General features: G+C 48.8%; 2 protein-coding genes across 4 annotated transcripts; both read right to left on the reverse strand.

Annotated features, from left to right (window-relative positions):
- Nucleotides 1–50,193: 50,193 nt before the first annotated feature.
- Kcnn3 (potassium calcium-activated channel subfamily N member 3) lies at nt 50,194–193,362 on the reverse strand. Of its 2 annotated transcripts, none has more exons than XM_087897334.1 (8): nt 192,077–193,362; nt 152,995–153,090; nt 107,552–107,970; nt 78,608–78,749; nt 72,277–72,387; nt 63,387–63,514; nt 62,201–62,270; nt 50,194–58,090 (listed from the first exon to the last, which is right to left on the reverse strand). In XM_087897334.1, the coding sequence occupies exons 1-8, from the start codon at nt 193,028–193,030 to the stop codon at nt 57,794–57,796; spliced, it is 2,217 nt and encodes a 738-aa protein (XP_087753460.1). In that variant the 5' UTR covers nt 193,031–193,362; the 3' UTR covers nt 50,194–57,793. The 2 variants fall into 2 exon arrangements, with proteins under 2 accessions (XP_087753460.1, XP_087753461.1); XM_087897335.1 differs by lacking the exon at nt 192,077–193,362 and adding an exon at nt 191,102–191,538.
- Nucleotides 193,363–243,556: 50,194 nt separating this feature from the next.
- Pmvk (phosphomevalonate kinase) lies at nt 243,557–254,254 on the reverse strand. 2 transcript variants are annotated; one of them, XM_087897336.1, is made up of 5 exons: nt 253,944–254,254; nt 251,321–251,384; nt 248,219–248,371; nt 245,065–245,253; nt 243,557–244,008 (listed from the first exon to the last, which is right to left on the reverse strand). In XM_087897336.1, exons 1-5 carry the CDS (start codon nt 254,036–254,038, stop codon nt 243,784–243,786), a joined length of 726 nt encoding a protein of 241 aa, XP_087753462.1. In that variant the 5' UTR covers nt 254,039–254,254; the 3' UTR covers nt 243,557–243,783. The 2 variants fall into 2 exon arrangements, with proteins under 2 accessions (XP_087753462.1, XP_087753463.1); XM_087897337.1 differs by having other exon boundaries at nt 245,124–245,253; nt 253,944–254,250.
- Between the last annotated feature and the right edge of the window lie 8,914 nt (nt 254,255–263,168).

Below are 263,168 nucleotides of genomic sequence, written 5' to 3' on the forward strand. Positions count from 1 at the left end.
TGTGCAATCGCTCGACGGTGGTTCCCCCGCGTAAAAAGACCCAGTACTGGTCAACCACTTGTCTATGGGGCTTAAAGCCCCTCGCTCCGGCCCCCAGCTCCACGTGGCAAGCTAGAGGTTCGGTTTGTGCTCACTGGTTCTCACAGCCTCTGGACTTTGTGAGTGACGACGCAAGGCCAGCGTGAGCCACCGTCCAAGCTGAACCTCTGGGATGCTGGAGTTCAGTCTCTGGACCATCTGGCCTCAGGCATGGAGACGGCCCCTCCCCCTCACATACCAAGCTACACAGCCGCCTGCCAGCTTACATTCAGTCAGTGATTGTTCGTTGGAAATGCGGCCTCCTTTCTCTGTGTTTGTCTGCCTTTTATTCCTGGTGCGATCAAGATTTTAAATTCTCTTTGATCTTTTTCTAAAGATATTTTTCATTGTGCAAAAACAGCTGTCACCGCCGTTCTGGCATAAATATACTGCTGTTTATACAATGTATGTGTCTAAACTTTATATTTTACAAACTCAAAGAATTCTTGTGAGTTCCAGGGAGTCGAATTGAAGGATTTACCTTAAACAGGTCATATGCACCCCTCTCTCAATTCCCTGGTCCTGATACCCTCCTCCTCAAGACCTAAAGAAAAATTTTTTCTTCCTAAACTTAGCCTTGTCCTCTGCTCTGCCAACACCTCACCAGGTCCAAGAGACACTGGAAAGTTCCACACTACAAATACTAGACAGGAATGAAGCAACCAGATACCCCAGGATGTGACCAGCACCCAATTTTCTCAGATCCCCCAAGACTCCAACACCCACAAATAAGCAGGAAGCAGTCTTGAGAACCCAATGTCCCATCCCCTTAACCTGCCATGCCTAACTCCTCGCCTTTTTTATTATAAGAGAAAGATGGAAATGTAATTCTGCTGACCTTCCCTGTCACCTGGGTACCATCCCTTTAAGAGACAAGCTCCACCCACCCCCAATCTCCCCCTCTCCTTCCCTCCAAGGCAAGCATCTTCTCCCCCCCCTTCTCTTTCTCTCTCTTCCCTCTGATTCTCTTACCCTTATACCCTTCCCAATACCCACTAAATAAGCTCTCTACCCAAGTTCTCTTCACATGGTCCATCTGTCTGTCTCCCACCCGCCAGGGGACCTGCCAGGGTTGTGCAGCCAGACTCCTCCCCATGGTTTTAGTGGGTTGTTGGTCAGTTTTCTCATGTAAAATGGACATGTTCTTTGTCGATTTCATTGCAAATTTGCTTCCATTTGTGTTTGTTCCCTTTCTACTTTAAAAATAGATATTCTTAACTTTGAATTTGTTGTCTTTTTTTATGGTTTCTTTTTGGCCTCACAGGTTATTTAAACACCATGCTCAGGGATAGGGTGAATCACAAGGTTCTGAGTTCAATTTCCAACACCACACATTTAAAAAAATGAAATCAAATTTCTTATTTCCTTAACTATAGAGGTTTAAAATTAACCTCTACTATAATTGTCTTATCCCAGCATACTTTTTATAATACTTTTCTTTTGAGAGGCCCAGGCCCCCCAGATTCAGTGAGTCCATAGCCCTAGCACAACACTGAGCAGCCTGGCTCTGGGTTCAGAGTCAGGGAAAGAAACACTCACTGAAAATGGGACCGGAGCCAGGGGAAGAAACACTTGGTCCCTGAACCTAAAACGGGAACAAAGTCCCCGGACGCTGAAACCAGGCCCCTAGATTCAGAGCATACCAAGGATATTCACCCTGGTCCCAAATTAGAGGTATAAAAGTAAAAAGAACCAAAAAAGAAGCACAGTTTGGTCCCAGAATCAGATCCATCGCTGCCTCGCCCCCCCCCCAAACCAACCAATCCCTGAGCAGGGAAAACAGACCAATCACTGAGCCCCTACAGGCTTGGTATTCCCCTCAGGCAATTACTGGCAGTTGGGAATTCCCACTCAGGCCAGGAAATTCTCTTAAATCATAGGGGGCAGCCAATCCCAAGCCTGGAAGTCTGGAATTCCCCTCATCCCACTTAGGGGCAGCCAATCACAAGCCCAGAAGAATTCCCCAAGCCTCTTCCCCTATATAAACACCGCTTTTTGCCACTTGGGGGTCTCTCCTGTGCTGCCCCCTTTGCTGTTATTGCTGTGTTCGTCGCTGCTGCTGTTGCGGCTGCTGTCATTACGCTGTTGCCTCGGCTTCGGACAGACAGAGGGACCCGAGTTAACTTGCAATTAAGACTCTTTGCCTTTGCGTCAGATACGGTCCTGTGGTGATGTTTTGGGGATCTGGACTTTGGGCATAACACTTTTAAAAGTGCTGTTTATTTGGTAGCCTAACTGATGATCTAGCCTTAGAAATGGCAATATGTGCATGAAAAAAATGTGCATCCTCATTGTTGGATACAAAATTTGTCCATTAGTGAAAATTTGGTAATTTTGTTGTTCAAATATCCCGTATCTTTAATGATTTATGCTTGCTTCTATCACCAGTCACAGAGAAAAGAATGTTGAAAAAGCTGGCCAAATACAGTAGACTAGTGAAATCTATCAAATGTGTGTTTATTTATGGGGGGGGGCCCACAAAGAATGTCAGGTATCCCAGGCGTCGGGGTCCAGCCCCATCAAAATTACCTCTTGCCAGGGTAGGGGTGTGGGGATCTGAAAAATAGTAAAGAGGTTGAAGACCCGAGTAAAATAATAAAACAGAAAACCTAAGATACTACCAGGACGGCGTTCCAGGGAATACTGAAATTGCCCGTGTTTAATTTCCAATTGTTTAAAATATCCCTCATCCCAAAGGGCAGGAGTAAGATAAAAAAAACCTGTTAACGCGCTACAAGGAAATAAACAGACCAGTTGAAGGCCTGGGGCTACATCCTTAGTTAAACATTCTAATGCTAGAACCAAACAAGTCACACTCACATCCTAGACCAAAACATCCTGTAGACACACCACTCCCTGGGTGGAATCCATTGTTACTCCTTAAAGGAACTGGAACCTTAGCTGGATCCTTAGACTTTCGTTTGAGGTAGAAACCTGTCTGTTTCTCTATTCCTGAAATACAAGGGCTGGCTATTAGCCACACCTGTTGACAATAACCTTGAGAGAGCAGAACTCTCTGTTCTAAATCTAGGGGGGACCTTTGTTTGAGGTAGAAACAGACAATAACCTTGAAGGAATAGAGATAACTTTTAACTCTCTGACCTTTGGTTAAGGTGGAAATGGGCTCACATTTTTGAGCTTCTACACCCAGGCTGCCTTCAGATTTGCTCTTTAGCCAAGGATAACCTTGAACTTCGATCCTCCGGCCTTCATCTCCAGAGATCTAGGGTTAGGTGAGTGCCACCAGGCCTGGCTACTTCTGAGCATGTTTAGGGCTGTGTTACTATTTTGAGAATATTTTGTGGGGAGAGTTCCAGGGGTTGAACCTCAGGCCTTTTGTTTTCTAAGCAAGTGCTGTACTACTGGACTGTGCTCCTCGCCTGCTTTTTATCTTTTGTTTTTGTCCCGGTCTCTCTAAATTGTCCAGATTACCCCTGAGCTCACTCTCCAGCCCAGCAGGCCTTGAACTTTGGATCCTCTAGTTCCAGCATCTGCCAAGTAGCAGGGATTACAGGTGTAGCATTAGGCCTGGTTTAGTAGATTAAATTTTACATTCCAATAACCGTTTTTAAAACAATCTTTTTAAAGTGAGATTGTTGCTCTTAATTGCCACCTTTCCTAGTTCTTTTCTTTCTGTATACTCTTGCATGCAACTGAGTAAAAACCCCCACTGTCTGAGTGTATATCTACGTTGTGGGAATCCGGGAAGAAGAGGTGTTAATGAATAAAAGTTCCTTTTTTAGTTTTTGGAACAGCCACCCTTCACCTCAGCAGGCTCTGGCAACCCTAGACGTCTTCAGTTTTGCCTTGGAGCCTCAATCCTTAGGAAGCTGAGGCAGACAGATTGTCACAAGTTGTAGGCCCTCCTCGGTTTTAGACCAGCCAGAGCTACCTAGCAAGCATGCTGGCAGCAAACACCTTTGGTCCCCTCGCTAGGGAGACAGAAGCACTCTGATCCTTGATTTCTAGTTCAGTCAGTTCTTCATAGCGAGCCCCCAGTCACCCAGAACAGCAGTAAGAGCCTGTCTCCGAGACAACAATAAAGAGGAAAGTGATGCCCGCCTTTAATCACAGCACTCAGGAGGCAGAGGCAGGCGGATCTCTGTGAGTTCCAGGCCAGCCAGGACCACACAATGAGACTCTGGCTCTAAATAAATAAATACATGCTGGGGAACCTCAGCCAATCACATTCTGCTTAGGGTATGTCCCCCTGGGGGCCACACAAAACAAATAAAAGATCGAAGTGTGCTTGCCACTTCCTCTCTTTGTTCCTGCGTTCTCGAACTGTTGGGACTCTGGTGTAAGTTTTCCTTCCTTCTTTTTAGTAAAGCTGTATCTTTTATATTAAGCTAGTCTGGTTAATTTTTAACTACCGATCGACCTCGCCCCTTCAAATAAATACAATGGGAGAATAATCAAGAAGGATTTCTGCTGTCATTGTTTGGTCTGCACACACAGGCCACACTCACATAGGGGCATGCACATGCTCACACCCCCTGCACAACATCCCAAAGGAAAAGATAAAACCAAATAGGGTACACTGGTGCATGTCTGTAATTACAGTACCTTGGAGGGGAAAGAAAAGTCATCCTGGGCTACAGAGTGACTTTTGGTCTAGCCTGGAACACATGAGGCCTTGTTTTAAAGAAGCAACCAAGTAAGGGTGTCAGAGAGTGGCTCAGCAGTTAGAACAATGGCTGCCCTTCCAGAGGAGCTGGGTTAGCATCCAAGCACCTACGTGGTGGCTCGCAAGCATCTATAACTCCAGTTCCAGTGGGCATTGCATGCGTGTGATACACAGATATATATGTAGGCAAACCACTCATAGACATAAAGTAAAAATAAATAAATAAATGGATCACTGGATAAATATGTAAACAGACAGCCAGCTAAATTTACTTTCTTTCCCCCATAAAATAAACCTGAGAAATTCCCTACAGTAGGAGAGGCAGACATAATAAGTGTGGAGAGGAGTCCGGGCCTTCATTACTTTAAATCAACTTTTAATTGATCTTCCCATTCCTAACTCTGGCCTTACCTTCATTCTGGAGTCACTAGATCAGAGCCACTGAACCTGGAACTTCTTCAGTAGGTATCAATTTCCTCACCTCTCCTGCAATGTCATTCACTGTTCCGTTTCTAATTATAATGTCTTTCCTTTCTCCTTGGGGGTGTGCCAATCACAGCTCATGGAACAGGTTTTCTTTTCCTCGCAGATTAGGGTTGCCACTTTTAACTGCTATAGCAGACATAGCTACTATAAAACTAAACCAAATGACCATTTACATGTGGCTTCTTCCTAGATTTCAGTAGGTGTCATTGTTCACTTACTTAGGGCTGAGCATTCAAGCATTCAATGGTTCATTCTTCTGAGAATCTGTACCTTCTTGATGAAAATATTTGTTAAAGACCTTGGTCCTTTTCCCCCACAACTTGCCTTCTCCTCCTCTTCCTCTTCCTCCTCTTCCTCCTCCTCCTCCTCCTCCTTCTTCTGTTTTTCAAGACAGGATTTCTCTGTGTAGCTCTGACTGTCCTGGAACTCACTCTGCACACCAGGCTGGTCTTGAATTCACAGAGATCCGCCTGCCTCTGCCTCCTGAGTGCTGGGATTATAGGCGTGTATCACCACCGCTCAGCATTACTTTCTTCTTTAAAAGTTTATTTTATTTTATTTTGTGTGTATGAGTGTTTTGCCTGCATGTAAGTCTCTGCACCACATGCATCGGATCCTTTGGAACTAGAGTTACAGATGGTTGTGAGCTGCCATGTGGGTGATGGGAATTGAACCCACATCCTCTGGAAGAGCAGACAATGCTCCTAACCACTGAGCCATCCTTCAACCCTTGTTGGCTTTCCTATTGCTGTTTAAAATTTCTCTGTATGTTTCCGATGATGGTTTTTTTATCAGTCATATCTTTGTGAACATTTTCTTTTCTATTGTCTCTAAAAATTCTTTCACAGAGCAAACAATTTTAATGATAATAAAGTTCATCTTATCAATTCTTCCTCTTTTTGTGTCACATCTAAAAATTCTTCACCAGACTCTATCATATCTAAATTTTATTGTATATTATCTTCTGTGGGTTTTATGATTTTACATTTTACAGTTTTTGAAACAAGGTCTAGCACAGTCTAGATTTAGAACAGTAAACACAGAGTGTCAGTGTCTTAGTTGTCACTGTGACAGGCCATCAGGATCCAGAGCAGCGTGGGGAGGAAAGGGCCAACTCCTCCACACCACTGTTCGTCATGGAAGGAAGTCAGGACAGGAACTCAAACAGGGCAGGAACCTGGAAGCAGGAATCTGGTTGTGGATGGTGGTTACGCACCTGTGTACATTCCGGAAGTAGGGATCTGGTTGTGGATGGTGGTTACACACCTGTATACATCCATAAAGTCATCATTGAATTGTAGACTTTAAACTAGTGGATTTTTATCACATTTCCACAAAGCTAGGGGTTTTGTTTTAAGTTATCTGTTTTGTTTTGTTATTTGGGCTAGATTTTTGTTTTGTTTTGTTTTTCAAGACAGGGTTTCTTCATGTAGCCCTGGCTGTCCTGGAACTCACTCTGTAGACCAAGCTGTCCTCGAATTTTTACAGAGATCCTCCTGCCTCTGCCTCCCAAGTGCTGGGATTAAAGGCAACAGCGATAGTACCACAAAGGAAAATAAAGGAGAGGAAAGCTGGCGTGTCAGTTTTCTTAGTTGAAAACCAGCTTTCTATGGGCAAGATCACAGGCGCCTGTCACCCAGCTCCTGGGAGCTGAAGTTCAAGGTTATCTTCCCACACACAGCATCTCCGAGAACAATTTAGGCCTCTTAAGATTTTGCTTTAAAAACAAAACAAGTACAGCCTTTAGATCATTTTTTTAAATCAAAATGAACTCCAGACTCACCATCCCACCAGACCAACCTTTCTCAGTCTTTTAAAGGAGTGAACCATAGCTGTCTTTTAAAAAATATAATGTTTATATGAGCGTTTTGCTTGTATTTATGTTTGTGCACCATGTGTTTGCTCAGGGAGGCCAGAAGAGGATGTTGGGAGTTGAACCCTGGTCCTCTGGAAGAACAGCCCAGTATTTTTTTTTAAGATTTATTTATTATGTTTATGGTGTTCTGCCTGCATGTATCCCTGCAGGCCAGAAGAGGGCACCAGATCTCATTACAGATGGTTTTGAGTCACCATGTGGTTGCTGGGAATTGAACTCAGAACCTGTGGAAGAACAGTCAGTGCTCTTAACCTCTGAGCCATCTCTCCAGCCCCCAGCCCAGTATTCTTAACCACTGAGCATGTCCCCAATCCTTTCCCCAGTTTTAGGCCACCATTAATATAGTTTCTACTTCTACAGATTTGCCTATTCTAGATATTTTATGTTAGTGGAATCATGAGTTTCACTTGCTTGGTCTTAATCAGTTCTGCTAAGCTGCTAAGGCTAGCCTGAAATTAGCAATCCTCCTGCCTCAGCATCCTCATTGTTGGGGTTATAATTATTCACTGCCACACCTGGTGTCAAGACAAGCTCTATTCTAAAGGCTTCTTTGCCCTCGCAGGCATCTTTGAGGATTAGCTACATTGTAGCATATACTCCAGTACATACTTTGCTCATTCCGCCATGGTGGTGCTGAAGCAACACATTTGTTTATCTGTTTCTGAAATGTTTCATCTTCTCCACTCTTGGGAATTCTGGATAACACCACTATGAGTGTTTGTGTGTTTTTACATAGAAATGTTTTCATATCTTCTCGTAGATATTTTCATTTTTTTCTTGGGAGAGGAAACTAGGAGGAGAATTTCCGAGTTAGATGATAATCCTATGTTTAACATTTTGAGGGACTGCCAAAGTACTTCCCGAGTGTTGGGAACACTTTTCATCCCCATCTGCAGTATGCGTGGGTACTAGTTTCTCCACATCCCTTCCAACACTTGCTAACGTCTTTTTAGGAGAACCACCTGGTCCAGGCAAACCCACTGCAGATGGGTGAGAACTGATTTGTGACACCAGACTAATTCAGGACGATGCTAAGTATGATTGGTTGAGACTTGGTCACAAGACCCTGTGATTTGGGACAGAGAAGCAGGACTAATACAGTGACCAGGATAAAAGCAATTATTATTTTTGTTTGTTTTTTCAAGATAGGGTTTCTCTGTAGCCTTGGAACCTGTCCTGGAACTAGCTCTTGTTGACCAGGCTGTCCTCGAACTCACAGAGATCCCCCTGCCTCTGCTTCACAAGTGTCACTTCTATAGCGGATAAGGACACTAAGTCAGGCTGGAGTTTTAGCCTGACACTGAGTCTAAGAAAGCCAATGGGTTGGCCCTCTAAGTCTGTGCTTCTCCTCCTTTAAATTGTGTGTGTTTGTATGTGTTTTTGTATGTGTGTGTTTGTGTTTACATATGTGTGTGTTTATGAGTTTGTTTGGGTGTGTATGTGCTTGTGGGTATTTGTATGTATGAGAGTTTGTGTATGTGTGTGTGCTGTAGGAAGTCTTACAGTTTGTGGTTACCCGCCTTCTGGGGTGTGGCCTCTTGTACTGTATATGCTGATGCAGAGCCTACACCGCTCTCTTTTCCAGCCTCTCCCTCTGTTCTGGTTGCGGATTTCAGTTTTCTGATCTTCGTTCCGGCAGAGGATTCTGATTTGTGAGTTTTCCCCTAAATAAATAACCATCTATTTCTCAATTCTGAGCTAGTGTGGGATTTCTTTTAAGCGACCGTCTTCATGTGTGTTTGTGTATGTGTGTATGTTTATTTGGGTGTAAATATATTTGTGGTTATTTGTGTGTGTGTGGTTATTTGTGTGTGTGTGTGTGTGTGCATGCACGCGCGTGTGCCACTGTGTGTGGAGGTTTGAGGCCAGCCTCTGGTGTTGGTCCTTATCTATTACCTTGTTTGAGGAGAGTTTCTATTGTTAAACACTATGTACACTAGGCTAGTTAACCTGAAAACTTGTCTGCACCTCCCATCTCCCCATAGGAGCATTGGAATTACAGATACACCCTGTAGCACCCAACTTCTACTTGGATTCTGGGGATTTGAACTCAGATCCTCACACTTGAACAGCAAGTGCTTGACCCACTGAGCCATTTCCATATGCAGAATTTGTGGTTTTGATTTTGTCTTCATTAGGGTTTCTTTTGCTGCAAAGAGACACCAGGATCACAACAGCTTTTATGAAGGAAAACATTTAATTGTGGTGGCTAGCTTACAATTCAGAGGTTTAGTCCATTGTCATCATGGTGTTACATGGTAGCATGCAGGCGAACATGGCGCTAGAGAAGGAGCTGGGAATTCTACATCTTGACCCACAGGCAATGGGAAGTCACACTGAGCTTAGCCTGAGCAAAGGAGACCGTAAAACGCGCCCCCACGGTGACGGACTTCCTCCAAGGCCACACCTACTCCCACAAAGTCATACCTCCTAATAACGCCACTCCTGTTGGCGCCTGCTCCAACAGATCTACCTGGGTACCTGGAGTGGGGGGGCGCGAGGTTGAGAAAATGGCAGTCTGAAAGAAATTAAGACAGAAACACAGGATAGATCTGGGAGGGCTGCCAGTCCATACCGCATAACCCAGAGTTTATTTCAGAACTTGCTTCTATACAGTTTGAAGGCAGAGCAAAGAGCAGTACAGCCAGCTGACCACCTCCCTGCACTGTCCTCGGGAGGGAGCGCAAGCAGGCTCGCTACCTGTCACAGGAATTCAGCTAGGCAAGCAGTTTCTTTCTCTGGGCGTGCCTTCGGCTGGCACGCACCAGCCTGTGTCGTGTTCTTTCCCATGGGCTTAATCAGAACGTTTCTCGCAGCTCTCAGGGAGACTGAAACAAACAAACTTGAACTCAAGTGACTGGTGAATCAGGACGAACTCTGGATGGAAACTGAGCGGCTTGTGGACCACCGCACACGCGCTATGGGCTCATGGGGCCAATTACATTCAAATACCACAGACTTATGTTGGCCTTGAACACACATCCTTTCTCAGAAAATCAGCTCTGAATATCTAGGTATTTTAGATTTTTCATTCAGTATTTAAAGTATTCAGTATTAAAGGAGTTTCTTAGTGTGAGTGTTTTTATTTTTGCTTTGTTATTTTTATTGATGTCTTATGTAGCACGTTGCCAGAACATTCTTCCATCCAGACTAGTTATAATCCTCTCCTGGCCCCTCAACTTGTTACTTGTTTCATTGTAAGAAAAAGGATGCTACCTTCTATAAAAAGAGGCCTGAGGACTTGAGACCAAAACATGTTTGATTTTTGTATGCCTAAAATTTCTCCCTAGTCAGGTGATGGTGTCGCACACCTTTAATTCCAGCACTTGGGCGGCAGAGGCAGGCAGATCTCTGTGAGTTCAAAGCCAGCCTGATCTATAGAACTAGTTGTTACACAGAGAAACCCTGTCTCAAAAAAATTTCTTCCTAAATGACAAAAGAAACAGCATTTAAAAAATGGTCTCTACATATGTGAAAATTTCAACTAAGACATATATTGTTTTTATACAGAAGGAATGACCATCAATGTAATTTATCTTTCAAAAGGCTCTTTGTGGTAGAGATTTGATATAGTCACAGTCCTATGTACTTAGAAAAGGTCAGTCTCCGCCTGAGAGGCTGTTCCTGGCTTAGGAAGGCAAGCGGAGTCCTTGCTCATGAACACACTGGGGATCAGAGATTTTTGGTGAGGAAACTTTCCCTCATGCCCACATGATTGGGGAGATTGGCTCTTCTGACAGTCTCTTCTGTCGTATATCCCAGGGCTTTATAATGAAAATAACTTGTATTAACATCAACATGACTGCTGGATATCAGTCTGTCCTCTGGCTTATCTCCTGTCCTCTCCTAGTCTGTCCTCCTCTGCCAAATATATTCAGTCTTTTTCTGACACAGGGTCTCCCGTAGACCAGGCTGGCCTTGAACTTGATACTTGCCAGAAGTTGGCCTTGAGCTCCGGATAAACCTCCAGGGCCCCAGAGCTGGGGTTACAGGTGTGCAATGCAATGCCCAGCTTTACGTTTAGTTCACAGGCTGACAAGAGACTTTGAAGAAATGAGAACGGATGTTTAAAATGGCAAGCAAAACAAAGAGGGCAGTGTGGCGCTGCCAAGGTCCTGGTGGCTCCTGAATGGGAGCTCCATGATCCTCCGTGGCCAAGCATCAGTCTCTACATTTATAAAACTTGGCATTTTTCTTGCTTACTTCATATAACTGTGAAAACCAAAAGAAATTGAGGCAGGACAGACAGACAGGAAAATTCTGGGACTCAGCGTTATCACCAGTCGGTGTCTGGACTGGATGTCTCCAGATCTTAGCATCTTGTTCAAGAATGAAGTAAAGGCCCACGCAGATGCAAAGTAGAGAGGTGACTTCATTCAAAGTGAAGTGCCAGCGCTAATCAGAAAGAAGCCTGCTGTCAAGAGAGACCGGGCAGTGTGAGTGGGGGCTATCCTGGGGACCTGCTGTCGAGAGAGACCGGGCAGTGTGAGTGGGAGCTAGCCTGGAGACCTGCTGTCGAGAGACCAAGCAGTGTGAGTGGGGGCTAGCCTGGAGACCTGCTGTCGAGAGAGACAGGGCAGTGTGAGTGGGGGCTAGCCTGGAGACCCGATGTCGAGAGACTGGATAGTGTGAGTGGAGGCTAGCCTGGAGACCTGCTGTCGAGAGAGACAGGGCAGTGTGAGTGGGGGCTAGCCTGGAGACCCGATGTCGAGAGACTGGATAGTGTGAGTGGAGGCTAGCCTGGAGACCTACTGTCGAGAGAGACCGGGCAGTGTTGAGTGGGGGCTAGCCTAGAGCTCCTCTCAAGGGGTCTAAAGGATGGTGGGGCTGGTTACTGAGTGACATAATATGGGCAGCCCTCTATTTTGATTGACAGGTTTAAGTTACTAGCCTTTTCTCTACTGCATATGTTCCTTCCCATAATGCATCTGATTGAATTCATATGCACCCCCAAATTACTTAGTTCACATAGAAGGCAGTGCCTTATTGTACAAGTGCCTAAGCTATCTGAGGCTAGGTCAACTCCCCTACCCGTGTACGTGGCTTTAACGAGTGTGACTGTGTAAAAGCTATCTGGGCTTGATAGCTGTTACCAGGGGAGAAAATGACTTTGGAGAGCGGGAGCTCAATGCAGGCAGAGTCCTAGGTTACTCACATGTGTGTTCATAATATGTGTGGCTAAGATCTCAGGTTGCCAGGCACATTATTAGAAAAGAAACACAGCCCAGACTAAATGGAGTCCCAGATTGCTAAACCATACCTATGCTTGCCTGCTTTAACGACGAAGGACAGATGGCTAGAATCTGCCTGGGAATCTCACATTTCTCATTCCTGGATCTAAATGGCGTGCTATCTGCCTGAGTGGTGGCCGCTAAAGGGGACTCCTTGGGATGCTAGTGGCAGTGCTGGGCTGTATTGCTCCTCTACCACTGATAAGACAGGTAGAGAAGGCTGTTGCTGGAGACTTTAGGTTAAAGCCTGAATCCTCGCAGTCCTAACATGTGAGGCCCAGACACCCAGCTCCAATCTGCTAATTAAAGAGACAGGAAAGAGTGAGGGAGGAGACAGGACTTCTTGAGTGTAGCCATATTGGGAAGGCCGAACAAATAAAGTGGCCCAGTGACCCTCAAGTCCATCGTTGGGACACTGACATGGGGTTTAAGTTTAAATAGAGGGTCGTTAATATATAAATTAAGCAGTCCTGGTCTCAGCCGTCAACCACCCATCATTATCGGCACTTAGGTTTGCACAGCAAGGTGCTTTCCCACAGCTGAAGGATGCAAACACAGAGCCTCCTGAAGGCTGCAGCTGATGCTAAGCTACACTTTAACAGAGCTGAGCAACCCGCAGAGACTCCTCCAGGTTTCTCGGGTTTTCCTCAGTCAGCCTTGGAAGGTGTGACTAGGGCGCCCCCTGCAGACAGTCACGGCTTCCGCAACTTTGGGACTCCAGCTGCCCTGTCTTTGAAGAAAGGTACCAGGACAGGTTTAGTTTGCTGTTCACACGCTCACACAGTCAACTGCTTCCCTGAATGGTAAGCTTAAAAAACAAAACAAAACAAAAAAAACCTCTGGAGCATTTGACCCAATGGTAAAATGGCATTTTGCTGATAGCTGTCTTTCAGCCCATCAGCTCTGGAAGGAAAACCAGCTTTGAGACTTTAAGATACTAAGGCTAAAGATGATGGTAAATCATTATTAACTGTACATAAACCTCAGCCCTCTGCAAAGAACATTAGGAATCTTTACTGAGTGACAAAAATTAGAACTAAAAAGAACAAAAGGAAGATGTCATGTGTTCATAGATGTCACACTCACTCCCAAGCTAGTGCCACTTCGGTAAAAGTTCCATCTCCCTCTCCGTGGTCGTCAGTCTTGCTTGTCAACCTGGCAGGATATAGAACCAGTCACACGGCAACGCCTCTGGCTGGACAGATGTCTGCAAGGTCATTACCAGCAAGGATGAATCCAGGAGAGACCTTCCCCAGGGACGGCAGTGCCGACCAATGGCTGTCTCGGGTCTAAAGAGGTCCGAGGAAAAGGTGTGTTGCTCGCCTGTCTAGCTTTCCTTTTTGTGGGTAAGTGTGTCTGTCACTGCTTCTGCTGCTGCTGTGATCACCACCACCCTCCGCTGACAGATTCCAGCTTCAGCCTGAATGGATAGCCAGAGACTTTCCGACAATCTTCCAGGGTTTTAGCACAAACCTGGGACTGTTGAGGCATCCAGATTTGTGTACTGAGCAGTTACAGGTTCTCTGCCTCCTCAGACGAGATGGCCATTGTTGGAGTACACAGACCCCATTGTGTAAGGCAGTCAGTACACACATGCACACACACATCACATGTATTTATATATATAATCCCGTCAATCCTATTCATCTAGGCAATCCTGCTTAACATACTTTCTTTGGCCCCTGTGGTGGTTTGGATGAGAATGGCCCCCATAGGCTCATATGTTTGAATGCTTGGTCCATGGTTGGTGGAACTGTTTGGGAAGGACCAGGAGGTATAGCATTGTTGGAGGATATGTGTTGCTGGGGGTGGGCTTTGAGGTTTCAAAAGCCTATACCATTCCCAGTTACCGTGTTCTCTCTCTCTCTCTCTCTCTCTCTCTCTCTCTCTCTCTCTCTCCTCTCTCTGCCTGGTTGCTAGGTCTCAGGATGTAAACTCTCAGCCTCTGCCCCAGCACCATGCCTACCTGCCTGCTGCTATGCTCCTCATCATAACGGTCATAGACTCATCCTCTGGAACCATAAGCCCCAATAAACTCCTTCTTTTTGTGCGTTTCCTTGATTGTGGTGTGTTACAGAATAGTTGTTTAATTATGTAAAAATGTGTTACTGTTTTACCTTTCCTGCCTAAGGTACCTGATTGGTCTAATTAAAAGCTGAATGGCCAATAGCAAGGGAGGAGGTATAGGCAGGACTTCTGGGCAGGGAGAGTAAGTAGAAGGAGGAATTTAGGCTCACAGAAGAAAGAAAAAGATGCCAGGGGCCAGTCAAACAGGGAGGAAGCAGTAAAGAATGGCATACAGAAGGAAAGGTAAAAAGCTCTGGGGCAAAACATAGATGAATAGAAACAGGTTAAATTAAGTTATAAGAGCTAGTAGGATAGGCTAGAGAGGTGGCTCAGAAGTTAAGAGCACTGGCTGCTCCTTCAGAGGTCCTGAGTTCAATCCCCAGCACCTACATGGTGGCTCACAACCATCTGTAATGAGATCTGTTGCCCTCTTCTGGCATTAAGTCGTACATGCAGATAAAGCACTCACACAAAATCTTTTTTTTAAGAGCTAGTGGGACAAACCTAAGCTAAGAACGAGTATTCATAATTAATAATATGTCTTCGTGTCTTTATTTGGGAGCTGGTCGATAGCCCAAGGAAATTCCAACTGCAATGGCGCTTTGTCACAGCAACAGAAAATAACAAAATGGCCCACACTTCTTATCTGAGCCCCAGCCCTATCTGTTTTGCTTTCATCTCTTTAACAAATGAACGTTTACTGTCTAAGGCAGGCTCCAAACCCCTCGCTTCTCTGCATCTACAATCCTAAACTATGTATTATACCACGACTTGTTGTTTGACATAGGCTTTGCTATGTCGTTCTAGCTAGTCTCAGATTCATGCCATTCTCTGGCAGCCTCCCAAGAGCTAGAATTACAAGCATGTCTGGTCTGTAGCAAATATTTTACATAATCCTAACTCCCAGACCCCTGTACTGAAAACCCAAGTCAGAATTTCAAGACCTTGTTCCCACCTTGGACTACAGTTGCAAAACTAAGGCTTTCAAAGTGGCAGTCTTCCTATCTACCCCTAGGATGACTCTAGTTCCAAAGAGAGCCTGGAATTGATTTATGTCTCTGGGAGACTTCATTCCTTTAATTACGCATCAGAGTTGTATCTATTTGCCACCCCAGCACGGCAACTGCAGTTCTTCTGAGCAAGGGACATCGGGATTAACACACAGCACAACTTCAGGTTCTGCAGACAAGCCTTTATTCCACTTTCTCACACAGTGTATATAGCCCTCAGCAGGGGAGGGTGAGCCCGCAAAAGCAGGAAGCTCATCACGGTCACTCACATGACTTAGGGTTAAACATCCTTAGAAACATTGCTGAAACAATAGATTGTTCCTGTTTTTGTTCCTGTTTTCAACCAACCGCAAGAGTGCAAAACAGATCAAGTGGGGGTGTGAAGGCCTGTCCTCTAGGGACCCAACAATCCCCCCTTTTTTATTTTATTTTTTATTTTAAAAGCATGAGAGCCCCTGTCTTAGGACTCCCCCAGATAGAGACTCTTACCCGTCTAAGGGAGGCCTTAATCCCTGTCTTAGGCGAGCTCTCTATACCAGGACAGTTGCTCGTTGTAGGGATCCCTTATGACTTCTGCAGCATCTGCAGCCAGACTTGGGGCACCTCCTGATTACCATAAGACAGCTCGAGCAACACTTGTCGAGTGACAGTGTGTTGTACATGGGATTGGTACATAAAGCAACAGAGAATCCAAAAACAGATGACCCCAATAGCAATATCAGCACAAGTGAGAGCATTCCAGACAATCGCTGGACCTAGCCCCCAAGCTGAGCCATGGCATTCCATCGACTGAATCCAGACACAGCAGGGACCCATGTGCTATTAATACTAACAATATGATGAGCTGTCTGAAGATATGCATTCAGCTGTGCAACCACTTCAGAAGCACTCACAACATCAGCAGGTACAACGCAAGCTGCACTACAAGAATGAGAACAAGACTGCAGGAGCCAAAGGGAATCCACCTGCTCCTGCAAAAGTGCAGTCTGTCAATCCAAATTCAAATGTCCAAGTCCAATATGAGAGTCTAGAGCATTCCGTGTCCGCAGGGCCCTGTCAACCTCCCCAGACAGCACAGTCTCCGCAGTCACAGCCGTCTGTGAAATGGCAACTCCAGCAACCATGGCCGCAGTGGCAGTGACAGCAATAGCAGCAACAATTGCAGCTGTTATTCCAAAGTCTCACCACTGTCAATGAAGGGTGATTTCCTGACGTTCTTGACACACCAGCTCAGACAGAGGAATCACAGCAGGCACTTGAACGATCAAAGCTCCATCAGAACCATTCCAGCAATTACTCAGCTTGCAGATCCTGGAAGAACAGTTAAGAATAACGCCCTCCAAAGTGCCATTCCACAATACAAAGAAAAATAGGGCAAGAACGCAAGCACAGAATCGAATAGTCATATTGCGTCCAGAAGTATAATTTGTCTTTAAAGAGGTTTACTCATACCCAGGAAAGGTGGAATTTTTCATCACGGGCCTATGGCCATACCACCACATGTCTTTCCTACCTTTTAACAAATCAGGATCTTGAGTGATACGTTCTCCCCACATAACTGTGGGATGGAGATTAAAATCTCTATCAAATCCTTTTTCAGGATGGGATGCAGTATATCTCTAAATCCTATCACCCTACCATGAATAGAAGCATAATGCAATAATAAACATCCATGATGAAAGGAGGACTCCTTCACCAATGACAGGTTAGCAAAAAGTGAGGGAAAGAGGGGGCTATTTTTACTAACTGGCATTAGAAGTGGGGGGTTTCTCACCAGACTCCCCATCACCTGTGATTCTGTTGTTGTTACCAGAGTCATCACCTGAAGCAGAAGGAGCATCGTGATCTTCATCCTGGGTCACTGGCTGTGTGCACCGCTCTGGCATCCAAATTGGTTTATCAACTCCTGGAGGAAAAACACATACAGCCCCCCTCACCTTTGCCAACAAGGGGGTTGATTCCATCCATCTTCCTGTTTGCAGATCTTTCCAATGAACCCATCCTAGGCTCTGAGTCCTAACTTGTGTATGGTGTTCCATAGGTGAGTGCCTTTCAGCATCCACAGTCAAAAAATTTAAAATAAAGAGAATGGTGGATAATTGAGCTGCTGGGGAGAATATGAACTCCCCCCTTTTTATTTTTTGAAAATATTGTTTGAGGGTCCGATTGGCTCTTTCCACAATTACTTGACCCATTGGGTTATACGGGATGCCTGTTTTATGGGAAATTTCATAGAGTGAACAAAAGGGTAACAATTTTTTTTGCTGATATATGCTGGGCCATTATCTGTCTAAATAACCTCAGGTTTGCCCATATAGGCAAAAGCAGATAGGCAGTGTGCAATGGCATCTTTTGCTCATTCTCCTGAATGCAAGGATGCGAAAATTACTCCTGAAAAGGTGTCTACTGATACATGGACAAACTTAAGTTTCCTGGTGGCAGGCTGGTGTGTAACACCCATCTGCCCAATGGGCCCCCCTTTTACATCATGGGAACTTCCCTGGTCTGGTGGTAGCTCCCTGAGGAGCTGTGGTTTGTTTGTTTGTTTTCTTTTTTTTCTGCTTTTTCCATCTCTTTTTTCCCCTCTCTTTTTTCCTCCCTTTTCTCTCCCCCCCCTCTCTCTTTCTCTCTTTCTCTTAAACGTCCAGGGGCACCACAGTTAAAGCAGGTTTTATCCCCAGTTGTCTGGGGTCCTCCCCCAGGCCTGATGGCAGCGGCAGTCACCTGGCCCTGAATGAAGTGCCCATCAATATCCTGGCAGATCCAGATGTATTCATTTAAACTTTTTTCCTTATGTGGCCTCAAGGCTTCCTTACAGTATTTATTTGCATTCTCAAATACCAGCTGCTTAACTATGGGCATAGTTGTGGTCACATCACCAAACAATTTCCCTGCCAACTGCAATAGCCTATCCATGTCGTCCTGAAATGGTTCTGAAGGCCCTTGTAAAACTTCTGACAGCTGATCCCCCGTGGCCTTGTTTGGCAGGACTATCCCAGCTTTGGTAGCCGCATCGGCCATCTGGAGATATTCGGCAGGATCGAACACAATTTGATTGGCCAAGTCAGCATAAGCTCCTGCTCCAGTTAGCATGTCTAGATTGCGCTGTGCCTGTCCCGCTTGAGCATTTAACTTAGTCGTTTGTAAACAATTTTCTTGATATTCTCCCCTCCACAATAAGTAATCTCCTCCCAATAGTAGCAGATGGCATAGCTGCTGCCAGTCACTAGGTGTAAGATTCAGTGCCACAAAAGATTCTACTCTGGCAAGAGTAAAGGGGGCCTGAGCATCGTATGCTGCCAAGGCCTCTTTCAATTGCTTCACTCCTTAAAGCTCAAGGCCACATGTTGTCTCAGCATCTGTCCTGCTTTGTTTGGATCAGGTACCTCTTTGACCAGAGCAACTGCGTGTCGGGGCTGAAAACGAAAACAGACACCTCCTTTTCTTCCTGAACCCTCTTCTGCTTCCCTGTCATCTGTCAGTCCCCAACGGGGTTGCTCCCTCCTTCCCCAATCAGCATTAAAAGCAGGTGGGGCTGACAGCACACAAGGAATCCTTCGCCTTACAGCGTTTCAGCCTTTTCTGAAGTACCTTAATTTCCTGCGTTAGCTGTTCTTCCTCAGCAGATAAACTATCCTCTGTCTTTCCCTTTTTCTGACTCAGAAAATGCTATCTGGTTACTATCTGGTTACTATCTGGGTTTGCGCCCAAAAGCAGGGAGACTTTGGCGCTAGCCTTGGTCCTGAGCCAGATTCCAAAGTTCCCCCTGGTACCACTGACATTTCCTTTCAGTCCCTATGTGACTCCTCCGCTGATCCTATGGACCGGCGGCAAGTCTCCTCCTCTGGTATTTCTTCAAGTATTTCTTTAGCTGCCGAGACCTCTGGTCTCACTATCACTTTATCAGTAAGTAGGGCGTTGCGAACCAGGCACCATAGCGAAAAGGTAGCTATAGGGATGCTATCGGCACCCTCCTTTTGCAGCCGTTTCTGCAAATCTCTTTTTACCTGTTTCCAATCGGAGATGTTCAAACCTCCACCTGTCAAAATCCATGGGCTTGCTGCAGCTATATTCTTTTTTTGTTTGTTTGTTTTGTTTTGCTTGTTTTTGTTTTTTTGTTTTTTGTTTTTGCCTACTACTCTACACGGATCTACGGTGGACGGTGGGAGGTTGTGTGAGGGTCATTCTGCAGGCCAGCGACTGATGGTCACAGAACTACATGCAGTACCTGGCCAGGAATCGAACTCGGGTCCTCGGGCAGAGCAGTCGGGCGCTCTGCCCCCTAAGCCATCTCTCAGGCTGTGCAGCTATATTCTTAAGAAAATCTTCTATAGTTCTCTCTTTGACTGCAGTTTCCTGTTTCTCTAACAATTTAGCTATCTGATATATCAGGTCTCTCTTACTGCTTGTGGATCCCATTTTTTTTTACCCCAAACTGTCCTTACCGGTCTAGGACGACCCCATCCGCTACCCCTTCTTTCTCAGATCTCGGTGGAACCTTAACTTTGCCGCGCCAGCAAGGCAACTGTAGTTCTTCTGAGCAAGGGACATCGGGATTAACACACAGCACAACTTCAGATTCTGCAGGCAAGCCTTTATTCCACTTTCTCACACAGTGTATATAGCCCTCAGCAGGGGAGGCCGAGCCAGCAAAAGCAGGAAACTCATCACCATAACTCAGTGGCTTAGGGTTAAACATCCTTAGAAACATTGCTGAAACAATAGATTGTTCCTGTTTTTGTTCCTGTTTTCAACCAACCACAAGAGTGTAAAATAGATCAAGTGGGGGTGTGAAGGCCTGTCCTCTAGGGACCCAACAGCTATTTCCACCTGATCTTCTATACTGAACAGGGGAGCTCTGGAGCTGGAGAGATGACTAAATAGTTACCTGCACTGGCTGCTCTTACAGAGGTCACAGGTTCAGTCCTAACACCCACACAGTGGCTCATAACCACTTGTAATTCCAGTTCCAGGGGATCAAACACCCTCTTCTGGCCTCTGTGGCTCATGTTTGCACATGGTGTACAGAAACTCTTGCACACATACACATAAATAAAAATAAGTCTTTAAAAAGCCAAAATGAATCAATATAGTAATTTTTGGGAGGGATGTCATTCTGGATGATATTGGGCTAGTGGGTAGTCACACTGATTTTCTCCCCTTTGAATATTTTAAGAAGTTGTATACCTCTCTTGTTTAATCTGTTTATGGTTAGTTGATTTCAGCAAATCTTCAGTGACTGGATGGGAGATTCACTTAATTCCTATGCTACCATTGTACAGATATGAACCTTAAGGCACAGAGTCCAAGACAACTTTTTTAGGATGTTCCTTAAGGAAAGAAACTGGATGCAGGCCTACGTGCGAAGAGTATAGGTTTGGATAGTGTGCTCTGAGGTGCCTGGCCTCACAGGCTGTCCCATCTCATCAAGGCCTACTTGTTCTTTCTATAAACAAACACCACTATCTGCATGGAGTACTCAAAGAAATAAACTGGCAGATGGATGTGTTCTACTTTGCAGATTTTGGGAAATTAAAATATATACACCACACCATTGACACTTATTCAGGTTCTCAATGGGCAACTGCTTTGAGCTCAGAAAAGGCTGATTCAATAATCATGCATTTATTAGAAGTTATGGCCATCATGGGTATGCCTAAACAAATAAAGACAGACAATGGTCCAGCATATATGTCTCTAAGAAAATGAAACAGTTTTTTACTTATTATAATATAAAGTATATTACAGGTATACCAAACAATCCTACAGGTAAGACAATTTTAGAAAGATCAAATCAAACTATAAAGGATAGAAAATACCCCCAGAAATGAATTACATAATGCCTTATTAACCTTGAATTTTCTTAACACTTTTGAGAAAGGGACAACAGGTGCTTGCCATTCACGTGCTCCCTTCCAAGCTGGATTGGGTCTTCTTTGGAAGCCGCCCACCCTGTGTTCCTTTGTCTACACTGGGAGCTGAGGGGTCCGTGAGATGCATTCTGTGTGCCGTTTAGTGTAAGCCCCTGAAAAATCTTGTGAATGTGTGTTGCCCAACCACTCATGGGCAGGACATCACACCCAGCCATCTCATGGGAGCCAGCTACCCTGCATTGCTGGGGGAGCACATTCCATTCCTTCAGCCAATAGCTTTTAAGATATCAGCCCACTTGGGCGTGGTCTCTTATACTGTTTATGCCAATGTAAAGTGTGTGTCCGGTCTCTTTTCCAGATGCAGAATTTGGTTGCTGTTCTCTGTTCCAGCAGAGGATTGTGACCCGTGAGTATATCCCAAATAAATAACCCTCTATTATTCTTCACTGCATATCACATCATGCTAGAAAACATACATGCTCAACATGCTCTGGTTCTAAGCTTGCCAGGGTATGGTGCTGTGGCCTAAACATCATGACTTGGTCTTCCTGCATGAGACATCTGAGATATAACCAGTTGTCCTCAGCTTACACGGGGACAAGAGCTTAAGATGGTGGTGACTTTACTATATCAGGGTGGCAAAGGGTTCTCTGGAAATGTAATGCTCTGGATGTAGGCAGGATAGAGTTCTCTCAGTTCCTTATCTGCTGCTTGCTCCTGTGCTCCCCTGTGGTACCTACCTAGCAGCTGGCCCAGAGCCTCTCCAACCAGGTCCTGCTTACTTGAGCCCTCATCGTCGTCTGGAACTTTCTTTTGGTTTTCACCGGGATTGTAGACTCCTGTCACACAGTCCAAGTGTCTGAAGTCAAGAGTGGGAAGCACCAACTTCCCCTTCCCATCCCTCCGCTCACCTGCAGCTTGAGTGTGTATCTTCGTCATGGTACAGCATGGGGCCACATTTCTGGGCTCCCAGATTTACATTTTTGGTACCAAGAAAATAAAGCTCAAAGCATTCTGTTACCCTGAGCAGTTGATGTTAAGAAACCCTTGAAGACAGACCCTAAAAAGAAATCCCACACTAGCTCAGAATTGAGTATAATAAAGGGTTATTTATTTAGGGGTCAACTCACAGATCACAGTTCTCTGCTTGAATGGGGAACAGCAACAGAATCCAGGAGCTGGAAGAGAGAGGGAGTGTACTCTTTATATTGGTATTTATAGTATAAGAGGCCATGCCCAAGTGGGCAGGTAACTTAAAGGCTACTGGCTGAAGGATTTCCTACAACACCTTCCCCTTTTGTTTAAACAAGAGAGTTCTAAGCCTAGCACAAAATTATATACAATAAGAACAAATATCAAGTATACAAATTAGAATTATAACCAACATAAACAATATCAGGCAGGAAACATGTGATAAATGTTTCAATAAGTATTCTATCCTCAGGAGTCTAAGTCTTATATTATGAATAACTTGACCAAGTCATGAGAGGAAAGTAATTATGGGGTTGGAGAGATGGCTCAGTGGTTAAGAGTACAGGCTGCTCTTCCAGAGGTCCCGAGTTCAGCTCCCAGCAACTACATGGTGGCTCACAACCATCTATAATGAGATCTGGCTCACTCTTCTGGCCTGTAGGCAAACATCCAGACAGAATGCTGTATACAAAATAAATAAATAAATCTTTAAAAAAGAAAGAAAGAAAGAAAATAACTACAACTACCTAGCCTTCAACCCCATCAAATACCTGAGAAGGGAAATAATATTACTTGAGTAGGCAGGAAGTACAATAAAGCATCTTCCAAAATGTGCAACAAATGACAGAAACAACTGGCTACCTGGCCAATCACCCAAAGTCTCATTTGCAACGTTGGAGCAACCAACTTTGACTAAGGCCTAGAGTAACTGACAGATCATTTCCAGAGGCAGGAAATTTTTCAAAACCATTTTACTCTGTCTTGGCAAGGTTTGACAGTCTTTTTTCTTGTATCCTGCTTGTCCTGTCTAGAAATCGTGCATTTTGTCAGCGGTCGAGGCATGGGCAGTTCCTTGCCCAAAGGCTAGTTTTGCCAAGACTAACACAAGCTCTAAGTGGAGTTTCTTTGGTGCTCAACATTCTTTCGGGAATAAATTGGTGCTTCCAGGAGCAATTGTGTCTCATGTCATGTCAACAGAACCCTATGTTATTTAAATGCCATATTCTACAACTCTTTAAAGTGGTTGAAGATTACCTATCTATGCAGAATACAATCTCTATGTATCTAAAGAACCCGATTAGTCTAACTATAAGTGTAACAAACATAGATGACTATTGACCTATAATACTTAATGCCTATAAAACTTAAAGACTAAGACTTTATATTAGAATATTAAGCAATCTTTAAACAACTGTGCAACAAATGAGGATAATGACCTCAAAATGTGAACAATGTATAAATATCTTGATCAGAGGTAGAAATGTATATTTCAATATGATAAATATAATCCTAAAATTGCATCAATATTTAAAATGTCTTAAGCAGAAGTAGAAGCATGCCTGCATACAATATGGCAAAATAACTTTGCCTAGGTATACAAATATTGTAGACAGAAATAGGAACCTACCCAATATAATTTGAATTTGTGTTAATATACAAGAATCTATACCAATGTAAATTGCCTATAAATAATAGCTCACCAGTATTCACTCTATTACTTACTATAATTAGTGTGAATAAGCTCACACTAATCTATTATCCCATCCAATTTCCTGGTTTTTTTTAAAAAAGAAATCCTGAGCTTATATAATTTCTACCCCAACCCCCAATCCTATACCAATTATAATCAACCCCAATTGATGTCCCTAATCCTGAGGATAAACTTTGTTGGGAGAGGGGATGGCATCTTCTAGAATTACTTACAGCTGTCATGGGGGTGATACTCTTTCTATGGGATCCTGTGAAAATAAAATGATGGTTAAGTTCCAAGATTACTATCTGGTGTAATTGTAAATAGTTTCTGAGTATTTAGTGGGGGTTTTCTGAGGTTCCTATTTTAGAGTTCTAGCCAGAACATTGTAAGCAGGTGCACCATTTCACCTAACCAATTTGGAACCATCTTGAGCAGCTAGTACCCAAAATGGTCTTATAGTAGCACTATCAGCATCATAACACCATATCAACTATGTAGAGTCATTGTTGTGGGGCCCCATCTTCTTTCTGGAAACTTCAAAGATTACTGCAGGAAAATTCATTGTTCATTGTGGAAAACTTAAACATTATTTATATAAACATATATTTAATGAAAGGTATGACAGAGACAAAAATAGGTATGAAGAAAAGTAAAATTTTTTCTAAATTCTTTCTTCTTTCTATCCCATACCAGGTGTCTTCTGATATCAGACAGAAACTCTAAATTTTTCTTTTAACAACATGCTTGGGTTTAGAGAAGAATAGCATTACTGTCCAACTCCAAAGCCAGCTTTGATTTTTAAGTGAGTCATGACTATTATTATAGTATGACCTGTCCTCATAAGTTATAGTTCTCTTTGCTTGATGATCCCATCTTTTCCTCTTTAGGCATCTAGATGTCCAGGGTCTCTTGACTTTTTGAAGATGAGTATTTTCCTGCAAAGACAAGAACAGAACCCTGCCCCAGCCCTTATGAGGTATTTGTGTGGTTATCACCTCTGTGGAGGAGCCGTCACTCCTCTTTCTCAAGAGATTTCCCTTTTTCAAACTGAATTTTTATTAACTTTAATGGTATCCATAACTTTTCTTCTCCTGTGGAAACAAGAGTGAAATCTCTGCCCCACAGAAGCACATCTCTCGGTTTCCATTGTGAGGTCAAAACATCCTTGAAATAAACCAGCTGATTTAATTCAGAAGATTTTTCTATTATCCAATGTCTCTCTGCTGCTGTTGTCCCTTTCTCATTAGCTTAAGAAAATTCAAGGTTAATAAAGCATTATGTAATTCATTTCTGGGAGGTATTTTCCATCTTTTTCTGTTTGTTTAACATATCCTTTATAGTTCAATTTCATCTTTCTATAACTGCCTTACCTGTAGGATTGTTTGGTATACCTGTAATAAACTTTATATTATAATAAGTAAAAAAACTGTTTCATTTTCTTAGAGACATATATGCTGGACCATTGTCTGTCTTTATTTGTTTAGGTATACCCATGATGGCCATAACTTCTAATAAATGCATGATTATTGAATCAGCCTTTTCTGAGCTCAAAGCAGTTGCCCATTGAGAACCTGAATAAGTGTCAATGGTGTGGTGTATATATTTTAATTTCCCAAAATCTGCAAAGTAGAACACATCCATCTGCTAGTTCATTTCTTTGAGTACTCCCTGAAGATAGTGGTGTTTGTTTATAGAAAGAGCAAGTAGGACTTCTCTTTATAATCTCCTTAGTTTGTTGCCATGTAATAGGAAACTCTTCAAATCTTTGCTATTGACATGATGTTTCTTATAAAATTCTGAGACCATAAACATATTTCCAATCAATAATCAATCAATTTCTGTATCACCTTGTGCTAGAGGATCTGGCAGATCCATATGGGATTGGATGTGTGTTATATATATGGGGCAAAGTCTATTTCTGATTATATCTCGAAGTTGTATGAATAATGAAGTCAATTCTGTATCATCTGGTATAAATTCAGTGGTTTCAATACATAAGACAACTCTTTCTTGCATATTGTGAATCAGCAACTATATTGAGAGGTTCTTTAAAATCCCTTAGCACCATGAGAATAGCATATAATTCTGCCTTTTGAACAGAATCATAAGAGCTTTGTTTCACTTTACTTAAATCTTCTGATTTATAACCTGCCTTTCCTGATTTATTTGTGTCAGTATAGGATGTAAGGACTCCAGTTTTTGGTGTGTCACATACAATGCAGGGAAGAATCTAAGTAGTTTTCTTTATAAGATTAATTCTCTTACCTTTGGGATAATTGCTATTAATCTCTCCTAAAAAATTAGCACAAGCTCTTTGCCAAGGTTCATTGTCTTCCCATAAATTTTTAATTTTATCAATAGTAAAAGGCACAATAATCTCTGTGGGTCTGTTCCTGCTAAATGACAAAGTCTCAATTTTCCTTTTATAATTAATTCTGAATTTTACAGAAATCTTTAATTTTTTACTCAGCTTGTGTGGTAAAAAGATCCATTCTAAGATAATATATTCCCTCTGCATTAAAATTCCTGTAGGGGAAATTCTGGACGGCAATATGACTAGAATGCAATTAAAATTTGGATCTACCCTATCCACTTGTGCCTCCTGTAATTTTTCTTCAACAACAATCAATTCCTATTCCACTTCAGCTGTTAATTCCCTGAGGCTATTTAAGTCTTTGCCACCATCTAAGGTTTTGTTTAAATAAACTATTAGATCAGCTGTTATCCCAACAGCCGGTCATAGACTGGAAATGTCTCATAACAATCTTTGAAAGTCATTAAGAGTCTGTACTTGATCTCTCCTAGTTTGTACCTTTGTGTTCTAATTTTCTATAAACTTATTTTATAACCTAGGTAATTGACAGAATCTCCTCTCTGTATTTTTTCAGAAGCAATTTGTAATCCCCATTTTGGCAAAAGTTTCTTTACTTCTTCAAACATTCTTTCTAAAGTATCTATGTTTGAATCAGATAGCAAAATGCCATCCATGTAATTGTAAATTATAGATTTAGAAAATTTTTATGTATTATTTCCAATGACTGACTTACAAAGTATTGGCACAGGGTGGGGCTATGGAGCATTCCCTGTGGGAATGTTTATTCCATCATCCAGAACAGTATGGTCTTTTACTAAAGGCTCTAGATTTTTTTGATTTTCCTGGTGAGACATGTCCTTCACAGTGACTGGGAATGACTGGACCATTTTTTGACTTGGGGCCTGTGAGAAGCCCCTCAAAGAGTTTCCCAATGGGTGGCTTTGTCTGTCTTTTGTTGATCTGCATTCATTGGTCCAATGTCAGCCTTTGCCACACCTTTTACATTATCCAGAAGATTGATATCTTTTATTTTTGCCATTTCCAGAGGAGACATTATTTAGAATCTAGGAATTCTTTGTCTTCAATCCCTTCTCAGATGTCCTAGTCTACCACAATTAAAACATTTGGCATTTTGATGTCTCCTCATTCCTTTGAAAATTGCTTCTCCTACCCAAGATTCAGCATTATGGTCAAATGTCTCAGTGTTCATTGATGCAGGATCCATTCTTCCACTGGTGCTGATCTAACCTTTAAAGGCCCAAGTATCTTTTTGCATTCTAAGTTTTCATTTTCAAAAGCCAGAGATTCAATAAGTACTTGTCTAACACCTGGGTCTGTTACTGCTGCTATTTGTACAGCCTTAGTTAATCTTTGTCAAAAGTCACTAAAAAGTTCTCTCTGGCCACATTTAACCCTGGTATATAATTCAATTCGTTTTCTTGGTTCTTGATCCTGTCCCAAGCACTTAAGGCTGCTTTGTGGCATAGGAACAAGATCTGTTCATCATAAAGAGCTTGAGCCTGTGGGGCAGCATAAGTGCCACTGCCAAGAATTTGATCTTGAGAAGTCTCAAGTCCTTTTGCTTTTCCCTGTTGTTGTAAAATTTTTGCCTCTTCTCACAAATAACATTTCAATAGTACTGAATAATAATATTTCAATTGTGGTCCATCATCCAAGACTGCTGAAACCAATCGAAGCCAGTTGTGTGAGATAGCCTTATTGCTAGAAGTCCACGTCTTTACCATCTCCCTAACAAATGCTGAATGCAAGCCATAAGATACTACTGCTTGCTTAATTTCTTTAGATCATCCATTCCTATAGGTATCCATTTATCTTCTTTGGATCTTTTTGGGTCTTTAGACCTTGATACTTTGGCAGAGTAGATTACAGGAAATTTTTGGGTAAATCTTCTCTGACAGCTTCTGGTGATGTTAAATCCTGTTCTTGTACCTTTTTTTCCTTCTTATCAGCTCCAATAATTTCCCCAATCGTTTCAAATCTTTTTGCTACTGTCTTTTATAAATCCTGAATCTCCTGTTCTGTATATATTTCTAATGATTTCATTGAGGCACATAGCCTCTGGTGCTAATTCTGCACATGTGACTCCAAGGTCGGAAGTTTTTCTTTTAAAGATAATGCCTCATCCTTGGACATTATTTGGATATTGTGCAGATTGCCTTCCTAAAGAGATACTCTATCTACTAACCTATCATAACATTTTAACAGATTTTGATTGTCAAATTCAACAGTATTAATTCTTTCAGATAATTTCTCAGTATCCTTTGACATGGATTGAATTTTGTCTATCAAATTAATGTTATCCTTTTCAATAGTAGTAATTTTTTCAGGTAACTTTTTATTTTTGATGGCATTGATCCTGTTAGCTAGCTGTTCATTATTAGCCTGTAAAGACTGTATCATTCTTGGCTCTGTTATCAAACCATTTTCTTAAGGATATAATATTCAGAAGAAAACTGAGTCCCAATATCCTATAAATGGATGTATCTCAGTAACCATATAAGCCTTGAAGAATACAATTGATAGTATCAGCAAAAAGGTTATTAAAAATTTGCATGGTAATATTATCTACAATTATATAACTTTCAAGTTTATTGATTTGTTTACTAATCAAATTGTTACCTTCATTATGCAGTTTGGTAATTTGTTTTAGGTATAATGATTTTTTTTTTGTTTTTTTCGAGACAGGGTTTCTAGGTAGCTTTGGAGCCTGTCCTGGAAATAGCTCTTGTAGACTAGGCTGACCTTGAACTCACAGAGATCTGTCCGTCTGTCTCCCAAGAGCTCGGATTAAAGGCATGCGCCACCACCACCTGGCTAGGTGTAATAATCTTTATTGTCCAGCAGGTGTCATGGTTGCAGCTGTGTGGTGAAGAGTTACGACTGGCGGCACGAATAGTCCTGTGCTGCTTTGGTTTTCCACCTTGGTGCCTGGTTAAATCCTGACAACCATGCTTTGCTTGACAAATTAAAAGCAATTAAATCAATTCCTTACATGGACCAAGGAATCCAGAACTCATGAGCAGGGAGCACAAACCAGAAGCTGCATACATTGCCAAGCGGTAGGGAAAGTGGTGGTGGTGGGGGTGTGTGTGTGCGCGTGAGCTTGGGAAATTTCCAAGTTGCCTCACGCTTAGCTCCACTGTGGTGGTGTTTTACAAAAAACTGCTTAGTAGGTAGGTGAAAGCAAGCCAGGCGGGCGGGGGTGGGAGACCTTCTGGGTTGTGAACCGTTTGGGCCTTTTAGAGCCATCCACCCAGTAGGTGTGTGTAAAAGGAATGGTGGGCCGCTTCCCACCGCCCGCCCAGCTAGCTTTACCCAAAATAATTACACGGAAACTGTATTCTTTTAAATACTGCCTGGCCCATTGTCTCCAGCCCCTTATTGGCTAACTCTCACATATTAATTGACCCATTTCTAATAATTTGTATATCACCACAAGGTCGTGGCTTACCGGGAAGATTCTAACCCACGTCCATCTCGGAGAGGGGAGCCATGGCGTCTGCCTGACTCTGCTTCTTTCTCCCAGCATCCTGTTCTGTCTACTCTGCCTATCTAAGCTGCTGTCCTATCAAAAGTCAAGGCAGTTTCTTTATTAACCAATGAAAGTAACACATAGACAGATGCCCTCCTACATCAGGTGTGGAATTGGGATCCATGTTGGGTGCCAGATGAAGACAGACACTAAAAAGAAAGCTTAGAATTGAGTATAATAAAGGGTTATTTATTTAGGGGTAGACTCATAGACTCCTCTGCTTGAATGGGAAACAGCAACTGAATCCAGCAGCCAGAAGAGAGAGGGAATGTGCACTTTATATTGACATTTATAGTATAAGAGGCCATGCCAAAGTGGGCAGGTAACTTAAAGGCTACTGGCTGAAGGATTTCCTACAACAAGCCCTTATCAGTTAGGTTTGCCCAGCTAGAGGCTTTGGTATCACAGTCAAACATATATCTCTGGTGTAGGAGGTTTTTCTGTTCATGTGTTGCTTTCATTGGTTAATGAATAAAGAAACTGCCTTGACCTTTTGATAGGGCAGAACTTAGGTAGGCGGGGAAAACAGAACTGAATGCTGGGAGGATGAGGGGCAGAGTCAGAGAAGTCATGGATCCTCTGCCTGAGACAAACGCCAGTTAGAATCTTGCTGGCAAGCCACCATCACGTGGTGATACACAGAATAATAAAACTGGGTTAGATTAAGGTGTAAGAATTAGCCAATAAGAAACCAGAGCTAATGGGCCAAGCAGTGTTTTAATGAATACAGTTTCTGTGTGGTTATTTTGGGGCTAAACTAGCTGGGCGACTGGGACAAACCGGCAGCCTTCTTGCAACATCTCTCAACGGGCATCAAGCAGAGGTGTCTGACCATGGTCAGGATATCCTATTTGATGGGGTTTTCCATGCTTACCAGTGAATCAAAGCTAAGTAGTTTTTGCCAGTTTAACTAAGAGTTGAACTGCTGTCTTCAAAGCTGCCAAAATCGTAAAAGTCAAGGAAAGCTTTTGTCCCCTGTAGGAGACCTGTCTCATGGATTACATAGGCAACATGTGGCAGTGGATTCTGCCCCTCCATGACACGCACACATATACACAGACACTTCACCGAGGGAGTCTCCTATATCGTTTTCACTCATGGTTAGATATCTCTAACCTCTCCCTCCTCCCTCCTCCTTCACATCCCTCCTCCCCATTCTTGTATCTGGCTTTGTGGTTCAGGCTGCCCTAAACCATGTGATCATCTGGCCTCAGCCTTCCAAGTATAGGTGTACAGGTAAGCCCCACCAAACTCAATATTATTGTCTTATTGACTTATTTAGGCAAACTTTCTCTAGGAGATGTGGTCCTCCTAGTCAGCTCTGTCCCATCAATTGGCTCCCAAATAACCATACAGAGACAAGAATGGTCAGGTACCTCTGGTTGATGCCCATTGAAATGTATGTGGATAAAGGGACTTGCTACCAAGTCTGATGACCTGAGTTTGATCCCTGGGACCCATTTGGTGGAAGGAGAGAACTGATTTTTGTCACATGTTCTGTATACACACACACACACACACACACACACACACACACACACACGATGGTTCAAATGAGAGTGGCCCCCATAAGTTCATATGTTTGAATGCTTAGTTCCAAGTTAGTGGAACTATTTGGGAAGGATTAGGAGATGTGGTCTTGCTAGAGGAGGCATGTCACTGAGAGCTGGCTTCAAGGTTCCCAGCGATCTTGTGGCTCAATATGTGCGCTCTAAGTTCTTGTTCTGCCATCATGGAATTTAACCTTCTGAAACTGCAAGTCACACTAAATGTTTTCTTTTAAAAGTTGACTTGGTCATGGCATTTCATCACAGCAATAGAAAAGTAATTAAGACACACATGCGCAAAACAAATAAATCAATTGAAAACAGCAATGTGCCACCCTGCCCAGCTAGATTTATTTATTTATTCATTCTTGTGTGTGTGTGTGTGTGCGTGTGTGTGTGCGTGTGTGTGTGTGTGTGGTATGTGTTGTATAGGTAAATATCACATGTGTAGGTCAGTGTACTCACATAGAATGGCCAGAGGTTATCATTTGGATGTTTTCTTCAATAACTTCTCTGCCTCCCTTTATTTATTTTGAGACAGTCTCCCACTGAGTTTTGCCATCGTGAACAGACTGACTGGCCATCAGCCCCCAGGATCTGCCTGTCTCCCACCGCACTCTATACTACAGGCAGCATGAACGCCTGGCTCTTAGTTGGTTGCTGGGATTTAAAGTGGAGGTTGTTTAACAAACTCTACCCACTGAACCATCTCCCAGTCCCGCTTCAAATGCCCTGTTCTTCATCTGGATTTCTATTGGGTCTGCATCTATTTAGGTTCACATTCCTTACTTTATTCTGTGAGTCTTATGTTGCTGTATTTTATTTAGGTGTTTTAATCGAAGATTTGGCCTTGAGAAAACCTCCCTCTCTTCTGTCTGTCTCTCTCTACCCCCCTTCAGCTATACAAAAGAACATTTTATTTTACAAGTTAGAAGTATTCCCTAGATATTTCTGACTTACTCCATTATTAACCAATTTCTTATTTCTGTAGATGGGCACTGGGAAAAAAACCAACAACAATCCTTTTTCTGAGAGACTGAATTAGATGTATATAGAATTTGGCTAACTGCATTTGCTCACAAGTGGTATTTTCTGTTAAAGCGAAGTCTCCTGCTAGAATGTTAAATCACATGACAGGAGTAGATATAAACGAGGACACTGGTTTATCAATCGGAGCTCTCTCAGTGTATCTGGTCTACTAGGAGAAATGAAGCCGTCCCATGTTTTCTCCTCTAGGTTATAATTAGAAACTGAGCCTGCACAGCATTTTAAAGTTACTCTTAATTTTCAGCTTCTCATTAAAAATGTATGTTTGTTGTCTGGGAAGATTTATTAATAGTTCTGTAAATTCTCTGCTGCTCGTTGGGAACAGATTGCATATTTAAATAGGCTTTTCAGGCCCTTGAGAGGAAGCACCACCCTCCTTGGGGCTATGCACTTGGAGAATACCAACCATGCAGCGCCGGTTCCTCCCGTTCTTTTCCGGCACCTCACAGCGGCACTGTCACTTCAGCAAAATGCACTTCTGGGTCTGCCTGACCCCACCAAGGGCTACTGCTCCTCCAAGCCGAGGAAGAGCTGATTTGGGTGGAGTCGGTGGTCACGCGCTCATCTCCCTTCTGTCCACATGATGGCAGTATTGAGTCAATACGCAATCCCAGCCTGATAGGGCCCCGGCCCTGAGAACTGGAAAAGACCTGGTTTCTTCCTGAGAAAGAATGGTTATGGTTTTCTCCTCCAAGGCAACCCTCCTAAAACCATGCAGAGTGTGGTCTGCCCACCCCACCTTCGCTGCACCTGGGGGACAATGACGACATTGTGGTGTATTAGGTGATGTTTTGTTTTGAGGCTATGAGCATGCGTCTTGGATCGACTTGGTAGGTACAACCGAGCAAGCAGCCTGAATTCCCAGCTCATTTCATATGCCAGCCATTCAATGGAAAGGATTAGTGGTGTCATTTAAAGAGGGCCTGGCGGGGGTACTTCCCAGTGAGAGAGCGTTTGCCCAGCATTGCGAAAACAAGACACATCTCACAAACGTGTGGAGAGAACAGAAGAAACAGTTGCATGTCTGATTTGCCTGTACCCTACGCTTCACGTAGGCTCAGCCTCAGAATCTCATAGAGAGACTGGTTAAAGCACAGATCGCTGGATCCTCCCCACAAAGCTCTTGACTCAGTAGGCTTAGGTTAGGGTCGGCTTATTTGCATTTTATCAAGTTTTCCAGGGATGCTAAAGCAGCTGTACCAGGGATTTGATGCTTTAAACACTCACGCTTAGTCCTCAGCAGCCCTTTGGTATAAGAATTGTCTTCATTTGGCAGATAAAAAAAACCTAGGTTCTAATGGAAGAGCACTCACTTAGACAAATTGCCCGATAACATACCCTAGTGTATGTGCCTTGTTGATCTGAAGCCCAAATCCTTCATCTACTGCATCTGTTCTTTGGGGGGAGGTGTCCCCCTGATTGCCATGGCTTTCAAACTCATGAAACTGGAACCAATATCAGTGTAGCATCTTGAGACTTGAAGAGTGTAGCAATACCACTTCATCTTTGCAATTGCCCTGTGTGAAAGCAAAGAAGCCGCCGAGGTGGCAAGTGCGCATGCGCTTTTGTGGGGGACGCGGTTATTTGTGCCAGGTATTGGCATGTCTGTCTTTGGAAATGAAATATTAGTGCTATTAGGTATTTTAACACCCAAACTCCAACCTTGACTCTGGAAGATGGTGTGAAAATGATGCAGAAGAAAGAGTAAGTAACTATAGGGCCTGCAAACTTGCTCACGGAGGAGACAGAGTTTGTCTATGAAAATAAGCAAATCAAAATTGGGTGCCCTTTCCTTAGCAGTGAATTGACACACTAGTGCTCCATCCATGGAGCCCTGTGTGTCACCTGGGCTGGTGAGCAGGGACTCTTCTGTGTTTCCTGTCCAGGTATTGCTTTCTTCTACCAATCCCCCAATTTTAGGTCAAGAATTAAACCTGAGCTCTCAGAGGCAATATTTGGGATAGATATTTGTAAAGAAGGGGGAGAAGACATGGAAGAGAGAATGGAGGAGGAGGTAGAAAGAAGGAGGGAGAGGATGCCCCTCCTTTGATTTAGTAGGCTGTGGCTTGCTCCAGTTTCTTCTTTACAACCATCTCATTGGCTGGTGCCATTTCCAAAACAGAACGGTGTGTCCTGGACTTCCAGAGCCATGGCCCAGAGTGGAGTGCTCTAGAATGCTTCCGGTACCTTCCTTCTTGAGAGTCATCATAACTAGATTAGTTACTTGTCTCGTTGCTGTGGCAAAATACCTGGCAAAAGGGTTTCTTCCGGCTCATGGTTCCCGGAGACATATTCCATCATGACAGGGACTCTGGTAAAGGGGCAAGAGGTGGCTGGTCATATTGCCTGCATAGCTAGGGAGGATGAGCCAAGAAGAGGCAGGAACCCTTACTGAGTGGGTAACAGCACAGAGCCTGGGGGGGGGGGGCAGGGAGGCCTGTTCACCTCAGGGCAACCATGCTTAACTTACTTTCTCTTTATTTGGGACCCCAGCCCATGGAATGATGTCACCCACATTTAAGGTGGGACTTCTCACCTCAATTAACACAATCTAAATAATTTCTCACAGACATGCCCAGAGATTTGTTTCCATGGTGATTCTAAGTCCTGTCAAGTTGACAATCAAGGATGACTATCACACCTGGAAAGGAGAAGCATCTACTTGGCAAGGAGTAAGAAGAGGGTACGTAGATACTGTGCTCCTGAGAGCCTCGCCCCAGGGGCACCGCTTACTCACCCAACCCACCTCCCTGCTCCAGCTCACTGGGAGGTAGAGGCCAAAGCCTGGGCCATCAGCCCTGTTAGCCTCATACTGTGTACTTGCTGCTCCATAGGGGCCAGAGCTTGTAGGAGGGGAAGAGACTTTTGAGGGGGAAAAACATGATAAGAGAAGAACCAGAAACTGCAAAGATCACATCAGGTGTGTAGTTGCATTTGCTTTACAGCAGCAGGCTGCCCGAGACATCAGAGAAAAAGCAGAGGCTTGTGTGGCCTTGCAGCTCCAGACCTTCACTGTTGGTCTGGATTGCTTGGTCCTGTTGCTACTGGATTGCAGTGTGGGGAGAGGGAAGGCCTGTTCACCTCAGCGGAGCTGGAAGCCAAGAAAGGCAGGCGGCGCTGGGCTCCGACGCCCTTCTGATGACTGGACAAAGGCCACACAGCTCCAAGGTCCCACTGTATCTTATCAGTGCCACAGGCGCAGAAGGGGCTTCATCTTCGGGGGACACTCCAGACTTTCTAGACCCCAAGTAGTGTACTACCAGAGAAAGCCAAGCTAACACTTAGAAGTGTGACCTGCAGGTTTGGAGGCTGGGACAGTGGCCTAGACCCTCATTTTGTCTTTCCTTGCCTGCAATTCAGCTCACACCAGGTCCTCACAGCAGCACACACTGGGACTCTTGGGACAAGGCCACCCAGTTCCTGTCCAGGGATGGCCACTACTATCCTCTCAGCCAGAGGAGCTGCTTCTATCCCCCAGACAATGTGTCCCCTTCATTAATTTCATCCTGCTGATGTTGGTGCTCTTCTCACTACTCACTCACAAGGGCTTCCTCTAGTGACACAAACAGCCACACACCTCTCAGAGATAGACTCCGTGGTGGACAGAGGATAGCACGTGATCAAGGGGAAAACATACGACAGGGGTTCCAGTGTTCAGTACAGAGGGATCCCGAAGTGAAAACATCAGCAACGACACTTTCTTGACTGGTCTAGTCGGGCCTGAGTGTCTGTCTCCTAGAACTCAAATGTTGATGCTCTAATCCTGTTTGATGGTGTTCGGAGACTGAGCTGGGGCAGAGAATTGGGTTGTGAAGATGAATGATTAGCAACCTTATAAAAAGAAACAACATCTCTCAGTCTGTCTCCTCTCTCTTTAAAAATTATTTCTATTTTTTACGTGTATGGGTGTTTGTGAACTGCTTGCCTATCTAGAGCACACAGATCCTCTGGAAAAGAAGCCAGTGCTCTTAGCCACTGAGCCATCTCTTTAGTCCCTCAGCTCTCTCTACTGTGTTAGGGTAGAGCAAGAGGGCAGGTACCGCGGACCAGGAAGGGGCCTCGCCAAGGGCCATCTCTAGACCTCCCAGATGCCAGAACTCTGAGATAAAAGATTTCTGTTAAGTTACCAGTCTGCAATATTTTTGCTTTGGTCTTATTTTCTTAGCTGCTTTGAGGGTGAATACTATATTTAAAAAATTATATACGTATATATATATATATATCACATGGTTCGGGTCTCATATATATGTAAATTCATATTTATATAATGAGCCCCTAATACTTTTTCTATTTTAAAAATAAGGATAGTAATGGGCTGGAGAGATGGCTCAGTGGTTAAGAGTGCATACCGCTCTTGCAGAGGATCCAAGTTCAGTTCCCAGCACCTGCAGGATGGCTCACAACCAACTGTGACTCCAGCTTCAAGGGATCAGACACCTCTGGCCACTGAGGGCGCCTGCCGCACGAGCACACACCCTGACAGAGACACATAACCACAAATAGTAAAAATTTAAAGTGTCAAAAATAAAGTGAAGCTTACTAATATCCTCTTCATAGGACTCTGGGAGCAGAGGCATTCGTGTGGTTTGTGGGACAGATGTAAGTCTCCGGAATAACAAACGAGAGGAAAGGCAGAGAAGCCACCAAGTGACAGCGCTCCGAGGTATCTGTAAGCTGCTCCTAGTTCAGCTCATTGTCCAAGACGTGGATCCTACCTTCCAGGGGTATTAACTGGCCTACCCAGAAGGTGAGGCTATGTCAGTATGATTCAACACAACTAAAGACCCAGCATGGTTTATTAGCATAGGCATAGGCTGTGGGGTGGGTTTGCTCCAACCCCGGTTTATTATATATTCCTTGTGTGAAAAATTCCTTATATATTCCTTGTGGAGCACATCTGTAGTTTCTGCTATGTGATGCGGGATTCCCCTCTGTGTGCTGCGAATACCATTGGTTAATAAAGAAACTGCCTTGGCCTGTTGATAGGGCAGAACTCAGGTAGGTGGGGAAAACTAAACTGAATGCTAGAAGAAAGGAGGCGGAGTCAGAGAGAAGCCATGGAGCCCCTCTGGAGACAGATGCTGGAACTTTAGACGTTAAACCACAGCCACATGGCGATACACAGATATATAGAAATGGGTTAAGTTAATATGTATGCGTTAGCCAATAAGAAGCTAGAGCTAATGGGCCAAACAGTGATTTAAATAATATAGTTTGTGTGTGATTATTTTGGGGCTGAGCAGCTGGGAACCAACAAGCAGCTTCTCTTCCAACAGCTATGTGGGAGGCAAAGCAGGAAGGTTGCTTTAGCTCAGGAATTCAAGGCTTGACCAACATAGTAAGATTCTGTCCCTGCCCAACCCCATCAAGTGTGTGCATGTGTGTGCATATGTGTGTTACTATGGATTGAACCTGGAACCTCACACATACTAGGCAAGTACTCTACCACTGAGCCTACATCCCCAGTCAATTTCGAGAGAGGGCTTCTCTAGTACAGACTGGTCTTGAACTCTCTCTCTCTCTCTCTCTCTCTCTCTCTCTCTCTCTGTGTGTGTGTGTGTGTGTAGGCATGTGTGTATACATGTACAGGGGCACATGTGTGTGGCAGACAGACAAGCCTCAAGTGCTGTTCTTCAAGAGATGAAACAGGGTCTTGCTGAGACCTGTGGCTCACTGATTAAGCAGACTGCTGGGGTACCTAACCCTAATCCTACTGCCTGGGGTCTTCCTGTCTCCACTTCCCCAGTGCTGGGATTACAGGTGAGCATCACCATCGCCAGCTTTACTGGTCTATCAAGTTCTGAGGCTTGAACTCTAGTATGAAGGCCTGCATGGGAGGTACTTTACCAACTGAGCCATCTCCCCAGTCCTGTTTTTGATCCCCCTGCCTCAGTCTCCCAAACAGTTCGGGTTACAGGCCTGTACCAGCAGGCCCGATTTCAAAAGAATGATACTGGCATACACTAGCAGTGCTGATTGGTCGCTTACTCTTGACAAGCATTTTCCATTGCTTTATAGGCTGGACATCCCAAGGTCAGACTGGCAGACCGTGGGCAGCAAAGCTAGGTTTCAGACCCAGCTTGTCTGGATCCAAAGCCTGTGGTCTCAGTGGCCACGTCCAGCACAGCCCCTCAGCTGCAGCCATGTCTAAGAGTCACCTGTGAGTCTTTGGAATTTGTTAATGGATTTAGCTTATCCTGTTCAGGACTTTCCAGAAGCAGGTCTGGAAGGAAAAGGTAGAACGTTTTAGGCAAATGTAGATAGAGGTGACCCAGGTGGAGAGGCAATACACGTATACACTGTAGCTCAAGACCACAGGAAACAGCTTTAGAAGTCTAGTTGATTGTGCACCTGTGGCTCTGGGAGGGGGTGAGGGCGGGAAAACAGAAAGAAGAAAAAAAAGAGGAGCCTCGGTTGGCAGGTTAGGACCACCCTGTGTCAGGCTTAGACCTCCTCTAAAGAATTCAAGGTTAAAAAGCAATCTACAGATTCAATGCAATGCCCACCAAAATCCCAGCAAAATTCTTCACAGACCTCGAAAGAACAGTACTCAACTTCATATGGAAAAGCAAAAAACCTAGGATAGCCAAAACAATCCTGTAGAATAAAAGAACTTCTGGAGGCATCACAATCCCTGACTTCAAACTCTACTACAGAACTACAGTACAGAAAACAGCCTGGTATTGGCATAAGAACAGACAGGAGAACCAATGGAACCGAATAGAAGACCCAGATATTAATCCACAAACCTTTAAACACTTGATTTTTGACAAAGAAGCAAAAAATATCAAATGGAAAAAAGAAAGTATATTTAACAAGTGGTGCTGACATAACTGGATATCAACATGTAGAAGAATGAAAATAGACCCATATCTATCACCATGCACAAAACTCAAGTCCAAATGGATCAAATACCTCAACATAAAGCCAGCCACACTGAACCTTATAGAAGAGAAAGTGGGAAGTACACTTGAATGTATTGGCACAGGGAACCACTTCCTAAATATAACCCAAGCAGCACAGACACTGAGAGAAACAATTAATAAATGGGACCTCCTGAAACTGAAAAACTTCTGTAAAGCAAAGGATATGGTCAACAAGACAAAACAGCAACCTACAGAATGGGAAAAGACCTTCACTAGCCCCACATCAGAGGTCTGATCTCCAAAATATACAAAGAACTCAAGAAATTGGTCATCAAAAGAACAAATAATCCAATAAAAAAAGTGGAGTACAGACCTAAACAGAGAACTCTCAACAGAGGAATCTAAAATGGCTGAAAGACACTTAAGGAAATGTTCAACATCCTTAGTCATCAGAGAAATGCAAATCAAAACAACTCTGAGATTCCATCTTACACTTGTAAGGATGGCTAAGATCAAAAACACTGATGACAACTTATGCTGGAGAGGTTGTGGGGAAAAGGGAACACTTCTGCATTGCTGGTGGGAATGCAAGCTGGTACAACCCCATTGGATGTTAGTGTGGTGATTTCTCAGAAAATTAGGTAGCAACCTTTCTCAAGACCCAGTAATACCACTTTTGGGTATATATACAAAGGATGTTCAATCGTGCCAGAAGGACATGTGCTCAACTATGTTCATAGAAGCTTTGTTTGTCATAGCCAGAACCTGGAAACAACCTAAATGCCCCTCGACTGAAGAATGGATAAGGAAAATGTGGTACATTTACACAATGGAGTACTACACAGCAGAAAAAAATAATGACATCTTGAATTTTGCAAGAAAATGGATGGAGCTAGAAAACATTATTTTAAGTGAAGTAACCCAGACACAGAAAGACAATTATTACATGTACTCACTCATAAGTGGCTTTAAAACATAAAGCAAAGAAAGTCAGTCTACAAATCACAATCCCAGAGAATTTAGACAGCAATAAGGACCCTAAGAGAAACACTCATAGATCTAATCTACATGGGAAGTAGAAAAAGACAAGATCTCCTGAGTAAATTGGGAGCATGGGGACCTTGGGAGGGGATTAGAGGGGAGGAGAGAGGCAGGGAGGGGAGCAGAGAAAAATGTAGAGCTCAATAAAAATCAATAAAAAAGAATTCAAGGTTAAATAACTGGAACTCTGGACCATTGTTTTCTTTATTCCAGGAAGGCAGATGCGTTGAAGGAAAATTAGCATAGGCAGGAAAACAGGAAGATGCCGATTTATAATTAATCTAGCCAGAAACATTGTAGCGCTTCTGGTAAGAGCCAAGGACTGGCTGCTGGAAACTGGATGCACTGTGAGGGGGCTCTTGTTTCCCCCACCTACTTGGGGCTGAGAAGGAAGGCACAAGTCCCAGACATGGATGAAGAGGCCCATGGGGAAATTAGTTCTCTGTGCTGCCCAGCAGCCTGGTCACCTAGGTGACCGGTGGGCCTGAGGACTCCAGCTGCATTAGCTGAGCGGCAGCCTAGGTCGAGGGCGCAGGCAGTTTCCAGGGACGCCACCTCTTAGGCCGCCTTCTCTGCTGGTGGCTCGGGCCCTTCCTGCCAAGGTTTCCCAAGTGCCGGGCTTCTCTTTTAAATGTTCTTTGAGAAACGCAGATCTCTGTGAAATTAGATGGGGAGGAAACATTTGTCAGTCCTAACGACCTTTTGATTACTGGGAGGATTGTCAGAATGGAGGAGGCAGAGAAGCCTCTTTTGCTGACATTCGTGACTCCCGGGCTGCAAATGTGAGCCTAGCCAAGAGTCCAGCTTGCCGCTCAGCCCTTGGGATGTTATGGGGACTTCCTGCTTTTCTTGTCCGTGCTGACAATCAAGAGCAGCAGGTGCGGCAATTACTAGACACTTCGGGATGTAAAAGCAAAGAGGCAGGAGCTGAGGAAGCAAACTCGATTTGGGTATACAGGAACACCTGGGGACGTGACCTCAGCTGCTGCATTTAATCTTCATGACCAAAGACTGTTTTTGTTTTGCAGGCGGGAGGGATGACGCCAGCTAGTATCCACTATGTCGGGTGCAGCTCATTTTTTTTCTGTTCCTGGTTCAGTGCCCTCTCAGCAGCACAGGGCACAGTCTCCTGAGTCCCTTGTCCCCAGGTTAGAGGACCTTGACAAATGCTCAAGGTCAAAGTTCTCGGGGATAAATCCCCGTGCTTATCTCAAAATGGCTGTCATTTAGGGGGATGGCTTTTGTTTCTAGGGGCCAAACGGCATCAAAGGCCTCCAGGAGTTATCGTTGGACTTCACCCCTCTTCCATGCATATCCAGACCATCTTTCCTATGCCCCTGAGATGTCCTTGTGTCCTCTGGTGCCCTGCTACCCTGCACCAAAGGTCGTTTAAACACTAAGTATAGCAGACAGAAAAAAGTGCCAGAGAGCAGTCTGTGGTTTGATGGGAAGCGCTCCCCAAAGGCTCATGTGTTGAAGGCTTCATTTCCAGTGCTGCAGTATCAGAGGCCAGTGACCTGGTCAGGGAATTCATCCATTGCCTTAGTGGGATGGACTGGAGGCACAGAAGATTGCGAAGATCAGCAGGAAGCAAGTTGCAAGCCGGCATGCTTACAGGGTAGTTTTGTTTTGGTTTTATTTTGTTTTAGTTTTTGTTTCTCCAGACAGGATTTCTCTGTGTCACGGCTGACTGTTCTGGAACTCGCTCACGTAGACCATGCTGGCCTGGAATTCACAGAGATCTGCCTGCCTCTGCCTCCCGAGAGCTGGGATTAAAGGTGTGCACCAGTGGCTCTGAGGGTGTTTTGTCCCCAGAGCTCTGCCCCCATTATATCACTTACTCGTTTTTTTTCTGTTTTCAATTCAGCTAGAGGTTTATCATTTTTATTGTCTTTCCAAAGGATCAATATCAGGCTTTTTAAGATGTTATATAATAGTTTTAATAAATTATCTTTCCTCTTGTCTCTATTTGTTCATTTTCTTTTTTTCCCAGGTTGACCTTGAACTGGCTTTGAAGCCCAGGTTGTTTTCAAACTCACTGTGAGCCTCTCGCCCTGTCTGCTGACTGCTGGCCTGGACGATGGGATTGGTATGCTTGGCTCCGCTCTACTCTATTTGGAATTATTATGTTATTCTTTTTAACTCTTTAAGTTGTGCGAAACTCATTTTGAAATGGAGTGTTTCATGAATGTTTTGTTTTTCATATTTAAAATGCCCATTATGATTTATTCTTTGATCTTGCAATCATCTATATAACTTTGTTCCTGAGGGAATTCTTTCAGTTATGATTTCAGTTTTGCTCAGCTATCACACTGGTCAGAAAATTTTGTTTGCACGCTTCCGTTCCTTTAAAATGGTCTGAGCCATCACTAGGATCCCTTCATTGGTTGGTCTCCATCCACAGTCCAGGTCCTACAATAGCATGCACTACTGATTTCACGATTATTGGTCCATTTGTATGTTCTGTGTCCTTTTGTGTGTGTGCCTGATCTACTACATACTCAGAGATGTTCGGATTCCATGTTGCAGTTGTGTTTGTCTGTGCTTTGTAATAATTCTGCACTTCCGTTCTGCGTGCTTTGCACTCACTCTTAAATGCTTATACACTTAGTGACTAGGGGTGTAGTTTGATGAGCAGACCCGAGTTTGATACATGAAAACATGGGTTGTGGTGGCCACTTGTAACAGCAGCGCTCAGAGAGGCAGAGATGAATGACCCTTGGAGCCTGCTGGCTGGCCAGCCTAGTCTGTTTGGCCTCTGAGAGACCTGTCTCAAAACCAAATTGGACAGCACATGAGGAATGACAGACAAGTTTATCTGCTGGCCTCCACAAGCTTGCACACACCTGTGTGTGTTGGGTCATAAAACAGACCCCCAAGTGACAGTGCTGCTGACAACGTCCCAAATGACGGCCCACAAAAGGAAGGATGACAATAAAAGCAGATGGAAAAATTCCTCCCAGTTGTGTAATTTATTTTCAACTCCTGGCAATTGATGATCTATTTGCAAACTGGGAAGGGCATCCATTAAAGCTTTTTTGGCTGCGGGGGTAAGTTCCCTTGGGGACAAAGGATTTGGGTCCCCTTGTAACACAACACAATAACACACATCTGTACACATTCTATCTTTTTGAGGCCTTCAATTCACCCTTTCGCCTCCTCTTTATTACTTTCCTACTGGCCAATCTTCCAGAGTGTGTCCCTCAGTGTCTCTGGGGATGAAGAAACACATACTCCTTTTAATCGGTCTATACTCTGTCTCTTTTAAACTTACTCTTTTTCTTCCATTCTTTTTGAGGCCTTCAGTTGACCCTCCTGCCTCCTGTTTATTACTTTCCTGCTGGCCAGCTTTCTGGAGGGTGTCCTTCAGAGAGAGTCTCTAGTTCCCAATCTCCACAGTGCCTCCTGTTGTGGTGCCTGCACCACCCAGAACCGCTATCAGGCAAGAGTCTGGGGATGAAAATACACATAACATACATACCAATCTTCAATCCACCCTCACCATTCCCGAGGGCGATCTCTCAGCTTGTCCCTAGTTCCCGATCTCGGTGGGACCTCCACTTGTACTGATTGTATGTGCCCATTGAATAGCTGGGACTACAAACGTATGGCACTGTTCCTGACTTTCAATACTGATCAGTGGAGGGGAGCGGAAGATGAATTCACAGAAAACTGTATTGCTGTCCAGAGGATCGGGGTTAGGTGCTGGGGAGGCTATGAGTGGCCTCTGACCTTCTCAACCACACGCTCAGCAGCAGAGCTGGACATGTCGATCCCTCTTGTCCATGTTTGCTTCGTGGGTGGTGACTGTTTTCTATTTGGACTGAAACCAAGCAGAGTTCTCTGATGCCAAATTTGTGAGTCAAGTAACCATTTCATTGTTATTCTTAGGGAAAAACCACTAAGAAATCAATTGAGAGTCAGTTTGCTGGGATTCTAAACGCCAGAATTTAGACCAAGCTGTGCTTCTACCTTATCATTCCAAAAGGTGGGAAGTGAGGAGGGCATTTCCAGAAAGGCCACTAGAACCACAGCTTGCAGGCACCTCCAAAGGGACACTTCCCCGGATGAGTGACCGCAGCGTGGGTGCCCCGGTGTTATCTAATATATACATATATGTACTTGACCATGGTGTGGGATATCCCGGTGTTCTCTAATATATACATACATGTACTTGACTGTGGTGTGGATGTCCTGGTGTTCTCTAATATATACATATATGTACTTGACCATGGTGTGGGTGCCATGGTGTTCTCTAATATATACATACATGTACTTGACTGCAGTGTGGATGTCCTAGTGTTCTCTAATATATATATATATATATATATATATATATATATATATATATGTACTTGACTGTGGTGTGGGTGCTCTGGTGTTCTCTAATATATACATATATGTACTTGACTGTGGTGTGGGTGCTCTGGTGTTCTCTAATATATACATATATGTACTTGACCGTGGTGTGGATGCCCTGGTGTTCTCTAATATATACATATATGTACCTGACCACGGTGTGGGTGCTCTGGTGTTCTCTAATATATACATATATGTACTTGACCGTGGTGTGGATGCCCTGGTGTTCTCTAATATATACATATATGTACCTGACCACGGTGTGGGTGCCCTGGTGTTCTCTAATATATACATATATGTACTTGACTGTGGTGTGGGTGCTCTGGTGTTCTCTAATATATACATATATGTACTTGACTGTGGTGTGGGTGCCCTGGTGTTCTCTAATATATACATATATGTACTTGACCGTGGTGTGGATGCCCTGGTGTTCTCTAATATATACATATATGTACCTGACCACGGTGTGGGTGCTCTGGTGATCTCTAATATATACATATAAATACTTGACTGCTTTTAAATGATATCCAGGGCCTGGAAGTAGAAGGCAGGACGGATTTGGAAGGCAGCTTTACCTCAGTAAAGAGGAAATTTCCTGTATGGTGTGGGAGGAAGTCCTTCTGTGTATGTGTTGCTTTTATTGGTTACTGAATAAAGCTGTTTCTGGCCAAATGGCTTAGCAGAGTAAAACCAGGCGGGGAATCTGAACAGAAATGCAGAGAGAGAGTAAGGGAGAAGCCATGTAGCCACGTGCTGCAGGAGACAGACGCCCCCGCTGGAGCTCGCCTGAACTTTGCAGCTAGGCCACCACCTTGTGGTGATGCACAGATTAATGGAGATGGGTTCGTTTAGGGTGTAAGAGCTACTAAAAATATGCTGAAGCTATTGGCAAACAGTATTGCAAATAATATAGTTTCAGTCCTGGGTGGCTGGGATCGAAGGAGCAGCCTCCGCCAACACCTGTAGGCAGTGGTAACATGTTGTGTGCCTTGTTCCACCTCCAACCCCCACCTTTGGGCTTCCAGGAGACAGACTGCATTTTGAAAGATCGATTAATTATTTCTAGAAAAAAAGGTGTAGATTTCAAATTCAAGCTGCAAAGAGATGCAGTTAGTGTGGGCTAATCTTCTCTTGCTCCTTCCAGCGGTGATGACTGCAATGAACACCATCCGCCTCATCTCTGATGCCGAATATACATCTGCATCATTTTTAATAATCTCATTTCCTGTCTCCTAACAGGGAGGGCTTTTTGTAGCTTTAAGAGTATTGACTCTAGACTTCTTTAACTAATGGCCCCCAAATGATCAGTATCACAGAAGCACACCTCGGCTCTCTGAGGGACACTGGGGGCTCGAACTCGGGTGCCTGTGCTGGAAACAGAGCCTCTTCTCTTTAGAAACGCCACTAGCCAACTACTGAAGCTAAGGTGAGGGTCTGGGTGGGGCGGGGTCCACTGTGCCAGCACAGAAGGCTAGCACCTGCCTCTGCAATCCCAGAACTTGCAAGCTAGACAGACGTAGGTGGAGTGTGAACTGAGGCCAGTGTCAGCTACGTGGGTCGACCTTTACTCCCCGCAAGTCTCAAGGGGACATAACATAGCTTCCATCTTGTTCCTTGTATTTCCCAATGATTTTAGGAAAGTTCTTCCTCTTGAACTACGTGAAAACTGATGTGATGGTGAATTGTTATTACTTGATGGAATTTAGAATTACGTAGGTTACAAACTTACGGGATGTCTGTTGAGGGGGTTTCTAAAGAGGTTTTACTGAGGAGCAGGGAGAGCCGTCCTAAATGTCCGTCATTCCATGGGCTGGGCTTCTGGACTGACTAGAAGGGGGAAAGTGAGCTGAGCACTGGCATCCATCACTTCTGCTTCCTGACTGTGGGTACAACTGCTGGTCAGCACCTCCAGGTCCTGCCTTTCCTACTGTGACAGGCTGTGCTCTCAAACCATGAGTCAAAGTAAGCCCCGCCTTCCCCAAGTTTGTCAAGTATGTTGTCATAGCAACAAGACAAGAAACCAGTACACATAGCAAGGGCCGTGAGCTAGATGGGTGGACGGCCTGTTCTCATCAGTACCCGAACTTCAGGCCCAACACCCTGTGTCTTATTTTATTTATGGGTCTGAATGTTTTGCCCGTGTCTATGTATGTGTATCATATATGTGCCTGGTGCCCAGAGACCAGAAGAGGGTGTTGGATCCCCTGGGACTGGGCTTACAATGCAGATGGTTGGTTGTGAGTTACTATGTGGGTGCTGGGAACTGAAGCAGGGTGTCAGCAAGAGCAACCAATGCTCCTCCGTACTGAACCACCTCTCTGGCCCCCTCTCCCCTCGCTGCTTTTGACAGCCATATAAATGAGTCCTTTCCTGGATGTTGGGGCCATGTTTCTCTTCTCTCGAACTGTTCCACTCCTACTGGCCTGCAGGGGTCACTCTCACTCACGGCCCCTTGGATTCCGCAGGTAATAGAGTTGTCTGTTTTGAAGAACTGGGGCCACCTTTGCGTTCTAATGCTCTGTTTTTCTAGCACCGAGTTAGACGTAATGTAATAACGGCTTTTTTAAAAAACATAAGAGATGGAATTTTATTTATGGTTGGATGGATGTAGTTTTGGAGAGATAAATGAATGGGTTTAGCAGGAGCCGCACCTTTTCCCTGTTAACTTCAGTGACATACTTGCTAGCAAGGACAGTGTGTTATTGTCAGCTGTTTTCCGCACCCTCACCCAGAGGTAAGGCCAAAGAGAGACACGATGTTCAGACTGGCTTTGCCGGCAGAAGCCTAGCAGTTAGACAGAGAGCCACTGAGCTGGAATAACCTGGTGGCATTGTTTGCCTATGCAAACAGCACTGGAATGCAAATCAGTGCAAGTTTATGGGCCCAGAATTACAAAGAAAGGGATCAGGCTGTGATCACCCCACCATCTTTACAGCAAGCAACCTTTCCCCCCTCCATAGCCTTCTCCTCCCAGGCTCGCAACTGGATGAAAGCAAAGCTGGGGACCTTGGGGCCAGGCTGGGCATGAGCAGGTACCCACTTTGTTCTCACACACCAATCTCAAGCCAGCTGACCCTTAAAGAGCCACCCTAGATGTCCTGTTGCATCTACAGGGCTAAGGGGCCCAATGTGTTTTCTCAAGCTTCAGAGGGCGTTGTACTGTGCAGGAGAGAGCCTGTCTCTGCTCAGACTGATGGAGACACTGCCTGGGGCTTTATCTGAACATAGATGCAGGTTTGCCCCTGTGGGCAGTTGGGCTACACTGAAGCCCTGTGGGGATGAACTGGGTCAGCACTGCTATCAGTCAGGGCAGCCTTGGTCTTACTGGAAAAAGCAACCTTTTCCAGGGGTCACTTTTCTTTCTTTCCTTTCTTCTCCCTCCCTCCCTCCCTCCCTCCCTCCCTCCCTCCCTCCCTCCCTCCCTCCCTCTCTCTCAGCTAACTTGAAAATTCCTCCTTTAAAATGCCCGCTGAAAAGGCTGAGGAGGTGGCTCAGGGGTCAAGTGCCGCCAGACAAGCTGGTTGCCAGAGCTCAGACACCCAGAGCACACATAAATGCCAGGTGGGCTTGGCACCCCTTAGAGTCTCAGCGCTGTTGGAAGATGCAGACGGGACCCTTCGAGAAAGCCAGCTAGCCAGACTAACTGAAACGGCGAGTTCTGGGTTCAGTGGGGAGACCCTGCCTCAGTGAAGAGACAGTGTGGGGAGAGACTGAGAAGTCTGTGGGCATCAGCCTCAAACCTCCCCGTTCACACGCACACATGTGCACGCGTATCACCTACACATGTGTGCCCACACATATGAGCATATACATACACACATCACACCCATATACAAATGATTTTAACTGCCCTGTTTAATGCTCACACCTGTGACTGCAGCCCTCTGGAGGCTGAGGAGCACAAGCTCAAGTGGTCTATAAAAAATGGGGAAAAAAAACCTAGGGAAGGAAAGAGATGAAAGAGGAAGAGCTGCCCGGTTTTAGGGTGCGTGTGTGTTGTGCCCTCTTGTTTATTCAATGCTGTCATATCATACCGGTACATGCCATAGCACGTGTACACACATGCTCTTCAGTCTCCATGCAGGAGTGAGGAAGGCCACGGATAGAGTCCCTTCCATGCCACACTCCCATCCCCTTTGCAGAGAAGAAAATGTAGTATCCGCCAGATCCTCCGACCTACTAACCGGCCCCCACTTGCAGTCTGATGCCCTCGGCTGCTTAGCACGAATCCTGGGGCTCACCCATCGCTAGCCACACGGAACCAGCTTCTGGTTCGGCACCGCCGGGTGTCAAGGTCACCCAGTCCCTTTAACTCTCACCTCGATGAGTCACGTCCTGCTCAATTGTCTGTGGCCTCATTTTCCCACCAGGATAATGGGTATAATATTTGACACCCTCTCTCCCAGGGTGACAGTTTACTGACTTTTGAGGTCCTTAAATGAAAGTGCTACTGACTGCAAGCATAAACGAGACTGCTGAGTAATCGCCGAGTCAGGAAACACATTTGCTCGGGAGTCTTTAGAAGAGACCTCTCGGGAACAAGCAGATAAAGCTAGGTGAGCTTTTGAAAAACCTTTTGGTCTAAAACCTAGAAAAAGTCCCAAATATTAAGTCCTCTGCATGAAAGCACCCAAGTCAGATAAGGATGCTAAATGTCTCTCTAGAGCTCTGAAAACTCCACAGGAAGGAAACTGAGGGCTTGGGGAATCCGTGCATCTCTGGCAACCGGACCTGCCTAGCGGTGATCCTCTGTGTGCCTGCAGCCTGCAGCTGCTGGGCCTGGGTGGTTTTTTGGTTCCCAGATGCATAGCAGGGTCTTCCTGTTAACGCCCTGTGCATATGGCTGCCTGTGACCACAACGGAATTTCAAAGAGGCACATTACCCCTGTGACTGCAGGACCTGGACTCCAGCGGGGTCCTGGCGGTTGCCTGGGTGTCGCCACAGGCTGCTAGACAGATGTAATTGGTTTGAAGAAGTGCATAATGCATCCTTCAGCTTGTGAGCAGGGCCCTGGGAACCAGAAAATCCCTCTGGAGCTTTCAATCCCATCATTCAAAGAGGCAGCTGCAGCTCAGGCAGGGAGGCTGGGCATCTCTGTAGAAAGGAGGGTCCAGGGAGCACCAACGGGCTTGTTAGGGCCCTTCCACCACTTGCTAGGAGGAGGGGCTCCCACTAACCTTCACCCAAGGTGTCACTGCACAGAAGCTACAGCTGCCATGGAGCCCTGTTCCCCGCAAGAGAGTCTGCCTCTTCTCGGAAGGGACACAAAGGACAAGGCCAGCCAAACATGCTGCCATATGAGGACAAGGTCCTTCTGACTCAGACGTGTGAAACGGTAGGTACCCAACTGAACAAAAACCTTAGAGTTGCCTTAGAGACCACAGGCGATGGTTCTAATGGGCTTTAAAGGCAGTTCACACTTTCTTCTTTGTGTGTTTCCCTCAAGGAGAACAAAGCCGCTGAAACAGAAAACTATTTCTCAAATAGAACTTAATTTCTTCTTTGGTGACTTGTGAACGTTTACCACAACTCCATTTAAAACTTTCAGGCACTTTGCTTTTTTTGTCTTTTAATATCCTTTACCTTTTTAATAAAAAGTAAAAAACAAACAAAAAATACATCCATGTCCTGAATAGAACCTTTCTATGTAAAGATCTCACTAAACAAATAAACATAGGACCAAACAAAATATGAAGCTGTGAATAGCAATATGATATATTATGAAGCATTTATATATGTATGTATATATTATATATGAATGTGCAGGTATATGTGTGTGCACCTATGTATGTATAAATATGTAAATATTTGCCTACATACACATCACACACACACATACATATTTATACTGACCTCTTTTAGATTGAAGTCCAAGGCACTTTTTACAATGAACAGGTTAAAGCCATTAATTTAGAATACAACTGTTTCTGGGTACATATCAATTTAGGGTGCCAATATCAGAACTCACATCTTTCCTTGCCCACCTTGCCTGATGTGACAAACAGGAAAACAGCCTTAGGAGATTCGGACTGTGTCTGAATGGCTGCACTGAATTCTTTTTCTAGTCCCTAGGAGGAGAGGCCTCACTGGGAAGGCTGCCTTCTTCATGGAGGGTCAAGAGACCAGAGACGCCCAATGCTGCACTACGCTGAGGAGAAACCCAGGCGTCTTCTATCCAGGGACTTGTCCTGGCTCCACCTTAGACTCCGATGGCCACTGCCATAGGCTCAGAGGGGCCTCTGAGGTGGCTCAGTGCTGTGACTTGAGCGATTTCACATCACTCTCAAGAAAGGCCACCCCTACTGATAGTACAGGCCATGTCTATCATTTAGGCTGTGCAATAGCAAATGAAATTTTAAGATGCACACATCTTCATTCTTACAATCATATAAGACCTGTCCATTACCAAACAATTTGGTAACCGAGGCCTGCGAAAGACATAGCTGAATTTCTGAATTATTGATTACCATTGCAGTGTGGTGAGGCCGGCCCTTCTCTGTGTTGAATACAGAGAAGATACAGAAATACAGAGATACTGCATACAGATCACCAGGGGCTCTGGTGGAAATGCCAATTGTGATTGAGTGGGCTCGGCGTGGGGCCTGGGGATCTGGGTCTAAGGGCTTAAGGGGATGAGAATGTTGTCAGTCTCTGGCTTTCACCTGGAGTGGCAAGGATCAACATATGGCTATGCACATGAATTATTGCCCAGAGCCTGCTTCCTCGACATCTGGAATTTAGGTCCGTATCCTTGATGGTGGATGAGCTACTGCTTCGATGGCAAAGGTCAGAAGAATATACATGTTCTCTATACATGTAAACATCGTAGCTGGTCTACAAAGTACTCGATGGAAAAGTCAAAACAGCTCCAGTTTTGAGCAGGAGATGTATAAAGAAACAAATCAATGTCTCTCAGTCAATTACCGAATTGAGAGTTAGCGCATTTCCGTTACTCAGTGAGTAAGAAATGTGCTAAACACAGGTGCCCTGGAGTTCTGATGGCTTTAATGAAGCTCAGCCTAGCAGATAACTGAGGAGCAATGCAGATGCGGAGAGAAACAAACATGACTTGTGCACACAGACAGCCCTGGCTTCCCAGCCAATTGATGCTGAGCACTTGGACACTTGACTGCCACTGGGCATGACTAACAGGTGCCACGGAAGCCCGAGCCTCATCTAGGCTGAAATTCAGGGACACTTGGGGATTTCTAGATTCTTGTCCAGGGCAGCACCTATGGTCTTGCATGCTCTCTGGATCTAGAGTTGGTGAAGGGAAGAGGCAGGCAGGTAACTCTCCCCTGATGCTACTTGGTCTGCACCTGCCCAGTGTTCTGTAGAAGTGATGGCCGGAAGCAAGGTCCTCACGGGAGACGTGTGGACTTATGGAAGACTTCCTTCATCCACTTTGGTACAGGATAAGACCCTGGCAACTTAAAGGAAGGAACTCTGAAACTCTACGTGTGTCTCGGGTGCTGTGGCGAGGAGGGAATGAGGTTCGTGAGCCACTTAGAGGAAATGCGGTGGTCAGACCCGCCTCCTCCCAGCGAGAGTAAATAGCGAGGAAGCCGGCTTTCTGCTGGGTCTCACTTGCACACTCTGTCTCCTCCTCAGGCACCAATGACAAACTGCAGAAACCTTGATCCCCAAGAGAGATTGCAACTCAGAGAAGTGCACATTCACTTCTCACTGGGTCCTGCCTGCAGAGAATTCTAATCTTGGTTGTCCTCTTATACTGAAAAACTCAACGCTAAGAATTTTGAGTATTTTGAGGCAAAGTAAACAAGACTGTTTTTTAATGCCTAATTCTGAGATTGCCAGAGGAAAGCTGGTTGGCTGTGCCCGAGGCAATAATTTACAGAATGGGCCCTTTGCATTCAGATCGAAAGAGTCTGCGCTTTTACTAAACTGGCTGTCAGCTACTGAAGGAGTGAGGGCTTTAAGCATCACTTCTGAAATGGCTTGATAGAGTCTGGGGTAGAATTATTCTTCTAAGTTCATGTCAGGGCTATTTTTGTCTCTACTACTCACTCAGTCTTGGAGAATGAGAATATGGCCGTTCGGCACGCTGTGGAACCAGGACCTGGGCCTGGGGGTCAGGCAACCACTAATAGCGATGTGTACTCAGAAACAGTTGTTAGGAAAGCAGGCTGTCACTCAGCCTGCTAAAGACTAGCTTGATACAAAATGTTAATCGAAAGTTACAATATATTTTATAATATAGCAATATATTTCATATTTAAAATAAACTGTTATGCTTTCTCCTATCATTAAAAAATAGCAAGCAGTACAGAGGCAAGATGCAAATTCATACTGAAGCCCATCTCGTTTGGAATATAAACACTTCCATTTCTGAGTTTGCTATGAAAATGGCTCCGCCATCAACATCCTATCGCTCGCTTTTGTTGTTCTCGTGTGGCCAGCACAGGATGGAGAGTCTGGGACTAAACCCATTACGTGGTTGCGCCGATTAACTCCACGTATGATGAAGGTGGATCAGCCCTGGTCGGGATCCGAAAACTGATAGCGCTGGAGAATGGCGGTTAGCCCCGTCCTCGCTCTGGGAAGCTGGATGTCGGCTGCTCCGTCAGATTGGTTTTTGTTTTTCATTTGCCACTGTTCCTATTTATTTTTTATTTCATTTATTTTGCCGGAAATGTCAGCATTTCTTTGGGATCTTATCTAGAGGTTGGTATTGAATTTTGTGCTTTTCCTCCACCAGCTTGATTGGTCACAAGGTCCCTTTTCAGTCCAGGCCCGAGGTCACAGCTTCCAGAATACGTTTCTCGGTGTGTAAACAACTGTGGCAGGGCACGTGGCACCTGGTTTGGAGGTGGTCTGTTGAAGATTTGACATGTTGTTCAGAGGGAACTCCAGTTCACGTTTGAGTGCTTCCAGTAATGGCGTAAGACAAAAAGATCGCAGTTACGGTCCCCTCTGTGGCTGTCTATTGGCTGCAGCACAGGGCACTTGTTAATAAGATGTGGCCTAATTCAATAAAAATCTATGTATTCCTTGTCTGCCAGGATTAACTGTCAGCGACTATTCATGCAGCAGCTTCCTGCTACCACAAGTGGACACTACTGCTACCCCTCCGTCCCCCCGTCTTAGGGCTAGCTACAATCCCATTCCCCCGATGTTTGCTTTGGCAGTAGTAGAGAAGGAAGGGATCCTATCCAAGGCATGATCAAGTCAACTGACTAAAGGGTAGAGAGGGGACTGTTCATGGCTGCCAGGAAGCCTGCAGATAGCTGTCTACGGGACTGAAACCAAAGGCCATGGAGTCAACAGGGACAGCAAAATGACCACGAATGGATCCTTAATCTGCGTCTAGAAGTTTGGGGCAGTGGAGTGACTGCATGAGAAGGGGCCTGTCTGAGCACGTCAGAGCAGTAGCCGAGGAAGCAGGAACCTGCTGGCAGTGCAGTGACGTCACAGGGTCGCCGTGGGCTTCTCCGCAGCAGCCAGGCTGCCTGTTTTGAGATGAAACACTGACTCAGCTTTGTGTCCACTGTTTGTCACACTCCGGAGGAGGGGGGCTTCCAGAACTATGCACACACCCCATATCCCTACACTCAGATAGAACGTCTAGGTGTGGATTAGCCGGTCAGCACTGCCGTGCTGACCGCAGTGGCCTCACTTCTCCTCTACCAAATATACACAAGCCGAGACCTACTGGCCAGGTACGCGACTCCAGTCTCAGCGTTTTCTCTATTCTGATTTTGTATGTATCCCCAGCTTTCTTCTTCCCATGACTTCTTTGCAAGGAGATTACTGCAAAGTGAAGGGGAAGACCTCTGAATATATTAAAATCATCATTTTTCAATGCCCTTTCTTGGCCTTTAATAACTTGCTAAGCACTTGAGAACTAAGTTTCATGTACAATTTCTACATCTAATTTACAAGATTGTTGTTACATACAGCACTGGACCCTACTGGGGTCACAGTCGCTGGTGACTCATGGCTATGCCCCTTGCATTCTTTTGGATCATATCAAGACATGATGTCATGGAGTTAGACATTATGACGGTTGTAAAAATGGCTCTCAGACACTTAATGACAATTTAGTGATAATGATCGCATGCGTGGCCTTTGAGCCAAAGGTGCGGATTTTTATTTGGACTTCAATCTAAGGAGAAATGGGCTTCTAGCCGGGTGTAAATTACCAGCTGACGCTATGTCCTGAATCCCACTGAGCTCAGTGGTCTTGGAGTATCACAGTACATCCCTGACTTCACAGTACATGAAGCTATAATATGGCTTAAGCAATGAGAGGGTGGCTCTAGGTTTTAATTCAAGTGTCCAGATATTTGGGGGAAATATTGGAGTGCTTCCATATGCTACTACATTCCTAAAAAATGACAGGAAGTCCTCTGCCATTGGCCAGCCTTCCAGGAGTGGGTGGAATTCGACCGGTTCAGGGCTAGAGTAACATTACAGTAATTCATGGTTTGAATACGCAGCCCGCTCTTGAGACTCAAACTTGTCCCAGTGACATACAGCCATAGGGTCTGCTAGCCTCCTTCCCTACCGTCGGAGATGCTCGGGTGATGTGGGATCAGCCGAAAGATGCGGGAATATATCTGCGTGAGTTATAACCAGGATCCCCGATGCCTAGGCCTTGGAGGGCTGATTGTATTTGCAAGAGAAGTATTACTTCCCGTGTCGAGCTGAAATACTAGGACAGAGAAGCAGCCGTTCATTTGCCGCTGCAGAACCAACCTTCAGAACCTGTCACTTTTTACGAGGTATATTCTTTTGCTAGAGATAAAACCCCACACAGTTACTGCACTTCCAATAGGCCAGGCTACCCTACAAACACGCCCACACGTCTCTCCAAAGCTAGTGGTACCCTCCTGGAAACAACTCTAGCCATTCTCTTGATTAGCATTGCCAGCTTAGTCTCCAAGGTTTACTTAGCAAGAGACAACAAAGCGACAGATTTCAGACTATGTCCAGACCAGGATGGATACAAGGCAGGAGAGGCAGGGGAATCTCGCAAGTCATTTGTGTGAAATGGAGACTAAATCTCTAGCTGTACCATGCATCCCCGCCCAGCACAGGATCACAGCAGGATGCAAGGGGAGAGCAAAGAAAACCAGTCCAGGGCTCTAGGCCAAGTGAGCAGGAAGTGGGCCCATCAGTAGCAACCAAGGCTACAGGGGAGCCGCATGGCTGTTTCATCTGTTTGTATACGTGCCTGTAGGTTTGGTTAAACGGAAAACAGCAGTATCATTCTTGGGATAAAAATAATCTTTCAGATAATTAATAATTAAAAGAACAAGTAGAAAGAATTAAACACTAACGACAAATGTGGCCTCTCTGGTGTACAAAACAGCTAATGAAAATGCTCAGGGGAGAGATGAAGACAGAGGCCATTAAGAAGATAGGCCATTAAGACACCAGCAGCAGGCTGGGTGTGGGTGAGGGGAACTGCACTTGCCTAGCATGCATGAGGCCGCAGGTCTGGTCTCCAGCACTGCAAAGCAAAGCACAAGACAGCAAGACAGTACGACGAACAAGAGACTGAGCAAAAACACCGAGTGACCTCCACGCCACAGTTGTCTACCTTAATATCCAGCAATCCCTGTCCTCACAGGACCAGGCCCAGCATTGCACAAGAAAAACCCACACAGTAAGGCAGTGCCTCCAGGGTGGCCGTGATAGCCGCTCACAGGGCTATTCTCAAGATGGCAAACAAACACAGATGACACCTCTTGTTCTACCAAAGACAGATGGATTATCTCATACATGACTTCTCACAAGCAGAAATCAAAGACCTCAGAATGGGAAAAGTGATGATTGGCAGTTCTCACCTCCCAGAGGCCGTGTCTGGTCAGACCACGGGGCAGTGAAGCAAGCCAAGCGCCTATCCCTAGCCTGGATCTGCATGGTTCTGGAGTCTGTGGACTTTGAGATTCAGTGGAGTAGTTTTCGCCGCAAGATGAACATGACAGAACAGAAAGAGGCTTCTAACAAATGAACTCCTCTTGTTACGCATGTCCTGGGGCTCCCTTTGCTCTCACAGTGCCTCATTTTGAGGTGTGTTCAGGTAAGGTAGAGGGGACCACAGGAACACTCTCCGTCCTTCTCCCAACTCAGCAACTGACCCTTTCACGCTCCTACATTTGGGTGATGATACCTCAACAAAGCCCAGACAACGGTTCTGTTCACTACGGTGGCATTGGGCACACTCTCCTCTCCCACATACAAACTCCTGAGAGCGCAGGGTCCACCAGACACAGCTTATTTGGCTGGAAGAAAACTCCTGGAAGCCGTTATTTTTAGACATCTGCTTATCTCTCCAGAATGCCAACAGTTTGGGGATGACATACACTGGAATCAGGCAGGGTGTGTGTTAGGACATGGTGAAGGAGGAACCTGAATCTTCAGGGACGTAGAATGTGGCCAGTACCTGCTAACTTCTACCAAACACACCTCACACTTCGTCTCAATGCAGATTTAGAGCTCCCTCACCGTGTGCACAGCAAGGAACCAGGTCCCTTTCATTGGGCTCAACTCAAAGAAGAAAGGGCCCAGATGGAACATCTCTGTGTACATGTGTGTTCAATATTATTATTGGATAGAAAATCTGGCTTTTCATTTGTCTATCCCCCCCCCCCAATCTAATTTGGGTATGTTCGTTTTGGAAAGTTCTGGGCATCTCTCTTTTTACTTTTTACCACCCAGGGGCTTCCTTGGACAAAAGGATGGGAGAGAGGTGTGCTAAGTCCAAGGCAGCCAGGAGTTCATTTCCCAAACCTGATACCACCCTTGCCCAGTGCACCCCACTTTGGCTGACTTCACTTTCAGCTGCTTCAGAGTGGCTGCCCCTCCCCACCTCCCTGTGAAAACCTGAGATTGAGTAGGGATTTCTGTTCTCCGCCAGCTCTGCAGCAAGGGCCCCGACCGAGGCGTTGCTTCCAGTCACCTCCTCTTCCAGCTCCCAAGTAGAGGCACCTAAACAGAGATTAGACGTCTGGTTTCAAGGCAAATCGAACCAAGCACGCCGAAAGAACGTGTATTAGCTCATCAGCTCCACTTCTCTTCCTTCCGTTCCCTGGTCTGAAACTTCCTTGATAGCAAAGCGACCAGGAGAGAGTTGATTTGCATCTTAAGACCTATGGGTAATGCTTCTGGAGTGGGGAGTTTTATTTAGCAACTGCTTGAACTTGTGTACGGGGTTGGGAAGGAGGTGGAGCTGATCCCGATGGGGCTGTCAGAGGGAGGTGCGTGGCTAGGTCCCACGGCCACACTGACGCCACGGGCCTCCACGAAGGCAGTGAGCAGCTGCTGCTGTTGCTGGCGCAGGGTGTCTGCGATGAGGAGGGGCAGGGAATTGAAGCTGGCCGTGAGGTGCTCCAGCTTGGTTTCCAGGCTGCCAATCTGCTTCTCTAGGTCTTCACTCCGATCATTGAGCTCCGTGATTAAGTCATACATGACGTTCTGCATCTGGGGGAGTCAGAGTGGAAGACAGAAGGAGACCATCACCACAGAGGAATACGCCGTGGAGAGGTGAACAGCCCCCCACTTTGCAACAGGAGCCACCACCACCCAGCTGTGCCCCATGTCACCAAAGGACAACTCTAGGACTTTCCAGGTGGTAGGCAGGCTAAGGTGGGCACTCTGTTTTTATTATTTTTAGAGGGGTGGGGTATCAATGATCAATTTTATAATTTGTTGTGTTTTGTTCTTTTGACAGAGGGTCTCACTGTGTAACCCTGGAAGACCTGGAACTCAATATGTAGACCAGGCTGGCCTTGAACTCATAGAGCTCCATCTGTCTCTGCCTCCTGAGTGCTAGGATTAAAGACAGGGGTGACCAAGTTCAACTCGATTATCAGTTTGAAACAGTAAATATGCATGGAAGAATGCATATTCCTCTTTTTTCTTACAAGGAACGCAGCTCTAAATGGCTCTGCTGTTCATACAGAGGGCTGGCTCAGGAAAAGGCACTGAGATGGGGGTGGCCAATGCCGTAGACTCACAGTCAAGACGGGGCCTGCAAGCCTTCGGCTCACTAGCAGGCCCCTTAACCTCTCTCACCCTGGCCTCCTCATAAAACGGAAGTTAATAACTACACGTAGCTATGAGATTGCATCCCCTCCCCACCCCCCATTTCTATCCAGCAATTAGAATATAAAATGTAATTAATGCCTCAGGCATGCTCCTGGACCAGAAGGGGCTGCCCTGAGGAGCCACCCTGAGAGGAGATGAAAAGTCCGGGACACCTGGCTGAGGTCTTGGTGATTAGATCACACTTGACTCCTCGGAGCAGTCCTGCCTTCCACAGCCTAGCAAATGATGCCTCGAGGGTGCTCCTGATGGTGTCCTACTCCAGCTCTATCCACAGAGTTCTTTGATCCCCTCATTAGCAGAACTCACGACACCCTGTGGTTCCTGTGCCAGCTGCAGAATCCTAGACTCTACAACACGCAGTCAACATGCACTGGTGCTGGTTCAAACTTGAGAGTAAAACTGAGGAGTCTCACACTCTCAGAGTGAGAAAAAGGGGTTCTGATGGCAGCGTGCCCCTGTGGGGTCCACAGTGGGACCCTAATCTCACTTCACCTGTCATTACTCTAGGATAGCAGTTCTCAACCTGTGGGTTGTGATCCCAGATGTTCACATTATGATCCATAACCCAGCATTAGGAAGGTTGAGAACACTGCTCTAGGAGGATGTGGACGCCACAGTGACCCCAGAGGCCAGAGGAACAGGAAGCAGGGTGAGAGGAGAAAGGCAGGACAGACCCAGGCAGCAGCGGGGTGTGGGGGGGTGGGGGGGTGGGGGGGGTGGGGGGGGGACAGAAGGGGCGACAGTGAAAGGCAGGAGAGCCCCCACCCCTTGCATGTTTACAGCTCCTGTCTTATCTACTCATCTCCAGGGAAGAAATTGAAGCCACCCTGCTCTGACACCACACATGGGGCCTGTTTGATACAGAAGATGCCATTGGGAGGCCATGTTCTTGTTTGTTTTCGTTTTTGTTTTTTTAAGACACGGTTTCTCTGTAGCTTTGGAGCCGGTCCTAGGATTAGCGCTTGTAGACCAGGCTGGCTTTGAACGCTCTCCACCTGCCTCTGCCTCCCAAGGGCTAGGATTAAAGGCGTGTGCCACCACCGCCACCCGGCAGGAGGCCACATTCTTAATCTAGGGAGGAACAAAGCACAGAGGGGGGAGGAGAGGGGTCAGGAGTTGAAAGACAAAGGGAAGGGAGCAAGCACGAGGCCATCATGCTCTTCCTCCCTTGCCAGTGATTGACGACAGGATGCTGAGCAAATGGAGACCAACGTGAAACATACACAATTGCTGCTAGAATCTAGGCCGGTCTCATGGAAGGAAAAGACAAAGACTAGGTGGACAGCTGTCCAGGGTCCACCTCCTCCTCAGGTCTCACACATGCACGCCCCTCACGATGGCTCTGCACATTCTTTATTCCCATGTACTCCCCTCCCCAGTTATCTATGGCTCAATTTCCCAGTGTAATACAGGAGAGTGTCTTTCTAACTCACTGTGCGTGTGCGTGAGTGCGTGCGTGTATGTGTGCGTGTGTTGGATACATGTGACAGACACTGTGGGTGCCAGTACATGGGTGCAAGCATGTCGAAGCCAGAGCAGGACGTAGAATATCTTTCTCTATTCTTCTCTGCCTTATTCCCTTGAAACAGGGCCTCTCATCAAACCAGAAACTGCTGTCTCTGGCTAAGCTGGAACTGGCCATCCAACTTCACTTTCTCTGCCAACCAGAGCTGACGTTACAGGCACGGGCAGCTCGGCCTGGCTCAGTGTGGGCGTTGGGCATTCAAACTCATGCTTGCACACGAGTGCTCTCACTGCCAAGCCGTCTCTCTCACCCCGCCAACTGGACAGTCCACCTCTGAGAGACTGGGCAGCCCTGCAGGAAGATGAAGGCAAAGCTTGTGTTTACCTGATATTCCTGGGGGAGTATCAGTCACAGGGTGTCCTATTGGTGAGAGGAGAATGGCAAACATTGCCAACTGTTGAAGAAATATTTTGGGGCATCTCACTGAGCCACACCCAAGGCTCACAGAATGGCTCTCAGCTGTCTTTTTCTTCCCAGCCACAGCTGATTTGTCTAAAGGCAGACACGTGACTCACACTGAGCAATCAAATCCCCCCCCCCCTTTGTCAAGACAGGGTTTCTCTGTAGCTTTGGAGCCTACCCTGGAACTAGCTCTTGTAGACCAGGCTGGCCTCGAACTCACAGAGATCCGCCTGCCTCTGCCTCCTGAGTGCTGGGATTAAAGGCCGGTGCCATCCCTGCCCGTACTCACCTCTCTTGAGAATTTAGAATTAAGAACAAAAGAAAGTCAATTAAACCCAGGGTGACCTGGGTTGCAGGGAGATGGAGTGGGGTGGGGGGGGATGCTGGCTCTTTGAACAGCACCTGCAGCAGAGAGGAGCTGGTGTGAGAGAAAGTCTCCTGAGAACCCCTTACTTCCTTGGAATAAATGGCTCCATTTACAATGTACTTCTAGTAGTTTTGGTAACTGAAATCTAGAATATTAACCAACATGTCCAAGGCTTCAGGGGTCCATTCACCTCCTCCCACACTGGGCTCTGGGAAACCCCACATTCCACCTGAATGCCCTTCCCACTAGCATAGGGGTCTGTGGGCATCTCCCCAGCTGTGACTGAAGTCCTCCCAGGCATAGGAGGTCCTTTCTTTGCCTTGATCCCTCCAGAAAGAGGCGCCTGCACATGTCCCAGCAACCAGTAATTTCTGCTTGCAGGCTCTTTTCAAAGGGTGCCTAATTGGCCTGAGGGAGTTTCCTTTGCTTTCCCAGGGAATGAGGGTCCATTACAATTGACATCTGCTGGAATGTTCTGCCAGCCTGGCCCTGGGCTATGCACTTGCTATGTAATTTCTATCAGAAGGCATGGAGGTGGGGGTGGGAGCTCCTGGTCAGACTGCCCACGCTCAGCCCTGCAGTGTTGATTTTCAAGAAGAGAGTCTCTTTGTGCTCTTTATGGCAGTAAAGACAAGAAACACTGAAGAACAGTGCCATATTGAGCCTTAAGATCTCCATGTTCACTGTCAGCTGCCTGCCTGTAGTGAAACACACACACACACACACACACACACACACACACACACACACACACACACACACCATTGCCACCATCAATTTGAGGTCAGGAAAACCTGGGCTGTAAGGATCAGAAGGCACAGGAAAATGAATTTCTATTATAATAACAAATTGAAAAGAACCATCTGAAGTATATATAACCAGGTCATCTGTAGGGCCCTTGTCCATCTGGTCCTCACTAAGGTACTTCCTGTATGTCTTCAGTCATCTTTAGAAAATCCCCGCTGCACAGCTAATAAACACACCAGTAAGAACTGGGTAAGCTAATTAGTTATGAGCAAAGACAAATCTGAGCTACTTAACTTAGAAACAAATACCAAAGACAGAACACACCGGTAGATTACAAATGCAAAGCATGAACCTGGGTGTTTGTTCATCAAAGAGAGCTGTCTTTTCTGTCTTTGCACTGGCTCTGTGGACTTGGGCCAGGCCTGTCCTGGATGCCACTCACCTTGGAAAGGTCCACCAGGGTGTTGGCTTGGTCACTCAGCTTCCTCTGTTCCATCTTGACACCCCTCAGTCTGTGGAGAAGAGTTGGAACAGGTAGTTCAAGTCCACACTAAGCATTAGCCCTTCATTGCACCTGAGCTTGGAACTTCGCACTGGGACCGTGAGCACAGGCAGCAGCTGACACAGCTAGACTTGTCAGGGCCCCGAGAAAGCAAACTCCGTCCCGATTGCCTGTGTCGCTTTCCCTTCCTTGCTGTTCCCAAGCCATTCCACCGCTCCCACACCTTTGTCTGGGTTGTTCTACCACCATGAACGTCTTCGTGACCACCCAGTCTTCCCAAACCTTTGGATCAGAACAATTTTTTTTCTTAGCTTTCTCTGCCCTGTTTATTTATTTACTTATATATTTAGGGGTGGGGAGGCAGAGTCTCAATTTGTAACCCAAACTGACCTCAAACTGAATTTGTAGTCCAGGGTGGCTTTCAATTCATGGTGATCCTCCAGCCTCAGCCTTTTGAGTTTGGGCATTACAGTCATGAACTGCCATACCCAGCTCTTCACTATACTTAAAATAACTTATTCCTTGATTACAAAAGGAACACTGGTTCCTCACTGGAGTTGTAGTGTGTGTGTGTGTATGTGTGTGTGTGTGTGTGTGTGTGTGTGTGCATGTGTATATGTCCATGTGTGTCTGTGCATATGTGTATGTCTCTGTGTGTGTATATGTGTGTATATGTGTCTCTGTGTGTGTATATGTGTGTCTCTATGTGTGTATATGTGTCTCTGTGTATATGTGTCTCTCTCTGTGTGTATATGTGTGTCTCTGTGTGTGTATATGTGTGTCTCTGTGTGTGTATATGTGTGTCTCTGTGTGTGTATATGTGTGTCTCTGTGTGTGTCTCTGTGTGTGTATATGTGTGTCTCTCTGTGTGTATATGTGTGTCTGCACATATGTGTGCATGTGTGTCTGGGTAGCATGAGAGCCCTTAGGCCCTGGCTCTGATCTTTACCCTCCCACAGCAGCCTGCTTGCTGCCCCCCAGGGCAGTGAGTGACAGAACAGCCTAGACTGGGTGCCTTTTGAGTAGAACACAGCAGATTCTCCCGCACCTCCCTGGCTTGAGAAGCTGCTGCTGAACTGGATCCCACATTCAGTTTGGCTACACAGCACACGGCTCTGGTACTCACTGGTGGATCGCTTGGAGGAACTTCCTCTGATGTTTCCTGACTTTGGCGTGGTCAATCTTCTTTAGCAGCTTTGTGTGTTTATAGATTAACCATGTTTCCCGCAGGACATTGGCGGCAGCATTCTTGATCTAAGGGAAAGCAAATAAGCTGCTGTCAGGTGGGGTCCTAGGTTCACACAATGTTTTCCTTACACGTGTGGTCGCCATCTCCCTCCTGAGAAAATGCTTCCTCAGAGATCTCTTCTTCATCAAGAGCATGAAACTCTGGGACTAGATTAAAACGCATCTTTTATTAATCTTGAGCGGATGCAGTAGACTGGAGCTTGGAGTTGAGAGGCATTTCTCCTCCTTTCATTGCTGCCTCTCGGCCGCCGCTGCTGATGCTATATTTAGAGAGGCTGCTTAGCAAAGCCCTTGAAGTCTGGGGTACAGTTTGGATCAATAAATACCATCTATGCCCTCACATTCAGGGTGCCACACTTGAGAGTAACAGGCTCCCCACCAAGTGGAGATTTAAAAAGGTGTCTTTGAGGAGATGTCCTTTGTCGCAGTGATGGGTACCAACAAGGCCACTGTTCCTTTCCTAAATGGCCAAAGACTGTGTGCTGCAATTTCCCATGTAAACGTAATTGGCACAAAATTGAAATCATCCCAGGGGTGTAGCGAATCAGGGGAGATACCTAGGTGTGAAAGCACAGCTGCTTCCTGGAACTAGCTTCCTGGGCACCACAGTCACACCGCTCCACATACAACTCTGTCATCTGTTGACATGGTAACCACTGATATCATCCAGCTCACGGCTGAGCTGAGATATATCAATGGCATCCAGATGGCAGGGGACAAAGTTTTAATCCAGACACAGACATCTTCAGCACTAGCAGCAAGAACAAGAGAAAACACTCCTTATTAAGTGCAAGCCATGCACAGTGGCATAGGACCACAGGCCCAGAGCCTGGAAGTGGGGAGATCAGCCAGGAAAGATCAGGTGGCTTGCCAGATAGGATTTTAGCAAAATCAGAGAGCACAGACCAGCTTCTTCAGACCAGCGCCAACAGATGGGGCGTAGCTAACGTGCTGAGACGCGTGGGAAGGCCTGGGAAGCATCGCTTCGCAGGCTGATTGTGTGTGTTTCACAAATCTTTTACGAAGGATGGGTTATACTCTTCATTGGCGCTGACATGATGTTTTAAAAGAACATCTAAGTCTTCTCAGGAATGTTTAAGTGACATAAATATTGCTTTTTTCATTGTTGTTCAGTAAAAAAAAAAAAAATCGGTGAAAATGGTTGTAAGTCTTTCATTGGCCCACCGCTGGCACTTTCTGGTTTGACAGTGAGCAGGTGGTAGTGACTTGAGGCTGGGGATGGCTAGTGTCTGGATAGCAAGGAGGGGCAAGCGGATGACTGGCTCTGGGCCTTGGCTCTGGTTGACTAAAGAGGTGGCAGAGAAGGAAGGTCTTTCTCCTGGCAGAGAAGATGCTGCTGCTGTCCTTTAAAGGGATGGGCAATTTTCTCTAGGATCTTTTCAGTTTCCACAGGTGTTTGGCCTCTGAGGAAAGCCTTAAAGATAGGGAGCAGGGAAAGAGCCTGCCTAAGCCTTCACAAGGGTGGGCCGGGCCCTAGTCACCCAGTCCCTTCTTAGGAATGCTCACAGAGCCACTGAATAACAAAACAGATACGCCTTTGACAATGGTCTCTGTGTCCTGCCAACAAACACTTGACATGGGAAAGCCTGTAAGGCCTGTGCATCATGAAGCAGTTTAGGGGTAAATGCTTAATTATCTATAAGATGAAGGGAAGACATCTTGGGCTAACACACACACACACACACACACACACACACACACACCAGTCCAACAACAAACAGTCAATGTGAATTTGAGCACTATATAAATCTTAAGGTGTCAGAAAGATATTAGTTATTATTATACAACTCAAGTTCCCCACTTAAAACAGAAGGAAACAGTTCCGAGATGGAATGAAAGGCCAGACTCACACAGGGAGTTAATGGCCAAGTCTAATCAAGAGTCAGGTCCAAGAGGTGCATACGATTCTCGTATGGTCTGGAGGGAGGCAGGTCTGGACTTCATCTGAATTCAAACAGAACCATTTCCTCTTTCCCAGGATCGAGGAATTGGGAAGGATGCTCGTTTGGTTTTGGTCTTGCTTTTTAAAGTCATTCTGGCCCCCATTCAGCAACTGACAGAACCCAGACTTCAATGCTCGCCTTTAACTCCAGCCTAAATGAAAGACCCAGAAGTCACAGTTTGGCCAGGTGGCAGGGAAGCATCAGATCCATCTTTATGGGCTTGCGAGGGAGGCCCCTGAGCATTCGGGGAAATAATGTTAAATGCAAGCCTTGCACTGACTGAAATTAACTGCTAGCAAACAGCCTGGCACAGAGCTAAGCAGATCGATATCTGCAAGAGAAAAAGCAATAGGCTTTTAACCGCACTTGGCTCTCCCGGGTCTCCCTGCATTTCACCTGGCGCCTGACTCTGAGCACGGTTGAGAAGACAGCACCGTTTTAGCCCCTCTTGGGGCCTGCTCAGCCTCCACAGTGTGGAGACACCTTTCCCTCACGGAGACTTAGGTACCTCTGAGTTCTCCTGGTGAACAAGGGTACCAAACCTAAAAGATCTTCCCAGGATGCAGAGTTGGGAGGGTCAGGGCTTGAGAGGGAAGCAGTGAACTGGCTTAGGTTGGCTCTGAAAGGCTTAGTTGAGGTCTCTTTGGAGGTGGCTAGGTAAGGATCTTTTATGTGTGAAAGGCCAGCTCTCTGGCTTGCAGACCCATAAGCTTGCAGGCTGATAGTGCTCAGTGAGTCTATAAGCTCTCTGCCTTTCATATTGCTGTTTTCCCTATGCTTAGGGTCCAGAAGGACTTGTTTTGTTTCGTTTTGAGAAAGGGTCTCACTACACAGTCCTGGAAAGCCTGGGACTTGTTATGTAGACCAAGTTGGCCTACAGAGATCCACCTGCCTTGCTTTCTGAGTGCTGGAATTAAAGGAATATACCAACATACCTGGCTAGGAGGGACTCTTCATATTAGTGGGCCTGGGGAAGAAACAGGTCCAAGGAAGATCTCCCAAATAACTTACATCTTACCAAGCACTGTGCCAGGCTTTAGAGAACACCAACACCTGCATTATCTCACATATTAATCTCCAAATAAATGTGGTGAGTGGTGGGTTGTTAGCTCCACCTTGGCTCCATTACTGAACTCTCTGAGATTTATTCTCTCCACCCATTTAAAGGACAATTAATGAATATTAATGTGTACCTATGATGAGCCAGACACTCTTCTAGAAAGTGAAAATATAAAAATCAACAAATACATAGCATTCTCTTAAAACAAACAAACAAAAACCTGGGTCTAGACCACCCTTGAGCTCACAATTCTCCCAGACTGACTTCAAACTTAAAATCCTTCTGCCACAGCTTCTTGGGATCACAAATGTGCACTACCACTCCTGGTGAACTAATAGCATTCTTGCTGTTACAGAATTTATAACCTTTGGGTGAGGAAGGATGCTGCTAAAAATATAGTATCAGATACTACATGCTTTAAAGAAAATTAAAGCATGACTCAGGGCTAGAGTCTTGCAAGTGCTATTCATCGGCAAGATGGGCTCCAGTGTTGATTAAATGGAAATACACAGAGAGCATTTAGTATAAAGCCTGGCCATGGTGTTTCAATGCACAGTCATTTTGTATCTGTTGTTACATTTATCTGTTTATTGTGGGGGTGGTGTATGAACCACTGTTGTGGAATAATCTTTCTGTACACTGTGTAAATATATGTTGCTGTGATTGGTTTAATAAAGATGCTGACTAGCCTTTAACTGGACAGGGTAAAGTTAGGCAGGAAAGCCAAACTGAAAATGCTGGGAGGAAGGACGGCAGAGTCCGGAGTCACCAGCCACAGAGGAAGCAGGAGATAATTGAGCCATGCTAATAAATGTACCAATGCATGACAGGACATAACTAAGGAATGTGGGTTCACTTAAAATGGAAGAGCTAGTTAGTAATAAGCCTGAGCTATTGGCTGAGCATTTATAATATAAGCCTCAGTGTGTTTATTTGCGAGCATCTGTAGAACAGGAAAACTCCACTTAGTCAGCTCTTTCCTTCTAGCATGGGGTCCCAGGGATCAAACTTAGGTCAACAGGCTTGGCGGCAAGTACCCTTTTCTACTGAGTCATCTCATAGGCCTATTGTCACTTTCCTGGCATTGCTCTTCATATGTATCAGCTTCTTCTCATGGCCCCAGTCCCCAAGAACAGAAAGCATGCAAGAGGACACAAGTCTCTGCACTCTTGACTACAGCAGCCCATGTTACAGGCTGCTCTGGCTACCTCTCTGCCAGGGTAACTGCCACGAGGTATTACAGAAGGGCAGTGAGTCACAGGGAGAGTGGCCAGGGTGCAAGGAGGATGAAAAGAGCTCCTTTCTTGAGTAGCCATGCCCTCAGTGGCCACGGGAAGCCAACAGAATAATTCACCCACTGGTGGATCCCCAGCTCTGCTGCCAGGAGCCCTACCGGGGAACAGTGTCCCTCTTGGTTGGAGAATCCAGGTCAGCCTGGCAGCTATGACCTTCCTACCCCAACTAACAGAGATAAGAGACATCACACTGAGAGACTGCGAGCCAGCCAGCCTGTGAAGAGCCTGATTGGAGGTGTCCATTATACCCAGAACTGTAGGAGGAGGCTGCGCCCTTCAGCCCACCAGCCCACTCATCCCTCATCTTCCTCCACTGACTTCTGGCTGACTTCCTGAGACTGCTCTCTCTCTCTCTCTCTCTCTCTCTCTCTCTCTCTCTCTCTCTCTCTCCACCCTGTTTACGCCTCCTCATCTTTTCTCCATCCTAGCCCATATTCCCTGCCTTACCTGGACAGGGCTCCGCCCCCTTTTTGGTAGGAATTTGGGATGGGGAGATGTATTTAGTGTTTCAGTGTTAGAGTTGGAGCTCTACCTGAAGCGACTTGTGATAAATGGCAGATCATTCACAATGATATTAATATGACACATGACCAATGTAAAATCAAACTGGCTCCTCCCAGGCAGGCCTGGGACCCTCGGCACCAGGAAAGCTCACGGAACTGACCACACTGGGTGGCGGTTGGAGGACTAGAGATTCCTGAGGACCAACCAGATCCCGGACGGCACAGCTAGCTAGCTGCACATGCCAGGCATCCACACCCCCCCCCCCACCTCTGAGTCTGAGTGTTCGCTCCGCTCATCCCCAGAGTCTTTCCCACTCGGGCAGGCTGCTTTTCCACTCCTGTCAGTAAAGAAACACCATGACCAGTCTCTCTGGGCCACTGCCTTTGTGGGAATGTCATTTGCAATCCTCTTCTGGGAGAATTCACATTCCTGGTAATGGCATGTGTGATTACCTAACGAAGTCTACAGAGAAAGGCTTGTTCTGGGGATCTACTCAGGATCCAGACCAGCTGTGGGCCATCCATCTCCTCTGCGGAACAGCGGCTGCCATTGTGTTTCCCTATGAAACACCCCTGCTGAGAGGAAGTCTTTGAGTAAGCCTGCTGGAAACAGTGTTCCCCAGCCTTTGACATTTTCTCAGAGTTCAGGTTTTATTTAGGACTGTTCAGCAGGTCTGCCCGAGGTTTTTCAGTGCGGTAGTGCTATGTTCAGGGTGAGATCAGGTCTAAAGGGATTCAAGGGAAAGCAAAGTGCGGGTGACTGCCCTTTGGGAGAGGCTGACGAGTGGATGCAAGATAATCAGATCCTACGGCAGGGAGACCAGGGCGAGGGTGATTTACGGATGGGTGAGGGGAGCCTAGGAGGCATCACTGTGTGTGAACAGTCAAGGTACACAAGTGAGCCCCGTGGGCTGCAAGGAACAGACCAGTCAGACCTGGCACTGTCTTTGGGACTGGACACTGGAGGGACAGTGACGTTTGTCAGCAGCCCTGGACAGTCAGGAGCCAGAAATAGTTCAGGGCTGCTAGGTTTGGCTCTACTGACTGATTTCGTGGGAAATGTAGTTCAAAGGGATTCTAGGGGACGGGGAACCCTTCTGCAAGGAGAAGGAGGCCACCCCAAGCCAGAGGCACACACTCATCAAACTGACTAGAGAGAGCTACCTCAGGTCTGAGTGGGGGGGGGGGGTCAGGGAAGTACTTGGGCCATCTCCCGTCCATGCAGTGTTGCTTCCTTAGATATTATAGAGCAGCCCAGGGGTTGGCAATAAGTTATAATTATAGATTAACAGCGGCACTGACTGATCCCACTAAACACAGAAGGGACATTGCCAAGGTTGACAAGTTATTCAGGTGAGAGGAGACACGGGTTTGGGAAAGTCAGAAATGAGTACACTCTTCATGCTGTCAGCTCCTGTTCCGGTTATAGGGGGCACCTCCAGCCAACGTGATGTTTCTCATCTGTTAGTCAGGGTCCACCCATTGACTTGTAACCAAATACCAACTGCCTGGTGCTACCCGGAGAGGCTGGGCTGAAGTTAGACAGGCGATAAATTAACATCAGAATGACTCACATTTTTTTATGATCCACAGGCTATGATTCATGGTTTCTTTCTGCTTAGATGTTTGAGGGATTAATATTGCATATACTTGCAAGAGGTTGCTTTTGTCAGGTTAGCCTGCTAATTGTCCACTACTGAATGGCAACAGGCCATTCTCTGAGAACTCACTGGAGTTTTGGGCACAGACATGAGCTTTGCATCTCATTGGCCCATGAATCACTGCAGCTGGACATACTGCCGTTTGGAAAGGGCAAAGGGCAGCTTAGGACCCTCTGGGGTGAGGGGTCAGAGCCAGCTTGAGTTCAGTCAAGGTCATGCAGAAGGACGGCTGTAAAGTCTCAGTAGTGCCAGCTTCAAAAGTCTCCCTTTGTAAGAATCCTCCCTTTGTGTTTATTTCTCTGGGAAAAGATGCAAGATATTAGAGGGACATTTCAGTGGATTTAAGTGTTCTGAGAAAAGCGAGATGTTATTCAATTAAGAAGGCACCTTGCACTCATGGATGAGCAATAAATATCTGTGGATTTGATTTTCAGCCCTGTTCCTCCAAAAGTAAGTGAACTTGAAGAGGATTTTAGTGAATTATTTTTGAAAGATTGAAATTAGCAACCACAACCTCATCTCCTTCTACAATTATAGTGCAGAAAAAAAAAATGTGCTTATTTTCCTGGCCCGTGAGAGAGCCGGCTTTCCTTGGTTTTATTTTCCTCTAGTGTCTGATTTACTGGGTGAAAAATGGAAAGGACAACGGAATAGCACAGAAATAATACACAGAAATACGAAGTGTAGTCCTGACTTTAGGAAGCCACCAAAGCCACCAGAGCAAACAGAGAATGTTCCTGCTCTTGACAGAGAACCTCTGAGAAGAGCGGGAGGAAAACTCCTCTCCCCTCGCTTGTGGGGCTGCAAAGCAGGGAACTGAGCTGACGCAGGATGGCACAGGCACCTGGGCAGTTCACACCCCTAGCCTCCCCTCGCTGCTGAGCATGTCCATGGCAGAGAGGGGGCTGAGGATGAGGGTGCTCGCAGCCTTGGATGTGAGCGCTGCAGGGTGGCAGAACCACATACTGTCATGTTGGAGAGCCATGTTTTTGTCTGGCTGGTGTCTTGGGGGCCATGATGCTCCTTGTGGTCTGCATAACAACGATATGGAAAAATTTCCTTTTACAGGTTCATATCCGTGGCAACTCTTTAAAGAAACCCCTAATCAAAGGCCCAACAATCAAACGCTGTAAATAATTCTGCTGAGAAGCTGAGAGACCCTGGCAACCGCACACTGCACTGGCTTCCCCAGGCGGCCCGCTCCTTCTCAGGTCTGTTTTTGTTCTGTCTTCCTGCCTGTCTCTATTACAGAAACATTCTTACCACTTGAAACGTCAATCACAGAAGAATTCCTCTAGTGTTCAAATACTCAACTAAGACCGTAGACTTGCTGGTGGACTCATGCCCCCCTGACATGTTTCTCATGCCCTGAGATGGGTTCGGGGTCCTGGTTTTGTCTTGAGAAGAGCAAGGTCGAATACCTAACTATCCTTCAGGCTGCCACTTGTTTCAAGACTGCATGAAAGCTGTCGTTAAAGAAATAGCTCCTGCCTAATTTATTGGGTCTGTTGTTCCCAGAAGCCTTATCCTTTCTCTCTTCTAAAGGAGACTTATTAATTTTTGCTTGTCTTTTACTTTGTTTTAAGGCAGGATTTGCTAGGTGGCCCAGGCTGACTTCAAATTGAAACAGTCCTCCTACCTCAGCCTCTTGTGTTCTGGGATCACTGTGCCTGGCTTAAATGGTCTTCCCTTTCTTTGAGAACCCAGTGGGAGTGTGTAAGCAGCAGCTAATCACCCACTCCTGTATTTTCAACCTAGCTTCTTCCTAAGCCGTGTTCGTAAGGGTGCAAGCGAGAGCCGTTACCCAGAAAGTCCAAAGGGGGAAGCCGGATGATGACTTTGATAAGCCACAATATTTGGGAATGTGGGCTCTACTAGAATGGTCTCTTTAAATGGCTTTTACAAAGGGATTGGCTTTAGGTATACATCCAGTATAATTTTAAGACTTTATATTGCCCTTCTTAATGAGAATCATGAAAATATTTGAGCATAAAAGAAACATAGCATCATACTGGGTGATTGATGTGGCCCCATCAGGCAGGGAGGTGGCTTCCACCACTGTGAGCTATTTATCTAATCATCAGGAAAATGTCTGGTTGCTTGACACATACAGCGACTTAATGGTGGCTCTCCTGGTCTGATGGGATTCACTCGTGGACGAGGAGCCGAATGCCTGAGCTGGGGCTCCCGTAACTGCTAATCCACACCTGGCATGTGGTCTTTTTCTGACTGGCTCCCACTTCTGCTGTAAACTTACATGAAGGTATGGGCATGAGACGTCTTACCCGTTTGGTGAGCTGAGTGTCCATCATGAAGTTGTGAACGTGCTTCTCTGCTTTGGTGAGTTCGAGCTTGCGGGCAACCACAGCCACCACAAGGGCAGTGCAACCTGCACCCTGCCGGAGGACGTCAGAGGCCCCAGGAGAGAGAATACACAGTTAGGAGGCAAAGCACAAGACTCAGGGAGCCCTGTGCTCGGTGTGGGCATCGCAGGTACAAGACTCCGGCTCTCTGACTGGTCAAGATAGTCCATAAAGCCTGTCGAAACCCGCTTGTGCCCTGATATCCCCACCGAAGAAGCAGACTACAATGCTTCTTGTCTTGTGACCCCAGCTGACATGTCTGGGAACAACAGACTCAATAAACTAGGTAGGAGCTGGCCAATTCTCAGCACTGTATGGCTAGGAAGAGTCTTTGGGGCACTTAAACCCATGGGCAATCAGGCTCCTGCACAGTGCAGCAAATGACAAAGGATCCAGTGCATGGAAGCCTGTCTGTCTGTCTGTCTCATGCTGTCCCGAGCTCACACCAGCTCCAGCCCAGCAGGCCCAGGGGAAAGACAGCCCTGTGTGGGCTGCAGTGCACAGTTGGGGAAGTCCTGGTAATTAGCTATATGGAGAGGCAATGCATTCTCCCAAAAGATGAGTGTGGCCTCTCCTAAAGGGAACACTTGGATAGGCGTCAACTATAGTGCCTGCCCCACGTGTGGGTCTTTCTCCTTAAGGCCCTAGGCTGTGACTCAGCACCAGGAATTGGCTTCCAGAAGGAGACTCATGCATTCACCAACACGCAGGAATTTTAAAGGTGACAACGCTACTGCTTCCATCCAGGATTTGAATGACTAAGAGGGGCACCCTCAGCTTCTGGAGAACAATGCTCCTAGTATGCTCAGGTAGCCCCCACCTGCCCCCACACCCTCTCCCTCCCCAGTCCCCACAGGAGAGCACAGCAGAGGAGAAGTAAAGCGGCAGGCCTGAGCTGAGCCATGGAACGGAACGGTAGGACTCCTTTTCCTGCCTGGTCCTTTAGCTACGCACTTGACTGAGCAATGAGCAGGAACAGGAAAGTGGTATGTCCCTGTGTTTAGAAGCACTCTTCTCTGTGAAGCTTGGTAGCCTGTGAGTCTGAGGGAGGGAGACAGAAGCCCTTTGCCTGGTTCTCTGGTGGCCAATGAAAACCATCCCTGGATTCTCCTCACACACCGCTGCCCTCTCCCTGAACATGGGTACCACCCTGACCACCACCTTTGGAAAGAGGTGGCAGACTTAGGAATGCCAACAGTGAGTCTCCCGTGCCTCAAGAGCTGAGGTTAGCAGTGAGATGCTGGGGAGAGGAATCCACAAGTAACACTTTTGGCTTAATAGGTTTTATAATGTGGTGAGAAACGAGGAGAATATTTCTCAGAAACACTACGGTCTACAGCAGAGTCGGGACAAATGCATTTCCTACAACACTGCCCTTCCTTCCCTCGCTGATGACAGCCGTCTTGTGTGAGACGCTGTGGAAAGAGACTCTCCACAGGGGTCTCATTAGCACAGTTATGTGACACTGCCCAGTTCAAGCCCAGGGCCAGTCTGTAAACTTTTCTTTCTGACCTCATTTTGCCCATTTGTGTGGGGATAGCTGTGTTTTCTTGGCATCTGTGACTTGCTGGAGACTCTGTGCCCAATTTTCAGAGGATATGGGCAATTGGACAGCCCAGTCTATAGCTATAATCAATTTAGCCAGACTGCCAAAAGCAAAAATAGCTTAAAAGAAACTGTCCTGGAGGGAGGATGCACGCTCCCTCTCCTCTCGAGCAAAGCCAGCATCGACCTTCCCCTTTGTATGGAACTTCCAAAAAGAAGGATGTGTCCTAGCATTAAAAATGGAACATCAGAAGGAGAGGGCTCTTCCCAGGTTCCCCTGGGTTCAGAAATAATTCCACTTAAATCACCCAGGGAAAGCTGGGGTGTCACATCTGAAGAGAGAGTCCCCTTTTTGCTACAAGGATCTTGGGAACATCATCAACAGAATTGGTCATGCTCCAATTGCTGGGGCCTAGACAGAAGCCCTGTAGCTCCAGTCCAGACCCATAGCCGATGCTGGTTGACTACAGAGAACCTGCTAACAGGGAGTGCAGTGCCTTAACTAAGGTACTACCCATCTTACATGAGAAGGATACATTCTTTTTGTATAGATGCAGCAAAGTGGACTAAATCCCAGGGCCCAATTTCTTTCAACTTAAAAATGTAAAGACTCTCTTGTAGCTGTTTTTCCAGAGGACGCTACCTTCTTAACATCATTCCAGCTTTGGCAGATACTCGCAATTTTAATTAAAAATTTATCAAATTTAATTATTTGCCTGCATGTGTGCATGTATGTGTGTGTGTGTGTGTGTGTGTGTGTGTGTGAGAGAGAGAGAGAGAGAGAGAGAGAGAGAGAGAGCGAGCGCCATGATGCACACGTGGAGGTCAGAGAACAACCTGAGAAAGCCAGTTCTCTCCTTCTACCTAAGGGTCCGTGGGTCTGAACTCAGCTGTCAGGCTTGGCAGTATGCCTTTAGTCAATGTGTCATCCTGCCGGTTTGCATGCTCTGATTTCTTTTAGATTATCCATTGTCTAAATGTAACTAGGGAGGTCACAAATGATAATGCCAAGATATTAATGCGGATCAAGAGGGAACTTTGTGGATGTGGGGATCGAACATCAGCAGAAAATGGTGTGGAGTAGTAAGAGCCAGGCTGCCAGTCCTTCCCAGGATGAGAGTGAGGAAGCGAGAAGGGGAGGGGGATGGGGAATGAGCTAGAGGCCAACCACATTCTAACCAGCACTAATGAGAGAACAGGAAAGGAGAGAGGAAAAAGAAAAAAAGGCTAACAGAGCCCCGAGAAGAAGGGAGGACACAGCCGAAGTCAGAGGCCAGCGCTGAGGCATCAGGGGACCCTCTCCTCCCCCAGGCCCAGCCCTGTTTGTCCCTGTGGGTTTGAGTTTCATATTCTGTCTTCCCCGGGAAACCTCTTGCTTCCAAGAGTTACCCTAGGAGTGTTTGCAAGATTTGGCCATGGTGCTGCTTAGTGTAACAGGTGAACAAACCCCATAAACTTTAGTGGGGTTCTTGTCGTCCTGGTGCAGAATCTCCTGATGTTGGTGGACAGAGGGGAGCAGAGGGGCACATGAGTAGAGGGTGGGGTGGAGTAAGGGAGGTGGCAGCTGATGTCCTGACTTCTGTGGGATCAGAATGAGAAGCAAATCTGTGACTTGGCCTCTTGCCTTCAGATGCCAAGACCTGAATCTGCTGACGTCAATGGGAACGTTCAGCTCATTCTACCCAAGCCCTGTTCCCATGGAGGGAGAGGACCTGCCTCCAACAAGGCCAGACCTCCCCAAGGTACACAGTTGGCAGAGTGACGCAGAGTGATCAGAGAAGGGGTGTCTTCAGGGTGAACATGTCTAAATCGTCAGCAGATTCGGGTCGAAACCCGGACCCCAACTGCTCCACACCAGGCTTCCCACTTCTTGCTTGCAAGAAAGATTTCCAGCTGGAAAATCTTAGATGCTGGAAAAACAAGTTTCCCAAGGGGGAAAGTATGAGGTGTTCTTAACTGGAGAGGCCGCAAAGGAAATAAAACATAAATGAGAATGACAAATGGAGAAGGGCGGCCTGCGGCATTGCGTGCACAGAGACACCGAACAGGCCACGCCTATGCTGTGCCCAAGTCACTCGCTTTGGGTCACCTCTCCTGCAGGACACTTTTGCGGGCAGCTGCAAGGCCTGTTTGTCCACAGCCCACACCAGGGCAGCAGAGAGCATCCAGGCCTGGGAAGTGAAGTCTCTGGAGGCCCCGAGGCTCTCCCAGATAACAGAAGCAGAGCCAGTCTCCCTTCTGAGTGCTGAATATTAGCGACATTGTAAAGTATACCTCCTCATGGGCAGATGCTGCAGCTCAAGGTGGATTCGTGTTAATGAGCGAACCCTCAAATGCTCCAGGCCTATGCCAACAGTGTCAAGTTGTCCAGACAGTTACATGCCCTGCCTAATGGTGGGTAATTATGCAGTTGCTGGATTGCCAGAGGAAAACAATGATTAAGGCCATTTGCAGCAGGCACACTAAATCCTTCCCTTTCCCTTCCTGTGCAGCCCTTGCCTTGGCCTTGTGGTGTCCATGGTAACCAAACAGGAAGCCCTACCTTTAGTCAAGGCCCTTGGAATAATAATCAGGAGATATGCATCATGTTGGGGGTAGGGCTGGGTAGCCTTAGCAATGTGAGCCCCTAGAAAGAAATGACTCAGCTGGAGAGTCACGTTGAATAGAAAAAAAAAAGCCACCAGGCTTCCCGAGTGAGTAGTGAATGGCAGTGAACAGAGGCAATGTCTCATGCTGGAGCCTTTGTGGGGGAAAAGCTTATATTCCCGAAGCCAGGCTTTATGTGAAGTGCTCCCAGGAAAGGCCTGGGCGGGAACTGTAATACAGGAAGCAGTGTGGGGGGTCCCTCACCTGTGGGCCCTTCCCACTTGGATCCCACTGGCGCCCACAAGGAACACTGTGGGCCCACGCAGCCACCAAGGGTGTTGGAAGGTGGGGTGGCCACACTGCCTAGGGAGAAGCAGTGTCTTGGGCCAGGGCTTTCTGTGCTTTTACCAGGTTTTTCAACAGAAACCGGGAGCTGTGAAGCCAGGGAGCCAGGGAAACAGGGGGCCTGGGCAGCTTCTTGGATGGGGCACAGCTCCATGCTGAGAGGGAGAATGACTGGTGTTTAAAAATAACAGAGGCCCGTCCACCTCTTGGCAGCACGGCTCTGAGCACCCTGCCTGAGCGCTGGGGTGGGGCCGGAGCCCACTCCAGGAGTCTGAGAAGGAGAGTCGCAGCTTCCAGGAGGCATTTCGTTCCTTCTGGGTAGGAAGAGTCTTCGCCTGGTTTCCTGGTGACAGCTGGAGCAGTGCCAGACAGACTCCTACTGAACGATGCGAGGTGTTTGTTCTAAAGCCTTACACTTACCGTGATTTATCCCAGCCTGGCGCTATGCCTCTGCCACTACCGGCTGTTTCAAGGCAGCCTGCTCACACGGGCCAGCCCTGCATGGGGGTTGGAAGGAACAGGAGGCTGTGGCCAGCCATCCACTGCCCTGGGGTCTCCCCTGCTCCTAACGACCCCTGGTTCCTACCCACCAGCATCAGCTCTGATGGCCACCATCATCAGAGAAGGACAGTGTCCCCTCCCTTGATGGAGTTAGCTAGAACCTTCCCTTCTGCAGACACAGGTCGCTGCCCCGCAGGAAGAGCTGTCCTGCTTCCTGGGAGCAGTGAGAAAGGAACTGAGATAAAAGGAGCCCCGAAAGGAAGGCGTTGCAGCACCAGAGCAGGCTGCAGAGCAAAGAAGTGATGGGAAAGTTGGGGGGGGCAACCCATGGGGACCTCGTACCAGGCTCCAAGCATCCTATCTCTCCCGCCACTCCAGCACCAACCTCAGCGCCCCAGGACTAACCGTGGACCCTCTCCTCAGAGTCATTCCTCTTCTGAGGAGAGGGCCTCAACTGGGCTCAAAGAAGGAAGTCTGGCACTGGTTCTAAGACTCCAAGTAGGGCATCAAAGGGGACACTGCCTGTTCCACCTCTAAAGTATCCCCCAACCCCAGTTACTTCAAAAGTGGGGATAGCTTGGGTACAGCTCTCATTGTTTACCTCAAACTTTCACATCAGTTATTTCTTGGGGTCTACAAGCCAGTGAGGAGGGCAGTCAGGTGCCCAGGTTCACTTCACCCAGGAGAGTACAAGCTCCACAGGGGGCACCAAGTGCCTGGTCCAGAGGCCACAGTGAGGGTGGGAAGATTAGACCTCGGTGCTGGGCGCCTAGAGACCTGTTGGCCTCATCAGATACCCAAGCTGGAAATCAGCTGGCACCAGAGCCAGCAATCCAATGTGCACACGCGGAAGACAAAGCCTGGGAAAGTCAAGAGCTGGCCCAAAGCCGTGTGGGCAAACCAGAACTCATCCAGCAGCCAGCCCCATCCAGGACCTGGGTCCCTTCCGACTGCCTCAATATTATATTTCTGAGCTCTAGCTAAACTCGATCAGAACTGGTACCGAGGTCTGTGGAACCTGGGACATGGAAGGAGCATGGTGAATCACAACCCTGGTGTTCCCTGGGAGCGAACAGAGGACGAGAGCAGCAACCAATCTCAGCTCACTCGGGGGTGGGCTTTGAAAGCTAGGCTTGCACACGTGGTTCACACTTGCCTTTTGATGTATAGGGATAGGCACAGGGTCCTAGTGACTAGCACCACCCCCCCATCCCCCAAATAGATCCCTCTGTGTTCCTGCAACACCTTGAGGGCAGGGCCGTAGGCGGGTACTCACCATGATGCCAGTGAGAAGGCAGACACCCTTCCCGCAGTATGTGTGGGGCACCATGTCTCCATAGCCAATGGACAGGAAGGTGATGGAGATGAGCCACATGGCACCCAGAAAGTTACTGGTCACATCCTGCTGGTCGTGGTACCTGCCAGGGAAGACAGGTGTTAGTCCGTGAAGTGACTGCTGGGAGCAGAGGCTGGGGGAGGACACAGGGACATGCTGAGGAAGGGGCAGCGGTGATGGCGACAGCTTGACATCTCTCTCTAGGCTCCTGAGGGTCCTGCAGCCCACCCAGGTGGCCCCTGCAGTGGCTGAGTCCTCACAAGGGGCAGAGCTTTGTCCGGGTTTGCCGTGCACCGTAGACTCCTTTCACTGCTGGTAGGAAGGCTTTGGATGAAACCATGCAGGAATAAAATTTAAATTTTCCTTTTAAATACATAGCTCAGGCCAGCCTTGAAGTCCTGATCTTCGTCCCCCATCTTCCAAGTGACAGGACTTCAGGCCTGTGACACTTCACCTGGCTTGAGAGGTTTACACATCAGTGTGCTTGCGAGGACACAGCCTGCCTTCCCTCTGGGGGATGTAGCAACAAGGTGCATCCCCAGACACTAAACTTGCCATCACCTTGACAGAGGACTCTCTGGCCTCCCAAAGCAACGGAACTAGGCAGTCTGTGGTGCTCTGTGACAGTGACACTGAGACACAGAGGGACAGAGCTGCAGTCCTCCAGGCAGGCCTGGGAAAAGGACCTCAAATTCAGCGTTCTGGGCAGAGGGGGACAGTGAGGATGGAAGAAGAGCCTTCCTCATAGGGCCATCCTACTGGGCCAGTGTGAGCAGCGTGCAATGCAGTGGTGTTCCTGTACATCTCCCAGTGTGAGCAGCGTGCAATGCACTGGTGTTCCTGTACATCTCCCAGTGTGAGCAGCGTGCAATGCAGTGGTGCTCCTGTACATCTCCCAGTGTGAGCAGCGTGCAATGCAGTGGTGCTCCTGTACATCTCCCAGTGTGAGCAGCGTGCAATGCAGTGGTACTCCTGTACATCTCCTAGTGTGAGCAGCATACAGTGCAGTGGTACTCCTGTGCATCTCCCAGCCACTCTGGGGAACAGAGCCTGGGCCGGAGAGGTCTGTCTGAGTAGAGGGGACAGCTGTTTGAGAAGGTTGTAACCACGGAGGCTGACACACGGCATAGAAATGGCTGAGTCATGGCTATGCTCAGCTGGGACCTCCATGCACAACAGAGCTTGGAACTCCATGAGTGAGACATGCAGGGGCATCTGCAGGCGAAGTTGTGTCTGGGGATGCTCCTGAAGAAAGACGAAGAGCTGCTGGCCAGAGGGAAGCAGCTACGCTGAACACCAATGCAGAGTGCGGAGGATGCCATGCTTTGAGCACCTGTCGCATGACTGACACTCTTCATGCAAGGGCTCTATTGTTTACAGGGCCCCTGGAGGTGGCTGAAGGGTAAGCAGCTAAAAGCACAGAGACATTGAGTAACTTGTCCAAATACACACAGGAAATAACTGAAGCAAAGTCTACAGGCTTTTGCTGCTCCTCTGTGCAGAGAATGGGAAGTGACTGGCATGTGCCCTAGAGAGTGACAGAAAGGGTCATGAGAGGAGGGCACCTGGGCTTCAGCAGTAAGCGATGAGAGGGCTTGTGAGGCCAGTGCTCAGAAGAGGCTGGGGGGCTTGGAGTTCTACGGGCAGATGCTTGCACCTGGTATTAGAGGGCTTGGAGGCCATTCTGGGTTGCCTGATGGGGGAAATGCGCATGGAAAGGCTCTCTGGGAAGGTCTGTGGTGAGGGACCCTTGAAGAGGCAGTGCAGCAGCGAGGAAGCCATCCGAGGGTAGGTGTGTGCGTAACTGCAGTCACTATGGCTGCAACTGCCTCCTGCCCTCAGGCCCAGTCCCAAATCATCAGCGGGTGGCCATGTCTTTTCGCTGCTGCCTGTACAAGGACATAGGCACCTGTAACTTCTGGGGACAGCTGAACATGGCTTTCATTGTTCTGTCGCCCCTGTTTTAAAGCAGGCTGCCTCCAGTTCCCAGCCGTACTCTGCTCCTCTCCTAGGACCCTGGTGGCTGCTTCTTCCAGGCTCAAATTCGTAGGCTGGCCTGGTCTGCCTCCTTGGCCACCCTGGAGAGGCATGCCTTGGACACGTACCCATCCACTGTTCTGCTTGCCTGTCCTACCAGGCCTTTGGCCTGCGGTCCCTTCCTGCATGTTGGGAGATGATAGGTCCTGACTCCAGGCTGTAGCCTACAAAACTAGGCCCTGGGATTGGGGACGTAGCAAGACACGGTGGTTGTGGGAAAGAGACCGAAGAAGACTAATGAACCTGCACAATGAGACAGAGCGCAGATGCAAACACTGCAGGGGCGCAGCCAGTGCCACTAATTAGGCAGGGTATTTTCTGGAACGCCATCTCAGATCAGGTCTGAGGATACTGACGTTCAGTCGGGAGGGGTAAGTGTGTCAGGGAATGGGCCAGTGCCAGCTTCACTGGATGGAGCTCCATGGCTGTAGACAAGTGACTTAAATCCCTCTGTGACTCAGTTTCTTTTCTGCTAATGGGAAGATTTAAATAGCCCCCAGGCAACAGTAATGCAGTAGCCCAGAGTAGGAGCTCCCACCTATCAGCAGTATCTGCTTGTACGGGGAAGGTCAGAGACAGGCAGGAGTTATGACGTCAGAGCAAAGTCCCAACAGGGGTGTACCAAGGCATTGCAGGACCGTCCTCAAGTTTACGTGGACACACTTGACACTGAACAGAAGAATCAGAAGCACAAGCCCCTTGTGGCCATCTGAGCATGATGTGGCTGCCCACAAACCTAGGAGGTCAGTCCCTGGGCAGGGAAGTGTGTTTGCAGGGGTACCTGGAGAAGCAATGGGGAGCCTTGAATGCCAACCAGGTGACCAAAAATAGTGTGTGTGGCACATGCGGTAATGTGTACAGGATTGCTTTGCTGCGCCTGTGGGCCCCTTGGTCCTTTTTCTGGCAAATTCTGCAGCTTACACTGGTGTCCTTGGGCTGCTGGCTGCCCTCAGCACCACACTGCACATCTGTGAATTCTGGGTACAGAGATTAGAGATCAAAGAGGAATTCCATACAAGGCAAAGCCACCTGTGGCTGCACATGGCTTTAATCTCAGCACTTGGAATACAGAGACAGGCAGATCTCTGTGAGATGGAGGCCAGCCTGGTCTACAGAGTGACTTGCAGGATAGCCAGGGCTAGATACAGTGACTTTGTCTCAAAAACAAAACATTTAAAAGATGATATGTAACTGCTTTTTTGTGATTTTTAAAATTATTCTTGTTTCTTTTTCATTCAGCGCGTGTGCGCACACACACACCTTTGCTGTGTGCTGAGGAGAAGAGACACTCACTTACTAATTTGCCCGGTGGCTGCCCCTCCTCTTGTGGGCTACAGGAGGGGCCACAATTGACCTGGCCCTGCTGCTGGAGCCGCTGCTGCTCTGCTGTGGCTAAGCAAGCCTTGTGATGCAGACAGACCCACGTGCAGCTCGCCAAGCAGGAAGTGACGAGTGAGCAATCAGCTGGTGATTCAGGGCTGTGGGAGGGAGAGAGCGGCTCCAAGCCTATTCACAGTTCTAAGTGGTTTACACATGTCACACAGCCACGTACTAACCTCACGCTATTTTTTGCAATAGAGAAATTTGGGGAGGAAGTAGCTTCATGTTTTTCTCTAAGGGCTGAGGATGAAGTTTTTCTCTGAACTCAAGAATATCTATTATAATTGCTAATTTTTCCATCAGGGTGAACGACGGTTTTCTTTCTTTTTTTCTATGTAATATTACAAAATAAATAAGAGTTAGGAAAAAATACAGCTTGAGAGATTCTCATTAAACACACATACCTACCCTTGTTCTGCAAATCTCTTACAACTAAGTTTGTAATTCCTTACTTTTAAAAATAAGCAGGCAAGCAGTAACCTCCAGACACCTGAAGAAGGAGGGCCTCTAACACATGAAGACAGACCAAATTAGTCACTTAAATCAAAGAAAAGGAGTTGGGGTCAACAGATCATTCACAGAGAAGAACCCTTGGGCAGGGCTGGTGACAGGTGGGAGGGCGGGGAGGAAGCCTGTAGTTAACACTAAAGGGAGATAAATAAGACATTGCACCTGTGAGGGAGAATCGCGGGGGGGAAACTGTGGACAAGATTTATTATATGAGGGAAGATTCTATTTTCAATTAAAGATAAATGGGTGCTCTACTAGGAAAAGTCAACTGAGAAGAGCCAGAAGAGAAATTGAGCAGGTCTCCCAAACGGCAGAAGACCGGAGAGTGAAAATGAGCAGAACAGTTTCAGAAAGAAAGAACTGGTGGGGGAGGGGGACATCACTGAAGAAATCCAAATATTCCCCAGAACGGAAGAGCAGCCAAAGTCCCCAGCACAATGGACAGCGATCGGCCCCAGACAGGCACATTGCTGTGAAAGTTCCCACTGTCAGAAGGAAGGGGATCCTGCAGGGTTTTGTGGCCGGGATGCAGCAGGAGAGAAGAAGGTGGAAGACAAAGAAATCACAATTTATAATGACTTCTGACTTTCCCCAGAACACTGGAAGTTAGAAGGCTAGAGACATCTGTCAAGATTCTAAAAGAAAATGAGACTGGAGAAGGGCTCAGTGGTTAGGAGCACTTGTTGCTCTTGCAGAGAACCCAGGCTCAGTTCCCAGTTCCCACAAGGTGGCTCACAACCATCTGTAACTCCAGGTCCAGGGGATCCAGTGCTCTCTTCTGGCCTCCACAGGCACAACATGGTGCATAGACAGGCATGCAGACAAAATATTCGTACACTTTAAAAAAATCTAAAAGCAAATTGAAAGGAAATGAATTTCTAAGAGATACCAGAATTCCAAACCCATTTATGATGGTCAGAATGAGAATGGCCCCATTTGAATACTTGTTCCCCAGTTGGTGGGAAAGATCAGAGGGTGTCCTGGTTGGTTTTTATGTCAATTTGACATTGTAGCACCCAGCCGTGACAAGCTCAATAGAGACCTGGGTCTCAGTAGTTTTCTCTAAGGCAATACCTGGTTCCGAGAAACACCACAAACTTAGACTACCCAGACACCACCCAGGAGCACACCCAAAGGAAATCCCTAACGTTCCAACCATTGTAGATAGGATCACCTGCCAGCACACACCCATAGCTTTTCACCAGGACACCCCTAGACAAATGTCAGTCAATCAGGGGTCCTGAACCTTAGAAATCCCTCACCCCCACCTGTGCTACTATAAAAGCCCAACGTTCACTGAGCTCGGGCTCTCTGCTCACTCCAATACATTGGACATAGGGAGAGTCTGGGTTTGCAAACTTGTGTAAGAATAAATTGCTTTTACATACAGGACTCGGTCTCCTGGCTGGTTTTGGGGGCATTATGTGATCTGGGCATAACGGGCGTAAGCTGGAGTCATCAGAGAGGAGGGAGACTCAAAAGAGATCCCTTCCATGGGATCAGATCAGGCTGTAGGCAAGCCTGTGGGCATTCTCTTAATTAGTGATTGATGGGGAGGGCCCAGCCCACTGTGCATTGTGCATCCCTGGGCTAGTGATCCTGGGTTCTATAAGAATGTAAGCTGAGCAAGCCATGGGAAGCAAGCTAGTAAGCAGCACCCTCCATGGCCTCTGCAGCAGCTCCTGCCTCCAGGATCCTGGCCTGTTTGCGTTCCTGTCCTGACTTCCTTTGATGATGAACAGTGACATAGAAGTGTAAGGCAAGTAACCCTTTCCTCCCCATGCTGCTTTGGTCACGGGGTTTCATTATAGCAGCAGTGTCCCTAAGACAAGAGGTGTGGCCTTGTCAGGTGTGTCACTGAGGGCTGGCTTTGAGGTTTCAAAAGGCTCATTTCCAGTTAGCTCCCTCTGCCCTGTGGTTGTGTCTCAAGAGGTGAGCTCTCAGCTCCTGCCCCAGGGCCCTGTGTGCTTGCCTGCTGCCCTGCTCTCCAATCTCTCCTCTGAAACTGTAAGCCCCAATAAACTCTTCTGTAAGTTGCCTGGCCTATGGTACCTTGTAACAGCAATAGAAAAGTATCAAAAGGTTAACTGAGTCAGAGAGAGAGAGAGAGAGAGAGACAGACAGACAGACAGACAGACAAAGAGACAGAGAGAGACAGACAGAGAGACAAAGAGAGACAGAGAGAGAGAGAGAGAGAGAGAGAGAGAGAGAGAGAGAGAGAGAGAGAGAGAGAAGGGCATTTTCCCATCCACAAGGCTCTAGAAGGTTTGTTTTCCCCAGGAAGCCATAGTGGGTGTAACTAAGTTACCATTGCTGTGATGGACACCACGACCAAGAGCAATGTGGAGAGGAAAGGGTTTATGTCACTCACAGTTCCACATCACTGTTCATCATCAAAAGCAGCGAGGACAGGAACTCAAGCAGGGCAGGGACCTGGAGACAGGAGCTGATGCTGAGGCCATGGAGGGGCTGTTTATTAGCTTGCTCATCATGGTTGTTCAGCTTGCTTTCTTATTGAAGCCAGGACCATCAGCCCAGGCATGGCACCACCTACAACGGGTTGAGCCCTCCCCCAGCAATCACTAGTTAAGAACATGCCCCACAGCCAGATCTTATGGAGGTGTTTTGCTCAGTTGAGGTTCCCTCTCTCAGACGGCTTTAGCTTGTGTCAAGCTGACATAAAACTAGCAAGCACAGTGGGGTTAGGTTCAAAGGCAAGGAGAAAGAAGACCAGGGTTAGAGAAGGCTACCCCACAGAGGAGGAGAGGCCAGGACACCATGATGTAGCTGTGGAAGACAGGCCCAAAGGTGGGAGGCTCGGAAAGGTAGGTTTCAAAGGCCTGAGAAACCTGAACTTCCCAAAAAGAGGTACAAACAAATGGCACAGTTTGGAATTGAACTAATGATGGAGACATAGAAGAAAGCCATGCAAATGAAGAAAAATGATCACTAACAACTCTAGAGAAAATAAAATCTTCTGCAGAAAAAAGAAAATGATAAAATTTTACTTTAAGGTCCAACGATGAATAGTCAAATTGGTCTCAACTAAGTGATATAAACATTGATTTCTGGTTTAACCAAAATAAGATGGAGTTATTAGAAAAGAACTGGGTACAGGAAGAGCTGAGGGGAGGATAGGGAGCTTGACCTTCACCTTCCACCCTGGAAGTGAACAGACAATGCTGAAACCCAAAGCTCCCCGGAGTACACATACTTTCAGGGACCTGGAGGAAGCTGCCAGGCTCATCAGCAGGGCCAGGCGAGTCACAGGCTCAGAAATGGCTAAGTGGGGAGAGCTAGGAGTGCACAGAAAACACTGCAGGACCACAGACCAGACAGGCTCTGCAGAAAGCCAGGTCTGAGGCACATGCCTGCAGTCAGGGTCCAAGAGTCTGAGGCAGAAGGATTGTAGTGAGTTCAAATGCCAGCCTGGACTACACAGTAAGGTAATTACCTCAAAAAAGAAAAAAAAAAAACAACCTAAAACAATAAACAAGCAGATAAATAAGTAAATATTAAAAGGTTTTGCAGACATACACATCAAATAGAAAAGCAATCCAAGGCACTGGGGACTCAGGTCAGTTGGCAGAGTGCTTGCCTACTGTGGTTTCAATGAGAATGACCCCCATAGGCTCATCTGTTGGATGCTTGGCTCTCAGTGGAACTGTTTGGGGAAGGATTAGGAGGCGTGGCCTCACTGGAGGAAGTGTGTCACTGCCAGTGGACTTGGAGGTTTTAAAAGCCCACAACAGGCCCAGTCCTTCTCTCTCTGCCCCCAACTTCCAGATAAGATGTAAGCTGCCTGCTGCCATGCTCCGGGCCATGACGGGCATAGAGTAGCCTTCTGAAACTGTAAGCAAGTCACCAATTAAATGGTTTCATTTGTAAGGAGCCTTGGTCATAGTGTCGCTCTGCAGCAATGGAACAGTAACTAAGACAGCTAACACACATACAGTCCTGGCCTTGACACCCAGCTCTGGACTGGTACACATCTGCAGACCACAGTCCTTAGGAGTTGGAGCAGAAGGATCAAGAGTTGAGCTATTTAACAAATTCAAGGTCAGTCTGGGATAGAGGCCTGGTCTCAAAAGCAAGCAAACAATAACAACCTCGAAGTAAAGGAAGATACACACATAACAATTGTTATGAAATAAGAAGTTTACATGCAGTCATCAACTTAGCAGGGTTTAGAATCAGCCAGGAACCACCTTCCCATGTGTCTACAAGGACCTGTTCTTAGACACCCTGCACAGGAGAGCGCTACCTCATGGGCAGGGGTCCTAGACAGGAGCTGGGAGGAAGTGAGCTGAGCTCCAGCATTCATGTCTCTGCATCCTGCCCGTGGACACGGTGTGACTGGCAGTCTCACGACCTTATTACTAAGTTTTCCTGGCCACAGTGGACTACATTCCCAAGCTGGAAGCCAGAATAAAGCCTTCCCTCCTGAAGCTGCTTTGGCCAGGCATTTTTGTTGCAGGGATAAGAAAAGTAACTGATACACAACACACAAATACATAAAGAAAATACACAGAACGTAGGAAGAAAATAAACACCCAGGAAGGACCACCAACCCCAACCATCATGTCTGCCAGTGTGTTCCCACAGGTCCGCATCCCACTTCCCACTAGTGATCATTAGCCTGGACTCTGTTTCTTTCTCCTCCTCTTCACAGTGTGTTCTGCAGCTTCTGAAGTGGCTGCCAGTCAATCTCCATCCAGAGGGAGTCACACCTTTGCAGCCCTGTCCTTATCATGCGGGCTCAACTAGTAACTGGTTTCTAATGCATACAATGTAGTGGAAGCAATGGGGGTTCTCAGCAGAAGTTAGACTCACCAGGTGGCGTTTCTGTCTTGGTGATCTCCCATCTATTCTCTCTGGCATTGTTCTTCCTGAGAGAAGACACTGTCTTGAAGCAAGCTAATGAAAAACCACCTCAACCACCACGGTGAGGGTTCACTCCATGCCACCAAGCACAGGAATGACCTTGAATGCCTAAACACTGGAAGAGAAAGGTCCTAACTTCATGAGACATCTTGAGCCAAAGATATCCACTGAAGATGCCTTGGGATTCCTGGCCCATGGAGGTGACAATTGTATTTACTTTATTGGAGGACACATGACATATGAAGGTCAGAGGAAGACTTGTGGAAGAAGATTCTCTCGGTTTATCACATGGCCCACAGAGGCTTGGCGACAAGCACATGCACCTGCCGAGCCACCTTGCTGGTACTCAGATATCTTTAATGGAAGTTTGGGACTACAGCAGAGTTGCATTTCTCCGTTTTCATTGCACTTAATGCTTTGTGTGATGTTTGGGAAACCCCTCCCTCCCTGAGATTATGAGACTCTGCAGTTCATCTGAAACTGGTTTTCCTCCCCCTGACTTTCAGGGCTTCCTTCATATGCAAGTAGCTCTATTTCTGAGTTCTTCATACTATTCCATTGGCCTAGTAACCCTACAGTTACATAATAGTTCTCTCTGCAGTCCTTTCTGGGTACCACCTTCAGATCTATCATGTAGTAGGTGCTCACGAAACGTCTGTGGCATGACTATGGCTGCTTCTGTGCCATCCTGAATGCAATGCCAGCTCGCGTCACCCAGTGGAGCACGCTAGAATGACCCCAGCCGTTGTCTCCGGCAGACTGACTTTTGTTAAAGTGGCTGCCAGTTCTTCAAGCTTGGAGTTGGTTTTCACTATTAATAAGAACTCAGCTTCTTGACACTGGCTGTGACCTGTTCCAGAACAAGGTTACGGGAATGAAGCCCAAGTGAAGAGACTACAGCTCTTCCTTTGTCTCCGGAGGAGTTTGGACACTTGTGCAAAGTAGATCCTCCTTGGGAGAGTCTTTCCATATGGATCTGAGGGATGTGGTGGCTCCAGTCATTTGTCTGGGGTTACTTTGTTTGTTGGAATGTCGCAAGAGTCAAGCCAGGCGGGCCTCACGCAGAACCTCCCTCCGGATGGATGACTGCCTCAGCTTGTCCTCCCATGCTCAGCTTCTCATGGTCAGACACTGCACAGGACGGGGCTCTCCTGCTCGGATCTCCAGTGAAGAACTTGACAGCACGCATCTGGATCAGTGGTGGCCTTGGACCCCGCTGTGCTGCTCTCCTCAGAACGACTTGTCCTTGGCTTTAAGCAGCTTTCTCTCCTCCTTTCCTCTTCATCCATGTTTTCTGAGTCTCTTCTTCTGGCTTCCAAGGTGTCCTAACTTTGCCCTGTACACACATCTCTCAGTTCCCCTCTGCCTTTGTCTTAACTGATCCTATGAGACCCAGCCCATGCTCTCCTGACTCCCACACCACACAGCATCCGCACTATCCAGCTGTTGCTCTGGCTCTACAGCTGGAAGGCCCCAGCCTGTTTGGCGTCAATGTGAACACAAGGACAAGACCACAAATTTTTGGTCCCTCCCCATAGTACATGCAGTACCTGTCCCCAGTTTCCCAGTGAAAGGGGACACCAGCTCACAGAGTTCCTTTCCCATGAGTGAGAACATCACCTGACACAGGGCTGTCCTGCACTCTCAGCTGTCATTGCCATGACAGGCTTCTGGGTGTGATTTGCTTTGGCAGAACTGGAGGAAAACCCAAAGTGTCCTTCACGACCTTGGATAATCCTGTTCCTGCCCTCTCTTCAGGGAACCAGGACTAATCTATCCCTGCCTATCTTACTAGAATGTGGAAGAGCAATCAGCCTTCTGTGCGGGACACAGATAGAGGCATGTGACTGCCTCCGGAAGAGCAGCCCACCTGGGGCTCTGTCCTAGAGGCAAGGTCAGCAGCATAGGATGCAGAGGGAAAGCAGGCGTTAGACACAGCTGTTCAGGAAAGCCCAGTTTCCCCATGGTGTTTTCTCTTCTGCCAGGTCGCTCTACCTTCTGGGTGGGCCACTGCCCCTTCTTCCCCTGGCGCCATCAAATCTTGTCAGCTTCACCTTACGGAGAAAGTCGGTAGGGGGCACTCATCTCCTCATTCCTGCACGGTCTTGTCCTCTCACAGGGACATGGAGGTGCTGGCTAATTGGCCTCTCTGCCTCTGCTCGAACAACCACACCTTGTACCACCATGGTTTCACCACAGCAGCGGAAAGGGCATGCCATACATCCCTGGGTCCTTCAGAGCAAAGCCAGTCCTTCCAGATGCCTAGCAACCACCCCTCCACACCCACGGAACCTCTTTGGGCCCCTTTGCTGCGAGCCTCCTGTTTCCTCTGCTCAGCAACTCAACAGCCTAGCTTCATTCCTATCTCCTAGCTTTCTGACTTGCTACCCCTGCTCAGGAGGCTCTTCCCCCAGACTATGGCAGCCCTTGGCTCACATGCCAGTGTCATGGTAAGGCTGCTGGCCACCCTATTCCTACCAGCATTCCTGCTGCACCTGTCATGCCCCGTTCCCATCCTGGCCCCCACCCTATGTGTCACACTACCAAACATGATGCACATTTGACTTATCTGTTCCTGTTTCTCAGCCCCTTCCTGATGCATCCCTGCTACTCTATGAATGTTTGTTAAGCAAATGGATGGAAGAAGAATGGAAGCAGCCCATTTAGTCACAAAGCCCTGGCACAAGCTGGCAGGACAAAGTCGGTAGAGTGAGGACTGTTGCCCCAACTTTACATGTAAGCAACCAAACGCCTCCAAAGAATAACTGGCCAAACTAGTTTCTCCCAGGAAGTAGAGGGCCAGTGGAGGCTGAGACCTGACTTTGTTTCCAGCCCAGACATAACAGCTGCAGTGAACAGGACAGGGAGTGGGAGCAGTCTCACCGGCTCTGCCTCTGGCTAACGGCAGGGGCTCTGCCTTGGGCTAACGGCAAGGCTGTGTGTGTGTGCCTGGTACTGCCTGCTCCTCAGAGGGAGCCTGAAAGCTATTGCTGAAGGAAACATAGCATGGGGTCCTTACTCTGCCTTTGTCCACATTCCTACTTGGCTCAAATCATCAAGTAAGCTCAGCATGCCAGGGCCTGCCATTGCAGCTTTTTCTCAAGGGCCTGTGGGCCTCAGCTCAGAGGCACTGGGGAAACACGGAGAGTGGGTGAAGAGGTTAGCTGAAAAGTAAACACCTGAGGGGACATCAGGGCTATTCCTGCTCATTTCCTCCCCAAAGACAATTTTTTCTATAAACATCTTCAAATATCAACTAAAAGGCTGAGCACAAGTCCTATAGACCATGTGCCACAACATGGTCAGAAAGCCACTCCCTGGTCCCTTCACACTCAAAGACAGCGCAGTTTTTCAAAAGCCGACTTTGAGTTTAGAGATATAACGATGCTTCCCTTTGACAGCCTGGCTTTCCAAGGAGTGTCTAAATCTAGCCCTAGGAGCTAACAGCACGCACCCCAGGAACTGAGGAAGCAGTTCCGTCAGAGTCCAGGGACATCTGGGTGACACCAGCTGAGCCTTCCAGCATTTCTGGTTGTCCCCCCAAGCCTCTGGTTTCTTTGTTTTGATCCCCCCAACCTTGCTAGAGGAAGCAGCATTTGAGGGGAGCCAGCTGCCATTCTCTCCATAGTCCATCCCTCCGAGGGAGCGCTGTCCACCTCTTTGCATGGTTATTAAATCAAAAACCAGATGGCTCATCTGGCAAAGCTTTCTCAATTTGCAGTGTTTCTTTCTTCTTATTAAAAAATATTTCCATGTTTTCTGATTGGGAAATGTTTGACAAGATGTGTGGAAAGGGAGAGAAGCAAGGCTTAGAAGGAACATTTCCTGGGGAAGCATCTTGCAATGGGATGTGCATGGTGAAGACCGTGTGGGCGGGGAGACGAGCAGGGTGGTTTCCCATGCTGGCGCTGTCTAGCTGTGGTAAGTGCTTGCCTCTCCACATTTCAGGCTTTGCCTTTGACAGGAAGCATGCTGTATCTCCCGGGTTTGTGGGGCTATCACGTGAGCGGCCATGCATATCTCCCATACAGCTCTGCACACATGGTGGCCTCAGGTGACCCCTGCGTTCAGTCAGTGAATAACAGTGAGTCTAACTCCATGAAGCTAGACTCTAAACAACACCAGCATGACAAAAGCCATGTTTACTTGAGACAAGTGTGTTTAGATGAGTCTAGACACATGGAACAAGAGACCTTCCTTAAAACCAGTATGTTTATGAGGAGCCACCAGAACGATTGGGGTGGCAGGGCCCAGGTGAGGAGGGTGGCTCAGGAGAAGGATGAAGTGGGCTGAGGACCAAGGAAGCTGTACAAGCCAATACACACTTGCCCCAAATCACAAAGTGCAGAAGCTTTAGTATAAAGAAGGCATGGAGGCCTGTGCTGGCAGCTGCGTTCCCTAACTATGTGTCTTCCTCCCCTACCCTCTTCTTGCTTCTTCTTTTTCTTGTCAGTCTTCCCTCTTTCTTCTTTGCCCCTCTCCTTGTCCCTCTTCCACTTTCTCAGACCCCTGGGAGGGCTCATAACGGGATCCCCACTTTCAGGGGAAGATCACCCATGTCTCCATTCATTCTTGGGGGATACCAGTCTCTGCTCATATCTGTCAGGTATGATCAGATACAGGTGGCAGAAAATGAGCCAGGACTGGGTCCCTGCCCCAGGGAGCCCCTGAGGAGTCAGGGCAGTAGAAAGTGAGTGGGGCCAGTCAGACCAGATCTGTGGACTGCTGGCTGCTGGCACATGGTATGGAAGGCACATGGTAGGGCAGTAGGTAAACCAACTGACCTCTGACCCTGCTCTTAGAGCGGTCCTTTCTTTGCTGCCCAGGTCCTCTCTATGCCCATCACCCCTTCTCTCCTACATCTTCACGTGGCCAGCGCCACTGTTGTCTTCTCGAACCCAGGCGCTGCTCTTGATCTTGTTCTGCTATCCCTACATATCTGGTGAGCGGTCCGTGGGCCGCGGCTCCACGCTCTTGTGGCACCTTCTATCAGCCGTATCCTACCGGGCACCTCGCCTCACGGTCAGCCTGTGCCTTCTTAGCTCCCTCTAAGCTGCAGTCTAGGAACTCTGCCAAAACTCTGGCGCCTCCAGCGCTCCAATTCAACAGTGGCTCCCACTGGCCTGGAAGATGCAAAGAAAGAAGAAATGGCCTCCAGAGACACGTGGCACACATACCAGCGCCGTGGCTGAGGCCCCTGCCCCTGTGCCGTGCGTTTTTTTCAGCCCTGTGAAGACCCTCCTCGTTCTCCTGGACCTCGGCTTTCTTCCTTTCATGGGAAGGGAGGTTGGGACTCAGCTGCCGTATGGAAATGACTTATACCTGAGGCACATGGGGGAACGGAAGCCAGGGATCTGAACAGCAGAACAGGAACAAGCACAGGCTGAGAACTGTGGCTTTGACCTAAGAGCTTAGGACTGTGTCCTTAGATTGACACCGCACCTCCCTCTCTGGCACTGAAGGAGAGAGGTCCAGACCCTCGTCCTGATTCGCAGCAATCAGCGGCTTCTTGTTCTCTGGTACTCCTGAAAGCTGCTCATACCGGTCCTCCTGTCTAGAGACCCCGAGGAGCTGAGGCCATCACCTCCTTTAGACGGCTTTCCCTCTGAGCTTGTCAACTCTTTACCTCTCAACCCCAGGCTCTGGTACTTTGCCCAGCTTCTCAGCTATGTGAGTTTGAAATGAACCGGGTTTTAGAAGACGTGACATCTCAAGCTTGTCTCATTTCATTCCTCTATGGGCCTCTACTGTCTTTGGTTTTCATTCAGCTCCGCCCACCCAGGGCCCCTGTCCCTGTCTCCTGGCTGAGCCTTTCTTGATACCTGCCATCAGTCACAGGGCACGACGTGTAGGCAAAGGGCTTTCTGAGGGCTGAGTTCTCACACACAGAGGCAAAAACAAAAGTAGTGGAGATTCTTGCAAAATATTTCCTCTATGAGCTTAGAAATATTCTATTTCTCATCTCGTTTTATTTCTGAAACTATCTCCCTGAGGGCTGGATTGTCGCTTTATTCTAAGATCTAGAAGTCTCTCCTTGAGGTAGGCAGGGCTGGATTGTCGCTTTATTCTAAGAAGGAGCCACCATTGTCATCATCTGTCAAGGGCCAGCTGGAGCCCTGTGTGCCCAAACTGTACGCACTCTCTGATATATAAGATGAACACCCGTCCTCTTTCATTTCCTGATAGGAAATTTAGCTCCACTAGATCAGGGCATGTGTACAAAATAAAGTATTTGTTTGAGGGTGGCGGTGCATGTCTGTCATCTCAACACTCAGGATGCTGAGGCTGGAGGACCAGGAGTTTGAGAATAGTCTGAGCTACATAGAAAGTTTAAGGCCAGCTTGAGCTACAGGGTAAGACTTGGTCTAAAAAAAAATAATAACAAAAACCTAGGGCTAGAGATAAGCCAGGTAAAGCACTTGCCTAGCACATGCGAGGCCCTGAGTTCAGTCTCTGTCACCTCCCCAAAAGTAAACGAATAAAGCATCAACTGAATGGCTAAGCTAAGTGGAAGCTTGCATTTGCCCAAGTTCACAGCCCTGTGCTTAGCCATGTGATGCCTCCCAGGAAACAAAGGCCCAGGAAAGCGGGGTGGCGAGGTCGCTGGGGACTTCCCCCTTTCTGGTTTCTGGGTCTGGATCTCTAGGAAAAGAACTCTTGTAATTAAGAGCTAGGGTTGCCGGTTCAGTGGCATGGGTTATGTACAGCCCCAGGAAACGGCTTCCACAAAGACTCCAATGGTGCCCCCTGGGGGGGAGCAACTGCAGAGACGCTGGTTCTGGATGGAGGGAAGAAGGGGGTTTCTCCTCAGAGAATGAAAGGCAGGCAATTTCTCAACTAGACAGGGTTAGTGTGGGAGGGAGGTGGGGATCACTCTGTGGCCAAGAACAAATAGAAACAGAGGGAGAGATGCCCTGAAAAGGGCTCCTTACTCATTTACCCCAGGAAAAAGCATGATGAGAGCTCTGGGTGGGAAGACTCCCCTGAAATTGGGAAGTGGGGTGCTGAGGAGGAACCCTGGAGGCTGGGGGGGGGGATTTTAGCTGACTGAGTTTGCAGCCATTAGAAAGCCATGAGGAGAGGTCATTGCAGAGGCCTCTGGGCCAGGTCAAGGACAGAGCTTTGTTGTCTTCTAAAGACAAGGCATGGGGCTCCCTGTCCACAGTGTCTCCTAAAAGGGTGACCAGTACAGGAGGTAAAAGGTAGGTTCTCAGGTATCTCAGGCTAGACCAGGTATCTCAGGCTAGGTCAGGTAGTTCAGGTAGCACAGATCCACTCTTCCCACTGCCAACTATCTGAAACTTTAGCTGGCATGATTAACTGGAAGGTTCTAGAACACAATGTGACACTTAGTGCTTGTGAATAGAAGGATGGAGACAGTCAACCACACCCAACTCTTCCCCTCAAAAAGAGTTTTCTTGCTGGATGGACTTTTAAGTCCTCAAAGATGGCATGTCCCATGACCCATGAGAGCAGCCTGTGGAAGCAGTGCGCCTTGCTGGGGCTCAGGCCACAGCTTCCCCCCCCTGAACCACATGGGGTAAAGACTGCCACCATTAAAATTACCTTTTCCTGCCTCTTGAACTGAGAGCTGCTTGCTGGAGAAAAATGAGGGACAAGACAAAGACGAGATGACCCATGGAGATTTCTGTCAGCTGCAGGGCCTGGAGATAAGGTGTGAAATCTGTCCTCATGGTACCTACCACTCGGGGCCTCCTGTTCTCATCTAGATGAAGGCCAGTCTGTGGCTGTGATCTTTGGAGCATGGGCTGGCTTTCTGGCAGCCCACACTGCCAGGGCAGATCGGGCAGTGAGCATCTGCAGTGCCCTTGGCCCTCAAAAGCCATCTTTGAGAAGATGGATTCATGGGAGCCTTGTCTTGAATCAGCTCATGATACCACTCAGGCGTAGTAGCTTGGTGGCAGGTGCCTTTCTCACTGAGCCATCTCCCTGGTCCCTGTTGCATTTTGAAATCACACTCTGTCTCCTTCCTTTTCTCCCCTCCCACTTCCAGGGCACCTGCAGCTGGGTTGGCTACACACACAGAAGCCAGGAGGCCTACGGCATCTTGGGAAACAAGACAAAGCCAGAGGCCAACTCAGGTGGGAACCTTCAAGCTGGCCTTTAGACACCACTGCAGGAGCCTCCCAAGTCAGGAAGTGAATTCCAAGAACACTGATGGCTTCCAAGCCAGGACTGTGACACTGATCGTTGCCTGGGATCCATGAGAGGACAGGAAAGGGCTCTGGCAGCCAAGCCACGGGAGAGCAGGAATGACCTCCCTGAGAATTACGCGTCTGTCTGTCATCTATCTGTTCCCCTCCTTTCCCTCCTCTTCATCACCCCAGAGAGGCTGCAGGATTCCATGGTCCCAGTGTTCCTGGCCCCAGCGATTTTAGAGGAAGCAGTCACACAGAAAAAGATGCTTGTAACATGTTGCTAGGCAACAAAAATGTTGCCTGAAAACTACAGCCCACCTCTGACACTTCACAGGACTGGAGACCCTCAGATGTGAGCACTGAGGCCAGGAATAAAGGGGGTGCAAAGGCAGGAAGATGCTGGAACTGGGGAACCCCGGGGGAAGGGGAATGAGCCTGGCAGGTGTGCAGAGCCCAGCAGCAGGCAGATGGAGGCTCCATACTGAGGGGCCTCACCAGAAGCGAGCTGGGTGGTAGTTCCTCATAGCCTCCTCTGTCTGGTTCCTGTCCTGTCTGCTCTAGCTGGGAATAAAGTCTCGTTTAGGAAGACGATGGTAATGACTGACAAGTGACCTTTTGTAAAACACCCTTTAAGCAATAGCCTGATTTTCCGCTGGCTTTTAAAGAATCAGAATTATATTCCAAAGCAAAGATGGCCTCAGCCCTCATCCATAGCAGACATCCATTTGTTTGTTGGCCTAGGTACTCTGGGCTCTGTGATTCTGGACCAGAGCAACACACAAGATAGCCGTGCCTGGCTGCTCAGGGGACCTGGGCCAGGTCAGAACCTGCCTTATGCACCTCCCCAGGCCTCCACATTTCTAAAGAGGGAGGGTGACTCTGCCCGCCACCCTTCACAGAGTGCAGGAAATAACAAAGAAAGCAGAGGACCAAGGGATAGGGGAGCATCCACTGTCCACAGAGCCACCCCAGCTCCTGTGAGGGCAGTGTCCTGGCAGACCTGGTGAGATGATTGCCAATCAGAGGCAACTGCATAGCAACTTCAGCCATGATGGGAGGGGCCCCAAATCAGTGGAGGTGACCCACAGTGATCACCGTGACAAGCCAGTGTCAGCAGTGCCTGCAGCCAGCCTGGGCAAGCACTGGCTTTTTCTCCTCCTCAGACTTCCAGGTCTGGCTGGGTCCCAGCACCCTGCCTGTAGCAGACTTTGACAACCTGGTCCCGTAGTGACAGGTTGATAGTCACAGGAGACTCTAGTCTAAGTCTGAAATAACGGACAACCTCAAGGTAAGTCTACTCCCTACATAAGATCCATGATTTAAATTATAGACGAGAGCAAAACACATTAAGAATGCTGCTCAGGCTAACTATGTCTATGAAGTTTGATAAAATAGTAATTAAAAGCTACTAACCAGTCAGCCACAACGATTATTTAACTCTGAAAATTTGACAATATAGGTGTCGATGGGGCTCGTTCTGGTTTGTATTTTCTCAGAAAAAGCCCATCCAATCCCTCTCCCCCTCCCCAAAGAACAGTGGGCATTTCCATCTGTGCCTCCTTATGGGAAGTGGGTCTCCTCTGAAAGTCACTGTTGCTGTTTTTTGTAAATCACACCAATCATAATTTTTTTGAGACACCAGACAGCATGCCCTCAAGAAATTGTAAACTAGGCAGTTGGCTCGCACTGCAAGACGAGCCTAATCCATTCCTCATGTTATGCTGTCTCTGCAGCTCTCTCCTCCCCAGCACAACCTGTTCACACCCAGCCAGCCCTGCAGCAGTACCGGTGGCCCCAGGTCTCAGATCCACTCCCGGAGCCCCCACATCCTTATCCACAGCTGGGACTCCCCTGTTCCCATCTTGCCTGCACACTTCGTGGGACAAAAGAAGTGGAAAAGCTCATGGCTGTTTTGGGGTCTTCCATTTCTTGAATCACCTAGAGAGTACACAGGGCTTGCTCAACTCCAGTTTGCAGATCAGAAACATGGGGTTAGTGAAGGAAGGCCCAGGGCTGAACAAGAGCCGGCCACAGTCACTGAACTGAGGGTCACGCCCTGCGAGGCAATGGGCCCAGGCTTTCTTCTCTCCTCCAACCCTCCCTCCTTTTCTCTTCTCATTGTCTTTCTCTGTTCCTGTCGTTTCTCTTCTCTTTCTTCTATTTCCTCCCCTTCCTGCCTTCTCCGTGTGAGTATGTGCATGTGCGTGTGTGCGTGCATGTGTGTACATGTATGTGTTGTGTGTGTTCATACATGTATATGTGTACATATGTGTGTGTGCGTTGTGTGTGCATGTGTGTACATGACATAGCACATTTGAAGAATTTGAGGACAACTCTCTGGAGTTGGTTTCTAGTTCTTTTCCTTTTACCACGCAGGCATCAGGCTTGATGGCCCAGACCGCATGGGTACAGCATACAGGCCGGTGTCACCAAGGCAGCTTGGGCCCAGGCTGTCTCACTCCAGTGAGATGCATTTCACTGTGAGCAATAAAGCTTCCATGGAGAGATGTGAGGGGCACTGCAGCCACTGTGAGAACTCAGCTAGTTTATCGTGGGTTACTGGACTTGGGCAGTGGAAGCGGGCAGATTCTAAATGAAGGACTATGAATTAATCTTCTGTCGGGAACATCGAAGGTTTTTCAAAGGGGGTGGAGTGTAGCAGAACTAGAAGCTTCTGCAGACGGGAAAACAACAGGGGTGGTCGGTGCCGGCAGGTACAGAGAAAGGTGATTTGAAGGGAAATACAGACAAGAACCACAGAGCTGGAAACCCTTTGTGGAAGGCTGGGTGGGGTAGGCATGGGCACAGGGTAATTAATGATGTTGGCCTTGGAGACAACTGTGGCCCAGTAGCCCATCTTCGCAAACCTAGGCGTGATTCTGAACATAAGTGGAAACGACCCTGTTTCCCCAGTTCCAGGAGATGCAGGGCACAGTGGGGTCTCAAGCACCAACAAAGCAACCAAGGGTTAAGCTATGAAGGTTGGTAGGAGGCAGGTTTCGGGTCTGGACTAACAGCCGCTGAGGGGTGGATTTCTGATCTCGGAAGCTCATCCCTTCCCCTGTCTTCCTTCCATCCAAGGACTCCCCACCTAGGAAACTGTGAGCAGAGCCTTCTGTTCTCCGCACACCAGAAAGTCCTTGAGCGTCCATTACAGGAGGAAAGCCACTTCTTGACTGGGGCTGGATACTCTCCTGGCAGAGTGGGAGGGGATCATTCACAGCGGGGCCAGGGGGGCCTACAACCCTTCTTCTCCAGTGTCCCCAAAGCAGACAGCCTGAGGGACAAAACGTCATTGCTAAAGACAGTGGAGGGAAACCCAGCTGTAGGGCCTCAGGCTGGAGGAGCTGGGATGGTGTGTTGGGAAAAGGGCCGCTTCCCCGAACACTGCTGGGGGAGGGGGAGCCTGTACAGCGCTCAGTGTTGTCCTTGTTAGGAAACCTTCCTGGTTCCCATTTCTAGACTCTTCTAAGAGATGCTACCCGTTAATTGCAATGCAATTTATAATTAATGTGTACTTAACATTAATAAAAATATGAAGAAAATAACAACAAATAAACAATTTTGCTGTTTAAGTGTCAACGATGAGAAACATACTGTGTAGAGAAAAGGAAAACCAGGAAAAACTGTGAGTCAGAAATGACAGAGAGAAAAATTCAGCTGTGGAAAAGTGAGGATGGGGAGACACCAGACAGACATTTGAGATCGGAACTCTACTGACACGCGAGTCGGGCCCTGGGACTGGTGGCCCAGTGCTGAAGCCACCCCTGCTGCAGCCCACACTGATCCTGGGCATGGCAGCGCCCTGGAAGGGCCACTCTGCTCCAGGCTCAGGGGAGATTGGGTGCAGCCTGCCCTGCGGCCAGACAGGTGCAGGAACAGCGTTCTCCCGCAGCCGCCACAGCTCAGCTGTGGCCATGGAGGAGTCGAGGAACCACCCGCCATGTATTTCCCACCCTCCTTGCGAGAACATGTCCCCTCTTTCTATGATTTCCAAATGCACCCTCACTTGCAGCATTCCCACGCCTTCCCACCAAGGACGGTGCCAGGCAGCATCCCCGGGACCCACCCACCCACGCAAGCCCACAAGCCCAGGTCACAGCCATTCCAAGGAGGCTCCAGCGAGATGACCCATTAGGCTCTTGTTATCCTGCCTTTTTCTAAGGCCATTGACTGCTAGGTAGGAAGCCGAACCTTCAAGAAGGAAGGTCGATGGCACTCTTCAAGGGAAGGTCTCATCTGGTTGCCCATCCCCCATACTTCCTGCCTGGCTTCTCGTCAATCCGTGTTTTATTAAACCAATACAAGTGGCAAATCTTTACAATATACAAGAGCGTTATGTACAGCACGCGATCCTCATACTGTGGGGGTGTATTTTGCCTGCATGTATGTCTATGCGCCACTCATATGCCTAGCGCCTATAGAGGCCAAAAGGGGGCGCCAGATTCCTTGGAACTGGAATTACAAATGCCTGTGAGCCAACATGTGGTTACTGGAAATTGAACTCAGGTCCTCTAGAAGAGTAGTCAGTGTTTTTAACCACTAAGCCATCTCTCTAGGCCGAGTTTATATATTTTTTTTTTAAAGAAGAGAAATCTTAACTTGTATTTACAGTGGAGTCAAATATGCCTCCTCCGCTTTACGGCTCTTCTCTTCTGAGCTGTTCTGTCTAACATTTCTTTTCACCCCAGGATTGATGAAATATTCACTTTGATTTCTGGCTCCTGTTCCCATTTCTTCTCTATCTGACTCTTTAATCTACCTGGAATTTATTTTGGCGGCTGGTGAGAGGTGGTGTGCCAATTTGATATTTCATCCAAGCTTCCAATTTCCCCATGAACGTTTATAGAATAATCTATTGCCTCCTAATTGGTTTTCTTTCTCCATGATTGGGTTTCCACACTAGGATATATTTCAGGGTTTTCCATTACGTCTCATTGATCTGCCATTACTGGTTCTTTAGTAATGAGTAATGCCCAAGGCACTTAATTATTCTTTGTTTTATAGTACATTTTACTATCCATAGAGAAAGTTCCCTCTCTGGGCTTCTCTGGTAAGAGTTAAGCTGTTTTCCCTTATCATTAAAATGTTCTGTGAATCACTCACTGTTTTTCCCTAAACTTTCTAATTTTGTTTTCTGATACAGCAAAAATTGATTAAATTTGGTAACTTTCAGATTTGTAAATCCTGTTTTTACAATTTATTAGTTCCTGTTTCTTCATTATAAATTTAATCTGCTTTCTAGCTAAGGCTTTTTATTTTTGTTTTTCGAGACAGTGTTTCTCTGGCTGTCCTGGAATTCGTTCTGTAGACTAGACTGGCTTCAAACTCACAGACATCCTCCTGCCTCTGCCTCCCAAGTGTTGGGATTAGAGGTGAGCATCACCACTGCCAAGCTTGTTTCATTCTTCTAATAAGTATAATCTCTTTTCCTTCTTTATCTTTTTTTCTTGGCTTTTTGAGACAGGATCTTGGTATATAGCCCTAGTACTCAACATGTAACCCAGGCTGGTAAAAAACTAAAAGTAATCCTCCTGCCTCTACCTCCTGAAGCATATACATAGAGTGCCACAATACCTGGTTTCATTCTTCACTTTTTTAAAAAAAAGTATTTATTTTTATTTAAATGTTTGGGTGTTTGGCCTGTGTGTACGTCAGTGCACCATATATATGCTTATTCCCACAGAGGCCAGAAGAGGGGTTCAGACCCCCTGGAACTAGAGTTATAGGTGGTTGTGAGCTGCCGTGTGGGTGAGATTTGAACCTGGGATTCTGGAAGAGCAGCCAGAGCTCATAACCACAGAGCCATCTCTCCAATCTCCTTCACATTTTAGCAATGAAGATTATAAAGAGTACTTTATCTGAGTTCTCCATCAAAACCTTTAGTACTTCAGGTTTCCTTTCTTATTCTGTATATGTGCATAATGTGTACATATGAGTGTGCACGTTTGGGTGTGGGTGCATGTGTGTGTGTGTTGCATGGGTGTGGGTGCATGTGGGGGGTGTATGTATGGGGGGGTGCATGTGTGTGGGTGTGGGTGCATGTGTGTGTGTGTGTGTGTGTGTGTGTGTGTGTGATGCATGTGTGTGGGTATGGGTGCATGTGTGTGTGGGTGCATGTGTGTAGGGGTGCATGTGTGTGGGTGTGGGTGCATGTGTGGGGTGCATGTGTGTGTGGGTGAAATACATGTGTATATATGGAGGCTCAAACTTGATGTTGAATGCCTTCCTCAGTCCATCTCCACCTTATATATTGAGGCAGGTGTCTCAGTAAACCCAGACTTGCGATTTTGGCTAGTCTGGCTGGCCAGCTTGCTGGGGAGATTCTATCTCTACTTCCTGAGCAATGAGATCACAGGTGGCTACCGCACCCACTGGGCTCTATGTGGGCTCTGGGGACCCAAAGCTGATCCCCAGTGGCATCACCAAACCATCTCCCCAGCCCCAGATTCCCACTCTCGACTTCCCAGAACAAAAGTGCACTCTGCTCCGGCAGTTTCATTAGTGCCGGTTTCTTTCGTTTCTGTGTATGAGTGTTTTACTTACATCATGTCTGTGTACTTGTGGGTCTGGTGCCTGGGAATCTGGGGTCTGGAGTACTGGGAATTGAACTCTGGTCCTCTGGAAGAGCAGCCAGTGCTCTTGATGAGCCATCTCTCCAGCCCCCTTTCATCTAAAATGTTAAGCAGTTCCTTTGAACCACACAGCAGTTTATGCGGTGAAGTCAGCCTGGCCCCACTGCCCTCTACTTCGCATTTACATAATAACTCTTGGCTCTTACTTTTTTTCTGGGTTCCTTTGCTTTAGCTTCCTCTTCTTAAAATAGCATAAAAATAACTATCGCTTTGAAATCTCATCAAAGTAAGGGACACTGTCTTTTAATTGAGGAGGCAAACACAACTATTGTTGATCATTATAAATTTTAGATCATTATAAATCTGGTTTTCTGTCGTCTGGTTTTGTATTTTCTGTCCTTACATTTTCCAGTCCCAAGTCCTTGTTTCTTCTGTCTTAGCTTACTGGGACAAGATGTATGGAAAGTACATGTTGCTTAACTTCCTCATGCCTCAGCTTCATCCTGTGTGGAACCGGGATGTCACACAAACAGGTGAGGTACCAACTTAGGGTGTGTGACTCACAGCTGATGCTACTGCTTTCCTTATTGTATGGTTTTAAAGTCCTACTTGTGGGAGCCAGAGCGATTTCTCTCGGTGGTCACAGCACACTGGCTGCTCTTCCAGAGGACCAGGTTTGACTCCCGGCACCCACAAGGCAGCTCACAACTGTCTGTGACTCCAGTTCCAGTGGAACTTGATGCTCTCTTCCGGCATCTATGGGCACTGCACAGACACACGTGCAGGCAAAACACCCACGCATAAAAATAAATCTTTATTTTTAAATCCTACTTGTGGTAACCTAAAGGTTTAGATTATGTTTTCGACTACATTTGCAATGTGTCATCCTATAGACAAGCTTTCTTCACGTCAAAGCCACTGTCATGGCCCCTCTGTTCCCTGCTGCTCCTGCCTCAGAGCAGGAGTATAGGTTGGTCCCTCCTCCTTCTCCTCCTCTTCTACAGTTCTGGGGATCAACTGAGGGCCTCGTGCATGCCAGGCAAGTGTTTTCCCTGAGCTGTAACCCTAACCCCAGAATGGCCTGGTTCTCTCTGACTCTGCAGGTCAGATCTCTAGAAACAAACTCTTCATTAGAATATCTGTAAGAAAGAAATAAAATTTACACAGTCAAGATCAAACACCTGCTAACAGGCCAGAGACAGTCTGCATATAGACTGAAGCCTCAGAGCAGAAGAATCCAAAATTGTCCAGCCATTCAAGATGATGGGAGGGTTTACTTGCAAAGCAAGATGCAGCCCATGTTTGTCAGTGCCATGGAGGCCTTTCTGCTTCTTCCAAGGAGACAAACACACACGTGTGGGCAGCCAGAGCGCGGCTCAGGGTGTACAGGGAAAGCCGACTTCCCCAGCCTGCTGCACTGGGACCAGGGGCCTCCACTGTTCCCTTTCTACCGCTGCTTGGCATTTGACAGTGTTTAATGAGGAGGTTCCTGGGGTGGCCCTGGGAGGCCTGTGGGAGGTGGGCATGCAGCCAAGAGAATCCTGGAGAATGCTGAGTGCTGCCACTGTCAGGGCTCAAAGGCAGTGATGTCATGCATCTCTGGGGTCCCTGGAAAACAAGCTCATGTTGCCAGTGCCCTCCTGGCAACCAGGTGTTGCTCTCCCAACACAGGGCTCCTCTGTACCATTATTAACTCCTGTCTGTCCTTGGCAGGAGATGTAAAAACATTTATTGTCCCATAAAAACCAACCCCAGATAGGAGAAATGATTTCAAAAATGCATCTTGCTGAAGAGGGATTTCCATAGCAACTTCAAAAGCGTGCGCATACAGCTAGAATCGAGTGTAGCTGACAGAAGCCACCTGGACCCTATGCAGAGCCTGGCCTGGGTGGCAGCGGTCAGAGCAGGTTCTAGAACCCATCATGGTGTTTAATGCCCGTGGAAAGTCATTTACCTTCTCTAACTGCAAAGGTGACAGAGTCACCACCAGGTCAAGCTGAGAGAGAACAAGGTCATCTTTGCCGAATTCCTCTCCTACCCTGGTCCAGCTCTCCAGTACCCCAGTGCAGCCCCTGTCTCAGTGTCTCAGCCAGTCATGCTTGGGATTCGACCTTGGGAAGCACAGGGTTACCCACAGCTCTGAAAAAAACTAGCTGGCCATTGTAAGAGAGTTTTGTCTGATTACTTGGTCTGTGTGTGCTTTCATGGCCCTATAGGTCAGATTCTGGGCAAGAGCCAAAGACCATGAGATTTGGGGACAGAAAGTTGGGGATGGGGCTGCTCTCTGGATCAACACAGAAAGCGTGGTACAGACTAGGTGTGGTGCAATGGTAACAGAAACCTCAGGGACCTCTAGATGGCCCTAGAGAGTTAGACTCCAGGAGGCAAAAGGCTCTTCAAACTCCCTGTCAGTGGGTGGGTTCCTGCCACCTCTGGGTAAGGGATGTGACCCTGAATCAGGCAGCTCTCCCGAGAGGCGCCACAATCCCAGGTGAAGGCAATGAGTGCCCCAATCAACATAGGGTGGAGCAGGTGCACGCTAATACCCATTGCACACACACATGCACATCCACAGTTGCACAGACATCGTACATGCATGTGTACACATGTATACACACACATGAAGACATCATTGAACGTGAAGTCAACCCTGGACGCAGCATGGCAGAGGTATCACGGACACAGAGGAGACCAGACAGCAAGTCTGGCACTTTTGTGTCACCACGGTGGCCTTCAGACCTCAGACTGGGGACATGGCTAGCACAGTCTGGGGCACAATGTCCCGTCCTTGTGGAATCCGCTGGGGTTGACAAGATAAATGTGAAGTTTAGGGTAGAAATTAGCCTTGCATTCTGGCTGCGCACTTGGGAGCCCTGTGACTGCAAACCAGTTACTTCCCAGCAGCCGACTCCAGCGTGAGGACAGTCAGGGTTCCTTGCGTCTGCTGTTAGGTTAATCAGGAACGGCATGGAGTGTGAACTATAGAGCCAGCAGCGTGAGAAGCAGGAGCCGGGGCACTGTCCCTGAGCTCAGCACTAACCCATCCCGAAGCCTGTGTCCTTAGAGGCCAGGCTATGGGAGGGTCTGGCTGGCTCTGCTTCCTGATCTGCAGCTGGGCCTCTTGAGCCATGTCTGCATAGAAAGCAGCTGGGGATTCTGTAGCAGCACAGGCTAGCCTAGCTTAACAAGAGCTAATCTTGTTTAACCTGGGCTAACCCAGGCTAACCCAGCCTCATATATCTTGATGCAAGCTAACCTGGTCTAACCAGACTAACCCAATCTGGACCTGGAAGCTTTGGAGGGTATTAAACATCAACTGTGATGCAAAGACTTCTGAAAACGAGGGTGTCCACAATGTGATTATTCTCCAGAAACAAATAAATAACTTGTTAAACTTGTGACAGTTTCAATAAACAAAGTGGTTGTATGTTCAGGCTGTCTGTTCAACTGAAATACATGCTAGACAAGGGACAAACATGGAAAACCTCGAGTGTCCCAAAAGGCTATACAGATTCAGTTACCACTGTTGGAAATCTTGGCTTCTGATGATTAGGAAGGAAAACAGGGTAAGTATCAGCGGGGATTTGGTACGAGTCTGTCTATTCTGGTTATAAAAAAAGGTAACCACAAAGTTCCTGAGTTACTTGGGGATTCTACAATGCATGTCATTAATTGATTGCCATTGCATGGCAAGATACAGTTCGCAAGGGTCGCCTTGCTGGACTCGAACAATAAATCCTATAAAGGAGTCTCATTAACCTTCATTCCTTATTGAAGCCCAGGGAGGCGGAGTGGCTGGTACTCCTCAGCAGAGAGTCTCATAAGGCAGCCAGCATGGTGTCACACACCTGTCATCCCAGCGTGAGGAAGCAGGAGGAGGGGATGTGGAAACAGTACAGAGGGATCCCAAGTTCAAGGCCAGTCTGGACCACCCTGTCTCAAATAAACAGTCAACAGTCCCATGAGGAGTTTCTTTCTCTGGTGTAGGGAACATATTTGCCAGAGAACGTTCCCGAGGAACTGTTTAGTGTGGATCCCTTCTTGGAGAAGAGTTCGGCTGCTGAGCTGTGGTAGGGCTCTAGACAGTCAGCTGGTGTGGTTTGGGGCTCTCTGTCAGAGGCCCCCAATACTGATAGTCACAGCTTGGTCCTCATTCTAAGGACTGTGTTCTGGGCAGCACAGTGCTTCTGTCTGGAATCTGAAAGTCACAGAGAACACCCCAAAGCCAGTTGGAAACTTAGTGGCTCCTGTGTGAGATCTATTCTAGCCATCTCTCCACAGGATTCTATCTGCTCGGATCCGGGCACACGGAAGATCTGACAGACAAACTGGATTCTGCCTTGTTTTATATCTGCTCGGATCCGGGCACACGGAAGGTCTGACAGACAAACTGGAAGCACTGATGTGTTAGGGGCAGCTACCGGGGTCTGTGTAAGCCACACAGATTTTCTCTGGGCCTCCCACACAGAGAAGCTCTCTACCCCTGGAGCATGGCTTTATCTATTTCATTTCAAGTGACTCTTACTTTAAAATGAGGAAACTTCAGCTTCTCGGGCAGACTCCAGAGGCCTTGCCTCGATTTGGACTCTCCATGTGAAATAAGATTAGAATGAACTATGGTGTCAACTTGAAAAAGGCAGGTGTCACCAACTGGGCCTGAGGAGTGGAGGAGGGCGACAGAGGTCCTATTGGTCCTAGTGGGGAGCCACAAGGGTGGCTCTTCTGAGAACTGGTTGGTCATTACAGAGCCCGTGATCTCAGGCCACAGGTCCTTGGCGCCCCTCATTGGTTTTCTGAATCACCGGATCCCTATAATCTTTGCCAAATCTATTTCACTGAAACATGGTTCTCCAGCTCTAAAGTCCACATGAATCATGATGAGAGGCTCTAGAACATCATTGCTGAGTCAATAACTCTGGGGCGAAGGCCCTGGATTCTAACAAGTCCCCCAATGATGCTGATACTGAAGCAAAATGAACAGGCTTCATTACTGCAGGACTTATGGGAGCACTTTAAACAACAGCAACAATGTTCATCTCCAAGGGGAGAGCAGACAGAAACCTGTAGATTGATAAATACAGAATAGGGGCTAAGACACAACCAGAAGGCTATAACACACTGCTCTAAAGAAGGAACAGAAGTTAGTTCTGTGTATTTTTCCAGTTTACCTGGGCTCCAATGTTCAACATTCTAGACCAGCTCTACCTTCTTCTCATTCCCATTTTCTTTCTCCTTTGAGGGGTCTGAGAACATTCCCACCTCCTCCATCAGACCTTAGACCTGAGTCTCCCTGTTCCGCCTCCCTTCCCCGTACCATGTTCAGAGGCTCCCTGGAATACCTTTCGCAGACGCGTACGGTCCAGGCGGCGATGATCCACAGAGAGATGCTGAACACCAGCAGCACCGTGCCGGGGCAGATGGTCATGAGCGTCTTCATGACGAACCTGGTGTTGAAGTTGATCTTGTTGAGGGCCCCAATGCTGCGGGAGGAGGCGTCGGTGAAGAGCTTGCTGTGCAGCAGCATGACCCGGGCGATCAGGTACAGGCGCAGGAACATGGGGATGGACAGGATGATGTCCACGTCTGCCTCCGCCCGAGAAGGGGTATAGGAGAAGGCCAGGCGTGCGGTCCAGAAGAATTTGTACTCTCCAGGAATGGGGTGGATGGCACACACCAGCATCTCCAGGCTGATGTAGAGGATGCGCTCGTAGGTCATGGCTATCCGCCAGTCATCTGCACCGTTGTCGATCACAAAGAGCTGGGGGAGCAGAGAGTGTGTTAGTGTGGCCAGGACAGGTGAGCAGGAACATCACAGAAGAGGCTAACGGGGTTCTATTGTCCTGACCTCAGGGGCAGGCTGGAATTCTACCTGTGGTGAGAGCCCTAGTCAAGAGTCGGGACCTGTGTGGCCAGCTGAAGGTCCTGGCTAAGATGCCCACTCTCTGAGCCTTGCATTCCTCCTCTACAAGTTGCTTCCTAGGATACTGGCATGCCTGTCTGTCTGAAACGAGGTCTCACCCTGTAGTCAGCTAGCCTTAAACTCATGGAAATCCTCCTGCCTCAATTTTTCTATTGCTGGGATTACAAGAATAAGTCAGCATGACAAGCTAGATATTGTGATTTATAATCAAAAGAATATATTTGGTCTTCGCCTTGGCTGAGGCACGCAGTTAATAAAACCCCAGGAGAGGACTGGAGTTTGGCAGAGTATGCACAAGATGCTGGATTTGATCCCCAGCAACACATACACACACACACTACCCATGCACGCACACACATATGTACACACCATACATACACATCCCATATCACACACACACAGTGAGCTTTAAATGACTGGGGAGAGTGTTTTGTTTTGTTTTGAGACAGGGTTTTACTATTAGCTCTGACAGTCCTGAGTTTTGTTCTGTGGACTAGGCTGGCCTTGAACTCACAGAGATCTACTTGCTTCTGCCTCCTGAATGCTGGGATTAAAGGTGTTCATACCTGGCTATTATTACTTAGTTTAAGCCCAGGGCTTCACACAAGCCAGGCAAGTTTTTGCCACTGAGCCACATAGCCAGTACAGTAAAAATCTCCTAAATGTTCATGTTGTGATTGCTTGGGATGCGCTGGCCATCCACGGGGTAGGAACTAGGAAGAAAATGGCTATCAGTCTCACCCTGCCCAGGTGGCATCAGTGGCAAAACATTCCATCAAGTGTGCCACATAGTGAGCCTCTGCAGAACCTAAGGACAAGGTCTGAATAGCCGAGCATGTGGAGGCACCTGCAAGGCCGCAAACCCACAGAAACCCCAGGAGCTCTGTGTCCTTCCCACACTCCTGCCCCGGGAGTCCATTCCTGCTTGCTGCTAACAGGATTCTCTGAAGCATCCTGAAAAACTGTGCAAATGTCTCCCTGACTCCAGCAGATGACTCAAACCCAAGGCCCAGGTCAGACAGCCCCATGTGGACTTTGGGAGTGGAACCAGAGCTGAGGGACCAGGCCAGCAGCCAATTGATATGGGATTCCCCTCTGTATGCTGTGAATATGTTTTATTACCATTGGTTAATAAAGAATCTGCTTTGGGCCTATGGCAGCACAGAATAGAGCAAGGTGGGAATTCCAAGCAGAGATAGAGGAGAAAAGAAGGCGGAATCAGAGAGACGCCATGTAGCTGCCTAAGGAGACAGATACCCCAGAACCTTACTAGTAAACCATGAGCTTGTGATAAAATAATAGAAATGGGTTAATTTAAGATGTAAGAGTTAGTTAATAAGAAGCCTAAGCTAATAGGCCAAGCAGTGTTTTAATTAATATAGCTTCTGTGTGATTATTTCGGATCTGAGCAGCCAGGAAATGAATGAGTGGCTTCCATTTACTGCCAGCGGCATCTAATGCTAACTTCAAGCGGAATGTTAGAGCTGGGTTAACTGCCGAGTGTCCCTCTGGGATTCATGTCTGGTGTGGGGACAAAATTCCCACAGGGAGGAGGAAGGCCTTGGGTCTGTCTCTTTCTGCTATACACTGCCACACTCCTTCCAGCATGAAGGATCCAGCCTCCATGTCTTATTTTGTGCTAAGGGGGATTAAAAGTGCTTTTGTGTTTAAAGGGGAAACAAAACCAGAAACCCCACATCTGAGTTTCAGCAAGTGTGGAGTGTTGGAGAGGAGTGTTTCCTGTATTACTGAGCTCACGGAGTGACCGGGTTTTTGGTTCCAACTCAGAAGAGGCGGCAAGTGTCTGCCATCCACACTGCACTTGAGCAATGCATGGAGCATCCATTGCCTGGCTCCTGAGCCTAGGACTAAGCAGTTTGGTAACCTTGGGTGAGTTCCTGAACCCCACTGCCCCTCTGTACTCTTGTCTGGGAGTGTGACATCCGCTGCAAGCAAGTCAGAGGAAGCTACAGTGGGTATATTGCATGTGTCATGTACAATAGTATGTCCCGTGTGCAACACACCCTGCCTAACCCCAACCACACTATTAGCTACTATGAGCAAAGTGGTAACTATTAGCGATTGTTAATATTAGCTATGACTGTTACTTTTAGCCTTATAAAGGGTAGCATCGTGGTCTTCCCATAAAGTGAGGACTGGACTTGACTCTGTCTCCATTCCTTTCCAGTACCAACCTTCTTCAAAGCTTTGAACCCTGGGGCCCAGTCATGAGAACCCACTGCAGCAGGCATTCCTGAGATACCTGCTACCTACCTTGCCCATTCTCCATTGAGATTATGTGGGGAAGGCCCAGCCTTTGACCCCAAGGAAGCCCCACTATGGGGTCCCACTGTGTTTGATGACTGCTCAGATAATTGTACTTCTGTCTTTCAGCAAGTTCAGTCATCTCTGAACAGAGGAGCCTTGATGGTCCCGAGCAATTGGGGCCTGCCTAAGGCTGAGGCTATAGCCAGGACATTGGAGGTGCTCATCACACCCCTGTACCTCCCTGGATGCCACCTGCTGCCGCACCCCCCATATATCCTTTCCAGAAGCCTGGGGAGCTGTTGCCTTCCAGTGACTTCTGCTGGCCTTTAAAGAAGAGCCAGGGTGAAGGTCCTGCACTCTGGTGTACAGGGCACTCTGGGGCAGGCAGCCTCAGAGGGCAGGCATCCCCATCTGTACATCCTGAAAGGAGAATGACCCGAGTCCTGTCTTGGATGACCAGTTCTGAAAGGCTGGGAGCAAAAGAAGCTGAAGCTGCAGCAGGAACAGGGGAAAGATGAGTTTAACCGAAATCCAGCATCCACAAAGGAGAAAAGACGGCTGGCCAAAGGGTAGAAGAACTAAGCTCCCTTCCCTGTCCACTCTCGCCTGCAGGAGACTGCCTCTACCTCCCCCAAGGTCTGGGCCCCACCCATAGGCCTTCACCCTTCTCCACTGCCTTCCTATGAGTTGTTTCATCACAAGAGGAAGAGAAGACTCAGCGCTGCCTGGGCCTGAGGGCTCCAAGAATTAGGCTGAGAGTCAAATAGTCTCTGGTACCCCAGATACAAATAGAAGGCAAACAGGTGAGTCACATTCTGTCGATAGTGGGGTGGAGAGGGAGTGTTTCTTGCTTTTAGCGTCTGCCTGTGACATTTGTGTGCTACAGTATCAAGTTCTGAACACGCTATCAGGCCACTGAGAGGCCAGAGAGGTGGCTGTGGAGGGGGCCAGACTCCAACATCACCTAGCTTCAGCTTCTCCCTTTCCTGTCCTGTGACCATACAGGGCCATAATGCATGTGTGGCTGTCAGTTGGGAGGGAATGGAGCAAAGCAGCCAAGCAAGGCCACCATGAGCACACCTGGCTGAGAGGCCTCCCATCAAGAGTCATCTGGGAACAGGGAAAGATTCCAGCCCAGCACCAGGGGAGCCTCCCTGTCTCTCGCTCTCAATGCAGTGCAGCCTGGATTTTCCCAGACCCAGATCCATCAATTAGAACGACAGATCTATGGCCATTCCAAGGCCTCCTAACTGTGGTCCGACAGCCCGAGTCATGGCAACATGACTATCTGGCCAAACTCTTTTAATACAAAATTAAAGCCTTCCATCCAGTAATAAGGAAGCACATTCGGTTGCTATAGTAACTGGGTTCACGCAGTAGGAACTGAAGCAATGAGTAACAGATTCCTTTGATTGCTTGGTGGGCACTGAGCTGGTGCATCATCTAAACTGAAGGATGGGTCTCCATGGTCTCCCCAGCTCAACAGGAGAGAGCTGGACTGGGGCAGTGCCCCACCGGCGCTCAGATGCCCCATGTACTTCAGTTTCCTGATGAAAGGAAGATGGCAGTACTGGGTAGTCAAAGCCAGAGGCTGGTGCGCTGGATGGAAGCTTCCCACGACCAGGTATTAGACTCTTTCAGTCGGTTTGACTGTCTCCGTTACGGGACAATTCACCTGTTCCTCCGCACTCTGCTGACTATTCCCTAAGTAGGTGGATCACAGAGCTGGCTGCTGGGGCATTTTCAAGCCGTGTGCATTTGGGGGAGGCTGTTTGGAGTAGAGGAACAAGAACCTATTTCAGGCTACCGGCTGAGAGCACCTGCTAGACAGGCCCCGTGGCAAGGTTTGGTGGCTCTGCAGAGCCCGGCGTCTCCCAGCACATCATGGCTCTCCCACACAGGACAGCCTATGCCTTGTGCTTTCTGTCCCTGGAATCACAGCGCTGCAGTGTGACCTCACTTCCTGCAGATGCACCCTGCAGCTTCTCAGCCTCCTGCTCATTCCCTGCCAATCACAAGTTTCAGTTATTTCTTGGTCTTTACTGCATTTCTGTCTGCCTTGTCACTTAGCCCAGTGGCTGTCAATGTGGCTGCACACCAGAGTCCACTTGGAGGCCTGGTAAAATTCCCTTTGCCTTTCACAACAGGAGACAAAGGAAAGGAAGGCATTTCCCTGCCAAGGTCCATCCTTAGACCAAGACAGGCTTTATGGACGGGGAGGGTTGGGCTGATGTCTTTGTGGGGTGGAGTGGGATTGTTCTTACTTTAGATTCTGATAACAGGTCTGTTATGTAGCCCAGGCTACCCCTGAACTTACTATATTTCTGCCTTAACCTCCTGGGTACTGGGATTGTTCTCCGCAGGTGATACTTAAGTGTACCGAGGGCTGGGACCCAGTGATTACAACTGGAACTCCCTTGACCCCTACTATTGCCAATGCCTAACCTCGATTTTAACATGTAGTAGATGTTTGTTAATGCTGCCACTTGAGTGACTTTGGGCAGCTAATCGTCCCTCTCTTGGGCTGTTTCCTCTTCTGAGGATGAAGAATTTCATGACGGTCCCCAGAGTGCATTGTTTCAGGTTTCTGTCTGTGGTGGTTTGAAAAGAAAATGGCCCCCAAAGGAAGTGGCACTATTAGGAGGTGTGGTCTTGCTGGAGGAAGTGTGTCACTGTGGAGGCGGGCTTTGAGGTCTCATATATGCTCAACCCACACCCAGTGAGCCTGACCATGTCCTGTTGCCTGTAAGATGTAGGACTCTCAGTTACTCCTCCAGCACCCTGTCTGCCTGCATAGCGCCATGTCCCACCTCTATAATGAACCGAACCTCTGAAGCTGTAAGTTGACACTGTTAGTCTTCTGCTGACACTTTAAGAACTAACCACGCCCACCCCAGCCACTTTGGATCTCCTCCGCAGCCATCTTCTCTTTTTTGTGTGTGTGTATGTGTGTGTGTATATATTTTTGTTCTATGTTTGTCTATGTTTCCCTTTCTTTAAGTAATAAATGTCTAGCTTTATGTATAGCCTTATGTCCATTTACTCTGCCGTCCACCGCATCCAGCCGCCTGACTCTGCCGCTCGCCCGGGGACCCTGACTCCCCAGCCGCATGGCACTGCCACCCTGGAGATCTTGCGGGGACCCACAGCCACTAGCAGCTGCTCCGCGAGCTGCCCGGGACATCCCATCATCTTATTATTTTTAAAAAGAACAACAGACACCCCAATTAAATGTATTCCTTTCTATGAGTTAACAAGCCATGTTGTCTCTTGACAGCAATGGAAGCCCTAAATAAGACACTGTCACTGTGATAAACCACCAGGACCAGAAACAACCTGGGGAGAAAGGGGCTTATTGGGCTTACAGGTTACAGTTCGTCATCCAAGGGAGCCAAGGAGGATTGCTGCTCACTGGCTGGCTTCCCATGGCTCACTCATCCTTATACAAGTCAGGACCACCCACCCTGTGTTTGGTTGGAAGCATCACCTCAGTTGAATATTTGGCTGGGGGTTTCATCCCAGCTCCTGGCATAAGCTCCCTCCCCTAGGAGTTGCCTCGGTCCAAACACCACCTCCAAGAAAGCCCACCAAATGGTGACCCCTCCCCAGGGAGGGTCAAGAAAGCCCGACAAACAATAACTGCTCCCCAGGGAAGGTCGGGATCACTCCCACAGGCTATTTAAAGTGCCCCCCAGAGAGTGAACATGTGGTATTCAGGTTTCATATGGTCTCCCCTTCCCTCTCTTCCCCTCTCAACGCTTTCCCGGGGCCACCCAGGAGCACTCCATTAAACATGGGCATCTTTAATTTGGTCTGATTCGGTCTGATTGGGATTATCTGCGCTGGCGGAGAAGTCCATCCTTAAGAAACTACTTAACATTTGGAGGTCCCATCAGGAGGGGGAGCTGTTTTTCCCACGGGCCCATGGCCGCGTGTTGGAAAACGCCCTTCTCGCATGTGCTCTCCACCAGGCTAAGATTGGCTTCATCTCGGTGAGCACCCCTTTTCAGTACATGCCGCTAGGGTTCAGGGCCCATTTGCGTTTATTTTTGTCAATTTTCAGGCTTTCCCGTGGGAGTCCCGATGGTGCTGGATGCCTGATTCAAGTGGTGAGCCCGGCCTCACTGAGGTGGGACTGAGTGGGACAGAGATGTCTGCCACTCATTTCTCATGACTCCCCCCGTTTGTGATTCAGCTGAAATTCCCTTTTCCCAGATGACTCTAACTTGTGTCAGAATGGGGGAAACCAACCAGCGTATGCATCCTGCTCTGAGGATCCCGAATTCTGCGGCACTTTCCTGCCAGCGCTGCCTACCTGGCGTGTGTTCTCGGTGCTGTGAGCTCCTCAGAGGAGGGCCATGCTGGTTCACTTATTTCCAGTGCCAGGGCTGGTGCCAGCACATTGTGGCATTAAGTCGATTTCTGGTTAATGAGGAGTAGGAGCCAATGACTGCTTTATGAAGAATCCAGAATGGAAACTCCTACAGGAAATTCACTCCTAGTCCCATGACTAACCACGGGCCTGATGATATATTTCATGCCATGGAGGACGCTGCCCCATCCCCAGATGAATCTGATAAACTGCCTGTGGTGGCTGGAAAGAAAATGACCCCACAGGCTCAGGGGGTGGCATTATCTGGAGGTGTGACCCCCACAGGTTCAGGGAGTGGCACTACAGGGAGGTGTGGCCTTGTTGGAGGAAGTGAGTCTCAGTCTCTTCCTGCTGCCTTTGGATCCAGATGCAGAACGCTCAGCTGCCTTTCCAGCACCATCTGCCTGTGTGCTTCCCTGCTTCCCACCACGACAACGGACCAAACCTCTGAACTGCAAGCCAGCCCCAATTAAATGTTTTCCTTTATAAGATTTGCCATGGTCATGGTGTCTCTTCACAGCAGACATTCCCCAGGTGATCTCCAATATCAGAAAGTTCTAGAGCTAACCTGGAACCAGCATCTCTCGTTAATTTTTAAAATGATATCTATTATTATGCTTATTACATTATTTGTTTATTTATGGGCATGATCATGAGGATTGCTGGAACTGGTCCTCCCGTTCCACCATGTGAGTTCTGGGGATTAAATGCAGGTCGTCAGACTTGGTGGCAAGCACCTGTCCCTCTTGAACCTCTGGCTGGCCCTAGACTTGGGATCTTGAGTGGTTCTGGATCAAGGCAAATGGCCAACGGTCTCCCTGAGAACTTGATCTCAAAGACCTAGCCCTATGGCCTCTGGTGGGTTTTGGAAAGGCCCTGGGGTGATATTGATGGGGATGAATCATGAGGCAGGGCCACAGATAGCCCCAGAAGGGAGAGATGTTGCCCAACTCAGCCTGTGCTTGCCCCTGCCCACTGGCTCCCTGTAGGAAAAGAAATCCTGTCTCTAAATTGCTGAATCTTGCTGCCTCTCATTGAAAAGCAGACACTCCTCTAGAAGGAAGGTCCAGCCTGCAGAGGGGACGCAAGCACCATGACCTTCCTCGGATGGAGAGAGGCTGCCCCAGGCCAGGTCAGAGCGAGCGTAACCCCAGGAGCTTCTAGAAGGACATGGACACAGCAGAGCGATTCCTCATGTGCAGTAATTAGAGAAAAACCAGAGCAGTTTGCTTCAACTCAACTCAATTCATTGAAACAACCAGCTGGAATCGACTGGGTTAAGACAGAAACACAAGTCAAACGCGTGTCCCAGAAACCAGCCTGCCGTCTCAAGTAGCTCTAGCGTCAGAGAGGCAGGTGAGGACCCTCACAGGAGAGCCTCTTGGAGACAAGTACTGCCCGTGGCTTACAGAAAATGTCCACAGAACCGCTTGCCTCTGGTGGGTGTGGCATCGTCTCTCCATCCCACAAAAGGCGTAGTCTGTCTCTCGGCTTCTAGAGTGTGAACTTGACCGTGTGCCTTTCTTTGGGCAACGGGAGATTATAAGATGCGGTGCACCCGAGGTTTAAGGATGGGTTGGTTCTGTGGGGCTTGCTGCAGACATATGGCCTCGTTTGCTCCTGTCACTCGACTTTGCCAGGCACCACAGTGAGGTTCCCTAGACCAGCGGCTGCAGCAGCAGAGCCACCACAGTGAGGCTGAGTCAGCCCCGGTGACAGGCGCTGTCTTAGGCTGCTGTCTCTCAGAAGCTCAAGACCATCAACATCCACTAAGACTGACATGTACTTGCGTAGATGCTAGGAGAGCCAGGTAAAAGGCCTTCCATGCCCGACACTTCCCTATTCAGTTCTCCAGCCACACGTTCTAGAAAGAACCCACAACACCTATTCACACCTTCCCACCCCCCGTAGTTATAGGGCTGGCCAGTGCAGGGAAGGGCGGGTCATGGCCAAGAGCCACTCCACTTCCTACTGTCCTCTGCATACTTCATTTCAGATACCAAGAAATAAGTCAAAGTATTAAAAAGTTATTTTCCAAACTGTTTAGCTATTTTTTCAAAGTGTTTTCTGGAAGTTTTTGAGGAAGCTCACTGGGAAATTAGATCAAATAACATAGGCAAAATAGAATTTATGGAGTGTGGGAATAGTGGAGCTTCTTAGCAGACCTATGGAGTTAGGAGATTAGCTGGCAAGGGCAAAGAGGTCAATTCGAACTCTGAGTGGCCACTGATGGTACCAAAGAAAGTGATCTTAGAGATCTCAGCACGTGCCAGAGACCCTTGAGTTTTGGCCATGGCACCTGTTCTTCACCGGCCTGAGCACAGAGGAGTCCTCGGCCCCTCCAGCTCACTGAGGTGGGCTTTCTTCCTCCTCGGACTGTCTCACAGAGAAGCTGTGCCATCACTAGCTCATGACAGCCAGCTCCGAAGGGCCGTCTGGTCACCTCAGAAGGGGACAGCTCAGCCAGACTCTGTGGCGCCTCCCGTAGTGCAGCTGCAGGGTGCAGAGTGGCTGCCCGGGCAGGAAAGCAAGGGCAGGCTTTAACTGTCCTCTTGGTTTCCGAGTGAGTTTGAGCTGTCTCATTGGATCACTGCTCCCTCCATCCTAATCTGAAAGTCTTGAGACCCTTCTGTTCTCTATCTGAGCAGAATCATCTCACGAAATGTCCTCAGCCATCAAGGAGATCCTGTGTGGACGGACTGCAGCCAGCCTGACATGTCTATGCTTACCCAACTCTAGTGTTCTAAATCGAAGTGAGAAAATGAGGTGTGGGAGAAACCACTTGTGTTCTCTGCTGTTCCCTCTGTGTGAGAAAAACTTCAAAGACATTCTCCATCACTAAAAAATGCAGAAGAAGGGGCTGAAGAGGTGGCTCAGTGGTTAAGAGCACTGGCTGCTCTTCCAGAGGACCCAGCCCTCACATGGCAGCTCACAACTGTCTGTAACTCCAGTTCTGGGGGACACAACACCCTCACAGAGATACATGCAGACAAAACACCAGTGCACATAAAATTAAAAATAAACAATTTTTTAATGCAGAAGAAAACATTTTAGATTTTTAAAAATCCAATTTTTTTTTCTTTTTGGTTTTTCAAGTCAGGGTTTCTCTGTGTAACCCTAGCTGTCTTGGAACTCACTCTGCAGACCAGGTTGACCTCGAACTCACAGAGATCCACCTGCCTCTGCCTGACAAGTGCTGGGATTAAAGGCGTGCGCCACCATTGCCCAGCCCCAAATTTTCTTAAAATGTATTATTCTGTATATCTTGTAGATAAATAGACTTAAACTCCCTAGAACATATATTAGGTATGTACACCATTACTGTGGGGTTACCATGGAGACAACATCAAAAAGTACTGTGATCCCTAATTGGGTTTCCCTGAGTACAAGACTGACTGTCAGTGAAGAGATGAACTTCAGGTCGACAGCAACAGTGAACACAAAATTTCCAATAAGCAAATGCTACACGGAACTAGATGAAGAAAAGGAAGAAAAAGAAATTGAAATCTAAAAAGCAAAAATTATCAAGGGCTGGAAAGACGGCTCAGTGGTTAAGAGCACTGGCTGATCTTCTAGAGCAGTCAGACCACAGTGATCTCGCCGGCCATTGGTTACAGTTGCCACGCCCTAGTCTTAGCAAGGGCCCCATTCCACCCACCTTCCAGCTGCCAAAGTGAAGGTCCCCAAACAGAACCAAGCTACATAACTTCCCTGGCTGGACCTTGCCTGTTGTTCCCTGGGGTGTTCTGGGTCAAGTTCAACTTCTTAGTTCACTTGGTAAAAAGAGCTCTTCCCCATCTGAGTTCAGATGGCCCCGTCCTCAGAACCACCCTCTGTCCCCACCACCACCTGCCACAGCACGCCCAGAGCCTCATGCCCACCAAGGCACTCAGACCAAGCCGCGCCCACTGGGCCACTCCCTTGCTTCCTTCCCAGAAGGCTCCTCCCCAGCAGACGGCCCTTCCTTCAGCTCCACTCATCTCGGGAACTTCCCAGTCCCTCTGATCCCCAAACAGACGCTGGGGAAGGATGGCCGGAAGTTAACAGTGCCAGTCCCGACTTCAGGGAGGTGGGGAAAGAGTACCACAGTGCCCTCTAGGTGCCAGGCCCTAAGCTGTGTGCTTTACAGCACTATCCGATCAGTCCTGAACAAGGTTCTGAAAGTATTATTATTCCCATTACACAGACAGGGAAGTTGATGTTTGGGGAAACATGGGACTTCAGTAATGGTCAACAGTTTAGGAAGGGCAAGCTTTGACTCTGGTGTACATCCATGTTCTTGACCATTGGGTCCCAGCACAGGCTATGCTGGGGGGTTGGTGACCTGATGGTATTTCATTTTGGGCCAAGCTGGAGTGTGTGTTTCCAGCCCCTTCTGCTGTGAAAGAGCATCATTACACCCGTCATGTCTGGGGTAAGCAGAATGGATTCCAAACTGGAAGTGTCTAAGTTTCCATTTTGGCTTGACGCAGAAAAGGGTCTTTGGGAAGGTTGGGGTGAGGGCCCAGCCACCAGGTCAGTAGTCCAACCTGTTTACCATTTGGAGAGTCTTCAAACCTGGCCAAGTAGAGGTTTGGAATCCTTTAGCAGCCTTGGGAGCTGAGATCAGGGCCTAGTGGGAATCCCTGGAGACTAACGGGGCCTTCAACTCACTGTCAAGGACCAGCTTGTGAAGGTCTCAGCTTGCAATGCCAGCACCAGGTAGCTAGTCCAAGGCCAGCCTGAACTACAGAGAAGAACTTGTCTCAGAAAAAAACAAGAATAAACCAGATGTAGGAGCACACACCTGTGATTTCAGCCCTTGGGAAGTGGACACAGGAGCATCGGGAGCTCAAGGTCACCCTCAGCTACATCAGGAATTTAAGGCCCGCTTAAACTACGTGAACCCCTGGCAAAAACAAATAAGCAAAAGGCAGGAGGCAGTGCAGGGCCAGCTTGAGCCACACGAGATGCTGTCAATCAATCATCAATCGATGGCAGGAGGCAGTGAGGCTGCTCAGTGGGCAAAGATGCCTGCCTGATGGCTGACCTAAATTCAGTCCCCAGAACCCACATGACAGAAGAAGAGCGCCAACGTCTGAAATCTGTTCTGCTATTTCCGCAGTCACTATGGTATGTGATGCCCATACGTACACACAAATGAGTAATAGATTTGTATGTAATTTTTAAATTAAAAATAAAATAAACAAAAAAAGGACTTTTGAAGCATCAGTTCTCGGGGACATCTGCAGGTCTCTCAGGGAGCAGGTGACCGCCTGGTTACTCCATTCACACCGTATTAGGAACTTTACTTCATCTCTGTCTAATGAATATGTAGCAACTGTATGTTAATGGGCCACACTGTGACACTTGAACACGTGTGCCGATCAATAAAGGGACTTAGCTTTTCATCTCTACCATTTCTCTTTATGTTACATACATGAGTATTTTATCCACATGTATGCACACAGAAGAGGGTGTCAAATCCCATGGGACTACAGTTAGAGACGGTTGTGAGCTGCCATGTGGGTGCTGGGATTTGAACTCAGGACCTCTGGGAGAGTAACCAGTTCTCTTAACTGCTGAGTCAAATCCCCAGTTCCCCTACTGTTTCTCAGTGCATGACATCCCTATGTCTAGAGCGTGTGAGAACACACACTTTGTGGTGGACTACCCTTACTGCTGTGCTGTAGGTCCCCTGAGTCCACTCTTCCTGCCCTACAGTGTTTGGGGGGTTCACTCATGCATTCCCCACAAGGGCAACACAAGAGGAGCTTCTCTAGCTCACAGCAAGCAAGCTGGGGAGACAGGGTAGCGCCCCGAGTCCACACCATTACCTAATAGAGGCCTCCTTCTGGAGCTTGCTCCTGTGCCTGCCCCGGCTTGTCAGCCCCCTCACTGACACTGGGCCTTTGGGGACTGGTTTTTTTAAGCCCCAGAAAAGAACCCGAATACACATCCATAGGGAGCGGGTGACATCATGATGCTCACACCGTGGAACATTAGGCAGCTGTTTAAAGTGGAGCTGGTCTATATGTATTGACTTAGGAAAGGTTTGCAAAGCTAAGCAAACAGAGGAAAGAAAATGGCTGCGCACTGGGCAAAGTGTGAGTCCCCAGTTTTCAAAATCAGCAACACATAGAAAGTGTCCCTCGATGTGTATACAAGGTGTCCTGTTTTGTGTAAGTATGCACAGATATGCACACAGGTGTGCAGACCACCTCTGGCTACTGTCACGGAGTTGACACCTCACATTATGGAGAGGTAAGAGCAGGAATCAAGGGAACTATTGATTTCCCCCCTTTAATAATGAGAACACCTCTGCACTAAAGCAAACCAATATTTCTTCTGCAATTTTAAAAAGTTAATAAAAACGTTTTTCAGCAAAAGTCTCCTGGGGAAGGCCACTCACGGAGCCTACTGGAGATATTTTAAGTTTGGCCACTCTTAGAGGGAAATTGACACTTTCCGTGCTCCCCTGCCCCGATATTTTCTCAGTCGTCCAGCCGACCCCTCCCTGCTGGCCAGCGCCACTCCCAGCCAGGGTAAGCTTCACAACCTCTCCCAGCCAAGCCACCTATGCACAAGAAATAAACCATGGCGCTTCTTCCCAGGCCTGCCCCTCACAGGTCCTGACAGCCTCCCAAGGCTGCAGCATGCCCAGCCTGTCCAGTTCCATGGAGGCCTCTTGGTAGGAGGGGCCTCTTCTCAACCCTGAGGTCATCGGCCACTGTCCTCTGCCCCTTCTCTCCTGGGGAAGGTCTGGAGAAAGTCAGAGTCAACAGTCACCCAGGTGACAGTGCCCCTTGGCCTCTCTGGGCCAGCTCCAATGCCAGGCTCTATGGAGTTAGAGAGGAAACCCTGCTGAGCTTGGAGCTCAGAGCTGTGTCTCAGAGATGCAGGGACACACCTGAGGTGAGGCTCAGGCTGGGAAGATGGCTGGCCCGCCTGGCGATAGGCAGAGGAGAGTGCTACTTGCCATCCAGGGCTTGACCACTGAACTCATGACTGTGTCTGCCCCCAACCCATATACCAGGACTTCCACTCAACAACCCACATGAGCTTTCTGCCCAGCCCCTCCTCACAGGTCCAGAAAACCATGGGCCACCCCACCTCATCAGCCTACCTTCAAATATCCAGTATCCCAGAATTCCCTATCCGAAGGGCCAAGCCTGCTTCCAGGACCACATGGTACCTTCTCCTTGCTCCTCTCCTCAGAGGGGAGCTGGAGGGAACTCAGATGTGATGATCAAAGCATCCCAGAGACATCTTAGGTGCTGCCACAAGGCTGGCCCAGGCCCTGAAGATGTCAGGGATGAATCTGCCACAACTGTTTCTGACCATCTTGGAGATTAACTAAAGCACAGACATATTTTCTAGATCCTTCCAAGGTCAAGCAAGGTACATGGAGGTGATGCCTCCTCTTGGCCTGTCCTACCTTCTGCAGCAGCCCAGGGCTCACAGACTTGCTCTGAGAACTCAGGTCTTTGGAGGAACACCAGAGCCAGGGGGCCAGTGCCAGGTATTTGACGTGCTTCCCAGGATTTGCTAAGCTCACCGGTACCTCAGCAAACTGGTCAGCATTGAAATACAGCTTCAGAGATGTACTTGCCCTGACTCTAACTCTGAGGAAGCACATGGCAGGACAGGGAATGGAGGGCTCCCCTTCAAACCTCTGTGCTCCGTTTTAATGAAGCCGCCAGCAGGCGTCTCTAAGTCGCCACCCTCCCCAGCCTGCTCCAGTTCACGGGTGACCAGACTCAGTCACCAACTCGGTCCTCGGTGATCATCCCACTGTGGGTTCCAGGCGTTTGTGACAGACAAATATTAACTCCATATTCTTAATGAACCTCTGTGGGAGCCCTGGTATTTAAAGATGAGGAAGCCAAGGCGCGAAGAGACGAAAGCACACAGCTGCTCGGTGACTTAGCCTGGACTGACCCCGCTCTGTCCTCTCAGCCTGTCTGTCTGTCTGCTTCCTGTGGCCGCTGTGAGGACTCACCACGGCAGCAGTGACAGCACAAACGTGTTGTCTCACAGTCTGGGAGCCCAGATGATGACTCAGCCAGGCTGGACTAAGTCGAGCTTGTGAGCAGGGCGGCTCCTGGCTCCTGCGAGAGCTGAGGGGATGCATTTCCTGGCCTGGTTTCTGGAAGATACCCACTCTCCTTCCCTCCCTGTCTCTTCTCCCAGCACTTGGAACTCTGGCTTCATCCACCACATCTTCCTCTGTGGCCAAGCTTCCCTGCTCACAAGAACCTTTGTGGTCATAAGAGCCCTCAGATAACTCAGCGCTGGCTCTCATCTCTGAGTCCTTGATTTAACCACACTTAATCCAGGGATTAAGGGCTGTAGGGGGAAGGGATTGCTTAACCCACCAACAATGCCCCTTTATCATTATATCTCTTCCCCCTTTCCCTTCCTCCCTACAAACTCTCCCACATCCCCCCTCACTCCCTCACGAACTGCTGTCTTCTGACTATATACTTCACAGCTGATAGGATGCTTGTCTAGCACTCACAAGGTCCTGGCTTTAATCCCAGCGTGGCATAAACCTGGCACCACTGTATGCCTGGAATCCTAGATGGTAAGGAGTCCAAGCTCCTCCCAGGCTACATACAGGGTTTGAGGACAGCCTGGGATACAAGAGACCTTGTCTCTGATAAAAAACAATGGCAAAGATGGCAAATCTTATATTAGATGTATTTAACTATAATCCCTGCCCTACACTGCGAGCTTTTGCAGGGCAGCATCGTGGTCGGTCCGTTCTGTCCATTTCCAGCTGGCACACAGTGTTAGCCCTTGACCACTGAGTGGGTCAGTACTCGGTTCTAATACCTCCCCTGGCTGTGAGCATGTGGGTTAGAAACCTTACAGATTGGTGCTTGAGCTCCCATACCAAGTGTGGTTACAGCAATGGCAACAGCACTGAGCAGGGAACGTGGGGAGGGGCACCCAGGAGGAGGGCACACTGCTCCTGTGGTAAAGAACAGGGAGAAGAAGGGGTTCTCACCCATTTTTTCAAGAAACTCTCAAGAGGAGCAAGAGCCCCGCTGTGTGCTTCCCAGACAACCTACAGCTCTACCCAGGACGTCATACTTAAGAACTCACTATGTTCTCCTGGTGCCAAGCAAATGGGGGTATAGTTTTCTGGAGCATTCTTGAAACCTCTCAACTGTTTGTCTGAATTTGGAAGGGAAGATGCTCTCACTCTTTGAATGGTTCCAGCCCTCAGAAATCTCATCTTTCCTATCATTCCAAATGAAAAAGAAGCCTTCTAGCTAGTCAAGGAAACCTTGGAAGTGGAAAAAAATAAACCGAAGTCAGCGCGACAGGACTGCCATTGAGGGTTCAGAATTGCCTGCTGAGAGAAGCAGAGGAGCCTTTGCCATTGTAGTGAAAACGGGGGAGTGGCTCTCTCTGTGGAATCTTGAGGAAGGATGAAGGGTGGAGATGCGGCTGGTGGGCATCCCTGTGTGAGGTCACCCAGGTGACTTGTCCCTCTGTCCTCTCTCTGCCAGGCTCTCACAGCCATGCTAAACCCTCTCCCCTTTCCCCGGGGCCACACGAAATAGCTGTCCAGCCATCAGCACAGGAGCTGACCTGTTAGTGGATCCCAGTCTTGGAGTGTCGGACACCAGAAGGAGCCAGAACAGAACGGTCCACAGGAAGCTGGAAGGACTCCCCTCCCCTTCCCGCTGGAGGAAAGAGGGTTTCGAAGGATTTCTGCAGCCGCCACATCATCATAACCCCAGGACGGCAATGACAATATGATGAGCTAATTTAGGTGGCATCTAGGGGACATCTATCTCTGTAAGAGGAAAGGGAATTTGCATGTTTTGTCCTTGTAACCATCCTGTATTCCAGCTTAACTATCCCAGAGAGACTCTAACCACAGTGAAAAGGACTTGGCTAGAGAGCCTACCAACCCCCAGGGAAGGAGGGGAGAGAAAGAGAAAGGAAGGGGTGTTCCTCCCTGGGAAGGGTTTTCTCAACAAAGCCAGGGACCTGTGGTAAAGCCCACCACAACAGCAGGGGCATGGTTAGTATGGATCCTAAAGCCTTTTCCAATCTGTTTATAAGACTGGCTCCCCTCACCCGGGATGTTCTGTCTCTGAAATGTAGACAAAACGGAACAAAAGGCTCTCTGCATCCTTGCTGTCCTTCATCCAAGTGGCAGGCAACTGTCTGCTTCTGTCTCCTGGGTTCCAGCCAGACACAGGGCACTCTCCACTGTGTGAGCATCAGCTGCACCAAGAACCCCCAAACAAGTGCACTCAAAAACATCTCACTACCAACACCATAGCCAGATCTTCCCACTCCAAATGGATATGGACAGTTCAATCCAGGAAGAAAGGGCTATTTAAAACTGTAATAAATCATGTGCCAAGTGAGGTGTCAGACATGCAAACCAGGAATGCTAAGTCAGAGCCTTCAGCAGCAGGAAAGTGAGCAGTGGGGGCCTCCTTCCTCCTGCCCAGAGAGAGGGCCAGACAGGAAACACCCACCTTGTCTTTTCATCAGGCAGGTGCCCAAATGCCTGTAAGCTGTCCTTGCTGCACCGTACAGCAACAGAAGAGATGGAGAGGAACCCAAGGGGCACAGGGAGAAAGCCACCAATAGCAAGCAGAAGACTCCAGTGAAGCCCAGGACAAAGCCACCAGGCTAGAAGACAGACAGACCCCACTAGATGTAATAAGCCACTAGATGATCACTATGAATGAGTGTGATTAAGGAAAACTCCAAATTATCGATGAATCCTTAATAATTTTAATAATGGAAAATATTAAACCCTGTTACTTAAAATGTTGGGAAGTACTGCCCAACTATTGTGGGTGGGGCAAAAACACAACACAAAATGGCTCCAATAAAATAGTTCCAAGAATGGCCAGAGCAGCTAAGTTAGTTGATGGAGCGAAGAAATGCCAAAGTCCTGCAGGCTAGTCATGACAATGGTCTTTTATCCTGTCACTTGTATTATTTTTAATAAAATGCTGACTGGCCAGTAGTCAGGCAGGAAGTATGGGCGGGGCAACAGCAACCAGGCAGGAAGTAGAGGCGTGGCAACAAGAATTATGGGAAGAGGAAAGTTTCAGTCTGCAGTCATGAGCCAGACACAGAGGAAGCAAGATGTGACTGCCTCACCGAAAAAGGTACCAAGCCGTGTGACTAACACAGACAAAAATTATGGGCTAATTTTAAGATGTAAGAGTTAGTTAATAAGAAGCCTGAGTTACTAGGCTCCTCTGTGTGTTTATTTGGGAGTAAATGGTTCAGACGACAGGACAGAGCCTCGAGTGCATTGTTTGCAGACACTCGAGATGGCCAAGCAGCCACCACCCATCACACCGGATATTCCTCCATAGTTCCTTCAGTCCTCAGGTGCGTCAGCACGCCCAGGAACTGGAGACAGGAGACCAGAGGCTGCCCAGGGCGTTCCCTGTACTGGGATGAAGGAGAGCCAACTTTCCACTCCAGTTCACCTCCCCCACCAGGCTTTCCACAGGAGTTCTCCGGCACATTCGTCTCCTCCCTGACACTCACATCTGTGGATACTGATCCTCCCTTCCCTCTGTCACACTCCAGCGGGCACTCAGTCCTAGGCTTCTAAACACTGGCCGCTTTGTGCCTGGCCTGTTGTGAGATGTCCTGATATCTGCGACAGTGACCCTCTGGGGTGAGACAGTGTTTGGACTGTGGAGAGCAGATGACTTAGATTCTCCTTTTTGACTTTAACATCACTTCTCTGATCTTTTGAGTAGCTACTGAGGCCCTTGGGATCACGAGTTGTGGCCAGTGATCAAGCAGAGTCACAGAAGCAGAGTATGCCTCCGGCTGGGCCGCTTGCACTGAGGTAGCCCAGGAGCTCACCGAGGAAGAACGGTGGGAAAGATCAGTCATGTCTGCGTGAGCGCATAAGAACCCTATGACAAGTTGCTATGAAGATGTAGGGGAGCTCGTTTTCATTGGCCTTGGAGAGCAAGTTCTCACCCTGTCTGAGCACAGGGGCTCTGTGCAGTAAAGGAGGCCACGTCTTCACGGCTGGTGCCACGGTATATGCCACTGATGTCACACAACCGGATGGGTCCCTAAGAAGCCTATACTGGAGCTACGGAAGCACACAGGCATCACATCAGATCTTTCACATTTCCACAGAACGTTCTCTGAAAGCCCCATAAGAGGTGACACACACCCTCCCCCAGCACTCAAGAGGCAGAGTCAAGTGAATCTTTGTGAGTTTGAGGCCATTCTGCCCTATGTAGTAAGCTCCAGACAGGGTTTCATAGTGAGACCTTATCTTAACATTAACAAATATTGCTGTCTTGCCCAGGGGAACAGATGGACCACAATGCCGAAGTCCTAAAGTCTCAGACTTTGTGTTTTTATGACATTCACATTTTTATCACACAAGCAAAATGAAACAAACTGAAAAAACAAACAAACAAAAACCCTGGAATTCTGGGAGTATGTTGCCTTTTGCAGCATGGGGAGCTGTATCTCTTCTCTGACTGGACATTGTAGAAAGAATCTAGTCACCCATTTAAACAAGTGCTTTGTGGGCATGAGGGAACCCAAGGTCATTGAGGTCATTCAGCAAAGCCACCCTGCACACATGGCAAGAGTGAGGGAACCTGAGGTCATTCAGCAAAGCCACCCTGAACAGGTGGTTCGAGTCCCTGCAGAGGGAAAGAAACTTCTTTAAGGGTGTGGCTGTGCTCTAAGATCCGATGAGCGGCTAGCTGGCTAACAGGGTGTGGATGTTGTGGGCATCTCCTGTGCCCTTGTCTACAGTGCAAAGACATTTCTTTCCTTCACTGAGTCCTCCAAGAGCAGTCCTGGCTCATGCCTCTGCACCCCAATCTCATATAGCATCTGGCAGAGTAGGGGCTCAGGGAGTGCCTGGTAAGTGAATGGATTCCCCACAACAGGGTGGCACTTGGAACCAGGAAGATCTGGTATGTGCCAAGGGTCAGAAATGTAGTAGTGAAGCTATATAGAACCCCACAGTGCTGCCGAGTGTCCAAAGAGAAGGCAGCATGAATGTGGCTTCAGCACCGGGCAGGGGCAACTCCAAGAGATGCTATCCTACGGAGTCTGAACTAAGTGTAGCTGCAGGAAGCTTGCAGACCAGGTCAAGGCGGATGTGTGCATCTGTTTGAGGGCTCGCCAGCTGTGAGGACGGGGAGAAAGGACACAGAGGCCACTGCTGTCCTCGTACCCTGAGACCAAGTGAGGGTGATGAGCGGGACGGAGAGGTCACAGTAAAAGACACTTGGTCGCTGAATGTGACTGGACGAGTACTTGCCTAGTAACACAAGGCCCCGGGTTAATCCCCAGCACTGCAAATAATAATAATAATAATAATAATAATAATAATAATAATAATAATAAAGTAAACCTAATAAGGGTTCCCTACGTCCCTTGAGAAATACCTTAGACAGCCACAATGAGCCAAGAAGGTGTTCAAAGAGTCTTACTAGCGGATGCGCAGTTCTCACAGAACCCAACCCAGGCCCCCTCCCTCGGCCTCAACTCCAGATCTGAACTGTGTCCTCCCCTGGTCTCTGGGGCTCTTCAGCATTACTGTGGGCCTGGGATTACAGTCCTTGGAGGACATCTCCTGTCCCCAGTAGAAACAGGCTGAGGGTTGGGTGACATTCCACATGTCTGTGTCGTCAGCCACTGACACCGTGTGCACACGAACACAGGGATGCACTTGCACTGATCCACACATGTCTAGAATTTTCACCTGGCTAAAACCTCGAGGAACACAGGCTGCAGAGGCTCACAGCGAACAGATCTGCGGCTGGGGAGACAGGTCACAGCTCAAGAACTGACACCGTCCATTAAAGCAGCTGGAGTTTTGTCTGCAGCCTGGGACCCTGGGGAAGAGCACGCCCCTGCCACTGTGGGCATGGCGGCCCTGCAGGCCACAGGAACGGCAAACCCTCCCTAAGGTGTGCGAAGTGCTCGGTGGCGCTTGTCAGTCGCAGGTCGGAAATGAGGCAGCGATGGAGGTCAGGATGTGTCTTTTCCACTGCACGCCTTGCTCTGCTGATGAATGAAACAAGCCTGTGGATTCAAAACAACCGTGAAACCGGAAATGAAAAAAAACATTTGGGAGGGGGCACAGCAGTGTACCAGTCCGGCAGGCCTGAGGAGATGGGTGTGCTCTACCCAGCTTCCAACCCACAAGTCCGGGTTAGATGGATTGTGGCCGAAATAAGCCGGCCCTGGGACACTGCCACCTCGTTCCTAAAGAGGCCAGTTCCAGAAGGAGGGGAGATGCTCCCATGGGTTATCCAGCTTACGATTTTCTACAAGAGGGGCCCTGGGAGCAGTGGAGCCGGATTCAGACCTCACGTCTCCTGCTCACATTAACAGTTAGTTACCTTGTAGCCATGAAAAACAGAATATGATCATCCTAACTGGAAACAGCCAAGGAAGGTAGCAAAGAGCCTGAGTTTAGGAGTCTGACAAAGTAGTGTTTAAATCGTGGTTCATCTGTTGGCCAGCTGTGTGACCAAGGCGGTTAATAAGTCTCCTTAAGCCTCACTTTCCTGGGGAGATAATACTTCAGTACTCAGGAAAAGGAAATAATATTAACAGAAATAATTTTGTGATACCCAAATTACCATCGCAAAGATACACACCTGTCACTCTTGAAACCTCAGCCCTGGTCAATCTCTCCTTCATTGTTCTGTTTTTCACTGTCCTTTACAGAATTTACATAAACTCTTCCTTTGAGACAGGGTCTGAGATAGCCCAGAATGGCCTTGAGCTCACTTGTATAGCGAAAGATAACCTTGAACTCCCGATTCTGCCTCTACCTCCTAAGTACGAAAGACTACAAGCGTGCACCACCGCGCCTGGGTACTCTGGCCTCTTTGACTCTTTGACTCTTCCCTCCTGTGGAGTGAAAGTTCCATGAGGGTGGGATTAGCTCTGCCCTGCTTGTCCTTGCTCTCTAGTGCCTGGCTTTGACTAGTGAGTGTGGGGCCCTCTCCAGGGCAAGCGCTCAAGGCTCAGCTGGAGTGCAGAAGGCTGACCAGGGCAGGGCTTCGGGCCAGGCTGGGCTGGAGTAGGTCTCCCACTGCTCTGCCGTTCAGAGGACAGTCCAGAGATGACTGCTGAGACCTCGGGGATCCCTGGGTTCTGTCCCTGATTCTCACAAGGAGCTTACTGGATAGAACCATAGCCAAGGCCAAAACTCGGGTCTTAAGTACCACACAAACTCACCTAGAGAGCTGGATGCAGTTCCTGAAGGAGCTGGGTTGATATGTACCCTCCCTGCCTTTTGCTGTGCCCCGGGCACATCCCTGAGCTTCAGGAGCCTCCTGGAAGCCTACCCACACACTTGACAAACAGTTTGCAGGATGCCAGAGTACCAGGCTCATGTAAGACTCTCTGCTTTTACCTCTTGGCACTCTGTCCTGCTGGGAAGGTGTCCCAAAGGTTCACGTATTAGAAGAGCGATTCCTGGGCTGAGGAAGCATGTGGCTCAGCTGCTGGACACCTAACGTGCACAAAGTCCCCAGTGCTGCATAGAACCAGGGTGAGGTGATGCTGGTACAATCCCAGCACTTGGGAGGTGGAAACAGAAGGATCGAGGTTATCTTCAACCCTGGCACAAAGGAAGGAAGGAAGGAAGGAAGGAAGGAAGGAAGGAAGGAAGGAAGGAAGGAAGGAAGGAAAGATTTAAAAAAAACCAATTCCTTAATTTGTGTTAATGGTATCTAGAAGTAGGAGCTTTAGGGGATGAGGTCATGAGGTCATGAGAGTGAGACCCCAGGTGACATTATTAGTTTCATAAAAAGAGGAAGAAAGACCAAGCTATCATACTTTAAGCAAGACACCTTCCCAGTTACAGAGCATATGTCAGCATTATGCTCTTATACTTTGTAGTCTAAATAAATGTGAGCTAAATAAACTTCTTCTCTTTATAACTTACTCCATCTATGGTATTCAGTTATAGCAACAAAACTGGACCAAGACAGGCTTCTGAGCCTGCCATTGCTGTCTTCATACGGCTTCTGACGGCTTTGTTGGTCTGACTCTTAGAGGATTAAGCACAAAAGCCTCTCACCCTGAGGCAAAGGAGGACTTTGTTGTCCCCTGATTCCTGGTCCCAGCTCTTGGTGGATCACAGCCCCAGCCTGAAGCCAAGAGGCCCACCTATTCCTGGAGAAGCCGTAAGCTTTTCCTCCAACCGTCTATTCAAGCACAGGGCGAGTTCACTGCTTTCCCTTGGCCTAGGTTCTCTGTGCTGATGTCATGGGGCTCAGTGAGCGCTGATGCCAAGTGATGTCAGTCACTCTGGGCCGAAGAGCACCGTTGCATGCTGGATTAACGTGCACCAATGCAGGGCAGCCGCTTAGCCTTGCTCTGACCTTCTCTAGCACAGGACTCAAAAAATCATTCAAGGGATTGTTCTGACCCACATTCTCACCAAAGAAATGGGTACTGAAGGCCTAATGTTTGCCTGTCCCAGTACAAACCTCCAGAGCTGTCCTGGTTGTCACCTGGGAGGATGGAGGATCCTAGGGTCAACAAGCATCACTCGGCCGACGCAGACCAACACAGCCATCTCCTACCTGGGCACCAGTTCCCAGCAGAAGCCTAAGACAGGCCTCCAAGGCTCACTGAGCACATGCTGCCTGAATTCCCAGTAACACTAGGAAATTGTTTGCTCCAAATAATTCACTGGGACTCCATGCTGAGCCATCCTGAGCGTTGGCTGACCCAAGTACCAACCTTGTTTTTTCCAGGGAGAAAAGGAGAAAGAGACCCCTCCACGCTGTGTGTTATTAGGTGGAGACTTTGGCCTCTTTCCTGGCTGCCCCTGACTAGAGGGCCATTTATCCTACCAAACAGAAGCAGGGCCCTTTACATTCAGGAATGAAGTGTCAGCACAGCACACAGTGACAGCCCAGGTCCCCAGATACCCCTAAAGTCACTTTTTATTCTTTTCTATCCTGGTCATTAGGGAAAAAATCTCTCTCTCCTCCTGTTAAGCCCATTCACTAGAGAGAAATAGATCAATGAGAAAGCCACAAACCAAAGCCTGTGCAGTGGCTCTGAAGAGCACATTCATCCTTCCCCCAGCCCACACCAGGACGGAGCATGCTCCTCCCACGCCCTGGAAGAAAAGCTAGCCAGAAACGTTCTTTACCCAGATAGCTCTTTCTCATCTATTATACAGTGCAAACGCCCTCTCCGAGAGTGACACACCTTACACTTCAAACACGCGCAGCTTTTCCACTGGTTTTTAAGCACACTTGCCTGCTAAGGTGACAGCAAACGCCCAGGAGGAGGCAAAGGGAAGATGGCAGAGGCACAGCTATCCCCGCAGCTGGCAGCACCAGCCAACAGCAGCTGGACCTGGGAAGGGCTTCTGAGAACAGCTTGAAGCTCTGACAGCCCAAAAGGATATGGGGTCCAAGTAGCATGTCCTGGCTAGGTGAATGAGACGCCACCACATGGCACCCACGCCCACATCACTCGTGTGTTATTTCACTTGCCGGTCGTGGCAGCCTGTTAGGAAGACACAAGCACCACTCGGCTTGACCGACGAGAGAACTGAAGTACAAAGGTTTAAACCACTAGCCCGGGGCTGGATTGCCAGGGAAAGGCAGAGCTGAAATTTATATCCGGATCCCTTGGACTCTGGGTCAGAGGAAGACAAACGCCATGTGTACTTATTGAGCTTGTCAGCAGGAACAAAGACAATGTGACTCAGAAAACCGGCACAGAGCAGCGGGAGACGCCTCCCCGCCACCCAAGGAGCTCTCTCCAGAGCAGAGGTAGGAAATCACAGAACAGGCAGGAAAGGAACCGGGTAAGGCCTAGAATCCCTAGGCAGGTGGAGGGGTAGCTCTCGGGGCAGAGCTAAGCTCAGCACGCAGGGAGCCTTGAGGTCTAAGTTCAGGGGTGGGTGTGTAGAGCAACCTCATAACCCACAGGGGAAACCAAATAATAATAATGATAGTATCTAGACTATTACAGAAAAAATAGATCCAGTCATTATGGTCCTCCAGCAGGGACTGGATATCAGGCTCCACCACAGCAGACAGCCCACCTGCTCTCGCCGGCAGGCATGGAGCTCCCAAGAGCAGGCAGAAGCCCACAATCCCCGGGGCTCTCACAAGGTTCCCTCTGTCTGTCGGGGTAAGACCTACCTCTCCCCTGGCCTTATGCCTAGATGTTTAATGTTTTTGCTTATTCAGATCATGTGGAAAGAAGATGCTGTCTTCGGGAGGGTCTTTTTGTGTTGTACCCTGACAAGCCAAGGCTCTGGCCTCCTTCATTAAGGATGGAGCCACCATTTCTACTCCAGGCCTTGAGAACAGCTCAGAAATCCTCCCTGACTCCGCCCACCCAGAAGTCCCAGGCTTTCCTTTTCTCTGCAGAATCCTGTAGCAGCCCAGGAAGAAGAAGGGCCATTTCTCACCCCGGTGAGCCACACCAGTGGATTTGTGGACACTCGGGTAAGCTCCAGGCTACTGCAGACAGTTTGTAGAAGTCCTGTTGAGGCTGCAGGTGAAGGAATCAGCAGGATGCAAGCTTACCAACAGAGCTGGGGTTCGGAAGATGTCTGACAGAAAAGCCCCGTGGGATTCAGTCAGAACTGACAACTGCCGTTCAGGAATGATCTGGTGCTGTTATTAGCTCTTACTGCATCGTGTACACAGAAACACACTCATTAACATCTGTCTGCTTCAGACAGCTTTTCTTAAAAACGAGAAAAGCCTGCAAGTCTACCTCGCTCACCTCCCTGTCTTCCCCCGGCAGACGACACACTGTTTTCCTCCAAGCAACATATTTTACAGCTAGAACCAGGGAGTTTAAGATCCTGTTTTTTGAAGTGTACTCAACCAAGTAGGGATGGGAAATGAGCCAGGGCATAGAACAGCCCAGGGCTGTTGCACAGATGTTCACACAGCTGGCAGAGACACCCACAGCTGTCAGCAGCAGCAGCCAACATCGAGAGAGCTGATGCTCCTCATGAGAGATGTGTGAGTGAAGCCACTGGCCATTTGGCTAGTGGGAACAGGAAGGAAACATTCTGCCTTTCTCCTAAAGTTGTCCCACCACTACCTCACTTCCCTTCGGCTGTCACATTAAGACCTAACAGCTGGGCAGCCTTTTTTTTTTTTCTTATTCTGTCCATTTGGAACCCAGACCCTGCCCATTTTTAAGGCCCTCTTACCCTGTCATCCATGTTTTTTCTTTCATTCCCCTTCATCAGTGCTGCCGTGGCCCCTTTGCCTACAGGAGGTGTCCTCTGTTTCTGCAGGGGAGAGCTGGATAGGAGGCAGGATCCACTTTGCCAAGGAACCTACAACTGTCCTCTTGCAGAGAGCACCTACGTTCACTGTGGGTCTTGGGGTGCCGTTCACACCTTTGCACCTGCTGGTGAAGGCTGTTGCAAGTTGCCTGAATCCACAGTACGGTCTCAGGGGTTTGGAAGGGTATATAACCCACAAGTTCAGATGTGCAGACACAGACAAAGCCCACTAAGATTTAATTAGTGCCAAGAACTAATGATGCACCTTCAGACCGTGGTCCTCACAATCCCACATCACAGTATCCCTGCCGTTATCTCTCACTGCTGTCTGATTCCACAGCAGATGCTGTGCTGTAATTAGCAGTCTGATCGGACTGGTTTCCCTTCTCCACCACTGTGAGCTATCTCGGGGCAGGGAAGACACTTCACCCTTTCCTAACCTCGCACTAAGTAAAGAGTCAATGTTTGTTGCAATCAATGGGACCCCCAGGGCTGGATGGAGCCGCTGGTGACACTAGCAAACATTTAGCTGAAATCTCCTCCATGTCCAAAGCCATTCCTCTTCACACTGACCAGGCAGGCATTATTTCATTTTTGTATTCTAAGTTTATGGGTGAGGGAACCAAGGGACAGAGAGGAAGAATAACTTGTTCCAAGTTCTATAAGGATGTGGCAGGGCTAAGGTTTGAACCTAGGCAGTGTGCTTCTGTCCAGTCTGTTCTGTCCATTAGCACGAACAGGAGAAACGGATACAGCTGTTCTGACGGCCATACAAGAGGAACTGAAGAGAGCCAGAGAAGAACAGGCTTGTCACCAAAGGGGAGGCTCTAGGTACAGATGACGCCCCGGAGTCTGCAGCCGGGGCTACAAAGAGGCAGAGGAGAGCAAACGGCCTGTGGCTCAAGGATGGAGAGAGGGAGAGGGGGAGAGGGGCTCCAGCCAACTCAGGGGACTCTGAAAGTCATTATTAGGGTGAGAGGCACAGCTAGGGCTCTGGTTAGTTAAAGTGGTGGTTCTGCTACACTCCGGAAGCCGGGAGTGAGAGCCTGGGAAATCCCTGAACTCAGGGTCTCCCCAGAGCCATTAAGGCCGACTCTCCAGAGGTGAAACTCTGGTATCACTTAGGAGCTCCCAGGTGATTCCAGTGTGCAGACAAATTGAAGAACCACAGCCTCTCCTGCAGTAGCTAACCGGGCCAGTTTATTCTCCCCATTCTAGATTAAGATGAACTGGGATTCAGCCTAGGGCTCCTCTCATTTCCTCTCCCCTGACTGTCATGGGCAGTTGGATTATTCTGCAGAGTGTTTTTCTCTGACTTTCCTGGATCAACCACCTCTAGCTCTAGTTCCAGCCTGCCACCCAACAGTCACATGACCATGGGCATGAGATCTAGCCAAGTCTCGGTTTCTTCAACTGCAAGAAGGGGGCTGTGGTAAGCAGAGCAACACTATCAAATGTTCACGTCCAGTCCCCAAACCACGGCAAAGGAGAAGAGAGGCTGCAGACGAGTAAGAACAGTCTGTAAGGTGGGAGCTCTTTCCGCATTATCAGAGGTACCATGTTGTCACAAAGACCCTTAAATACAGTGCAGGAAAGTAGGAGAGGCACTGGCAGTGTGACATAGCACGGGAAAACTCAACCAGCCGCTAATGGCTTGGAAGATGGAAGGCAAGCCACTTCCAGAAGCTGAAAAGGCCAAGCAAATGGATTATCCTGAGCAGTTCTGCCAACGCTTACGTTTTGCTGGCGCCATTTTGAACTTCTGACCTCAACCCCCACATGTAAGATAACAAATGTGTACTGGCTCAAGCTACAGCACAAATACAAAATGGATGGGAGTAAATTGAGGACAATATGAAGATTAAATAGGATACTGTCTGTGTAGTGTAGCATGTGGCCTTGTGTTTAATGCTTTATTATTTCCCCTGCCACCATTCTATCCAGCCAGGCAGCTTTAATGAGGCTGTCCATGCTCTGTCTACCAGCCTGAGACCCAGTTCCCAGTACTCAGGAGAATGAGGGGCTCTGTGCCCCATGTGTTGACAATAAGCTTATACCTAGGACCAGTAGGGACTGGCCAGACTTGGGCAGGAAGGACAAGAAGCTCTCTACAGTCCTAGAATGAAATGGTAGACGGTGAGGAAGCAGGTCCCCAGGGAGCGTGCTGACCATGGCTAAGGATAGAACTTGAGTATGACCAGCAAGGGCTTCAGGACCTCAGCTGGATGAATTGAATGGCTCAGCAGGCAAGAGCTGGTCCCTGTGTTATAGGCAAAAGGCAGTCTTGCCAAGGAGGAGGCAAAATAGAATACTCACCCAAACTCCTGGCTGTTCCAGGCTTGGAGGTATTCTGAGCAGATACAATGTGTGCATGGCCAGCCTATTATACACAGAAGAAGCAGATTCAGAGAATTCTAGCAATTCAGTGGAGGTTGACAGTCAAACGCATGAACCTAAATTTAGAATATTCCATGCCATACCGTATTTCATTTTCTCTTCATAAAAGCCCAATTAATATTTCAGATCTCATTGATTTAATCCTGGGAACATGAGAACATGGCAGCACACACCATTAATCTGTATTTCCTTTTTGAGATGTGCCAGCCATAAAAACTGAAGTGTTTCAAAAACCACTAGCACCTGGAGGGGCGGAGGGAGTCCAGTGCTGGGTATCCACCGTGGCAGCCCAGGGCCGCTGGAATCGAATCGGAGCGTTAAAGCTTTGTGTTTCCTATGGCCCCTGAGGTGATCTGCAGGTGAGGGACGGCATGGCCACTCCCCGCTGTGGGTGCCCAAGGGCTCCCGCTCAATCAGAACATCGCAGCAGCCTTGAGAACTAAATTTATCCCCAAAGCACACCTAGATCAAAATGTTCCCTACTTCAGAGATCCTGCCCCTCACTGTCTGCCTCTCTTTTTCCAGAACCAGGAAGTATGGGCTGTAAAATCCATTCCTGTCAATCCGGCTTTAAAATCACACTCACACACATGCGTGTGCAGCCGCAGAGAGTCAACCCAAACAACAAACACCGCGTGTTCCAACACAGAGATGAAAAAGTAAAAGACGGGCGCAATTAAGAAAAGAGCGGAGAGCGCATACAGGGGAGAAGAGCAGGGCCCTGCTGGGGAAAGGGCTGGAGACACAGAGTGGGAACACAGAAAAGGCTGTGAGCTGGGTGCTGACTCTGATCCTCCACAGCCTGCACCCCCCCCCGAGTTCCCGCCCAGGCAGCACACCTCCGCCTAGGTGACCCCCACTACACACAAGATAGTCATTGCACAGGAGCCCATTCTCCTGACAGTCTGGGACAGTGACGGCTCCCAGCCACCTGGCCAAACAAGCAAGTTTGGATCCTGAAGGCAAGAAAAGATTCAAACCCTTGCCTTTGGGAGAAGCTTGGTTCCCCAGACTGCTGGGGACATCTGTTTCTAGGTGGAGGTAACTGGGAGCAATAGGAGAACCACACAACTGTAAAATGCTCAGGCTCTTGTAGAGCCCTGAGAAGATCTGACCATGCATGTGGGGCGCACGGGGGTTCCGCAGGCCCTGCTGGGGCGTGTTCTACTCATGGGCTTTGGAATCTCGGGATTCTAGGCTGAGAAGGTACATGTCGTTCCTGATTCTCAAGCAAAGGCAGCTGGTAGCTGCCATCTTTAGTCTTGGAGATCCCCCAGCACAGTTCATAACTTGGAAGTCCCAGCCAATGCCTGTGGCCAGGCAACCAACTCCCCCACATGTATGTCCACCTCCCCACACCTTTCCCACCCCTTGTCTCTGATAAGCTATTGATGAACTCACATTCTTTCCTAGACTCTCTGCCACAGCAGCTTGGAGACATGCCCTAACCCCTGCCTCTGTCAGATTACAATCCCTGTCCTTCTCCTAAGCATTCTGTGACCACCACCGTTCCAGTCCCACCAGGACAGACCAGCCCCATCCACCCTCTCTTCTCTCCAGCCGCTTTATACTTCTCTTTTCCATCCCTAAAAGTGCTAGACTGACCTACCTCTCCCGGCCCCCTGGCAGACTCCTTCCCCTAGAGGGCCCTCCCCTCTCCAGCCTCTGCTAGAACTCCGCCCACTCCGCTACCACCTCCCCAGAACCTTGAGGTCCTTGTTCCCACCCCGATGGGAAGGCTCATTGGGCTGTTCCCTGTATCTGCAGTCAAGACGTTTGTCTCAGGGTAGCTCACGAGCCAGTTTAGGCTGGAGCCTCACTGTCCCTGTGGTGCTTGGCTTAGAACAGACCTTCAACAGCTCTGTAAGGAGGAAACTCATGATCTTTTGTCCAGTCTTCAGGCAAGCTGGAGAACAGTCGCTATTCCAACAGCAGGAGGCGCTGTCGCCAGGCCTGCCCCTCCCTACCTCCATCCTACACACACCCAGTAGAGGCAATTCCTCTTTGCTCTCAAATGGCTACAGTTTCTAGTACATTCTAACAAGTGATAATAGAGAACCCAGAAGGACCTTGGAGAGCACTTGGCTCCTTGCTCCAGCAGCACCAAGGAAGGAACTGAAGAAGAGAGTGGCAGGGTCTGTGGAGAGGAAGGTGTCAGGGACTTTGGAAGCCATTCAATGCTGCCTCGTGGTCTGAGTTTGGAGGCTGTGGTTGCTCTGCACCTGGCGGATGGCTCCACCATGGCTGGCTACTGATCCCTGCTTTGTGGCTGTAGCAAGCTTAGTCACAGGTCAGGAGCAAGGGCCCAGCCCAGCTGCTGTGGTTGCAATTGAGAATGTTAGGGCCACAGGGCATGTGGCTATGTGTCAACACTCTCCTGTGGCACAGACTGTTGGGGCAACATTGTTACAACACGGTCTTACCAAATGGCCAAGTGTCATGTGTCACCCAATCCAGAGCCCAGCACGGAGCCTTACTGTAGCTGGGTAAGCACACTGGGTAACACTGACTGTTCAGCAGATGAGCATGCTGTGTAGGGCAGTGTGGCAGGCAGGCGCGACCCTGCCGCCTAAGGGGAAGCCGCTGTTTGTAGAACAAAAACTCACAAGTGTCTGGGCTTCTTTTTTAACCCCAATTCCCTCTGTTTAGTCCAACTAAAGAAAATGTACTGCCCTACGCTGAATTTCTGGTTTCACCTCTATCTCAGTGGTTTGGACAAGGCTCCTCCAGTGTGTGAGAACAGGAAGTGGGGACTACCCCAAAGATCCTGCTGCTGAGTGAGACGCAGAATGAGAGGAAAGGAATGCAGGGAAATCTAACAGGGACAACTAAAGGCGCAGGTTTCTGCCCCTGCCTCCCCCCAAAGGCTCCTCACCCCAAAGGCTGCCTCTACAGCAAAAACGGGAGACTAAGGCACGGGGTGAACAGCTGAAAACCTAGGGGTTCAGGAAAACAGCAGCCTTTGAGTGACCCAGTGAGCTGCCATGGAAGTCATCTTCAGCTAAGGCCTAGAGGATGAGAAAGTAAGGAGGTGACCCCTACAGACCAGGTGGGTACCAGTGTACCATGGAGCCAGTGTGGCACCTCTGCCAGAGCAGCAGAGTTGGGCAGGATCTGAGCTCCATCTGAAAAGATAAAATGCTGGGAAGTTCTGGGTCCCCCTCCAGGAGGTTTGGGAGTGGAGCACAGACATTCAGCACAGGAAGAGTGACTGTACAGAGGGACCCTGAGGAGGCTGATCTATGAAATTACAGCGAGCAAAGACAACATCTAAAGCAGACCCCAGCTGCCCGCTCTTCGGTGCCTTGAGCTAAAGCAAACATGAACCTGATAGCCCAGGGATTAGCAAGGCTAGAGGCTCCAGACAGGCAGAGAAGGACACAAGAAATGGGTGCCAGTCCGAGAGAGGGGCAGGGAGGCAAACAAAATCAAGATTGTATGGGGCTCAAGCTGGCAGCCAATCTGTAAGAAAGACTAGCACATAGAGCAAAGGGGAGGGCAGGCAGGGAACATGGGCATTTCACCAACATCACAACCTTCTCCTCTTCCAGGGAACTGGGCTCCATCCTTAGACAAGCATGGGACCCATAGGAAGATGGCAGGGAAGCCAGAAAGAGAGAGAGGTTCTAACAGGTGGAGTGGAGGCCACCTAAGGCACAACAGGAGTTTGGAAGGTGGGACCGATACATCTATGCCGCTCTTCAGCCCTGGACCCCTCCCATTCACTCTTCTCAGCTACATACGTAAGCCCTGTGACTCACCATGCTCCCAGGTGCTTCTAGACACCGCGGGAATTAGGGGTAGGAGTGGGTTTGAGGGTGGGGACACTCCTGTCAGCAGGGAACTCTGTAGGCTCTGGAGATGGTCATCTATTGGAAGCTAGCTATGCCTCTCGTCAGCCACATGACTCTGAGCAGGTAATTTATTCTCTCCCAGTCCCACTGTCTATAAAACAAGCCTGCTGACAGGGAAAGCTGGAACAATGGCAGAATCCCAGGCCCACAAGAGAATGGACCCATGGGGCTGCCACTTTGCCATGAATGTGAGACCAATCTAGAAGTGTTGCCCAGGGTAGGGTCAGAGCTGACGCAATGGAAGATGGCTGTGTAAATCAGGGCATGAAGCAATCTGTCTCATACCAAGGCACACAGGTTACAGAGGTGGTGAAGTCAGTTCTGGAGGGGGCTGGTGGCAATTCTCGAACCACACATGGATGTCACTTAATGCCATTGCATTGTACTGTAAAGTGGCAAATCTATATGATGTAGACTTTGCTACTGCTTTTAAGAAAAGAAATTAAATGACAAAACCACGCCTTGGACCTGGGTCCACTGCCATGGACATCTGTCCCTTCTGACAAGGGAGGTGCCTGAGTGACAGAATTTCTTCTAACTTACACAAAACCCTTTAACCAAAGAGAGATGGAGACAAGCCCCGCCCACCTTCCCCTACTCCAGTTACTGGTGAGAAAGACTTGAGTTGTGTTGATTTCACCATCTTTCTTCTTAGAAGTGGGGACATCACTTTACTAGATTCTTGCCCAACAGGAAGCTAGAATTCCCAGAATTTTCTTGGCAGCATAACGCAATAACAATAACAATGGTATAGAAATCTCTAGAAAGTAAAATTCTACAGTGTCTTCTGATTTTCCAAATCCCTGGAGTCAGCTTCTGTTTGTCCAGTTTAGACTCACTGAGCTCCTACTGTGTACAGTGCCTTTATTAGACGCCGGAGGAGCAGCTATGGGGGTGGCTGAAGGAAGACACCTCCTTCACTGAGTTCACAAATGGGTTCCTCTACAGTACATAGAACCCTGATTGTGCTTTTAAACATACACCTCTTGGGAAGTGGGGTTCACTAGCCTGTGGGGGACCAGACACAATTACACTGGGCTAATACACATTTCTGGTGGCGGATAACCACCATTGTGGGAAAGATCACCATTTAAAAATGGTAGCTATGCCCTGCATAGTCAGGCTTGTCAAGGATTATTAAATAAAAATATCAGTACCAAGGGTATGAGTCAGGTAGGCCCCAAGGCCTTTAAAAGAACACAGGCTATTGTCATAGCTCATTTTCCCACCAGAACTGACTGGTAAGACTCAATTACTGAAAATACAACATGCTTTTTTGAAGGACAAAGAGGAATCAGGCAAACATGAAAACTTCCTCCCTGCTGACTAGCTTTTGTAGTTCCAGAAGGTTCTATCCAGGCTACTGGGAAAGAAAATGTACCAATGGTGACCCTGCAGCCAACCCAGCATGCTACAATACTGATCTGCCAGACAAGAGGCACCACTAGCGAAATAGGGCACAGAGCTGTGGAGGTAACCAAGTGCTTCGGGATTGGATTTGAAACTGCAAGCAAGGTAAACCCTAACCTCAAATGAAGAAACAAACAGACAAACACTAAGTAACAATACAAACGTAGGATGAATTAATTCTGAAAAAATCATAGACAGACACTTCAGCAGAGTCAGAGATATATTTTTCATGAAGTGAGCTTGCAGCCCAATGACTTTGGAAAAAGGGGGACGGAATTGAGAGGGGAAGAAGCTCGGCCACCCACCGTAATTATCCTAAAGGCCTTGAGTGGCAGGCCAGTTTGTATCTGTAAAGGACTTGAGAGAGGTCTCCTTAAACCACAAGATACCAGAGCCAAGAAAACTGTCTTTTGGTGGCTTTCTATGTCAACTTGAGGCCATTAGTCAGGTGTCCAATTCTGCTTCTGGGAAAGAGGTAAGACTGTTAGAGGGTGGGAGAGTTGTTCAGATAGCCCAGCGGGAGCCCCAGCACTCTGCCAGTCACTCTCCTCCAAACTGATTCCAGCCACGTTCCTTCTGCTTCCAGCCACGTTCCTTCTGCTTCCAGCCACGTTCCTTCTATTTTCTCTCCTAGTCACCATGTGTCCCTCAGCTATGGCACCTCATAGACTCAGAAGCCCCAAAGAATCATTCAGACCAATCTCTCTACTTAGCAACCACCACCACCACCACAACCACAACAACAACAACAATAACAATAATAATAATAATAATAATAATAAAGTTGAGCTGGTGGCAGCCTGTCTGACTACAGCGATCAGTACTCCAGACAACCTGGACACCATCACAGTGCAAGGCTCGCTGGAGCCAGAGCCCTGGGTGGGGCAGGTGCTGGGCCGCTTACCCTTGGTCAGCCGCCCTTGGTGGGGGGGTGCTCCGCACTGCTGAAGTCTCCTGAACCACACAGCCAAAGCTCACTCACCTCATGTAGCCCAGGGTGAAGGCAAGTGTGTGGTTTCCAAGGCAACCGCATGCAGGTGGATTCTGAATGTTGTGGCCTGTCTGAAGTCAGTGAAGGGAGACGTAAAGAGGAGCCACCTTCCACTGGCAAACATAACTCCTCCGGAGCTAACGCGCTCTGTGGTCCTGCTGTGGTCCAGGACAGAGGACAACCCCCACCAGCCTGGACTGCTAGGGCCCAGGAAGCTTTGGGAAGGCAAGGGGAATCTGCGGGACTGGGAAGATGACTCTGTGAGTGAAATTCCTTCCTGAGCAAGCACCAAGCATGAGGACCTGAGTTCAGGCCCCAACCCCACATAAAAATGAGTGTGGGGCAGGCCAGGTGGTGGTGGCGCAGGCCTTTAATCCCAGCAGAGGCAGAGGCAGGCGGATCTCTATAAGTTCAAAGCCAGCCTGGTCTACAAGAGTTAGTTCCAGGACACTTAGGACTGTTACACAGAGAAATTCTGACTGAAAAAAGTAACAACAACAACAACAAAAAAAACCAAAACCCTGGGTGTAGGGGCCATATGCGCCTGTAACTGCACAGGGCAGGTGGGTCCTGGAGATTTGCTGGCCTCCAGTCTAGCTGGAACTGTGAGAGACCCGGTCTCGACGATAAAGACATCCAATGTCAGTGTCGGCCTCCGGCCTCCATGTGACACACACACACACACACACACACACACACACACACACACACACCTCCCCACTTACTCACTCCCACACATAAAGAGGCATTTACCCTTGAGTCAATAGCACCCAGCAAGTGAACTTGGGAAGTCTGGAGCTGGAGCTGTCCTTCTGGCTGGGACAAGTCCCAACATGCCCAGGCTATGGGTTTTCAACTTTTAACAAACACAGCACACACTGTCAGGAAGCAGCATGATTCAGAATGCATTTCCCAATGCTGCAACTGAAAGTTAGAACAGACAGCCAAGATGGAGCCCGGCTACCCCTTCATCCCAGCAGTCAGGGTAGAGCAGGGACTTTCACACCGACTAAAAGGAGCAGAGGCAGGGAGTCCTCTGTGAGACAAAAGAGTTAAATTCAAGTGTTTAAATATTTAGCAAATAAAGATATAGTGTTACGTAGAAATTGACCATTGGTACTGATGTGGTAACCATGGCAATTCATGGCCAGGGCAGATCTAAGTGAACAGGTCCTGGGGCTGAGGTAGGTTGACCAGAGTGCAGCAGGGAGGACCGCAGTGGCAAGACCAGTTCACAGGGGTAGCCTACTGAGACCTTTACCCTTTGGGATACAGAAATCATGGGCCAGAAGTCTGTGCTGTGGACTTAGGCCTGTCCAGCCTTTTGGAGATGAGTTTTCCCCAGAGAAGGAAGAGAGACTGCATCTATCCACCTGAGCTCGGGCCATCCACTCACCGCTCAGCTCTTGTGGAGTCTAACTATGTGGCAGACAGGCACCTCTTCACCCCAATACAGTCCCTGTCACCATGGAGTCCGCATCTAGTGAAGAGAGGCTGACAAGAGCTGGCGTTTGCGATCCACCAGTCAAGCACACAGCAGTCGGCAAAGAGCTGAGGCTAAGTGGCGGACAAGACAGGAGCCTTGCTTGGGCACCGGAGGTGCCCAGAACTAGAAGAGAAATTATCAGGCTAAAGGTGAAGATGGTGAAGCCGACAGGCCTGTGAACACACCTCCAGATTTCCAAGTCCAGGCTAAGGGCAGTGAAACCATCACCTCCCGGGCAGTTGCCCAAGTGCCAGCCGCTGAGTCTCCTATCTTCAGAGAACACGACCAGGCCCTCTGGAGGCTCCGCTCACTCTCTTGCTCTCACTCACTCTCTTGCGCTACGCTCTCTCCTGCCCACCCTCCTTTCCTCTTTTGGTGAGACACTGTAGCCTCACACTGTAGCCCAAGCCTCCAACTCTTCCTGCCTCCTCCCGACTGCTGGGATTATAGGCATGTGTCTTCATAGCAGGCCCTCCTCTCTCTTGCTTCCTTCTCTCCAGCTCTACCATGCACAGGCTGACCCCAGGATTAGCAGCACCACAGCGAATTCACTAGAACACGCTCCCCATGTTCAATCTCCCACGTGTGCTGTGAGCTATCGACGGAGATTTATGAAAGCAGAACAGGAGATGGGCATAAACTTGGCAGAGGAGGCTGCTGTGCAGCATGTCCTGGTCGGCTGGGTACCCTTCCAGGACTAATACCATCTGAGCTGTGGAGGACCGTAACCACATACTCCATTACAAGATGGCGCTGGCATCCGGTTTCACCGCCAGGTGAACGCACATGTGCTTGGTAGCTTACCACTGCTGTCCCTGCCTATTCCCGAGGCATCATCTGGGATAATGGGCAGCGGATCAATCCAAGAGTGACACATCTGAAGTGAGGACTGTTTCCTTTATAAGGGCTGGGTTCCCCTCGTCCTGGGTCTCCGCAATGTAAGCTTATGCTCTCTCTCTCAAGACGCATTAAAGCTTTTCTGCAGAAGGATCCTAAGTGTCCCACGTCGTGCTTGCTGGCGAGACGGTAGCGCGGGACATTGAGCCCTGGTCTCCTCTGTGCTGGTACATGGGGACTGAGCTGATACCCTCACACCAAGCCAGGCTGAGATGTCTACCCAGGGTCTTCAGATCTCAAGAACTCAAAGCTGACAATTCATCTCGTGTATGTGTGTGTGTGTGCGTGTGTGTGCGTGTGTGTGTGTGTGTAAGTTCATGTGTGTGCTCACATGCATGTGGACGAGCACTAGATTTTGAGCTTTCGGTGTTGTCTTGACACAGGATAGTCATTTTGGAAGAGGTCATCACAAATGAAAAATGCCCCCACAAGATTGGCCTGTGGTGCATTTTCTTGACTGATGACTGATGTGAGTAGCCCATCTCACAGAGGGTGGTGCCACCCCAGATGAGTAGTCCTGGATGCTGTAAAGTAGGCTGAGCAAACCAGTAAGCAGCATTCTTCCGCGGCATGGCATTAGTTCCTGCACCCAGGATCCTGCGTGAGCTCCCGCCCTGACTTCCTGGATGATGAACTACAGGCTGGATGACAAAATAAATCCTTTCCTCCACAAGTTGCTTTAGATCTTGTGTCTTAGTGGAAACCCAAGCAAAGACAGATGGTTTCCTTAGCCACTCTCCACCTTACTCTTGGAAACAGGGTCTCTCCCTGAAACCGGAGCTCATTTTGTCTAACTTTCCTGGCCAACGAGCTCTAGAGGTCCAGCCATCTACACACAGAGAGACATACACACACAGAGACACACACATGCCACATGAGGCCCCCAGATAGGCTGCAAACACACGAACCCCAGCTTCCGTATGGGTGCTGAGGACCCCAGCTCAGGTCCACACGGTTGGGGGGCAAGTCATCTCCTTAGCCCAAGTCAGCACTTGGAGTTCATCAGTCCATCAAGCAGGCCACCTTCAGGATGTCTACAGTCTATCTGCAGAAAGGATGAGCAGCCTCTAGCTCCCATGGAAGAAAGACAGAACTTCCTCCTTCTCTCTTTGGCCTCTGAATTGCTCCAGGCCAGCTCTGTCTACAATAAGCAAAGTCTCTGCTCCAAGTGACCACGGTGCCCAGCACCCCCTCCTTAGAACTCACACACCCGCTCTAGGAGACACACCCCACTCCCTCCTTCATGCCACATGGACTGTCACACACACCTCCTCCTACGGTGCTTATGACCCTGGGTCAGCCGGCTCACGGTGTGGGTCAGACACACCCGAGAGGCGGAATTAAGAGTGAATTGTGATTATTGAGTGAAGAGATGAACGAGCAGGCGCGGTGTTACAGATTCTAGGAGGGGAAAGTCACTGCTGTAGAGATGTCAGTGCAGAGCCGCCGTCATGCCTTTCCTCCCTCCCAGGGCCAGGATTTGAGTCCAGGCTGCTAAAGGAAGGGGAAGGCAAAGCGCAGGACTGCACTGTCTGCCTGTCCCCAGCTGGGAAGATGCCACGAACCTTTAGCAGAGGGACCCCAGAGAGTCTCCTGCATCACTCACGTCGGGTCTTGGCGGCAGTACATTGTGACGACCCAGGAGGCTGCTTGAATCTCCCGGACAATCATGCCGCAGTGGGTGAGCCTTTTACAGTGTGAGCTGTCCTTGACTATAATTTATGTCCTGCAATTTTAAATAAGTTCCCTGTCTTCTGGGAACCCTATTGGTATTTAATAAAAATATTCACTTTTATACACCTAGTAAATGAAAATCTCCACTTTGGGTCCCTTGTGTTCCAAATTCATAAAGTAGGAGGCTGATATCTTAGCACGATTCTTGTTTCTGTCACCTAGGGGGAACTAAAGAAGTATGTGGAGGCTTAGGTTAGGTCTTGGGGGGTCAACACTTCCAGACAGGAGCAGATAAGCACCACCCCACTGACGCTCAAGTTGCGACCGTTGGCACGTGCAGCCTCTATCCAGAGGCTTCTGATGAGCGCGCCCACAGCTGTCCGCATCCCAGCCTGAGCCAGGCACCTCCTCCCGGGCATGCCACCCTCCCCATGTGCATGCTCCTGGACCAGGCAGGAAAGCCTGGCTATTCCCTCCTCCTCCCAGTTGACTCCTTGCTCCTGGTCCATCCACAAAGGAAAACCACCTACGCTCACTGTCTGTACTCGTTCATTCCACCCCCTGACACACACTGCCATTCCCAGTGACTGCACTGACAAAGGTGTTCTTCAGCCCTGCCCCCTTTCTCCCCTCCTCACAGTCTTTAACTGTCCTTCTCAGTCTCCTATTTATCACTTGTCGAGGTTGCTCTGGGGACCCTGCCCCTCCTCTTATCTCACTGCCCCTGTACACCCATTCCTAAGTACTCGACATCATTAGCTCCCATTCCCTTGCTGGAGGCAGCTAGGGGCCCCTCCTACGCCCAGAGTAGAACCCAACACCCTTCCTACCTTGACCTCCTTCTGTGTTTTCAGTCTTAATGAATGGCACTTTGCAGCACTGAGCTATCCAAGCAATTGAGAGACTCCTCTCTCCCTGCAGAGAATGTAACCACCCTAATTGGTAACCAAGTCTGGTCGTTTCCATTTTCTCAGCATCTCTAACATATGTCCCCCTCCTGTCCGCATTCTTGTGCTTGTCCTGGTTAGGCATCACTAGCCTTCACCTGGATGCTGTAATCAGCTTCTGGCTATCTTCCTGCCTCTGAAATTGACCCTTCTAACACTTGCCAGCAACGGCAGAGAGCATGTCAAAACGTAAATATCCCTCCAGCTTGACACCTTTCACGATTACTGCTGCTGCCTACAGAACATTTCGAAACCTGCTAGCAAAACAAACGGGTGCCACCGGGCCTGCCCACCTTTCTCCGTGGAGCTGCCCTGCTGTCTTGATGCCTTCTGAATGGCCACTGCAGCTTCCACCCCAGGGCTTGTGTTTATGGTGCAACCTCTGTTTGGGACACTGTGGCAGTCTGAATAAGAGTGGCCCCCTTAGGCTCATGTATCGGAATGTTTGGTCACTAGGGACTGGCACTGTTTGAGAAGAAATAGGAGGTGTGGCCACTGGGCATGGGCTTTGAGAGACCCCTGCCTCTCTCTCCTTCTCTCCCCCCGCCCATCTTGTGCCTACAGACCAGGATGCAGTGCTCATCCACTGTTCTAGCCCCTTGTGTGCTGCCATGTTCCCCACTATGATGATACTGACCATAAACCTCTGAAACTGTAAGCAAATCCCCAATTAAACGCTTTCTCCTAGAAGCGTTGCCTTGTGTATCTTTGCAGCAGTGCAACAGTGACCAGGACAAACACTTTCTCCACCCTGTGAGCCAGGCATACCGGACTTTATCTAAGCTGCAACATTTTTTATGATGCCCAAATCTGACCTGTGCAACAGTATTTGTGTTAGGGACGGTCACTAGTCTGACTTTACAGGAAGGAAACAGAATAAAGAAGGATCAGGAACTTTCTAGAGGTTCCCATATGCCCTACCCCAAAGACTTGAGTCTGGCTTGAACACAAGCTGGTTATTATCTTACCAATGATAACCTTCTAGGACAGCACCAGACACAGTCAAAGCTGGCAACCCCTCAGCGAAGCAATGGTGGTGCCAGGGTTTCCAGTTCAGGTGGAAGAGCTCCACACAAGCTGTGTACAGAGCAACCTCACAAAAGCCCTTGCTGAATGCATAACTGAGCTGGAGGGCCAACAGAGAGCAGGGCAGGAAGGCTATCAGGAGAGCAGCCAGTTCAGGGCCTTGTGCATAAAGGCACATACCAGGGGCATCCAAAGCACAAGGACACATATACCAGGGCATCTAAAGCACAAGGACACATATACCAGGGCATCCAAAGCACAAGGACACATATACCAGGGCATCCAAAGCACAGGGGCACATATACCAGGGCATCCAAAGCACAAGGACACATATACCAGGGCATCCAAAGCACAAGGACACATATACCAGGGCATCCAAAGCACAAGAACACATATACCAGGGGCATCCAAAGCATAAGGACACATATACCAGGGCATCCAAAGCACAAGGACACATATACCAGGGCATCCAAAGCACAAGGACACATATACCAGGACACAGGAGTGAATCGTCAACAAGCCTGGCTCCCAGTACATTTCAGCAATGCCCAAAATGCATAGCTTTTGTGTTTTCTTTCCTTTTCAGAATACACTGGCTTGGGGACAAAAGGTGCCCGAGTCTTTCAATGCTCCACTCTAAAGCACCACAAGAGGCAAAGGCTGAAGCAGGGCGATGTCTTCAACACCAGAAGGGACCACGGGGCAAGCATAGCACTTTCCTTGCTGTTCCAGAGACAGGAGTGAAGCAGAAGGGGGTGTTCTAGATGCACACTGTTGCCGGTAGGTGCTCCTCTCCAAGGGGCTGTCACTCTGTCATCGTAGCATCGCAAAGCCCAGCAGATCCTGTGCTAGGCAGGTGGCCACAGAATGCGACCCTCTAAGACTAGGAGATGGGACAGCCACAGCCTCCCTGCCCTGCTCACCGCAGCAGCAGCTGGCCTGCCCTGAGGAAAGTATTTCCATTGCTCCCCTGTCACACAAGGGACAGGGATACCTAGGCTGGGGAATTTAAAACCAGGGGCCTGAGGCCCTAATGACTGAAGAAGTTTCCTGGAAACTGAGGCCCAAGCCCACAGAGCAAAATAATGATGGAATTTGTTTTAGAAACTAGAACTCTTGAATCCAGAACCTTCTATTCCAAAATGTGCTGCAGGCACGAGCTTTCTGTCAGGCACTGTATAAATTTTAGAAATGCAAATATTGATCTCATTGTCTCCGAAGTGAGGAGAAAGCCATCATTAGAAACCTGTAATTTGGCCAGGTGAGGTGGGGATGGGAACACCTCTCTTGCTGGCTCTCTGGGCCCAAGTCATTCACAGCACCGGCAGCTACAGAGAGACTGTAAAGGTAAAGACACTGGTAACGTCCCTTGGGAGTTGGTGGGCACAGCATGATGGGGGCTGGGGCACAGGAACCAAGTCCAGCCACAACAGAAGGCAAGCCGGACGCTTGCCAGCGCTGGACAGCAGTGTTAGTGACCATGCCGCTCTTCCACCTGGCAGATTCCAAGGTACAGCTAGAAACTAGAGGACAAGAGTGTGTGTGATTCTAGGGGAGCTAAGTCTCTATTTCCTGAAATCACACTGCACTCTATATCATCTGGCACCCTTAAGAATTCAGCAAAGACGGGGCAGCAAGACTTCCATCCTTTGGGTGGGAAAGCTGAGAATTTATTACTGTCCTAAGGTCCTTCAAGCTGAAGTGTCTGAGCTAAGAGTCAAAGCCACTTCTCTGGGCTGAGTGTAGGCCAGAGGCACAGTACTAGCCTGCCATGGGCATGGCCCAGAGTTCCATCCCCAGAACAACACACGGCAGCAAAAAGCTAAAACTAAAAAATAATCAGTTAAAAAAAATCAAAGCCCCCTACTTCACTTTGTTTCTCTAAAACTCTGAGTGTTGGGCTGGTAAGTGAGCTGGAGAATGTGGCTACAACCGAAACGGAGACTGCCTGTCTGCCAGCAGCGTGGCAAGCGGCACGCTGAACTAAGTCAGGAGAATAGACCTGAAGCAGGAAAGAGGACCGACCCTAAGACAGTCAGACCTTGCTCTTCCCCCGTGATGCCTGGGGCAGAAATAGGAAGTCTATATATCTGGGAGGACCACTGTGTTCTGGGAACCACCGTCTGCCCTTCCTTCCAACCTGAGTCCAACAGGGAGGACCACTGTGTGCTGGGAACCACCATCTGCCCTTCCTTCCAACCCGAGTCCAACAGGGAGGACCACTGTGTGCTGGGAACCACCATCTGCCCTTCCTTCCAACCAGAGTCCAACAGGGAGGACCACTGTGTGCTAGGAACCACCATCTGCCCTTCCTTCCAACCCGAGTCCAACAGGGAGGACCACTGTGTGCTGGGAACCACCATCTGCCCTTCCTTCCAACCCGAGTCCAACAGGGAGGACCACTGTGTGCTGGGAACCACCATCTGCCCTTCCTTCCAACCCGAGTCCAACAGGGAGGACCACTGTGTGCTGGGAACCACCATCTGCCCTTCCTTCCAACCAGAGTCCAACAGGGAGGACCACTGTGTGCTGGGAACCACCATCTGCCCTTCCTTCCAACCCGAGTCCAACAGGGAGGACCACTGTGTGCTGGGAACCACTATCTGCCCTTCCTTCCAACCCGAGTCCAACAGGGAGGACCACTGTGTGCTAGGAACCACCATCTGCCCTTCCTTCCAACCAGAGTCCAACAGGGAGGACCACTGTGTGCTGGGAACCACCATCTGCCCTTCCTTCCAACCCGAGTCCAACAGGGAGAACCACTGCGTGCTGGGAACCGCTGTCTGTCCTTCCTTCCAACCTGGGTCCAACTGAGTTTTGATTCTTCTTTTTCAAAGTCGCTTCTGTGACAGATCCCCACGTAGGCCCAGGTGATGCCTAACAATGCAGCCTCCCTGTAGATTAGAACATGAGGACCCCAGAGGTTGAAGAGCCTCAGAACCCCAGGAATGGTGGAGCCTGGGCTGAAGCCGGCACTGGAGACCCCTCTCCTGCCATGGCCCCTTGGTCTGCTTCAGTTATGCTAGTGGCTACTTTCTGAGATCTGCGAGACAGCAGTGTGGGTTTGAGTGCAGCTGCTTCACACAGTTTGACTCAGAAGGATGTTGCCTAGTGAGCCCTATACTCAGCCCTCAAAGCATAGCCCAGTCTAAGCACACAAGACTGTAAAAGCTAGAGTGCAGCCTTCCTAAGGGGTGTCCTCATGGCAGTGGCACTGAGAGTCCTGCCCAGGAGGCCTAGAGTTAAAATAACTACATCCCGTCAGCCACAGCAACTCCAGCAATTAGCCAAAGGCTGGACCTCACTTAGGGACCAGGAGGCTCCCCATGGTGCATCTGCGTCAGGACAGTGAGAAACAGAAGGACCCGCGTTTGCCAGCATTTGCTGACTGTCATTTATACATATACCCCACTTTCTTCTTCCATCTTCACGGTAGCCCAGGAAAGCTGGAATAAAGCCTCCTTGATCCAGGTGAAAGGTCACAGGGCTAGCCAAAAACATGCTGCAAGAAGAGGTCATGGCCAAGCCTCAACCCCATCTTTCTGACTCTTGAATTCTGGTTCTCATCAGTCTCTTCCTGGTGCCCAGATGTGATTCTGTCTGTATCCGTCTGACCGGAGAACTGGGGCAGTGCCCAGATTCACACACACACATGATCAGAAACATCTGTATAATTTGGACAACCTGGGTCAGCAGTGAGCAGATCAGCCTGCAAGGAAGGGGGGGGGGGCAGGGGATGACAACTCACTGTCATGAGAGGATGCCCAGGTTCACTCACTCCAGCATTACCCTCACAGTCCATGTTCAACTATCCGTCCTACATCAGCCAAGCTGGAAGAATACCCAGATGTCCAGGAAATATTTCCCAGAGTATTGAGTCATCCCAGGCAGCCAGAAACCAGAGGCATCCTCAACCACACCACACATCCATTCTATTGCCTGGAGTCTTTAGAGGTAGAATCCCCACATTCAGAAATGCAGGCTCCTTGCTGGTGTGTGTGTGTGTGTGTGTGTGTGTGTGTGTGTAGAGCACAGCTCCCAATCACAAAGCCACATACTCGCCCATGAGGCCACGTGAGAGGAAATAATGTTTCCATTGTTCTAAGGTCACAAGATAGCATCAAGATGCCCTCCTTGAGGATCCAAAGAGAAAGAGAAGAGCCAAGATCTTGGACACTATTTTGTAAAATCCCTCCAGCTGGGCTGGAGGTAGATGGGCTCAGCCCAGATCCAGGTGGGAGGATGGGCTACTACTTCAAGCGGAGGGACATACCTGGACTTCCCTTGTGTGATAGGCGATGATCAAACCAAGCAGGATGATGGTGGATAAACTGATAAGGCATTTCAGGGCCAACGAAAACATGGAATCCTGCAGGAGAGAGGGAAAGAGAGTTAGGGGTCCAGGCAAGAAGTAGGTCATGGGGTGTAACAGCAAACAGCGGGGCCGAGGAAGGAGAATCCTTAGTCCCTCCTGGGAGCAGGGTAGAGCAGGAAGTTAGCCTGAGCCTGGGCTGCCCCTTCTGAGCCTTTGCTTTTGATAAAAAAAAAACATTCTTGCACTCCAAGAACAACCCCAGTAGGCACAGTGTTTCATGTCTGTGATGCCTGGCTAGATTATGGTTACTGGTGAGTTGCATTATTTGACTCCATGCTCATAAGTCTTATGAATGTAATTCCTTTTTTGCCATTGTTATACGGTTTGGGTATCTATACCATGTCAGCTCATGTTTCTATCTTAACATAAACCAGAAGATTCACATCCCTAGTCATGGAGAGCTCTGTTAGGAATGAATCAGAATGCCCTGGTAGCTTCTCTGTCCCCTGACTTCAGCCAAGGGCAGGAGAGGAAGGACAAGGGCAGCAGAAGAACGACCGGGTGGCTGAGGGGCCAGCAAAGGAACAGAAAGGGGTCCTGGGCAGGGGAAGGTTTTGGTGGCCTGCTGGTCAGGACAGAGGACACTCCCTGCAGCTTCTGCCAAGGTGGCTCTGAGAGTCTGTAGTCTGTGCATTAGCTCTCGGGCTGTCTGGTGGGTCCAGAGCCTGCCCCAGCTACTCAGAGATGCGTGACCATCAAGGTGCCCACACCAGCCTGGCTTGGTAAGTGTTGGCTGCCACTAGTTTTGCTCCTGGCAGTCAGAGCATATAGCTGAGACTATTCCTGAGTAGTCAAGTCTGGAAGAAGAGCTACCTCCACATAGCCATGAGCAACAAGCACCACTCTATGGTCCTGAGAGCTGGGGAGACCAAAGAAACAATGGTAATAATGTACAATTTCTGCATACTCCAGCTTTATAGCAACTACGTGACCAGAGGCATAAATGGCTTAAGCTGGAGTTCAAAGCCAGAGCCTCCGACCCCCAGGCCATTGCCCTGTGCTGACTCTGCCAGGAAGTAGGGATGCTCGTGAAAACTCCCTGACACAGATCTAAATGGCCGATTAACACAAGAGACCAAAATGTAATTAGGTAAGAGAGACAAACTCTACTATTCTATATAGAGTAACTATGGTTATAACTACCTGTGGTACATTGCAAATAACTAGAGAAGGCCAAACATTCTTACCACACAGAACTGCACAAGGTTTGAGGGGATGATCCAGTCACCACATACATGCATGTTTCAAAGTCTGTAACAAAACTCCCATAGAAATATACACATACTATGTTTCAGCTAAGATTTTTAAGATAACAATAGAAGCATCTCAACAGCAACATAAGGTTAATTGCCTGGTGATACTTATAGCAGAGCTGAGATTAGGGGAGGGAGAAATCACTGGCAGAGGTGGAAAGTGTTTGGACCTGCAGAGCAAGGTTCTGTGGTTCAATATGGCCACAGTAGTTAAGAGGACCAGGACCAACAGATGCCCATGTGGATGCTCTCAGCCACCCCCTGTGCACAGACATAGGATGGGAGCTGCTCTCTCTGGTGTGTCCATCAATCTCATCTCCCATTTCCTTGATATAATCATTGAGGCCCATTTAATGTCAGGTACTAATTAGCCCCAGAGCTATAAGGAAGAACTAGTGAAATAGCTCACTGGTTCATTCATTCATACTTGGTTTTTGTGTGTTTGTACTGCCTGTTGCAGGGTGCACATGCGGCAAGCAGCCATGTGCATGCGCGAGAGCACTCACGTGGAAGCCAGAGGACAACTTTTGGAAGTCTGTTCTCTCCTTTCACTTTCATGGAAAGCCCAGGAATTGAACCCAGGTCATCAAGATTGTGTGGCAACTGCTTTTGCCTGTAAAGCCATCCCTGAGAGCCTGTTTTGTTTTCTAAGACAAGGTTCAGGTATGTAAACTTTCATCTTCCTGCCTCAGCATCCCAAGTTCTTATTCATTTGTGTTTTCACAACAGTTTCAACCAGTTCTTGCTTGCTGAGTACCTGCTAGACACCCCAGAGCGTGGTCCATGCTGGGGGCACACAGAGAGGGCCCCGCCCACGGGAAGTTTTCAGACTGTCTTCTTGCGTAAACTCTCACTTAGTTGAACTATATGTCCCCACTGTAGAGAAACGTGGCCAAGCTGGGGGTGTAGCTTAGAGGTTCAGAGCGCTAACCGCACAAAGCAGAGGTCTGGATGCTGTCCCCAGTGCTGGCCTACTTAGCATCTCCTGGGTACTTCAGAGAGAAGAGCAGCCTGGACCTCTGTCTTGAGCCCGTGGGTATAGGGGTGTCTCGGGGAGTCCTGGTGCTCTGCTGATGCAGCGTGAGCACCAGGAGAAACAGAGCCAATTCTGACCTTCCAGAAGGTTCGAGCTGTGAAACCCTCCTTGATGCTGATCCCAGACCCAGCTGGGGCTGAAGACAAAGCTGGAGGCACCGGGACACTCGGGTTGTTGTGGGACATGATGAATTTCCCTACAGGAAGGAGCTGGGACAGCGTATCATGCTCTCCAGCCAGAAGTGACCATAAGGTCCTTGTCAAAGTGGTCCAGAGCATGTGGCCAGCATCACGCCTACCCCAGGAAGGCCTGTGATCAGTGGCACCCTTCCCGCCTCTAATTCATCTTCTTGGCAAAAAACTAGCTAACGTCAGAATCTGTGCCTATTTCCATCATTTTGGGGGGAAGAGGTAAAGGGACAGAGGCCAGACGCTGTCTCCTCTCCTTTAAGCATCTTCCATTTCTCCCGAAAGTCACAGCTTTTCCATTAAAAGGCGGTTCCCACCTGCTCAGAGGTTTGGACTGCAGCGGCCTGCGGGGCCAGTGGCAGCCTGTGGGGAGCTAGGGCTGTGCACTGGACTGACAGAGACCCCAGAGACTTTACAGACAGCCTTGAGATCTCATCACACGTCAATAAAAGAAAAACATTAACTCATTTTCTAATGCCTATAAAATATGTCAAAAAAGTCTAGCTCAATCTGGAACATTTTCTATTTGCTAAAATGTTGAATTATCATCTTTTCCAGTTGAACTTTAGTGAAGCTTGAAATTGATGTGACTCTTCGGATGACACCAATGACACAGGGTTGACTAATTAGTCGCAAAACACCACATGGTGGGGCACCTGTCACACCCGCTGTGCCCTAACACACTCCATCTGGGGCCTTAAAATTGACTCATTGGCCGTGAGGAGTCCTGCGGTCAACTAGTCAACCCTTCTCCCCTATGTCTGAGAACTTTTTAACAACAAAGAAATCCCAACATGCAGATACACAGGGTACATTCCATTGTTGGGGGAATTTTTATATATAAAGACTTTACTTTTATTTTTAAAATATGAATGTAAGAGGGGTACATGTGAGGGCAGCACCCACAGAGTCCGGAAAAGGGAGTCAGACTCCCCGGGTTAGAGTTACAGGCACTTACAACCTCCCAATGTGGGTGCGAGGAGCCACAGGGCCAACTCTCCAGCACTTGTTTCAAAATCCATCAGGTCCCTACAGGTTCAAGGATATTCAAGTGGTTGGACCGTCTGAGCAGCTAGTAACGGAGGCTAGTACGGCCGTGAAAACAGAGAGCATCGGAAGTCCCGGAGAGAGAGACGCTGGGACAGACTGGTAGCTGGAAAGTTTTGAGCCTCAAACTGCATTTGGAGCATATTTCTGATTATTTTTCAATTTTTCCATGTAGAAAAAAAGGTTGTAAAAATACCAATATTCTGTATCATAGACTGTTTTCTTCTCTCAAATTATTAGTAATGGGAAGATAGCATTTTGTAATTGAAAAGTTTATTTTTCAAAATCTGAGCCCTGGACCGCCAGGAAGAAGCTTCTGCGCAAGGAAAGATGCAGCTTTACTTGAGGCATGCCTTCTGCACTGGTGGCTGCAGGAGCAGGTGAGCCTCAAGTGCATCCCCGGCATGGGGACGAAGGTCTAAGCTTCCTCTGGGTTTCGAAAGCTCATTTCATGTACTCATGACCATTTCCTAGTGCCATGCTTGAAGAGTGACCATTCTCAGCTTGAGCAGATTACACACTTAGGCCAGGTGGGCACTTGGACCCCTTAATCACTTGGGCTGGGCTTACGCACGCACGCATGCACACCCGCTTCAGGCAGCTTTATTGCTTCACTGATTGGCAATCTATCTAACCCACATGTTAACACCTTTGTGCTGTGTGAGCCCATCACCTGTTTGATGCTCTGAGTAAACAAGCATTTAAGGAATACTTTATTTACAGCTAATCTTCAATGAGCCCTGATCACTTGCTTCCTTGGAACTGACCCAACACACATTTGATCCCTGATAAATCTCCTGTCACCATTTCACTATAAAACACCGAGAACTGGAGAGTCCGCAAAGTGACGTTTTCAAGGTCATGCAGCTCACTCAGACTTTAGCTATCTGCCAGATTTCTCTGTGTCCCACACTTCCCCTGCCCTTCAGTGTCCTCGGGACTGTGTGAGACAGTATGTCCTGTTACCTCAGTGAAGCCTTGGGCTGCACAAGAGACTTCTGGCTGGGCAGGGAATCAAGACACATTCCTGGAGATGTTCCCACCATGTGGTCCTGTTCCACTCCTGGACACAAACTAGCCCTTCACAGGTCTGTAATTTTTCCATTGATAATAATCTGGACTAACGTCCTGCTACTACCGGTACCTGCCGCTCTTTTGCAGACAAGGAAAACTGAGGCTCCAAAGAGCCGTATTTGTCCAAGGGAAAGCCAGCCAATGGCCAAGGCAGGTTTGAGGGGGTCAGGCTGCCACTCAGACCCACCTTCCTTCCAGCTTTGAGCCCGAAGCATGGGCCCCACTGGCCTCCATGTTCAAGGAGCAGCTTCTCAGGGCTGCTGCGTCCCTTCCTGGGGTTGTGCACAAGGTGATGAAGTGGTCCCCAGGCCTCTGAGCCTGCATGATAAATTGCTCTCCTGGCCTGCCTTGCAGCTTCCAGAGACAGGCCAGAATTGTAATGATTACAGTAGATCTCCCCAGAGACTTTGAAGTTTTTAATGTGTTTGATTATTTGGAACATTGCGGGTGAGGGCAGAAAATGATGCAGACAGTCATGTAGGGGCCCTGAACCTAAGTGAAAGGTAAGCTTCCCCACCAGAGGCCATGCAGGCTCCTTTCCCCAGCCAAGTTAATAAGCTCCAAGGGTGTGCATGCGAGCACGCAGCACATGCACATGGCCCATTCATGACTCTGTCGCTGCTTAGCAGCCCCCAAGGGACGGAGGTGATAACATCCAGAACCTGTATTTCCCGAATTAAGGGCTGATGTGCCTTCCTGACATCACCTCGCTTTGTGCATTCGACTTGGGAAATAATTGAGTTAGAATCTTTCCTGTTTAATAAGGTCAACCTTTGCTTCAATTTCATGGAGAGGCTCCAAGACTGATTGATATTCAGCACTGGCTTCGTACTGGAGCTCTGTAATGGTTGTCCTAATTAGACACTCTTGCTAATTAATGCTATGCAGATTAAGCCAGGCCTTCCTTCCCTGTCCTGCCCGTCCCCCCTCCCCACTCCTGCCAGGGAAGTCAGCATTCTTGGCTGCTGATCTCCAGGGAGACCCTGCTTCTCTCCTCTACCTGGGCCTGTCATTCTGCACCTAGCCTAGCCTTCCTTCCCCTGCTTACTTCCCCTTCCCTCCCCTTCCCCTGCCTTCCTTCCCTGCCTGCCTTTCCCTTCCTTCCTTCTCCTCCCTTCCTTCTCCTGCTTTCTTCCCTCTTCCTTCCTCCCCTTGTTTCCTTCCCCTGCTTTCCTTCCCCTTCTTCCTTCCCCTGCTTCCTTTCCCTGCCCCTTCCTCCTCACTTTGGCTTCTGAACTTCCACCGTCTTGCCAGATCAGACCTTAGCTAGCCTTCCTCCCAGGTGTACCCGTCTGAGGTCATCTGGGTCATAAGGTCACCTGAGGTCATGCTGGCATGGCCAGCATCCTCAGCATGGTGTCCCATCTCATTGTAGGTACTCACGGTCCAGAACGGAGTCATGGAAAGCCTCGGCCCACTCTAACCTATTGTTAGTGTGGGGCTAATAATGTTTTTATTGTCTCTTTCTATAACTCAGAACCTGACAGCCAAAGGTTAGAATTCAAGTCATGTCTCTGAGACACATCCACTCTAATAGTGGGCTTCCAGGTTCTTCTTGGGGCCTTATCCTCCCAAGGTCTCCAGTCCCTCCTCTTCTCTCACTTCACACACATAAGAAATAGTTATTTTTCCACATTTTTAAAGTCAAACACACTTCCTCTTATCACACAGAGCAGAGAAGGTGACTTGGTCTCCACCGCAGGCTCCACCATCAGCACCTTGTCCTCTCAGCACTTCAGAGACACCCAGCTACATGCCCCTTCACTCAGGCAGCCATATGGCTGAGCCTTTGCCCTGCCCAGGCTCTGGGCTGAGCTCTGCAGAACACTGGGGTCCCTCCACCACCACCCCACTGTACTGACGGAATCCTGTCCCATCAGCACCCTGACCTCCATAGCCGAACTACATCCTTCTGGACAGGCGCCCTCAGCGCTCGACCCGCACACAGCCAAATACCAGAAAAGAGAGGAACAATGGACAGACAGGGCCTGGAGGACAAAGAGGGCAGAGATGGTCAAAGTGGACAGGAATCTCCAACTGAGAGAAGACCTGGTCCCTTTGGGCTGTACTCATCAAGGGGTGACCGGGACCAGAGGAGGCGACACTCATCTGAGAGCCCCTGAATCCTGAGTGTGAGCTGTAGCCTTGCAGAGGAGGCAACACTCATCTGAGAGCCCCTGAATCCTGAGTGTGAGCTGTAGCCTTGCAGAGGAGGCAACACTCATCTGAGAGCCCCTGCGTCCTGAGTGTGAGCTGTAGCCTTGCAGCCTCACCCACTGGCAGAGGCTTTCGAGGGCTCCTGGGTCTAAGCCTCAGACACCTTTCCCGCAACCCTTCGTGCAAGGTCCTCGTAGATGCTTCAACCTTACAGTGACCACACATGTGACTCTTCTTCCCTTCATGTGGCGCTTCTGTTCTGGAGTGTGTCTGAGGTACAGTGCCCTGGCAGAAGGCCTCCAGGGAGCCACTCTGTCCCCTCAGCCCGGGGCTCAGCAGGACCGTTATGTGCAGGCTGTACCACCTTCTCTGCTTCCAGTCTCACCCACCCCCTCTCAGCTGGGAGCATTACCTGCCTGAGACCTGTTCTTGCCCATGCTCTCTCCGAGGCTGCACACACAAGCTGGGGGTCACCTGACAAGACCTGACCTGTTAGTGTTGCTCATCCTAGCCAGAACGCCAGTCACCGAGGGTATATCTTAACACTAAATTCCTTCCTACGTCCTCACAGGGGAACTACCGTCCAGTACATAGCAAGTCAATAAATACCAGTTGAATGTTGGATACTGAATATTTGAAGGAAGGAAGCAAAATTTAGAGATGTGTCCCCAAAGTAGACACTTCCATCCTGGATTTTCAAATTCATGAAGCAAAAAGGGGACGACCAAAAGAACCAGTAACAGGTGCTCATTTGCCGCGGGTCCCACATGGTTTACTATGAGGCCCCACCCTATACAGAGAGTTCTGAAGCTGAGAAAGCATGTCACTTATCCACAACCCCTGGGCAAGGAGGAAGTAGAGGCAAGATTTGAACCTAAACAAGTCTGACTCTAACATCCACGCTCTCGTAACATGGGGTCTGAAGAAAATCTCATGGCCAGGCCCCAGCTGTGCCATTAAACCTCAGTGACTTTGCCATGATATGACATGACTTTGGCATGACAACGACAGTCTGAGGTCAGGGCTGGGAGTCCTGATTGTCCCTGCAAGTTCAGCTCAGGCCTAACCTGGCATGGGGAGGGACGATGGGGTGCCAGTGAGTGGAGGAAGCCAACATCTTGGACTAAAACACATAAAATCACTTTGGCCTAGGGGGTGTCTCTGTGGCTTCTACTTTGTCACTTCCAGAAGGACATAGGACCTGACATCCGAGGGGCATTGTGCAGTGAAATACCACGGACACGCGGGTCTGAGCAGAGGGTGGCTTGGGATTGTCTAGTGAAGCCAGAATGAAGACTAAGGCACCAGTTTAAGAGGCAACGATCCTCCCTGTGACTGGCCCTCCCGTGGTGTGGTGCCCCAAGGAAAGAAAGAGAAGGCCACTTTGGAGACCAAGTTCTCCAGATATCAAGTCCCAAGCCCCTTCAGCCACAGACATATTTCTGACTGAGATGATTCTTTTACAATGTGGGGGCAGAAAAGGGCAGACAGACAAGGAGGTGTGCTATACGCTGCCTGTCCTGCATTTCCTGTATTACACACTTGCCATGTGCCAGGCATCGTGTTGTGTGGGAGGTAGACACAACAGGATGGGGCCTTCCCAGAGCCTGATTGCTACTCCAGAGGGAGCCACCGAGGCATCCTCCAGACAAAGCCAGCACAAGCAAGTGTGCTTCGGATGCTAAGGAAGAATAGCAGCGTCTCTTTGTCCCACCGCGAGTATGAACATGGATGCAACTCCCCCAGGCACAAGACCCAGGGCCTAGGATGGAGCGACCTCAGCCCTAACCAGAACAACAGATTTAGAATCTTTGCAGACTTTTTAAGATGATCTCTGGCTCTGATATGCAGGCTAGAGGTGAGAGCTTCTCCTCTAGAAACCCAGGAGGCGGGAATCAGCATCTTTGCTGAGATCCCACCAGTCAGATACTCATACGCATAAAATGATGGAGTCCTGAATCTTGCCACACAGTTAAACCCTCCTGGCTCGCTGCGAGAGTGGCAGCAGTTGCTAGCCCAGGCTGATCGACTGACTCCTCAGGCTGACAACTTGCTTCCTCTCCAAGCAGCCTTTGAGAGACACTCCCCAGGAAGTCCTTGACTGTCTCAGAAATCTGTCCTCAGTCTACTTAGGTGTGAAGCTAAGCCGGTACCCCTGTGAGTCTCACTCCGACTTGGCCTCACAAGAGGCTGTGGCAGTCCCCCTTCTCATGCCAGGTCTGAAGGCATCCTTGGAAATTCTACATGAGAACAGTGAGGACAGGAAGGCTGGCTTGTCCCCAGCAAAAGTCAGCCTGTTAGAGCAACTTTAGAAGCCAAGTTTGCGTTCACAGGCTCACCTGGCAGTCCCTCACACTTGACTTCATCTGTTCTCTGAAAGCCTGAACCTGCCTGAGAAGCCGTCCGCAGGCCTATCACCTGGTCATTTTCTTTCTCCTTCCTCTACTGTGACATGTGAGTGTCAGCCAGTCAGCAACGTCACAAGTCCTGTGGTGCCGGAAAGCAATACAGAGCTCACACTTGCCACTGGCTGCTGGCCTCAGACGGCTCTCCCAGTCCCTTTTTACAGATAAGGAAACTGAGGCCCCTCCTATCCAAGGTCACATTCAAACCTGAAAGGGGCAAGAGTTCCAGCCTCCCAAGGCTTGGGCTGGCCTTTCCCCTTGTCCCTGTCCTGTCTGCAACCAGCCTGATGCTCCCCCAAAGGGCAGGGCCTGCCTGACCCTCCTCAGGACCTGTGGTCTCATTTCAAGGTTTGAGGAAAGACTATTTCTCCAATGACTCAAATCAAAAGAAATAGCAATTACCTACTCCAGGTTCTCCATCTTCCTCGCGTTTAAAACACAACCACTTAAACATAAATGAAGGGAAACGGTCTGGAAAAATAACCAGTTGGCATGGAACAATTGGCATTTCAGTCTGCAGAAGAAGCGGAAATACTGTTTTCGGAAACTCAGTGCCACCATGAGCTGTTAACTCCTAACCGTTTGGCACACAGGCTTTTCAATTGTTTCGGTGTGATGGATGATGTTGACAGAAGTGGCGGAGACCAAACATGGGCTGTGAATAGGCTGGCTGTGGTACCTTTACAAACCGTCTCTTTCTCTAGTCCTCGGGCACCAAACCGTTGCCAGCCTGCCTACCTTTTACTTTGAGCACTATCAATGCCAGTAGTGGGGCACCACTTGAGCCATGTCAACTACTCAGATCAAGCAAGCTTATCTGAGGACGCAGAAGGCCAGCTCAGGTCACATGGCCACTGACGTAACTGGAGATCGAGGAGCTAGCTGTAGGGAGCAGCTTTCCTTCCTACAGGCCCGGTGTGCTTCCTTCCCAGCTGGGGCCAGACAAAACGGCTATCCCAAGGAAGGGTAGCAAAAGATGCTTCAGTGAACAGGCGATGAGTCAGGAAGACACCTCCCACATTCATGAGCACATCCATGATCAGCTTCAGGAAGCAAATCTCAGAGGCTTAGGGACATCCAAGAATCTGCCATGAAGGAACAGGGGCCCTGCCTGTACCCAGTGAGACAAAACTATCCAGGCTGGAGGAACAGAGGCTGTCCCGACTTGGTGATCCAGAAATACAGTGAGGGCGAAGAGTCCCTGAGCAAGCTCGGGGCTCCGGTAGCCTGTGTCCCTGCTGCCTCCTCCACAGATCTGCATGTCCGTGTGGATGAGAGCTAGCTATAGAGCATCAGAGAGTTATGAAACTACCCCCTACAAGGAACCACAAGGCCTGAATGTGTCCCTGTCTAGCAACAGTAGATTGTCCACAGCTTTGGTGCCCCGTGAAGGCTGCTACTGGGAACGTTCCAATCTCAAACACTCAAGGACAGCCTGAGAAATTGCTACCCAGCAGGTCCTGGCACTAACCACCTTGAAAGAAAGGAGGGAGGGAAGGATGGATGGAGGGAGGGAGGGAGGGAGGGAGGGAGGGAGGGAGGGAGGGAGGGAAGGAAAGAAAGACCTCAAAAAAAAAAAAAGCATTGTGTTGCACTTGACAGTTGAGAAACTGGGGCATAGAGAATTCATAAGTTTTCCCAAGGATAATTGGGAAGGAGAGGGGCTGGACTCTAGCCTCAAGCTCCCCCCCCCCCCCGTGTGTGTGTTTGTGTGTGTGTAACCCTGGCTGGCCTATAACTCACTATGTAGACTGGCCTCACACTCACAGGGTCTACCTGCCCTGAGTATTGGATCAAAGGTCTCTACCACCCCACTCACGCTCAGCTAACCCCAAACTTTCTAATCCCTTGTCCAAGACTAGTAGAGTCCCAGGCTGAGGCTTGCTGAGGTCACTCTGCTCTTGCTGACACCTGCTCCCCTTCTGCAGAAGCCAGATTGACTGACCCCTCCCTCCGTTTCCATGGTCACAGAGTTCCCTGACCCCAGCCAGCTGCCTCTACCTTCATGAAGACAGCCACCTAGAAAGCCAGTCCAAAAATGGCAGGTGGACCATTTGGCTCTGTTACTGTCTTTACTATCTATTAAGTGACAGCAAAACCTCTTCTCCCCTCCAGGATTGTCGTGAAGGCCAGATGATGAACGTGAGCGTGTTCTAGTCGTCATGACTTCCCATGGGCTCACAGCACAACCCATACACAGGGTGCCTAGAATGTCCGCTAGCCCAGAGAGTCCACTTTGTGCCTGACATGATTATTAATATGATACCCGACAGTGAGTCAGACACCTTTGTATCCTCAATGCATTTGCTGCCAGTGGGCCTGAGAGATGGGCTCACTTTCCCTATCCCTGCACCCTGAAGTCTCTCACCTTGTGGAAGGGAGGAGAGGAATTTTCTACTGCATTAGCAGACCCTCTGCCCCAGCCAGGCTCACAGACAGGCATCATTTGCTAGATCAAAGTAATTATTAGTAGACACTATTTTTAGCAAGGCGGTGTCACTGTGCCTGGATTAATTGCACTTCTATGTCCTCCTTTAAGGTTTACCACATCAATTATGGACAGCCATAGTCATGAGCCCCGCTTGCTTTAGTCCTCGCTGGCTTGAGTTCTCAGCACAGAATTCCTCAGAGGTAGCAACCTGTCAAGGGCTAACTAGCAGAATATATTTGATATCGAATCACTGGACATCGGCTTAGAATGTTCCTATTTATGGGTCTTGTTTGATTTTGTTCTTCCCAATTTCCTACTTGATCTTTAGGAGACAGAGCAAGTCACTCCTGATGCATGGACAGAAAACCTAAGGCCCGGCGTATCTAACCAAGTACATACAGCCACACAATGAAAACTCCAATTCTGCCAACACAGCATAGCCAAAACATCAAGGCTTTTTGGTAAATCCATGGGTGTGAACCGCATTGAGGGCTCTTTCTGTGCTTTGAAATAGCCCCATGACTAGGTACTTGGGATGGTCCACAGCTACCTGGAAACAGGCCTGACAGGAAGTCAACCAAATACATGGGAGTGTGTGTGTGTGTGTGTGTGTGTGTGTGTGTGTGTGTGTGTGTATGTGTGAGAGAGAGAGAGGTGGGGGGACGCTCAGAAGCCCTTTGCCATAAGAACTTCAAGGGGCGTCACTGACAGAAAGAAAAACAATTAAGAAATTCTAAGAAGAGTATGTCCAGATCAGAACAACATGCAAGCACGGAGACCCAGAGGTTTCCATCTTGCTGCAGTGCCGCGGAAGGCACCCTTGCAAGTGAGAAGGTAACAGGGCTCCCACAGGTCCCACCAGTGATGCAATGGGAGAAACCAGGGAAAGTCAGTTGACACTTGAGTGTCTGATAGTTGGGTGCGCCAGCCCCACACCACTCTCATAAACGCAGATCTAAACAGTCCTCTCTGTCACCTCACCCAAAGCCTGTCTTTGAGATGATGAAACTGGCAGGTGTGGTCACACACACCTGTAATCCCAGCACTGGGAGAAAGAGGCAGAGGCAGGTAGATCTCTGTAAGTTCGAGGTCAGCCTGGTCTACAGAGCAAGTTCCAGGACAGCCAGAGCTACACAGAGAAACCTGACAGATGGTAAAACTGAGGCACCATGCAGAAACAAGCCGGGCAGAGCTGAAAAAGAACTCATGCCTCTGGCCTCCGGCTGCCCAAGGCTGTGGGTTTCAGCGGGGAACTGTAGTGTGGAACGCTCCGTTGTGGGAAAGTTAGCTGTGATTCTCCCGTCTCTCTCCTCCACCTTCATCTCAGGCTCCTCCCCCATACTTCTTCCCTTTTGCACTGTTTCTGTTTTCCAGGAACGTGCTTTAAGATTGCCAGCTAAAGAGTAGAGTCTAGATGAAACCACTAGAGCCCTCAAAGTCCCACACGTACGGTCTTCTACTCTGCACCAGAGGGAGGAGGGAGGAAGGCTCCTCCTCCTTCTGCTCCCTTGCCCCTCACAAGACCTGGCACCCACTCAGTAAATGCTAGCTGAAGAAGGAATGGATTCCTCGGGAGAGGGAGCTATGCATTGCTCACCACAGATTTGATCTTTCAGGTAGTCACACTTAGAGTTAGGAATTTAATATCTGAGTCACCTTAATTTCCTCATCCCACTGACTAAACAGTTATTTGTTTAGCAAAGCTTTGAACTCTAACAGCTGTGCTCAAAGACCAAGGAAAACAGAAAGCCTGCCAAGCCCTCCTGGGGCCCCTCACCCTGGAGGGACACTTGGATAGGAGAGGAGCAGAAGGCCAATAAGGCTTTCAGAAGTGATTCCCAGGGTGGGAAAAGCCAACACTGGAGTTCACAGACAACCACTGCAGACGACAACAGCTGAGCTTTTAAAACCCAAGTCAGCATAGGAAAAAGACAGGATGGGCCAAATGCCCTGTCATTTCTCACAAAGACGTCACTGGCAACGAAGCAGCTGCCTGTTGTCAGATGCAGGCCAGGTGGAAGGGTTGTAGGCGCAGGAAGTGGTGACTTCACTGAAGAGAGCCAGCTGGGCCCAGGGTGTGACGGTGGAAGCCCAGAGTGCTGGGGTCAGAGGGAGGAAGCCAATAGGCTGCAGAGTCAGGAGGGTACATTCTTCCCGAGGGACTCATCCCTCCGGCTCCAGCCACCACCAGCTGCTGGTTATGGTAAACCAGGAGGCAGGGTCACATGACAAGAGGCAGAGGGACAAACACAGAACAAAGAGATGGCTGCCAGGGACTCTCAGGGCAGGGACAGGTCTTAGGCTCCTCACACCGTCCAGGTCAGGACACTGAGGTCAGGACACACAGGTTACAGTCATCTCGCTGCAGAATACAGATCTGGAAACAAAACCTAGAGCCTGGATCCGGGACCCGGACCGCATTGGTTCTGTAGCAAGGTGACATAAAACAGGCCATGCACCCCATTCTTTGTCACTTCTCCAGCTTCTGGGACAGAATAGGCACTGCATGTACAAGCCCCGCCCATCTCTGCAGCTCCTACTTACATCATAGGCTCCAGACAATCAGACCCCACCCACCCTACACACCACACACACACACACACAGAAGTCAGGTGTCTATCATTTTCCTATCTCTCCTCTGTCTCCAGAAAGCCAGCATTTTACCTGAGATATGAAAAAAAAAGTCAGTAATATTGATAGACTCAGTTGTCAAGTTAAGGGAGTGAACCCAGACTGCGTTGGTCTCAGAAAGCTGTCACCTATGGAAAAGCCAGCCAACTCTAGACATGCTGTAACCTCTGTTTTTCTCTCTTCTCTTCCTTCCTCCTCACATGGGAGGGGAGCAGGGTTTCAGGCACAACCGAGCCTTGTGAGGTGGTCATTCACAGGGAAACAGTGACGGAAATCCAAGTGACCTGAAGACCTGCTCCCACCCATGCTGCCATGGGTGATGGCAAAGCAGCCAGGCTGGTGACTAAGCTCATTCACCCATGAAATGAACCCATAAACACATGACCACAGCCGTGGCGGCAACTGCAATTGGCAGCCTCTAGGAAGCAGAGCGCAATGCCCCCTGCACCTGCCCAGGAGACACACTGACCCCGGGGACACTGAATGACCAAGACTCTCTGAGGGTTCCCACTCATGTGATTTATTATGATTATTATTTACAGACCATTGCCTTCAAATGGCTTTCCACACACAAAACATAAACAGGATGTTACCCCTGTGCTCCAGCAGCTGACAAGCAAGAAGGTACCCAGACAGCAGAAACAGCAGAGACTGGACCTGGGGGGACAAATGACAACACTCAGGTGACCAGGAACTGGCCTAGGCATAGAATGTCTTCCCATCAGGAAGGTCACTCAGCTCAGACCACAGCTCAGCTCACGCTTGGCAAGGCCAAGGACTCCCACGCCATCAGCTCTTTGCCAGGAGTCAGGCAGGAAAGAGGCCTTCAGGGCGCGGGGCAGCTCCACGGCCCGGGATGGGGGTGGGAGTCAGGGATTTAAAAGGCCCAGGCTCAGAGTCCACCAAGAAAGACCTTGATAGAACGGTGCTTAGTTTGTCTATTTATTGCTTGCAATTTGTCTAGTATTTTCTCAAAGGTCACCGGGTGGTGATTTCAATACTGTAAAATTTGTAGAGATGCTCCAGGAGAAATGTACAAATTTCACAGGTTTCTGCTGGCTTAAAGGTGATATATTTTATTAAAAGCATCTATTCTGGGTGTACTTTGGATAGGATTTGGCAACTGATTGGTTAGAGATCCAAAAGGCCTATGCTATTAAAAGACTCACTGTGGGGTTTTGGGGAAGGGAGGGTGGCAAAAAGAAACAGAAATCAAAGGCATCTGCAAAGGTAGGGTTGGTAGACAGAGCAAAGCACTGGAGATCACAGAGTGCTGAGTCACCTCACAGTCCCCGAGGCAGGGGCTGGGAGAAAGGATCCTGACAAAAGCCAGGGCAGCTCGCCACCAAACTCCCCACCTGCCACACCTGCACAGGCCCCTCTCGCTTTCCTCCTGTGGCTCCTCGTTAGCGAAACCTAATCTTGGTGTTGAAAGGGAAATAAGCAGGGGAATTGCCTGAGGAAAGAGACTCCTCACTGTGGACCAAAAGATTCTACGGTTTTCCCTCAGCCCCCATCAGCTTCTCCCAGCAGCAGAGCCATTTTCTTCCTGTCAGCCCATTGATGCACAACTTCCTGTCAAGGCAGCAGAGGAGTCTGGGGAAATGTGTCTTCCTTCACAGCCTCTGCTGGTGCCAGGCAACAGCCGAGAACATCTCAAAGATCCAGCAAGCATCTTCAGTTTCTGACTCTATTGGCTGTCCTGAGGATTCAAAGCCACCAGGAAGGGACTCAGGGAAAGGCCTGACCACCTGCCATTGAGCCCAGCACATCCCAGCTCATCTCTGGGCACCCAACCTAATCACAGCCATCAGGAAGAACGAAGCTGACCCTAGAGTGGCAGAAATAATGGCCAGAAAGAGGGAGTAACTCTTCTGTGTAAAAACTGGCTGCTGAGGACAGACCCACAGTGGAATAAAGTAAAATCCTCCCTCTCCTACCAAAGCTCACATTAAAAGCAGTGAGAGGAATACTAAGAATACTAATTACCTCCATTATTGAATTTGCCACAGGAACCTGCGTTATCTCCTTTAATCTCCAACAAACTTATGATAGTGGTTCCCAAACTTTGTTGCACACTAGAATAACCCAAGGAGCTTGGGAAATTCCCAGTGTTCAGGCTGCTTCAACCAACGAGGTCAGAAGGCTGGGATAGGTATCAGGACTTTTTTGGTTATTGTTTACATGTTGCTTTTTGTTTTTCCTTCACATCACATTTTTTAAAAAGATCCCAAGGTAATTCCAAAATGTAACAAGGACTGGGCAAGGCAGCAAACACCCGAATCCCCCGACTTGGCAGGCAGAGGCGGGCAGACCTCTAAATGCAAGGTCAACCTTGTCTACATAGAGAATTTGAAGCCACTGAAGGCTGTAAAGACCCTGTCTCGGATTTAAAAAGAAAATGCATCAGGGTTTATGTACCCCTAAAGAAGGTGCTATTATCTCCTGTTTTATTCATGAGAAAATTAACAGGCTAAATCGCCCACCTAAAGTCACAGTCTCTAACACTCAGAGCTGTCAGCAGAACACCTCAAATCTGAACACCAGGGGCTCCTCCCTACTGTCCACCATCACCCCCCAACCAGAGCTCCTCCAAGACTCAGGAGCTTGAACACTAGAGTCTGTGCATGGCTGGGAGAGCAGACTGTGTGTCTGCATGGCCCCACCAGGCAGTTGTGGAATCAGTAAGTTCTGCTCCATCAACTGGTGCTATCATTTGAGATCTCTCCAGAACTAAATGCCGCCTAACCCAAAAGGATGTAGAGACCATGCAGTCAAGAGCATAGACATTCCGCAGAAGGCAATGCGGCAAGCCCAAAGTGGAGCAAGTGAGGAAGGGCTCCAGGAACCTGGGAACCAGAATGCCTATGATTAGTCCTTCATTACATATGGGACATGAAGAAAGTCACTCCCCTCGTGGGGCCTCAGATTCCTCCTGTGCACATGGATTCACATGGATCCTTCCAGCCCAATCTTCCACGGTGCTTGTGGGGCGCGTTCTTGGTGTGAGAGGATGTAGGAAGAGCTTTAGCCTCACTCCAGAGAAAAAGGGTCCACAAACTGTTCAGACACACCCAACCCCAAGCAGGAGATGTCAATGCACCGGTTCAACAAACAGGCCAACAGGAAGGACAACACCCTGCACCTGCCCCAACCATGACCATCTGAGCAAGACAGGAGCCAGCATACCAGGTCTACCTCACCTGACAGCTCCCCAGTGTCTGGGCAGATATATCTGCTCAATGTCCCTGCCCACCTCACCCCTACCAAGGAACTTCTGTCACTCCCCAAAGACAAGGCCAACATGTTAGATTCCCCAACATGGCTCATCCATGGCCCTCCCCACTATCCTTTAATGCCCCTGCTACTTGTGTTTCCAGCTCCATCCCTCCCCTTGCTTCTGTCACACTGCACAGACCCTCTGTTCACATCCTGTCACCAGAGATCTGGATCGGATGCTCGGTCTCAAGAGAATGGGCCTTGGGGGTCACACCGTCTTCCTTAGATGACGGCTGCTCACTCACTGGCCATGAGACAAGCCTTACTGCACTCTGCTACAAATGGGGCAATAATCTTAATGTCTTCATGAAGTACCAGGGCTAGGCACCTGCCTTCAGAGCCCTAGAGCCTAGCACGAGTCCTGGTACTGAGAACTTGGAGCAGGTTTGGTCACACTCAACCCCAGACTGTTTGCAGACTCAGCCCCTACCCACCCTCTGCCAGAGGTGACTCTTGTACCTATCTACTGCACAGAGCACACTCTCTGCACTGTCCAGAGAAGTCAACTGCCCAGATGCTCCCACACCTGCCTGACCTACTCAGCTGGTTCCCAACACCTCTTAAACCTTAACCCTCCAAATCCCCAGGCTACCAGGGAGCATCCGCTGACCTCAAAGGGTTATGAGGACTGGGGCTCAGTGCCTAGCATTCAGGAGACCCCAGGTTTGAGTCCCAGCTCCTGAGGGTGTAGGACAAAGGGGAGCTTAGGAAGGTTAGGGAAGGTGGGGAGGAAGAGCAGAAGATTGAAACCCCTCATAGCCAGAGTATAAAATCAGATATGTTCATAGAGAAAGCAGACAGATCAGGAGTGGTGTCCCCAAGGTACCTTCCCATGTCCACTTTCCATAGAATCCAAGAAAAAGCCACCCAGTTGTAAGACTCACAATTCATGATAGCTTAAGAAAGTCCAATGCCTCAAATACAGGAGAGACAAAGACTGAGGGGCCCTTTCAGGGAAGGCTGTCTATGAGAGTTAATGAATCTTTCTGCTCAGGAAGCAAGCCCCAGGCCCTCTGTGCCTGCCTGGGTGACTGTCTTGCAGGTGAGGGGTGACTACAGAGGGACATAGCAAAAAATGACCAGCAGTCTCAAGGCCAAGCGGGAATAAGGGCAGGGAACTCACCCTGAGGGGTAAATGGGAAGAACCCCCACTCCTCCTCCTCCCCCTTCCCAGCCGTCCTTCAATCACCCATTATGCAACTTAAGTAACTCCACACAGATTTGCATAATTGTATGCATTGTTAGTATATGATCTTGTTGGGCTTTCAGACTGTATAAAGCAGTTTTGCTACCTTTACTGTAGAGTCAGAGACAAAATTCTAAAGACTTTTGTCCTTTCCTTATTATATACAGAAACAGTGTTTAAATCATCACATGGGGGAATTATCGGCAGAAACAAAATGACTACCAGTCAGAAATGTAGTGAACACTTCTTTGATACTTCAGTAAAGAATGTTTCGTGGTATCAGGTGCCTGGCACAGGACTGGTCACAAGTCGTGTCAATCAAGTGACTTTCACTGTCCGTGCGGTGCCCAAGGCAAGCAGAGAGGCGGAGACTGTACTAGGGCTGTGAAGCCACTTTGGGCTCCTGAGTGACTCCAAAACAATGAGATCCAAACTCCATGTTTTCACCTTTTGTAAAATGTTGAACTCCATTTTCTTCCTCAGTACCTACAATCAGCCTATCACTCCCATGTTAGGGCTGAAGAAACTGGGATACGACGAAGTATGAGGTCTCTATTGACAGTCAGTCTAGGATCTCTGTATTCCTTCTGCAGGGAAAGCACATGCCCTCTCCCCCATCTCTGCTTCCATGACAGACATGACAAATCAATCACAGGACTTTTCTCACTGAGTGCAGCTAGCACCTCAGAATCCTCCTCTTCACAGCTCCTCTGGCAGCTGGTGCCAACTGTTCAGAATTAACACCCGGATAAAACCGCTTCTCTATGCCTACTCCATATCCTGCCAACTCTTCAGTATTCAGCCAACATGGTGACAGCGCCACAAATTTCTGAGAATTGTTTGTGGGCTATGCCTAGCCTGGCTGCTCAGTCCCAGGAACTCATACGACACCCCTTAGCCTGCTGACCAGTTCCAAATGGGTTCTGAGATAATCAGACACACCTGCCAATTGAAAGGGATCAAGAGGACCAAAAAGGTCGCTGCTGTACCTGCAGGGCCTACCACACAGAACCATAAACCACCCTTAACTAATGTCTACATTCAGCTGCAGTGGAGACACACTTCCAAAACGTACCTTACCCTGGATATTCTGAAACAAGACCCTTCAAGGTGATCATCTGGAAAAGAGGCCAAACACTGTCCCATACACACATGAGTGCCATGTGCACACACACACGCACGCACACACACACACACACACACACACATTGCCCTGCGACTAGGCAGCCTCAGGAACACACCTCCTCCCTGTACATCTGTTGAGTCTCCCAAATCGAAGGGAAAATGTTCCTGCAATTCTTACACAAACAAAGCAAATACAAACACATACACACACACAACACATGCACGCACGCACCATGTCCTTCAAGGGAACCTGTTTGAACAACTTCAGGACAACCCTAAAGTGCTCACAGTGGTCTTCAGGGCACCCTTGTTAATCAGAGCAGAAAAACGTGAACCTTGCCCTGCCCAGCGCTCTATGAACTGACAGAAAGCTGCCTGCTAGCCCCAGAGCGCCCTGGCTAGGTCTTCTGGAACTCACCAGTGCTGGCTTCTAGCTAGTCTCCAGGAGACAGATCAGACATGCTCTTCTCTGCCTACAACCAAGGACCCAGACAACGCTCAGCTGCCACTGTGCTGTGCTTCCTTCCGCTCACTACTCCTCTGCCTTTATCTCACAGGGAGGTATCCTCTCTCTCTGTCTCTCTCTGCCTCTCTCTCTCTCTCTCTCTCTCTCTGTCTGTCTGTCTCTCTCTGTCTGTGTGTGTGTGTGTGTCTCTGTCTCTCTGTCTCTGTCTCTCTCTCTGTCTCTCTCTCTCTCTCTCTTTCTCTCTCGTCCCTTGGTTCCCAAAGCAGTTCTGGGTGGGTTCATCTTTCAAATTATCCAAGGCCTCCTGGACCAGGACTCGGAGTTTTAATGTTTGCAGTCATACTGACCCTGGGCCGAAGGACCATTAGCCAGCTTCATTCTAGCATGCGGGAGCATCTGTGCCCACCACTGGAGAACAGTGGACTATCACAGACCTTGTTTACAAGTGCACAGTAAAAAGCGGACCAACTTCCGGTCGGTTTTATTCATTTTCCATCTCTGCAGACAACATGGCCCCTTATGGTCTATACCTAGAATAGACAAATCTGCCCCACTCCTCAGTCTACCATAGCCATTAGGAGGCTGCAGCAGATTTCCACAGGGTTGGATGAAATTCCAGGAGACGAAAGCAGCCAGAAGGCATATGGGAAAGAGCACAGCAACAGAGAGGGCTTGCCTTGAGCTCGGCTTCCCCTGCCACTGTGGGGGGTAATCACGGTATTTGGGGACTGCCCTTTGGGGACTGCCCTTTGGGGACTACCGTACTCACTGAAGGAAGAGCAGACCCTGAGTGGTGTGCAGGTCACTGGGGCTGCTGACACAGCACACCTGTCACTCGCAGTGCTGAAGGCACTGGAGCATTCCCCCAGCCCAGCACCCAGGACAGTCCTTGTATTCTCCTGTAGCTGAGGCAGGTCTACCTGATACCTCATCACAGACTCCCCTTGGGCCTGTCTCCTCTCACCCATCTCTGCTATCCCGTGCCTACCCCATCCTTGTTCACTTACCAAATACCTGCAGGCAGCCTCCGTGTGCTGGCACCAGCACATTCCTGATCTGAGATCCTCCCGAGGACCCAGACAGCAGCATCACCATCCTGTTCTATGGAGGGCACTACCCCTCAGAGAGCTTTCATGACTGTCCAGGTCACACAGAGAGAGGGCAGAGGACAGTGAACATCAGGGCAAGAGTGCCAGCCCAGGACTCTGCTTCTCTGGGGCCTGAACTGGGTCAGGCCCCAACTTGGAAAGAGATCCAGCTAGCCTCTGAGAAACACAGTGATGGAGGGAGAAATTGGGGATCCAGGAAAGTCTCCAATAACACAGGCAAGACCAGAGGCCAAGCTGATTTGCTGACCCCACTGACATCTTTGCTCACTGCACAAGGTGGCTGGTAGGGACGGACGATGGGTGTTTTGTAAAGTTGGTTGTGTTAGAGAATAAAATCATCTATATACCATGATGTGAGATGACCCCGGGCTTCCACTCCATGGCCTCCCGCACTCCTCGAGCCCTCGAGAGCCACAGCCTAAGGAAACTGCCATCTCCACGGATTCTCCCTCTTCTCTCCTTCAGTGCAGCCACAACCCGCCTCTGCCACCCATCCCGTTCAGTCCATCACTACTTCTTCACAATTCAAAACAGTGACTGTTGCCGAGCCAGAATCCTCTCCACCTGTGTTCTCGAGTCCTCTCTTACAGCCATGGCATGGGTTAACCGGCACGCTCACTTAAACTCACAGCAGCTGAGGCTCAGGGAGTCCTGATCATTGCCCGCTTGCCCCCAATCGTAGTCAGACACTTCTCCGCTATACATGAGCCTAGTTGGGGGGTGGGGGGGGCTATCTCTGCATGCTGTCGCCACGCCACCCGGATCTTTGAAAACGTGCAGGAAGAGGGTGTATCCATCTCCATCGGGTCTGGCTGGAAGCCAGTGCTGATGGGTTCCAGAAGGAGAGCCCCCAGCCAGGGCGCTGGTGCCAGTTGGTGCCGGGTGGCGTGGGCACTCTGCCACCCGACTCTTTGGGACAGCAGGCTGCCTGGCTGCTCCCTGTTGCCTGTCCTCCAAGGAAGGGCTGGATTTTGAGCAGAACAGGGAGGTACCCAAGCCACAGGACTTGTATCCGGCTTCACACACAGCCAGAAGGAGGATGGCCTCCATGTGCTGACTTCTCTTCTACCTTCTCATTCCCCACTGCCCCTGCCTGGTTCAAGCCCTCATCTCACGGCCAGTTTCTTCCAACCACTGTTCTCTGTGCCAAAACTTCACCGCACTACTGCCCCACTCCTTATGCCTTTCACCAAGCATGCAAACCCTCAGCCTGGTATGCCAAGACCAGAGAACCCCTGTCCCATTCTGGTCCGTTCTTTATCACTCCCAGAGAAACCTGCCTCCTCAGGTCCTTCCAGAACACCTAGCATTCTCCAATTTGGGGCCTCGCAACCCCCCACCTCCGGCCATCACCCCTTCAAGCTCAGAACACTCTTTCACTTCTGTCTCATGAAGTCCTGAAAGCCCACCTCAAGCCCCAGTCCATGTGAGAGGTCTCCAGACACGCAGACTCACAGCACACCGGTGAGGAGCCTGTGTGGAGTTCATAGCTGTCTGCATGCCTCCAAGCTACCACAGCCTGCATACCCTCAACCATACACCATCCATCTCGGTGTTCCCTACGTCACCAGAGTCAGCACCTAGCAGAGTAAGCATGAGTGAGAGGCCTCCCAGTAGGAGCCCTCCGAGCTTCTGTGTGTCGGCATCGACTTCTCTGGATCTGTCTTTCCCAGGGTTGTACAGAGCTCAGCACAAGTACTTGCTTCCCAAGGTAGACCTGGAGAACACTGACCCACGCAATCTCAAGAGGCTTCTAGATGGACCCAGACTGGCACACCAGCTGTTTCTCGCCATGCCAGGAAACTTACCACTCAACCGGCTAAGTCTGTGCTCACAAGCACAGAAGTAATAGCCCTGAAAATTCTGTCTTTCTTAAATGGAGAATGCAGCTCCACCTGTTCTCAGAAAAAGAAAAAAAGACCAAGATGAAGAGGGGCCAGCATCTGAGGCCTCTCAGAGGCAAGGGGAGTTCTGGAAAGGCCCCTACATCTTTCCTTCTCACAGGCTCCCACGTGGCTCACACCCCAGGCCCATCTACAGGGAAACCTCCAAGGATAAAAAGACACAGAGATCATAAACAAAGAACGAACTCCGAAGGGGCATGAACATGAACTCAGAACTTAGATCCAAGTCTGGAGCCTGGACACCTTGAATCCCAGCACCCAGAGGCAGAGGCAGGTGAACCTCTGAGGGTTTGGGGCCAATCTGGTTTACATAGCAAGTGCTGGGCCTGCAGTAGCCTACATAGTGAAACCCTCAAAACAAACAACAAAATTCATGATCATGTCCTAGTCCCGATCCCAGAGAAGACAGACTAGTGTCACACTGCTTTAGGATGGCATTCCATCCTCCCATCTGTCCCCGTGATAAGCCGTCACCCAGGCTTCCTCAACATCCAGGTAATGCCTCGCCTCGGTGAGTATCCCTGGCCCCTGCCCACTAGATGTCTGTCAAATCCTCCCCTGGTTGGGATAACCAAGCATGGCTCTGGGCTCTGCTACATGTCTGCTGAGGAGCCAAAGCTCCTTAGGTGGAAAGCCTTGGGTCAAAGGTCAGTTAGATCCCGGGTCACCTTGTTGCTGTCTCCCCACCTTTAGTTCCTCACCCGCATCCCAGTCCCAGACAGGACACCTCCCTCCACCCAAAGGCCAGAGAAGCCTGTGCACAGGACTCCTGAAGTGCCCTATGTACGGAGGAATCAGCATCTATGAATCAGCAGATCACCATAATCCCTTAATATTGCTCTCGCCTGCACCACTAACAGCTGAAGATTCAGTTACTAAAATCTTATGGTCAACTAGTGGCAGAGTCCAAGTCTGAAGGGGTCAGAAGGCCCACACCCAGCATGCCTGGCCACCCAACGAGGGGAGCTGGCCCACAGGTACCAAGACCCTCAGACCCTCTAAGACCAACCATCAAACACCAAGAGATTGGGAGAATACCTCTAAGACCATCCCTGCCCTCTTTCCCCCACTATAAAGGAAACCTTTATAGTGGCATCGCTTACAGTCCCCGAGAGCTCTGGGAGCCTCAGTAAGCTTTGCACGCGGTGGTCAGCTAGCAACTTTGCACGCGGTGGTCAGCTAGCGACTTTGCACGCGGTAGTCAGCTAGCGACTCTCGACACCGAGGCCTCACCTCTGAGTTACCTTACAAACCCTGCACCCACAGAGTTGAAGGTGTTAAAATATTAGGAGTCCTTGGTGTCTATCTTATTTCAGCCATCTCCTGCCCATACCCAGAGAATTTCTGGTCATTCCTGGATCTATTCAACAGTGTTCTTAGGGTCAGTCCAGAATAAGAGGACTTGATCTTCAAATGAGGACCGACCCAGAAAACCCCTATTAGCTTGCTGTGACCTTTGGGAGCGAAGCACCAGAGATGCTAGAAGCACAGATAACTTGTTTGATTTGGTTCTGTGTGTGTCATTTGTGTCTTGGCTGGGTGTGGGGGATGTGCCATGCATGGCATGGTGTAGTTCTCGGGTATGATCTTCAGTATTGGTCCTTAGCTTCTACCTTAGCAATCTCCTTGCTGTTCACCACTGTGTGTGCAAGGCTAGTCGGCCCATGAGCTTTCAGGGATTCTCCCATCTCTGCCCCCCACCTCACCTTAGAAGCCCTGGGATTACATACACAAACTGCTGCATCCATTTTTATAAGGGCTCAAAGCTGTTTTGAGGGCTCAAAGCTGAGTCCTGACATACGTACTGCAAGAGCTGTGGCCACCGAGCCATCTCCACAGCCTCTCACTTGAGTTGTTTGGTTTTCTTCTTTTAGCGCTTATGTTGTGGGGCTGGTGGGCGCACACACGCCATGACACGCGTGTGGAGGCCAGGCGTCCGTTCTTTCCTCTCACTGTATGGGTTCCAGGTTGATAGGGCTGGCCGGCAACACCCTTACACCCACTGAGTCATCTTGCCCATCCCTTGATTTGTTTTAAAGGCCAGCCTTGTCACAAACTGTCCTCTGGAATGCAAGAGGAGCTATCCACCATGGGACGAGGCTGGACAAGTATGGTATGCACAAATTTCCCAATGTCTGGGGCTACATGCTACCCCTCGCCTCCCACCCACCTCCCCACTTCATCAGCTTCGTCAGAAACCTTCCAAACACCACAAGGACCCACTGTATCCATCATCTCGCTGCTGCCTCCGGGTGGAGGTCACCACCAGCCTCACCTGAAGTCCCACACCTCTTACAGGGCTTCCCTGTCTGAGCCTAACTCTAAAGCCAAAGCCAGCTTGTCGGCCTCTGTTCAGAGCCCTCACCTGATGCCGTCTGCCCCAAGTCCTGCCTCCTCCCCATTGCTCAGCCAGGCAGATCTGACTGTGGATGTCACCAGTTCCACCAAGCCCCACTGGCATGGCCAGCACAAGGGGTTTCTATGTGCATTTTGTTGTCAGGGATTCATCAGAAAACGGATATACCAGGGTTTGGGGAGCTATAGCTCAGCAGTACAGCAATGTGCCTGGGTTGGGGGGGGGCTATAGCTCAACAGCACAGCATGTGCCAGGGTTTGGGGGCTATAGCTCAGCAGTACAGCATGTACCAGGGATTGGGGGGCCATAGTTCATCAGTACAGCACGTACCAGGGTTTGGGGGGCTATAGCTCAGCAGTATAGTATGTGCCTGGATTTTGGGGGTGGTATAGCTTAGCAGTACAGCATGTGCCTGGCACATGGGAAGCCCAGGGTTCAATCCCTAGAACCCAAATAAAGAACTATAAATTTAAAACTGATTCACCACTAATTTATTAGGAAACTCTAAAGTAAGCTTGCAACAATGTGAGTGTTTATTTAACTATAAATTTTATGGACTCTAAAACGGGTTAAGTGTTTCCAGTGAAGATTTAGCATCTGACTGAGATGGGCTGTCAGATATACACGAGACATAGTACAGGAGATAGAGGGTAAAACATCTCATTGAAAATTTTTACATCACTTACGCATTGAAATTATAATATCATGTTTCATCACATAAAATGAAAATATTAACATAAATTTCATGTGTCCTACTTTTTAAAATATATGGCTACTGGGAAGCATAAAAGGACCAAGATAGTTCATGTTCTATTTCTGTTGGACGGGGCTATCCAGACCACGGCTGCCATAAACCTGACCCGGGCCACTCCCAAGGATGCCTGGCTTGCTCACCGACCTCAGATCATCACAAATGTCACCTTCTCAACAAGGCCTCCTCTGAGCTTCCCCTTGGACCCTGTGCCCTCCCGCCCAGCCCTCCTCCCCTCGCAGCACTTCAGACGTAAACTGTAACTAGCTGACATCCTTACTGTTGGGCTCAGCTAGGGAAACGTGAGCCCCCAAAGGCGGGACTTCTGTCTACTGTGGCTTTTCCCACTGCATTGTGCCTAGGATAATCGGCTGGCCACTCACAGGTGGACACTAGCCATCTGTAGAGTAGGTAGAAGTACCCGGTTTTCTGCCTGGACAGGAAGTTTCTCAAGGGTTATACGGAGCACATAGTAGGTACTTGGCAGATGTCTGTTGCCAAGATTTCTGGGAAAACAGAGGCAGCTTAGCTTAATCATTCATAGAAGGCAAAATTGAACACCAAAGACCCTGGTGTTGAACACTGGACCCCCGCCTGCCTGCTCCTCTCTCCTTATCCCCAGAAAAGATCCCCACAACCTAGCAGCCTCAGCGCCCCAGGGAAGGGTCACGTCTCTCCCTTCCATCAGTTTTTACTCTCCCAGTGAGAAGACAAATCTGCTTCCCCTCTGCCAGAAGGCCTCGAGCCACAGCTCCTTACATTATAGTAATTAAATCCCTGCTGCTCTGAGGGTTCAGGAGACAAACAGGCCTCGTGCCAAGGGCTGGCCTGCAGGGAGGAGGCAGCAGGGAGGGCGCCTGGCCAAAGGGCCTGTCTCTCAGCTGTCTCCTGAGAGTGAGGAAATCCACTTAGCTGCGTTGCCTTCACAGGTTTTCACATGTGGGACATACAGATAACGGTCCACCCACCCCTCCAGCAGACACTGCAAACAGTAGCCTGCCGCCAGGACCACCATTTTCTTCTGATCACGCCCCAGGTCTACCTGGCCACCACAACCAGCCCAAGATGGCCGGAGGGAGGCTCCTCCAGCTCTCTGCTCCCGTGTCCAGGTGCCGAGCTTGCCATGCCAGCGAGAGTGGCTCTCTCCAGCCACCCACAGTAGCAGCTGACCCGTACTGAGTGCTCAGTGTAGGCCAAAAGCCAGTCACAAGCTTACCGACAGCAACCCGTCATTTCCCACAGAAGCCTGAACAGCCAGGGTACCATTAGTCACCAAGGGCATTGTGTCACTATGTTGGAGCATCTTCCTAAAGCTAGCAGGTGACAGAATGGAGCTAAGACCCAGAGAGAACACGAAACCCAGAGAACGATAGGCACATGGGGCCCCGACGACTCTGCCCGGAGGAGGCGAGGAGTGAGACTCATGCCAGTCCTCAGTTTCGGGGATGAAGCCAGCACTGGGGGTTGATTCGGTGAGAACATGATGGATCTATATTTGGCACTCACCTAGCCCTTCCCAAAGCCCACCCTGCATCTTGTCTCCATCACAACACACATCCTCATTGTTCCCACTTGCAAACCTAGAGATGGAGACTCAGAGTCACAGAGCCAGACAGAAACTCATGGACGGGGCGAGCCCAGCGCTCCCGGTTGCTGGCTCCTGGAGCACCCACAAACCTCCACTAAACTAACAACGCTCTGCCCACCCCTCCACACACCCCAGGGATAGAAGGCCAGGTGAGTGAGCCAATGAGTCGTAAATTAAGAGAACAGGGAGCAAGGTGGGACTCTGAAAGACCAAACGGTTTTTTGGCTTAAAGGAGAACACCCAAGAGCCAGTCTACCACAGCCTGCCTGTGCAGGGGCGGGGGGGGGGGGGCTTCAGTCACTCTGCCCTGTGCTCAAGGCTCAGCTCTGGTGCTCTAGCAAGACCACATCCCTCCTGAAGAGGGGCCGATGATGTCCACCTCATACGCTGTCGCGAGGCGCTAGGGAGGTGTATGGAGGCAGAGAGTAGACCCTTCAGAGACACTATTATCTTCTCCCTGTTCTGTCTCCCTTTTCCACCACCGAATTAGACATGGCTATCCACTTAGATTTTTTTAAATCTAAGATAAATAATTACATTTATTTACTTATTTAGGGGAGTGTGTGTGGTCATCAGAGGGCAACTTATGGTTCTCCTCTCCTGCCATGTCGGTCCTGGGGACTGGACTTAGAGAATCAGACTTGGCAGAAAGTGTCCTTATCCTCCGAGCCATCCCGGTGGCTCTGGTGTTATTTCCATGGTCACATCCATTTTAAGCCAGCAGCATATTCTCTCACGCTGCTGGGACAAGCATTGTCTATGAAGTCGCCTGCCTATGAGGAAACTCCCCAGACTCGGCTTCCATCTAAGACTGGCTCCCAGTTCACATCCATTTCACTCTTCAGGGAACTCAGGATCGCTGCCAACAGCGTGGACCAAGGAGGATTGGGAACCATGGACCAATGAAGGAACTCCTAACGTCACAAGGCCATGACTTTCAGAAGAGACATCAAAGGCCAAGATCACCACTGCCAAGAACAAGAGCCCCTTAGGGACCATGCCCGTCCAGCTGGCTCGCTCACTCGACTTGTTTTCTCCTTGCCATCCTGGGCACGAGAAAGGAGCCCGGTGCCTCGAGCAGAGCAGTGATTTACTGTCCCAGCCCAGCCTGCATTCAGTCCCCACCTCTACCCTCAGCAAGAAGATTTAAAATCCCACCTTCCACTGTGCGAAGCCCTCGGTTCAGCAGTCACTGTTGCCAGTCTGCAGGGAAATCTCAGCACTTTCAGACAGAGAGAGCAATGTGCTTGCTGGGTGGGGAGGGATCCCTAGGCCTCGGGGACTCGACCCTTTCCACTCCTAGAACCTGGAATGCTTGGAGAAGGAGCATGACAGAAACTGGAATTCCTGGATCCCGGCTGTGCCTCTGCTACTTACAATGCTGGGTGCTCTCAGGGAACCTGCACACCCTCTCTGAGCCTTGGGGTCCTGAAGGATAGTCCCCATACTGTGTTCCTCACCAAAGTGGGGCCTGGGCTGGGGCATGCCCAGCCAGGCTAGTGGAGCTGGACCAGTCCAGGCAGGTATGATGCCACCCAAGGTAGGGACACCCCGGTTCTCCCCATAGAAGGTTTCCAAAGTCCTCTGACCAATGGTCTCCAGCTCTGAGCCCCCCACAAACACAGTGGCCTGACCAAAACAGCACCTTACCCTCTCGAGATGAGAACCGTAGCCTTGCCGGCAGCTCAGATGTCCCCATGTGTAGGAGCTCTGTGCAAAGTCAGCATCTGCTAAGTCAGCAGAGGAAAAATGCCTAAGTTCCAGCTTGCTAAAATCAGAAACCAAGGGGGAGAGGGCCCAGCAGAAAAACCTGCTAGTAGAACCTCAGCTGGCAGCTCAGGCGAAGGCGTCAGGAGGGATCGCCGGCCTGGGAGAGGTGTCAGCACGGTGCTGGCCATTCATCTGCTCCCAAGTGTGATTCCCACTGGGCTGGTATTCCTGTTTACAAATGCCAGTATTTCCCTTTACAAGTGGAGAAACTGAGGCTCAGAGAGTTTGACTTATGGCCCGTAGGGTAACTCGGCAGTTAGGACCCAGGGCAGCCAGCTCTTCCTGCCTCCCCACAGCCTCCTCCAGCTCCAAGCCACCCACAGGGAAGGGGCTCTGGAGATCGGCTGATCTTGCTGGTAACCCTGGGCCAGGTGTTCATAGTTTGGAATTCTCCAAGCTAAACACCAAAGAACTGGCCTTAAACATGCTGCCTGGGAGATGCAGAACCTGCAGGCTGTAGGTACAGACACCAGTCCATGCAGCTGCAGACACTGTCCACATAGCCCTTGCAAGAAGCTTCATCTAAGCCAACATTCATGCTTACTTGACACTTATCCTTTAAGAAAAATGCCCAACGAGCCGCCTCCACAATAACAGATAGCAATCTGCATATTTTTCACACATCACTTGCATGTTATTCCTTTGGTATCACCAAGGCTCTGTTCAGAATACAGCTCCAGTATCTTGGGACCAGGCCTTGGAGTGGGAAGAATGGCTCCCCGACATAGCTTCCTCTACCCAACTACTGTTGGTGCCCCCTGGTGCCTGGCCAGGAGCATGGCCTTAGTGTTCTAAGCCGGGTGAAAGAGGCAGGAGAGCCTTTTATGGTCTGCTAAGCACCCCTCTATCGGGTCTTGAAGGGAAACTGCCTTCTCTTGATGGCACATTGGGCAAGAGGCAGCGCTCGTCATTGGCCTGGCTCTGTCCAGCCTCCTGACTGGTTCCTTCCCTAGAGCCCACAGCCTCTTCCTGCCAGATCTTCCCTTGGTCTCTGGCCTGGCCCCGTGGGTCTATTTTTGTGTTCTCTCCACCTGTCCTGTTTGGACGTCCACACCCAATTAGCTATGCCCAGGACACAGACTGCCAACCCTGAGTAAGGAGACTCTAGAAGGCCAGGCCGGGCCGCCATGACAGTCCCACCTTCCCTCTCACTTACACACTGAGATTCATCCAGCAGTAACACTGGTGTCACTTGTTTGAAAATGAGGACAGGGTCGTCAGGTGCTCAGCTCTTCCAGAGATCTTTCCCCTAACTAGAATCCCATCTTCTCCACCGCCATCTGGAAAGCACGCACAGGTGACTTGGGTACTTGTATCCAGCTTGGCCGTCCAGCAGGCAGCTGCTGAGGGTCAATGCAGGCTTAACTCTGGGCTCTGGGCTATTCAACAGGGCGAAGTTACCGGCACCATGCTCGCGGGAGAGTGCCAGGCACTCCAGTACAGACAGACATCTTGAGTGCTAGGGGCTGTGCTTCACAGAGGAGGCTGCGTGCTGCGGTAGTGTTACACTGCAGAGAGATGCTGGGTGCCATGGCATAGGGAGCGTTTGGGACTCCCTCTTACCGTCTGAAGAAATGGGCTCAGGGTTCAGCAAACTCCCCACCACTAGTACGCTGCTGAGTTAAGATATGAATGTAGACTCCGACCCCTTAACTGCCACACCAGGCCATAAACGGGTAAGATCATTCTCGAGGGGGAAAGAAGCCCCGGATCTTCAGGGCTCAATTCACTGTGAGTCCATTACTGTGCCCACAGCCCTGGCAGGAGTGTTTTGATCCCTGCTCAGAACCTCTCAGGACGCGGCACAGCCCCCAACAATTCGCACAACTTTCTCTTTCCTCCCATCTGCGTTTGTGCATACATCCTAGGGCATCCTCACAATACCCTGAGTGACCCGTTTTGTTTCCCACACACTCCATCCCCTCTGCCTACAGTTCTCACCCTCAAAACTGAATTCCATTACCACTCTGATCCTTCAGTGACTACCCCACCTTCTACGGGGAGTCCCCAATAACTCCAGCCCGAGTTATGTCTCCCTCATAGTGTTCCCAAGGACCAGCACCATAAACCGTCCACCCTGGATCAATGTTGTCTGGCTGTCTGACTGCCCACAGGATACCCCTGGGGAACGTGGCTTTAAGGACAATGGCTCAGCCAGTCCTTGTCGGGGAACATGGCCTGGTGGCAGAAAAGGAGTGCATTTGTTAAGTTTGAGCGAGTTAAGAACGATCACAAAACAAGCAAGAAGCACCAAGTGCCAGTACCTCCTTGGGGCTCCTTAAAGGCAGAGCAGGTCCTCTTTAGCACAGATGGTGCTGACTGCACCAAACAAAGGCACAGACAGAGAGCAAGGGAAATGGACTCAAGAAAGAAAAACACTACAATAAACAATAGAGAAACCCTCAGAGATTCTCTGGGTTGAGGGGGGGGAGGAAGGGGAGGAAGGAAGGAAGGAAGGAAAAAGCTAATAGTGTAGCAGAGCCCTGAACTTCATCCTAGAACCATCTAAGAAGAGGGTCTAGTGGTTCTCCCAGTGGGTTGTAATGGTCCTGAGCCGTTGTGGGGACCACGCTGGGAAGCATTAGATATACGATACTGAGCCCCACTCCCTATTACCACCTTGCAGCCAGCACAGGAAAAGAAAGAAGATGACTAAGAAAAGAGGGCACAGGGAACAAGGTAAAACAGATACTCTGGGGCCCCACTGGCTCTCAGGCGGCAATGGTGCTATGGTAGACGCCTACCACAAGCCTCGACAAGGTAAGTTCCCATTTTTCCCTGTGATCTCCACAACGACACCCTCACAATTTATCCAGGTCCACCCTGACCCCAGAGAGGAAACATCTCAAAGACCCGCCATGGGCCTGCCCACAACCTCACCCTGACCCCAGGCTGCCTACTCTTGGGGTCCTAGTTGTCCTGAAGAATCTTTTTTCTGGGTCCCTCCACCAGCAACTTCCATTCCAATCAAGCCCTTCGGCCTGTCTCTTGGTCAAGCTTCTCCTGCCCCAACATTTTGTATCTCAAGTCTCTGGCCCATAGACCTTGATCTGTGCTTTCTAAGAATATATCAGGGTACCTTGTTCAGCCTAGATACAGTAGGGAGGGTTTTGGACCTTCCCCCAAAGCAATGTGCCTTACCCTCTCTGAGCAATGGATAGGGGGTGAGGTGGGGGAAGGTGAAGGGAATGAGAGGAGGGGAGGGAGCAGGTACTGGGATTGGTATGTAAAATGGAAAAAAAGATAGTTTGTTTTCTTTCTTTAAAAGATAAAATTTTAAAAAAAAAGAATAAATCAGGGGTCGGGCATGGGGGGATGGTTGGTTCAGTCAGTCAAACCTCTTCCTTACAAGCACAAGGATCTGAGTTCAATCCCCAGTATCCACACAAAGCCAGGGTGCAGGGGTAGATGAGATACAGGTGAGGGCAGACACAAGCGCTTGTGTCTTGAGCTCATAGGCCTCTCTACTAGCTGACTCAGTGAGTTCCAGGTTCAGTGAGAGACCCTGCCACAAAATAAAAAAGCGCTGACCCCCAACCCCCACGTGTGCATATGCTACAATACAGCACATGCTGAGAGAATATAAGAAGCAATCTGGGCTGGGGAGCTAGGTCAGCAGCGGAGGGCTTACCTAAATATGTACAAGGTTCTGCACTGAAACGCCACAGTGGAAACACACACAGAAATACAAGCAACGCATCCTGCCACCGGCACAGAAGAGCTTAAATTCAAGAGTCAAAAGGGCAGGGTTCTTATCTCAATACCACGCCCACTGGCAGCGTTAGCTTAGTGAGAGATTTCATCTGCATAGGGTGCCTCCAGTACCACCTACTTCTGGGACTCTTGGGTGTAAAGTCATCCGGTACTTAAGAAAAGGTCCTCGCCTTCCCTCACCTGTCACTCAGCAACGATTCACGCAGGAGCAGTGTCGGGCAGAAACAGTGTGGTCCCTGCCCCCAGCCTCCCCTGACTCCAGAGCACCTGGGGGTGGAATGACAAGGGGAGGGGGCCTTGAAAACCCATTAGCCTCCTCCGGACTTCCCTCACAAGAAAAGGCACTAGAATTTTCCTCCCCACAGCTCCTGAGAACAGTGCAGTCTTAGAATTACCCACCCTCATGATTTAAAGAGGAATTGATGGCTTTCTGCTTTCTCGCTCGCTCGCTTTGGGGTTCTGAAAGAAAAACAACTACCAATAAATGCTCTAGTGTCCTGTCACTGAGCAAAGAAAGGGAATACTGTATCAATATACAGCCACACTCACAACCATATATGCACATACACACACACACACACGCACACACACACAAGCGTGAGCACACGCACGCGCACGTACCCACACGCGCACACACACAAGCACACGCACGCACACGCGCGCACACACACACACACACACACACACACGCCTCATTGTTCCCTCACTGTGCTTCATAAACAACTGGCCCGGGACCTAAGCTCTCTGCTCTGACTTCACATTTCCACTGGAGCCTCAGAATCACAACACAGGTTACTCAAATTTTGTTCTGTTTTTCTCTACCTAATTTTTTTAAGAGGATCTTTTGAGGATGGCTTCATATATCCTCCTTCCTGGAAGCTAAATAGGGGGAATAAAAGGCCATGGAGTAGCTTTCTAATTAACTTATTCAGGAGACAAATGCCCAGCCATTGTCTCAGTGCCCAGCACCCATGAGTACCGCCTGTGGGGAAGGGAAGCCTGTCCCCAGGACAGTTATAAATAGTGGGGTGACAGGCAAAGGAAGGCATAGACGACTCAGCAGTAGCCGTATAGGTTACAAAGCTTGACTTATTTGCTCACTGTCCACAAAGAATATAAATAAAAGGTCACCATGGGGCAGGGTTGTGGCTGTTTCACGCTGTCAGATCCGCTTGCCCTCCCTGGGCTGGCACAGCCAGTATGCCCTGTGGCAATAAACTACAGACCTGAGGCCCGTGGCTACTGCCTACAGCCAAAGTGCTTTTTTTTAAATCAAGTCTCCAGCCTTCACATTCCGGGGGGAGGGCAGGCATCCTGCAGGGGGTCACCCAAGGGTCTGCCCTATTCCTACCACCCCAGCATGCCTGAAATCACAGTTACTGGTGCCCCCCAAACCCACCAGAAACCCATGCTCCAGCGACCAGTTGCCTAACATCGGGTAGCCCTTGGGCCCGAAAGGAAAAGGCAGGGCTGCCCATCCCGTCCAGCCCAGTACTCTCTGCCCTTCTGCAGCCAGGACCTCTCTTCTCAGGAGGGCAGAGGATCAGAACTGAGGTTCTCGGGGTGTTGGGGATGTGCTCAGTAGAGCGTTACCTACAGTGTGAAGCTGTGGCTACCACCTCCCCACACACACCCTACAAGGTCCAAAAATAAAACCTAGAATACTATCAGTCCTTTCAGCTGAAGGCTGGAGGGGCTTCTCTGTTCTCTGTGGGGCCAGGAAAGAGATGGGCAACAAAGTGGCCCTGGCCTAGTAGCCACCATTCTCTGAAGAGTATTCATCAGAGACCCCTTCTAGGTGCCCAGTAGGAATAGTCCCCTTGGGTGGCAGCTCACTGATTGGTCCAAAGAAGGAAATACAAAAAGATGTGAGAAAAGACCACCAAGGGAGCAGACAGGGGCTCCTGTGTCTGTGACCATCGTCCTAGTGACAGGACAGGCGGGGGTATCAGAAAGGAGCAGAAAGAAAAGAAGTTGGGCGGGAGGCACAAGGGGCAGAGGCGAAACTCAGGTGGATCCCTCGGTCAGGGATGGGGAAGCCAGTGGAGACTGTGCAAAATCCATGGAAACAGACAGCCACTCTCCCGCCCAGCACATCGAACTTCCTGCACAAGCAGCCACAGGCTAAGGCCTGATGCTCTGTCAGGGTGTAGGGGGGGAGAGCAGGCCAGGCTCTCCTAGTAGAGAGAGAATTACTGTCAGCTCAAGGCAACAGAGCTGTGTGGGCCAACCCAGCTCCAGAAGAAAATAGAGAACACAGTAAGAAAAGCACCTAAATCCTCATTACCCTAACCCTGTGAGGCTCTAGCAGTTAGAGGGAGTCTGGAAGGTAGAGATGGATCACCAAGACTTCCAAGCAGAATCCCTAGACCTTTCCTGTTGTCTAGGTCTCCAGAAAGGAAACTACTCATCCACTAAAGAAGATGACGGTGGGGGAGGATGAGGAGGAGAGGGAAGAGAGGCAGAAGGAACAGAGAAGGGTGGGGGAGATGGGGGAGAAGGAAGGCAAGCAGGAGGGAACAAACTAGAGTCCCATTCAGTTCAGAGACAGCCTAGTACCTGAGGGCCTGGGAGGCAGCCCCCTCCCTGCTTAGGTTTCCACCTCCCGTTCTCAGTAGAACCTCCCTCTTTCCAGTGCCATCGCCTACAGCCTGTGAGGGTGGGAGCTGGGAAGCACTTTGTCCCCATTTCTCAACCTCCTCACACTGGCTCCTTGCTGCAACAGCTCTGAGCACGCTCAGGGTACCTGCCACACTGCTCTTCTCCCAGCCACCTGGGCCTGCGTGGTGAATTACTCTCCCAGCGGCAGATATCAGCCAAGGGCAGATGCCTAGAAAGGTGTAACCTTGTGAGATAAAGCAGAGAACTTCGGGGCTGGCTAAGGCACAGGTTGCAGACTATCAGCCACTTAAGCAGAGATGGCCGCCGTAGATGCAGGATCACCTGAAATGACTGGGCACCTGGTCTGGCCTCTGGCTTGCAGAACCATCCGAGCCAGGCAAGCACGCAAGACCTCCAGCCAAGGAGAGCCACTCATCTGTCCTGACCCTCTCCAAGCTCTTCTGTCCCAAAGTCCATCTCCCACCCACCCCCAAGACTGACACCTCTCCCCAACAGCTGCCTCGTGTTTGAAGATGGTCTCCAATCAGACCCAGATGCTTTGTGGAACTTTTCTCCTAACTCCAGAGCCAGAGTTAGACTACAGAGGAAGACAGCATCTCTCTCCTCGGTCATCGCAAGCAGCCACAGCAGATCCCCTCTCAATGAGAGGAGCTATGGAGAGCCTTGAGCGCATCTGACCCACTATCCCCCCCTGGAAGCTGGAAGGGATTTGCACGTGACTTGTCACACAACAGTGGCCGAGCTGGAACCCCAGCTTTGGTCCCGTTCTTTGATATGATCCTGTTTGCCTCCATGGCAGACAGGGACAGTTGCCTCGTTAAACACTCTGTTGTTCCAATCCTGTACCCAAAGTACACAGGAAGTGGCCACCTCACCAGCTGAGGTAAGCAGAAGCTTCTGAGCCACTGTCCCCGGGGAGCCATCACCACTGTCTTCGAAGTGGGAGACTCACACACCCGAGGTCATCTCACCCTGCCACCACGTCCCGCTTCCCTCCCTGGGAAAGCCTCTTCCCATGAGTACTCCGTCCGTCATCCCTGCCTGGTGGCCACCCTCCCAACACATTCAGACAAACGACCATGGATCCCATGCTCAGAGCATCTACTCTTAGGAAAGCTGGTTCGTTAAGAGCCACCATGGGGAGCACTAAACATGTGGTGCCACCCCACACCCCCGGGATATGGGCTTCCATGGGTTTCCCCTAGCAAGGGCTCCTGATTCCCAGGGGTGGTTGCCAGCCATCTCCCAGGCAGAGCACGCAGCAGGAGAGGCGGTTCTGAGAAGGCAGGGAGCAGAGGGACTGCAGGCTCTCATTACAGGGAATGACTAAGTGAGCTGAGCTTCCAGGGGAAACCCCACTCTCCGCTCGTGGAGAGGTCTGTTCATCCATGAGCTATTTAGACTAAAGCAGCTTCCAAGTGCTCTGGTTCGGGCAGCCCCTGCAAAGCAGCAGGTCCCTGGAGGACTCTGCCCATGCCGGTTGCCTGACAAGGAGCACTGCCCATCCCGGGTTAAAGTCAGACTCTGGGAATGGGGGGGAAATCTGATCAGCGACTCCCAGGTTTTGTGACTAGATCTCAAGAAGGAATGTGACAGTCTCCAGCAGCTGTGCTCTGCCTGAAACAGGCTCTATTTGAAACCTCCAACAGCTGAGCCCCTCCCAACTCCCCACCAGCCAGCCCAGCAAGCCCAGCCAGCCCGTGTCCAAAATGACAAATAAATACAGGAATCCACACAGCAAGCAGGCACTCACACAAGTGCACAGAGAGAGACGCATATTCACACAAATGCAAACACCAACAAACTGGGGCCAGAGGGTACAGTGGGGGGAACCACTTGTCCAACAATTCCCTGCATCTCCAAGCCTTCCCAACAGCAGCTTCCTGGCAAGTACAGCATCGACAAAAACCCACCTTCCTCGACCTCCTGGCCCTCTGGGAAGGAGCTCTTTTCCTCCGCCTGAAAGGCTGGGGCAGTGGAGCCCCCCACACAAGACAGTGCCTGCCACTCTCCATGCAGTGTGCACTCTCACGTACACTCATCTTTATTTATCCCAAAGAGAAGGAGTTGGGGTGGGAGGGAAGAGACGGGGCTGAACCGGGGGGCGCTGGCTCCCGCGGCCGCTGGGAAAGCCCTGTCATCTCCTAAGGAGAGGCGCTCTCCCTCTGCTGCCAAGGCGGTGCCCATCTGCTCTGCCTGGATAACACCTGTAGCCATTTTTATCAGGGCATGTTTACAAGGCAGCGGCAGGTTTATTCTGCGTCCTCTTCCCTGAAGGAAGGGACTGCTGATTTCCTCCCCCTGTATTTTTAACCTGGTGCCCCTGGGAGAGACTCGAGTTCATCTCTGTTTCGCCCTGGAGTCGCCCTGGGAAGGAATATAGAAACTTGGGAAGGGAGCGGGGGGGGGGGGGGGGGCTTGGGGAATGGTACAGGATCCCTACCCCCCAACCAGACATTTATTTCTTTTTTATCCTGGGGAAAATGGAGTGGAGAAGGGAGGGGAGGAAAGGAGGGAAGTAGCAGGAACTGGCAACCACATCAAGGCAGAGTGTAATTAATTGGTGCGTTAAGCTGCTGGGTTATGCTTTAGTACGAGTGAGCCTGGAAGGGGAAAGAAGCAATTTCTCAGAAGGGATTCTTTAATGCTCCCTACAAAGGGAGCACAAATTAGACACAGTGTATGGGCTGTCCCTACAAAGGGAGCGAAGAAGGGATTCTCAGAGGACCAAGGAGGAAAGCCACGGGAAGTTAGGGTGTTCCATGTAACTAAGCAAAGGAAACCTCTTTCTCTCTCTCTCTCTCTCTCTCTCTCTCTCTCTCTCTCTCTCTCTCTCTCCTCTACATACTCCTTTTGTTGAAGGTATAAAGAGAAACCACAGCCCCTACCTTTGAGTACAAACCCCAAGACAGTTCGGTCTCTATCACCATAACAACAATTCCAAACATCCCAAAAATCAGAGCATAGTCACTCAGTCGCTTTCTCTTTTCAAACAGGGCCCTCCTGTGTCCCAGCTTATAGCCAATGTTTTGGTTTTTCCGCTTGTTGGCTTTGGGGAAGGTGGTGCTGCCGGCAGTGGTGCCAGCATGCTGGTGGTTGTGGGTAGCGTTGGAGTGATGGAGTAGAGTCTGGTGGGCATGGTTATCCTCCCTGGAGGAGATGACAATCTCTGGGGGGTTGCTGGGACCGAAGAGCTGGAGGGGCTGGCCCTCAGGCTCGGCCTCGATAAGGTTTCTCCGAGAGGCGCTGAGGCGACTGAGGGGCTTCATGACCCCACCGCTGTATTTGCAGGAGCTCATAGCTATCTCGGTGAAGGGATTGCTGTCCCGCCGGTGCACCAGGGGGCTGGCCTGCCGGTGCCGGCTGCCTCCACCAGGCCCACTTGTGGCTGTGGAACTTGGAGAGTGGCCAAGCAAGTGGTCATTGAGATTTAGCTGGCTGCCTTGCCTGGAGGAAGGGTGGAGGATGGCGGTGGAGTTGGCTGAAGTAGGAGCCCTGAAAGCCGAAGGAGAGGAGTGCAACAGACCAGGATGGACAAGCTGGCTCTGGAGTTGGGCAAGCTGAGGCAGGGGATGCAGTGGAGCCTGCTGCTGCTGCTGCTGCTGCTGCTGCTGTTGCTGCTGCTGTTGCTGCTGCTGCTGCTGCGGCTGCTGCTGCTGAAGCTGCGGAGGCTGAGGCTGCAGCAAGGGTCCTGGAGGCTGTTGGGGGACTGCTGGTGGCGCTGGCGGTGGTGGCGGTTGCTGTTGCTGCTGTTGCTCATCCCCAGAGGATGGACAGGGACACTTGGGGTCTTCATCCAGGTCCCCCACCCCCGAGTCATGGAAGTGCCCAGAAGTGTCCATCTTGGGGCCTGGCTGGGTTCCCTGCAGCACGACCCTCCACCCCAAAGCCACCCTTGTTCCAAAGATGACCTCAAAGAAAGCCAGGCATCCAAGCTTCCCCACCAGAAGTGTCTTCGCTCCAGTCCTCTCTCTTTGGTTTGCTTCAGTTCTCTGGGGTTGCCACTCGAGTGTGCATTGTATAGGGCGGGTAGAAAGGCCAGGAGAGGAGCTGGGAGAAGGAGGAAGGGGCGAAAAGAACTCTATTCTGGAGGCGGTCCTCTAGGAGTGTATGAGGCAGACTCAGCTTCACTCCTCGCTGGCTCAATAGCTTCGCTCTCCTCCTCCTGACACTGTTATAAGGCAAGCCAAGCCCACTTATTAGCCAGCGGTTTCATTGGCTTCGCTTAACTCTCCAACCCTCCTAACTCCGCCTCCCTCCCAGGCTCCGCCTCCTAGAAGGGGCCTGCCATCCTCCGCTCCCCGCCGGGTGGCAGCGCAACGAGGGCTGGGAACTGTAGTTTTTGTTCCAAGACCCCCAACCCCCAACCCCTCCATACCCCATCCCCGAGCCGAGCAGCTGCCCTCTTTCCTCAGGGAGGTATGGCTAAGGACCCTGAACCCCCACCCCCCACCCCGATCGGGGCTGGACGCTGGCGCTGGGGCAGTGGAAAGAAGAGGCAGAGGGCATCCTAAAGAGGAAGCTGTCATCATGCTGGGGAGCCCGGGAACAGAGAACAAACGTTGATTAATGGCCAGTGTCTGTGACAGGTTGTTTGACACATAGGATTCCAGGTACACCTTCCCAAAACCCAAGCGGAGCGCAACTCTGCTCTCATTTTGCAAAGAAGAAAATTAACACTCAGAGACGTTGAGTACGAACCGCCAGAAGTGGAAGGGACCCACTCCTCCTGGCAGGGAGAAGCTCACCTACCACGGCCGGAGCACCTGCGCTGAGTGCACGAGCCTGTTATTTCCAAACCTCACATCAACCCTATGAAATGACGTCATCGTTCTAAAAAAGAAATAAAAGAAGAAAGAGGAAAGAAAAGAGAGAAATGAAAAGAAGCCCACTCAGGCACAGATAAGAAATGCCTCTTTAAGTAAAGGCACTGGGATTTGAACATAGACCCCACTGCTCCTATGCTGTTACCCAGAATACCCCTCTCCTGTGATGTTCAGCACAATGTGGTTGTTCAATTAGTAGTGTTCACATGACGGATGGGAAAGAGCCAAAGAGAACCCGTCAAGGAAGAGCCAACTTCCCCTAAGCAGGATGTGTGGAATAACCTGTATCCAGCTTTTTCCTGAACAGCTGGGCCTCGAGTCACCTCAGGGTCTGGAAGGAAGATTGGAGATTCTGGTGGCTCCATGTCTGATCTGCCCCATGGGTCTCTGAGAGTCAGAGCCGGAAACAGCTGCTGGCTTCCCTGGTTCAGAATCCTCCTCATAAAGTATTTATTAAACTCCCACAGTGTGTAGAAGAGGCTCCAAAGGGACAAGGACAGAGATGAATTTATCTCCATTTTTAACGGTGGCAGCCTTAGGGATCAGAGGGAAAGAGAATGCTATGGAATTCCTCTAGGCACACCTGGGGCCTTAACAAGGAGACACTTGCCTCTCAACTTCCCATGTCCCCACCACCTTGGCCCTCTGTCCAGTGCCTTCCCTAAGTGAGTATGGAAATAATAGGAGATCTAGGAACACATAGATCCGTATGTGTGAGCATGTGTGTGTACACGTGCAAGCATCCATAGCACATACACACTTATACAAGCCCACTGTGCTTCCAAAGTATTTCTTCTGAATGGTGAACAGCAAGTGACCAGGCCAGAGAGCAACAGAGTTCCCACCAAACGAGCTCAGGGTCCCCCTCTGAATGTCAGCCCTCACCTCTGTAGTCTGCTGTCAGTCCAGAAGACTGAGAGTTGAACTACTTGCACTATAAGCCACACCCCCAGGGACCTGATAATGACAATCACTCCTTGCACAAAATTGCTGTAAATGATGATGGAGCAATTTACACACACACACACACACGCGCGCGCACACACACGCACGAATGCAGCTAATACGTTGAGTCATAGCATCAGGGCGCCGGTGCAAGTCTAGGGTCTCGTGCCTTTTTCTGGATCCAGACAGGCCTTCAGGGCCCTACCTTACCTTCCAGAATGCCCAGCCTGCCCAGGCCCTGTTCTCACGCTCCTCCTTGATTTTCCTCCCTCCTCAATCTCCAAAGAGTGTCACCTGTTTGACACAAAGCTCCAGGTCACATGATTAGGTTTAATGTGCTGTAGTACATTGGTACAAGTACATTGGACTTGGTGAGAGATAGAGATTCTGTGCTGTGGAAAATTCATTTCTAGGCCTGGAAGTTTCTTTACCCTCCAGGTTGTCTTCTGCCTCCATTAACCTTTCTGAGACAGCTTTTTTCTGTGACAACAGGATCCAAACAGAACCAGGTATGTCACCATCATGGGTCAGGCTGCACTACAGAGGCTCATCTGGGAGTGGTCTAAGACTGAGGCCCGAATGGCAGCTCCCACCCTTGGGGTCCAGCAATTCTGTCCTCAAAGAAGGTGGATGAGATGCGCTTAATGCTGAGCACACTCCCATGCGGACGCCCTGACTGCCATGGACGGCTGTTTGGCAAAACAAGATGTCCTTCTGGTACTTGGCACTCAGCTTCCTACTCTGTAAATAGACAAAACTAGGGTCCCTGGCTCCTGTGAGCCACTAGGATCTTATCCCATCCCCACCCTCAAACCTCCCTTCTTCACTGTAAACAGCAACCCTGTCCCGTCCAGAGTGTCTTGGAGCTTGGTCGGTTGGTTGGTGAGTTGGCTGGTTGTTTGGTTGGTTTGGGACAGGGTTTCTCTGTATAGCCCTGGCTCTCCTGGGTCTTGATATGTAAACCAAGCTGGCCTCAAACTCACAAAACTCCACCTGCCTCTGCCTCCCAAGTACTGAGATCAAAGGTTTGTGCCCCTGGGTTTTTAAAAGCCAGTTCTGACATCCTTGCCCACTCCAGCTTTCCAGTGCCACACTGGCAGCTTGAAATCATCTGTGGTGGGACTGTTTACACCTCAGAATGATGAACACGCCATCCCAGGCTTGCTTCTTCCCACTACGGAGCTGTAAGTTTTTACTGGCTGGTGAACCTCCCCCAGGACAAGGTTGCCTCCTTCTCCGTCATCGGCTCCAGCTCTTCATCTCCAGAAACTGTTCCTGTTCCCTAGCACAAAGCACAAAGCTGGATTTCTGAGAAGCCCTGGGTCAGTTGATAACATGTTCATACCCTCTTCTCCTTAGCTCTGAGGTAGGGCACACCAGGCTTTGTAACTTGAAAGTGTGAATCAGCCAGGATCTGTGTGCCCACAGAGCCTTTCCAACTGCCCAGAGCTGTACCGCACCTGGTGACTTCCCTCCATTGTACATGCCCACGAATAAGGAGCTCCTAGTGCCTCTCTTGAGCCCTCAGCCCCTGTCTATACGCAACAGGTCCTGAGTTGGGAGCATCATGAGACAGCTGAGGCATTAGCCAGGTTTTTAAGATTTCTCTGTAGCTACTAATCAAACAGATAGGAAAAAAAACACACACACACACAAATCTCAAATCTCAATAAGTTTCCAAGAAGCTGGAGTTCATTAAGCGCAGGGGGCAGTCAATAGAGGCTTCCTGGAGCTGGAGAGATGACTCAGCAGCTAAGAGCACTTACTGCTTTTGTAGAGGATCTGGGTTCGATTCCCAGCACAGTGGTTCACAAACATTCATAAATCCAATCGCAAGAGATCTGATGCCCTTCTCTGACCTCTATGAGCATTAAGAACACACATAGTGCACAAACACACACACGCACACGCACACACACACACACACTCAGGTGAAACTCACATACAAAGTGAATAAATCTAATAAATAAAATCCAGTTTAACAGAACGGCTTCACAGTAGTTAGAAAAAATGTCTCGGTGGTTATGAGCATTGGCTGCTTTTCCAGAGGACACAGGTTTGATTTCTAGCACCCACATGACGCTCACAACTGGCTGTAACTCTATTTCCTTTGTATTTGATGCCCTCTTCTGGCCTTCATAGGAACTGCATGCAGTTGGTATACGTGTAAATGCAGGCAAAACACCCAAACACACATGGAGGGAGATGTTAGAACTGGAGACATCAAGTCTTTACACTTGAGGACAAAAGGATAGCATGCTGGGGCTCTCCTGGCGGCAAAGATGAGCGTCAGGGCAGTCTAGTGAAGGTTCTTACCTCGTGGAGTATAGGAGAGTGGGTGAAGGTAGATTCCCCGAACTCAGGAAGGGTGGCCGCCAACCAGCCATCCCCACACAGGCACGCTTTCTGTCTGTCTACTCTGCCCTCTCTCCAGACTCACTCCTCACCACCCCATCTTCAGCTTCAGCTTCTCCTGAGTCGTGACATTTCACACCTCCGTGCCCCTCTGCTTGGCATGCTTTTCCCCCAAACCTTCACCCAACACATTTCTCCTTGACCTTCGAGGCATGGCTCAAAGGTCTCTTTTCAGAAAATCCTTCCTCCCCTCAAACTCCCCAAATGCAAATCAGGGCCCCCCTCCTCTTCCTTTGGGGATTCCATGCCATCATCAAAGGGCGCAACTCCTTCTCCCTTTCTGTGTCCTTATTCCCAGCTGCAGGCTTCTGGAGGGCAGGACGGTCTGTCTTTGTCTCTGCATCTGCCCTCTTCACAGAGCTAGGTGATGTGAGATGCCTTTCTGTATGCTGTGGATATGTTATCTTACCATCGGTTAATAAAGAAGCTACTTTGACCTATGGCAGGGCAGAATGTAGCTAAGCAGGAAATCCAAACAGAGATAGAGGGAGAAAGAAGGCGGAGTCCAGGGAGATGCCAGCAGTCACCCGAGGAATAAGATGCCAGAGCATGCCAGGGAGGCACGTGGCAATACACAGATTATTGGGATTTGGTTAATTTTTTTGTAGAACTAGCCAGTATGAAGCCCAAATCATTGACCAAGCAGTTATAATTAATATGAAACCTTAGAGTGGTTATTCGGGAACTGGTGGGAGGGAGAAACCTTCGGTTAGAGCTGGGCATAGAGCAGAGGCCTGACAAAGGACAAAGTACCGGCCTGGAAATCAGGGAGAGATCCTCTGGGGGTGAAGAAGAGGGAGTCACAGCACATCCCCCAACAATCAGTTTCCTGTGTAGTGAAATGGGTGCCGCAGAGCAGGTGTTTCCGGGGTGTTCCAGCTCTGGAACCGTCCACTCTACAGACCTCGTTGCTATAAACAGAACTGACCGGAACAGGTCGGGCCCCGTGGCTTGGCTCATGTGCACCCCTTTCCTTGGGAGCAGAAGGCCAGTGCCAGGCAGGGATCTGAGCTTGCAGGCGCTTATTAAAGTGAATTGGAGGGCTGGCTGGGTGAGCGATAGCTACAATGACCACCAGCAGCGGGGGGTATGGAGAAGACAAATTGTGAGGGGTCTCCTCAGACATCTAGGAAGGGCCAACCCCACATTCCTCAGATGGCTGGATCAGAGACAGCTCTGGACTGAAGAACTCGCTCATTGGTCGACCCAGATTCATCAGCATTGTCTTCGCATCTAAGAGCTTTGGTGTTAGGTTAATTGGCATTAAAATCATCAAAACACTCTGATTGCACAGCCCTTTACAGTTTTCACATAGATCACTTCATGTGCACACCCTGGGAGCCCTGGAGGTGCAGGCTGGGGCCTCCGCCCTCATAAACTAAGCCTAGAAAGGGCTCAGTGACTCACCCGAGGTCTCGAGGTCTCCGTTAGCTATGGAACCTCGTCCCTTCTGCTTCCGATGCCTTCTTGCCTCAGCCTGCCCTCTGTCCAGATCCCTCTGCACCCTCCCCCACCCAGACATGCTCTCTCCTGAACCCCTTGTCATTCGTTCTCTCTGGAGACATTTGTCACCTCCTCCTGTCTTGGCTTTGTCGATGTGCATGACTTTTCTCTCCCGCATCTAATTTGTACCATAAATTCCTTGGTGGCAGGAGCTTAAGGTACAAATTGTACAAAACACACACACATACTCGCACAAGCACACACACCGCACACACATACAAACACACACATACATGCATCACCAGAAATAATCACCCTGGATGCAAAGGGTGTATTACATAAACAAGTCACCCGGTGAGTTTACGTAGGAGTGAGAGCTTGGGCCACTTTGACTCTGGGGTCCTTGCCCTTGGCCTGTACCCTGGCCCCCAGGGGTGCCAGTTAATAAGTATAGGTCTCCTGTTTCTTTTCTCTGGGTTCCTCTATGTTCAGACTCTGGAGTGAGGTGTGTTAAAACTTAACTATACCCCATCCATAACCTAAAGCATAAGGTTTGACTACAGTACCTTCTGGCTGTCAGGCCACACACGAACAACTCCTCGCTACACCACTTATAGCTAGCCAAGGGATCCCCAGCCAAGGGATCCCCAGCCAAGGGATCACACAGCATCCTGCTTTGATGAAGAAAAAAATGAAACTGTTGGCTTAGGTATCACTGTGGTAGGAACAAAGATCTATGGCCTGGCCACACCTTGCCACTTATTGGCACTTATTCTGTGCATACGTGGTGCCAACGGCCAATATCAGATCAGTATACCCATTATACAGTTGGAAAATGGAGTCATGTTTCAGTGACAGTGAACAGCTGGCTCTCACTCACAGAAGAGATAAGAGGCCCAGCCAGAAACCCAAACAGTCGTATCCTGTCCGCTCTGCCTTACCACTGGGCTCCTTCCTCTCAGGGAAGGTATCCCTGATGCTTGTCACTCCTACCCCAGGTCCTCATGGGATCCGCTCTGATGACTGGAGAGACTCTGAGGAGGCAGTGAGTCTTCCCTTGGCTGTAAAAGACAGGACGGGACATCTGGGCAGTGCACTGGGAGCTGCCATGGGCTGGGGGCCCAACCCCCAGCTTCCAGCTGCCCTTCTCCTGCCTGTGCCCGTGAGGAACACATCTCAGCATGCAGCCTGTAAACCAGGTCCTTCTTGTCTTCTTCCACAGCTGGCTGGGGAAACCAAGATAAAGCCTTAAATGCTTCTCTTGGCCCCTTCTTCAGGGCTTTGATGTGAGAACTCACTGTCTGGACAGATGAGTCACTTGGGATGGGAACACCTGTCTGAGGGTCAGGGTCAAATGGGAGGTAGCTGTGACGGGAAGGACGTGTGTCCGGGAAAGGAGGGGATGGACAGAGAGTCGGGGGTGCTACCACCACAATGTAGCACATATACTCCGTAAACAGGGCCACCCATAGAGGCTGAGCAAACACAGGAGCAATTGGTTGCTGGCAGGCCCATGGAGACTCCTGGCTAGAGGAGGCTTCCTCCCAGAATTATCCAAACTGTTGGTTTCTTGAGGCCAAACCATAGAGAGAACCTGGCAGACTGGCTGTTCTGTAGACAGTGAGGACCCCTTCACCTGGGCAGCGTTCACTTTTGCTGGGTTCCCAGCATCTCCAATACTGCCTGCCATAGAGCATGCTCTTAGTAAAATATGCTGAGTAAATTGGCTTCTTAGCCCTTAACCCACAATGACGAAAGAAGAAAATCTTTAACAGTTTCTCAGACACAAAGCAGGCTCCAGAACCAGCTAAGGTATCAGCCAGACCCAGGTAGACAAGGCTTCCTGTCTCCCTGGGTAGACAGGAAAAGGGGGCGCATAGCCACTCTGGAGTCTGGGGAACGAGCCACCTGCAGGAAGGGTGAGAAGCAACCGTGGGACCTGACAGGGTTCTGACCTGAGCACACTGAGCCCACCACATCAGACCTGTCACCAAAGAGAGAAGGACCTGGAGGCCCACACACCAGATACAGCCTTAAGATTGGGCCCTACAGGCTCAGATTTGCTCTGCTCCTCCCTCTATGGTGGAGCCACCTATGGAGGATTGGTGAGGAGTGTGGCACCCTCTGCTGGTGGCACATGCGCATAGTCTTGCATTCAAGGAAGTCTGACACACACACATGCGCGCACACACACACACACACACACACACACACACGAACGCATGCATGTGCACATACACACACATACAGAGGAACAGAATCTGAACTTGCCAACTCGACATTCAGCCATATGATATTTTGAAAAGTGATATTTTGATCTTTGGAGTGTGGGGAAGCCCTCTGTACCCCACTGTGTGGCCCTAGCTAACTAGAAACTTGCTATGTCAATCACATTGGCCTCAAATAGCACAAAGGTAGCTTCTATCTGTCAAGTTTGGAGTTTGCTAGCACCTTGTAGAAAAGGCCCACGCCCTCCTAACCCCGGTGAGGACAGCACAATGCTTGTGAGAGGCAAGGCTGGACAAGGGCACAGAACTGCCTCAGGGCTGCCTTTACTCGCCAGAAAAACAAACTGGCAGGCGACCTCATAACCTCACACATCTTAAGGACAAGCTGGGTGCCCCAGGTCTCTTCACCTGTGCTCTTCTCCTGACCGACCCTTTCTCCATTTCAGCCGGACGTAAACCAGCCGCCCCCTCAGGGTCTCCTGCTGTCCCCCTTACAATGGCAGTCACAGCCTCAGCTCACATATTACCACTGCCAGTGAGAGAGAAGCCCTGTGTCCCCTCACTGCACCAGAGGACACACCCAGGACCAAGGCGCCAGATCCGGTGCTCTGCCGAGATGCAGGCCAGGCAGCCTTCGCCCACCCCTTGCCTGTCTCCTTTCACTCCCGGTAAAGGTGAAAAGCTGGAGGGTTGCTATGGACACATGGCTGCGTGCTCCCTCCTCAGCAATAATCCAAAGCTGTCCTCCCTGCTGGAGACCGGGTCTCTAATTGCCAAGCCTGGGAGGCAGCCTGGATGCTTTCCACGAGGGACTGACCAGCTGAGAGCCTGAGGACGAGATGGGCTGTGGAAGGAAGGAGAGGAACAAGATGGAAATCGCCTGGAATTGGAGGCAACAAGCTTGCCCTATGCCGGGAGACCTGACAAAACAAATGTCGGTTTAGCCAGAACTAGAAAAGCAATAGTGTCTATACAGGCTCCCCATCAAATCGGACACTTAATTGCTCCAGCCAGTGTCCCTCAGTGAGGGTCCAAGCAGGGTCTGTGGAAAGACCTTCATGGCCCTTTGGCTAAACAGGACAGCCATGGGTAAGCATGTTCCTGGATCCCTGGCTACTTACTACGCCACCCTGTGGGCAGAAGTCCCCCAGGTCCCCACTTGCCCCTCATTTGTACAGCTGAAAATCAGGTCACTTGCATCTCCGCTAGCCACTCTCCCCAACCACGGACTCAGAGAACGCGCCCTGCGTGGGTTCCGGCTATATGACAAAAGTTGTCACCTTTAATGTCGCCACGACCATGTGACCAGAGCATATCACTGTCCTGAAAACCTTCCCTAGGACATCGGGACATCATGCCATTCTGTTCCGCACATTAGGATCAGAGGTTTTTCTCCACAATGACGTCACCACAGAGCTACACCTTCTATTGGGACCTGGACACCAAGACCGTGCCACAGACTCAAGTCCCATGGAAAGCGTCCCACTCCTGCTGTGAGCAAGACTAAGTGGCCGAATGCTTCAGAGCTCTCGGTGGCCACACAGAACCTTCCAGGAGAGGACGTAGAGGAAGGCATGTTGGCCCTAAAGTCACTGCATGAATTCCAGGGCGGCCTTCTGGAAGCCGCGTGCGTCTCCCTCAGAGCCTGTGATAAGTGACTCGGCACAAAGAGGACAAAGTTAGCTTTGCGAGTTTATCGCCCCTCCCCCGTCACTCCTAGAAGAACGTGAACAGGCTAGGGATCCTTGAGATGGGCAGATGGAAGACTTACATGTCTGTGCATATGAATAAAAAATGTGTGTAAAAGGATTGGAGGCAAGACAGAGCCATTTGCCAGTGTCTCTCTGTGTGAGGTCATTCCGGTTGTCCCCATTCATAGTGACACTAGGACCCAGGCATGGGAACCTGCCCCAGATTCAATAGCGTCCAGTCTCAGGTCCAGCACCCTTGTCTTTCTCCTTTCCATCCACCATTCAGAAAGGATGGTAGTGATGGGCGCCTTTAATCCCAGCACCCAGGCAGAGGCGGGTGGATCTCTCAGAATTCCAGGCCAGCCTGGTCTATAGAACTCCTTCTAGGACAGATAAGGCTACACAAAGAAACCCTGGGGGGGGGGGGGACGACAGAATGGGGATAAGATAAATAAGGCCACGCGTCCCAGAAAGAATGCGTACCAAGTAAAAGCCATGACTCTAGCTGGGAGGTTTTTCCTATCTACTCTGCTATTTCCAAAGCTATGTGCCCAGGGTTGCTTCCCTGACAAATTGCTGCTCCCACGGCCTGTGCCCCATCCTTGGAGCTCCCGGGCTCCCTGATGAGTGTGAATCCTCTCTGTGTGCAGTGCTTTCTACAAACCTAGTGAGTGAGTCTCCTGGAGACCCCCAAGAACTGGCAAATGTGAACCCCCAGAGCAGAGAGGACAGTGGCTTGTAGCATCTCTCCTTCTTCTCTCTAGCCAAAAGAGCTAGAAAAAGGGCAAGAGCAGAGCCCTGGGCAAACGCCTGCCGGCTTCCAGCACCCGACACCAACTGTCTATTGTCATTTCCAGCAACATCAGCCTTTACTCTGGCCAGTGGGGCACTTCAGCACCTCCCAACATGGTCAGACTGGCCATCGACTTCCCCATGCCCATGGAGAGGTTCAGGCTGCCCAGAGTTCCAAGCCAGGAGGCTCAGCTGATCAATACTCTAGCATAGAGAAGAGGCCTGCAAGAAACCCTGAGTTTGGGTTTAGGAAGTTGATTTGGGTGGCGCTGGCAGCAGAGGCAAGAGAAAAGCAAATATCTCTTAAGCTGGCCAGTCAACTCCAACTGAAGAGACTGGCTTCCCAGATAGCGGTGTGGCTAGGGACCGAGTATGGCTTTGTTTTCTTATCTCAGTTTTCGTCTCATGCTACTGGGGATGAAACCCCGAGCCTTGCACATAGGAGGCAAACATTCTCCCACCGAGCTCCACTCTTCCACACCATTTCACTGTCTTCACAGTTGCCCAGACTAGTCTCAAACTCACGGTCCTTCTGCCTCAGTAAGTCCTGAGTATCTATAAGCATAGACAGACAGGTGCCACCAGGCCTGGCTCTGAAGGTATTTCTCTAACTGAAGAGGGAGCTTGAATCAAAACTTCAAAAGGTCTTCCCATGGCACACTCACCTTCAGCCATGCCCTGTGTTAGAAAAGGGTGGGGAGAGGGCTGATTGCTGTTGCCAAGGACATCTCCGAACATCCATGTGCTTGGTTGTGCCCACCCAAAGAGAGAAGTTAGGTTTCTTTAAGCTCCTGTCCCTTGTCCCTGTGAGAGTCCATAAGCCTTCCCAACTGATGCCCTAGATCAGTAATTCTCAACTTCTGAGTTTCAAATTATTTGGAGGCCAAATGACCCTTATACAGGGGGGCACACATCAGACATCTTGCATATTTGCATTATGATTCATGACTGTAGCGAAACTGCAATTATAAAGTAGCAACAAAAATAATTTTATGGTTGGGGTTACCACAACGGTATTCAAGGGTCTCAGCACTAGGGAGGTTAAGAACACTGAGCAAAAGAATATTTGGACTCGGCTATCCTAGCCCAACTCAAAGCACACCCATGCCGTTTCCAGGCTGCCTTGCTTCTCTTCTGTCACCTCACCCCGGGCCATCGAAAGGGCAGTCAGTAGCTTTGCCAAGAGACACAGAGAAGAGAGGGGAAGCGTGCATCCATGTGGCAGTTTGTCAGCTCTGCCACAAAAGACAACACTGGGGGAGGCAGTGGAAGCCAATGACTCAAAGCAGGTTCAGGGATTATCTGCCGTTTCCAGTTATCCACGGCCCTAGTCACCATAGAGAATCGAGAATCGGGTGTATCCTCCTCCCCCTCAACTCCATTGCTGGCATTAGAGATGGGATTTGTACTTTGAACAACTGTGGGTAAAGGACTCAGAACGGTTTCTGTGTGAAATTTCTCCAGCACTGAAATGTCATTAAGTAGCTCCCTGCACCTGGCACCTCTCGGTCCCTTTAAAAATAGCTGGAAGATAAGCACATCTAAGGAGGAGAGGAACTGACAATTATGAGCATCCATGTGTACTCAGTACTCATTCTGACCCAAGGAAGCGTCAGCTCGGAGAAGGGGGCTGCTCCCCTGTGGTGTGCTCTGTGGGACTGCAAACCTGGTGCTCCAACATGGAGACTATCAGCTCCAGCTTTACCTCATCACCCCGACCCTCATAATTCATGAGGGGGGCATCCGGCCTCTCTGTATCTACTAAGATGCTTTAAATCTCCAGGAGAAAACAAAAACAACTCAAGTGTGGCTATTAACTCCTCCCCTGGGAGCTAGAAGTCTCATTAATTGGTAGCACTTGTGACCAGAACATGATTCTTTTGGGGTTCTGATCCTCCATCCCCAGCATGCTGATCATAACATAGGCAGGCATTCCATTCGGGTTTGGAGACAACCAGGGAAATTCTGCCCTGTATGAATCTCTACTTAATAATAGAGGAAAAGGCCCTAGAAGCCCCTGGACTTTCTTTCCCATCTCACAAAATGGGTCACATACTCAGACCTAAATCACTCATTGGCAAAAGGTGGGGGTATAACCACATTGTGGGGGGCTGAGCCGGAATCTAGAGCACAGCTGGCTCCTGGACAGGCAGGCGCTGGGTCACCCAGGCCACCAGGTGACTTAGTCTGTACTTCTTTACAGAGTTCTTCCCCTGGGGCAGCTCCGCAGTCCGAGCCCAGAAGACATGATCTGTGTCCCTGCAGCTTAGATAGGAAGGAGTGAGGCAGTGGCTTGCACCCAAATGAGAACCTGCCGGCCCTGCAAACTGTACAGAGGACACACACACTCGCACACACACACACACACACACACACACACACACACGACTGACTTTGCTAGAGAGACTTGGGAAAGAAATCTTATTAGATTTGTTCTATCACAGACCAGGGAGACAAAGTCTTTTGTGAAACCTATGAGCAAGCGATGCGAACATCTGCCTGGTGCTGGGGTCTTTAATATCCTGGAGGAAGCCCGATGACTATCTGCCTGGATGTGTTTCCGCCTGGTAGAGACACGTGGGAGCAGGGAGAAGGAGCCTTGTGTTCCTGCATACAAATCCAGACTCTAGAAGGCCAGGCACAAGGACAGCAGCCGGGTTCAACATACCCCAACTCTGCCCTCTCCAAATGCCCTTAAAGCCAAGCTGAAGGGGACTTTGAAGGTTACCCCAAAGTGAGCAAGAGATCTGAGAAGGAATGTGGGTGAGGTGAGTCAGGAGGTGGCACACATCTTTAGTCTCCGCACCCCTAGTCCCAGGCGGATCTCTGTGAGCTCGAGGCCAGCCTGGTCTACAGAGTGAGTTCCAGGACAGCCAGAGCTGTAGAGAGACCCTGTCTCAAAAAAACAAAAGACAGACGGTTAGTTCAGAGGGAGAGCAAGGAAATGTGGGGCAGAAGGAAAAGATGAGGAAGCAGGAAGATGACAAACAGCTGTGGAAAGCAGGACAGAAGGACATTCTGGAATGAGGGAAAGACAGCAGGAAACAGAAGGTGCCCAACATGCCCTCCTGTCGACTGTCCCTTAACACCCCCAGGCCTGGGTCTCCCTGGGGAGCATCCTTGCTTCTGCAGGAGGATGGACATCCAGGACTCACAGTTCTCCCAGCCCAGCAGGATCCAGACATTTCCAGTTCCTGCATCTAGGGGCCCTGCTGGGTGGATGTGCAGACGACCTGCCCATCACTGAAAGGAAGGCAGAATAAGAAAAGAGCCAGGCCTCAAAGAAGTGTTGTCACGGCAAGCTCTGACCTTTGAACCCCGCTCCCCACCCGGGTTTCCTGGCTGGGAAGAAAACAGCAGGGTTATATAAATAATCCACAGTCTGACTTCCTTACAGCGCGTGTCTCTAAAGCTATTTCCCAAGGCTCCATCTCCCTCTGCTTCCTGGCTAGAGAACGCTGATTCAACCCCTCAAGACCTGTTGAAATGGTGCTCGTGTATAAGACTTATCTGGCCTCCACATCCCCAAACTGGGTCAGTTACTCCCTTTGCTGAGCAACCCACATCACATTGTCAATACAGTGTTTATGTCTGGGACAGTGCCAGGAGCACACTAGGAACTCCATATTGGTTACATGAATGGGTACACAAATAAATAAGTCTGCCTCCTGACTAGATCGAGAAACTGCTCAACTTGGATTTAACTAAACTGACTCACAGAACTTCTTAGCAAGGGAAAGCTAAGGGCCCACCTTGCGTGGTTAATTACAAAATCACCAACAGTCATTAAATTTATTTTTTATTATTAATTAATCTATTTGTTTATAAAAATTTCCACTTCCTCCCCTCCTCCCCCTACCCTCCCATTCTCCCCACTCCCTCTCCTCCTCCCCCCCGACTCCCACCCCTCCTTCCTCTTCAGTCCTAAGAGCAGTCAGGGTTTCCTGCCCTGTGGGAAGTTCAAGTTCCTCCCCTCTCCCATTAAATTTATTTTTATATCCTTAAGAAAGCTTTCTGACTGGAGAGATGGCTCAGTGGTTAAGAGCATTGCCTGCTCTTCCAAAGGTCCTGAGTTCAATTCCCCACAACCACATGGTGGCTCACAACCATCTGTAATGGGGTCTGGTGCCCTCTTCTGGCCTGCAGACATACACAGAGGCAAACTATTATATACATAATAAATAAATAAATAAATAAATAAATAAATAAATAAATAGTTATTTTTTTTAAAAGGTTGGGGAGCTGGAGAGATGACTCAGCAGTTAAGAGCACTGGCTGCTCTTCCAGAGGACTCAGGTTTGATTCCCAGCACCCACGTGGCAGCTCACAACTGTCTGTAACCCCTGTTCCAGGGGATCAGATTTCCTCACACAGACAGACAGGTAAACAAGTGCTGGATAGTGGTAGCATGTGCTTTAATCCCAGCACTCGGGAGGCAGAGGCAGGTGGATCTCTGTGAGTTCAAGGCCAGCCTGGTCTACAGAGGCCAGCCAGGACAGCCAAAGATACACAGAGAAACCCTGTCTGGAAAAACCAAACCAACCAAACAAACAAAAACAACATGTAAAGAAAACAGCAATGTACATTAAACAAAAAGAAAAAGAGATTCGTTTAAAAAAAAAAAAAGCTTTCTGATTTATGGTGTGGTGGTTTCAAAGAAAATAACCCACAAAGGAAGTGGCACTATTAGGATGTGTGGCTTTGTAGGAATGGGTGTGGTCTTGTTGGAGGAAGTGTGTCACTGTGGGGGCAGGCTTTGAGGTCTCTTTTACTCAAGCTTTCCTCAGTGTAACCCTGAGTCCACCTCCTGTTGCCTTCTGATCAAGATGTAGTGAGTGCCATGTCTGCCTACACACCACCATGTCTGTCTCACGCCACCATGACCTGCCCCCTGCTGTGATGATAAGGGACTGGACCTCTGACACTGTCAGCTGCCACCCCAATTAAATGCTCTTCTTATAAAAGTTGCCGTGGTCATGAAGTCACTTCACAGCAATAGAAATCCTAACTAAGACAGATGCCAGTTTACAAATACAAAAGAGGGCTTGACTTTGCTTTGATATGGACGTATGTATGTGCATGCTTCCACGTATGTGTTGGGGGCAGGAGAGAGGAATGTTGAAACAGTTTTGCTGTATATCCCAAGCTAGCCTGGAACTCACAATAGAGCCCAGGCTGACTTAACCTCAAGACGCTCCTGCCTCTGCCCCCTGAATGCTAGCAGCTCTTATGCCCAGCATAGAGGGTTCTAATAAACTTGCCTCTCTGAAGTCTCATGATAAATACTTTCTCGTTATAAAAATGTTGAAAAAAGAACTGGGCATGTTGTCCTGTGCCTGTAAGTCTAGCACTCAGGAGGGAGGAGGTTTTGACAAGTTAGTTCAAGGCCAGCCTGGGCTACTCATTAAGTTCCACGCTAACAAGACGAGAGAGAGAGACAGAGAGAGAGACAGAGAGAGAGATAGGCAAAGAAAGGAAGAGCCCAGAGACCAGCAGATAGCTCTGCGGTGAAGTGTTTGCTGCAAAAGCCCTTCAACCTTAGTCTGACGTCCAGAGTCACCATATAGCATGGTCCTCCACCTCAGCAAGTGCGCCCTGGCATATGTGAGCACACAGGTACCTTACAGCATGGTCCTCCAGCCTCAGCAGGTGCACTATGGCATGTGTGGGCACATGGGCATCCTACAGCATGGTCCTCTACCTCAGCAGGTGCACCATGGCATGTGTGTGCACACGGGCAGACTACAGCATGTTCCTCCAGCCTCAGCAGGTGCACCATGGCATGCTTGTGCACACGGGCACCCTACAGCATGGTCCTCTACCTCAGCAGGTGCATTGTGGCATGCTTGTGCACACGGGCACTCACAATTAATAATATTTTTAATTAGAAAAAAGGGAAAATAAGAGAAATAAATACAAGGGAACTCTCTCTGGAAGCAGCAAAATCAAGTGTAATGCAACCCTAGCATCCCAGACATCACCAATATTCTGGGTAGCTCAGTGACTTGCCTCACGTGCTGACTCTGGACCTGGATGCATAGGAGCCTGTGAGCCCAAGGAGCCTGGGCACCTGTCTTGTTCTTCACCCAGAACCAGCACAGAGCCTGATATGGGACCTGTGCTCAGACACCTCAACATATGACTGCAGCCTCTTTCTTATGTGGGTTAAACTCTATCACTGCAGACCTCTGGGAAAAATTGAACATCCCCTGTTTGTGTTAGACAAATAGCCCAAGTCCTTGGGGAAAAAGTGACATAGTCACATTACACCCCCAGCCAAGAGAGAAACATCATTGAGTGATGGTGAACTGCTGAGATGCACCTCCTACTCCCCAAGTCTTCCCCCAACACACATACATACACATACACAGACACACACAGAGACACACAGACACACACACATACACGCACAGACACACACACAGACACACACAGACACACACGCACGTACACAGATACACACAGACACAGACACACATACACACACACACAAACACACACATATACACACACAGACACACACGCACACACACTTCCCTACTTGTGTTCCTCTGCTGCTGCTGGGACAAGCAGAGCCAACCAGTGGAGCCAATTGTAAACTCCTCAACAGCTTCCTGTCATCACGGAGGCACAACCCATGTGCTGGCTGTCCAAACTGCAGATACCTCAGAAGCCCGAATGTCTTTCCCCTACTCTCTCTCTGCAGACATTGCTAGGGACCCTGCCTTACTCACATAGAAATTACAGGTGGGTAATGTGGGCGACCACCTTGAGGAGCCATGTCTCAAACATACTTGGTCTGCCTCTCCAAACAGACAAAAGCATCCGTCATAAAACACAACCCCCCTTCATGAGACTGCACAGTCCCCTCGGTATCACCCCTACTCCCCACAAACTTCTGCACACTGCCAGCCCTTTCCCATCTCCTTCCAGTTCTCAGAGTCAAATCTGCTCAGTTCAGGGCTTCACAAGGGTCTGGGATGCCACCAAGTCCTCTCACCTCCTTGCTTGGTCATATATTACTCTTCAGTCCTCGAATCCCTGTATAAACCAAGCTTCCTCGGGAAAGGCATCCTGACTCCTCAGCTGAGACAGCCCCATGTTGTGTCTCCCACTGAGACACTGACCTCACCTCTCCAGGACTCCTAATCAAGCAGGATGCCCTGTGTCAGCCTCCCTCCCCTCCCCCAACAACTCCGCTAAACAGGACCACCAAAGAACATTTTATCCCCAACCACTCTGCGATCATGACAGTACAGTGAGGTGTTATCACGGTAGAGGGAGCTGGGTTGGGTAAGCCGTGAAAGACAAGGATTCCAGAACTAACTGTGGTCTGCACCCCAGGCAGAGCAAAGGCTTTAGGGGTTGGTTATACCGGAGACATTAGAAACAATTTCACATGGCTTGGGTTCACCAAACCATGACAGCAGGATAAGAGATGGCCAGCAGTGGCAGACGTGGCGCTTCAGGAAACCAGAGCAGGAGAGTTACTGTGAGTTCAAGGCCAGCCTCGCCCCCCCGTCTCAGGGTGTCCATTGCTGTGAAGAGACACCAAGACCATGGCAACATTTCATTGGGGTGGCATCTTACAGTTTCAGAGGTTCAGACCATTATCATCGTGACGGAGAACATGGCAGCATGCAGGCAGATGTGGTGCTGGAGCTGAGAGCGCTACAACTTGCAGGCAACAGGAAGTCAACGGAGACACTGTGATATCCTGAGCATAGGGAACCTCAAAGTCTACCCCCCAACAGAGACACACTTCCTCCAACAAGGCCAGAACCACTCCAACAAAGCTGTAGCACCCAACACTGCCACTCCCTTTGGGGGACATTTTCTTTTCTTTTTCTTTTGTTTGTTTTGGGGATTTGTTGGTTTTTTGTTTTTGTTTTGTTTTGTTTTTTGAGACAGGGTTTCTTTGTGTAGCAGCCCTAGCTGTCTTGGAACTAGCATTGTGGACCAGGCAGGCCTCAAACTCACAGAGATCTGCTTGCCTTTGCCTCCTGAGTGCTGAGATTAACAGTGTATGCCACCACCACTCAGCAAAGCTGGGGACATTTTCTTTCAGGGCACTGTAACCACAGAATAAGTTGCAGGCCAGCTTGGGCTACAGAGTCTCAAATTTTAATAATAAAAAATAAATGACTGAGAAATTCAAAAGAAATCTGACCCAGAGACCGTTGCCAAGACATGAAAGAGCACCAGCAGGCCCAGGCTGGACAGCAAGCTCCTCAAAAAGCGCATGGCTGCATGGCTGAGAAAGGATGCACAAGCATTGGTCTGGAGATGTGCACACCACCTAAATAACCAGGGCCCAACATAAATAGGTACAGAGAGAAACTGGGAAGGCATTGGAAAATAAGAGTGACATACTGGGAGACAAAATGATGCAGGGTAAAGAGAGACGAGACTTCCCCAGTTCTTGTCTTGAGCAGCCTATGGAAGTACATCTCCACACTTAGGAATCAGGGAGAAGCAAAGATCTGACAGGAAGACACCCTCCCTTGTGACAAAAGATTATAGTTGGGGTCTGTGCAGCATGACACCTCCCTCTCAGGAGGGATCACCAGGGAGCACCTCAGTTTAGCAAAGTTAATGAGCACTCTGGCTTCAGAACACCAGGCCACAGAGGACTGAGAAGAGGGGAAGTGCCCAGGTCAGCTACTGCAGGGATGCGGAGATGCGAAGGGGGCATGCAAAGGGTGATGGGAAGTCTCCTGAGGAGACTGATGGGCTGGAATGTGGGGAGTGTTGCAGCCAGGGTAGGAAGCAGGGGCTTTGGGGTTGATAGGAAAGAAAAGCCGAAGTAGAGTGGAGAAAAGGCTGGGTGGCACCTAAAGCCGGGTCCGGGAAGCCTGGAAGCCATTCGAGCAGCTCAGAGTTCAGTCAGAAGTTAGCGTGTCACCACGGGAGGGTTTAAACAAAGCCATGATATGGTCAGATATGACCATGTTGGGAGATGTCAGGAGGCGAGAAACAGACACAGACTCCTCCCTGGTGGATGCTGTGCTCATCCTTCTTTGTAACAAAACCCAATTTCTGTTCAGGGGCTTCATCCTCGTGGGGTCGCAGGTCTCGAAGGAAAGTTCCATATTCTCATATTACCTTAGTCTAAGGCGTCCATGACGGTCCCATTCCCCTCAACAGTTACTGGCTTGGGGTGGGCAAGGGACAGCCAATGAAGGAAAGGGACATTTCTGAGACTTCTGGAAAATGTCTCCTCCTTTTTTCCCTACTACTGAGCACTGGAACTGGGCCTAGATCCCCAATCCTCCTTGTTTACTTTTGATTTTGACAGACACTAAGTTTCCCAGGCAGGCCTTTAACTTGTAATCCTCCTGCCTCGGTCTCCCAAGCAGTTAGGATTGCATGCCTGTGCTACCAAGCCCAGATTTCCTTCATTCTTGATGTTGCAGGGTCTGTGGGTGATGCCTGAGTCTATGGCGGCTATCTCGAGTCCATGAGCAGAGTTTGCACAAGAGAACGGATGAGGACCACAGACAAAGATAGAGTAGGGTGCTTGACAACACCCCGGGTTACTGAAAGGGGCAGCTCTGATGATTCCTTCCTTCATGCTTCTTACGAAGCTAGTGTTCACACCCTGTAACCTCTCCTACTGAAGCCAGCGTGGGCTGAGTTTCCCATTATCTGAATCTTAAATCATCAACTCAGAAGGCAAGAACAGACATTGCATTGGTTACTTTCCTATTGTTATGATAAGACACCATGACCAAGGAAACTTAAGAAAGAAAAGGTTTATTTATGCTTAGAGCTCCGGAGAGATAGGAGGCCATGATGGCAGAGAATCTGGGCAGCAGACAGCAGACATGGCATCAGGAACATCTGAGTGCTCACATGTCAAAAACCCAGAAACAGAACAGAGAGAACAAATGGGGAATGGCGGATAGCTCTGAAACCTCTGAGCCTGCCCTGGCCACATACTTCCTCCAGCAAAGTCACACCTCCCACGCCTACCAGCTGGGAACCAAGTACTCCAGCATCTAAGTTCAAGGGGGAACATTCTCATTCAAACACCACAGACATCATGACTATGTTGGCTGGATTTATGTCAACTGGACACAGCTATGGTTCATTTTGAGAGAGGGAACCTCAACTGAGAAACACCCACACCAAACTGGTTTGTGATCAGTCCTTTAGGGCCCTTTCTTGATTGATGATTGGTGTGGTACAGCTCACTGTGGGTGGTGCCACCCCTGGGCTGGTGGTCCTGGATGCTGAAAACAGGCTGAACAAGCCATGAAGAGTAAGCCAGGAAGCAGCATTCCTCCACAGCTTCTGCATCGGTTCCAGCCTCCAAGTGCCATGCTGACTTCCCTGAGTGATGAGTGTGGCCTGAGAGCTGTGAGCTGAGTTGGCTGTGGTACAGCAGCACAGCCTCTAAGACTATGACGCTCATCAAGAGAGCCACAGAGAAGACGAACCTAAAATGGACTGTCTGATGCCATAATCCTTCCTAGGGAGGAAAGGGCTTATGTCAGCTTAATCTTTGTAGTCCATCACTGAGGGAGGCCAGGGAAGAAGCTGAAAGCAGGAACGTGGAAGTGGGAAGTGGAGCAGGGACTAGGGAAGATGATGCTTACTGACTTGGTCCCCTGGGACAAAGTACCCTAAAACATGTGGTTTATCTAACAAATGTCCTTTATCAGTCCTCTCTCTCTCTCTCTCTCTCTCTCTCTCTCTCTCTCTGTTTTTTTGGTTGTTTGATTTTTTGTTTTTTGAGACAGGGTTTCTCTGTGTTATGATGTTATGATGTGGTGTTATGATGTAGGAGGATCATCTATCTATGTGTTACTTTCATTGGTTAATAAAGAGACTGCCTTGGCCTTTGATAGGACAGCAGCTTAAATAGGAGGAGCAGACAGAACAGAATGCTGGGAAGAAGGGAAGTGAGGCAGATGTCATAGCTCTCCTCTCCAAGATGAACATGGGTTAGAATCTTCCCGGTAAGCCATGACCTCGTGGTGCTACACACATTATTAGAAATGGGTTATTTAATATATGAGAGTTAGCTAATAAGGGGCTAGAGACAATGGGCCAGGTAATGTTTAAATGAATACAGTTTCTGTGTAATTATTTCAGGTATAAACTAGCCAGGGAGCTGGAATCCCGGTGGGAATGCAGCCCGCCACTCCTTTTACAACAGTGTTATGCCCAAGTTACTCATCCCCAAATGAATTCACAGGGTCCAGATTCCAATGGAAATTACATAAGGGTCTTTATTTTACAAACTTGAGTTTGGACCACACTTCCATCACACCAACACAATGGGTGAAGGAAGTGCAGTGGCAAGTCCAGGGAAGGGGAGATGCCATCATCAGGGGAGTTCATGTACTGCCATCTTGGGATTGGGTAAGGAGGGCATAGGATAAGGTAGTTTCTGAAACCATTGGTCAGTTTTTGGGCGCGAAAATCCTAGCAAAGAGGTATTAATAGCTGACAAGGTGTCATCAAGGACAGGATGCCTCCTGGGAACATCTGGACCTCGTTAAATGCTATGACCCTGCCCCCTAGCTCCTTAATTGGCTATTTTCAGGGTATCTGTTTAAATTGCTGCTATTGCTGCACATTCCTGGAGCTGGGATCTGCCCCTGCTCGTTATATGGCTTAAGATGAAATCCCTCCTTTAAAACAGCATTCGCAAAGTCAGATCCTCACACTGGCTATCCTGGAACTCACTCTGTAGATCAGGCTAGCCTTGAACTCACGGACACCCGCCTGCCTCTGCCTTCCGAGTGCTGGGATTAAATGCCTGGTTGCAGAAGCAAACACAGTGGTATGACTTTAGTGTGCCCAGTGCATAAAAGTGTTCCCTGGGGCTGGAGGGCTGGCTCAGGAGTTAAAAGTGGGGACTATTCTTGCAGAGGACCCAAGTTTGGTCCCCAGCTCCCACTTCCAGTGTCTCACAACTGCCTGTAACTCCAGCTCCAGGGAATGTAATGCCTTCTTCTGACCCCTGAGAGGACCAGCACACACCCTACACGTAGATAGGAATAAAAGAAATATTGCGGGGAGGGAGACTTCCCTTTGGAGCCACACATGGGTAGCCCACACCTGCAATCCCAGAACTCAGTAGGCTGAGGTTGAGGCAGGGTGGTGTGTGGGGGTGGGGAGTGGGGGGGGGGTCACAGCAAGTTCCAGGCTAACCCGGTCTACATGTTGCATTCCAGGCCAGCCAAGATACACATCTGTCCCTAAATCATTAGTTAGTTAAATTAAATACCCTTTGGAGTCCACCTCACTTGCACACGTGACAGGCACACTTTTCCAGGAGACAGACTCCACCTCAGGTTCAAGGTAACATTATGCTCGCGTAATCTCATCTTCTGTTCCTCCTCTAGCTGATTCCGGAAGATGACACCGGCCTAAGCTGCTCAGCACATGGACTCCCTCAGGCAGTGAGTTTCAAACATCTGGCATCTGCTCCTTCTCTGCCCGTTAACTGCAAGGATGAGTGTGACCCATGTTGCTGGTGGGACTCATCTTGCCCCCCACGTGGAAAGCAGCCCAAGGATAAAGTCCACACAGCAGAGAATAGATGACCTCAGAGAAGGAGCAAGAAAACAGCCAGAAGCCCGGTCGAGCCATGCCTGAGCTAAGGGCAGCTGTGAAATTGCCAGTATCTAAGGGTCTCCTTTGGCTTAAATCCACTTGAATTGATTTTTCTCTGTTCCTTGTAACCAAAACTAACCTATTAATGTAGGAACACAGCAAACAAGCCAAGATGACTCAGCAGGTAAAGGGGCTTGCCCCCAAGTCTGACAACCTGAGTTCGATTCCCAGGACCCACAAGGACACGGCAAGCGAAGGTGCAGGCAGGCATACATACACAATAAGTAAATAATGAAAAATGATCTTAATGCATGAGCACAATGGTTTGCAGCAGGGAAAATCACCTGAGCTTTGATTGACAGGTACGAGATCATCAGCGAACAAGAGAAGGAGGAAAGATCAGGGTTAGACCTCTCAGGCATTTCGGCAGGCCCTCCATAACCTGGGGTGACCTTGAGGCAGGGGCAAGGTAGTGGGGGGATGCGGATCTCCCAGGCTGGCTCACTGTTCCTTTCTCTGGGGCTCTCCCTTCCTCACACATCAGCACTTTCTCATCTCTATTACCTGGTGCTTCCGGGAGATATTAAGAACAAGGCCTTCTGCCCAGAACTGGAAAGAGCCCTGGGGAATTCGCTAGAGCAAACCTGTTAGGCAGGAAGGCATACCCAGCTGCCAGGTCAGCTTTGGCATTTAAGTCACACAGAGCCTCCAGAGTGACTTTCCCAGCCTCTGAAGGGGCTCCACTCCACTGGAGCCCTGGACACAGCAGGCTTGGAACCTTACCAGCTGAGCAGCACCTCATTCCTCTCCCGGGGTGCTGAGAGACTTTCCTAACAAAAGCCTCATCCCTGGAAACAGGGCAGTCTCTGTTCCTGGGCTCACATGGAACCCGGGCTGTGATGTGACCTGCTAGCTGCCTTCGCCCACAGTTCTTTCTCTCCTCCATGTGCAGCTCCAGTGGGTGCATGGCTTGCTCAGTCACGAGGCTGACCTAGAAGGGACAAGACTCAAACACAGACCCTTGAGGACCATTTCTGGACCCCTGTGCTACTTCTGCTCTCTTAAGAAAACCTTCTTCACCCAGCCTTCCCACCTTCTATGTGAGCAACAGTAGCCCCCAGGAGAAATGTGTTTCACCCATCTGGAGACGTGAGGATACGCCACCACCAAAGTCACTTGTGTGTGTCCCAAACCCCTGTCCAGGCAATGGCCATCGGCTTCCTCACCAACAGCTGAATCAAGCATGAATAGGGTGGCCTTTATTTTCCCGTCAACCGGGAGCCATGTGGTGGGAAACAGCCTACACACACTCACACACACACATACACACACACACACAGGCTGGGGCTATGTGTGGGAGGTGAAGGGTATAGCCAACCCCACACTCTGCGGGGACCATGAAAAAGCTAGTCATGGAAGAAAGGGTTCAGGGGAAGGGCAGCTTCCTACCTGCTCCCTGGGAAACAGAGTATAACCTCCCCAGGGTCGAACCCTGTGCACCACACTCAGAGTTTCCATCCTTCCCACACTTCCTTTCCCACGCTGGTATCATGGCCCAACACCTACCACCCAGCTCCAACAGAACAATAGAACCAAGAGAGGCCTCCTAAAATTAGCCAGCCTGCCTCTGATCCTGCCGGGGCAGATCCAGCTAGGCCCTCTTGCCACTGCCCAGGGCTACCAGAGGACTTCCCAAGCTGGGGGTGGAAGTCCCTCTCTTGGCCTACCCCCTTCATCCTTCTGAGTGAGTCAGCTTCCACGGGGGACGTTAATGAGCAGGGGTATGGGCATAGGAAGGAGTCTTGCAAGAAGAATGGAAGGCGTCCCTCTGAGAGAAAAGTTGGAGATATGCCAGGTCTGTCCACAGTGATGCCACCACAGTGTCTGAGGAGCAGACATGTCTCCATCCCCAGAGTCACCGTATGCTCCTTCTTCGGAGCCTTTGCTTCCCTGCCTCACCAGTCGGCGTCACATTAACGGCCTTGTTTTGTAATTATGAGCGGGAAAGTGTGCCCTATCAGTAGCCCCTGCCACCAAACTTACAATAAACCCACATCAAGGCGGCCTCCTCCGGAGGCGATGGCAGGGTGGCTCCCTGCACTTGATGCCTGAGACTATAAAGCAAGTTCCCAGGCAGCCTCGGCTACACAGAGAGACCCGATCTCAAGACAAACAAGCAAAACCACTGTGGTGGTTTGGATGAAACTCTCCTGTAAGGCTCCGGCGTCTGAATACTTGGTCCCCAGGCGGTGACGCTCTTTGGGGCAGTTAGGTAGTGCAATGACATACTCGATGGAGGAGGCAGACTTTGAGATTTAAAAAGCCTCACCTGCTTCCAGTTTGCTCTCTTTGCTTCCTGCCTGCAGATTGAGATGTGAGTTTTCATATCCCTCCTCCTGCCTTCGTGCCCGCCTGTGAGTCGTCTTTGGAATTTAAATCATACCTCCTGGAACCGTAAACCAAAATAAACGTTCTTCTACAAGTTGCTTTTATCACACCAATAGAAAAAGCACCCAACAGAACCACTTCCTCTCTTCCCCCCTAGGTTAACAGTGCCACCTAGGCCCAGACCCTATCCCTTCCCTTCTCCTACCTCGCACATCTGCAAATGTTCACTAGGCTCTTTCTAGCTTCAGAAGCCCTCTCTGAGTTTCACATCCCCCTCCGGCACCCACCTCCATCCCCACCCTACCCCCGCCACCTCTACCACCACCCCCACCATCATCATCTCCACCCCCACCATCTCCACCACCACCCCCATCACCACTACCCCAACCATCACCACCAGCACCACCATCACCACCATCACCCCCCACAACCACCACCATCACCACTCCCAGCACCACCAGCACCACCACCCCAAGGCTCTCCTCCTGTCCTCAGTGAAACCAAAGGAGAGCCGAGAGTCTGGGTTTCCACCTCCATCAGTTCAGGCCCTCTCTGCAACATGCTCCATCTACTAAGATCACTCAGTCGGAGAGTTAGGACCCTATGCCTCAAGCCAGAGATGCCCCTCCTCGCCCTGAGGTCCCTCCTTCACACCTTGTTGCCTGGGTCTCTCTAAGCCCTATTCTCTTTCCTGAGCCCTGTCCTGTCCACAGTCCTGAAACACACAAGGTTCCTCTTGCTCACTTGACCTTCATACTCCTTCCCAGGACCCTTCTTACTTGTCACTGTCCCCAGGGCATCCCCTGTCCTTGCTGGTGGCTCTGTGCCTTCCTGGAGTTCTGTGCTTGTCTATCTGATGTCTGCATGGCCGCTACCAGACGTCTGCGGCTGACTGATCTGCATCTCAGACATCGCCTTGGGAGCACCGGAACCTGCCTTTCCTATCCCTAACCCAGACCTCCCTCAGTCTTCCTAGAAGACGCCCATGAAACTGTCTACACCATCCAAAACCTGTGTCCTGCTTCAGCCAGCCGCCATGGACTCTCCAGAAGGGTCTCTCTGGCCTTCTTCTCTTGCCTGGATCAGCTCCCCCTCTGTCCAGTGAGAATGCTCTCCTAAAAAGGTAGCCCAGGGCTGGTGATTAAATCCTCCTAGCTTCCCCAAATGTGAAAACTCAACTCTCAGGCCCTGGCTGTGCCTCTGCTCCCGTCTCACGCCCCAAAACTCCCCACTCCAGCTCGCTCCTGCTATTGGGCCTTTGCACGGTTTTCCTTCACTGACGTTTTCTTCCTTGGATCCTGGATGCTCATTGCTGAGGACGTTTCCTCCACAGGGGATTTTTCCTTGATCACCAGACCTCCTGGTGACCACTGCATGTTGCTATTTTAGTTTCCAGAATATCACCTGTAACTGTGTGGGCTTTATTTTTTCTTCCTCTCCTTCACTTGCTTATGGTCTGTCTCCCAGGATGAGACTCAGACTCTGCCTGTCTGAACTCTCCTGTTCAGTGCTGTGACCCCCATGCTTAGGACTGCACAGGCACCAAGTGTTTGCGGATTGAGTGGATGAGAGTCAGAGATCATCAGTCCTGTTTCACTTTGTCAGAAGAGTTGGTTTGTTTTTGTGGTTCTGAGAATCAAACCCAAGACTTGGAACAGGCTAGGCTGCTGCCTTACAATGAGCCATCTGCTATTACTCCTACTGTGGTTTTTGTGTTTGTTTGTTTAATTGGCAAGGTCAAAATTTGAACTTAGTGTCAAAATGATAAGCACATCAAAAGAGATTCCTGGGGCTGGAGGGACTTTCAGGAGGTGAGCCAGCAAACAGGGCTGGAGGGCCCGCTAACCAGGTTAGTAAGGGTGACAAAACTCTGTCGGCCGCCAGCACTGCAAGGGTTAACCTGGCACTCTCGGGAGCCCAGGAGAACCCTCTGACCTTCTAATGTGCCCTTGCATCTACGAATGGGACACCTTCATACCGATCCCAGGATACAAGCAGTCAACAGGCACACCTAGCAAGTCAGGCACACCCAGCCGGATAATCCTTCTGGAAGGGAATTTAGTCTAAGTCAGAAATATGTGACTCAGGAAAGGTTTCCCACACAGTTACCCATGAAAAATGAAGGTAGCCTCGCCCGGCCGCCTGTTGTTGCTCTTTGAGACAGGGTGTCACAATCCTGGAACTTGCTTTGTAGACCAGCCTGGCCTCAGATTCACAGAGGTCTGATCGCCTTGGCGTCCTGAGTGCTGGGATTAAAGGTGTGCGCCACCACCGCCTCTGTGCTTTGATGACACCCTGTCTATGAGATTCGTTTGGAATTTTCCAACTGTGGCACTGTGTTGAGCCTCAAAAGGTTTTGGTTTTTTAGTTCTTAGGATTCCGGGTTTTGAGACTGGGGATGTTCTTCTACCTGTAGTACCTACTGAAAGTAATCAGTGTTTGCCAGGCATAGTGCTGCAGCCTGTGACCCCAGCACAAGTTCAAGGTCAGCCTGCACTGTGAACTGCGGGTCAGCCTTGGCTGTCCAGCAAGGTCCTGTCCCACAGAATCCAAACTAAACTAAAGCACACAGCGTTTCCACATCTGGAAGTCTACCCTGGAAAGTTCTCACAGAAGCGTGGAGAGGGAAGTATACAGAGACACTCTCAGAGCATTCTTTATGAGGGCAGAAACTTGGAAAGGACCCAAACGCCCATAAATAGGGGGCTGGTTACATGAACAACCACACAGCCACACAACAGGCCATCTACCAAAGAGAAAGCCGAAGACAGGCACGCATTTCCAGAAAGCAGCCTACTGCTTTGGGGGTCGGGGCAAGAAGCTGCAGAGTGAGAAGTATACACATTTTTGTTTTAAAACAGAAATAACACAAATGTGTGTGTAATTTTTTACGCCATATGCGCCATGCTGTCGATGATAGCTGCCCCTGGAGGATGTGGCGCGGGGGACTCACTTGCAACACTTTGTATCTCTGCAGTGGTGGTGTCTGTGTGTCTGTGCGTCACTCCTGCGATCAGAAAACACGGAACAACCCAGAACGATCACTACCCAGGTTAAGCAAGGACAGTGGGAAGGAAAGGGAGAAGAGGCAGGCAGACGCTGTGGGCACTGCAACTCACAAACGTGCATAGGGCTTGGGAGGTGATGTCAGGTCTACAAGACTGCACGCCTTGTCCCAGAGTAAAGTCCCGCACCCTGGCAGGAGCCCCAAGTGGCAGCCCCCATCCGGGCCCTCTTTCTGGCCTTTCAGCTCCAGTGTGACTAAAGCCCCTTTCTATCATTCATTCCCCACTGCACAGCCGAGGTCTGCCGGTGTCCCTGTGAGCAAGGGTAAGAAGCAAAGCCAGATTCAAAGAAAGATTAACTTGTGATCCTTTTAAACAGCACAACATATCCCTTTCTCTTCTGATTTGGCCAGGGCTGAGTTAGCAGAGCATGCTCACTGACTGGAAGATCACTGCCCAGCACTCTTGGGTCTGTGCACATGTGGGCCCGGGTGAAGATGCAGAAGGCCCTGTCCTGCTTCTTCCCACTGGCTGCCAGGTGAACTCGAGACACTGAACTCTGGAGCTGGGAACAGTTCCAACCTTAAATGTGATAAGATTGAAAATCTCATGAAATCAAATTTCAAAACATTGGGTCTATGCACAAAGTTTGCTCCAACTTTTTTATGGTTGGTCATCAGTGTTTTGTCTTTTTTTTTTTTTGAAGAGATAAGTTGAGGTCTTCGAGCATGTAGACTAGCAACAAAACGCCTTAGATTTAAATTTAAATGGGTAAAATTATGAATAGAGAAATCAAAGGCTCGTGACTTTAGAGGCTGGGATATCCGCAAGTGAAGAAATAGTGAAGGCTTGTTCCTTTTTGGATGTCTTCATGGGCATGGACGCATGCCAGGAGCACGTGAATGTGCCAGGCAAATGCCTCCAGAATGTGCCAGGCGAATGCCTCCACGATATCTGCATCCTGCCTCTGCCACCCTCATTTGATTTCACTTCTTTCATTTGGAGTTTTGCTTTGTCGAGGCAAGGTCTCTCTGTGTCACCCTAGGCTTGAACTCACAGAGATTCACCTGCCTCTGCTTCCCAAGTGTTGCGACTAAAGGTGTTACCACACCACGCCCAACTCTCTTTTTTAATGACATTTATTTGTTCATCTTGTGTGCTTTCATGTGTGGCATCAGAGCACAGCCTACTGGAGCTGGTTCCCTCTCTCCACCATCTGGATCCCTGATCAGGTTTCGTGACGAGCCTTGCCACCACTGAACCTGTCCTGCCGTCTGTTAAACGTCTAACACCAAACGCAACACAACTAAGCGAACATTTTTACCAGATAATCTGTGTTTTTTAAACCAAAGACAAGAGGAATTGGTTTTATTGGAACTATATAATTTATTGGTGACATTTGTCTTTGCTGCTTATCCAGTCATTCCCGGTCCATTAAAAACACCCAGCGTGTGTAATACTAATTCATCAGTTTTGATATGATAGTAACTTTATGCTTACTTGATAATCTCATCATTTATAAAAGCATATTTACCAGAGTCAACTTGTTCTATTAAACCATTTGTAGCTTATTCATGCAAAGTCTCAAATGTGTGAGGCAGGTGCCTTCCAACTTCCCTAAGGGAGGAAAAAAGGAAACAACTCAGAGGTGAGCCTCCACCAACTGCTAGCACTTCTGCCTCCAAGACCTTCTCCCAACAAGGAGCCAGGACCCTGGAGAAGCAAATTCCTGATCCTGTCCACTCTTTTCCCAGGACGATGGGCCCTGTCAACAGAGGGCGGTCTTACTCCACGGCCCTACCAACAGAGGGCGGTCTTGCTCCACGGCCCCAAGCACAGACGCCAATACTTCAGGCCCACCCTAGCCTGGAGCAGTGTGAAGGAGACGCAGGACAAGCGCCACCCTCACGTTGCTCGCCAGTCCGGAGAGACTCCTGTGGGGCAGCACTAGATCCACGTGGCTCTAGCATGAGTGGTTCTCTCTTGTGTTTATTATTAGTGGGGCTGCTGCGGGGGAGAGGAACGAGGGAGGAGGAAAGAGCGTATATACGGCGGTAGTGAAGGGCAGATGGCAGCTTTTAGGCGTCAGTCCTCTTCTGCATTGCTGGGGTAGTTTCTCTTCTGATTTGCGCTGCACCAAGCACTCCAGGCTGGAAGTCCCTGGTAATTCTCCTGTCTCCTCCACAGACAGCTCTTTTTAGTTCATTTTTAAATCTATTTTCATTATTTGTGTTATTATCGTTATGTGTGTGTGAGAGAGAGAGAGAGAGAGAAAGAGAGTCAGTCAGTCTGTGTGAGTATATACACACATTTGTGTGCCAGCACCTAGGAGACCAGAAGAGGGTGTCTGTCCCATTGGGGCTAAAGTTACAGGCATTTGTGAGCCTCCCAATGTGAGTGCTGGGATCCAAATCAAGTCTCATAGCAGAGCAGCAAGTGCCCCAACCAGAGTGGGCTCTCTCTAGCCCACTCTAGCCAGCTTTTTTTTTTTTGAGGTTGGATATTTATTTAGTGGGTTATGGAAGGGAAAGAGGAAAGGGGGAGTAAGGGGAAGAGCTTAGAAAGGCAGAGAGAGAGAGAGAGAGAGAGAGAGAGAGAGAGAGAGAGAGAGAGAGAAACAGAAGGGGAAAGGGGAGAAGTGGGGAGAAGGGAGGAAGGCAGAAGCTACCTCTAGCAGGCTTTTTAAAAGTGGGTTTTAGTTCTGGGCCTGGTGACCCACACCATTAATCCCAGCACTCAGGAGGCAGAGGCAGGTGGATTTCTGAGTTTGAGGCCACCCTGGTCTGCAGAGCAAGTTCCAGGATGGCCAGACTATACATTGAAACTTTATTTTTAAAACCCACCAAATAACAACAGCAACAACAACAACAACAATAATAATAATAATAATATAAAATAAAGTGGGTTGTTCCAGTGCTGGGCATGGTGGTGCACACCTTTAACCTATCACTTGGGAAACTGAGGCAGGGAAATCTCTGTGAGTTTAAGGCCAGCATGGCCTACATAATGAACTCCAGGCTAATCAGCCAGGACCTCATAATAAAACAATATCTCAACAACAACAAAAAAATCAGTAAAAAATACCTATATCTATAAAATACATTTTTTAAAAGAAGAAGAACAAAAACAGATAGGAGTTCAGGACAGGCAGGTGCCAAAATGGCCATCAGGGGACGAAAAGAAGCCATAGGGAAGGATGCAACTCTCATCTAAAAAACCTCTCTCCCCCAAACACAGAAAGTACCTAAGTATACCCAAGGCCTCCAGAGGTCGCTAGAAGTCACCATCCGTGAAGTAGCTAAGCTCACACACAGGAATCCTAGGGAGTCACAGTAACAAGATGTGAAAAAATTCAACAAAATAGAGAGGAGATAGAGCTGACAAGAGGGGCATTGGGTAAAAGATGCCTGCTGTCAACCTACAGCCTGCTGTCAACCTACAGCCTGCTGTCAACCTAACAGCCTGCTGTCAACCTAACACCCTGCTGTCAACCTACAGCCTGCTGTCAACCTAACACCCTGCTGTCAACCTAACAACCTGCTGTCAACCTACAGCCTGCTGTCAACCTAACACCCTGCTGTCAACCTAACACCCTGCTGTCAACCTAACAGCCTGCTGTCAACCTAACAGCCTGCTGTCAACCTAACAGCCTGCTGTCAACCTACAGCCTGCTGTCAACCTAACACCCTGCTGTCAACCTAACAGCCTGCTGTCAACCTAACACCCTGCTGTCAACCTAACAGCCTGCTGTCAACCTAACAGCCCGGGTTCAATCCCCAAGACCCACTGAGTAGGAGGAAAGAATGGACTCCCACAAACTGTCCTCTGACTTCTACATGCGTGGTGGCATGTGCATACACCATGAATACACACATACACAGAGGTACACATGAAAAAAGTCAATAAAATCATTCTTCCTAAAGAAAACAATGAAAACTGAGGACAGAGAGGAGCTCAGTGGGTAAAGGCATTTGCCACCAGGAACCTATCATGGTGGAAGAGAGAACCAACTCCCCTGTCATCTTCTGACCTACACACACACACACACACACACACACACACACACACACACAGATATATAGATAAGTATTTTTAAAAACTTAAACTGGAAAAGAAAAGAAAATCACTTCCAAGCCCAACTGCTGCGGGAGTACCTTCCGCTGCTTCAGCCAATAGTCGCTGAAGTACGAGCCCACAGTGCTGCGGGAGCACCTTCTGCTCTGTCAGCCAATAGCCTCTGAAATACCAGCCCACTGGGGCATGGTATATTTCTCTTTAAAAGAAGAGCAGCAAGTCTCGGCTCGGCCTCTTGGTTCCGGCGCTTGATTCTGGCTCCTTTCCTGACGGTTTATGTGCATGTAAGTTTACCCCCCAAAATAAATACCCCTTTAAAACATAACTGGTGTGGGATTGATTCGCCATTACCCAACCTCCTGGCTGTATGGTTCAAGGAGAAAGAATGGCCTCATGGAGCTGAAGCTTAACACTGTGCTACCTGCACAACAGGCCCCATAGATGTCACTGTCCCCAGCTCACAAGTGGGACCCAAGGCTCAGTAAAGTAACTGAATTTGCTCAAGATCCCTGAAGTGTTGGCAGGTGAGAACCCAGAGCAAAGTCACTTCACCTGTCTTCAGGTTAAATGGGAACAAGATTGTCCCATCACTACACATGGGTCAAAACACATAGTAAAACATAAAGTATAACACTACTTCAATGTCTTCTGTGCCCACTGTGCCCCCATCAACCCTGCCAGCAAGGTTCTGAGTCCCTTTCTTTTCTCTGGTTCGCTCTGAGAGAGGATAGGTACTGACAACGACTTTGCCTAAAGGACTCAAGACCATGGCTCCCTGCCCTGCCTGGCTTGCTTGGCCAATACTCAACAGGATTTATAAGGCAGTTCCTGGAACATCCAGGATCTGCTAGGACAATGGCAATCGGAGGCAGCTGTCCAGAGGCCTTCCATCCCTGCTGCAAGACCAGCCAGTCCTTGTGGAGACTTGGAGTGCCACTGACTCTGATCTGGAAGTGCCTGGAAGCTTACCAGAGACAGAGGGACGTTGTTGGGGATGTCCCCACCCAGACAGCTGGCAGCCACAGTGAAGGGCAGGGCTCCAGCTCAGGCGTCCCAGCCTCTGATCGGAAGGGCAGCAGGTCCAGGGTACAGATTTGTGTCCTCACTGACACCATCACGGTGGAGGACTCTGAGTGAGGAGTCAGGGCTGTGGGGCCAGGTCCTGCCATCACTAACTACTGCCTGCCCTTGAACAGACCACCGAGGGTGAAGCTAGAGGGTGGAAGTCGGCTGTGACGCTCAGCACCAGCGGCCTCACGTCCAGATGGGGCCAGAAGCTAGCAACTGTTACAGAGAAAAAGCAGTAGGAAGCAGACAACAGGGCCACCTCAACTGTCGCTGCAGCCTACTGAGCTCCCAAGGAACTTGCCTTGGGCTGGGTGCTCTCAAGACTTACCTGGAAGGGGATAAAGTAAAGCCTGCAAAGGGAGGACTCACCAAGACACTAGGCTGTCACACAAAAGGGATATTCAGATGCAGAATTAGGCCGTGAAAGTGACAGCCACTGGTCCCATATAATAAAAGCTGCTAAGTTCTAAGTCGCAAGTGAACAGGACAAACGCCAGCATTCACCACAGTGTCACTGCCAGAAGGGTTACTCAAGTGGGTGCATGAGTGGGTGACAAGCAGGGCCCTTGGGTCCTTCCCTCATCACCAGAGAACAGGAACCTGGACAAATCGAGCATCTCTCCCCCTTGTCCTGTGACACTTCAGAGTTCTGCAGCCAAACACCAAAGCCAGGCACGGAAAGAAAAGTTTTGACACCTTGGATCTTGGGCTCTAGACCTTGTAAAAAAAAAAGGATCATAGTAATCGTCAGATGGTCGCAGGGGATAAGATGCACGTAATCGTCAGATGGTCGCAGGGGGTAAGATGCACGTAATCGTCAGATGGTCGCAGGGGATAAGATGCACGTAATCGTCAGATGGTCGCAGGGGGTAAGATGCACAGTACACAGACCCGAGCAGCAGGGACAGGGAAAGGGTCACCCTGTGAAGTGGAAAATGGGTTTTAGAGTGGTGATCTGGGCAAGCTCAAGCTGGCTTCTGCTGTTTGCTAGAATAAATTTTCAAGTGTTCAGGAATTTTTCTAGCCAGTTGGTATCAGGCTGAGAGCTTGAATTTCCACTCAGTAAAGTGAGCCTAGTGCTGCTGACCCATAATTCCAATTGCTTGGGTGGCTGAGGCAGGAGAATCTCAAGTTCAAGGCCTATCTGAACTAGAGTAAACTCAAGGAAAGTCAGCCTGAGTAACTTGAAGTCGAGAGAGACAGAGAGAGAGAGAGAGAGAGAGAGAGAGAGAGAGAGAGGCGAAATCAGTGGCTGAACACCATCTAGAGTGCACGCAGTCCCAGGATCAATCACCAGCGGCACACAAAAAAAGAAAAGAAAAGAAAAAGAAAGAAAGAAATTAGAGCCCAGGGCTTAGTAGGAAATGTCCTGACGACCTGAGCCTGGTCTCTGGAACCTACATGGTAGAAGGAGAAAAACAGTTCCCACACATTATCACTTGGTCTCCACTCCCTTCCCTAGAATAAAGAAATAAATGTAATAACAACTTGCTTTAAAAAGAGAGACATTAGCTGGGTGGTGGTGGCACATGCCTTTAATCCCAGCCTGGTCTACAGAGCTAGTTCCAGGACAGGCTTCAAAGCTACAGAGAAATCCTGAAATCCTGTCTCAAAGAGAGAGAGAGAGAGAGAGAGAGAGAGAGAGAGAGAGAGAGAGAGATTAACTATCACTATTTCTACTCTGGCCAAATGCTACAAGTCCAGGCTCTGGGGCTTTTACTGTTTCTCAGAGAGCTGACAGCAAACATTTACAATGTACACAGAAAACATCCAAGAAAACCCTCTCCCTCCGCTGCCCCAGAGAGAGCGGCTTCCATGCTATTGTTTCCTATGCTTGTTTCCCGTTTTCACAAACATCTGTTGAGACCTGTTACGTACTAGGACCAAATACTCTAAAATAAATAAATGAAAGCATCCCATAATTGCTCCCAGCGGGGTGGAGCTCTAGAAACTGAAGGGGGTGCCCTTGTTCTCAGGCCACTGGGTTCTAAGGGCACACAGGAGGCATGTGCTGTGGCGGCCAAGGGGTGCTGCTGTGCTGTGTTGCACTGAGGTAAAACTGGTAGCCCAGGCTGGCTTTAAACTCTTTGATGGTGAGTCTTCTGCCTCGTTTTCTAGAGTTCTGGTATTATAGGCCTCAACCACCACACTAGAATAAAAACAACTTTTTAATGTTGCCTCTCTATGCCAGGCAAGGCACACTTGCCTTTTAGCCCAGTACTTAGGCAGTATGGCCAAGAGGAGAAAGAGTTCAAGGCCAGCCTCCTCTACATAGCAAGTTAGATGCTAGCCTGGGCTACCAGTTTAGATCCTGTCTCAAAAAATAAGTAAACATTCTTGTCTAAGCCCAGCATGATGATAAATAAATAAATAAAGCCAGCACTCTGAAGGCAAATGCAGGAAGACTGGGAGTAGAGTTAGAAGCCAACCTTGCCTACATAGTGAGACTGTTAAAAAACAAAAGAGAGAGAGAGAGAGAGAGAGAGAGAGAGAGAGAGAGAGAGAGAGAGAGAGAGAAAGACCCTGTTTCCAAAACCTATCAGTGGAGAAGCATCCACCTAACCATGTACAGAGCCAGATTTGGTCTCTAGCAAAGAAAGAAAGAGAAAAGAAGGGTTGGAGGAGAAAGGGGAGGGGAGGAAAACGATCCTAGGAATTCACTTCCAGAAAGTTTTAGCTGGGTTGCTTTGCTGGCGTAAAAGTCCATCAGCCCTCTCCCTGCACCATCAGAATTTAGCACCAAATTTCTTTTTGCTTCCAAACCTCAAACCTACGCTAGGGAAGAGGGAACTTGTAACATCACTGAAGCCAAGTCTTTAAATCAAAACAGAGCTCTGAAAGACATCTGAAGAGCAGCCCAGAAGCCGGCGTGACAGGGTCCAGGCTGCTTAGACGGCCATCTCATTACCCACTGCTGCTTCCCGGCAGACAATGACAGCCAACGCTTTCCTCTTAATACATGCCCATGTTCTTTCTACTGTAGAGAATGCCAGCATTGGAGTCTCAAAAATGAAAGCAAAAGAAATCCAGAAGCATCCCGGCAGGGAAATGGGGTTACCTTCAAAAGAACAGAACTCAAGCATCCTTAGACTCTGAGACTAGCAGACAACGGAACCAGGTCAGGAATTCCACGCCAGCCAAGTCACTGTGCACGTGCAGACCCAACAGAATAGCATCCGTTCACGTGCATGGGTTCAGAAAATCTGTCACCCCATACTATTGACATGTGCTTTTTATGTGTGTGTATGCCCACGAGCGCATGGAGGTCACAGGACAGCTTGTGGACGTTCATTCTCTCCCTCTGTCATGTGACTGTCAGGGACCAAACTTGGGTCATCGGGCCTGACAAGAGCCTCTTGGAGACATCTCAATGCCCTATTTTAATTTTCTTTTGTTCATTAATAACAAATGTAAACACACGATTTTTTTGAAACAGGGTCTTACTATGTAGCCTATGCCACACTCAAACTAGAGCTCTTACTGTCTCAGGCTCACCGTGTCAGGACCATAGGCATGAGCTGTCTTGCCCAGCTTTACAATTGGTTCTTGTTTATGAGAGGGTTTCATTACGTGGTTCAAGTTGGCCTTGAACACACGGCAGTCCTCTGCTTAATTTCCTAAAGATTCATTTACTGGTTCAAGTAACTCCTTTGGGATAGTCTATCAAATTTTCCTTATTTTCTATGTGTTTGTGTAGGCCAGAGGTTGAGCTGGGGTATCTTTCTCATTTGCCCTTTGTCTTATTTTTTTTCTGCTGTTATTGTGTAGACAATGTGTGTAGTTGCCAGGTGTGGCTGTGCACACCTTTAACGCCAGGACTCAGGAGACAGAGGAAGACAGCAGGGTCTCTGTGAGTTCAAATGCAGCCTGGTCTACATAGTGAGTTCCAGGACAGTCATAGCTACATGGTGAGACCCTGTCTTGGGGGAAAAAAGAAAGAAAAGAGAGAGAGAGAGAGAGAGAGAGAGAGAGAGAGAGAGAGAGAGAGGAAGGAAAGCGGGGACTGAAGAGATAGATGGTTCAGCGGTTAAGAACACTGGCTGCCCCTGCAGAAGACCTGGGTTCAATTCAGAACCTACATGGTGGCTCACAACCATCTGTAACTCCAGGGGTCCAACTCTCTTCATTCTCCTTTGGCACTGTATGTACCAGATACACAAACGGACATGCAGACAAAACACTCACATACATAAAATGAATAAATATTTGGAAGAGGGGCACTTTTTTCAAGACAGGGTTTCTCTGTGTAACCCTAGCTGTAGACCATGCTGGCTTCAAACTCAGATCTGCCTGCCTTTGCCTTCCAGTGCTGGGAGTAAAGGCGTGCACCACCTCCACCTGGCGAATAGATAATTTTAAATGTGTGTGGGCATACACATACTTCAGTGAACAATGTTGTAGAGCTGGTTCTTTTCTTTCCACATTTTATGTAGACTCCAAAGATCAAATAAAATGAGTCAGGGTTGGTGGGTACCTTTGACTACTGAGCTATTTTGCCAGCCCTCCTCTACTGAATCTGGAGCTCACTGACTGCTGGTCACCTACTGCTTCACCCAGTCTTTCCCTATTGCTGGGATGCTAATGCAAGCCCTCAGCCCTGACCAACCACACTTCCTCCCCAACCATTAAGAATCTGCCCAGTTTTATATATAAATGATCAAGTTTTTCTAGATGGTGTAGATTCCTTTTTAAAATTTGTATCACGCCAGGCAATGGTGGTGCACGCCTTTAATCCCAGCACTTGGGAGGCAGAGGCAGGCGGATATCTGTGAGTTCGAGGCCAGCCTGGTCTACAAGAGCTAGTTCCAGGACAGGTTCCAAAAGCTACAGAGAAACCCTGTCTCGAAAAAACCAAAAAATAAAATAAAATAAAATAAAATAAAATTTTTATCGCATTTATTTATTTATGTATTTGGGGGAGCATATGCATCCCATTGTAGTTGCTATTTTACTTTTTGGGGACCCACTGTTATTCCTTTGGATCTGGTCCCTTTAAGGGGCAAGCCATGCCCACTCCCAGCCACTTCTGACCTCCTGGTCATCATCTTAACTCTCTCTCTCCTGTCCCTCTCTCTTGGCGTGTGCACACGTGTCTCTGTCTCTCTCTATGTCTGTTTTTATGTCTCTCTGTCTCCCTCTTCTTTAAGTAATATTCAGCTTTATGTTTAGCCTTATGTCTATTTATTAGATCAATAGGGTGTTTTAGGCAAAGTAACAGTTTCACAGAGTTAAACAAATATAACATAAAAGAATGCAACACATGGTGTGGGAGAATTGTCTGTATTCTGTCAATCATATTTTAATAAAACGCTGATTGGCCAGGCAGGCAGTATAGGCGGGAAAGCCAGACAGGAAGTAGAGGTGGAGCAAAGAGACTGGGAGTATTCTGGGAAGCAGAAAGCTCCCTCCGCACTTCTGCCCAGACCACCGGAGAGGAAAGATGTAAGCTGCCCCGTTGGAAAAGGTACTGAGCCATGTGCTAACGTAGATAAGGATAATGGGGTAACATACGTTATAAGAGCTAATAAGTAGCCTGACCTAATGGGCCAATCAGCTTTATAACTTATAGAGTTCTCTGTGTGGTTGATTTTCTTTGTGACTTGCCGGCTGTGGGGAACAGATATCCCAACAAGCCGGCCCTCATGTTACAAACACATCTTTGCATCATTAAACAAATGTTCCACAATATAAACAAATGTAATACATCTTTGATACAGTTTCTCATGTTGTTGTGACCCTCAACCATAAAATTCTTTTGTTGCTACTTCATAACTGTAATTTTGCTACTGTTATGAATCTTAATATAAATATCTGATATGCAGGGTATCATATGTGATCCGTCCTTCAACCGGTTTCTGCAGGTCTTCTGGAGGTTTTGTTTTTATCTTCTAGAAGTTCTGAGTATTTTGTTATTTGTATTTGTTTTTGTTTTTTGAGAATGGGCTCTCAAGGAGTCCAGACTAGCCTAGAACTTGCTGTGTAGCATAGCAGCGCATGGTGGCGCACACCTTTAATCCCAGCACTTGGGAGGCAGAGACAGGTGGATCTCTGTGACTTTAGGCTAACCTGATCTACCTAGTGAGTTCCAAGATAGAACTACTTCACAGAGAGACGTGTCAAAACAAACAAACAAAAAACCCTCACTAGATCCAAGGTTGACCTTGAACTTGTAACCTTCCTACTTCCATCTCCTGTGTTACGTGTCTGCAGGTGTGTGCCAGGACACTCAGTAGTATTTCAGTAGAGGGCTGTTGTCAGACTGAGGACATTCTGTTTTATTTCTAGTTACCCAGAGATTTCATCAAATATAAACACACAAACAAAATGCCAGAGGCTCTCTTTGCTGGCTGGAGCTAGGCAGGCCTTCACAGGGAAGAAACAGGATGTTCCTGCTGTGCCAGGAACCTTTAGAACAAGGAAAAGGATTTTGCAGAGTTGAAGGTCAAGCACCTGTAAAAGAAATTTCCTCAAAGGTTGCCTTGAAAGACAAGGGGGAAGCTTATCTTCTGAAAAATCTAAGTACAAGGCTGAAGAAAAATCTAAGCACAGGGCTCAGAGATTAAGAGCTGGCTGCTCTTCCGGAGGACCTGGGGTTCAACGCCCAGCACCCACATGGTGACTCACAATTCCGGCTTCAGGGGATCTGACGACCTCTTCTGGCTTCCACAGACACCAGGCACACACATGGTACACAGATACACACTCAGGCAAAGTGCCTACACACATAAATTAAATTAAAGGGAAAAAAGAAAAGGGAAGACTTGTCACTATCACAAGGAACAAGAGTACATACAGAACTGAGATTTGAAGGGTCAGGGTGGCAAAAAATGCTGATTGCTTCTATGCATCCGCAGAACCCAAACTGGCATTTGTCATCAGGATCAGAGGCCTGCGTTAGCCTCTTCGTTTGTGCTCGATCACCTTTGTTCAGTCAGAAAGGCACCAATCAGCATGCTGAGAATTATGGAGACACAAGTTGCACGGGGTACTCCAAACCGAAGTCTAATCTAATCTAATCCAAACTGATCTGTAAGCGTGGTCGTGGTGAACTCAATAAGCAAATTGCCTTGGATTGCTGGCTTCTGGGTAGATGTGCCATTGTCTTCTTGAAGGATCTCACTCATGAGATCCAGACTGTTAGAAACACTTCAAGGAACAGAGGAAATTCTGGGCCCTGGGAGTTATCTTCTCCAGCAAGTGGAACCATTGCAGGGCCACATTGCAGAAGGTGGAGAGGCTGTCAGCCGGGAAGAGTAGAGCAACGGGCTCATGTGAGGGATGGACTAAGGATCTCCCACAGTGATTCTGTAATATGGTCAGTTAGTAAACAGAGGTTAAAATGTAAGGATATTTCATTTGTATTTTAATAAATAAAGCTTGCCTGGAGATCAAGAGTAAAACAGTTGCCCTGATCAGCTTTACAGACCAGGCAGTGGTGGTATTGTTCTTTAAAGGGCGGGTGTGTTCCCTGGCAGGCTCACAGAGCAGCCGCTAGTCGGACAAGGATGGCTGTGGGTCCCTGCAAGATCTCCAGGGTGGCAGGCTGGTCCCGCCATGCGGCGGGCGAGTCATGCGGGCGAGTCCAGCGGATAAAAGGCTCACAGGACATAGTAAATAGACGTAAGGCTAAGAATAAGCTAAATATTTATTACTTAAAGAAGAGGGAGACATTTATTACTTAAAAAAAGAGGAAAACAGAAAAACATGGAGAGAAACATAGAGAGAGACAAAGACACGTGTGCACATGCCAAGGGACGGGGGACAGAAGAGAAAGAGTTAAGATGGCGGCGAGGGAGGTCAGAAGTGTCTGAGAGTGGGCGTGGTTAGCTCTTAAAGGGACCGGACCCAAAGGAATAACAGGTGGCACACACCTTTAATCCCGGTAGCCACACTCGTTTGCCACAGAAACCAGGCGGTAGTGGTGCACGCCTTTAATCCCAGCACTAGAGAGGATTTTAAGATGGGAGGAGACAACTCTCCGTGTCAGTCTCTGAGAATTCCGCAAGGCAGGATTGCTATTTTCAGACCGAGGTAGAGGTAAGAGCCAGTGGCTGGCTGATTTTCTTTTCTGGTCTTCAGGTTGAACCCCAATATCTGTCTCTAGGTTTTTATTAATCTTGCTACACAGATTGGAGGGAACATGCCAGTGGGATGCCACACCTAGATGCTAGAATGGCTGTGGGCATGATGGTGCATATGTGTAATCCCAGTACCTGAGTGGTAGAGGCAGAAGGATGGAGAGTTTAAGGCTAGCCTCAGCTACGTGGAAAGGAGGCACCAGCACACACCTTCGCACTGAAGGATGTCCCCTGTAGACAGCACAGGCCTGAAGTCACTTGGTGCCAAGGTTCTATTGGATCTACCCTGTCCAATTTGTCTTCCTGGGCTTCTTCCCTGGAGAACAAATTCTCTGGTGGCAGAACCCAGACCTCCTGAGCTCCTGGAGCCACACTGGCATGCGCAGATGCTGGAGAAGTTCATGTGGTAGAGGACATGAGGCCATGCTACACAAGGCTAAGTCAAGTTCATCCCGACTTGAATCCACCCAGCACCTCTGCTCCTCTTTTGGAGCTGATAAGAATACGCCTTGCCTGGGGTTCTGAGTCAGCCACCTCCATCCACCATGCAAACACACCTTGGCTCCCCCCAGCTTTTATTTCTTTTTTTTTTTAAAATATTTATTTATTTATTATACAATATTCTGTCTGTGTGTATGTTTGCAGGCCAGAAGAGGGGACCAGACCTCATTACAGATGGTTATGAGCCACCATGTGGTTGCCGGGAATTGAACTCAGGACCTTTGGAAGAGCAGGCAATGCTCTTAACCACTGAGCCATCTCTCCAGCCCCCCCCCCAGCTTTTATTTCTTGCTCAGAACCCTATGATGGCCTCTTAGCCGGTGCGTTGGCATGTGTTCCCCGTACCCATCAAGCCATCAATGTTGCCCTTCCCATCTCTAGTCAGATACTCCGTCTTCCCTCTCAGGTCTGCTGCCCCACTCCCAAGCACAAGTGCCTTGTCCCACTGCCATCCTCCCACCACGATCACTGGTTGGTCCCTACCATGGTAGCCAGTCCTCCCCTGGATCTCAGACTGTGTTGGAGTGTTAAGTAACCATGTCCTCCCAGAAGCACTGTCCCCCTCAATTTCAAAGCCCTTTCTGCCTCCCTTAAACTGTACCCCAAGGGTGCCTCTCCTTAAGGCCAGAAAGTACTACTGACCCACGATGCTAAGAGAACTAACATCTCAGCAAAAGTGCCAGTGTTTAGATCCAATTAAGAGCCTCTGAAGTGGCTGCCAGGGCGTGAGGGTAGGGTATGGACTCCCAAGGAAGGAACTAGGACCTATGCCAATTGTGGGCTTTATGTCAGGACACTCCAGCTGGGCGCACAATCCAGCTCTGGCAGTTAGTAAGTGGTGGTCCCCATCGGGTGTGATCTGTTTGCACATTCTAAAATGAGGTAAGGGATATAAAAATACCAGTCTATAGGAAGTAGGTGCTCTTAAGGGGTCCCTGTTTCAGGTCATGGTTGCACTGGGTGCCCCTGTCAACTCCAGGGTTCCTCCCTGTCTGACAGTGTGCCCTTCTCACCCTCTGACAGCTTTTGATGGCCCCAGATAGGTGACTCCCACACTGGAGGACTGACCCTTGTGACTGGGTCATTTCTGTAGCTGGGACAGTGGATAAGCCTCTGCTCCAGATCCCAAGAAAGAGTCCCACACAGTGGGCCCTGGGCACCGTTCTTGTCCTCATCAGGTCTTGGACACTAGGGAAGCCCAGCCGCCTCCCCACGAGTGTCTCTCTGGTGCCTGTGGCCTGCCCATCTTCACGTCCTTGCTGCCTGGTGCCCAGTGAAGGTGGTAGCTACGGTAGGAAGGAGGTAGGCAAGAGTGAACCACGTGTATTTGGGCTGGGTCACACTCGAGTATCAGCTTCTTCTTTCGTCTCCCTTGTCTGTGAGAAATGAACCCACGGGGAAAGGAAGCCAGGAAGAGCAGCAGGGTGTAGAGCAGGGTTCTCAACTTTCCTAACGCTGTGCCCCTTTAATGCACTGCCTCATGCTGTGGAGACCCCCAACCCTAAAATTATTTTCGTAACTAAATTTTACAGCTGTTGTGAATCACAATGCAAATGTCTGTGTTTTCAGATAGTTTTAGGCAACCCCTATGAAAGGGTCATTCAACCCAAAGGGGTCATGACCCACAGGTTGAAAACCACTGATGTATAGAGGCTTGGCTGGGGAGAGCAAGGAGCCACAGCCCTTCATATCATTCGTAGGATGCCGCAGAAGACACTGGCCAAGCATCAGCCATTCTGCATTCCACTGTGAGCCTGGACACTTATTAACCTGTGAGCCCCGGGTTGGGCATTTCCTTGAGTTCCTGGCATCGAATAAATGTACATGGAAGTTACTTTCCTTACCCATTTCACGTAAAGCCTGTGAAGAACCCAGAAGCTAAGAAATCATGGAAAGCTGGACAAATTTTGGAATCATCAATGAGAGCATTAGAATGGTACACCCGATTCAGACTTTACAAAAGGCAATGGTAAAAATATTTGAAAAGATTGAGGAAATTATCAAAACTGATGATCAGGGAGAGAAGGTACAAGAATAGAATTTAGCCTTGCCATATGTGCCAGAGTCCGAGATGACTTAGCCAGAATTTTAGCTGTTTGTCTGATAATATTCTCTGAGAAGCCATCTGGCACAAAATACACTAAGTAGTCAAAGAATTTAAATGGCAACCTATAGGTATGAACGATCTGAAGAAAATTAAGTAACCAATAGTATCTTATGGCCTATATCCCCTTTTGTTAGGGAAATGGTAAAAATGTGAGCATCAAGGAATAAGGCTACCCCACATGATTGGCTTCAGTTAATCTCAGTGGTCCCAGAAGATGGACCCCAGCACCAAATCCTTGGGAAGGGCTATTACTCAGACCCTCAGGACCAGGCTCTCTACAACGGGCATGCCTTCTCCCTATGCCATACAGCAGCCTTAAATGCTTGGGGAAGGATTTAGGAACTGGGAAAGAGAATTGAATCATATATCAGAGTTAAACGGGGCCAGAGAGAACCCTTTAATGACTTTTTACAAAGATTAACTAAGGCTGTACAAATAGGAATAACAGACCCAGAAGGTAGACATGTACTTATTGAATCTCTGGCTTTTGAAAATGCCAACTTAGATGCAAAAATATACTTGGGCCTTTAGAATAGGACATCTTAAAAGTGATCGTAGACAAGAAATTCCTAGAAATGATGTCTATTCTGGGAATGGCAAAAATAGATGGTCTCAACTATCTGGAATATGTAGGAGATGTGGCAAAGGCCTACACTAGACCAATGAATGCAGATCAACAAAAGACAGTCAAGGCAACCTGATATCATCAGGAAACTCCTTGGAGGGCCTCTCGTAGGCCCCCATGTCAAACGTGGTCTAGTCATTCCCAGTCACTGTGGAGAACATGTCTCACTAGGAAGATTTTAAAAACCCAGTGCCTACTGTAAAAAAACAATACTGTTCTGGATGATGGAATAGACATGGAGGATGGATCAAAAACTCCAGTAGGAAATAGAAAATGTAAATTTTGGCAGACTTCTACAAATGATCAAAGACCAAAGCTAAGAGTGCGTATACATAACATTGTAATTGAAGGATTATGAGGCATGGGTGCAGATGTGAGTATCGTTACTCCAGAATCTTGGCATCAGAATTGGCCTCTTCAGGAGACAGATGTTCAATCCCTAGGAATTGGAACCACATCTCAAGAGAAACAAAGCACAAGATGGGCCAGAAGGACAAAAAGGAGGGCTGAGGCCATATGTAGCTAATACTGCAGTGAATTTATTGGGTTGTGACCTACTGCAGCAATGGAATACCCAGATTAACATTTTTGCTGTCACAAAAACTCATGTTTCTGGGAAGGATATTATAAGATATTATAGATAAAGGTCATCAGTCATTCAGGCTATACAAAATCACAAAGCAACTAGCAAACCTTCAGAGGTACTAACAGCCCTACCTTCAAAATGGTTAACTGAGAAGTCAATATGGGTTAAACAATGGCCTGTCACAGAAGACAAACTGCAGGCTTTACAACAGCTGGTACAGGAGCAACTAGATGCTCACCATACTGAAGAATCTACCAACCCTTAGAATTCTCCTGTATTTGTTGTTTTAAAAAAATCTGATAAATGGAGAATGGTGACAGATCTAAGAGGTTATTCAACCTATGGGCCCTCTACAATCTGAAATTCCTAAGCCTTCTCTAGTACCAATAACTAGGTCTCTCATAGTTATTAATTTAAAAGATTGTTTCTTCACTATACCTTTACAAGGAAAGGACAGAAAAATTTGCCTTCACAGTGCCTACTTATAATAATAATTCTCAGCCTACTAGGAGATGTCAATGGACCGTCCTCCCACAGGGAATGCTCCATAGCCCCACCCTGTGCCAATACTTTGTAAGTAAGCCATTGGAAATAATACATAAGCAATTTCCTAAGTCTATAATTTACCATAACATGGATGACATTTTGCTGATTCAAATGCAGATACTTTAGAATGTTTGAAGAAGTAAAGAAAGTTTTGCAAAATGGGAATTATAAATTGCTCCTGAAAAAAATACAGAGAGGGATCTTTTTAATTACTTAGGTTATAAAATAGGTTTATAAAAAATTAGAACACAAAAGGCACAAATTAGGAGAGACTGATTGCAGACTCTTAATGACTCTCAAAGATTGTTAGGAGACATTTCCAGTGTACAACCAACTATTGGATAGCACCTGATCGAATAATTCATTTAAAGAAAACCTTAGATGGTGGCAAAGACTTAAATAGTCCCATGGAATTAACATCTGAAGCTGAGAACGAATTAACAGTTGTTGAAGAGAAATTACGGAAGGTTCATGCTGATAGGGTGGATCCTAATCTTAATTGCATTCTAGTTATATTGCCATCCAGAATTTCTCCTACAGGAATTTTAATGCAGAGGGAAGATATTATCTTAGAATGGATCTTTTTAACACATAAACCAAGTGAAAAATTAAAAACTTGTATGGGAAAGGTCTCTGAATTAATTATAAAAGGAAAGTTGAGACTTTGTCAACTAGCAGGTATAGACCCAGCAGAGATTATTGCACCTTTTACTGCTGATGAAATTAAAAAATTATAGGAAGACAATGAACCCTGGCAAAGAGTTTATGCTAATTTTTTTGGGAGAGATTAATAGCAATTATCCTAAAAGTGATAGAATTAACCTTATAAATAGAACTACTTGGATTCTTACCCAAATTGTATGTGACACACCAATAAATGGAGCCTGTACATTTTATACTGATGCAAATAAATTGGGAAAGGCAGGTTACAAACCAGAAGATTTAAACAAGGTGGAACAAAGCCCTTATATTCCGTCCAAAAGGCAGAGCTATACGCTATTTTCATGGTAATAAGGGGTATTAAGGAACCTCTCAATATAGTTACTGATTCACAATATGCAGAAAGAGTTGTCTTGCATATTGGAGGCGCTGAATTTAAACTGTATGATACAGAATTGACTTCATTATTCATTCAGGTTCAAGATATAATCAGGAATAAGCTTTGTCCCATATACATAACACACATCTGATCCCATACGGGTCTGCCAAGTCCTCTAGCACAAGGTAATGCAGTAATCGATTGATTATTGATTGGAAGTGTGCTGAAGATCTCAGAATTTCATTTAAAAAAACCCATCATGGGAGCTGGAGAGATGGCTCAGTAGTTAAGAGCACTGCCTGCCCTCCCAAAGGTCCTGAGTTCAATTCCCAGCAACCACATGGTGGCTCACAACCATCTGTAATGAGGTCTGGTGTGCCCTCTTCTGGCCTGCAGACAGAATATTGTATACATAATAAATAAATGAATAAATAAATATTTTTAAAAGAATAAAGGCTCTTTGCTTTTAAAAAAACCATCATGTCAATAGCAAAGGTTTAAAAAAAGAGTTTTCTATTACATGGCAACAGGCTAAGGAGATTATAAAGAGATGTCCTACTTGCTCTTTCTATAACCAAACACTGCTACCTGCAAAGAGTAAGCCAAAAGGTACTCAGAGGAATTAAATCTGACAGATGGTTGTGTTCTACTTTATAGAATTTGGAAAATTAAAATATGTTCACCACACCACTGACACTTATTCAGGTTTTCAATGGGCAACTGCCTTGAGCTCAGAAAAGACTGATTCAGTAATTACACATTTATTAGAAGTTATGGCCATCATGGGTATACCTGCACAAATAAAGACAGATAACGGTCCAGCTTATGTCTCTAGGAAAATGAAAGAGTGTTTTGCTTATTATAATATAAAGCACATTACAGGTTTATCAAATAACCCTACAGGTCATACAATAATCTTTTCCTGCAGCAATCTTTGAAGTTTCCAGGATGGAGATGGGGTCCCACAACAACCACTCCACCTGGTTGATATGATGTCATGATGCTGACAGCACTACTATAAGACCAGTTTTAAGTACCAGCTGCTCAAGATGGTTCCAACTTGGTTAGCTGAAATGGTGCACTTTCTTACAACATTCTGGCCAGAACTCCAAATAGGATCCTCAGAAAAACCCTATCGACTATTCAGGGACCATTTGCAATTATACTGAACAGTAATCTTGAAACTTAACCATCATTTTAGTTTTACGGGTTCACACAGAAAGAACAATATCCCCGTGACAGCTGGAAGTAATGGAAGACGAGATGGCCCTTCTCCCAGTGAAGTCTGTCCTCAGGGTTAGGGACATCAATTAGGTGTTGATTATTACTGGTATAGGGTTGGGGGCTGAGGGTTGGGGTGGAAATTATATAGGCTCGGGGATCTCTTTGAAAAGAAAAAGGAGGAAACTGAATGGAATAACAGGTAGACTAATGTGAGCTTACTTATACTAATAATAATAATAGTGAGGAGACTGGAGAGATGGCTCAGTGGTCAAGAGCACTGGCTGCTCTTCCAGAGGACTCAAGTTCAATTCCCAGTAACCACATGGCAGCTCATAACTGTCTATAACTCCAGTTTCAGGGGATCTGACACCTTTACACCAATGCACATAAAATAAAGTAAATTATTTTTAAAAAAAGAAAAGAAAAAAATAATAATAATAGGAGCTGGAGAGATGGCTCAGAGGTTAAGAGCATTGCCTGCTCTTCCGAAGGTCCTGAGTTCAATTCCCAGCAACCACATGGTGGCTCACAACCATCTGTAATGAGTCTGGTGACCTCTTCTGGCCTTCAGGCAGACACGCAGAAAGAATATTGTATACATAATAAAATAGATAAATATTTAAAAAAAATAATAATAGTGAGTAATAGAGTGAATACTTATGAGCTATTATTTATGGGCAATTTACATTGGTATAAATTCTTGTATATTGATACAAGTTCACATTATATTTGTTATATTGAATATGCTATTTCTGTTTACAATATTTGTACACATATACAAAGTTATTCTGTCAGATAGTATACATGCAAGTTTCTACCTCTGTTTAAGACATTTTGTATATTGATACAATTTTAGGATATATTTATCATATTGCCTTATATATTTCTACATACATTGTTTACATTTTTAGGTCACTGTCCTCATTTACTGCACAATTGTTTAGAGATTCTTTAATATTCTAATATGAAGTTTTAGTTTTTAGGTTATAGAGGCATTAAGTATTATAGGTCAATAGTCATTCATGTTTGTCATACTTATAGTTAGACTAATCAGGTTCTTTGGATACACAGAGATTTCATTCTGCATAGATAGATAATCTTCAACCACTTCATTGTAGAACATGGCATAGGGTTCTGTTGAAGTGAGACACGATTGCTCCTGGCAGCACCAATCTATTCCCGACAGAATGTTGAGCACCAAAGACTCTCCACTTGGAGCTTATTTCTTCTTGGCAAAACTGGCCTTTGAGCAAGGAACTGCCCATGCCTCAACCACTGACAAAGTGCACGATGTCAACTGGACAAGCAGGATATAAGAAAAAAAAGACTGTCAAACCTTGCCAACACAGGGTAAGAAAGTTTTGAAAATTTTTCCTGCCTCTGAAAATGGTCTGTCAGTTACTCTAGGCCTTAGCCAAAGTTGGCTGCTCCAATGTTGCAAATGAGGTAGCCAGTTGTCTCTGTCACCTACTATACATTTTAGAAACTTCTTGATTACACTTCCTGCCTACTCAAGTAATATCATCTCCCTTCTCAGGCCTTCAGTGGGGCTGAAGATCAGATAGTTGTAGTTACTGTCCTCTTATGATTTAGTCAAGCCATTTCTAATATAAAACTTAGACCCCTCAGGATAGAATGATTATTGAAACATTTGCTAATTATAATTAAAATAAATAAAAATATTGTTTATGCTGGTTGCAATTTTAATTTTTATACTTGATATTTGTTTTTATTGTATATAGTTTTGTATTGGGTTTGGAACTCTCTTATTTAGACAAAGGGGTGGGGGAGATGATAGGGAACCTCCTTCAGCCAATAGCTTTTGAGAGGCCGGACCAGGATGAGGTGTGGCTTTGGGTATCAAAAAGCCATGGTCCAGCCCGCTCGCTCGTGCTCCACACCTGAACATCGGGCCTCCATTCCCATTCCCTGAGTTTTCCCTTTTAATAAAGAAAAGCCTTAGTATACCCTATTTGGAGCTAGTATGGGATTGATCGGTATTTCCCCCCATCTGACATGTTCTGATGCATTCTGCTTCAACACAGAGAAACCTGTCTCACAAAAAGAGATGGGGAGGTCTGTCCCAGGCTTTAGGCTCAGGTCCACCTCTGCGGGATCCGCTCCAGCCAGGTGCGAGGCAGAGCAGGGACCCACATCAACCCCCACACCCCAGCTTCTCTGAGAAATCAGGGAAATACGAGGTCTCTAGCTCTGAGCTGTGTTCCAAGGAGGTTTATTAGGATTCCAGAGCCGAGAGCATACGCACAGGGAAGCGAAACATCCAGCTCAGCATGGCTGGCCACCCATGGGCACGGTAATGTTCCTGCCTGCAGCAAAACTGAGGCAGGGCAACCTCTCCAGCGAAGGCAGTACACCAGAGGTTTCCAAACGTGTCCGCTGCCCATGAGCGTCCTCCTGTTCCTCAGACTGTCTGCTCTGTGGCCTCAGCCAAGACTGGGGACCCACATCTGGCAGAGCCAGGGCTCGCCGCAATGCAGCAGTCTCTGCCCACCCCTGACACTGGATCGATCACTAAAGTTTGGCACGAATAAACCCCAGCAGGTTCTCCAGCTGGTCTTCCAGGTTCTGCTCATCTCCATGGTTCTCAATGACCCAGTCAAAGCTCCCGAAGTTGTCCAGGCCACACTCTGACTCGGCATCATCCACCCCTGGGGGAAAGAGCAGAAGAGTCAGGCCCCAGCCCTGCCCATACCAGGCACCCACCCTGTGCCTCCCCTCTGAGAACCTCTGCAGTTCGGCTGTGGCCTCCCACTACCAGCTGAGCTCCCAGGCAATCCCTGGAGAAATCACTCTGCCCTTGCTGCTGCCTACAGAGAGAAGACTGGGTCATGGAAAACAACAGACTATCCAAGAGGGCTTCACACTGTCAGGCCAGGTTAGCTCATGCTGGACTGGGGCCTGCTGGGAGGCTGTGTCCTCAGGGTTGGAAGTGGGGTGAGAATGTCTCCTCCTCCCACTCTTCAGAGCCTTGAGAAAGAGCCTTGGCCCTCGTCTGCCACGAGTACAGGAACAGCAGCATCCTCATGGCAGCTGTAACATGAGTAGGAGAAAGCGTATACAGCGCCAAACATACACTGGGCACTCGGGAGGCAGGGGCAAATGGATCTCTGGGAGTTCAAGGCCAGCCTCGTTTACAAAGCAAGTTCCAGAACTGGCTCCATGGCTACTGAGAAACCCTGTCTTTAAAACCAAAACACATCAAACACAGGCTGGCTTGCCAGAGCGCCCAGGAGATGCAATGTTAGTAGCAGTCACGATCATTAGATCTGAGTGTATTGCTAGGCATAGTCTCAGCACTCGGGGAAGCAGAGGCGGGCGAATTTCTGTGAGTTCAAGCCTTCAAGGCCAGCCTGGTTTACAGAGCGAGTTCCAGGACAGCCAGGACTACACCAAGAAATCCTGTCTTGAAAAAGAAAAATCTGAGTGTATCCGAGGAACAGTATCCAAGGCAGGGCAGAGGCCTGAGCTGTACTTCAGAACTGCCTGCAAAACAGGTCCTGAGCTGCCACCACCGAGGCCCTGGAAAACTTCCTGGCTACGCCCTGATCTGTCCATTAAAGAGAAACAGGGTTTGTTCAGCCTGCTCACAGTCACTCAGCCCCCACCAGGTTGGAAAGCAAAGTCTAAGAGCCACAAGAACGGGGCCTGGCCAGAAGCTACTGGCCTTGACACAACAGTCAAAGAAGACAGCCTGGGAACCTGACCTGCCTTGGGTGGCGGAGCTGAGTGCTGAGCCTCAGGCTGAGCGCCATCTGCAGCTTACCCGGTGTGAACACCCAGCCCCGCTGCTGCCGGCTCTGCTCCGACGCTACGACTCGGACTGTTTGTGTCACGGTCCCATAGACCTCCCGAAACCACTGGATGTCAGACACCCTCCGTGTGTCACTCACCAGCTGCAGAGAAGAGACAGGGGACCATTAGGACAAAGTGCTGGGGGTGGGGGGCAGTACAGGGGCAGTGCTACAGACGCCAGAGAAATGGTGCAGCTCTAAGGGGCACTGCCAGCGCTCACTATGCACTGGCACTGTGCCAGGTACTGAGGACGAGTCATAAACAAAACACACCTTGCCCTGCTCTCTTAGCTCTGGCTCATACCATACAGCAGGCGAGACCAAAGACACACAGCAGCTCCTCCAACAACCAGGGACCACAGTACAGACAGAAATGTCAGCCCAGAATGGCCGAAACGGAGCTCCTCAGCTCCTGAACTCTCCAATCCTGACCCTTCCTGTCTCAGAAAACAACTTGTCCAGCTGCTCAGAACAAATCCTTGTCCTCCACCACCCACCCCGCTCCTGCCGGCTCTATCCTTAAAGTCCATGTAAAAGTGGCCCCCTCCCAAATCTCTCACAGCCCCTGGCTTCAGCCACTCACTGGCCTGTCACCTGGGCCCCTCTACCAGGCGTCTCTGCTTCAGCTCTGACCTGCCCTCCAGCAGCCAGAGCAAGTTTGCTAAATCCTTTGGTTTTGGGACAAGGTCTCACTACGTAGCCCTGCCTGACCTCAAACTTGCTAAGTAACTAAGGCTGACCTCCAACTCCCAATGCCCCTGCTGGGATTACAGGCATGCATACCACATCTAATAATCCCAGGTGTGGGAATGTGTGTGTCTGTGTATAGTATGCGTTAATGAATGCATATCACACGTGTAGACACATGTGCAGTATAAGCGGATGTGCCTGTGTGTATATGTACATGTGTGGAGGCTAAGGTTGATATTGGTGTCTTCCTTGATCATTCTCATGCTCACCTGCCTTTTTGCTAGGCAAAAAGGCATGGTGGCACACACCTTTAATCCCAGTGCTCAGGAAGCAGAGGCAGGAGGATCTCTGAGTTCAAGGTCAGCCTGGTCTATAGAGCAAGTTCCAAGACAGCCAAGGCTATACAGAGAGATCCTGTCTCAAAAAAACAAAAACAAAATAAAACGTAAAATTAAATACAGTGTGTGTGGGGGAAGACAATTCAAAGGGGTCAATTTTCTCCTTCTATCATGTAGGTCCTGGGGATCAAACTCAGGTCTTCGGGTTTGGAAGCAATGCCTTTACACTGAGATACTACACCAGCCCCCACCTGGCTTTTTTAATGTAGGTTTGGGGGAATCTAAACCTCAGGACTTTATCCACTGAGCCAGCTCCCCAGCCTCAGTCATCAACCACACTCCTACCAACAACTACCTCCAGATATTAAAACATGCTCTACCACTGGCCTGAACCCCAAACTGCCTTTTAATTCCTAAACTGTGTCTTTTCTCAGAACTCTCCAGTGACTTCTAGACTCTTCTAAAGCCTTACAAGGTCTGCCCTTAACCTCCCACAGCCACTACAATGGCTGTTTCTCAAACAGGCCCCTCTCCAGTCTTCACATTCTGGTCCCTCTTTCCAGAAAGCAAATTCCCCAACCACCCATTCAGCTCACTCCTTCATTTCCTTTAGGTTCTGCTCCGACCTCACCTCCTCTGAGGCCCTTAAATAGCAGGTTCCCCCGGCCCACACCCCATCTGTCTTGATCTGCTCTGCATGGCATCATCTACCCTTACTCAGTACCCGACTCCCCCAATCCTAGCTGAAACACTAAGTTCTTTGAAGGTAGAGTCTTCATTGCGTTCATTTTGCTTCAGGACATCCTCATAACCTGGAGAGGTGCCTGGCACAAGGAAACACTCCGCAGTTAGCATGTGAATGAATAAGCAAGGTCCAGAACAGAGTGCGGTGGGCTACTTAAGACCTGGGGATGTGGAAGCAGGAGGATGGGGGCTCAAAGTCATCTTTGCTAAGTGGATGATTCAAGGCCAGCCTGGGCTATATGAGACCCTGTCTTAGGAGAAGGGGGTGGGGAAGGAATGGTAGGTATCCAGGAAGCTTCCCCCATGGAGGAGACATGAAAATTGTTGGAGTAAACCAGGTAAAAAGGGCAGGAAAGTGTTGTATATTTTGTTTGTATTCTGACAAAGTTTGCCTGGAGATGAGAGAGTGGAGTTAGTCACTAGTTAACCACAGAAGCTGGGCAGTGGTGGCTTGCATCTTTAATCCCAGCACTCAGGAGGTGGAGACAGGAAGAGACAAGGTGGGGTGTAGACGGGCTCTCAGCCTTTTGGATGCAGAAGGAGACAGGTAGGAAGCAACTGGCAGCTGCTCCCGGTTCTCTCATCTTCCAGGTTTTTATTGACTAAGATTACTTAGACTAATGCTTCAGGAAAGGGCAGGCAGGAAGAAGACACAAAGTTGTGACCCACCAGGCATGGTGACAGATACATTTAATCCCAGCACTAAGGAGGCAGTGGCGGATCTCTGTGAGTCTGGGGCCATCCTAGTCAACAAAGTGAGTTCCAGGCCAGCCAGGGCTACGGGGGGGGGGGGGGGAGGAGAAAGAAGCAGCAGCAGCATGATTGGCAAATGATTGTGGCCAGGCAGTGATGGCACACACCTTTAATCCCAGTACTTAGGGAGGCAGAGGCAGAGGCAAGCAGCTCTTTGTGAGTTCAAGACCAGCCTGATCTAAAAAGGAGGAGGAGGAGGAGGAAGAAGAAGAAGAAGAATCAGCTGGTGGCTATAGCTGTTAGAAGGAGAAAGGATGTAGGAGCTGCATCAAGACCCCAAAAATTATATGAAAGCTTGGGCTTAGTTCACGGGGGTGGTGGGAAGCCACCAGTGCTTTCTAGGTACACCAGTAACATATGGTTTACTTTTGGAAAAGTCACTCAGGCTTGTGAACATAAATAGCTCCCGGAGGCAAGAGACACCAACAAGAAGACTATTGAGATGTTAGAGGCTTGGACACAAGGTGCCAGTGAAGATGAGAAATGGCCACAGGAGAGGCCTGGGAAGACAGATTTTGTCAGCCATGGCTGAGGCCTCTTACCCAGATAGGCTGGGACACACCTTCCACAACTTTCCGGCAGAAGAAGCCTGGGTCGGCCTGGCGCTTCTCCTCTCCCCAGCAGATCATGTCCCTTCGATAGGCTTCCTTGTAGGTGCTGGCATCCAGGAGTCGCTGGAAGTCCAAGCCATGCTCCTGCAGGAAGTACAGTTCATCTGTGACATGGTCCTTAACGGAGAAGAACCAGTCCTGCCTGGCACCGCCTCCCTTCACGGGCACCAGCCAGCTTGGAGCATGACAACGGCCGCAAGAAGAGGGCTCAGCAAAGGGGCACCCGAGACGCCCAAAGCTGGAGCTCTTAGGATAATTCCAGAAAATGTCTGAAACGTGTGGTCTAGTTTTTCTCTTCCTAGGGTTTCGTTTTCCCAACTATTTCTGACTTAAACTAATCTTGAAATTTGAAATTAGTTTGCATGCCCTGGCGTTGGCCTATGACCAAAGCAGGAAATTTGGAAAAACCAAAGCAAAGCTGCATTGCAATCAGAAGTCCTGTATCCTTCTGGCGTCATCTGCCTCCATCGCAAACCCCAGAGATACATCTCCCCCCCCCCCCCAGCCTTCTCTATCCCCAAGGCCCTGGCACTTGGCTGAAACAGCATCACTCTATTTGGCTCTGAGCAACCAGAGGACCCCTTGGGCGGGGGAGGGATACCCTGACCCCCAGGGAACTGCTTCTAGCCCTGCTCTCCCCTTTCCAGAGACAATGACAAGCAAAGCGTCCATCCAGATGGCTCCAGAACAGGAAGGGTTCTCAAAAATATCACCCAGAGCTGGGTGGTGGTGGCACACACCTTGAATCCCTGCACTCGGGAGGCAGAAGTCAGCAAATCTCTGAGTTAGAGGCCAGTTTGGTCTGCAGAGCAAATGCCAGGGCAGTCAGGGCTACACAGTAAAACCCTAGCTAGGAAAAGAATAAAAAAAAAAGGAGGAGAAAGAAAAAAACAAGATCACCCAGAGGCTGGAGAGATGGCTCACCCAGAGGACCTGGGTTCAATCTCTCACCCTCACGCAGTGGCCCACGAATGTCTGTAACTCCAATTCCAGGCAATCCAATGGCCTCTTCTGGCCTCCAAGAGCACCAGGCACCAAGTAGTACACAGATATACATCAGGAAAAATACTCATACATATAAAATAATGTTTAATTAAAAAAAATTATCCAGTTCATGTGCTGGTTCCCCTACTGACTCGAAGGAGAGAAACCCCCTCTCCTGGGCTTTCAGCAGGTGAGCAGACCTGCCTGTGAACTGTTCCTGCTCAGGAGCATCCTGACCCCAGCACCACTGGTGTTTCCCACCAACCGAGAAAATCAATGTGTCATGAGGTTCCCTTAGGTGCTGGGGGGGGGGGCACTGCTGAGCCGTCCGACTCGAGGGCCAACAAGCCCTCTGGGCCCCTATGGAAGTTTCTGAAATGCCAACTCCTGAGTCTGGGGATATTATAGGTCAGTGGTAGATCAGAGTACTTGTCTAGTGTTTCTGAGGTCAAAGGCTCTAGCCCCAGCACTAAAGGAAAATGAACTCCCCTCCAGCCCCAAGCCTGGGGCCCGAACCTAGCTTGAGAACTTCAGAAGCAGACAGTGGCTTGAAACTGCGCCTCAGGCCCCACTGAGGAGGGCTACAGTCCCACCCCCACCCCGCCTTCTTTCCTCCTGGGCTAGAGGAGCTTCTCCATCCAGCTTCATTTGGGAAGAATTCTCCTTAAGAAATAAGGAAACCTCTGCATCTCCTTACCCTGTGGTCCCTCAGCTGCTACCCTAGGACTAGGTCAGCAGAGCTGGTAGAAGTCCGAGGGGCCAGGACTGCAGGTCCAGAGATTTAGACTAAGGCCACCTCTGAACACGAGGCGGTGAGCACACGTCCCCGGAAGGGTGCACTAGGACCAGCAACCAACGTCGGTGACCAAAGGCTTCACTGTATGAAAACCTGACCTTGCCTCTGCAGCTTGCCCTGAAGTCTGTCTATTTAATTTTTAATCCTATTTTAATAATCAATAATCTTATTTTTTTCTATCCACATGATTTAAAATTCAAAGGAGGCCAGACTTGGTGACATACACCTTTAATCCCAGCACTCAGGAGGCAGAGGCAGATGGATTTCTGTGAGTTTGAAGCCAGCCTGATCTACAAAGAATTCTCTAAACCAGCCAGAGACCCAGTTTCAAAATAATAATAGTAAAATAGCGACAACCAAAATTCAAAAGACATGTGTTCATTTACAATAAAAATCCCTTTCCCTCCCCTGCTCCCCTCCCTGCGGCAGCCAGCACTACAGTTCCTATGGTGTCTCTTCCAGCAAGGCAGGTCTGCATTCCTGGCAGCTGAACAGAGCGCAAAAGGACAAGCACCTCATAATATGTACTTGAAGAAGAGCTGGATAGATGAGCAAATGATGTCTTCTTTTTTCTTTTCTTTTTTTTTTTTTAAGATAGAGTCTCACTCTGTAACCTTGACTGGCCCAGAACTCATTTTGTAGACCAGGCTGGCCTCAAATTCATGGAGATCCACCTGCCTCTGCCTTCTGAAACTAAATGCATACGCCACCATTTATGGTCCTGATTCTCAGTTACTAGTATGGTTTGTCCCCAGTATGGTGGTATTGGATAAGGTGCCTCAGGTATTGAGGCTCTCAGGGAGGAGTAATGAGCTCCCACTCTTGTAAGACTGGACTGGTCACCCTACATGTAGGTTACTATAAAAAGGATCTAGGCCTCTCCCCTCTTACAGCATAATCCTTTTGCCCACTGTTCTTCCACCAGAAGCTAAGTGGATGCCAACACCACGTTCTTGGGTCTTCAGAACTTGAGTTTCCTTTTTCTGTACAAAGTACCCAGCCTCAGATATTGTGTTATACAAAAACAAACTGCATAGGGCAGCAATACACCGCTCTGAAGCTTGGTGTCTGCCCACTTGTCAACACACCTCGCCAACTCAAGTGTCTACCGCCTTTCCTGGACCCTTTCTTTTTCTTTTTTGTTTGTCTGTTCTAAAGGTAGGGTCTTATATCTAGTGACCCAAGCAGCCACAACTCCAAAACCCAAGAGCAGGCTCCTCCCAGCCCCCCAGACACCACAAGCCACCACCTACCCGAGCATACTGCTCCTTGAGAGGACCAGAGAGCCGCAGGACCGCACAGATGTTACCTCCAAGTCTATGGGACAGGGAATCAGAACCCAGTTAGCCCTCAGCTGCCGAGAGTCTCCCGTGTCTAGAAGGGGAGCCCAGTACCTCTGCTGCTCATTTCTACTGGAAGAATCTATTGGGCAGGTCTCCCCTTCCCTGATCCTCTTTGCTCAGTTATTAAACAAAAAATTAATGAAGATAACATCACCTGCCCTATCACTCATACAGGATTACTATGAGAGTCAACAGAATATAAAAGAGCCCTGAAAATAACAGGTAGAACCGATAAATAAGTCCCATGGAAAACTCCAGGCCTGGCGATATTCTGGCTGGATCAGATGACTGCTGGGACCCTAAACTCACTCTCTTCAGAGTCACAGAGATGCTGAGATAAACTGACTGAAAGTAGTTTTCCCTTTAAGTTACTCAGTGCCTCAGTGCACCTGGCATGGAGATGCTCACAGTGTGCGCAAGCACCTACACGGTGAAGTAGGTGCTTCCCCTTCTTCCTTTTTCTGGTGTGTGTGTGTGTGTGTGTGTGTGTGTGTGTGTGTGTGTGTAGGTCAGAGGACGACTTTCAAAAGTCATTTCCCTACTTCCATCATATGAGTTTCAAATCAGGCTTGACAGCAAGTGCCTTTACCTGCTAAACCACCTCACTAGCCCACGTCTCATGTTCCAGATGAAGTAACTGAGGCTGAGTGAAGAAAGTTAACTAAAGTACCATTTGTTAGTAATGAAAACTCAATTAAAAATAAGCAACACTTTATTCCTGGCTAGGAATCATTCTAATTCATTTGTTAGTTCACTTAACTCCTCTAACCATCCTATATAACGCCCGTTTAGCAGCAGGCAATCTAGAACAGACCAGGTAAGAAGTCTAGCAGAACACACACTAAATGCTGAGCCAGGACATGAATCCCCAGCAGCCTAACGCCAGCATCCAGGCTCCTGACTACGTTTGTAGCTAAGGACTGATAAAATTTAGAAATTGATGATGATTGTTTAGTAATAAAGGATCTGGGTAATGGCCTCTGGCCAGGGCTCCTCTGAACCTCTTAGAACAACTAGGGTACCTAAAACTTGGTGCCACCACCACATTGGTCTTGGAGAAAAGCTCCACTTTTCTTTCTCCCTCTTCTCTGTTCTCCTAGCCCAAGCCCCAGCCTCCCACCCACCAAAAAAATGCTCCCTAGAATGTCTTATCACTTAAGAAAAATACAGGGCTGGGGAAATGGCCAGCCTCATAAGCCTGATGACCTTGGTGAAATCCCCAGAACCCATGTTTTTAAAGATGGATGTGGGCCAGACATAGAGGCAAATGCCTTTAATCCCAGTACTTGCTGTTCACAGACCAAGGTTCCATTCCCAGCACCCACACAAAGGCTCACAACCGTCTGTAACTCCAGTTCTGGGGATCAGATGCCCTCTTCTGGCCTCCAAGAGCACACACAATGCAGACACACATTCTAGCACAACACATACCCACAAAATAAATAAACCTGTAAAAACAAATAACTAGAAAGGAAGGACAGAATGAGCGAAAGGTATTGTTTGGAGGCAGACAAAACTCAATTTGAATTCTAAATTTGCTACTTTATGACCCCGGAAAATTTTAACATTTTTGTGTTTGTTTGGATTTTGGTCATTTTGTTTTTAGAGACAGGGTTTCTCTGTGTATCCCTGGCTGTCCAGAAACTCACTCTGTAGAACAGGCTGGCCTCAAACTCATAGATCTTCCTGCCTAAGCCTCCTGAGTGCTGGGATCAAAGGCATGCACCACCACTACCCAGCTTTGAACATTTCTCTCTCTCTCTCTCTCTCTCTCTCTCTCTCTCTCTCTCTCTCTCTTTCTCCTCTGTAACTTTGGAACCTATCCTGGAACTAGACCAGGATCACAGAGATCTGCCTGCCTCTGCCTCCCAAGTGCTGGGATTAAAGGCATGTACCATCACCGCCTGGCAACATTTATTTAATAGTCAAAACTCTCATCCACTCTGGCCTTGAACTCCTAGGTTCAAGTGATTCTCCTGCATCAGCCTTCCCTGCAGCTCGATTACACACACACCAGGTTTTAGTTCTTAAGGGCCCCTGCTTCCACGTTTGTGGAATTGCTAATAACACTACTTGACAAAGAAGCTATGTGGGTTAAATGCATTGTGCCTGGCATAGAATACCCAATCAACCCCTGCAATTACAAGGTCTTCTGGGCAGATTCTCTTTGGAACGGACCCACTCAGGCCGTGGGTCTTGAGAAGACCCTTGCTGTCACTTTAGTCTCCTTATCTGTACCAGTTACCTCAACACGGTCGTGAAACAGGAATGGCACACTGAAGATGCCTGGTAGCAATCGTAATTGTGTTTCTTGAAGAGAGACCTACAGCTTCAGAATTCTACAGAGGCAGTTCCCTGGTTCTCTAAGGAGGTCGTGTGCAGGCTGTTGTTTCTCTGACGGTGAGGATCTACCATCTACAGTCTCCTGACCTGCGTCATTCTGCCCTGCCCCTCCTGCCCTCGGCGAGCCCCTCCATCATGCCCACCACTTGCGGTAGCGCCCTTCCTCCGGCTTCCCTGCACCCGCGGACACCTGCTCTGCAGCGCCTCGGTCACGAAGTCCTTCCCGGATTTTCTCTTCCCGCTAAACAGCAGCACCAGTCGCGGGGCTCCTCCGAGAGGGGCCATGGGGTCACCACGCTTCACCAGGCCTAAAGCTGACACTTCGGACCCCTGAATTCCAGCCAAACACGAAGTGGACGCATCCAGTAGGAGCAGAAGGGAGGAGGTGCCCCGCCCCCTCTTCGCACCACTTAGCCCAAGTCGAAGCCGCGCGCCGAGGAAGCGCCAGAGAAGTCGGAAGGGAAAGAGCCTCACGTTCCCCTGTCAAGGAGTCCACCCCCCCCCACCACGCACTTAGAACCGTCCAGCCCCGCCCAGAAGTGACGTCACGACCCCGCCTCCTCGGCTGACAGCCTGAGCCGAGGTAGACGCTGCGTGGGAAGCTCGGCCTCACATTCGCTTCCTGACAGCCCTGCAAACGGAAAGGAAAAGAAACATAGTAATGTTGAAGGCATTTTCAAATCTGCGTCTTTATTTGTGCGTTATAATGCATGCTCTAAAGCAAGTATGTGTCTGGCCCACACTAAGCTCTTTCCAAAGAGGTAACCAGACAATGACACGATGGGGCGTGTTCGTGACGTCATGGAGAGGGAGAGGCTTAGTAGAACGCAGGCTATTTCGTTGTTGAACAGGTTTTGTAACTGCAGAGACCGCCAGCAAGAGCTAAGTGATCTCTTTTTCGACCACATTCTTTTCTCCAAAAGTTTTTGGAGCATCGGTGACAACAGTAGTATAGGTTAGGGGTTCTGACGCCACCCTGAAGAAGATTGCTCAATTTCCTCCAGAGGCCAACATCCAACCAGGAATTGAGAGGCAGAATTCGGGGTGCTCTGACACCCTCTTGCTGTTGTCTGTAGATGTAATTTACTGTCCTGCATTTTTCTGAGCTTGTCAAAATAGAGCCTGCAGCCCATGACTGCCTCCATTTCATAGACAAAGTAAAGCGTGAAACATCAGGAAAAAAATCTTTCCCTGTATATTAGAAAGAGGCACGGGGATGGCGAGATTAATCGACCCTTGCGGAGGGCCTCTTTAGAATAGGAGTAGTTGGCTTTTGCGGAGACTTCGCGGATTTGGGCATAACATTGTCAAGTGCAGAAAAGGCAGACTCAGGGCTGGAGAGATGGCTCAGAGGTTAAGAGCATTGCCTGCTCTTCCAAGGGTCCTGAGTTCAATTCCCAGCAACCACATGGTGGCTCACAACCATCTGTAATGTGTAATGGGGTCTGGTGCCCTCTTCTGACCTGCAGGCATACACACAGACAGAATATTGTATACATAATGAATAAATAAATAAATATTAAAAAAAAAGAAAAAAAGAAAAAGCAGACTCAGACTACACTCATGGACGGGCATGCCCCTCAATTGGTAGTGCTTGCCTAAGTGACGACCTGCCCTAAATAAACTGGGTTTGGTGGCATGTGCCTGTAATCCTCACTAGCGCCTGCCAGAGATGGAAGCAGTCAAGTTCCAAGCCAGCCTGGCCACTAACAAAATAAAGAGGAGAAAGGGAGAGGTCGGGGGGAAGGGATATAGAGGAAACATGGCGCTGAAAAATTTCTGTGCCCCGATAATCCTCTCTGTTATACCCAAATCAGTGGAGTTCCCGCAAAAGCCAACAAGGAGACCGAGTTCCATATGTAAAAACAAAGAGCATTTATTTTAATTAAGTTTGCAAACTCTGTCTCTCCGCATATCCAACGTAGTGGAATAAACGGAGAGCCCCGAGCTCAGTTAGAATAGGGTTTTATAGTAGTAAAGGTGGGGGTGAGGGATCTCTGAGGTTCAGGACCCCTGATTGGCTGGCATTTGTCTAGGGGTGTCCTGGTGAATGTGTGCTGGCAGGTGATCCTATCTACAGCTGTTGGAATGTTAGGCATTTCCTTTGGATGGTCTGTTCTTGGGCAGTGATCAGGTAATCTCAGCTTGTGGTTCTTCCTGCAACAAGGCACTGCTTCAGGGTAAACTCAGGCCTCTTATTAAATTTATCGATGGCCGAGTTCTATTCTGGCAGGTGATAATGGTTGGAAGTAAAGAATTTCCTTTGGGTGACCTGCCCATACTTAGCTTATCATGGCTGGCCCCCACATTTCCCCCTTCACAAGCACCAATGACAGGACCCAATCTTGGGTCCTGCTTGTCCCTGATGTTAATAAGGCATGGAACTACTTAAATTAATTGACAACTCTTTCAAAATAAATAAACAAACAAACATTTCTTTGGACCCCATTGAAAGCCAGCTTTTACCAACCAACCAAGTCTATACAGGGTTAAGTCACCTCTGGTCTGCCAGCTCACTATGTCATTACTCAAAAGAAATCAGAACTTCCATGCAGAGTTCTGCATTTGCCTGACCGAGCTCAGCTCTCCCTCCAACTCCACCTTGAAATCAAAACTCCCTTGAATTCTCTGTCCCAATCACAAAACTTCCCATATCGCCTAGCCTCTTTTTTGTTTGTTGCTTTACTTTTTCAGGGTAGGGTTTCTCTGTGCAGCCCTGGCTGTCCTAGAACTCACTCCGTAGACCAGTCTGGCCTTGAACTCACCTGCCTCTGTCTCCTGAGTGCTGGAGTTAAAAGCGTGCACCACCACCTCCCAACAAGAAGAAAGGGAAGTATCATATTTCCCACCCAACCCCCCTCTCTGAACTTGCCTGCCCTCCATGTTTATAAAGCTTTTATATATTTGGGTGTAGTGGCACACCTTTATTTCTTTAATCCCAGTACTAGGGAAGCAGAAGCAGGCAGATCTCTGTGAGTTCCAAACTAACTTGAGCTACATAGTAAGGCCCTGTCAAAACTTCTATAGCAGTTCTGGTATGCTAAATACTTTTTTCTGAGACAGGGTTTCTCTGTGTAGTTCTGGCTGTCTTGGAACTCACGCTGTAAACAAACTGGCCTCAACTCAGAGGTCCACCTGCCTCTTGCCGCTCAAATGCTGAAATTAAAAGCATAGGCCGCTGCCGCCGCCACTACCACCACAATTTGGTAAATACTTTTATGCCCACGCCTTACGCTGGTGGTTCCTACAACAGAATAGGCCACAGAAAGGGAGAGGCCTTCTCAGGTTGAGACAGGGCAGGCCTATTCAAAGGTGGTCTGCATACTGTATCCACACACTCTGTAGTGTGAGCCTTGAGGGTCAGACCATCTCACTCTGCAGACCCAGAGGATGGAGCAGCTGCATTTTGTGTTCCCTTTGAACCACGCTTTGAACCATCCCTTTGCGTGACAAAGTCCTGTCCCTACTACAATACCTGGCTTGTCTTCTCTCTACCTCGCTCAAGTTTGCTTCCTAACCCCTCTGACTTACCCACTTTTTTTTTGTTTTGTTTTGTTTTGTTTTTTTGGTTTTTTCAAGACAGGGTTTCTCTGTAGCTTTGGAACCTGTCCTGAAACTAGCTCTTGTAGACCAGGCTGGCCTCGAACTCACAGAGATCCGCCTGCCTCTGCCTCCCAAGTGCTGGGATTAAAGGCATGTGCCACCATTGCTCGGCCCCACTTTGCTTTTTTCATTATTTATTTGTTTGTTTGTTTTGATTTTTGAAGATGGGGTCCTGTTACCAAATTTCTGTCACTCGTCCACGAGTCAATAGAGAGGAGTGTGGTTTTTTTTGACCCAAGGGGCGGAGTTTTCATTGGGAAGGGACAGGACTGAAAGAAAGGCTGAGGCCAAGGGATACAGGGCCCTTTTGGACCTGAGAAGCAGCGACTGCGTCACCTGGATCATTCGGTGGCTCAGTTCAGATTCCCACTTGTCTTGTGATATTTGTGCACGGATCTTGTTTGTTAATAAACGGTACAGTAATCCTTTGACCATCCTTTATCAAGGTCTTGCTATGTGGCCCGGAGGGCCCATTTGAAGTCCTGGCGTCTCCGTCTCCGTGTTCTGGATCAAAGGCAGGTGCACCACACCCAGTTGCTGTGCTACTTTGTTTCTTCTTTTCTTTTTTTTTGGGGGGGGGGTTTCAAGACAGGGTTTCTCTGTAGTTTTGTAGCTTGTCCTGGAACTAGCTCTTGTAGACCAGGCTGGCCTGGAACTCACAGAGATCCTCCTGCCTCTGCCTCCCGAGAGCTGGAATTAAAGGCGTGCGCCACCACCGCCCAGCCGTTTCGTCTTTTCTTTCTTTTACATGCATGGGTGTTTTGCCTGCATGCATGTCTGTGCATCATGTGTCCTCAGAGGTCAGAAGGGGTGGCGTATCTCTGGAGACTGGACAGTTGTGAGTCACCATTTGGATGCTGGGAATTGAACCCAGCCCTCTATGAAAACAGTCAGGTCTTAACCCTTGATCTCTTCAGTCCCTGATACCATTTTCCAAGTTCCTGGTTCATCCTATGTTTGCCTACATCACTGTATCTGATTGTATAACTATTACTTCAGTCATACATCTGTCCTCCAGACAGCTAACACTTATATTTATTGAATGCTTACTGCATGCCAGATTATTTCTCACCTAATCAAAAGAGAGGCTGAGGGGTAGAGAGATGGCTCCGCAGTTAAGAGCACTGGCTGTTCTTGCAGATGGCCTTGACTGATTGCCAGCACCCATGTGGTGGTTTATAGGCATCTCTAACTTAGTTCGGGGACTCTGACAGCCTCTCTGGCCTCCACAGGTACTGCAGGCACATGGTACCCAAGCATATACGCAGGCAAAACACTGCTACACATAAAAGGAAACAAGAGGCTGAGAGACTTGTCCCAAGGTCTACACCTCTAAATAACAGGACCAGCTCTGTCTGGTTCCAAAGCCAGATGTTTTCCAGGCCAGCTAACCTCATGGCCATGCCTGTTCAGCCTTCACAGACAGGGCTATCCCCTTCCCTCTTCTCCCCCCACATGACATCCAGGCTTTCCTCAGCTGCTGGAAAGCATATCAAGTGGTCCCAATGCAGGGTGAGTGGGGCAGTAATCCAAACGACTAGTCAACCCAGGCGACCACTGGGCACACGTCTTTAGTCCCAGCACTCGGGAGGCAGAGGCAGGTAGGGAATTTGGGACCACCTGGGTCTACAGAGTTAATTCCAAGAGAAAGTCTGTCTCAAAAAACAACAAAACATGGGGACTGGAGAGATGGCTCAGAGGTTAAGAGCACTGACTGTTCTTCCAAAGGTCCTGAGTTCAGTTTCCAGCAACCACATGACAGCTCACAACTATCTATGATGAGATTTGGTGCACTTGTCTGGCATGTAGGCAGCACATTATATACATAATAAATAAATAAATCTTTAAAAAAAAGAAAGAAAGAAAACAAAAAAGAAAGAAATGAAGGAGCAAAAGAGTGGTTGTTCAATCAGAACATCTCTGTAAGAATGGCCAAGATCAAAAACACTATGACAGCTTATGCTGGAGAGGTTGTGGGATAAAGGGAACACTTCTTGCATTGCTGGTGGGAGTGCAAACTGGTACAACCCCTTTGGATGTCAGTGTGGCGATTTCTCAGAAAATTAGGAAACAACCTTCCTCAAGACCCAGCAATACCACTTTTGGGTATATATCCATAGGATGCTCAATCTGACATGTGCTCAACTATGTTCATAGCAGCATTACTTGTCATAGCCAGAATCCGAAAATGACTTAAATGCCCCTCAACAGAAGAATGGATAAGGAAAATGTGGTACATTTACACAATGGAGTACTACACAGTGGAAAAAATAACGACATCTTGAAATTTGCAGGCAAATGCATAGATCTAGAAATCATCATATTGAGTGAGGTAACCCAGACCCAGAAAGACAAATATCACATGTACTCACTCATAAGTGGCTTTGGACATAAAGCAAAGAAAACCAGCCTACAGTTCACAATCCCAGAGAACCTAGACAACAAAGAGGACCCTAAGAGAGACTTGCATGGATCTAATGTACATGGGAAGTAGAAAAAGACAAGATCTCCTGAGTAAACTCGGAGCATGGGCACTATGGGAGAGGGTAGAAGTAGGGGAGAAGAAGGGAAGGAAGTGGAGAAAAATATATAACTCAATAAAAACAATTTTTTAAAAAAAAGGTTGCTCCATGTGGGAGACTGGGACGCCAGGACTTTCCCCCTGCGGTTAGAAGGAACCTCTATGAACACACCCAAGGCTAGGACTGCATAACTCCAAACCCAATTGCTCAAAGTCCTGGGGGAGCCTCTTGACGCTCCTCCTTCTTCCTCCCCCCTCCCTCCCATCCCATCCTGACCTGCTGCTGCCCCCCTGTGGTCACAACCGCACTTCTCTGCACAGAGTTAGCTGTAAGGACAAGGAAGCAGAGGCGCCTGACCTGTGTGTAGTGCACAGCTCTTCCTCTCGGTTCAGAGTGTGTGTGTGTGTGTGTGTGTGTGTGTGTGTGTGCGCGCGCGCGCGCTGAGGGAGGGCAGGAAGGAGGAAAGAGCACACTCACACACTCAGCCTGAGCTCAGAAACTCTGAGCTCCTGGTCAGACTCTGTCCTAGCAAACTTTGGGAGCCTAAACAAGTCGCTCCTCTCTGGGCCTCGCTCCTCTCATCTGAAAAGATGCTCGGTAAGGGCTCTTCCAGAGCTGATCTCTTACCTACAAGCCGGAGCCAGCGAGAAGGCAACTAGTAAACAGGGGAAATGCCTCCAGAACCAGGAGCCCAAGGAACGGTGGGGAGAACCTCTCTTTGTTTCCCATGCAGATCTAGGGAGAGGAGCCAGAGACAGTACAGTAGGGCCAAAGGGCGCTCAGGAGGAGCGCTGGCCCAGAAGGCCCAGGCCCTGGGTTCTAGCCAGTAATAACTACACAGCGTAAGTTCAGATCTGATTACATTCTTGACTGTGTAGGATGGGGAGGGCCGGGACTGCAGTTCAAATGCTTAGGTTGCTGCTCTCCCACCAACACTCCTAACTTATATAAAACCATAACCAACTGTTTCCCTCCCCTCTGTCTCTGCATGTGTGTGTGTCTCTTCCACTAGTAAAAGAGTCTTACCTCCTTCAACATCTATTTCTCAGTGTGCAGAAATGACTTGAAAAGTTAATGACCCCTACCAGCCCCTCCCTACAAAGATGCCTGGGGAAGAGCCAACAGTCTCTCCAGGGCAGGCAGTCCTGTTCAGCTTGGCCCTCCAGCACTTCCCTCTCTACCCCAAGGCCATGTGGCTTCAGGCTTTTTCCTGTCCTCTTGACTCAGAACAGGGGGTTTCAGCAATGACCTCAGGGGGTGACTCAGCCTGCTCTGCTGGGTGCTCCCCTTTAGGTCAGTGAAGCTTAGTGTCCTGGGTTAGTAACAGAGTCTACCATGGCTGCACCCCCACCCCCTCCCAGAGGAATGGAGAGAGGGTGATGTCGTGATGTGATCTAGAGGCAGGGCTTCAAAGCTTGGTGGAGGCAGAGGTTGGCCAGCCCTATTCCTAGGCCCATATATCATAAAATCATGCCAAGCCCTCCCCACCCACCCCACCCACCCCACCTACCCCACCCATCTCACCCTACCCGTCCCACCCCACCCCACCAAACCAGCTTTTGCTTTTCCTTCTTTCCCAGCTTGCACAAAGGCATAGTCATCCACTTGTCCCAAGGCTAGGAGGCCAAGTGTCTTTGATTTCTCCTTGTCTTCATTTCATCCAGGCTGGCCCCTGCCTAAAACAAGCACAGGTCGGCTCCACCCACTTCCCATCTCTCCACCTATCCTTTAGGCTCCCAACCTCCTAGCATCCCTCACCCCTCAAAGCCTTTGGGGGCACCCCTTGTCATTTTTTGTTTGTTTGTTTGTTTTTTGGTTTTCAAGACAGGGTTTCTCTGTAGCTTTGGAGTCTGTCCTAGAACTAGCTCTTGTAGACCAGGCTGGCCTCGAACTCACAGAGATCCGCCTGCCTGCCTCCCGAGAGCTGGGATTAAAGGCGTGCGCCATCACCGCCCGGCATTGTCATATGGAAGAGTCCCTTTGGGCCCACAGGAAGGCTTGAGAGGTTGTTCCTCTCTCCCCTCAGCTCACCTTTGCCCTTCCCCCTCCCCCATTGCCAAGATCTTTCACTGGCTCAGAGGCCTCTCTCCAGGCCCTCTCTAGGCATCCACAGAGGCTTCCTGACAGCATTAATCAAGTACTGTTAGCATTTTGCTTGTGTTAAACTAATTCAGTTGGCCTGAAGGGCACGAACCAAGGGCTGTAGCTAGGCTTAAGATTCAGTGCCCTCTCCTCCACGTCTGCAGCTCTCGGGCACTCCCAGTTCCTCCTAGAAGTCAGAACTGAAACAACCACTGGAGTAGGCAGTGGTGGCACACACTTTTAACCCCAGCACTCAGGGGGCAGAGGTAGGCGGATCTCTGTGAGCTCAAGACTATGTGAGTTCCAGGCTCATACAGCCAAGACTACATAGAGACTCAGTTTCAAAAACCAAAAAAGATATTTGGCAAATGTAGTGTTGAAAAAAAAAAGAAAAGAAAAGAAAGAAAATAAAACGACAACAAAACAAACCCAGAAATGAAGCAAAAGAAAAATTTCTGAGCATGTGCGGGCTTTTCTCCTTGTTACTCCCTAAACATTGCAGTATAACAGATACGTAGCACTCATATCACATTGGGTGTCATCGTAAGTAATCTAGAGATGCTTTAACTGCACGGGGGCTGTGCTTGGGGAATGCGTGAACACTGCGCCCTTTTATGTAAGGGACTGGAGCATCACTCATGGGTTCTAGAAGGAACTCCTGGTATACACACAAATGACTGTGCTCTACAGCTTGAAGAAGCCCTGTCATTGATCTCATGGTGACTCACTAAAGTGAGATACCACTGTTCGTTCCCACCTTCGTGAGAGGCTGGCTGAGTCCTAAGAACGTCTGGACATCTTACCCAAGACCTGTGGGTGCTCAAGCCAGAAACCTGACACACTAGGTTTTCTGACCCTAAATTTACTCAGGTCAAAGGTCTAGTTAAGTCACCTGACCCATGAGAAGTGGGACAGTCAGGGAAAAGGAAGTCATCCCAAGGGGAGGGTCGTTCGCAGACTCTGAGAAGCAGCAGCGAGGCCGGGAGAGTCTGGTGTGTCTGGATTTAGGACATCTCTGCTCTCCACCAGGGAGCCACCTAGGCCCTTGTTATAAGCATATGACAGGATCAGACACATCTGTGGCCTAGAACAAGGCTGAATATAAAGAGCTCCTGCGTCTGGGTGCCTTTGAAAGGTTCCCATGGCAACAGCTAGCTAGCCTGTGGTCTGTCCTTGGGCCCAGCAGAGGAGACTGGGAGCAGCTCTCA

This window comes from Myodes glareolus, chromosome 17 (assembly GCF_982192425.1).
Source record: "Myodes glareolus chromosome 17, mMyoGla1.1, whole genome shotgun sequence".
NCBI lineage: Eukaryota > Metazoa > Chordata > Mammalia > Rodentia > Cricetidae > Myodes > Myodes glareolus.

Excerpts from the sequence above, each read along its gene's own strand:
- Kcnn3 (XM_087897334.1), bottom strand. The coding sequence starts at position 193,030 with ATGGACACTTCTGGGCACTTCCATGACTCGGGGGTGGGGGACCTGGAT. Across the intron at positions 107,971-152,994 it reads ATCACACAAGGGAAGTCCAG|CTCTTTGTGATCGACAACGG; the intron begins GTATGTCCCTCC and ends CTGCTCCCCCAG. Across the intron at positions 78,750-107,551 it reads ACCGTACGCGTCTGCGAAAG|GTACCACGACCAGCAGGATG; the intron begins GTATTCCAGGGA and ends CTTCCCTGGCAG.
- Pmvk (XM_087897336.1), bottom strand. The coding sequence starts at position 254,038 with ATGGCCCCTCTCGGAGGAGCCCCGCGACTGGTGCTGCTGTTTAGCGGG. Across the intron at positions 251,385-253,943 it reads ACCGAGGCGCTGCAGAGCAG|ACTTGGAGGTAACATCTGTG; the intron begins GTGTCCGCGGGT and ends CCTGTCCCATAG. Across the intron at positions 245,254-248,218 it reads GTGTGTCCCAGCCTATCTGG|CTGGTGAGTGACACACGGAG; the intron begins GTAAGAGGCCTC and ends TCTTCTCTGCAG.